The sequence below is a fragment of the Barbus barbus genome (genome assembly GCF_936440315.1).
Source record: "Barbus barbus genome assembly, chromosome: 4".
Lineage (NCBI taxonomy): Eukaryota > Metazoa > Chordata > Actinopteri > Cypriniformes > Cyprinidae > Barbus > Barbus barbus.
The window spans coordinates 27,673,485-27,940,048 of NC_136732.1; the positions used below are offsets into that span (position 1 = coordinate 27,673,485).

Genomic DNA, 266,564 nt, shown 5'->3' on the forward strand with positions numbered 1-266,564 from the left:
TAATCGAGCAATCAAATGTAATTCTTGCATCCCATCTCAGAACTACTTGACCATTTATCAAGTTTATCAACTCAGATTATCTCCTAGGATGGTCTCTCTCTCTCGGATCTCGATGGAAAGCTCTTGCTCCACACACTGTTGTCATGGTTACCACCCCTATTTGAAGGCAAGTGGAAAGACTTGCTCTGACTAACTTCTAATCTTTTAACATTACACAAACGTTTAAAAATTCCGTTTAAACGTGTTTGTATGAAAAAGTTTGTATTGCAATAGCTTATTTTGTAATATTCGCTCCAAAACTCCACTTACTCATCCAGTTCAAAAAGATACAAGATTCTTTGTAGTGGCGGGAAGCCTGGATAAATTAAAACTGACTTTGTAAAAAGTCAATGAAATATGATCTTGCAGAATAGCATGCTCATTGCACAGGTATCGCTTTGCATCATATTTGCATCCATCTGCGTCTTAAATTCTACGCAGATAAAGAAAATGTAAGTAAAACATGTATCCGTGTCAGTATCGTTTGGAACAGGAAATGAAGAATCTGTCATTTTACAGAAGATACAGTGACATATTTGCATAAGGCCTAAATGAATTCAGTAAGAGGATATGGGTAAAAAGAAATGAAAGAGTTGCTTTGGCTCCTGGGTCTGTAATAATGCATCTGATTTCTGTGCGTTTTCAGGATCCCTTGAGGCATAAATAATAAAACTTGTTCCCAACAGATCGATTATGTTGCAGGTAGTTAATGCTCCCACGGAAAGCTTTGTGATAATTTAATTATGACTTTACTTGATATTTCACTCATTCTGTCTGTGTGGTTTAATTACGTGAGAAAATAATTAAAAAAAGAATGATTAATAAAATGAGAGTCAAATGATTTTTTAAATGACTTTAGAAGATGCAGAACAACAGCAATTAATGACTTAAATTATATGGCTGTGGATATTACTGTGTTGTCTAAAACTGATTATAAACTGCACATATGAAATTGCAATCAGTCCCATAATCTTGGGTTTTACCATTTTTAGCCAATTTAATATGATTATTTCTGATGAACTGAGTCTGTTTCTTGTATAAACTAATTGGTGCAGTTATAATTGCATTAAGCATTAAAAGTGCATTAAGTACCAATGAATTCTTGCTTTAAACAGAAATAGTAGCAAGATACTAAAGTTTAATAGTTAGTGATGGTGAATATATGTTAGTTGTGCTCAATACAAAAGTCACCTAAACCAACAATACAAAAAACAAACAAACTAACAAAAAAAAAACCTAACTGCATGCTACGAATTTTAACATGATTGTGAAACAGCCTGTTCAAAGTCTGATTGTAGTTTTTCTCCATATCCATTTCTATGCAATAAAACTAATATCATCATCTTTATTGTCCAGGAGTATTAAAAAGGTCAACTAATATGTGACTCATTGTCACAACAGGCAGTGATGACTTCTTTCAGTTCTTTCAAGTTGTTGTTGGCTCATGTGTGCTACATCATGATACTGGATTTAGTCTTGGGGCGGCTGACGTGGGCTGTGCTCACAGGGAATCGTCCTATCACAGCGCAGGAGACGTCAATGGTGCTTGCTCATGCTAACTGCTCTTCCTCAGCTAGGTGATGCTGTTCATAAGCTCCACATCAATTGTGGTTTGGAGGCTTTTTCAACCCCCTCGAGGTGTGATCTAGTCACTCGAACTGATGCACCAACTCCGAGACCCCCCTCCCCCCAAGACTCACACTGACTCAAGACGAGTCACCCACACAAAAGCCTGAGTCTACAATGAATAGCAAAAGTTGTCATGAGGACAAGTTACTGTTTAGATACAAATGTGTGTTTGTTTAATCTTTGCTTTTTTGATGCAGATTTTGGATGGATTTGTTGCAGAGAGATCCTCAGTAATATTATTTTATGATCAAATGTGCACAATTAGTCAAAAGCAAGTGTTTCAACACCTTGAGCTGCGGTGCTCATGTGAACAGTACAATTCAAGTCTAGTTTATGACATTTCCAGATCATCTTCCCCATTATTTCCTATGTTTACTATGTTTGCTTCTAGAATTAAAATGTAACAAAATGTCAAATAAAACAAATAAATGCATGCATTTTATGACTTATAATCTACTCCTATGAAAAAAATACAATAAATAACTATAAAGTTTTCAGAGATGTAATTAACAAGTGTGGTCATACGTCCCCGCATTACCTTTAAAAATTCAGAATTAGTATCTTAACAGTCTAACATTTAAAATGTCACATACATTTTAATGAATGTAAGTGACATTATTACATTTGCAAGTGCAAGTGACAATCAAATTGCTAACCTATTTCTTGCCTTATGAGTAAAAATGTCATCCTTCAACATTTAAACCTTGCAGTTTAAGATACAATCAAAAGATACTGCCAAACCTGCAATATAAAACAATCTGACTGAAACTTGCAGGTACAAATTGTATTTAATAGCATTCACATGTTGCGATGCCAGGATGTCACACATCCCATCTGGCTCTCATTAGTTATACAGTACATACTGTATGTAAAAGCTAGATGAAAGTTTGAGTATTTTATTCATTCAAATATTTTATTAACATTTAAGTATGGTTTGATTGGCTGATAGGGCAATGCAATTTATTCACTTCATTATTCGACCTTTTGTGTGAATTAGATTTTTCTAACCACTTTTTATAAATGCAATAATTAATGCTATTTAAATAAATTAGGCAATAAAATCTTAGAAACAAACTTGTAAACCAGTGTTTCTCCTGGTTGGGGTTGATGACACTCTAATAAAGTAGAAAAGCTTCTTTTGACAGCTCTTCCACTATTAAAAAAAACTGTGCTTCATTTGGTAACATCTCAATTAATTTATTGAACATCACTGACTCCAACCAAACACATTTGGTTACACGTTTAAAGAGCTCCACTGTGAGTAGCTTTGAAAAGAACTGAATATCATTTTGGAAAATTCTTGGAAAAGCCTATTTGGAAAGATACACACACAAGCACGTCATAAATTCCTTTGACATGGTAATACAAGGTTAAAGCTAACCGGCTGAAAGACAGACTTAGATAAACCCATGGCTCATTCGGCCGAAAGAAAAAAACACTCTGTACTTGATGTATGATGTATGTCCATTGTATGACACTGGAAATATTATAACAGCATTAAAGGAGGAGGAAATATAACAGCATTATTACTATACCTCACTATAGATTAGCATGTTTCGACAGCAGCACATGACTCATGACCATATATTGTTAAATAAATCCTTTCTTCAGGACGTTCATTTGCCAAATACAACAAAACTGGGTGCCGTGACATTACTGCATCATCTGGCTTTAGCATCAAGCTGTGGGTTATACAACTTCCTTGGCATTAACACAGATCATTACAACTTGAAAAAGCGTGATTTCCCTCCCTGACAAAGAGACTCATCAGTTTATGATCCAAAAGCAATCAGCGCTCGGACTGAATGCCACATACAAATACCATTGTGTGTTAAACTGTCAAAAGTGTTATGGAAAGTGCTACGGTGACTCAGTCTGTGCCTGTTGGAATACTGACTGTTTATTTCACTGTCCGCCTCTCAGGTTTGTGTCACATAATCGACTAGCCTTTTATTAGCACAACAAAAATGACAAACTGCCTACTTGCCATCTCCAGAAATCCCAAATGTCCTTTTGATTTATTGAGGTATTGTCAGTAGGACTCAAACACCTAAACGGTAGGTATAAGAACCCACAGTCTTAAAAAGGTTCTTTATTGGCATCAGTGTTTCCAGAAAGAACCTTCAACATTCACACACTCTTAAAAATAAAAGTTCTTTATGGCATCAATGGTTCCATGAAGAACTTTTAACATCCATGGAACCTTTTAATTGCACAAAAACAATAAAAGACTGATATGCAGCAGTTCAGCCTCTACGAAGGGGAAAAGCTGGAAAAAGCTCCTTTTCTGTGCTGGATCGAGCCGTCACACCTGCGGTTGAGGGAGTAGGAGAACATGTGTAGGGGGTTAGCAGGCTCTGCGTCATAACACACCCTGCAGACGCACACTGTCAGTCACGCAGCCTTCTGTCTTGGCAAATGTGGCTTTCCTGCAAAGATCTCAGGTGAACAAAAATTGCATAAACATCTGGTTTGAAGAAAAGAATAATCAATTCTAATCTAATCTGTGGAAGTGGCGGTACAAAAAGAGGTTAAGACAAGTATGCAAATACCAAGGCCTCTAGTGTCTTCAAATAGCCTGTGAACTGTGTCACATTTACAGGAAATGAAAGTGTTTGCTTTTCCTGCATTACTTTCTGTTCTAGTCCTTGTTCAGCTCTTTGACTCATATTAGTCATAATAGGAGCCAGTTTGAATCTGTGAAGTCTCTTATTCACATTCTTTGCAAGAAATTTTCTGATAAAATTTGTCATGTGGCAGGAAGTGGAGGGAGAAGTGGCATCATCAGTAGTAAAATATTTCGGATAAATACTTGTGTCAATGGCATTGACGTATGCAACCTGAGAATCATTTTCTCGGATAATATTTCAGCAATGAAGTCATGTGTGTTTTTTATTATCTGTTTGCATATGAATCCCTCTTTTGATCCAATCGGTCAAAGAGGTTTGCAAAAAGTCTGAAATGTTTGGGGTTTGTTTCCCGGTACTGATGAAAGTCTAGAAACACCCCTGGACAACAACAATGAGTTTTTGTTGTTAAATGCTTGTGCTTTACTGCAAAAGTGTGTTTCTATGAGAACAATTATCTGGCAGCAGACCACAGGTGATATCTAAGCAATGGCAGGATGAGTGAACAGTCAATCCAAGCACCGATGGCAGAACATGTTATGAAGAGGAAGTAAGACCTCAATAACACTGACTGACCCTATATGAACAGCGATTCGTCATCATTTACCTGCAGCCCAAGTGACTCAAACTATATGATAATATGGAACTGGCTCTGTAGATTCAAAGCAGTGGCACAGTTTTCCTCAGGCTTGCTTTATTGCGTTAGGTTGGAAATTGTACCGTGAAGGTATTGTATTGGTATTGCTGCTCTTGCGGCCATCTGAAAAATGCTGGCAACACTGACCAACGAGTCATAGGAATCAACAAATGCAGTTCAGTGAACTGAAGGATGTAAGGACATCGATGGCTTCTGAACTCTCTGTTGAGGTGACCACGACTGAGGTAACTCTGGTTTTTATTTCAGCCCTCTGGTGCAGCGGTTGTAGCATTATATCTCGATTGGAGAAGTTGATCGAAACTGACAGCTCCAACCGAAGCCCTGAAGACCTCATGCAACCTTAACACCTGTGGCCTGTTCAATAGCACACTCATGAGTTCATAAGCATCCCCCAGCCTCAAAGAACCATCCCTGCAAACAGTGCACTGAACCATGAACTCAAGTTCAGCCCTTCACTCACTGGCCACTACGATACTACTGAGATTTTATGTGTGTCAATGAGTTCCAGAATATCTAAATATAGCTTCATAGGGGAAAAAACTGAAAAACACATCAAGTGCACAAATAAACAAATGCTGTGACACACTGGGGTATATAGTGATCCATAAAAGTATTTGGACAATTAAGCCACAGATATGAAAGAATGCATTATGAAATAAAATATCGAACCAACTATTAAAAAGAAAGAAAGAAACCATACTTCAAAAACATTTGACGAAAAGTTAGTTCCAATTATGAAACAATGCATATTGTATAAAATAAGACACTTTGTGGTCAGCATTAGTGGAACCTGTTAATATAATATGATGAATAAGGATAGGCATCGTGAAGAGCTCTGATTCTGATTCTGGTTCCGGTTATTGATTTTCATTTCTTACCGATTTTTCTAGCACTTTTAAGCAACATTTGAAACAAAAATGTGATTTTATTGCCAAAAGATTAAGTAATTACAAAAAACTTTTTACTATAAACAAAATATAATAATTGGCCTTAAAGGGATAGTTTACCCAAAAATAAAAATTCTGTCATCATTTACTCACCCTCAAGTTATTACAAACCTGTATGAATTTCTTTTTTCTGTTGAACTCAATTTTGAAAAACAGGGGTAACCAAACAGTTGATGGGCCCCACTGACTTCTGTATTTGACTTCTGTAATTATTTGACTTCTGTAGTGTGGAAACAAATGACTATGGAAGTCAATGGGGGCCATCAACATTTTTCCCCCAAAAATATCTTCTTTTGTGTTTAACTGAAGAGATAAACTAATACAGGGTATGTACTATGGTCAAAGTTTGGTTTCGGTATGATTTTTTTAAAATGTTTTTGAAAGAAGTCCCAGCTGCGTACTCTGCAATACTTTTTTCAGGATTCTTTGATGAATAGACAATTCAAAAGAAGAGCATTTATTTGAAACTTGACTATTTTGCAACATTATAAATGTTTTTACTTCGGTCAGTTTGATCATTGTCTAATAAATGTATTTCATTTCATTCCTAAATACGTACATTTAAAAAAAGCCACTCATTAAAGTCATTCATTCAGGAATCCAACTCCAAATATATTTTGAGCTCCCTGGTACAGAGACAAAACACAAAATAAGAAAAATGGATCCATAAATAAACATAAAAAAATAAAATCAAGTCAAGTCAAGTCAGCTTTATTGTCAATTCTTCCACATGTACAGTACATACATACAGAGAATTGAAATTGCATTACTCTCAGACCCTTGGTGCATACAGTTAACATTAAACACGTTCAGATACAGATAATACAGTTTAAACATATGTACAACTATACAAATATACAAATGAGGATATTGTAGAAAAAATAATAATAAAAAATACTATTTAAACTAAAATAATTATTCCCAATTCCCCACTTTAACTAATAACTTAGAGTTTATTATAAACTCTCTCTCTATCTGAACACAACAGCAGATCAAAATGAGGGCATGTGGAGCTCTAAAGAGAGGCCTTTTTTGATGCCATATGAATCTAATGATGCACAAGGAGCTCCCTGTAGATGCACTAGTAAGCACAACGTATACAAGAAACAACCGCTCAAAAGCAAAATCGGCAAAGCATCATCTATTAGATCGCTGCTCACGCGGTATTATGGTTGAGGTAATACACAGCAGAAGCAGGAATTATTGGGAATATAATGAGAGGATGACAAAAAAGGGCAGACAAGTTGAACCCATTTCATACAGCCGGGTTTGATTAAATAACCTTAATCCAAATGCTTTTATAACGTAATCTTCTTTTCTGCATATCTGCTTGCCGTCATAGCAGCAGCAAATCTTACATCAACAGCAAATCATGACTCATTGTTCATTGTTGTAGAGTGCAATTGATACATTCAAGGCAAAAGGTTAACACAGAAGATTGACAGTGCTCTTTACCGCATATGGGAATAAAATAAATATCTGTTATGTCTTATTTTTCCAATCTGTTATCTCTGATGAGGAGGAGAAGATAAGCATATGGAAATGTTTGTGAAGCCATGTGTTCTAAAGATACAAATGTGTTAAAAAATATATGAATCAAGATTAACTTCGAATATAAAGCTGGCTGAGAGCACAAATTAAATCGAGGAGTCTTAATTTCATGCATAATTAAGAAACATCTGTTGAGCACAAGTACTCACAAAAGTACATCAAGAAATTAAACATTAACTTTTTTTAAAATTCTTTACTTTGTACTTTGGATAATGCCTGGTAAAAGGCATATGCCAACAAAAAATAGGCCGATATCATATTGTAAAACATTTACAGTTAAAATTATGAGATAATAAATCACAAAATATTATAACTATTTGAAATCAACAAGTCTTTGTGTAGAGTCCATAGAGACTGCACTGAAATCAGCTTCTTGTCACAATAAATTGGCAAAACACAAGAGAAGACGCAAACCGTCGCTAGATTTGATGGATGATGAGATTGCAGGCCTACCACACAGCTGCTGTGTCTGTCCACGGAAGAAAACATATGGCTTGAGTCTACTGCCAAGAGATGAAAGCTTGGTCCTATACCCAACAGAAAAAAACAGACATAAGAGCATTTAGACACTCATTTTTACACAAATGTAAGTGCTTGATTTTGTACTTTTATAAAAATCTAAAAGCAACACGAGTCCCTTTCTGTCTATGAAATGTCTTGCTAGTGTGTCTGAATTCAGAGCACCACAGCATATGTAGAAGGCAGACACAGTATCCAAGCCTTGACTTGGTTTCACAGTCAAATAGTGTTTATCAAGGACAAAAAACCCCGTGAGACTTGTTTTTCATAGACACATTTGTTACCATTACAGAGATACAGAATTGAGGCATTTGCCACAGCAAGACCAAACATTAAACTCTCTTGATACTAGACTGTCAATATTTATTGCCTTGTTTGTGGTTCAGGTGAGAGGGAATTCGACGATTTCAGTATTAGAGGCTATTTTGGATTCCTACTTGGTCTGCCAATAAATCGCTAACTATTGACCTCGGCCAACATTTCAGACAAGCAGATTATGACTCCTAAAATACAGACCGAGGTAAGATGTTGTTCAATAATTTGTAATGTAATGATGGTCTATGGGATATTTCCTAAATTAAGGCCACTTTTGATGCCTTGTTGTGTTTCATCCATGTTAAAACAACAGATCTGATCTGATATGTATGATGGAGATAATTTTTAATATTAACAGAATTTTTCCATTTTTGAAAATTAGTTGTATGTATAGGACTTGTTATCACGACAAGTGACAGTTTGCTGACTTCTGGTGTCTTATATAACAATCTCAATTCGTTTTATATACAATAATTAATTTGCTAAATTGTCCTCAAATTAAAATCACGGTACAAAAATTGAATTAAAAAATTGTCCTAACATAATATAAATAAATATATTGCAGAATATGCAAAATGTTTAACAGATGTTTATATATTTCAGCAGTTCAACTGCCTGCTGTTCTTCAGAAAAATCCTCCAGCTCCTGCACATTCTTTGGTTTTTCCAACATTTTCTGCACATTTGAACCCTTTCCAACAGTCACTGTATGATTTTGAGATCCATCTTTTCACATGGAGGGCAATTGATGGACTCCTACATGACTATAACAAAAGGGGAAAACATTTACTGATGCTCAAGAAGGCAACACAATGCATTAAGAGCTGGGGGTGTAAACTTTTTGAATTGGATGATCAGGGTAAATTGTACTTGTAAAATGTACTAAATTGTAAATTGTGACACACTAGAGCAAGTGTTTATTGTATATATAAACACTAAATAAACTGAAATTGTGATTTTTCTTAAAGGTCTTTGTATGGTTGAAGTATCCTCACAAGTCTGAAATATACAGTGAACACTTTAACGGTCAAACACTGCATTATATGCAGTTTAACTGTAATAACATTAGTATTATATTTTATTTAAATTGTTTTGTTTCTTCTTATTTTTGCTATTAGTAATGTTTATTAGGGTGTTTTGTGTTACATTATGTTATTTAGTTAATTTGCATTGCATTGTTTTGTGTCGCTCTAATGGTGTTTTGTGTGTGTGTGTGTGTGTGTGTGTGTATGACCCTGTGCACTCAAGTAGTGGCCATATTTTATGGATAGCCCACTTACGATGAACTCTGATTCATTATGTGGCTTTCTGTACTACCACCTGTATTATTATGGTGGTTATCAGTACATTTTATGATAAAAAGCAGATTTACATACTAACGTTATTGTAAATTTAACAGAATATTTTTACAGTGTATGTTCTCATATTGTGTTCAATAATGGACTCCAACATACCAAAGCCAATTGAGTACGAGAGTATATATTTATTTCTTCTCATTCAATACATGTCATGAGGGGGTTAATGTAATAATGAAAACGGCCTTTGGCATCTTTAGAGAATGATTGCACATAGTTTACTCAAACTATTAAACTGTGTTAAAACGCTTCTGTACAGACAATTGTGATGCACGTTATGGTAGGTGTCATTTACACAAAACGTGCCATCCTTCTTTAAATTATAATTCTCTTCAATATATTCTCACGAGGCTGTTTAATAGTAAAATAACACTGCTCTAGTCTAATATCAATAGCAGTTTTTGCTCTTTTTTGATATATTGATACAATTGTGCCAGTATTCCCTGAAGGAGGGAGTAAATGATGACACCTGCAAGAACAACTTACATTTAACTTCTATTGAGCCAAAACTATCCTGCCTCTGGCATAAACAGGCCTGCAGCAGCATTTTAATTACAGCTATTTATCTTGGCAAGATGACAAGGCCAGGCCTTAAGTTAGATGAAACACATTGTGTAAGCCAACTAAAAAAATCATTATTCAGTCCAGGGATATTATTTCCATCTACTACACAATGCTTTAAAAGGAACACAGACGTTCTTAGAGGAAAATATTTTCTTCAGCCGCAAAAAAACAGCTTGCCACTTAAAGAACTAGATGCTTTTGACATACACAGTGAAAGTGTGATGTTGCACGTCAACCATGGTTATCTAGTCACGAATCATCTACCGCCTGCCTCAAATTCCATGTGATCTAACGCTATTGTTGAGTTAATTATTTCTGTCCTCTCAATGTTTTTATTCCATTAGAATAGATGCTGAAAAAAATGTGAGGCAAATAGATAAAACCTGGCTGCTGTGTAAAATCTGCATTTGTAAATCTCAGGAGCTCTCATCCAGATTATATTTTGAAGTTTTGGTCCTCTGAATCTCGGTCCTCAAAGGATGGAGTTTCTTTTTTCTCTGAACGCCTTTTTATGTGTCTTCAACATGTTTTCTGTGAATTAATTTAGTCTTTTACAGGGTTTAGTGCATAGAAAGAGGATGGAGATATATTTGGGACACACTAGTAATCAGAGCGAGTATATTCATTACAAAAATTAGCTTTAAACAATAAGATTACCCTTTTTGAGGCCTGATGAAGTAGGACTGTAATGGTCTCTCTCCCTCTTAACCTCTAGAAGGGCGGACATCCTATTATCTATTTTTCTCTTGTTCTTCTTAGATTAGGTGGTGTTGTATACAGTTGTCTTTTGTTGAGGAGTGTTTTCCAGGGCTCTTGGTTGTTCTCAACACTGCCGAGGAACGTCAGTTAAGTAAACTACCAAATACAGTAAATAATGGACAAAACTCACATCAACATTTACAAGATAAACTGCGGAGTGTGGATCTCCAGGGAGGAGATCAATGCCATTTCTTTTCTTTCTTTCTTTTTTTCCCCAAATTGATTTTGTTCTTGAAAATGTAGAGATTTGATTATAAAAGCTCACAAATCAGTCAAATGTCCTATAACAAATTCTTGTTTTCTCTAGTTGGTTTCAAATACCCATTTCATTTTTGGAATTCATTCATCAAAAAAAATAAAATAAAATTGCACTATTTTTTTTTATTAACTTACGATTGATATATCGCCTATATTATATATTATATATTGTATTTTTTTTTTTTTTTTTTTGCTGCTTTGTACATTGGTTATTGGCTATTTCCTGTTATTTTGTTTCATTACCTGTGTCCTGTCCTGTTGCTGTCTTTCTGTTGCACTGTGGAGCTTCTGTCACTATAACAAATTCCTTGTATGTGTAAACAATAAAGCTCATTCTGATTCTGATTCTGATTCTGATATATACACTACTATACAAACATTTGGGGTTATTTTTTAAATTAATACTTTTGTTCAGCAAGGGCACATTAAATTAATTAAAAATGGTATTTATTCTGTTATTTATCAAAAACATTTGAATTATTGCAAATTATTTATATGTCAAATACATGCTGTTCTTTGAACTTTCTATTCATTTAAGAATCCTGGGGGGGGGGGGGGGGGGGGGGGGGTATCACAGTCTCCACAAAATATTAAGCAGTTTAACCCTGACAATAATGTTTCTTGAGTAGCAAATCAGCATATTAGAATCATTTCTGAAAGATAATGTGACACTAAAGACTGGAGTAATGATGTTCAGAATTAAGCTTTGCGTCACAGGAATAAATTATAAATATTATTATTTCTAATAAGCAAGTTGATTTTTTATGGGGTTTAACTTACCCCATATAGTAAAAAAAAAGCCCAACCATTGTGGCATGCTACTGAAAAGAATTTACAGCTAGTTAAAGCTGTAAAAATAAAACACTTAAAGATCATTACTTATGTTAGTCATAATTTGATAAAAAACAAACCAAAACATACTTAAGACATGGGATATGTGAATCAAATATTAAAAACATACCGCTTCCTTCTGTTTATATCATTTCAGTTTGGACATCTGATTCCTAAACTATAAAGTTAATATAATTCAGGTGGTGTATTAAGTGGCATCTATCAGGTAATACCAGAGCACAATATCATCCGGGTTGAAGCAAATGTTTGCTATTCATCAGAAGCACACTCAAGCAGGGTAATGCGAGCGCTCAGAGCAGCGGGTGTCTTTGCGTTAAGATTTCATAATCATCACAGATGTGCCGTGAGGGGCAGGTATAGAGTCAAGACCTGGGCAGACGCTTGACTGAACCGCTGGACAAATCAAATCAGTGCACCCACTGCCAGGGGAATGCATCTTTATTACTAGTTCATATCTGTCGCTGTGGAGACCTTTCGGGTTTGGACACGACGGACCACATTTTATACTGTCGCCCCGTGACACCTATTGGTTCAGACTATCACGGACCCTCATAAAGGCGAAACTGCAAAATGATCTAATTCAAACCTACACGACTCTTCACCACAGCTGATTGCCCCAGTTATGTTTCCCCTTTCCAAAATGTGAAACACTCCAGAGGGGATCTGACCAATTTACTAACCTGCTACTGATGCTGCCTGCCATTATTTTTTGATGTTCAAGTCACCGATAAATCAAAGGAACAAAGCACATTTTCTAAGCTTCACCCTCTCAGTTGTCTGAGCTAGTGATAGTTGTAACATCCAATGTGGTTAGAGTCCCTTTTTTAGGATTAAGTCTTTGTGTTGCTTCCTGATAAAATAAGCTAACTGTCAAATGTACTGAACATTACTCTGCTGAAAGAAGAAAAAGAAAAAAGAAAGTACATAAATAAAACTAACCTAAGTTTGATGGTCTTAATTAGTCTCCAAACCTTTATAGACTAGTCTGTTGGCTGGTTCCGGACACTATTTACCAGTTTAAATAGTTACTTGCTTTAACATAATATAAAAATCATAATTTCAATACTGCTAATTTCAGCATTGATTTTTTTGGGGGGGATTTTAGTTCTATATTGCTCAAGCTAAAATTTGTCAAATTAAACATGACCTCTTTTTTTCTTTTTTAGCAAGCTATTGTAACAAGGTTGGCCTGAAACAGACTATGATCTTGTCTTTTCTTCTCTATTGTGACACATCCAAGTGAAATTGCTTTGTCCATCTGCAATTGGATCATTGTCGTTTGCTGATTGCCGCAATCTCATGATTGACAGTTTGCTGAAGGACAGAGGTTATTGTTCCATCCTCACACCAGTGCACACGTCATTTGTGTCGTTGCGAGATGGAGGGGAAGTAAATGTTTGTGCTTAAAGATTACAAGAGGCACATGAGTTAAAACAACAACAATTCTCCATTTGATTTCATGGTGACTATTAAATTACTAAACATATGCAAACTTGTTAGGAGGAAGAACACTTTTAATTTGCCAGAACAAGATACTACAACACATTATTTTTGATCAAGCACAGAAAAAGGTGGATAGGATTGGAACAGTGAAGACAAAATTGCTCTGTTGGCTGTGGAGTCAAGACATTTGAAAATAGGATTAAAAGATGAATATAAACTAAGCTAAGAAGCTAAGAAGTTCAGCACTTTTAGAGTTCATCCCACTCATTGATGTGAGCACAAGTATTGGGACAGTTGAACATAAGGCAGATATAACAGATTAAAAGCTATTATTTAGTTGCAGATCCCTTGCACACAATCACAGCAGTGAGTCTGTGACCCATAGACATCACCAGACTCTTGGCCTCATGCTTTGAAATACTTTAATGCAGCCAATTCCAATTGTTGCTTGTTTTGGGGAGTTTCTGCCTTTACTCTCCTCTTCAGCTGGTCAAATTCATGTTCATTTGGATTTAAATCTGGAGATTGATTTAGGCAATTTAAGACTTTCCATTTCTTTGCCCTTATAAATTCCTTGACTGAACTGGCAGGGTGTTTTGGGTCATTGTCCTGATGCAATATGAAGCACTTCCCAATGAATCTGGTGGCATTTTCTTGAATATTGGTAGGCAAGATGGTTTTGTACCCTTCCAAATTCATTCTGCTGCGGTCATCATTAGTCATCAGTAAAGTTGAGAGGGCCTGTTCCAGAGACAGCCATGCATGCCCATGTCACGACACCACCTCCACCATGCTTTACAGATGTAGCTGTATGCTTGGGATCATTTGCAGTTCCCTTTTTTTTTCTCCACATGTGGGGACATACAGTGGAACGAAATGTCGTGCCTCGCAGGACCACGGTGCTACATAAATACAGACATACAAAATGAAGTAAAAAAAACACTATAAACCTATACACAACTAACCTACTGACAGAAAACCTACTGACATTTTTGCTTTCCCATCACTTAGATAAAGGTTCATCTTTGTCTCGTCGGTCCATAAACACAGTTCCAAAACTCTTCTGGCTCACCTTTGTGCTTTTTTGCAAACTCTAATCTTGCCTTTCTATTTTTGGTGCTGGTCAGAGGTTTGCATCTTGCTGTGTAGCATCTGTAATTCTGTGTCAAAGTCTCCTGAGGACAGTAGATTGTCAGAGCATCACCCCAGCTTTCTGGAAGTTGTTGGTGATTTTACAGACATGTCTTTTAGGGTTAATTTTCACAGCTTTTATGATTTGTCTGTCATCAACTACTGTTGTTTTCTCAGCCGATCAGGTAGTTGTTGGTTGCTGGTGGTTTCCAAACTTGTGATTTCTCCATGCCCTTTGTTTTTGCTAGAGCTCTAACTGACTTCCTCATTTCTTTTAGCATCCAAATTGCTTGCTTTTCTCTCAAAGTCAGCTCCCTCGTCTTCATCCTGGTTTGTGTGTGTCATCATCGAATGCAAGATTCAGAATGCAGAAGTAATGGATATAACCGATACAACATATTCCATGCTTTTAATATCTGAAGAATTAATGCAACAGGACACAGCTGATCACTTAGAAAGACTTGTGAGGCAACTGTTCCAATACTTATGCTCACATCAGATAGAGAGATAAAACTCTAAAAGTGCTGAACTTCTTAGCTGATAAAACATCTATGTGTTGAATCACCCAATAATAAAATATGACATTCTGTAGTTTTGTCTCATATTCATCTTTTAATCATATTTGTAAATGTCTTGAGTCCACAGCCAACAGAGCAATTTTGTCTTTACTGTTCCAATACGTTTGGAGGGCACTGCATTTCATTATAATGATAAGACGCCTGTGAGGTATAAACAGGGTGTGATATGTGAAAAAAGCAGAGAGGGGGATGCTTTTGAAAACTTTTTTCTCTCTCCATAGGTGGAAGGTAATAGCCATCCTAATGTTAGTGTAATCTGTTAATAACGCACATTATAAACCTGTCTTTATAGGCAAATAATATATTATGGGTTTCATGTCATGAATTGTTTTTAATATGACGGAAACTGTAGTTAAGTGAAGTGAAGTGAAGTGACATACTGCCAAGTATGGTGACCCATACTCGGAATTCGTGCTCTGCATTTTAACCCATCCAAAGTGCACACATACAGCAGTGAACACACACACACCGTGAACACACACCCGGAGCAGTGGTTATTTAACATGATCGCAATCTAATAAAGACATTGTAAGTTAGGCCTATTAATTGTAATTAATTAATTTCCGCGTTTTTTCCATCGGATCCAATCGGATCACGAATCATTTGATTCAGAACGGGACCTCGGAGTGAGATTGCGGGATGTTTTTGTCCTGAACGGGGATGAAAATCAGAGGCAGGGATGCATAAACCAGAGGGGGGGAAATCCATCCAGAGGCAAATCGCACCCTGGGTATAAACATACCAGTCTGTTGAATAGGATGTAAAGTTTTACTTTGCTATCAATTGTTAAAGGTGCCATAGAATGGAAAACTGTATTTACCTTGGCATAGTTGAATAATAACAGTTCTGTACATGGAAATTACATACAGTGAGCCTCAAACACCATAGTTTCCTCCTTCTTATGTAAATCTCGTGAATGCAAAAGACCACTGAAAAATAGGCGAATCAGAACATAACACCGACTGTTACGTAATAGTCAGGATCACTAATAGTTACGCCCCCAACATTTGCATATACCCGCCCATGTTCTAGGCCAGCCGCCAGCCTAACCATCAGAAGTTCTGCAGGTGTTGTGAAGAAACAAGTGAGGACAACAGTGAAAATGGCACGGAAAACAAATAACGCGTTCTAATAAAATAATGCGAGCCACTAAAGGGACATGGTTAGCTCGTTGCTAGCGGTAGCCTGTTACACTGCAGTACATAAGATTTCACTTACCACATAAACAGTGCAAGGAGAGATGACTGAGGATGATGGCGAATGTTTTACAGATCCTGAGCACCACTGAAAAGCATCTGATTTTGTAAAATATGTGGCAAGCACGGCAGCTCCATAGTATAAACAGAGTTTGTGCGCATCTTGAAAGTGAAAGTAAAATGCGATCGTGCATTTGAAAACCGTTTCAATGCCCAGCATATTAATAGCGGCTCCCTGATGCCTGCATTTTATTTACAGTATAATTACCCAACGATATGCCTGCGCGAGAAAGTATTGAAATATATATTTTCCCTGTGTTACCTTCCTGTGAGCTACTGAAATGAGCCGCACTGTGAAACAGCCAATCAGAGCAGAGCTCAACATTATTATTCATGACCCTTCCACATAAGCCAATAACAGACCGTTTCATTCTAGGGAGAAATCCTAGGGTTGTAAATGCACATGTAAAACTGTATCTGGAGAATTTTTGCACTTACCTAAGCCACATACCTTCTGTAACGGAGCCGAAGAGACGGGAGGCGTGCGGATCCATGTGCAAGCTTTTATTATGAAACATGGTCAAAAACACAGGCAGGGTCGAAAAACAGCAAACAGGTATGGCAAAAGAGCAATCCTAAACGGACTTGAGTCAGATGACAGCAAACACTAACAGTCTGGACTAATGTCCAGAGGGCTGGACAAGAGGTGTAATCCGTAAACGTGAGCAAAAGTCCAGGCGAGGAGCAAACACAGTCCAAAACAGCAAGCAAAGGGTTAATCCAAGATACGTAGGCAAGAATCAGGAACTAGGAAATCAGGAAACACAACGAGACTAGACTAAGACTAGAACTAGGTACTAGAAACTAAGACGGAAATGGCTCCATAAGGCAGCTAACACTAGGAGAGTGCTAAACGCTAGACAATACTCGGAGATGAAAGAGAGGAAGTCCAAGGCTTAAAAAGCATGTCTGATGGGATTCAGCTGTGCAATTAGTGCAATGTGTGATTGGTGACAGCTGTGTGATCAGTGCAATGGATGATAGGAAATGCAGTCCAGTGTGACGTGCAACAGTGGTGTGAGAGTCAATATGATGGAAGAGCGACCTCTGATGGCGAGTGGACAGAAGACCACGAACCGGATTCGTGACACCTTCTATGTAGATATCAGAGAACAATTTTAAATATTGTATTAATGCATTCTATGGCACCTTCAAATAGATGTAAAATTGGAAGAGAAGAATTGTTGTATAAAGTCATTATTTATGTTTTCTTTGTGCACAAAAAGTATTCTCGTAGCTTCATAAAATTATGGTTGAACCACTGATGTCACATGGACTATTTTAATGATGCCTTTACTACCTTTCTTGGCCTTGAATGTGGTAGTTCCCTGGCTGTCTATGCAGTGTCAGTAAGCGCTCAGATTTCATCAAAATATCTTACTTTTTGTTAAACTAAAGTCTTATGGGTTTGGAACTAAATTAATTTTCATTTTTGAGTGAACTATCCCTTTAAGGTCTATTTACTTAATTAAGAAGATAATTAAGATCTAGGATCTTTTCCATTAATTCCATTGGTGTCCATCAGATTCCAATCTGATGAAAATTAGCACACAGATATCTTCCTACTACTATGAATCTGTTTCTATTACTTCTGCCAGCCAAAATTGCTTGACAAATCCATTTAGTGTTAAGGTTCAGTCGAAATCATAAAAGACAGTGATCCTAAAAGAACAAGGACGCATCCTAAAGATGACAGTATGATGGGGCAAATTAACCTGCCCTGAAGTAGTTCAGTCATTCTCGTGCCAGAACAAAGTGAACAATAGCTGAACACTCTTAATGCCATAGCCTCCGGGCTGGCCTGTAATATAACCTAACTAACTGCATCACAGAAATTGTTCACTGTCACTGGAGACAGTTTAGCAAATCACAAACTACATCAAATTGAGCACATCACACCAATTTAATAGGATAGTTACCAAAAAAAAAAATTACTCATCCTCATGTCATTACAAAACCTGTAGAATTTTCTTTCTACTACAGATTACAAAAGATACTTTCAAAAAAGTATTTTGTCCATAAAATGAAAGTCCAATGTTATTTTGGACCCCACTGACTTTCAGTGTACAGACTAAAACAATTGAGATTGTTTAAAATATAATTTGTGTTCCACAGAGGAAAGGAAATTATACTTGGACCGTAGGATGAGTTAATCTTCATTTTTGGATAAACTATTCTGTCAAAAAAAAGAAAAAAAGAAAAGAAAAAGGATTTAAAAATGTTTTGAGCCAAAACAATATTATCAAAAATAACTAATTTTTATATGTTGCATGCTAATATGTTGTCAGATACTCCATTATAACTGGCTGCTTGTTCATATGTGGTCCTGAACCTGCTTTCAAGAAACAAAAGACTCCAATCAAATATCACCTGCACCCTTTCTTTACTGAGCAACTCATCTTTCCATTCAAAACGTTAGCCATGGATCACGGTCTCAACAGCTGGTGTACCAATGCTCACAGAGGTTAAACAGTCTGGGAAGAAATGTCAAACCTACAGGCCATCAAGAAGAAATGACTGAGAGGGGGAAAGCAAGCATGTTTTGAAAAAGATTGATGCCAAGGCACAGGGGAGCAGCTCTATGGGTGCATTGGTGCAGATGACACCGGCTGCCTAGGGAACAGGTCCCCTCTCCCAGTGGCATTGAACTGCTCGGCAAGACAGTGGACTATCATTAGTGCTGGGTGGAAAAAGGATCAATATTTACCTGCTGGTGTGGGTCTCCTTATTCAAGTGATTGCCCACAAGGATTGCTTGTCACTGTTTGAGTCATCTATTGTGCTGGAGGCCAAACAAGACCATTAAAGTTTGTGAAGAGGATTGGACAGAGATGTGCCCCAGCTGAAAGCACCCATTAAAAAGTTGTATTTACGTGTGCACTGAATGTAGACACCCCTGTCAATGATATCAGTGATACCGTTGACATAATAAGGTGACAACGTCATAAACAGGTTATTTGATGAAAAATGTTTATGGCCATGTACAAAATAATTTTCTAAATAAATCTACTTTATTTATATTATTATTATAAGGAATATAAGAAATACTTAATATTCAATCATTGATATTTTATTTTTAAACAAACAAATCAAAATTTTTGAAAATGAAAAAAAAAGTTTAAAAAACTACATTGAATTATAGGAATATTTAATATTTTATATGATGATTTTCCAAACTTATTAAGCATGACAAGCTAACATGACACAATTCATTTCTATGTGTTTTTTAGTGCATTACACACTATACTAGTTGTGAGTGAAGATGGGAAATCCAGTTCCACTGAACCTCAATATCACTTTTGCCCGCTCGAAGACAATCTTGTGTTATTTTATCCTCTTGCCAAAAATCTGGTAACAGCAGTAATCAGTGTCAGGTAATGGCAGGTGCTGAGAGAGGACTTGCGCAATTGCCTTTATTTTGTAACTCTCTCTCTCTCTCAGCGCGAGACATTATTTCTCGTTAATGGGAACTAGATCAAAAATCTCTATGCCGCTGACATTTAAATTAGTCAGGAGACATTTGTGGTTTTGCCTTGTGCGCTTCCTCCATCTTGTTGCCTGAGGTTGCACACATAAAATATTAACCGCTGTGTTTTGTACCTGCACTGAAGCCACAACAAATGGTCTCCCTTAGGCTGAAAATGTCAGAGAAACCTTTACAGGCTCTTATTAAGCTCCTCCTGGGAACTGAATGTAATGGCAGCATTTGGCCTCTTCATCTCATGATTTTCTGGTGTCAAATTCCCCTGCTGTCCATTTCAAGAATACCTTTTATAGCTAGCTGACTGTTTCATCCGGGAGCCTTTAATCTCTTGAACTTTTGCTTTAAGGTTTCTTGACGGGATTTAGGAATGGTCAATAGATCTCGGATGCCAAGCATTTTTCGTTTCAAAGAAAAGATTCCTGTGTCAGGAATAATGAGAAGAAATAAATTACAAATGGTAATGTCATATTATGATTAGATTATTATGGCTGGTGGTCAAAAGATGATTAAGTTACTTTTGACCACCAACCACTATATTGAACCACAATATTAGAAAGAACTGACCCAGGCAACATTCAACAGGCGATCACTTACTTTAGCTGGGCAAGAGACACCACAAATAACTACAATAAGAAAAACTGACTAACAATAGCTTAAAAATAAATAGGTATCACATAATATCAGTTGGCCCAATGGGATGAATAAGTCTCAATCATGTGTCTATAGCGCCATCATTTGTATTGGAAGGCTAATTGTACTTCTCTTTTGAAACTTATTTTCTTTTCTACTTTAATTTCATTAGATAAATGCTTTTAGAACTTGCATGTCCTCATGGATCTGGATTACACACCATTATGCAAATTGCTTTATTTATTTTATTTTTTCTTTAGCCTAAGTTGATAATAGAGAAGTCACATATTTACTAAACTGATTTTAATACCACAAAGCATCACCACATTCACTAAGCATTAGTTACAAGGTGAAGACACATTCTAACAACCTTTTTTGAATCAATCCATCATCAAGAATATCACTGAAAATACTATTAGAAAACTGAAAATTGGTAAAGCAGCACTCCAGACTGGACTGACAATAATATTAATGCCTAGGATTTTTAAAGCCCATTTCAAAACCCTAGTCCTTCGTATGTCAAGAAGACATGAAGAATTTGTGCATGAAGTCATATACCAATCAATATCTTTATTAAAAACCTTTTTAGAACAAATAATTTACAGTCACGGGAAGCACATCCACTGGATTCATGAAAAACAATTGTACAATGCACAACAGGCCATCAGTCAGTTTTTTTTTTTAGTTTGATTTCTTAGCCCCATCCTCCTTGTTGTTCGTGCTGTCCTTGTTGATGGGGAAATCCAGGGATGTTCTAAAGCGGATGGGAATGACATGCTCCTCTGAGGACTCATCTTTGGATTCTGGTGACTCAATGTGCAGAAGTCCATCTTCTCCAAGTGAGCAGGTCAAGGAGGTTGGATCCAGGTGGTCAGGAAGCTGCATAGCTTGGACAAATCCTTGTGGCTGGGCTTCTGCGACGTGAGGGGTGCTGGTAGATGATGAAGAAGCGTCTGTCTGGGCCCGCTTGCCGGCCATCACCTCCAGACGTCTTCCAGATACTGTCACGGTGACGTCCTCTGGAGAGAAGCCTTGAGTGTCCAGAGTAAGGGACACGTCTCTGTGTTTGTTCTGCTCTGTGTTGATGCTGAAGAGCCTGGAGAAGGACCTCTGACCATCTAGACACTGGAAGAACTCGTCAGTGAGTTCATTCAGCAAGCTGTCTCTGATCTCATTCCTCAGGTTATGCATTATTTGGGCTCTACGGTGGAGGAAATCCTCTCTGAAGCTGGAAAGAGCCACACTGCGCCTGGGCCACAAAAAGTGGGAGTTTGCAAAGAAAGGGTCGTCCATGAAGAGGCTCTCGACAGAAGACATTTCTCTCGTCTGTTTGTCTGGATGGTGTTGTCTTGAGGGCTTGTCTGTGCTCTCAGAAGAGTGACCTGCTTGCTTCAGGTCCCTCCAATTTATATATTTCTCCAACAGGCGTCTAGAACCTCCCACCGCTGGTCTTTTTACACCACTGAGGTCATGAATGGAATTTGAAGCTACAAGTAAACAGAACGCCCAAGACGGTCATATGGCTAAAATAAGTTTATAGAGGAAATTTGATTTATGGGTCGGTGTCACTTTTACTGTCCCACAGCCGTCATTGGCCCTGCTGTCCAATTTGGGATTGCCTAGTGCCTCCTTAGTCATGCAAAGAGAGTGAAGTCATGCGCTAACTTTACACCCTATGTGTGTGCGAGTGTTTATTCTGTCCTTACTTTCATCAGAAGCTGCTTATAAGCAAAGAACTATGCTGACTGCAGTCATGATGTGATTTCCTAAAAGCAGGATATACAGTATATATATATTGTTTTTCATTAAATAAAAAAAAAAAAGTTATATATAGGGATTATATAAAAGAAAGAGGAAGAATATGAAAACCTATTATTTTTCAGAAACAGAAAATATGACCTTACTTGTTGGGTTCTTAGATCAAAACTTTTAGCTGTAGGCCTATTTATAAATATTTATTTAAATAAATAAAATAATTAGTTAATTTATAAGTATCTTGTAATAATCTTTGCCAAACATTTAGATTTTCTTCTCAATATCTGCAATGGTAGGCTATTTCAAATGTAGTAAAATTCACATACATTTTTTTTTTTTGGTTCCCCTAAAAAATAAATAATGCTATTCTGATACTCCAAATATCACACATTATATGACACAGAGCTATTTTATATTTAACAAAATAGTTCAAACAAATGAACTTTTAGGAGTTTTTAGAACTTTCTTTTTGTTTTGAGTTGAAACTGACACATTTTAAGTCATCTGAATTGTTTCATTGTTTTGAGTTCAATCAACATGTTCCTTTTCATTTAGAGGAACTTAATGTTTTGCTATGCTTAATTTAGATGAGTATCTGTTGGGTTTTTTGATGGCGCTCCATCATGGTGAGGAGTGGAGCATGAGCTTGGTTTGAGAACAAATATACAGTATGTTAAACGTTCTATAATGTCTTACTCATTCAGTAACTGCTATGCTAATCAAAGCATTTTGTTACCAATTAGCAAGTTAGCATGTATTGAATTAGTTGTAGCTAGTTAAGTTTCAATCCTAAAAATATTTCGGCTGAGCTTATATAATGTTATGTTATAAATGTATCAGTTAGCTTTTAAGTTAAGTGCAATTAACATGAGTACAAAATAAAAACTGCCACTACTGCTTACTTAAACTTTTCTCTGCTTACTTGAATTTCTTAAACATTTTGATGTAACTCAATTTTTTTAGTTTTGCGAACTTGCGAACCTTGTTTGTCTTCTCCATATATGAGTCAAGTGTCCCCCTCACATTCCCCATGAATGAGGAGTCACCCTGTGAGCTAATCCAAAAAGTATTCATCTGAGCACAGGACAGAAGCTTCTTAAATATCCAGAAGGAAGAGCAAACAGCTGTGCCATGACCGCACATCTATATTTAACACAGATATATTTACCTATGACACAGTTCAGGCTAATGGCACATTTATTCAAAAAATAACTTAATCTAAAACTGTTTTTAAAGCAAAAACAATTTAATATAAATACCTATTATACAGTATATAATTTTTCTTTAAAAACAACAACAAAACAAAACAAAAAAAACTCAGTGTCTCCATGATTTTCTGCTGATATAATTTACAGGATACTGAATGTGACCACAGTGCTCTTTCTTACCGTCTTTATCATCATATCTTTGTAGTCACACTTAAATGCCTTAATATTTCAACTCTGTTGTCGGGGTTAAATCACAGTCTTTTTCCATTTAAAAGATTTAAAAAATATATAGACTGCGAATAATTAGTAAATGTTATTTGCTAGTTACAGTACATTAACCTATATGTAATAGGACTGGCACAAAAAATTATTTAAAATTGAATTGTCATGGGTTATTATTTTTTTCTTTTTCTGTTCAGTTTTCGATTTGTTGATCACTGATCTGAATATTGGTACAACACATCCTTGATGGTGGTCCCCCAATGTGTATGGTATATGGCCTGATTTTCAAGTTCACTAGTATCCTTTTTTTTTTTAAGTAAATTAGTCAAAACACTGCACAATGTGTGCTTAATATTTTCTATGTAAACTCAGCGAGTATGAAATATCTACTGTGACAATTTATTACTTTTTTTTAAATAACGACATTGAAAAACTAGTGTTTGATAAGTAGCCAAACAAACATTAGGTGGCGCTGTTAGCTAAGTATTAAAGCTCACTTCTGCGTGCTGTACAACTTTTGCCTCTAGAGGGCGATTGAAGCTATCTTATATTTCTTGTAATACTTTAAAACGTGCTGTCTCTGTCATATTCATGATCATATATGCAAACAAGATCAAATTAAAAAGTAAAATGAATCATAAATTAATTTTGTTTTGTTTTGAATGATGTACTATTTGAATATACACAACAACACAGAAGCAAACTATTAAATGCACACAAATATATTAAAATGCATACTGTTAATATCAGTGCTTAAAACTGAAAACATTCAGACCTAACAGACAAATATCATATGGTCCTGTAAAAACTTTGCTTTTAGTATGTCCCAGCAGGGAAGGTTTTTCCCTCGGTTCACATCAGAGCGAGAGAGGAAATCTATTAGTCTGACAGCTCCCCCAAAAAGCCTGGCCGCAGCTTCTCCCCCGAGACCTTCCAACTGACGGCTTGCAGAAGGAGGGAGCGTAGTGACGGGAGAGAAAAGGAGAGCGAGAGACCGAAGCGGAAGTGGCAGAGGGTGGGGGGAAGAAGAGGCTATGATTTAGGCTGCAATTAGCTTTGAAGATTAGCTTTTGATTCAGCTTTTTCCCCCTGAACACATTCAGATTATAGACACTGAATTGAAACAAGTCAGCAAGTGTTTCATCTTGACAGTCACTGTAATGGTGCTGAGACAGAGCAATGAACTAATGCCTCTCATTGTAAGGCAAGGTCAGAACTGTAGGGAGTTAGCGCTTAACCTTCAAGGCCTACGAGCAAGGGCTTACCCATACTAAAAGAGCAGAAAGAGACAAGGGAGGGAGACAGGGAGGAAAATTGTGAAAGATTTTTTGTCATTTGCAGCAATAGATGAAATATGACTGAAGCAGTAACGCTGTCTCTCTGAACGCATAAGTCATATGTCACACTGCACTGTTAGTACTAGCATACAAAGCAGGTCAGCGTCACCTGGCTGTCAAAAAACAGAACAGTATGATGGGAATGATGCAGGTTGATTATGAACACAGGCGTCAGGCTTATTTTGAGCCAGTGGATTTTGGGCATAGCTAAATAAAAATTATTTGTAAATTAGATTATTATGATGCACAAGTAGGCTATTGGTTTAAAATGTGCCTAAATAACATTTGTTTTCATTTTTTTTTTCAATCAGCGATTCCATAGAAACAGTTTAGTGAATAGTTCTTCAAATATATATATATATATATATATATATATATATATATATATATATATATATTAATTAACCAAAACACAGCACATACATGTCATCGGCATGTAAGGGATAGTTTAATCAAAACAGAAAAACACAAAATTAGTTATTTTCCCGCATAATGACAGAGCATAATAATAATAAAAAAAAAAATATATATATATATATTTTTTTTTTAAATATTAATACTACACACACACACACACACACACACACACATATATATATATATATATAGTATATATAAAGATCATGTTAAATAAATATATTTTGTAAATTTCCTACTGTAAATATATCAAAACTTAACTTTTGATTAGTCATATGCATTGCTAAGAACTTAATTTGGACAACTTTAAAGGCAATTTTCTCAAAACCCTCAGATTTCAGATTTTCAAATAGTTATATCTCATCAAAATATAGTCCTATCTTAATATACATAAATGGAAAGCTTATTTTTTTCAGCTTTCAGATGATGTATAAATCTCAATTTAAAAAAATTGACCCTAATGACTTTTTTGTGGTCCAGGGTCACTCTCTCTCTCTCTCTCTCTCTCTCTCTATCTCTCTCTCTCACACACACACACACACATATATATATAACACATGTAAAACAGAACTGTGACATGTCCCAATTTTGATAAAATGTGGTTTTGTCCACTTTGCTGAAATCAGACAACATCCCTATCAGGGAAAACTGCATAATAAAGACAAATAATCTTTTAGTAAAATGCAAAAAAAAAAAAATGCAGTAGAAAGAGGGGATGATTTTTTGCATAATCTGCTTATTTCAGCAACTATCTTTTTTGTGCACTGGATTTTGAAGTTGTAAGTAGCCCAACATGCAATCTTTAAATGAGTCAGGAAGTGAAAGGGGTGAAGGCAGGATCAGTAGGTCTGAGAGTGAGGTGAGTGTTCTGAGATGAGACTGCAGTGACTGCCATTCTCACACATTTCACTTCCTCTGGTGGCCCGTCTTGTCACGCAAACCTCACTCTCAGCTCATGAGATAAGACAGTCAGCTATTTTCACCAAGACCTTCGCATTTCTTCATAGTTCAACAGTATGTTGTGTGAGCCAGGTATCAGATCAGAAACAACTGTCTCTAATTTATTCTTTATCAGTACTCAAAATTTTTGTGATGCTTGCACTTACTTTAGGCCTACATTTCTTTCTTCTTTTTTTATCTTATCGTTTTCATAGCATGTTTTTATTTCTCAGTCTTTTTGGTTATTCCTTGAATCTGACTCATAATCGGGCATGTTATGCATTTTTGTGAAGTTACTGGGGTGTAACATGAAAAAAGGACATTTTCTATGTAGCACTGTACAATAACATGAGAAAAACTGAATAAAAATAAATAATATAACAATATTATTATGTTTTCCGGGAATTTAAGTTAAATACTGACCTGCAAAACAAAGCCTTCACATTTTAAACTATTATTTACTATTATTACTTTAGTAACATCTGGTCTGGTGGCTGTAGATACAGGCCCATTAGCTGAGTGGTATCCAATAAACCAGCAGTTGCTCAGATCTCAAGATTTCATGAATTCCTGCCTTGACCTGAGAACAGCTGCTGTCTAGAACAGATCCTGTACGTCTTTCACTCTTAGAAATATAGAAGGCATTCAACGCTCCAGCTTAGACACTCCCCTAGACCCCTAAACAATTGTGTGCATGTAAATGCATATTACTGAAAGAGTCAAGACTGCAAGAAATAAAGAGAGAGAGAGAGAGACGAATAAAGGAGAAGAGCAAAGTCTAGAAGTCAAATAGGAGAGTGAAAAGAGGTTTTTATGGTCATTAGCAGTGTCGAGGAAGCTACTTAGTTGTTAAACTACAGTCAAGCTACTGAAAAAATAGTTAGCTACAAGTTACTGTACAAACACTTTTTCTTTATAGTTATTTAAGGTACCCTAAGAAAGTTTTGCTAATGTTCACACTGAATTCTAAAAATGCTATTTCTGAATATTCTCTGATCACTCAAAACATCCCTTAAAAAAGTATATATATATATATAAATATTTTTAATTTAATTTAATTTTATTTCAAGGTTACGCAAACATTAAGGGAACGTTACATTTTATTAACATTCTGGGAACATTACTTTCAATGTTTTCTAAGCGCTCTGAAACAAGTAGTTACATTTAAAAAGAAAATGTTGAACACCCATCTAAAAGGTTTCAGAAAAAAAAATTCCACGAATCATGTATAAATCTTGTGTGTGTGTGTGTGTGTGTGTGTGTGTTTATGTGGTTTATTAGGATACAAATTTGTATAATGACATGGGTATGACAGAGATTTTACAATATGTAGGTGGTTTATGAGGACACTGCCTATGTCCCCGTAATTCAAAAGGCTTAAAAACATACTAAATGGTGTTTTTTTGAAAATCTAAAAATGCACAAAGTCTCCTGTGAGGGCTAAGTTTAGGTGTAGGGTTGGTGTAGGGCAATAGCACACACAGTTTGTTCAGTATAAAAACCATTACGCCTATGGAGAGTCCCCATAAACCACAAAAACCAACATGTGTGTGTGTGTGTGTGTGTGTGTTAACATTTTGAGAACATTGTTAAAGACCAGACTTTGAACAAACCATCTATTAACATTACTGGAAGAACATTTGTTCATAACTTTGAGAGTGCATAAATGCATAACCGATTTGAAAACATTGTGCATAATACAGGGATTCACACTGCTGAATTGTATAATCAGTTCTTTTACATGAACCATTGAAAAGAGCCAATTCATTACAATGAATCTGACTTTCCAAAGCTACATATTAGTGAGAGGATCATTTAGAACAACCCGATTCATCTGGATGAATCAGCCTTTTCAATACTACCTAACAAAGGACCAAATAACTAGATTGCATAGCAAAGCTACTGTACATGTGTGAAAGAGGACCCTTTAGTTCAGTGCATTTGACTACTTTGTCAGTTCAGACATTAAAATGTGATGCATTACTCCGCCACTGGAAAAGATAGACTGCTCATCATGCTGTTTTAGGTATAGTTATTCCCTGTCACTAAGGTGTATAATAAAACAGATATGGCAAAAATGGGCACAGTTTGATTCACACACATTTCGACAGTTCCATTATCATGAATAGCGATTTGCTTTAAACTAATTAAATTCAAAATAACCTTATATTGAAATGTGAAGATTATTTTAAAGTGTTTATATTTTTCATATCACATCCTCAAAGCCAGTCAGAGTTCAGAGGGTATTCATGCCAGAAATTTCTCATGACCTTGAATACTGACATGCTCATCAAAGACTGAAACTTTGATGCCTGCCACTTCCTGTCTGAGTACCTACATCCTGTATTTTCACATCATGACCCTGAGTTACCATGCCTAAGTGGGTGGCACATTAACTTTCGTAATATTCTCTCATGCTGTTTTGTTGATGTTTATCTTCAAAGGGAGCAAAGTGAGAATCCCAGGGCCTTTTTTGTTATCATTCACTCATTGCTAATGGAAATTTCTTCTTTCGATTGAGCATTAAGAAAAATATTGACATTCAGTACAAAAACAACCTCTATTTGTGGTGTGTGTACAAACAGAATACAAGGCATAAAATCATTAAATTAAACTCCCAACAAAAGCATATATGCTATCGACCTTTACAAACAGTGTGTTTTGACCTCTTAGCCATTTTTCATTGCAGACAACTTAAAGTTTGAACATTTTCAAGGTCTATAACTGACCACGTGCGAGCAGCCAATGTGTACTATGGTTTGTTAGGATTCAAGCAAGCATATACAGCTCAATGATACCAGAAACTCAACTGAAGGAGATGCAAAATAACATTTGCACCAGCCATTACATCCCTTCAGGTTTAATAGTGAAAACTAGACATATTTAAAAACTTTTCTAATTGAATACAAACCTAACAATCGACCATCTACCCCCATTCCCATATTTGCATCCTTTCTCTCTCTCTCTTTCTCTGATCCCCCATACTTCCTGTTGTGCTGGCTAGACTCCAATGGCAGATTTACAACTGTGGGGTCAAAGTTTTACAGCAGCCTCATATAAATCTTGTTCCACCCTCTCCCCATGTGCCCCTCTCTCTTCCTCACAGTCGCAGTGCCCAACCCCCAGTGCTTTCATGTGTCTCCATACCTGTGTGTGGTACTGAGAGAGGCACACAATGCAGTTGGTATTTATTATGCTAGGTAGCTCTAACTCTTGCTATATTTCTGTAACATTCACTAATTCATCTCAGTCACAACTTCATTTTATTATTCAGGAGGGGAGAGCAGGGAAAATATGTCAAAGCACAGTTCAGTCATTTACCTCAGGAATGACCAAATTTGTTAGCTAAACCCCTTTGACCTAAAATTTCAATAATTTAACAATACATTCAAATGTTCGTAGTTATCAAAGGTTGGGTAATGGTCACATGACACGGAGGTATTTAATCTCTTTAAATATTCTTAAAAAAATTTATATTAGAATGTTTATTGAATATTTTTTATTTCATTTTGTTAAAAGTATTTTTTATTAATAAGTTATTTGAATAACAACTTTTCATCAACTCACAAACCCCAGCTACCTTCTCTACCTCCTCATTTCATCTCATCTTATAAAATAACGTTTTTCAGTAATGACACAAATAGTCTAATAGCCTACAAAATAAACCTTTTGAGTAAGTTAACAAGTAAAAATGTCTTTCCTCAGTAACTTTTGGTTTTATGGTTATAATTTCTTAAGAGTATTTAATCTCATATGTTTTTCTGTTGTTTTTGGGCCTGATTTAGTGGAAATGTTACAAAAATAAACCATTAACTGTGCCTTTTGGCTCAATAAACTCTTAATGTGCTGCTTATTAATAGTTAGTAAGGTAATTGTTAAGTTTAGGTATTGGGATGTAGAATATGGTCATGCAGAATATGTGCTTTATAAGTACAAATAAACAGCCAGTATGTTAATAATAGGCCTGCTAATAAGCAACTCGGTCACTATACTAAAGTGTTCCCCCCAAAAAATCTGTGTTCCTCACTTTATCAACGTAACATTCATCAAAGTATCTTACAGTAGTACAACGTGATCTCATGATAATTCCTATGTATTTTATGTAAAATAGGGTTCTATACAAAACGTACAAAAACGTACGTATTTTCAGCATTTAAACATACAAAACTGACGTATTGATGACACCTAAAAATGAATCTTTATGAATATTGAAATCGCGGCATTAAATTAATTGTTGTTGTTTTTAGTTGGGGGTATATGTTAAGGGGTCTAAAAATCTAAATCGCTTATTGATAAAATGATAATTGATGCGAATATCTTAATGATATAAAAGATACGTTTATATTATAACAAATATTATACGTTTAAGATAATATAGAATATTATTACAACTATTTGTTCTACAATATAAAAATATATAATTATTACATTCACTTACTGTCATTATCTGACTTGATTCATCATACATTTAAATGACACAGGAAATAGCTGCTAATGTGTCAAAGATGTTGTAGGATATAGACTTCATGTTGTTAGCATAAATGAGCAAAAACGGGGGGAAAAAAAGAGAAGAAAACCACATCATTTTAATCTTTTTCTGACACAAAAAGGCTTAGTGCATCCAAAAATATTAGCTGTTGCTGACACAATCTCTAGTATGCAAAGCAAATGTCATGCTCGGCTTTACGGCTTGCATCAGCCAACAACAAAAAAATCTAGCCATATTTCACTAACCCACTTTAAATCTCCATTTGCCTTCCCAAGTTATTCTGTTACAAAGCAGTCGGTAGGAGACTAAGCCGCAAACCCCCTCTTTTTTCATGTCGTGCCCACATGTGCACACTGAGCACAAATCCAAAGCAGATGCAGCGTGATCCCTCACATATGCACGCTGACACACAGACTCTCACCGCGTGTAGGATCGATAAGGTGTATTGATTATGCCTGGTGCTGACAGGCCCTGCTGCAGCTCTGCCTGCTCTGATCAATTCAGAGCTGCACTGGGATGGCTTGAGGTTAATTATATTTATCGAGGCGGACAACTCAAGGGTGTGTGTATGCTGAAACACATAGGCTTAGACAACACAATATCCATTTGAATGGGAGGTTGGGGTTTATTTGAGTTGTTTTGTATGTATCTTTGAACGCAGAGGGTGTATGAGTGCAGGTGTAGTCTGCAGGAGAGTGGATGTATTTGAGTATATTTGCTCAGGACTGTGTTTTTTGTCTCTTTCCTTTGCATTGAGCTTGTTGTTTCCATTATATTTTCAGCAGTATAAACACGTCGACGTTCAGTTCCTTATGCAGTTGTGCTGTATGCCATGTGATATGTTCATATTAGTGGGTGTTGCTGCATGCTGTGCTTAAATGGTGCAATACATAAGATGAACACACTAGATTTTTATTTCTTGGTTTAATTTCTTCAGCTCTGGAGATTGGTAGCTGGTACTGGTTCTACATATACACTACTGTTCAAACATTTTAGGTCAGTAAATTTGCAAGGGTGCATTGAATTGATTAAAAGCAAGATATGTATAATTTTACATATGATTTCTATTTTAAATAACTAAATGCTATTGTTTTGAACTTTGTGTTTATCAGAGAATCCTGACAAAAATGTTAATTATTTCCACACACACACAAAGCAGCACAAATCAGTATATTAGAATGATTTCTGAAGGATCATGTGACACTGAAGACTGGAGTAACGACTGCTGAAAAATTAGCTTTGCACAGCAGTGTATGTTATTGCTTCAATGTGAACATAAAATCTGTTTTTACTATATTCAGTTTCGCTGCTGTCTTTGTTTTTCTCCAGCTATCGAAGCACCTAAAGTCACTTTCAGTACATATACATATATATTTTGCAGTCTTTCTCCTAGAAAAACTAAAAATACTGATGACTCATCCAGATTTTTGTCCAATCAAATGCTCTCTGGAATAAGAATGCCCCTCCCCATATTATCACCTAGCAACTAGTAAGTAGCAAATCATGGTGTCACTTTCTAAACAAAGGTTGCAACAGGAAGTACATAAACACAGGAAATAAAGATTTGTCAAGTGATTTCAACGGGTCTTTAAGACACATTTGTATCTCAGGAGACATAATACTAGCCTAATACTTGCACATGCTAAATGTACATGCTCTGATAACATGACAGTGTGTTGCATAATTCAACTTTATGTTAGAGCAGAAATCTAAAACTTTGGATCAGATTCATTCATTTTTCTAACACAAATTAGTTGTGGGCATGTCTGTGCTCTTAGAATGGCCTAAGGTGACCTCTGTTTCACTTCTCATTTCAGGAGGTGTTGATGATAGCGCTTGGGCACCAAATAAACAAGAGCAAGGGGAACAGGAAGCCCTTGGCGAAGAGCATTGCGTGAGAGACAGTGAGAAGTGGGCTGAGGTTTTGAGCATATGTGTGTGTACGTGTGCGCTTGTGTTCTTTAGTTTAGTTTTTTGCGGTGGCATGAACTGACGGGTGAATGTTACCCAGTGACCTGCCTTTTCATATCGAGTGGTTATGCTTTTGTATGCTGGCGATATCTGCATATGAAGTATTGTGGATGTATGAATCTTTAAGAAGACTTTACAGTGTCGTTCTCTCTTCAGGTAAGAAAAAATCAGATCAAATCTACAATAAATATTACAGTAGTCTATGTGGCGCTTGTAGGCAGTGTGCTATTTAAAGAAAAAAAATCTAGAGTGTTACAGTTTCCTCTCGCATAGATACATTTTCAGGACCTCTGGTGGAGAGGATGTATGTTTTGTGAGGGGCTCCTGCTCAATGCCTGCTCACTGTAATGTGAAGCGACAGCTAGCCTTCACGCACCAGTGGGCTCCGTGTCCTAAAATGGACACAGGAGGACTCTTTCAGGAAAGAAAAAAGAAACGGGGAAGAGGCAGGAGTATGTGGGAACATCTTTATTTAGAAAGTGAAAGACATAAAAAACTCAAATGAATTTGTGGTGTAACTATTTATTTATTTATTTTGCAATTTGGACCAATGTAGAAAGTGAAAGACAAAAAATTCGGAGGAATTTGTTTTGTAATTTTTTTTTTTTGCGCAGTTTGGACCAATGTAGAAAGTTTAAAATATATTTAAAATTAATTTGTTGTGCAACGTTTTTTTTTTTTTTTTTTTTGACCAAACTGCATCATATGTAATATATCAGTATACAACATCTCTTAATCTTTTATCTTAATCTAAAATGGCTTAATATCTGAAAAATGTTACTGTTTGCATATACACACAGAGAAAGCACAAATGAAGTTGAGTGGCCTGAGTACAGTAACAAATGTGAGAATATGTATAGAACATGTACAGAATTCAGCCAACCTCTCGTAGTATCTCTCATGTGGCTTATATAGTGAAGTTGGTGTTTATTTGTGGTGCTTGTTACAGAATGAATTTTATCTTACTATGGTAATATCATGGTTCTGGATGATAGCTATATTTACATGGTAGTCCATGATACTTCAAATGATGTCCTGGTACTATCATAGTACATCACAAAACATGGTATTAGCAAGGTAGATGCCATAAAACATTGTGTTATGCTATGGTATCATAATGTCAAAAAGGCATACCTGTAGCAGTAGAGTACGGTGCAATGCAAACATGGTAATACTCTGGTACTTTTTGTTAGAGTACTATATTATACACAGCCATATCACCCTGCAGCCCAAGACCGGTTGCCCACTGAAGCTAAGCAGGGTTGAGCCTGGTCAGTACCTGGATGGGAGACCTCCGTTGAAAACTAGGTTGCTGTTGGAAGAGGTGTTAGTGAGGCCAGCAGGAGGTGCTCACCCTGTGGTCTGTGAGAGTCCTAACACCCCAGTACAGTGATGGGGACACTATGCTGTCAAAATGAGCACCGTCTTTAAAAAAAAATCCCATGGCACTTCTTGTAAAGAGTAGGGGTGTAACCCCGGTGTCCTGGCCAAATTCCCTCTACTGGCCCTTGTCAATCATGGCCTTCTCATAATCCCCATACACTTGATTGGCTCTATCTCTCTCTCCTCTCCACCTGTAGCTGGTGTGTGGTGAGTTTACTGGTGCCGTTGTACTGTGGCTGCCGTTGCATCATCCAAGTGTATGCTGCACACTGGTGGTGGTTGAGGAGAGACCCCTCCCATGATGAAGCGCTATATAAATGCATCATTCATTCATTGTCAAATGTCATGTATTTGTACATTTGCCATCAGCTGAACCCATGTACACCAAAACAATAAAAATGAGCAGCACAGTGCTCTCTCTCTGCACAGTAATTGAGGCAGCAAAGGTCCTTGTTTTTCCTGGGCCTTCTCTAAGGCTCAATGATGTGATCAATAACCAATTTAAAAAAAAACGGATCAGCAGATTATCCACATCACAAACAAGAAAAGCGGTAAAAACAAGAACCTCTGCCTGACGTGTGCTCCAAACATGTTGACATGTTTGTAAAGCGTATCAGTTGCTAATGTGTAAAGAAAACCTGTGATGGGAACTGGCAGAAGTGAACAGGGGGTAAGTAAAACGGTCGCCATGTTGAGTCTACTTCCTGAACTTGTTGTCTTTTAACAAGCATCCATTTCCACCTAATTAGTGCCCAGGATTTTAATTGCCGTTTACAGAGAGGTTCGGTTTTATTGAGCTTGTGAATGTGTGTTTGTGTACAGGCAGAGAGGGCTTGTTACGCACCAACTGGAGCAGGCAGCTTCTTTTTTTCGGGCCTGTTGTGGCTGGTTCTATATTAGCGGCTCTATCATCTATCTATGATCTTGTTACCAATGAACTAAAAAATGAACTAAAAGAGGTTTGAGTGATGACAAAAAGTTATGAATATGAATCAGGTAAATAACAACAACACATTGATCCAGTATGTTTTGGGCAACTTTGTTGTTGTGAATTTGGGTCAGCGGATGTTCAGAGAGCACATGAAGAAGACAATGTAGGAAGTGGTAAGTGAAGTGAATAATTCATTTGTCTGTCCTCCATGTGTGCCCTGTCTGCACATTCATCACCCATCATTATCCCTGTCATCACTGGGCTCTGTCCTCTCCACCGGCTCATGGTGCCATTCACTCACTGCCTCTGAGAAGCACTGTGCCTAATGCGGATATATTTCAACAGATTAGTTTCCCTGTGAAGAGAGGATGGATTGAGAGTTTCTTGTCCGTCAAACAGTAGCCTGGAAACATTTAGAAACTATCATAAAGAATTTGTAGAAAATAAGTTTATATACTATAACTCTTTATTTATTTAGCCTATTTATTTATTTACAGTCCCATTAAACAGTCATGGGATTAATAGTTTTATTGAGCAAGGATACACTATTAAAAGTGACAGTACACGGGGTTCCTTTGACATCAAAGTTCGGTTTGTATAATGGACCCTTTTCACAAGACTGTGATGAGCGTTTAACGCTCATATCATTTTTTTTTTTTTTATGTCTGTACATTTATAACACTATAATTTGTATTATCACATTTGCATCAAATTACAAAAAACTAGTTAATTTGTTTCTAATGCAGCGTCTACAGTAAATTTGACATCGTTCTCTCTTCTGACTGCTGTTATCGGTCTCTCTCAGTTTTTTTTTTACCTTTTTTTGAAAGTCATGAAAACACTATTGTGTAATTTTTCTTTTGTTATTTGAGCAAATGGGAATGCAAAAAAATATATTTGTGGTACTCTCCCATCAGGCCCGGTTCAACGGGGGTCAAACGAAATCAATAGCACTCTCAGTTAAAGCTGTAATAATGGCATTTCATTGCAGATTTGGCAAACTATCCAGTGAGTTATGGTTTGCGCTCTGGACATCGGATTCTATTTCAACGTGTTTTGCAGCATTGAGCAATAGCCAATCATAGACATGTCTGTTGATTTCTCATACGCAACAGTCAATCGGAGGCATTTCAGAATCCACTCACCGCGCCAGAGTTTTTGCAGGCTTTGTGTTCAGCACGAATCATCTCATTATAACAATGTAAATAAGAGATTCATTGTGCAACGTAGAGAACTTTGTTGAAAATAACGTAACTTCGTGAGATCGCGGTGAAGATGAGTGACAGCTTTTTAGTGATTAACGGAGTATTCTTTTTGCAATAGCAATGGATGCCACTAAAACCTTTAAATAGCCTATATATTAAGGTTAAAGCACCCTCACTAATTTAAGAGGCACCATGAGTGATTTGATTCTGGAGCTGGGCCTGCCTCCCATTCACTGCTCTTGAAGTTAATCCAACTATGATGACTTCCGCTGCTGAGAAACCTCGGGTGCGCACCTCCCACGAACCGTACCAGAGTCCGCCTATAAAAGGGGTGGTGTGTGGGGTAACTCCGGTACTGTTTGCTTGTGATGTGAACGCCATCGTACTAAATCACGGAAGTGAACCGCTATTAATGGCGTATGAACTGAATTTTGTGTTTACTCACTCACTTTCCTGAAAACGCGACTGACGCGATGCAGCAGAGAGAATTTATTATATCTCATTTCTGCTTGCAGAAATTGACTCCCACAATTGAACCAAGTGTGAAAGCACCCTAAGAATCCTGGGGAAAAAACCCCAAAACATTATCACATTTTCCACAAAAATATTAAGCAGCACAACTCTTACACAAGAAGAGCAGCACAAAAGAAGCATTTCTTGAGCAGCAAATCAGCATATTAGAATGATTTCTGAAGGATCACGTGATACTGAAGGCTGGAGTAATTCACACTCCATAAAATTACATTTAGCCTATGTATTTTTTATGTATTTACTGAATGTATTTTTGATCAAACAAATGCACAACTGTTATTTTAATTTGTAATAATATTTCACAATATTATAGTTTTTGCTGTACTTTTTATCAAAGTATAAGAGACTTCTTTCAACAGCATTAAAAACCTTACCAATCCCAAACATTTTAACGTTAATACAGTGCAGGTGAAGGCAATCAACAGGTATGCAAGATATCTCAAAAACAATAAAAGTCTCCATATAGCCACACTTGCATCCTGAGGTTCCTAATCATTACTCAAATTCAGCCTCGGCCACCCATTATCCCAACACTTTCACCTCTTCTGCGTTGCGAAGCCATGTCCATACCCTAACTTCATGCTTCAATAAGAAATATGTCTACACAAGGAATAATGTGTTCGCTTAGCCTTAAGAAATCTGAGACTTCTAGGCTTCTTCCTTGTCTGGGAGTACGAATAACAACATGCACTATGAAAATCCCTATACAAATAAAACTCAACCAGTAATTGTACAAGAAACCAAAGAAATCTGCTCATAATATAGTAACCAACTACCCCACCTCTTTCTGCTCTCCTCAAAATACGTCTCAGTAATTCTACTTGCCTCATCTTATGGCAGTACCTCCGACCTACATTCTGCCTTTTTTCCCCTCAACTTTTCCCCCATTCACTTAGTTGTCTATTGTTATCAGTCTGCCTAATGGGCTTCATTCTATGGCTTTGTTCTGGCAGGCGAATGAGCGCATAAAGGGAGGGAGGTGGAGGGTTGGCGAGAGAAAGGGCAATCAAGTTCGTTTCTTTAAAGGATATCAGTCATTTCGATATGATCGCCCTCCCAAGCAGCAGATTCACAAACACGAGACTTCCTCTCTCTGAACTGAAGGCACCAATAATCATACTCAAGCTCTAGTACTCACACATGAAGGGTGTTGATACTCCAATAAAACAACTCTAGACATGTTTGAAAGCTAATAAATGGCACAAATAGTCTAATAAAAGAGGAATAATTATTGTAATAAAATCAATAGCAACAACTGTTAAGTATTACGGTGACTAAACAGTCTGTATGCCTGGCTTAACTTGCTGTTGATTGATAAATGAAAAATTCAGTATAATTTTTTATGTTTTTATATAAAAAATTTCTATAAGCACTATGAAATATAATGACTGTATTGTTAACATATATTTAAGGTTATCAAAGAGAGCTGGCAAAGATTTGAATCAGGCCTTACAATCACTGACGGTTGGCAAAGAAAATAAAGGAGACATAAAAGTGTGCTAACACATGCACTTAAAATAAAAGTAAACCTGATTGCTCTGCCTATAGATGCTAAAGGCATAAGTAAGTTCACTGCCCGCATCTGGGAGTCATTTAAAACATTCCACAAGGCTTACCACATGCTTTCAGACAGGCTAAACCCCATGAAGCAGATTTTGCTATCCAGGGCTGGAAGTTTTCAAAGAGCGCGTTTCAGAAAATGAAACTTGTTAAAGCTTTTTAAAGGCTCTAGATGAGATGGTGCGAGGATGGCAGAGAAGACTGTACTCGTTTGGAGATCCGTGACTATCTGTGCCTGCCTTTGTGAACCAGTGTGTGTGTGGATCAGTAGTAAGGCTGTCCTCTTTGAAGTGGTGGGATGCTAAACGTCGCTAGCTCTTTCCCACCCTCTGATAGGATCTTCACAGGCTTGCGTTCCCAGCTCATTTCCTCTGGCCAATTCTTGTGACCCGTCAAAACACAGAGGGGTTTTAGGTGTTCGCTCTAGATAGGATACAAAGGCCATAGAAAAAAAAACCTTGTGCAGTTACACAATGACAAAAAATGACAAGCTCACTTAACCCAAGTCCCGGGAAATTTCATTTCAGGGCTGATCACTTAATTTCACAATTCTTACGTTAAAAAGATTCAGTACGGAAAAATGAGCCAAAATCAGACCAGTGCTTTCATTGAGCAGATCATTTCAATGTAACACTCTTATCAATTGTATGCAAGGGTTGTTTATTAAAGGTAAATCTTTCAAGAATCTTTCAAGGATAGTCTGTTAACTCTGCGGCAATATTTGCAACGCCCCTGGATAGCTATTTCGGGTATCCAAGACCAAGTCCTATCTAAATGAAAGGGGGAATCCTGAAATCTCAAAAACTGCTTACTGAACTCGCAATTAAATTACATATTTCATATCAGCAACAAAATCTGACATGAACTGCCCCATAAATGTTGACTTTACCAATCAGCAATTGGCTGTTTTATTCAGAAGGACGGGATTATTACACCATATTGCATGTTGCAGTTTCTCCCATTAATAAGTAATAGGAATTAACAGTCTTTGTATATCCATAGTCTTTGTTAATAATGCTGCTTAATATTTTTATGGAGTCTTTGTCATTTTTGATAAATTTAATGAGTCTTTGTATGCATCTTTAGGTACATACTGTATGTACAGTAATTACATTAAAATGATAATATACACGTTTGTATAGACTGTTTAAAATGCGAAGCTCAATTTTATGTGCTGAATATGGTGAAACCATTTAAAACAGGGATCTTAAGACTTTTCTTGATAAAGACCTGAAGTTAAAAACCTAGACAAAGGTTGAAGGCCCCTGTTTGAAATGGTGAAACGTCATAGGCTTCAATATTTAGTTCCATTATACTTCTGAAGAATTCATAACATGAAGTAACACAGCAATATAAACTGCAAAACATCTAACCAAGACTGTAACCATAATGTTTTGCATAATTATGGTTAAAGACTTGAAATCAGGGTTGAAATCAATTTTTTCTTTGGAGAGATTGTCCTGTCTAAATATGAGCTCTCTAAAGCCTCCATATAACCTTAGACATGTGATGTGTTTCTAAATATAGAATCAGATTTCCCCCAAATGTCTTACATTTAATTTTTTCATAAGTTGAAGAAAGGGATTATGAGTAATTAGAACAGCCATTGAAGCCCTTAGGCCAAGCAAACTAACAATCTGTCCCTCAATGTGGAGAAGACAAAGGAGGTTGTGATGGACTTCAGGAGAAACTCCGTTGACCACCCCCCACTGACCATCGACAGCTCGACTGTGGAGAGAGTCAGCAGCACTAAATTCCTGGGGGTGCACATCACAGAGGATCTCAGCTGGACCACCAACACCATGTCACTCTCCAAAAAGGCACAACAGCGCCTACACTTTCTCTGCCGACTGAAAAGAGCAAGTCTCCCTCCACCCATCCTCACCACATTCTACAGGGTGTACACATTGAGAGTGTGCTGACCAGCTGCATCACTGTCTGGTACGGGAACTGCAGTGCTGCTAACTGCAAGACCCTCCAGCGGACAGTGAACACAGCTGCAAAGATCATCGGTGCCCCTCTCCCCTCCATCCAGGACATCTTCCTTACACGATGCTCCAGCAAAACCAACAGCATCGTGAAGGACTCCACCCATCCCTCCCACAGTCTCTTCCAGCTCCGCCAGACTGCTCAACAGCTTTTTCCCCCAGGCTGTGAGAGCCCTGAACTCAAACCACCCCGCCCCCCTCTGAAACCCCATGCAAACCCCTACCTCCTAAAACATGGACCACCCCCCACCCCAAACCTTACCACACAAAAGAAAAAACTGTATGGAACTTTTTTGTACAATTCAAAGTGTGCTACACACAGGTGAGTGGGCCTGTACAAACCACCTGTAGTAACACACTCTCCTCTATGTGCACTAGACACTTTACACACACTGCTGCGTGTACACAATCCCACAAAAGACTCAGCAATATATGTATGTTTACATGCTCATGCACTACAAATCATCCTGCACTGTTCCCCAACCAGCTGCTTGACTCAAAATGTTTCTCTTTGCACATGTACAGTATTTATGTATAGTTCGTATTTTTTATCTATTATTTTTTAGTTTGTATAGGGTAAATATTTATATATAGTATACTTATAGTTAAAATCTGTCAGTAGGTTAGTTGTGTATAGGTTTATAGTGTTTGTCCCTGTGTCCCAACATGTAGCGGAATGACAATAAAGCTCAACTTGACTTTAAAAAAAAAAAAAAATGTGACGTGACTCCATCTAAAGGATAGTTTATTTTTCCTCTTCTGTTAATGGGACGTTCCCTCATTTGCAAGGTGATGGGCCATATAGGCAAAAGGTCTTGGCATTCTTTCAGCAGTTGTACTATTTGCAAACACACTCTGCAAGAATACCAAGTGGGGTCACTTAGAGTGGGCAGTAATATTGTACACAATGATGAGTAGCAAACAAGTAGAGGCAAAGGCTGCTCCTCATGTAAACAAGATGAGAGGAGACAAACTAACGACACCTCCCTGCTGTGAAAAAAGTAAATAAATAAATAAACAGATTAAATCGGAAGACATTGGGAACATTGATGCGGTGTCCTTGCCCTTGTCATCACAGTAAAGTGGTGAAAGGTCATATACTATAAGAGTGTGGATGTTCAGAGCTTGTGTAAATTCAAGGCATCATCACAAGATCAATGGTGCTTGCAGTTGTTTTTCACACAGTGCACATCACTATGTTGACACATCTGTTCTGAGACCACAAAGGATAGCAATGCAAATGTTGCTTGAATCCTTTTGGAGTGCTCTACTACCGTATACACTGTAAAAATGAAAAGATACTTAATGCACCATTTAGGGTTTTTCAGATTTACACACTGGTGGAACTTCTAGGCACCTTATGATGGCTCAAATATTCTACTGTGCACTCAAGGAACTTTAATATATTTCCTCTATTTGTTTCAAAGCCTTTTCCACATGATTTATTGTTACTGGAGGAACTGTTGATCGTGTTTATAGAGTTCTTGCTCTATAAAATTTTGGATTCCGTTTTGTTCCTCATACCCCATTCCATCAAAATTTTAACTATATCATAGTTTTAACAACACACTTTTATTTTAGATAGATAGGAGTTTACAAGACCTACAAAACTGACATTCTTTTTTAACGGAGTTCTTTTTTTTCAAGGACCAAATGTTATTTAATACATATAAAGAGGAATAATCACAGGAATCAATTCAAATATAGCAACTAGCAATGCACAGTGCAAAATATTTTAGATATGTCGGTCAACTGAATGTGTCGAATCACTGCCATTAACGTTTCCAGTGTAGACAGTTTCATTGGCTACATTTACATGTATACAAAAGTAGTCTGATTATTGCCAAAAATAACAATAAGGAATTACTCAGATTAAGATCTTTGTGTAAATATACCAGTGGTTCTCAAACTTTTGACTCCAATGCAGGATATAAGAACAAAGTTTAAAAAAACAAAAACAAATTTTACTTACAATTTCTACCCCACAAAATATTTAAGAGCTTGGCATATCTAGAAAAAAATGGAAATTCACTATAAAAATGCCCATGCAATTATTTACATGACCTTTTCAGGTCTAGAAACTAGGCTTTTTCAATACAGTTCTTAAAAGGGTGAATTAAAACAAGAAATACTGCACCTTGATTTTTAGTTATTTTGGTTCATATTAAAATCATTTTGAGGCCCCCTAGTGGGCCCTGGTCGCCTGGTTGAGAACCTCTGATAGACAGATCTCTTCAATCCACTTACATGCTAATTTTTACTTTGAAAATCATAGGTGTGATCATTTCTATTGCAGTTTTATCATTGACTTGTATTCAAACCCACAGCACAAATTGTTACATTTAAATGCAGCAGGTTTTTATTTGCCTAATTCCAATGCAAAATATTTGGCGGTTCTTGAGTTGTCAGGAACATGACACATGTCTCTCTTTACTATGTTTCCGACCCACCTAGAATTTCAGTTCTGTCAGTGAACCTCAAGCCTATGACCCTGCAGTGACCCTGGACCACAAAACCAGTCTTAATTTGCACGGGTATATTTGTAGCAATAGCCAACAAATTATCGAAATGATCAATTTTTCTTTTATGCCAAAATTCATTAGGATATTAGGAAAAGATGTTCCGTGAAGATATATTTTTAATTTCCTACCGCAAATATATCAAAACTTACTTTTTGATTAGTAATATGCATTGCTAAGGACATCATTTGGACAATTTTAAAGGCGATTTTCTCGATATTTTGATTTTTTTTTTACACCCTCACATTCCAGATTTTCAAATAGTTATCTCCTATTTGTATCTAGGCCAAATATTGTGCTAACATCAATGGAAAACTTATTTATTCAGCTTTCAGATGATGTATAAATCTCAATTTAAAAAAAAAAACTGACCCTTGTTATGACTGGTTTTGTGCCCCAGTGACACAAATAGTCCCAGTGACACAAATAGTTCTTCTAGTAGGCCTATCTTTTAATTTTTACAGTGTAATTCTGCAAGAGCTTCTAGATGATGTCTATAAATGTTGTTCTTCTAGCCAGCAGTGACCTGAAACATAGCCTTGCCCATGCCCCAATGCAAAAACACTAAACTTCCTGCATAACGCGCTGCGGTTACATAAAGGCAGGCACCAGCTGAGCTCATGTTCGTGCCCTGAAGTGACACCGCGCGCGCAAGGGGAGAATGGGAGGAGACGGCGGCGTAGGCTGGCCGGTGTTCGGTTTCACCAGCTCACACGTGACCGCAATGGCTGCTTGTCTGCTCTGTGCAGTGCATCATTCCTCCGCTGCCCAGCGAATGTAGGCTACATCAGTTTTCTCGCTTCGTTGAACTGTCGTTGCGGACATTTACCTCCCGCCGAGGCGAAACTCCTCTCCGCGTTCCGCCGAACAGCTCACCGGCGGAGAAGTACCACATTCGGGAGAGAAATTAAAGCGTCTCGGGCATTAACTTCCACCAACCAACACAGCGGTAGGAGGAGTCAACAGGTATTGGCGCTCTCTATTTACGTGACAATACAGTTGCTAGGATGACAGGTAGTCGCATTGATAGCGTCTTGACAGATGTGAAGCAGTGAATAGGCGCGTCTTTCGGCGCTCAGATGCTTTGTGCTACTTAACTGTAAAGCTGTTGAGTTTGAACGAAACCGCATACGGGGGTAATAATGACCGGTCTGCGGCTGCTACGTAATAAAATGCGCTATATTGTTCTCTCACCTGAATGAGCAATGTGTCATTGAGAGCTCTAGCAGCAGGTCTTTCATGCAAGCGTCGCCACGCTGCGCTAGCTGAGCGACTTGAATTTCGTCGCGTGTCGACTTCATTCAAGCAATTTATTCTTTCTGGCTTTTAAAAGTCCTATGCATGTTATGTGTTTGTTAATATAGGCATGTATAACATGTTGAGCGCGATTTACGTGTAAAGTGCCATAGCACAATGAATTTAACTGGGTCACAAACAAAAGCAACAAATGCCTCTATGTTAGTGATTTCCTCCGTGGATTAACTCGGCTGGAAATAGTTTAAGAGCATTTGGTTCAACCTCCAATATAAATATCTGAATACTGAACACAATATCTGGGCTCACTGGCCGAAGCTGCAATTTAAAGGGATAGGAGCACCCAAAATTCAAATGACAATAATGAAAACATACTCATTGACATGTTGTTTGAAAGCTGTATTACTTTCTTTCCTCTGTGAAACACAAAGAGAGACGTTAGGCTATAAGAGGCTCTGTCATGATTCACTTTCATTACAGTGAAAGTGAATGGGGACCGAGATTGTCATGCTGTCTAATATCTCATATGTTCTTTGGAAGAATAAGAGTAATTTAGAGCAACATGAGAAGTGAGTAAATGATAACGGAAATTTAATATTGTAGTGTGCTATCCGTTTAACTGCAATAGTATGAGGATGAAATGAGTCACGCTTGTGATGCATTGAAACTATACGGCATATAGTGTAAGAAGCGAGGTGTTTTGGGTTAGGTCTGTTTTCACAGTTAAATGGGAAGTTCCTCAACCATCTGTCTGCAATAGAAAGAGGAATGGGTACGATATTTGCTTCCTTTAAGCCCTGCCACTTTCATGCCTGTCGTCTGCAGAGACATATGCCACAAAGCTTGACATTTTGATTTTTCCGCTCATGAAAGCATGTGCATGCTCACTGTATCACCTCCAGCGGTGTTTGTCTCAAACCTTCGATCAGGGCTCTCTAATGTTCTCTGTCGTTCCAAAATAGCAGGGAGGGAAACACAAAGCTGACTGAATCAGGGTGCTGTCTAATGTCCAAGTCATTGCCAATTTTTTTCCAGAAATCTGATTTTTAAAAGGCTGCATTTTCACACCTCTGGATATGAGTGAAACGCCTGAACGCCTTTTAGCGTACTCTATCATTAATCATTTTACAATTGTCCACAGTATTGTAAATTGATGGAACTGATGATCAAATATTTTGGATCCCTGTCTTTAAAGGCTTGGTTCACCCAAAACATCTGTCATCATTTACTCACCCTCGTGTCGATCCAAGCATGTAAGACTTTTGTTCATTTTTGGAACACAAAAAAGATTGTTCATCCATTTGAAGTCTATGCAATCATAATTTTCAAGCTACAAATAGACATTGTATAAGAAATCCATACGAATCAAGTGGTTTAATCCAGGTTTTCTGAAGAGATATAATTGCTTTATATGACAAACTGATTTTGTTTTATAATTTTAATCACATTAAATTTTAATCACACTTTAGGAAAGTTAAGTAAAAATAGACCCCAATGTAACATAATGGACTTTTCTGTATTGATTTTTAACAGGTGTTTTGCAATGCATTGCATTGTTCTGTGTTTTAAAGTTAAAAGAAATGTACACAAACATAATAATAGAGCTTTCATTTACCATATTTGATCAAAGTGTGTTTATCATTGTTTTTGTAGATTGACAAAGCTTTTCATGAAAAGAAAGTTTCTGAGTTGCCGTTCAAACTTCATTATAATGATCCATGTCGGCAAATAAACAATGAGAGATGCTGTTGGGTTTCAGATTTGTATAGACAAACACGTATTGAGGTTTACAATGAACAAGTGAATTTTTATTTTTAATATAGTCAACCAGTGCAAACCCATAAAACTGATTTATACAAACTTTTCTTGAGGGTCAAACCTTTCTTGAATGTGATATTTAATTTTTCATATTGCTCATTACTAAAATGTTCTCAAGTGCTTTTTTCCATTTACTCATGATGAGTGTGAGTCACTGATACTGATCTTTTGACAGTTTTTTTTTTTTTTTTTTTTTTTAAATCAGAAAACATGCATCTGCGAATAAATGACTTTGACCGCCATAATCGTAAAGAAAATAAGGAGTTCATATGACAGAAGAAACAGAAATCTTGCTGTGAACACCATATATACAGCACTGAGTAAGATGGTTCAAACCTGGAATGATAAGCTGACAGTAGTTTACTGGAATCTTTTTATTCTTCATTTTTTCTGTAGTTTTTTTCATACAAAATTCCTAGAAGTAGTCCAGATGATGTTTACCTCTGCCCATGGTTTAACTCTAAACAACATCCCACAGTACTTTGACATGCTTTGTCTTCTTTCTGGTCACAAATGTTAATCTTTATGGGACTCAATCAGGTCGCTCACCCTGCTCAGAGACCTGGCAGACCTGCTTCATTAGACCTGCTTCTCTTGTTCCCAGTTCATTACGATGTGGTGAAGGTGAGAATGGGATTCGTGACCTAAAGTGGTTTTTTCTAGGGTTGCAGGGATTGTCATGTAAGGATGATAAAAATGGCTGACCTTTCTTGAAATGGGATATTTTCACCTCTCTTTTTTTTCATAGTCTACCTGACTTTCACTGTCTGTTTGGTAAACAGACAACCTGTCCTCTAGCACCCTGCCAGTGGCGTTGTCTCTATTTTTACTCGCATGTGTATTCTTTACATGTTTTCTTTTGTCGGTGTGGAGGACTGTGACTAGATTCAGCATTTCTGCCTCTGCCCAAGTTTCTAGGTTCCTATTTTTCAGTTCTCCTTCAAGTCATTTTTCCATCTACCCACCTCATTTACATCTAGTCATAGACAAGTTTATTTAAAGTGACTTACAATTAAGAAACCACAAGCTTTTATCATACAAAAACAAAGTTTTCATAGTACTGTTATGCCACCCTACACAAATAACTAGCTGACTTGTGTTGCAAAGTTTTCCTATTGCCTTAGAATAAGTTCTCAGTCATAGCATGTTTTGTACATAGGAGGAGTGAATCGTGATATACAACTAGTTTTAGTTTTTGTTTGTTTGCTTTTAAATATTTTATCTGCAAAGAATAAATTTAATTAGCTAGTTTGCTTTAGCTGTTAGACAGTTAGCATGGTAAAACCCTTTAAACCCAGCTCATAAACATGCAGATGAGCTATTTATCTGAGCTTTTTGTGCCATAAATTTGTTCTCAAATTAAAAATAGTTCAATAACGTTTCCTATGGAAATGTCTCCAAGAGAAGCAGGTGATCCTAGTCAGCTGAGCCTAAAACAGCCCAATTAATATTCAAGGCCACTTTAAGACAGATTAATCAATCAATCTTTTGGTCAACCCACCACAGAGTACATGATTTTTAATTTATATAAAAAAACAAAAATATATATAAAATAAATACAATTTATATATATATATATATATATATATATATATTAATTTGTTTTTTTTTATTATTATTTATTTTATTTTTTTTACAATTTGTCCCACATGTCCTTCTTTCTTGTGTCCTGGTAAATGTATAAAAGATGTTATGTCTGCCCATCCATTTGTATATTTGAAAGAAAAGGCCACCCAGGCTTTGCTCACATGTCGACAATGTTACTAAAACATCCCCAAACAAAGACAAGACATTGATGACTAAACCTTCGGAAAGAGCAGGAAGTAGGTGTGTTTATTTCCTGTCAGTCACTGTTTCCTTTGTAAAACATGCTTTTCAGCTAGGCAACATACTTTGTTTTGAACACATTGCCTGATGAGTGGCATCACATGCAGCCTTGGGCAATGCAATCCGAGGACACGCTCACTTCTAATGACTGAATGATTTCATGAGAAACATGCGCTCATAGTCCGTGACACACTTGCTTTGTGTTTTTACTTGATATATATATATATATACCAAACCCTGGCATTTACGACATATAAATGGAATAGGATCGGACGTTTTCCTTTTAGGCATGTCTCTGATGTAGGAATAGTGAGTATGTCGTAGCAGACGGGGAAGCGAGTGACTCTTGCTCATGGGCTGTGCAGCGGGAGACCGATGGGTGGAGGTAAATTAGACAAGCTGCTATGGCCTTCTCGCCTCACTTTGACAGTGTGCCAGCCTTAGCGCCGGGTCTCTATCATTATTTAACGGCCGGCGTTAATGGGCTCTGTCTGCCTGGTTGCCCCCCTGGCTGCTGGGAGAAAGAGAATGAAATTTGAAGGGAAGCGGTGGGCAGGGTTGCGTACTTGACCATGCAGTGTGTGAGCATGAGACAGTGTTTTCTTGTTTCCTCTCAGAACGTGATGGTTTCTAGTATCTTGTAATTTAGGTTCCTCTCAAGTCTTGCATGGACCGCTGTCACATGAAGTCACCACAGCTTTGGTGCACCCATTCCTGTTCTCAGGGTGACGGACATTACTTGTATGCTCATATTTGTCACTTCAATTTAAATCGCATTGTTATGCTCATACATAGCAGTAGGGCTGGGTGATATGGCCAAAAAATATCACAAACTTTTTCATATCCGTCGATATTGATAATTATCATGATAACTTTTTATATGGTGAAATGTAATTATTCTGAATGTTTGAGTTCTGTTAAGATTATCCACTGGTCTTCCATAGTGGCATACATTTAGATAATGATAACCACAGTTATGGCATTATCTCAATACCATGGTAAAAATGTTTCTAGGTATTTGTATGAAAAACAGTAGTCTAAATACATTTAGTAGGTCTATAAATGCACAAACGCTACTGTATAGCTTATTCATAAAAAAATATGTAATTGTATTCCCTTACTCATTTAATACATTTCATTCATGTCTACATTAATAATATCATAACATTTCTTATGATCGTCTGCCACAATACCATGGTGAAGTTAGTGTTACTAGAGTAAATCCATGATAAATTATTTTTTCCGTTTCCCTTTTGGCACATAAAAATTAGGGTAAACGTACCTATTAAGCGCATGTACCCATAAAGCACACTTCCATTTTCGAGCTCAGATTATAAAAAGAAAAAATAATTTATTATCAAGTAGGATATCTTAACCAATTGATATGTTTGTTACTATATACCTCCTATAATCTCAAGTCAATCAGATCATTGCACACTGAGATATGGGTCTCCATGAGTTCACACTGTCTGTTTTTTCTTTGTTTCTTGTCCTTATCCTCTTAAAATGTTAGCATTAGGGCACAAGAAGATCTTTAGCGAAAGGTGCATTATTCTGTTTGAAACCAGCATGATCCAGACATGACTTGCATGTTTTTGCATACTTCGTAGATACAGAGAATAATAACGTCCTAAACCAAACTGCATTTCCTTTTATTTGCTGCAGCCCTCTATAATGGAGGGAGAGTTGGAGTAATGGATAACATGAGATGATATGATGAACTTGACAGATTCAATAATTGAAAACAATTAATGTAAAGTGAACACACTTATGAATTGTTTATGTGATTTTCTGAGTGCTCTGTCTGTCTGTGTGCATGACCAAATGAGGGTGAATTAAAAATTCCATGCTGGAGGTGGGCCATCAGTATATAATTACTCAAAGACCTACCACACTTAAAATTTACTAAATGATTTCACAGCTAATATGTATTCCAGACCTCGGGAGCCGCAAGCACCTTTTCCATGCTTAAAATCCTCTAGTTGAAGGAAAAATGAGAGAATAGCCGTTAACCTTTAAAATAGACTTCATATTTAGATGTTTCATGTGTCCTGGATGTTTTTTTTTATTGGCTTATGTTTCTCTGCAGGGAGACGGTGTAACAGAAATAATGGTCAGTGACAAATTAGTGTCCAGGATAAGGACAGGAAAAATGTCTGTTAAAAAAGTGGTTAGACTTTTTATATTCCTGTTGGTTTCATGGTTTTTATTATTTTTTTATACTGTTTTAAGAGAAAAAGTTTAAATTATTGACTTTAAAAATATCTTGTGGTGTAACCAACAAATACATCTTAATCACATGTGAGTGCACATTTGAATAATTTTCAAACATTTAATATTTATTTCAAGTAAAATATATATTTAAAAATATGTTTGTTTTATATATAAATATAATGAAGCATTAATTCATAATCTAGTTTATGGGGGTTACATGACATGAAATTTATAGTTTAAGTCGTTTTAATATATGTATAAATAACATTTATAATGTATTTTTTTTTGTAGACCAAAAAAAAAAAAAGTGTCATGCCACGAACCCATAAAACAGTCTTTTTATTTGCTAGAACTTTGACCAGAAGAAATCTTAGATGCAAAGACACTGTGATGTAAAATATGCTTGAGAAAATGCAAATCATTGTTGTGTTAGGAAATGTTAGTGTTGTTGTATTAGTCCACAGTACAAACCGACTGTGTGGCCTGCGTTCAGAGGTGGAAAAAGGTGGAAAATCTGTTGGGAGATGTTAGACAGAGCCACTGATCTTTGGAGGTGCATGACAGTGGGCCTTTTCACATCTCCCCGTGAGTCTTTGAAACTCCTCGTGGCATGACACAACAGTTCAAAGGCTCCTCTCCTTGCTCAATGCGCTCGTAAAAACCCAGATAGCGTGTGTAAATCTGGAGCAGAAGTGTCGCTGCGCTGGTTCCATCACTCTTGATTTATAGCCCCCAGTGCACCATGGACACTAGTTCTCTAAGTTGTAACCCAGCCATGGCAGACTGCCCCCATAATGGCGAGCATGTAAAAATGCTTTTAGCTTTGTTCATCCTGTGCATTCCTCTGTTGCAGTTCTTCAAACTTCATAGGGGCTTGTTTTTGTTTTTTTATGTTTCATATTGCCAGAAACTACCGAAGCTCAGAGATCCATGAGTAGTGAGGCACAGGAAGATCGTTTCGCTAGACAAGAGACTACATGTTACACAGTCTCATAGAAAACCCATGATCATGCTACAGTTATGCTGGTTTTGTTAATACATTATGATGACTAAAAAAGTGATTTGGGAGATTTTGCTCTGAATTCATGGGATATGACAAAAAATGAAGGTTTCCAAAAGGGTTCCTAAAAGAGCATTTCAGTGAACAGTTACATTACAAGCACATTACAAATAACCTTTTGTGCAATGGATTGGTTCCATAGATGCCAACAAATAACTTTTATTTTAAAGAGTATATGCAAGTGGAAACCTAATTTAACCACCATTCTGAAGTCTAGATGTTATGATTGGCAGATGTATCAAAGTGTTTGGTTAGTTGAAGTGAAACGGATCCATAAAGAGACTTCTGCAGGTCCATTTTCCATAACTAAGTCTGATTTGTGGCATCAAGTTTATTCTAACAGCTTCTGTTCCCATTGACTTTCATTATATTTTTTTGTCCACACAATGCAAGCCAATTGGGAACAGAAACTTTTTGGATGTACTTACTTTTTTTTCAACTGAGCTTATTTGCTATCCCTGTGGAGCATTTCAAAACACACTTTTGATCACTGTTGTGTTTTGTTGTCTGCTTTAGAAATGTTTGATCTTCCTTAGTGTTACAGTCCCATGAGGATGTTACTTTGTATAGTTAGCCAGACTTGATAAACCTCTTCAAATAATGCAAGACTCCCCAGACAATCGATTCAGATCTGTATGATCCTTTTAAAAGGGATGAGTATGGTTGATCTGAGGGAGATGTTCTCATGAGGACGAGACTTAACAGGTGGCTGAGCAAGTGGCTGGTCTGACGGACGTGTCTTATGATGTGATGTATGATTCCTCTATTCTCCCCTACACTAGTGTGGCCTCAGACACTCTGTAGACCTTGAAAAGAGAGGCCATTTGGTGGATTATCATGACAATGGAGCAGACCTTCCTAATTCGGATGAGAATGGAGCCCAGATGAGCTATGAGAGCAATTCTTCTATCATGGACTGTTTCTGTGCGCTCACAGTTGTGAGCATTATGTCCTGTTGTCTGGTCTTGATGTCTTGGAAACTGTATTAAATAAAGCAAAAGGAAGTGCTTTGCTTGATTGTGTGCTGTAAGGACATCCTCATGGTTTAAAAAAAGCAATGGGTTGTTTGCTATTCAGTCATGCTGGAGCTGATTGATTCAGTGAAGAAAACACTGTGATGTTGATCAATGAAGCGAAGGCTGAACTAGACTATTTCAGTCCACAGTTTAAAGACAACAGCTGCTTTAAAGGAATGTTCCTGGTTCACTACAAGTTAAGCTGTCTTGAGAACATCTGTGGCATGCTGTTGTTTACCACAGAAAATAATTTAGATTCATCCATCAGTTTGTACAAACAAGCAGTACTACACTTACAATGGAAATCAAAGTCGAAGTATATCCTATTTAAACAAAAATGTGCAGCTCTTTGTCAAAGCACTTTGCTAGGTTATTTTACTTATATTTTTATGTAATGTTTATTAAGTATTTTTTTTTCTTTTGTTTCTATTTAAATAATCTATTGGCAGCCATATGCATCATGTGAATGTTAAGCGGATTGCCGGCTTTGTATGATCAGGACTGGAGTTGGAAAAATAGGATATAATTTTGTGCTGTCTCATATTAATGCATATAATGTTTGTTGCTATACTTTCAAAACTGTGTGTATTTTTAGGTTTATTCTGGTGCAGTGCCCTGTAACTAATGTTTCTCTATTAAAAATTATTTCTCTAATTAAAAATTTTATCCGTTTGCAAAAACTGAGAGACACGTCAAAATTGTTTTCTGTAGTCAAGTCAATATTATTTGTATAGCGCTTTTAACAATTCAAATTGGGTCAAAGCAGCTTTACATCGGCTTTACGGTATTTAGACGGGGTAATAGTTTGGCGAAATAGTGTCATTCTCCTTCTGCCAGACAAAATCAGCAGTTTAAATCTAGGCTAAAGCAGAATCAGATTGTGCAAAGGACTCATCTGGTTCCTGTGGTCTTGTCCCGATGGCCGTCTTGGAGACAGAGTCTTCACTGGGGATCAGTCTCTGGGGCTCATCTAGGTGTCCTGGCTGTAGAGGTCATCTCTAGGTGCTGATCCACCATCTGATCTGGATACAGTCTGGATCTGGGTGGCTATTGTGACCTCGGAATAAGAAAGAGACAGACTAATATTAGCGTAGATACCATTCTTCTAACAATGTAACAAGTACATCAGGTGTTTTGGGAAGTGTTCCCAGTTCCGGTTGACCTAATTAATGCAGCCTAACAATCCTTTAACGGATTTGAATTATAGAAATGCCATAGTGTGTTATGTGTAAGCCAGGTTAAAGAGATGGGTCTTTAATCTAGATTTAAACTGACAGAGTGTGTCTGCTTCCTGAACAGTGTTAGGTAGATTGTTCCAGAGTTTGGCGCTAAATAGGAAAACGATCTCCCGCCCGCAGTTGATTTTGATATTCTAGGTATTAACAAATGGCCAGAGTTTTGAGATCGCAGCGGACGTGAAGGAATATAGTGTGATAAGAGCTCACTCAAATACTGAGGTGCCAAACCATTCAAGGTTTTATAGGTAATTAGCAAGATCTTAAAATGTATACGATGTTTAATAGGGAGCCAGTGCAGACAGAGCCGGCTAATATGGTCATACTTCCTGGTTCTAGTATGAACTCTAGCTGCTGCATTTTGAACCAGCTGGAGTTTGTTTATTAAACGTGCAGAGCAACCACCCAATAAAGCATTACAATAATATAGCCTCGAGGTCATGAATGCATGAATTAATATTTCTGCATTTGACATTGAGAGCATAGGTTGTAATTTAGATATATTTTTAAGATGGAAAAATGCAGTTTTACAAATGCTAGAAACATGTTTTTCGAAGGAAAGATCGCTATCAAAAAGTATGCCTAGGTTCCTAACTGATGACGAAGAATTTACAGAGCAGCCATCAAGTATTAGACAGTGATCTAGGTTATTATATGCAAAAGTTTTTGGTCCATCCAGTTTTTGATCTCAACTATACATTCCATTAGTTTTGCAAATTGGTAAGTTTCATCAGGTCATGAAGAAATATGGAGCTGGGTATCATCAGCATAACAGTGAAAGTTAACACCATGTTTCCTAATGATATCTCTCAAGGGTAATATGTAAAGCGTGAAAAGTAAGTGGCCAAGTACTGAGCCTTGAGGTACTCCATACTGCACTTGTGATTGGTATGACACCTCTTCATTTACTGCCACAAATTGATAGCGGTCAGATAAGTACGATTTGAACCATGCCAGGGCACTTCCTCTAATGCCAACATACTTTTAAATAGACTAGAAAATTATGTTGTGGTCGATAGTGTCAAACGCGGTGCTAAGATCCAGTGGCACTAATAGAGAGATACAACCATGATCGGATGATAAAAGCAGGTCGTTTGTAACTCTAAATAGAGCAGTACTATGATATGTTCTAAAACCTGACTGGAAATCCTCACATATATAATTTTTCTCTAAGAAGGAACATAGTTGTGATGATACTACCTTTTCTAATATCTTTGACAGAAAAGGGAGATTCGAGATCGGTCTGTAATTAATTAATTCTGTGGTAAACAACAGCATTTTACAGTTTTCCATTTATTGAAAAAGGTAAATGTCAGTTGTGATGCAAAACAGTTGAATTTTAAGCGTCCATATTCAAAATATAGGCTAAACCGTAGTCAGGGATGAACCTTCTCATTGGGAAATTAATCTAGATGAAGAATGCAATCTGAAGTAGTCACTTAAATTCAGGAAGACCGGTCAGACTGACCATTAGTTTCCAGGTAAATTTTTTTTAAAAAGACTCAAAGGAACAAAGTTCCCCTGAGTGGAGTTGAGGTTGGACGGGGTCCTCGTGTGATGTTTGCTGATACCAGAGACAGGATATCCTGTGGAGCAGGCTCTGGAATAGGAAGTGCTGCCACGCCACTGGCACCAGCGTAGGAAGCAGCTCTGAGGAGACGCCTGGGATCTTGGCAATAATTTTAGAGGTGTTAAGTGTGCCGATGGCTTCTGTTCAACAGAGACTTCCCCTTTTTGGTGACAGTGAGTCGCCTTTCCTCTGGATGATCCTTTCCTCACATTTCATATTATTTGTGTATGTGCTTGTGTATGAGTTCATCCAGCAGATTATTTATCTTAACCCAAAGGCATATTTGATTCATTTATTGATAGGTTAATTTTTAAAAGGTGTGGATCAGTTGCATGACTGTGGTTTAGTAGCTATGTGTTATGTTTGGTTTCTTGGACTTTTCCTGAACTGGACGAAGAAGTCAACCATAACTCCACTGTGTCTCTAGTTGCCTCTTGGCAAACTGCTGATTTAAGGCCCATTGTTTTGCTAAGGTTGTCAGCTTTACACTAAAACCAGCATAAACTGAAATTCCCTACTTAAAATTCCTCAGTTCACAATTTGTTTGTCACACTATGCTTGCGACCTTGAGTAAGACTTTTATTGCCATCTGCTCCTTAGTCATCCTGGCCTCCTGCTTTGACCCCTCTCTCTAGAGTTTGGACATTTGCTCTTGCAGTTAGTAATAAACCAATGTTATTATTATTCTGGTTAATAATTATTTTCATGCTATGACCAATAACTGATAAATGGGCAATAAAAATCCTATAATTTGAGTAATAAATCAAAAATGAAACCATATAAAATCTATAGTTTTAAATTCAACAATGTAATTTAGGAATCACAACATTATAATGTGCATGAATAAAAATGGATAATTATTGTGATATTTGATAAAACTTGAATCAATGTTTGATAAAAATTATCATTTAAAATAATCTCTAATATGTTGATTTGTCACAGCAGACTATTACCAAAGATTACGTATGTTTGTATGTATGTGTTACCATATTACAATAAATGGGGGAAAAGTGCAATGCATAGAATAAGAAATCCAGGCTTTTAAGAAGAGCCAGTTGCTAATTGTTAATGCAACATGCACATTGGCAATATGTGTATTGAATATGTATAATAGCATAAAAAACAACATTTTATGCTACGGTCTTATTTTGTTGCTGGTTTGAAGTATGTTATTTAAATGTGAGTTTGGCAAGCAGTTTTTGAAAACTGAGTATTTCTATGTTCAAATAGATAGGAGTTAGACTGTCATGCCTGAAATAGCTTTCTGGAGGCGTTGCAAATATGGCCGCAGAGTGAATTGACTTCTTGAAAGGCACTGTTACTCAACAGTCTGTGCTGCATTACGTCCCTTCCACAAAGTATAGACTTGAAGGAAGACTGCAAGGGCTTAGAGTGCCATTTGGGACAGTACCCATGTATCTGCTCATAATCTCCCAAATTAGTCTGGTACACGCATAAAACATAAATGGGAACCCATGAATCGGTTGGTAAGTCCAGCAAATTGCTAGGTACAACTTAAAGCTAAAACCAAAGAGTCTGGTACAGATGGATCTGGATCAAATTAGAATAGTACTTAGCAGTATATTCTCAGATGATTAATGATATTCTGTACTTAGACGCAAGGCACACTGGTCCCCTAAAACTGATGCTGATTGTCATGAACTAAGAGAATTCCAGTATAGTTACAGTACAGGGGGGGCTCTCTCTCCTTTTGCAGAAAGCGCTCTCAACTGCAGCATGGAAAATCCTTCACTCTTCCCTCTAGTTTGGGAAGAGGGCCCTAATTTGGCTGCTTACCTTGGCACACCAAGTCTAATGAAGTAAGCTCAGCTTGGAGTGTGTGGTCTGCAAAAGCACCTGTGTGTGTTCAGGCATTTTGTGTGTGTTTGCGTGTTTCGTACGCAAGAGATTGAAGATGTTGATGTCATTGCTCTGTTGTCTTTTTGTGCATGCACATTGTCTCCGCTCTTCTGTATTGTTGGCTGGGTTTAGCGTGTTTGTGATTTGTGAGCGTATAACTGAATGATTTAGCAGGGTGTGTTAGATAAAGGGAGTGAGTGAGTGCGGGGTGGAGGAGAGCAGAGTATGTGTGGTCTGGATTGGCTTATGAGTCTCAGTCTAGTAAAATAAACACTCTAGTCTGCTAGCCCAAGAGATTATGCTACATTTTTGATAGCCACAAAAAATCCAGCTGGAAGGGCTGCATCATTTCCTCGACCTCATTCTGGCATGGTATTATAAGTGTATGTCAGTGTGAGTGTGTAGGGATTTATATACTCTTTCTGTGTTGTTGAGAACAAAATATCAAAGGGCTTCTTAATGATAATGAGCCAAACTGTTATTATAAAGTGTCAATACGTTATATACAAAAAGTGAACAAAGGCCTCCTCTGAAGGGGGATAATCACTGAAGCGGTCAATCACTTCAGTTCAGCGCTGAGTTTAATTACAAAACAAAAGTATTTACATCGTACACCTTGTTGGTAGTAATAACAGCATTCACAACAGTGCAGAACCTATTCGGTGAACTTGTATTTTGAGCAGCATAGAGACATGCTGGAATGAGCACTAAACCTGAGGTAGCTGTTTTGAACTTCTGATCCATCGTCCCAAGACAGTATTTTTTTTGAGACTTTGGGTTAATGCCAGAAATAAGATCTGTGGTTAATACAAGCTTTTATTCTATGACAGATTAAAAAATAACAACCTTTGAAAAAATGTCAGTTGCTAAAAAGTGGCTGTTATGGGGCTACAGAGGTTGTCAGTGAAATTAAACATCACACCGAACGGAAAACTCTGCTTTTGCAGCCTTGTGCTATTTATAATTGCACTCTTGAAATCTATTCTAACCACTAACTTTCCAACTTCAGATTTTAAACAAAAACTGATCTTTAGATTTTGTATAAAGCCTGGAAGTTTAGTGGTGGTAACACTGAAGTCATGCTACCATGTAGTTTGCCCAGTCTAACTTTCCCTTTTTACTTCAAAATTCATAAAAGTTGTCCATTTGTAACGATCCTTATGAACAAAATGTGTAAGAATCATAAACTTAAGTTCACAGAGCTTATGTTCTGCAGTAAACCAAAATCCAAAAAAAATGGTAAGTTTACCAAAAAAGTTGACCAACTTACCAAAAAAAATCCTTTTAGCTTTTTGTCGAAGATACCAGAGTGATAGCAACTTAGGTTATCCTTGCAGCACTCTATCCACCTTATTTTCAAGCTGCTTTCTTTACATTTGCGATACTTCCGGTTTATTAGCCGAAAAAAAATAAAAAACTGAAAAAAATAAAGCCAAAATAATAAAGTGCAGTAAACAGTAAAACTGTTTGTGCTACAACCAGTGTTCGGAAGTAAGAAAATACACTAAAATAATATGGTAAGACACCAGTTTGCACTCTTCACAATTAGTTAATCGCGGCAGTCATAATCAAGATCTCTTTCTTGATTAATTGTGCAGCTCTAGATTATTGCGATTTTTGCCTCACAATGGTCTGCCCCTGTTTGTATTCAGTATAAAGCTATAAGAGTGTTGATTTGCCAGTACATCTTATTTATGTGTTTTGTGTATTGTGTGAGATGATCAAATGGGCTTCTTTTCTGCAGATTTTGTGCTGTTGTAAGCCCATCAATTCTTCCCCAGTAATTCAGTTTGACACGTCTGCTTCACGCCTGCCAAATACCTGTATTCCCTACCCATCTTCTCCATGTTTTTAATGTGTGATTGAAGACAGATGTGGCTCAACATCTGTACAGCGCTGGCAGTACCGCTGTGTTTCTACAGCTGATAAACCGGTGAATCTGCCAGTGCTGAATGTCTCTCAGTGAAATTTACTTGCCAACGTTCACATTCTGACCTGCAGCTGTACACGTTGCACCTGTGAACGTCTCATGGTCTTCTTGCCAGATACTGTTGTCAGAAGTCACCCACGGTTATTTGAGAATAGAAATGTTTCTGCACAGGATCCTGTTGGGATGACGAAAGATATCTCCTTCTGTCCAGCCCATCAGTCAGTGTTAATCACATTTAAACTATTTTTAACGATCACCACAATGTTAGCATAGCTATACAATGACCTCTGTTCATAATTTATTGGGTCAGGGTCCATTTGAAGGCGTCCTCTGTTTGTTGGTTCAGAATCATATTGTGCAAGATCACGCACAGGCTTCAGAATCCCAACGGAAACACTTAAAACATGTTGTTTTTGTACCCTGTGGAAATGTCTATTATGAATAGTAGTATTTTATTTGGACACAAGCAATAAGCATAAAGATTAAACAAATATTAGAAATTATAATGCAAGGAAAGTAAAAATAAAAAGAAGTAGTAGAAAAACAAATCAAACTACCTTATCAGCAAAAATATTTTAAAGAAGAACCCATGTTATACACAGAGAGGCCACTAGACAAAACTAAACTACATTTGAGAGAAAGAGATCACCCAAAAATTCATCACATTCCAAATTCATATTCTGTTAATCTGTCTGTGGAACACAGGAGAATTCTGAAAAATCTTAACACGGCACGCTTTCACACAACAACAGTGACCTTTGGCTGTCAAGCACGATAAAAAGCATCATAAAATTGGTCCATATGACTCATGTGCTGTACTCAAATTCTGCTTGATTGCTTTGTGAGAACAGAATTAAATTTAAGTCATTATTTACTTTCAAATCAAATCATTCATGCACATCATTATGCAGCTCTCAAAACAAATATGGCGTTTATGGTGCAGCTTATACATTAACGCCATCAAACATAATTCATTCTCGTGTGTTTTGTGACCAAGCATCATGGCGTGAAATCTGCACCATATTTAATTTGAGCGCTGCATAATCATTTGCATGAATGATTTGATTTGAGAGTGAAAAATTACTTTCAGTCTATTCATCTCACACAGCCATTATGTAGCCAAATACACTGCATATGGACAATTTTAACAGTGCTTTCATAGTTTTAGGAGCTCGACAGTCCTTTTTCACTGTTGTTATATGGAAAATCTCATTTTGCGTTTACGTTTCAATGACATGGGGGTGAGTAATGAATAAACGGTGACAGAATTTTCATTTTTGGAAGGTGCAAAGCTTAGAAAGAAACCCAGTTGACCAAAGTTAGTTGTATTTTTAAGGATTTATGAACAGTTGCTCCTGAGCAAGATTTGAAATATTACATTCATCGTCAAGACAGGAACCTGTTTTCTTCTTTTTTTTCTTTTTTTTTTGACATTTGTCAGTTAACAACAGCCATTGGATTGGGGGGTTGGACTGACGAAGGCCTCTCTATTTATGCTCATGGGCCCGGAGGGGGGAAATTTCAATTTTTCATGGCATAGCTTGCTGCCCCACTTTCCAGAGTTTTAAAGAAATACAGGTCTGGCTAAAACGATGAGATTAGTCACGCCTCGCTCTGAATGCTCAGGTTTTCTACACACTAATGAAACTCCTAAAATGAAACACAATCTGGCTGTGATTAGCTCTTGCAAAGGAAATGTTTATGAGCTCTGATGTGTCCTAGATCCTCGACAGAGCCAATAGCACTATTCAGATGGGATTAGATTTCAAAACAGTGTTTGAGGTGGTGATTTCATGTACTGATTCAGGCGGGATTGGAAACGCTGTAGGTTTTACTAAAATGGGAGTGCCTATTCCCTGGATGTGGGCATTATGGATGGTCATGTGATCTGAATGCAATTGTCATGAAGCCAATTGAAATAAACAAGACTTTTTCCTATTATGTGTGATATAATCTGAACGTTATGTATTTAAGGGAAGAAATCAATTAACACCTGACACTGCTACTACAGTAGCTGTTCTGAGCAGTCTGTTTTCATTCAAGCTGCAAATTTAATGTATATAAAAATGATCGCAGAATCGAATAAAGAATTGTTTGCATCATGTATCCTTGGAAATTGACACACAATGGCTCAGAACACACCTTTTTATTAATATACCCTGGATATTATACCTTATAGTTATAAAATGACCCTCGACCACAAAATTATTTTTTTTTTTAATTGAGATTTATACATCATCTGAAAGCTGAATAAATAAGCTTTCCATTGGTGTATGGTTACACCAATGGATACAACTATTTGAAAATCTGGAATCTGAGGGTGGAAAAAAAAATCTAAATATTGAGAAAATCACCTTTAAAGTTGTCCAAATAAAGTTCTTAGCAATGCATATTACTACATATTACAATAAGTTTTTATATATTTACGGTAGGAAATTTACTAAATATCTGGATAGAACATGATATTTACTTAATATCCAAATGATTTTTGGCATAAAATAAACTATGATTTTGACCCATACTATATATTTTTGGCTGTTGCTACAAATATATGTGCTACTTATGACTGGTTTTGTGGTCCATATATTCCAAAATTTGCACTCTCCTTATTATTATTTTTTAAATTCCCTTTCATGTCGCATAAGATGACAGCAAAACAAGTATATGGACTGTCATTTTACCCATAAAGTTATCAAAAGATTACAGTCCTTAATGAAGGAGCACCAAGCAGCTATAACTACAATTTTGGAGAAGCCCCATTTATTTATCAAAAATAAAAAGTAGGTAAAATTTGCAGAGGTTGTTTTTGAGGAAAAGCAGACATGATCAGTTTGGACTGTACATCTGTGTTACACACACATTTCCCTGACCTCCTCAGAGAAAACTAGTCCTTGCCAAATAAAGCTAATGAGTCAAACATTTATTTTGTTTTCATAAACACAAACATGTGTAATTATGTTACACTGAATGGAAATTCAGATAGGAATAAATTATTTGTTACTATGGATCCTCTCAAGTTCACCTGCAGCACCAGGCTATTTACCATCTTTTCTAAGATGTGGTTTCCTCCCCACTTAGCGCCACACAGAACAGAGAGTACAGCCAGAGCTCAGAAATGCAGTCCAGTACTCAAGTGTACACACAGTACCACGCTGCCTCAGAGCTCAGTCTCCAGAGGCTATTTCTGGGCAGAGAATCGATCTGCATGTAGTGGAGTCTGGGTAGCTGGTCGATAGCAGCCTATTAAAGAGATGTACCTGCTCAGGCTGGAGTGCCACTATGTGCGGTCACTGGCTTGAGCCGCACTATCTTCTGGCATGTAGAAGAGCGTGTGTGCGTGTGTCTTTTGTGATTCGTGCTTCGTATTAGTAGGAATTCAATACGGCTACTTACACAATTGTCAATTTATTATAGACCACTGAGGCACTTTACTGATGTAGGGACAGACTTTCACACAAGTAAACAAAATGACTGAATTTAGAGTGTCTTATAGAGTATCCTCTAGTATTCAGAGTCCAGTAACTTAGATGTAGTTTGTTCTGTTTGGAGAGTACATACTCTGTACTGTGTAAATGTGACTGTCACGTCATACTGCTCTGAAGGTGGATTGTTTAAGGTTGAGGTGTGGCCATGAGTAAAGTCATGTTTTTGATGGAACGCAAAAGGTGTGTTGACCTAAGCTGCTTAGGCACCACCCATGTGGAGAACCAAATATGTACACTACCATTCAAATGTTTGGAATCGGTAATTTTTTTTAATACTTTTATCTAGGATGCATTAAATTGATAGCAAAGAAATGTGTAATGTTACAAAAGATTGTTTTTTAAATTTCTATTTATCAGAATTAAAAAGTGTACATATTAAAATAGGAAACTGTTATTTTAAAGTTTTAAATAATTCACAGTTTTACTGCCTAACTCTATTTTTGATCAAATAAATGCAGCTTGGATGAGCATAGAAGACTTCTTTTAAAAATATAAAAAAAATCATAGTGATCCCAAATGTTTGAACAGTATAAAACAGGTTTTAAAGGTGACGTGTTACGTTTTGTTTAAATACTTTCTATCCCAGCTTAATATGCACAGATGAACAGAGATAAACCATTTGTAGGCTCATCCTTATGTCGTTCCAAACCCTCTATGATTTTCTCTCTTATGGAACACATAAGAAGATATTTTAAAAATCATTAAGGTCCAAACAACATTGGAACATTGACTTTCACTGTATGTACAGAAACATTCTTAAAAATATATATTATTTTGTGTTACAAAGAAGAAACGTTGTACAGGTTTTCAGAATAACTTGAGGGTGAGTAAATGATTACAGAATTTTCATTCTTGTATGAACTGACCCTTTAAAGCTTTTCTCAGCTTTTTGATCTTATCAGCATTCAGAGCACCTACAACATGCTTTCCGATTTCATACCAGATATAAATATTCCTGCTTCCCTTGTGCATTGTGCTGTAAAACATGCAGTTTGGCTTATTTTTTTACACTTTCAGAGACCGGTATCCTGACATGTTCTCTCATTATGTATGACTGTATTGTATTGGTCAGCACCACTCTCTCCCCTCTTTACTGAAACACCTCGCCTGACCCGTTCCTTTAAAAGCAACTATTCAATCTTACGCCTCATTTCCAAATCCGCCTCCCTTCCTAATACATCTTATGGCTGATCTTTGGAGTCTGACCGTGGGGGAAACATGTGGCTGTGGCACACACTTCAGCAAGTACGGCCGTGTCTCAGGCTCAGGGGACTCAAGGACAGTTTGGTTTTATCACTCGATTCCCATCAATCCTCAGCTCCCAAGGACAGAGTGTTCTGAGTGCAGGGGCTTCCCTCCAGGGATCGCCTGTTCCCGTGATTCATCCCTTCTCTCCTCTCATCTCGGTTAAAGCCAGAGCCATGTCGCGTTTAGTCACCCGCTTCATCCCTGTTGGCCCAACTGCTATTACTCACGGCTTATTTTAGACTACAGTTCTGGCTGCCACGGGAGGTGTGGCTTGGCCTTTACACACAAATGACACAGGCAGTGCTCCCTGTCTTTAGACTTGTCTGTTGGCTGGCGTGGAAATGGGACATTTTTTGGTGTGTCTGGATTGCCTATTGTGCTCTGTCTGTTTAGGTGGCAGATTTGTAACTAAAATTGTAATTTTGTAATTGATAAATACTTTCTGCAACTGAAAGAGTTATTCGTCAGCAAAATCCCCCTGAACAGTAAACATTGTGGCTCTGTAGCGCTTCCAAATCATTGTTGTGTTTGTTTGAGCATTCAGACCAGCTCGCGTAGCAACACTGGCTCAGCCAATGGCGTGAGTTTGGGGCGGGGCTATCTGTTTGCCTGACCAATGACAGATGATGGGATTGTTCAGGATACCTGTTTGTAAACAATCATTCAGTTTGCAGTTTCAGTTAGGCCCATGTTAATTCTTTTCAATGGTAAAAAACTTTTGTTTTGTCCCAGTTTATGCAAAAAAAACTTAAGAACGTTGCTGTTTGATTGAGCTGCTCATCTTGTCAGTTTGAAACTGAACCAATAGTATGAGTTTAGGGCAAAGGCTTCCTGATTGTTGCCGGGCAGAAAAAGAGACTTTATAAAGAAGAAAATCTTGCACATGCATAAATGGACTCCATGCTCACTGACTACATACATATTTCTGTTAAAAATGTTAGTGCTACACGAGTTGACAATCATATTCTCTCATAGCAAACAAACAACATTTTAGTGTATCATTTTAAAACTCAATGTTTTAGTAATCAAGAAACTTAGCGTAAAGGTGGATTGTATCAATAGCGCTTTTTTTCTGTTGTGTGGAACTTTCTCAAGATTTAATTTTGTGCATAATTTTCTCACAGTTTCCATACACTGTGCTGCGTTGGCTGCTGAGGCTAAATGTGGAAGTGATCATGCTTAAATGCAAAATTGTAACATTCAATATATCAGCTCTGCCTTACAGCAGTCGACTTTTTCCTAGAGTCATTAACTCTTTGTTTACTCTTGAATGTTCCTGTGTATTAGCTGGACATTTTTGTTGCATGTTGTAAGCTAATCGCTATGCATGAAAATTTGTTGTCAAATTGTGTGCCTGATGTGGAATATATTATTTAAACGTAACATTGACAGTTTTAGAAATTTTAGTCTTTCACCATGAACGTATCATTTTACAAAAGGAGTATTTGGAAATCTGTTTGGAAACTTTTTCTTTTTAGTTCCATTCATCGCCACTAAAATTTAGACACATTTTAATGTAGGTGAATTGTCTAGATGAAATAGCTCTTGACATTTGAGTTTGGTGGCTGTTTTTCCATTATGCTATATAGATTGGTGTCATTTAGTGAAGGAGCCCATCTGCTCAGGATTTTTAGATTGCTATTTTGGACTGGTGTTGACATAAAGAATATACACAACCGAAAGTCACCCTGTTGAAAGATATACACACTTACTCAAGTGACTTTTGTATTGCCAATTTTGTACGTATCTGTTTATCTCTCTTTATGTCTGTGTCCATCTCTATCACTCTTCCTCCACCTCCCTCTGTTCTTTCTTTTCTTATGCGTACAGAAATACAATGTATGACCTCCCAATGTATCTCATTTGGACCCCCACTATAGAAGATTGTTTTGCAGAGTTCAGCGGGTAGAGGTGCTTCATCTTGTGTCACTAGAGGGTGGTCCTATTTAGATAGACCAGGTTGAGGGGGGATAAGGGTGACCTTTAGCCTTTACAGGGTCATCATCCATTAGGAAGTGACTGGAGGATGTCACTAGTCACCCTACTATGCCAATTTGTCTTCTAGAATATTTTTTTTCTGTCTCTCTTACTGCTCTTGTCAAGCTCAATCTACTCTTCCAAAAAAACAAAACAAATAGCTGATGCCCCTTTTTCACCCTTTCAGATTGAAGCCCACACATCTCTGTTGTCTCCCCTGATCTCTTTTGTTCTTTACCCTGCTTTCTCTCTCAACAGAGAGCTAATAAATTCCAAAGTGTCTGGCAACCTTTGGCATATTAGCTATAAAAAAATGCATTTTCCTTCTCAGTTTTATCAGAAATTGTACCAGTGCTTCTGAAAAGGCTCGGGTCAGTCAGGGAAACTGGTCTCATGACTCCAATGTCTCCCATGCATCTATTCTGCGGTCTTGCATAATTGTTTATTTAATGGCAGGTGTCGTTTTAAACTGCGTAGCTGCATAGCAGTTAATTCCTGGAAAGCAATTTCTGTTCAACAACACTGTCATCATGTAATCCGAAAAACACCACAGATGCGATTAAACGACAGCACTGACTAGAAAGCAGATTACCTATGGGTAAAACATAAACCCAATCAACCAAGTATGACATCTATGTGCTAATGAAACTCACAAGCCAACAACACAATGACCTCAAAAGCAATAGGAAAAAGTGAGAAATTATATTTTAATTACAAGAAAAACAATGCCTATACAGTAATTTAGGATTGTTTTTTTTAATGACATTATTTAATGTAAAATGAAAAGTACTTTTCACTCCAATACTCATTACCTTAATGTGAAAATATGTCTGAGAACACTAATAAAAATTCTGTTTAAAAAAAATCAATGTAGTCCTTTATACCCAACTGTATTATTTCAATTGACCAAAGTAATTTTTCGTGATTTACTGTTTTCTACAAAAAAATCGTTCTTCATAAGGTAAAGAACATTCTGTGAAAATGTAACCTTGATATCTTTAATATTGACTAAGGCCATGTCAAAGGTTGAAATCATAGTCAAAGTAATGGTTGAAGTCAAACTTTGATGCTTGCTATCTCATCTCTCAATTAGGTTTTGAGACTTTAGCCTGGATTTCACAGACAGGGTCACTTATGTCAATTAATGTTTGGTGTAGTCTATATCCTTTAATTTATGATAATTTTAACCAAAATATTGCGTTATAGCAATGAGTGTTGTTAAAGCCTCTTTCCGGCTTTTGCTTGATAGAGATGTCAAAAGCCTGGAGAGCTCCCATCTACAGGAGATGCTTAGCTTTTTATATAACAGAAATGGAAGGAGTCTGGTGGGTTGGGAACATTGTGTTTCGCTGCGCTATTGCTGTCACCCTTTTAAAATGTCATGCACTCTCACCATCTGAAGGTCGGGACGGGTGATGAGACCGCTGTTGATAGCAGAGCGCTCGGACAGAACAGGTGACCTGCTGACAAAGCTTGGTCATGTTTGTCAGACTGGGTAGATGGCGCATGTGGCCTTAGCGCTGCGTGAAACGACATTGCAGTGCCCCTGAGCAAACAGCTCTTGAAAGCGCATCAACGGCACCTTGTTTCAGAGTTTGAGTTGAGAGGGAGTGGACAGGTAACTTTGAACCATTCAGATTTTTTTGGATTGATGAGGTCAGATTTAGCAGACGCAGTGCTTGATTTGGGCTAGATGGTTTCTGTAGCTCAAACAGTAGAGCATGGCGATAGCAATGCCAAACCACATACAATAAACAAGGTCCAGGTTGTCAAATGACAAAATGCAGCTACCTTACACAAATGTACAAAAGGAAGTGTGTATCTGTATTTTTACTCAAAGTTTGCTGGAGTAAGAAAGTAAGTTTTTCAAAACATTCATTGTAGAAAAGATGGATTCTAAAGACATGACCTCAGCTAACAGACACCCACAAATGCAATCACTCACTCACTCTCAAAGTACACTTTGTGGTGTTGTCAGGGTGGGTGAAGACCGTCTCTCTGACACACACACACACACACATGCATGCACTACCTTTCCTTCACTGTCACGTTTTTCTTACTAAGCGTTAAAACACAATAAGCATGAGCACATGATGAGACAGGAAATGTCAGAGTAAGAAAAATCACGATCTTCCATCTCTCCTCCATATATCAGATAGCTGCAATCCCCCTGAGGAGTTTGACCTCTAAAATAAGCTTCAGTAATCCATGAATCAAGACCTTCAAACTGTGAGAAACGCGTGACTCTTTATTGTCACCTCCTTTATAAATCACAAAGCCCGTCACAAGATGACAAGAGATTCTTTTAAGTGACTTCACTGGAATATTCTTTGACAGGAGCAGGAACCTTTGAAGTCCATGAATTAAATATTTAGTAATGCATCTGATGTTGCACAAGTGTGCCATAGACTAACACTGAGGGCGGTGGGAAAAGGGTCGTTGATGTTATTTTTAGCCTTTTAATTTGATTTATTTTTACCTTACGATATTCTCATGCCAATAATTTTTATTTTTAGTTATTTTTCACATTATTTTTGAATAAAGTTCAATTAACAAAATGTAGTTATTTCCACCACCAAAATCCAAATTATGAACAAGCTAAGAATATAATTGTGCAAAACATTTAAGTAAAAAATAATTAAAAGATCACAACATATAGCAGTATTGAAAACATTTACACACTTCATTGTAATATCATGACCGATAATGAATAGATTTGATTTTTATATGGTAGTATCATTATGCTTGTCAATCTTATGTGTCATATGCTACTTCCCTTTTCAGTCAAAGCCTCTTCCTGAAAGAATAAAAAATTAAATATCTATGTTAGTTTCAATTAGTGTAGATGACTGGAGCAGAGAGAATATCCTCTCTTTTCTGTACTCAGTGCCCTAAATCCTGTTCTCTTTCAGGTGTTGCTCTCTGGTGTGGTGCTGTTCCTCTGGCTGTCTGAAGAGATTTAAGACGGAGAAATCCAGCAACAGGTAACTCTACTCAGTCATTAAGGCTGTTTTATTTGGCCTCTTCTTAAAGGATTCAACAGCAGGAGAAATGGAGAATAAATGAGGTAGTAGTAGCTTCTAATCAGATTGTAGCATCTTAAAGAGCGTTTTGAATGCCAACCAGGATATTGGAGCCCGTTTCCGTCCTCCAAAATCCATCACAATAAATCATGTCACTCTTAGTCATACAGCACAGCTCTGTTAGCACAGATGCAGAACGCTAAAATTGATACAAGTCTTCCTAAAACTGAACTAAGATGACTTTGGACGTAGATTTTGGTATGGATGGTAGAGACGTGTCCCTGCCAAAGTTAAAATACCAATATTTAAAGTGACCACAGTTGTGTTTGAATGCAATACAAGTATTGAACAGTTATAAAAATGCAAAGTGATTGTGTGCTTTGTTTTACTTGATGCCAAGAAGCTTTTGTAAAAAAAATTTCACTTTGGAAATTATTGGCTTAGGGTTTCTGCAAGTCAAGTCTTAGTCCACTCTTCCGCAGGCCTAAAAAGGTTTGAAATCAGAGCCGAAAGTCTGAAATTTATAAAGTAACGGCATTAAATGATGCATGCACTGCAAATAATAATGTCTTCCTCAGTATTTTTGTTTTGTTCTCCAATACAAATATCTAAACATCTTTAAGTCAAGATACATTTACAGAAATGTTTTCTTAGATGATTTTTTTAATTGCATAAATTCTTAATTTTGTACAGTACACAATTTCTGTCAGTGGGGTATGAAAATGCGTTTTCCCTTTTGAATGAAGTTGATTATTCTGATCCCATGGGCAGATATTTGTTCATGTTTTAATGAAAAACTTACTTAATTTTGATCAACTTCTCAGACTTCTTGTTTTATTCCATTTTGCTTCTCAGGTAACTGTATCTTAATTTTTAAAGAATTTTTATCTTCTTCACTTGAAAACAAGACAAAAATACTGAAAAAGAACTTTCTACAGCATGATCAGAAAGTACGGTAAAGGTTATTTCCATATTATATTGGTTAGGAGCAGAGATATTGAAGCCTTAAAGGGGACCTATTATGCTCCTTTTTACAAGATGTCAAATAAGTCTCTGATATCCCCAGAGTGTGTGTGTGTGAAGTCTTAGCTCAAAATACCTGACAGATAATTTTTTTATAGCTTAAAATTGCCACTTTTAGGGTATGAGCCAAAACGCGCTGTATTTGAGTATGTTGCTTTAATGCAAATGAGCTGATGCTCCCGAACAAGAGGGTGGAGCTTCAAGAGCTCAAGCTCCTGCATTAGCAGTGCTAGCCTTTGCAAATAAACATTCCACAATTAGTACAAGCCTGTAATCTTTACAGAAAACATACTCCGCTTCAAAGTCAGTCATCTGATTGTTCTGTGCATAATAAATTCACGTTTGTGAATTACACAGACGGGGAGCACAGCGCGATAAAAATAACAACATAGCTGGTCTCATGGCGCATGGCATGCCATCACAAACTTTATAAGACCCACTTGTGATTATGAGCTCAACAAACTCAACAAACTATAAGACTGACGAACCAAATGCCATAAAATGCCTTAAAAATCTTATCTGATCAAAATCATTTATCTTTGTAAAACCTGCAGAGCCGTACGCCTCCGTTGGCACATGAAACATGAAACAGCAGCAGCTTGTTTGCAGCATTTTTAGTTAGGGCCCAAGCCAGTAAGGCGCAGGGCCCTATTGTTCTTCTAAGGATTATTAGGGCCCAAGCCAGTAAGGCGCAGGGCCCTATTGTTCCCCTAAGGATTATTATTATTAGGGCCCAAGCCAGTAAGGCGCAGGGCCCTATTGTTCTTCTAAGGATTATTATTTTTTAGGGCCCAAGCCAGTAAGGCGCAGGGCCCTATTGTTCTTCTAAGGATTATTAGGGCCCAAGCCAGTAAGGCGCAGGGCCCTATTGTTCTTCTAAGGATTATTATTTTTTTTTTTTTTTTTTTTTTTTTTTTTTTTTTTTTTTTTTTTATTTCAATCATCCGGGCACTTTTGGGGGCCTTAACGTGCCCGAAAACTCTCGAAAATTGGCACGCACGTTGGAACCTGCGGCCATTAGGACGCCGCTGAGGCTGGGACCCGGGCGTGGCACAGGGGCTCTACGGCGCCCCCTGGAAAATTGTCAGAAAGCTTGATGTATAGCTCACACATACTTGCACGTATTCATATGAAACTCGGTACACATATAGAACTCATTGAGCCGAACAACTTCCGCGCAGCATGTCATAGGCTCCGCCCAACAGGAAGTCGGCTATTCAGGGCTGTTTAAAAAGCGCATGCTCTGGAATTTGATATACTCCTCTGAGGATTTCCATACGATTGCCACCAAACTCGGTGAACATGATCTCAAGACATTGGGGACGCTAAATTGCGAAGATATTTTTGATATGTCGAACGGTTTGCCCGTGGCGAGGCGATGAAGTTATGGCGAAAAATGAGACCCAGGAAATGCCTAATAACGTCCACATACATTGTATGATGTAGATCAAACTCCAGTGGTTTGTTCGTTGTGTGATGCCGATCGGATAGATGTGACTATTATGACTGAAAGTTATAGCGCCACCAACTGGCTGCAGGAAGTGTGTCGTTTTCAAAATGATTTGAATTCAGCATCTTATTTTTACTCGATTTGCTTCAAACTTCACCAGAATAATGTCAAAACACGGCCGATGTAAAACTGTGAAGGGAATATTGATATCTAAAATTATGTTGCCATGGCAACGTGTCAAAGTTGAAAATTCGTTTCTGGTGATTTTGAGGCAGATAACATGTTTAGAATGTCATGAAACTCAACACACATATCCATTTTAATGATAGTTAGACACTGGAAAAAGCTCATAAACGGGCGTGGAAGAGACACTCTATAGCGCCACCTTTTGTCAAAAATGGGGGGGTTAGTTTTAGCTACAGACACCAAACTCGGTACATAAATTGTTCTTATTAATCCGGACAACTTTCTAATTTACAGTCATTAGCTACGACCAACAGGACGTCGGCTATATTTATTTTAATGTGGGTTTTTTTTTAAAACGGGCTGTAAACAAATTCATACTCCTCAAAGCAGAAACACGTAAATCACACCAAACATTTTTTCTCATGATGCCAAAATACTGAAGATGCTAAATTGCGGACGGATTTAGGATATCTTGAACGATGATTTAATGGCAATTTATTAAAGTTACAGTAAAAAAGAGATTTTTTTTTTTTTTTTTATCTTTTAAGAGCAGCTTCCAAACACTTCATAAAAAATTACATACACAGAACAATACAGTCTGACGATATGTGATTAATTTCATGAATTTACAATACACTATGCTTAGGAGAAAATTTAAAAACTATCAGACAGTTGTTACAATGCTTCTATGAGTGAGAGTTCCCTGTCAGCCTGCAGCTGAGTGAGGGGGTGGGGGTGGGGTGGGGTGGGGTGTGAGTGACTGTGTGGATTGAGGCGCTGGGTGAGAGAGAGAAAGAGAGAGAGGGTCTGTTTTTTTTAAATCTTTAAAAAATGCTTATAAAGCATTAAAGGTTTTGATAACACTTTATAATTAAGTCTCATTTGTTAACAGTAGGGAATGCATTAATTAACATGAACTAACAATGAAAAATATAATTTTTTACAGCATGTTAATTCTTCATTGATAGTATGAACTTACAATGAACTAACAATGAACAAAATATTTTTAATGTTAGAAAAATAGTCATGTTCAAAAGAGAAACTTTAAAATTTAATAATATATTAACACATTTTGGAATTAATATTGATCAACATTAAATGGAATATAATTATTAATGATTATATATATATATATATATAATGATAGCTACAGACACCAAACTTGGTACATAAATTGTTCACATTAAGCCGGACAACTTTCTAATTTACAGACATTAGCTACGACCAACAGGAAGTCGGCTTTTTTTTTTTTATGTTTTTTTTTTTCAAAACGGGCTGTAAACAAATTCATACACCTCCAAGCAGAAACCACAAATTCACACCAAACACAGAACAAGACAGTCTGAGGATATGTGATTAATTCCATGAATTTACAGTACACTATGGCGAGAAGAAAATTTTAAAACTTATCAGAGATATCCTGTCACTGTGCTTCTAATGTGTGCGGTAGGTGACTGGGTGAGTGACTGACTGTGTGAGTTCAGTGAGTGTGGAGGGGGAGAGAGAGAGAGAGAGAGAGAGAGAGAGAGAGAGAGAGAGAGAGAGAGTCTGTTTAAACTTCTCAATAAAATCCTTAAAAAATGCTTAAAGCATTAAAGGTTTTGATAACACTTTATAATTAAGTCTCATTTGTTAACAGTAGGGAATGCATTAATTAACATGAACTAACAATGAAAAATATATTTTTTAAAGCATGTTAATTCTTCATTGATAGTATGAACTTACAATGAACTAACAATGAACAAAATATTTTTAATATTAGAAAAATAGTCATGTTCAAAAGATAAAACTTTAAAATGTAATATATTAACACATTTTGGAATTGATTTTAAACATTAAAACATTGATTTCAACATTAAATGGTATATATTTATTAATGATGTAAATTAACAACAGTTAAATAATGTTGTTTTTTAACATTGGTTAATTCACAAATAACATTAAATATTAACAATATATTTTTTACTTTATTCATTTGTGTTAGAAAAAATTATTCATTTTAGTTAATGGAAAAATAAATCATTAAAAAATGCTTATAAATCATTAAAACCTTTGGTAACTATAATAATTTCTCATTTGTTAGCATTAGTAAATGCATTAACTAACATCAACTACCAATGAAAAATATATTTTCACAGAATTTAAAGTTTTATATGTTGTTCTGTGTGTGTGTGTTTCACAGAGTTGATGGTTTGGATTAACCCTTTAATTGCCGTATCCCTTAAAACCAAACTGCCAGAGGGTTACTGTGATGCTTGTGCTCGCTGGGCACCGTTTTATCGATGCCACCGGGGTGGCGTATGCTGACGGCTTGGGCCCGTCATCGCTGCTCGCAGCTATATTTAGGGCCCAAGCCAGTAAGGCGCAGGGCCCTATTGTTCCCCTAAGGATTATTTTTTTTTTTTTTTTTTTTTTTTTTTTTTTTTTTTTTTATTATTTTTTATTTCGACTATCCGGGTACTTTTGGGGGCCTTAACGTGCCCGAAAACTCTTGAAAATTGGCACACACATTGGAACCTGCGGCCATTAGGACGCCGCTGAGGCTGGGACCCGGGCGTGGCACAGGGGCTCTACGGCGCCCCCTGCAAAATTGTCAGAAAGCTTGATGTATAGCTCACACATACTTGCACGTATTCATATGAAACTCGGTACACATATAGAACTCATTGAGCTGAACAACTTTCACGCTGCATGTTTTAGGCTCCGCCCAACAGGAAGTCGGCTATTCAGGGCTGTTTAAAAAGCGCATGCTCTGGAATTTGATATACTCCTCTGAGGATTTCCATACGATTGCCACCAAACTCGGTGAACATGATCTCAAGACATTGGGGACGCTAAATTGCGAAGATATTTTTGATATGTCGAACGGTTTGCCCGTGGCGAGGCGATGAAGTTATGGCGAAAAATGAGACCCAGGAAATGCCTAATAACGTCCACATACATTGTATGATGCAGATCAAACTTCAGTGATTTGTTCGTTGTATGATGCCGATCGGATAGATGTGACTATTATGACTGAAAGTTATAGCGCCACCAACTGGCTGCAGGAAGTGTGTCGTTTTCAAAATGCTGTGAATTCAGCATCTTCTTTTTACTCGATTTGCTTCAAACTTCACCAGAATAATGTCAAAACACGGCCGATGTAAAACTGTGAAGGGAATATTGATATCTAAAATTATGTTACCATGGCAACGTGTCAAAGTTGAAAATTCGTTTCTGGTGATTTTGAGGCAGATAACATGTTTAGAATGTCATGAAACTCAACACACATATGAGTATTAATGATAGTTAGACACTGGAAAAAGCTCATAAACGGGCGTGGAAGAGGCACTCTATAGCGCCACCTTTTGTCAAAAATGGGGGGGTTAGTTTTAGCTACAGATACCAAACTCGGTACATAAATTGTTCTAATTAATCCGGACAACTTTCTAATTTACAATCATTAGCTACGACCAACAGGACGTCGGCTATATTTATTTTAATGTGGGTTTTTTAAAAAAACGGGCTGTAAACAAATTCATACTCCTCCAAACAGAAACACGTAAATCACACAAAACATTTTTTCTCATGACGCCAAAATACTGAAGATGTTAAATTGCGGACGGATTTAGGATATCTTGAACGATGATTTAATGGCAATTTATTAAAGTTACAGTAAAAAAGAGAAAACTTTTTTTTTTTTTATCTTTTAAGAGCAGCTTCCAAACACTTCATAAAAAATTACATACACAGAACAATACAGTCTGAGGATATGTGATTAATTTCATGAATTTACAATAGACTATGGTGAGAAGAAAATTTAAAAACTATCAGAGAGCTGTTAGACTGCCTCTGAGTGAGATCTCCCTGTCACTGCTACTGAGTGAGGGGTGGGGGTGGGGTGGGCTGTCAGTGACTGTGTGAGTTGAGGAGCTGGGTGAGAGAGAGAAAGAGAGAGAGAGGGTCTGTTTTTTTAAAAATCTTTAAAAAATGCTTATAAATCATTAAAGATTTTGATAACACTTTATAATAAGGTCTCATTTCTTAACATTAGGAAATGCATTAATTAACGTGAACTAACAATGAAAAATATATTTTTACAGCATGTTAATTCTTCCATGATAGTATGAACTAACAAAGAACATTTTTTTTAAAGCATTTATTAATCTTTTTAATGTTAGAAAAATAGTCATGTTCAAAAGATAAACTTTAAAATGTAATAATATATAAACACATTTTGGAATTAATATTGATCAACATTAAATGGTATATAATTATTAATGATTATATATATATAATGATAGCTACAGACACCAAACTCGGTACATAAATTGTTCTTATTAATCCGGACAACTTTCTAATTTACAGTCATTAGTTACGACCAACAGGAAATCGGCTATTTTTTTTTTATGTGTTTTTTTTTTTTTTAAACGGGCTATAAATAAATTCATACTCCTCCCAAGCAGAAACCAAAAATTCACACCAAACATTTTTTCACATGCTTCCAAGATACTGAAGATGCTTCATTGCGGACGGATTTAGGATATCTTGAACGGTGATTTAATGGCAATTTATTAAAGTTACAGTAAAAAAGAACACTTTTTTTTTTTTTTATCTTTTAAGAGCATCTTCCAAACACTTCATAAAAAATTACATACACAGAACAAGACAGTCTGAGGATATGTGATTAATTTAATGAATTTACAATACACTATGGAGAGCAGAAAATTTTCAAACTTATCAGAGTTCTCCTGTCACTGTGCTTCTAATGTGTGCGGTGGGTGACTGGGTGGGTGACTGACTGTGTGAGTTCAGTGAGTGTGGAGGGGGAGAGAGAGAGAGAGAGAGAGGGTCTGTTTAAACTTCTCAATAAAATGCTTATAAAGCATTAAAGGTTTTGATAACACTTTATAATTAAGTCTCATTTGTTAACAGTAGGGAATGCATTAATTAACATGAACTAACAATGAAAAATATATATTTTACAGCATGTTAATTCTTCATTGATTAGTATGAACTTACAATGAGCTAACAATGAACAAAATATTTTTAATATTAGAAAAATAGTCATGTTCAAAAAATAAACCTTTAAAATGTAATAATATATTAACACATTTTGGAATTGATTTTGATCAACATTAAATGGTATATATTTATTAATGATGTTAACTAACAACAGTTAAATAATATAGGTTTTTAAGATTGGTTAATTCACAAATAACATTAAATATTAACAATATATTTTTTACTTTATTAATTTGTGTTAGAAAAAATTATTCATGTTAGTTAATGGAAAAATAAATAATTAAAAAATGCGTATAAATCATTAAAAGCTTTGGTAACTATAATAATTTCTCAGTTGTTAGCATTAGTAAATGCATTAACTAACATCAAATACCAATGAAAAATATATTTTCACAGAATTGAAAGTTTTATATGTTGTTCTGTGTGTGTGTGTGTTTCACAGAGTTGATGGTTTGGATTAACCCTTTAATTGCCGTATCCCTTAAAACCAAACTGCCAGAGGGTTACTGTGATGCTTGTGCTCGCTGGGCACCGTTTTATCGATGCCACCGGGGTGGCGTATGCTGACGGCTTGGGCCCGTCATCGCTGCTTGCAGCTATATTTATTATTTTTTTTTTTTTTTTTTTTTTTTTTTTTTTTTATTATTTTTTATTTCGACTATCCGGGTACTTTTGGGGGCCTTAACGTGCCCGAAAACTCTTGAAAATTGGCACACACATTGGAACCTACGGCCATTAGGACGCCGCTGAGGCTGGGACCCGGGCGTGGCACAGGGGCTCTACGGCGCCCCCTGCAAAATTGTCAGAAAGCTTGATGTATAGCTCACACATACTTGCACGTATTCATATGAAACTCGGTACACATATAGAACTCATTGAGCTGAACAACTTTCATGCTGCATGTTTTAGGCTCCGCCCAACAGGAAGTCGGCTATTCAGGGCTGTTTAAAAAGCGCATGCTCTGGAATTTGATATACTCCTCTGAGGATTTCCATACGATTGCCACCAAACTCGGTGAACATGATCTCAAGACATTGGGGACGCTAAATTGCGAAGATATTTTTGATATGTCGAACGGTTTGCCCGTGGCGAGGCGATGAAGTTATGGCGAAAAATGAGACCCAGGAAATGCGTAATAACGTCCACATACATTGTATGATGCAGATCAAACTTCAGTGATTTGTTCGTTGTATGATGCCGATCGGATAGATGTGACTATTATGACTGAAAGTTATAGCGCCACCAACTGGCTGCAGGAAGTGTGTCGTTTTCAAAATGCTTTGAATTCAGCATCTTATTTTTACTCGATTTGCTTCAAACTTCACCAGAATAATGTCAAAACACGGCCGATGTAAAACTGTGGAGGGAATATTGATATCTAAACTTATGTTGCCATGGCAACGTGTCAAAGTTGAAAATTCGTTTCTGGTGATTTTGAGGCAGATAACATGTTTAGAATGTCATGAAACTCAACACACATATCAGTATTAATGATAGTTAGACACTGGAAAAAGCTCATAAACGGGCGTGGAAGAGGCACTCTATAGCGCCACCTTTTGTCAAAAATGGGGGGGTTAGTTTTAGCTACAGACACCAAACTTGGTACATAAATTGTTCTTATTAATCCGGACAACTTTCTAATTTACAGTCATTAGCTACGACCAACAGGAAGTCGGCTATATTTATTTTAATGTGGGTTTTTTTTAAAAACGGGCTGTAAACAAATTAATACTCCTCCAAGCAGAAACACGGAAATCACACGAAACATTTTTTATCATGATGCCAAAATACTGAAGATGCTAAATTGCGGACGGATTTAGGATATCTTGAACGATGATTTAATGGCAATTTATTAAAGTTACAGTAAAAAAGATAATTTTTATTTTTTTTTATCTTTTAAGAGCAGCTTCCAAACACTTCATAAAAAATTACATACACAGAACAATACAGTCTGAGGATATGTGATTAATTTCATGAATTTACAATACACTATGCTTAGGAGAAAATTTAAAAACTATCAGAGAGTTGATATAATGCTTCTGAGTGAGAGGTCCTGTCAGCCTGCAGCTGAGTGAGGGGTGGGGTGGGGTGTGAGTGACTGTGTGAGTGACTGTGTGGATTGAGGCAGTGGGTGAGAGAGAGAAAGAGAGAGAGAGGGTCTGTTTTTTTTAAATCTTTAAAAAATGCTTATAAATCATTAAAGATTTTGATAACACTTTATAATAAGGTCTCAATTCTTAACATTAGGAAATGCATTAATTAACGTGAACTAACAATGAAAAATATATTTTTACAGCATGTTAATTCTTCCATGATAGTATGAACTAACAAATAACTTTTTTTTTAAAGCATTTATTAATCTTTTTAATGTTAGAAAAATAATCATGTTCAAAAGATTAACTTTAAAATGTAATAATATATAAACACATTTTGGAATTAATATTCATCAACATTAAATGGTATATAATTATTAATGATTATATATATATAATGATAGCTACAGACACCAAACTCGGTACATAAATTGTTCTTATTAATCCGGACAACTTTCTAATTTACAGTCATTAGCTACGACCAACAGGAAATCGGCTATATTTATTTTAATGTGGGGTTTTTTTTTAAACGGGCTGTAAACAAATTAATACTCCTCCAAGCAGAAACACGGAAATCACACCAAACATTTTTTCTCATGATGCCAAAATACTGAAGATGCTAAATTGCGGACGGATTTAGGATATCTTGAACGATGATTTAATGGAAATTTATTAAAGTTACAGTAAAAAAGATAATTTTTTTTTTTTTTTTATCTTTTAAGAGCAGCTTCCAAACACTTCATAAAAAATTACATACACAGAACAATACAGTCTGAGGATATGTGATTAATTTCATGAATTTACAATACACTATGCTTAGGAGAAAATTTAAAAACTATCAGCCTGCTTCTGAGTGAGAGCTCCTGCCACTGCTTCTGAGTGAGGGGTGGGGGTGGGGTGTTGTGGGGTGTGAGTGACTGTGTGAGTGACTGTGTGGGTTGAGGCAGTGGGTGAGAGAGAGAGAAAAAGAGAGAGAGGGTCTGTTTTTTAAAATCTTTAAAAAATGCTTATAAATCATTAAAGATTTTGATAACACTTTATAATAAGGTCTCATTTCTTAACATTAGGAAATGCATTAACATGAACTAACAATGAAAAATATATTTTTACAGGATGTTAATTCTTCCATGATAGTATGAACTAACAAAGAAAAAATTTTTTTAAAGCATTTATTAATCTTTTTAATGTTAGAAAAATAGTCATGTTCAAAAGATAAACTTTAAAATTTAATAATATATTAACACATTTTGGAATTAATATTGATCAACATTAAATGGTATATAATTATTAATGATTATATATATATAATGATCGCTACAGACACCAAACTCGGTACATAAATTGTTCTTATTAATCCGGACAACTTTCTAATTTACAGTCATTAGCTACGACCAACAGGAAGTCGGCTATATTTATTTTAATGTGGGTTTTTTTTTAAAACGAGCTGTAAACAAATTCATACTCCTCCAAACAGAAACACAGAAATCACACCAAAACATTTTTTCTAGTGATGCCAAAATACTGAAGATGCTAAATTGCGGACGGATTTAGGATATCTTGAACGATGATTTAATGGCAATTTATTAAAGTTACAGTAAAAAAGAGAATTCTTTTTTTTTTTTTTTTTTTTTAAGAGCAGCTTCCAAACACTTCATAAAAAATTACATACACAGAACAATACAGTCTGAGGATATGTGATTAATTTCATGAATTTACAATACACTATGCAGAGGAGAAAATTAAAAAACTATCAGAGCTGCTGCTGAGTGAGAGCTCCCTGTCACTGCTTCTGAGTGAGGGGTGGGGTGTGAGTGACTGTGTGAGTTCAGTGAGTGTGGAGGGGGAGAGAGAGAGAAAGAAAGAGAGAGAGAGAGAGAGAGAGAGAGGGTCTGTTTTTTAAAATCTTTAAAAAATGCTTATAAATCATTAAAGATTTTGATAACACTTTATAATAAGGTCTCATTTCTTAACATTAGGAAATGCATTAACATGAACTAACAATGAAAAATATATTTTTACAGGATGTTAATTCTTCCATGATAGTATGAACTAACAAAGAAAAAAAATTTTTAAAGCATTTATTAATCTTTTTAATGTTAGAAAAATAGTCATGTTCAAAAGATAAACTTTAAAATTTAATAATATATTAACACATTTTGGAATTAATATTGATCAACATTAAATGGTATATAATTATTAATGATTATATATATATAATGATCGCTACAGACACCAAACTCGGTACATAAATTGTTCTTATTAATCCGGACAACTTTCTAATTTACAGTCATTAGCTACGACCAACAGGAAGTCGGCTATATTTATTTTAATGTGGGTTTTTTTTTAAAACGAGCTGTAAACAAATTCATACTCCTCCAAACAGAAACACAGAAATCACACCAAAACATTTTTTCTAGTGATGCCAAAATACTGAAGATGCTAAATTGCGGACGGATTTAGGATATCTTGAACGATGATTTAATGGCAATTTATTAAAGTTACAGTAAAAAAGAGAATTCTTTTTTTTTTTTTTTTTTTTTAAGAGCAGCTTCCAAACACTTCATAAAAAATTACATACACAGAACAATACAGTCTGAGGATATGTGATTAATTTCATGAATTTACAATACACTATGCAGAGGAGAAAATTAAAAAACTATCAGAGCTGCTGCTGAGTGAGAGCTCCCTGTCACTGCTTCTGAGTGAGGGGTGGGGTGTGAGTGACTGTGTGAGTTCAGTGAGTGTGGAGGGGGAGAGAGAGAGAAAGAAAGAGAGAGAGAGAGAGAGAGAGAGAGGGTCTGTTTAAACTTCTCAATAAAATCCTTAAAAAATGCTTATAAAGCATTAAAGGTTTTGATAACACTTTATAATTAAGTCTCAATTGTTAACAGTAGGGAATGCATTAATTAATATGAACTAACAATGAAAAATATATTTTTTACAGCATGTTAATTCTTCATTGATAGTATGAACTTACAATGAGCTAACAATGAACATAATATTTTTAATATTAGAAAAATAGTCATGCTCAAAAGATAAAACTTTAAAATGTAATAATATATTAACTCATTTTGGAATTAATATTGATCACCATTAAATCGTATATAATTATTGTTGATGTTAACTAACAACAGTTAAATAATGTTGTTTTTTAACATTGGTTAATTCACAAATAACATTAAATATTAACAATATATTTTTTACTTTATTTGTGTTAGTAAAAATTATTCATGTTAGTTAATGGAAAAATAAATCATAAAAAAAATGCTTATAAATCATTAAAAGCTTTGGTAACTATAATAATTTCTCATTTGTTAGCATTAGTAAATGCATTAACTAACATCAACTACCAATGAAAAATATATTTTCACAGAATTTAAAGTTTTATATGTTGTTCTGTGTGTTGTGTTTCACAGAGTTGATGGTTTGGATTAACCCTTTAATTGCCGTATCCCTTAAAACCAAACTGCCAGAGGGTTACTGTATTGTGTGTGCTCGCTGGGCACCGTTTTATCGATGCCACCGGGGTGGCATATGCACTGGCGGCTTGGGCCCGTCATCGCTGCTCGCAGCTATATTTAGGGCCCAAGCCAGTAAGGCGCAGGGCCCTATTGTTCCCCTAAGGATTATTATTTTTTTTTTTTTTTTTTTTTTTTTTTTTTTTTTTTTTTTTTATTATTTTTTATTTCGACTATCCGGGTACTTTTGGGGGCCTTAACGTGCCCGAAAACTCTTGAAAATTGGCACACACATTGGAACCTGCGGCCATTAGGACGCCGCTGAGGCTGGGACCCGGGCGTGGCACAGGGGCTCTACGGCGCCCCCTGCAAAATTGTCAGAAAGCTTGATGTATAGCTCACACATACTTGCACGTATTCATATGAAACTCGGTACACATATAGAACTCATTGAGCCGAACAACTTCCGTGCAGCATGTCTTAGGCTCCGCCCAACAGGAAGTCGGCTATTCAGGGCTGTTTAAAAAGCGCATGCTCTGGAATTTGATATACTCCTCTGAGGATTTCCATACGATTGCCACCAAACTCGGTGAACATGATCTCAAGACATTGGGGACGCTAAATTGCGAAGATATTTTTGATATGTCGAACGGTTTGCCCGTGGCGAGGCGATGAAGTTATGGCGAAAAATGAGACCCAGGAAATGCCTAATAACGTCCACATACATTGTATGATGTAGATCAAACTTCAGAGATTTGTTCGTTGTATGATGCCGATCGGATAGATGTGACTATTATGACTGAAAGTTATAGCGCCACCAACTGGCTGCAGGAAGTGTGTCGTTTTCAAAATGCTTTGAATTCAGCATCTTATTTTTACTCGATTTGCTTCAAACTTCACCAGAATAATGTCAAAACACGGCCGATGTAAAACTGTGAAGGGAATATTGATATCTAAAATTGTGTTGCCATGGCAACGTGTCAAAGTTGAAAATTCGTTTCTGGTGATTTTGAGGCAGATAACATGTTTAGAATGTCATGAAACTCAACACACATATCCATTTTAATGATAGTTAGAAACTGGAAAAAGCTCATAAACGGGCGTGGAAGAGGCACTCTATAGCGCCACCTTTTGTCAAAAATGGGGGGGTTAGTTTTAGCTACAGACACCAAACTCGGTACATAAATTGTTCTTATTAATCCGGACAACTTTCTAATTTACAGTCATTAGCTACGACCAACAGGAAGTCGGCTATATTTATTTTAATGTGGGTTTTTTTTTTAAACGGGCTGTAAACAAATTCATACTCCTCCAAACAGAAACACGGAAATCACACCAAACATTTTTTCTCATGATGCCAAAATACTGATGATGCTAAATTGCGGACGGATTTAGGATATCTTGAACGATGATTTAATGGAAATTTATTAAAGTTACAGTAAACAAGAAAAAACATTTTTTTTTTTATCTTTTAAGAGCAGCTTCCAAACACTTCATAAAAAATTACATACACAGAACAATACAGTCTGAGGTTATGGGATTAATTTCATGAATTTACAATACACTATGCGGAGGAGAAAATTTAAAAACTATCAGAGCTGCTTTTGAGTGAGAGCTCCCTGCCAGCCTGCCTCTGAGTGAGAGCTCCCTGTCACTGCTGCTGAGTGAGGGGTGGGGTGGGCTGTGAGTGACTGTGTGAGTGACTGTGTGGATTGAGTGTGGATTGAGGCAGTGGGTGAGAGAGAGAAAGAGAGAGAGGGTCTGTTTTTTAAAATCTTAAAAAAATGCTTATAAATCATTAAAGATTTTGATAACACTTTATAATAAGGTCTCATTTCTTAACATTAGGAAATGCATTAATTAACGTGAACTAACAATGAAAAATATATTTTTACAGCATGTTAATTCTTCCATGATAGTATGAAATAACAAAGAGCAATTTTTTTTAAAGCATTTATTAATCTTTTTAATGTTAGAAAAATAGTCATGTTCAAAAGATAAACTTTAAAATTTAATAATATATTAACACATTTTGGAATTAATATTGATCAACATTAAATGGTATATAATTATTAATTTGTATATATATATATATATATATATATATATATATATGATAGCTACAGACACCAAACTCGGTATATAAATTGTTCTTATTAATCCGGACAACTTTCTAATTTACAGTCATTAGCTACGACCAACAGGAAGTCGGCTATATTTATTTTAATGTGTGTTTTTTTTTTTTAAACGGGCTGTAAACAAATTCATACTCCTCCAATCAGAAACACGGAAATCACACCAAACATTTTTTGTCATGATGCCAAAATACTGATGATGCTAAATTGCGGACGGATTTAGGATATCTTGAACGATGATTTAATGGAAATTTATTAAAGTTACAGTAAAAAAGAACACTTTTTTTTTTTTTTATCTTTTAAGAGCAGCTTCCAAACACTTCATAAAAAATTACATACACAGAACAAGACAGTCTGAGGATATGTGATTATTTCATGAATTTACAATACACTATGGCGAAAAGAAAATTTTCAAACTTATCAGAGTTCTCCTGTCTCTGTGCTTCTAATGTGTGCGGTAGGTGACTGGGTGGGTGACTGACTGTGTGAGTTTAGTGAGTGTGGAGGGGGAGAGAGAGAGAAAGAGAGAGAGAGAGAGGGTCTGTTTAAACTTCTCAATAAAATCCTTAAAAAATGCTTATAAAGCATTAAAGGTTTTGATAACACTTTATAATAAGGTCTCATTTCTTAACATTAGGAAATGCATTAATTAACGTGAACTAACAATGAAAAATATATTTTTACAGCATGTTAATTCTTCCAGGATAGTATGAACTAACAAAGAACAATTTTTTTTTAAAGCATTTATTAATCTTTTTAATGTTAGAAAAATAGTCATGTTCAAAAGATAAACTTTAAAATTTAATAATATATTAACACATTTTGGAATTAATATTGAACAACATTAAATGGTATATAATTATTAATGTTTATATATATATATATATATAATGATAGCTACAGACACCAAACTCGGTACATAAATTGTTCTTATTAATCCGGACAACTTTCTAATTTACAGTCATTAGCTACGACCAACAGGAAGTCGGCTATATTTATTTTAATGTGGGTTTTTTTTAAACAGGCTGTAAACAAATTCATACTCCTTCAAGCAGAAACACAGAAATCACACCAAACATTTTTTCTCATGATGCCAAAATACTGAAGATGCTAAATTGTGGACGGATTTAGGATATCTTGAACGATGATTTAATGGCAATTTATTAAAGTTACAGAAAAAAGAGAACTTTTTTTTTTTATCTTTTAAGAGCAGCTTCCAAACACTTCATAAAAAATTACATACACAGAACAATACAGTCTGAGGATATGTGATTAATTTCATGAATTTACAATACACTATGGAGAGGAGAAAATTTAAAAACTATCAGAGATCTCCTGTCACTGCTTCTAATGTGTGCGGTGGGTGACTGGGTGGGTGACTGACTGTGTGAGTTCAGTGAGTGTGGAGGGGGAGAGAGAGAGAGAGAGAGAGAGAGAGAGAGAGAGAGAGAGAGAGAGGTCTGTTTAAACTTCTCAATAAAATCCTTAAAAAATGCTTATAAAGCATTAAAGGTTTTGATAACACTTTATAATTAAGTCTCATTTGTTAACAGTAGGGAATGCATTAATTAACATGAACTAACAATGAAAAATATATATTTTACAGCATGTTAATTCTTCATTGATAGTATGAACTTACAACGAACTAACAATGAACAAAATATTTTTAATATTAGAAAAATAGTCATGTTCAAAAGATAAAACTTTAAAATGTAATAATATATTAACACATTTTGGAATTGATTTTGATCAACATTAAATGGTATATATTTATTAATGATGTAAATTAACAACAGTTAAATAATGTTGTTTTTTAACATTGGTTAATTCACAAATAACATTAAATATTAACAATATATTTTTTACTTTATTCATTTGTGTTAGAAAAAAATATTCATGTTAGTTAATGGAAAAATAAATCATTAAAACCTTTGGTTACTATAATAATTTCTCATTTGTTAGCATTAGTAAATGCATTAACTAACATCAACTACCAATGAAAAATATATTTTCACAGAATTTAAAGTTTTATATGTTGTTCTGTGTGTGTGTGTTTCACAGAGTTGATGGTTTGGATTAACCCTTTAATTGCCGTATCCCTTAAAACCAAACTGCCAGAGGGTTACTGTAATGCTTGTGCTCGCTGGGCACCGTTTTATCGATGCCACCGGGGTGGCGTATGCTGACGGCTTGGGCCCGTCATCGCTGCTCGCAGCTATATTTATTTTTATTTTTTTTTTTTTTTTTTTTTTTTTTTTTTTTTTTTTCAATCATCCGGGCACTTTTGGGGGCCTTAACGTGCCCGAAAACTCTCGAAAATTGGCACGCACGTTGGAACCTGCGGCCATTAGGACGCCGCTGAGGCTGGGACCCGGGCGTGGCACAGGGGCTCTACGGCGCCCCCTGGAAAATTGTCAGAAAGCTTGATGTATAGCTCACACATACTTGCACGTATTCATATGAAACTCGGTACACATATAGAACTCATTGAGCCGAACAACTTCCGCGCAGCATGTCATAGGCTCCGCCCAACAGGAAGTCGGCTATTCAGGGCTGTTTAAAAAGCGCATGCTCTGGAATTTGATATACTCCTCTGAGGATTTCCATACGATTGCCACCAAACTCGGTGAACATGATCTCAAGACATTGGGGACGCTAAATTGCGAAGATATTTTTGATATGTCGAACGGTTTGCCCGTGGCGAGGCGATGAAGTTATGGCGAAAAATGAGACCCAGGAAATGCCTAATAACGTCCACATACATTGTATGATGCAGATCAAACTTCAGTGATTTGTTCTTTGTATGATGCCGATCGGATAGATGTGACTATTATGACTGAAAGTTATAGCGCCACCAACTGGCTGCAGGAAGTGTGTCGTTTTCAAAATGCTTTGAATTCAGCATCTTATTTTTACTCGATTTGCTTCAAACTTCACCAGAATAATGTCAAAACACGGCCGATGTAAAACTGTGAAGGGAAGATTGATATCTAAAATTATGTTGCCATGGCAACGTGTCAAAGTTGAAAATTCGTTTCTGGTGATTTTGAGGCAGATAACATGTTTAGAATGTCATGAAACTCAACACACATATGAGTATTAATGATAGTTAGACACTGGAAAAAGCTCATATACGGGCGTGGAAGAGGCACTCTATAGCGCCACCTTTTGTCAAAAATGAGGGGGTTAGTTTTAGCTACAGACCCCAAACTCGGTACATAAATTGTTCTAATTAATCCGGACAACTTTCTAATTTACAGTCATTAGCTACGACCAACAGGAAGTCGGCTATATTTATTTTAATGTGGGTTTTTTTTAAAAACGGGCTATAAACAAATTAATACTCCTCCAAGCAGAAACACGGAAATCACACCAAACATTTTTTATCATGATGCCAAAATACTGAAGATGCTAAATTGCGGACGGATTTAGGATATCTTGAACGATGATTTAATGGCAATTTATTAAAGTTACAGTAAAAAAGATCATTTCTTTTTTTTTTTTATCTTTTAAGAGCAGCTTCCAAACACTTCATAAAAAATTACATACACAGAACAATACAGTCTGAGGATATGTGATTAATTTTATGAATTTACAATACACTATGCAGAGGAGAAAATTTGAAAACTATCAGAGAGTTAGACTTAGACTGCTTCTGAGTGAGAGATCCCTGTCAGCCTGCAGCTGAGTGAGGGGTGGGGGTGGGGTGGGGTGTGAGTGACTGTGTGAGTGACTGTGTGGATTGAGCCAGTGGGTGAGAGAGAGAAAGAGAGAGAGAGGGTCTGTTTTTTTAAATCTTTAAAAAATGCTTATAAATCATTAAAGATTTTGATAACACTTTATAATAAGGTCTCAATTCTTAACATTAGGAAATGCATTAATTAACGTGAACTAACAATGAAAAATATATTTTTACAGCATGTTAATTCTTCCATGATAGTATGAACTAACAAAGAACAATTTTTTTAAAGCATTTATTAATCTTTTTAATGTTAGAAAATTAGTCATGTTCAAAAGATAAACTTTAAAATGTAATAATATATAAACACATTTTGGAATTAATATTGATCAACATTAAATGGTATATAATTATTAATGATTATATATATATATATATATATATATATATATATATATAATGATAGCTACAGACACCAAACTCGGTACATAAATTGTTCTTATTAATCCGGACAACTTTCTAATTTACAGTCATTAGCTACGACCAACAGGAAATCGGCTATTTTTTTTTTTTATGTGTTTTTTTTTTTTTTTAAACGGGCTGTAAACAAATTCATACTCCTTCAAGCAGAAACCAAAAATTCACACCAAACATTTTTTCACATGCTTCCAAGATACTGAAGATGCTACATTGCGGACTGATTTAGGATATCTTGAACGGTGATTTAATGGCAATTTATTAAAGTTACAGTAAAAAAGAACACTTTTTTTTTTTATCTTTAAAGAGCAGCTTCCAAACACTTCATAAAAAATTACATACACAGAACAAGACAGTCTGAGATATGTGATTAATTTCATGAATTTACAATACACTATGGAGAGCAGAAAATTAAAACTATCAGAGTTCTCCTGTCTCTGTGCTTCTAATGTGTGCGGTGGGTGACTGACTGTGTGAGTTCAGTGAGTGTGGAGGGGGAGAGAGAGAGAGAGAGAGAGAGAGGGTCTGTTTAAACTTCTCAATAAAATCCTTAAAAAATGCTTATAAAGCATTAAAGGTTTTGATAACACTTTATAATTAAGTCTCTTTTGTTAACAGTAGGGAATGCATTAATTAACATGAACTAACAATGAAAAATATATTTTTTACAGCATGTTAATTCTTCATTGATAGTATGAACTTACAATGAACAAAATATTTTTAATATTAGAAAAATAGTCATGTTCAAAAGATAAAACTTTAAAATGTAATAATATATTAACACATTTTGGAATTGATTTTGATAAACATTAAATGGTATATATTTATTAATGATGTAAATTAACAACAGTTAAATAATGTTGTTTTTAACATTGGTTAATTCACAAATAACATTAAATATTAACAATATATGTTTTACTTTATTCATTTGTGTTAGAATAAATTATTCATGTTAGTTAATGGAAAAATAAATCATTAAAAAATGCTTATAAATCATTAAAACCTTTGGTAACTATAATAATTTCTCATTTGTTAGCATTAGTAAATGCATTAACTAACATCAACTACCAATGAAAAATATATTTTCACAGAATTTAAAGTTTTATATGTTGTTCTGTGTGTGTGTGTTTCACAGAGTTGATGGTTTGGAATAACCCTTTAATTGCCGTATCCCTTAAAACCAAACTGCCAGAGGGTTACTGTAATGTGTGTGCTCGCTGGGCACCGTTTTATCGATGCCACCGGGATGGCGTATGCTGACGGCTTGGGCCCGTCATCGCTGCTCGCAGCTATATTTAGGGCCCAAGCCAGTAAGGCGCAGGGCCCTATTGTTCTTCTAAGGATTATTATTTTTTTTTTTATTATTTTTTATTTCGACTATCCGGGTACTTTTGGGGGCCTTAACGTGCCCGAAAACTCTTGAAAATTGGCACGCACATTGGAACCTGCGGCCATTAGGACGCCGCTGAGGCTGGGACCCGGGCGTGGCACAGGGGCTCTACGGCGCCCCCTGGAAAATTGTCAGAAAACTTGATGTATAGCTCACACATACTTGCACGTATTCATATGAAACTCGGTACACATATAGAACTCATTGAGCTGAACAACTTTCACGCTGCATGTCTTAGGCTCCGCCCAACAGGAAGTCTGCTATTCAGGGCTGTTTAAAAAGCGCATGCTCTGGAATTTGATATACTCCTCTGAGGATTTCCATACGATTGCCACCAAACTCGGTGAACATGATCTCAAGACATTGGGGACGCTAAATTGCGAAGATATTTTTGATATGTCGAACGGTTTGCCCGTGGCGAGGCGATGAAGTTATGGCGAAAAATGAGACACAGGAAATGCCTAATAACGTCCACATACATTGTATGATGTAGATCAAACTTCATTGATTTGTTCGTTGTGTGATGCCGATCGGATAGATGTGACTATTATGACTGAAAGTTATAGCGCCACCAACTGGCTGCAGGAAGTGTGTCGTTTTCAAAATGCTTTGAATTCAGCATCTTATTTTTACTCGATTTGCTTCAAACTTCACCAGAATAATGTCAAAACACGGCCGATGTAAAACTGTGAAGGGAAGATTGATATCTAAAATTATGTTACCATGGCAACGTGTCAAAGTTGAAAATTCGTTTCTGGTGATTTTGAGGCAGATAACATGTTTAGAATGTCATGAAACTCAACACACATATGAGTATTAATGATAGTTAGACACTGGAAAAAGCTCATAAACGGGCGTGGAAGAGGCACTCTATAGCGCCACCTTTTGTCAAAAATGGGGGGGTTAGTTTTAGCTACAGACCCCAAACTCGGTACATAAATTGTTCTTATTAATCCGGACAACTTTCTAATTTACAGTCATTAGCTACGACCAACAGGAAGTCGGCTATATTTATTTTAATGTGGGTTTTTTTTTAAAACAGGCTGTAAACAAATTAATACTCCTCCAAGCAAAAACACGGAAATCACACCAAACATTTTTTATCATGATGCCAAAATACTGAAGATGCTAAATTGCGGACGGATTTAGGATATCTTGAACGATGATTTAATGGCAATTTATTCAAGTTACAGTAAAAAATAGATTTTTTATTTTTTTTTCTTCTTTTTAAAGCAGCTTCCAAACACTTCATAAAAAATTACATACACAGAACAATACAGTCTGAGGATATGTGATTAATTTCATGAATTTACAATACACTATGCTTAGGAGAAAATTTTAAAACTATCAGAGAGTTGATATACTGCTTCTGAGTGAGAGATCCCTGCCAGCCTGCAGCTGAGTGTGGGGTGGGGGTGGGGTGGGCTGTGAGTGACTGTGTGAGTGACTGTGTGGATTGAGGAGCTGGGTGAGAGAGAGAAAGAGAGAGAGAGGGTCTGTTTTTTAAAATCTTTAAAAAATGCTTATAAATCATTAAAGATTTTGATAACACTTTATAATAAGGTCTCAATTCTTAACAGTAGGAAATGCATTAATTAACGTGAACTAACAATGAAAAATATATTTTTACAGCATGTTAATTCTTCCATGATAGTATGAACTAACAAAGAACAATTTTTTTTAAAGCATTTATTAATCTTTTTAATGTTAGAAAAATAGTCATGTTCAAAAGATAAACTTTAAAATGTAATAATATATAAACACATTTTGGAATTAATATTGATCAACATTAAATGGTATATAATTATTAATGATTATATATATATAATGATAGCTACAGACACCAAACTCGGTACATAAATTGTTCATGTTAAGCCGGACAACTTTCTAATTTACAGTCATTAGCTACGACCAACAGGAAATCGGCTATTTTTTTTTTATGTGTTTTTTTTTTTTTTAAACGGGCTGTAAACAAATTCATACTCCTCCAAGCAGAAACACGGAAATCACACCAAACATTTTTTCTCATGATGCCAAAATACTGAAGATGCTAAATTGCGGACGGATTTAGAATATCTTGAACGGTGTTTTAATGGCAATTTATTAAAGTTACAGAAAAAAGAGAACACAATTTTTTTTTATCTTTTAAGAGCAGCTTCCAAACACTTCATAAAAAATTACATACACAGAACAATACAGTGTGAGGATATGTGCTTAATTTCATGAATTTACAATACACTATGGAGAGCAGAAAATTAAAACTATCAGAGTTCTCCTGTCTCTGTGCTCCTAATGTGTGCGGTGGGTGACTGGGTGAGTGACTGACTGTGTGAGTTCAGTGAGTGTGGAGGGGGAGAGAGAGAGAGAGAGAGAGAGAGAGAGAGAGGGTCTGTTTAAACTTCTCAATAAAATCCTTAAAAAATGCTTATAAAGCATTAAAGATTTTGATAACACTTTATAATAAGGTCTCAATTGTTAACATTGGGAAATGCATTAATTAACATGAACTAACAATGAAAAATTTATTTTTCACAGCATGTTAATTCTTCATTGATAGTATGAACTTACAATGAACTAACAATGAACAAAATGTTTTTAATGTTAGAAAAATAGTCATGTTCAAAAAATAAAACTTTAAATTTGAATAATATATTAACACATTTTGGAATTAATTTTGATAAACATTAAATGGAATATAATTATTGTTGATGTTAACTAACAACAGTTAAATAATATAGGTTTTTAAGATTGGTTAATTCACAAATAACATTAAATATTAACAATATTTTTTTTACTTTATTAATTTGTTAGAAAAAATTATTCATGTTAGTTAATGGAAAAATAAATCATTAAAAAATGCTTATAAATCATTAAAAGCTTTTGGTAACTATAATAATTTCTCATTTTTTAGCATTAGTAAATGCATTAACTAACATGAACTACCAATGAAAAATATATTTTCACAGAATTTAAAGTTTTATATGTTGTTCTGTGTGTGTGTGTTTCACAGAGTTGATGGTTTGGATTAACCCTTTAATTGCCGTATCCCTTAAAACCAAACTGCCAGAGGGTTACTGTGATGCTTGTGCTCGCTGGGCACCGTTTTATCGATGCCACCGGGGTGGCGTATGCTGACGGCTTGGGCCCGTCATCGCTGCTCGCAGCTATATTTTTTTTTTATTTTTTTTTTTTTTTTTTTTTTTTATTATTTTTTATTTCGACTATCCGGGTACTTTTGGGGGCCTTAACGTGCCCGAAAACTCTTGAAAATTGGCACACACATTGGAACCTGCGGCCATTAGGACGCCGCTGAGGCTGGGACCCGGGCGTGGCACAGGGGCTCTACGGCGCCCCCTGCAAAATTGTCAGAAAGCTTGATGTATAGCTCACACATACTTGCACGTATTCATATGAAACTCGGTACACATATAGAACTCATTGAGCTGAACAACTTTCACGCAGCATGTCTTAGGCTCCGCCCAACAGGAAGTCGGCTATTCAGGGCTGTTTAAAAAGCGCATGCTCTGGAATTTGATATACTCCTCTGAGGATTTCCATACGATTGCCACCAAACTCGGTGAACATGATCTCAAGACATTGGGGACGCTAAATTGCGAAGATATTTTTGATATGTCGAACGGTTTGCCCGTGGCGAGGCGATGAAGTTATGGCGAAAAATGAGACCCAGGAAATGCGTAATAACGTCCACATACATTGTATGATGCAGATCAAACTTCAGTGATTTGTTCGTTGTATGATGCCGATCGGATAGATGTGACTATTATGACTGAAAGTTATAGCGCCACCAACTGGCTGCAGGAAGTGTGTCGTTTTCAAAATGCTTTGAATTCAGCATCTTATTTTTACTCGATTTGCTTCAAACTTCACCAGAATAATGTCAAAACACGGCCGATGTAAAACTGTGAAAGGAATATTGATATCTAAAATTATGTTACCATGGCAACGTGTCAAAGTTGAAAATTCGTTTCTGGTGATTTTGAGGCAGATAACATGTTTAGAATGTCATGAAACTCAACACACATATCAGTATTAATGATAGTTAGACACTGGAAAAAGCTCATATACGGGCGTGGAAGAGGCACTCTATAGCGCCACCTTTTGTCAAAAATGAGGGGGTTAGTTTTAGCTACAGACACCAAACTCGGTACATAAATTGTTCTTATTAATCCGGACAACTTTCTAATTTACAGTCATTAGCTACGACCAACAGGAAGTCGGCTATATTTATTTTAATGTGGGTTTTTTTAAAAAACGGGCTGTAAACAAATTAATACTCCTCCAAGCAGAAACACGGAAATCACACCAAACATTTTTTATCATGATGCCAAAATACTGAAGATGCTAAATTGCGGACGGATTTAGGATATCTTGAACGATGATTTAATGGCAATTTATTAAAGTTACAGTAAAAAAGATAATTTTTTTTTTTTTATCTTTTATCTTTTAAGAGAAGCTTCCAAACACTTCATAAAAAATTACATACACAGAACCATACAGTCTGAGGATATGTGATTAATTTCATGAATTTACAATACACTATGCTTAGGAGAAAATTTAAAAACTATCAGAAAGCTGTTAGACTGCTGAGTGAGAGCTCCCTGCCAGCCTGCAGCTGAGTGAGGGGTGGGGGTGGGGTGGGGTGTGAGTGACTGTGTGAGTGACTGTGTGGATTGAGGAGCTGGGTGAGAGAGAGAAAGAGAGAGAGAGGGTCTGTTTTTTAAAATCTTTAAAAAATGCTTATAAATCATTAAATAAGGTCTCAATTCTTAACATTAGGAAATGCATTAATTAACGTGAACTAACAATGAAAAATATATTTTTACAGCATGTTAATTCTTCCATGATAGTATGAACTAACAAAGAACAATTTTTTTAAAGCATTTATTAATCTTTTTAATGTTAGAAAAATAGTCATGTTCAAAAGATAAACTTTAAAATGTAATAATATATTAACACATTTTGGAATTAATATTGATCAACATTAAATGGTATATAATTATTAATGTTTATATATATATAATGATAGCTACAGACACCAAACTCAGTACATAAATTGTTCTTATTAATCCGGACAACTTTCTAATTTACAGTCATTAGCTACGACCAACAGGAAGTCGGCTATATTTATTTTAATGTGGGTTTTGTTTTTAAACAGGCTGTAAACAAATTCATACTCCTCCAAACAGAAACACGTAAATCACACCAAACATTTTTTCTTATGATGCCAAAATACTGAAGATGCTAAATTGCGGACGGATTTAGGATATCTTGAACGATGATTTAATGGCAATTTATTAAAGTTACAGTAAAAAAGAGAAAACTTTTCTTTTTTTTTTTTCTTTTAAGAGCAGCTTCCAAACACTTCATAAAAAATTACATACACAGAACTATACAGTCTGAGGATATGTGATTAGTTTCATGAATTTACAATACACTATGCGGAGGAGAAAATTTAAAAACTATCAGAGTTCTCCTGTCTCTGTGCTTCTAATGTTTGCGGTAGGTGACTGGGTGGGTGACTGACTGTGTGAGTTCAGTGAGTGTGGAGGGGGAGAGAGAGAGAGAGAGGGTCTGTTTAAACATCTCAATAAAATCCTTAAAAAATGCTTATAAAGCATTAAAGGTTTTGATAACACTTTATAATTAAGTCTCATTTGTTAACAGTAGTGAATGCATTAATTAACATGAACTAACAATGAAAAATATATTTTTTACAGCATGTTAATTCTTCATTGATAGTATGAACTTACAATGAACTAACAATGAACAAAATATTTTTTATATTAGAAAAATAGTCATGTTCAAAAGATAAAACTTTAAAATGTAATAATATATTAACACATTTTGGAATTGATTTTGATCAACATTAAATGGTATATATTTATTAATGATGTAAATTAACAACAGTTAAATAATGTTGTTTTTTAACATTGGTTAATTCACAAATAACATTAAATATTAACAATATATTTTTTACTTTATTAATTTGTGTTAGAAAAAATTATTCATGTTAGTTAATGGAAAAATAAATCATTAAAAAATGCTTATAAATCATTAAAAGCTTTGGTAACTATAATAATTTCTCATTTGTTAGCATTAGTAAATGCATTAACTAACATAAACTACCAATGAAAAATATATTTTCACAGAATTTAAAGTTTTATATGTTCTGTGTGTGTGTGTTTCACAGAATTGATGGTTTGGATTAACCCTTTAATTGCCGTATCCCTTAAAACCAAACTGCCAGAGGGTTACTGTGATGCTTGTGCTCGCTGGGCACCGTTTTATCGATGCCACCGGGGTGGCGTATGCTGACGGCTTGGGCCCGTCATCGCTGCTCGCAGCTATATTTCACATTTGTAGCCTCACGATGTTGATTAAATGTACTTTCTTTCTTGAGTTAAACACAAAATATTTTTGTTTTTTATATTACTCCCGTTTTTATTTATTTATTTATTTTCCCCATACAGACTGTCAGTAATGTCCAGTGTTGTTTTGGTCCCTATTGACTGTATTACATTATTCAATGTATGAATAAAAACAGTTGTCGTGTTCTGCAGAAGAAAGAAAGTCTCAGAGGTTTGAACTGACTATAACTTTAACTTTTTAATTGCACTTTACCATACATACGTTTCCAAGAAGGATTTATGAATGCATCATATTTTAAGTTACCCCTAGTTCTCTCAATACATTTCCGATGCAATTCACAAGCCATTTAATTAGTTCTCGATAACAAAATGCAAACCAGATTCACATCAAAAGGAGTGTAATGACCCCACAATGCCTTGTCAGCTCCTAAAAAACAGCAAATTATTTATTGTCTTTTTCACTCATTAGCATGTAGTTTACATCCTTTATAAGAAAGGAAAACATGTGGTTTCTCCTCTCAGAGCAGTTCCCCCGTGGATGTGCAGAGGGAACTTGGCAAGCGCGCATCACCCCAAACACTTCAATGTTATCTTCTCTACTTCCTCCTCATTCCCACTGGGACTCTCGTCCTCGCTTTGAAGTAGCTGCACTTGAAAAAGACATCTCATGCACGCTGAGAGGAGTAATATGAAAAACTGTCGAGAGGAGATTGGTTTTGGCTGCTCAAGTTAGAGGGATTTGTGGGTCAGACTCAAAAACTGCGCGCAGCAGCAAAAGGATGTAATTGTTGTCGTTGCTCAAAATCAACCGAGTGCTGTTACGAGAAAAACATCTAAGCGATGCCAGGAGAACTGCGTGCCGTCCATGCAATGCGGCATGCTGTCTGTCTCTTCTGGCCCACTCGAAATAGCGAGACCTCCCTCCTCATTTGGTTGTGAAAACATCGCTCAGTCTTGTCAGTGTGTGTCCTTTCATGCATACGATCTGGCAAACAAGTGGATCTCTCCCCCTATAGCTTGTTTGCATATATAGTAAACGCTTTAATGTGCACCCGCTCTGCTCGGTTGCTGCTGGCTTCTTTAAACCAGCCTATTTTAGTTGTGATGTTCATTTGATGTTAATTGAAGCCACGGGTAATGACAGCGCTGGCAGGCACACTTGTTCTACTTTGAGTCCAGAATCAAAAAGCAGGTTGCAGCTTTCTGCCATTTTCAGTATCTGACACGAGCGGTCGTTTTCTATCAGACACCAGGGATTTCATCTGGCATAATATGATGATGCTACGGGCTGTCGTAATGAAGGATTGTGTGATGGAGGCTTGTTTTGGCATGCAACAGCTGGCTGACATAAATTTAGGAAGCCCACTCTGTGATGCATGTTCTGTGATTTGTAGGGATTGTTGAATTTATACAGTTTGGGAACTGAATTTATGATTAACAAGATGTGATTGCGGTCGACATTCATTGGAGTCGTAATACTTGGTCAAGCCTTGATGATACTGAGTTATACTGGTCTTCAGTATGATAAGCAGGCAAGCTATGTACAGTGTTTAACAATGTATTTAGTAATATTTTGTATTTACAGTTTTTGTCTTTTTTTTTACTAAATAAAGCTACTTCTGTGTTTTCTTCACAGAAAAAAAAAACTTGTGATCATGTGATCACAAATTTGAAAAGTGCACATATTACCTTCAGAACATGAGCAGTTGTCTCATCCTATGCCAACAATAACACATTCACATATAGAACACATATAGTACATACATATACATAATATAAGTTTAGTTAATAATGTTTCTTAATAATATAATTATGCTTTTTTATTATTATAATTTTTTACAAATACTAATGGCAGGTGAAAATTGCTGGTTGGTTAATATATATATAACAAACAAATTTTTCTTAAATGTATACATGCATGTGTGTATTTCTATACATTTACATTTAGTCATTTAGCAGTCACTTTTATCCAAAGCGAATTACAAATGAGGACAATATTTCAATAATGTATGTATACATAATAATACATATAAATTTAGTAATAAATATACACAGTACACACACATGTATTATGTATTAAGTTTTCATCACCTCTGCAGGTTTATTAAAACAATTTGTTTTTGTGAGTGACCTGCAGAAAATGGCAACTCTATTTTATATAAATAATTTAATATCCTTTTATTGTCATAATATTATTTTTTTAAGTTTTGAAGAGTGATATCTCAACCTATTTTTGGTTTTGTTTGACATGAGTGCATCAAATCAATATAAAAATGAAGGAAAATGTATCTATTTTTGGCTGTTTGTAGTATTGCTTTTTTGTTTGCATTATTTTGCAAAGAAAAGTAACAGACCAGCTTGGAAATCAAAGCTGATCTATATCAATATTTAGTGTTTGAAAACAGGCTACTTTTGAATTCTGCTAAAGTATTTAGGGCACATGGAATATTGTGCTTTTTTTTTCTCTCAAATTTTCTCAAAACATCCATGTTTCTCATCCAGATAACTTCTAAGGCATGAAAGGGTTAAGAGTTGTAGACTTGGTTTATGGGGCGGCATGCTGTTCGCGCCAAATCCATCTGAGGGGGTTTGGTTATTGCCGGTAATAGCATCATTAGGGGGAGAAGTGTTCCAAACCATATTAAAGCCTTATAGCTGTATCAGTCATGTGAAATGATATGCCTTTGTTACGCCAGACTCAGCCCACCGTTTCATCTACCTAACCCAGAGATATGGCTTTCATTGCTATCGGGCCCGCTGCTGTGATAGATGATGCTGTTTCATGTGCCAACGGAGGTGTACGGCTCTGCTTTTCACTTGTTTTTAATTAGCTTTCCAATGCTAATAAGGATGATTTTATTGAGTCCATCCTCACTTTAAGATCATTTTCCCCAGTCTCATCTCAAAAACAGATTGATAAAAAGAAGAATTTTCACTCAGGCACTTCAGTGCTCGCCGTATGATCTGTTTCCTGTGTAATTTTGAGATGAGGTGAAACAGTTCGACCCTCCATGCTGAAACTCTGCACGTCGGTGCCCTTTAGTGCGGTTTCGGTGAGATGGTGTGAGAAGATATTCCTCCGTCTCTCTCTCTCTCTTTCTCTCTCTCTGCTGAAGGGAGGAGGGAGGTAAGGTATGCACAAGGGGAAAGAGTTCCTCTCTCCTCAGTTAGGGTCATGTGAGCCGCTTGACGGATAAGCCTCGGTGCAGCGGGCAGAAAGCGCTAGAGGCGCAGTGCTGATTAAAACTCAGACTGCTATCTATCATCTGCCCCCCCCCGCCCCGCCCCGGCCCCTTCCACCCTCCTCCAGCGCCGTCTTCCTCGTATTATTCTCTGGTGTGGGCGCCACGTAACAGATGGGTTTCCCAGAATCCAATATCGTTCGGTGGGGTAAAAGCCATTTGCATGTGCCCATCACCCTCCCACAGAAGACACCCTTATTCCTTACAGTGTGCGTAGACCTCTGTGTCATGTATCTCTCTCGCTTTTTCTCTTTCTTTTCTATCCCTCTTTCTTTCGCAGACCAATGTCCTCATTTCTCTTAGCCAGTCCTCTTATCTTTTCACGGTGGCTTTTCTCTCACTGAGGTTCTGAGACAATCTTTTCTTTTGTTTTCTCTATCTTGCTGTTGTTTATGATTCTGTATGCAAAGAGTGTTTTTTGGCATGATAAACAGTGTTTACATTGCCAAGGAATTAATAAACATTGCACACACATTAAAGGAATATTAAAGGGTTTGTTTAGCTAACATTGAAAATTCCCCCATCATTTACTCACCCTCATATCTTTCTGAACCTGCGTGAATTTGTTTCCACATAGACTACTAAAGGAGATGTTCATGACACTCTTTTTCAAATATGTGACCCTCGACCACAAAACCAGTCATAAGAGTCAATAAATAAGCTTTCCATTGATGTATGGTTTGTTAGGATAGGACAGTATTTGGCCGAGATACAACTATGTGAAAATCTGGAATCTGAGGGTGTAAACAAAATCTAAATACTGAGAAAATCGCCTTTAAAGTTGTCCAAATGAAGTTCTTAGCAATGCATATTACTAATCTAAAATTAAGTTTTGATATATTTATGGTAGGAAATTGACAAAATATCTTCATGGAACAATTTGTCTCCTCTGCGTCAGTGTAGCGCCATTTTGGAGAGTATCCAAATCAAATTCAAATTGAGCAGTACCCCAAATTCAAATCAAAGCATAAACAAACGTAGAAGATGTATCCGTGGGCTGCGGCTGACACAGAAGAGCGTACACAGTTTGCGTCCAGTGGATACTCTCCAAAATGGCGCTACGTTGACACAGAGGGGGCAAATTGTTGAATAAAGTCGTTTTTTTTTTCTTTGCGTACAAAAAGTATTCTCGTAGCTTCATAATGTTACAGTTGAAGCACTGATGGCAGATGGACTATTCTGACAATGTTTTTTTATACTTTTCTGTGCCTTCAGTGTTGAATGGTGGGGTGAGCTCATTTGAAAAGAGTTAATAAAATAATCGAAATAATCCAATTCTACACATGCTGCTCTATGCATGAATGAATATAGAATATGTAATTTTGTATTTTTTACATGACACCTTTTTTTTCCCATCCATCCATTTTTCAAAACACTTCCCTAGGGTCACAGAGAAGCTGGAGCTTATATGGGAAAACCCCTGTATGGATGCCCTGCCCATCACAGCAGTTCTTTCAAATAATTTATTAAAGATGAAATCAAGTGTATTTGATAATAATTATTTAATTATAAATAATTGAAGGGTTACTCCACCCCAAAATGAAAATTTTGTCATTAATCACTTACCCTCATGTCGTTCCAAACCCTTAAAAGCTTTGTTCGTCTTCGGAACACAATTTAAGATATTTTAGATGAAAACTGGGAGGCTTGTGACTGTCCCATTGACTGCCAAACAATTAACACTATCAAGGCACAGAAAATTATGAAAAGCATCATCAGGATAGTCCATCTGCCATCAGTGGTTCAATTGTAACATTATGAAGCTACGAGAACAAAAAAAAGACGACTTTATTACTTTATTCAACAATTCGCCTCCTCTGCGTCAGCGTAGCGCCATTCTGGAGAGTATCCGCGGGACGCAAACTGCGTACGCTCTTCTGTGTCAGCCGCACCACAACGATACGCTGTTTTCATTAAAATCAAAACGGAAACAAACGTAGAAGACGTGTCCGTGTGGTGCTGCTGACACAGAACAGCTTGGACTATTTTGACGATGCTTTTCATAATTTTCTGTGCCTTGACAGTATTAATTCTTTGGCAGTCAATGGGACAGTAACAAGCCACCCGGTTTTCATCTAAAATATCTTAACTTGTGTTCCCAAGACGAACAAAGCTTTTACGGGTTTGGAACGACATGAGGGTAAGTGATTTAATGATTAAATTTTCATTTTGGGGTGGAGTAACCCTCTAAGTTAAGCATGTTTAGAAGAATTTGTAGTCTCTTTCACTCTCACTTCCTTTAATCTACACAAACATTTATAATTAGGCTCTATCTGACACTACAATATATGGTCCAATGACCATACCAAAAAAAGTGGAAATGAGTGTATTTTCTTTTCTTTTATCCTTTGTATGTTTTCGTCCCGTTTAATCCATAACTTCTCTCTGTCTTATATAATGAACCTATATTCTCTCTCACTTTTATATTAAACCGAAATTTTGTATTAGTTGTATCAGTTTAAAGTTTGTGTCTTCATTATAGGATATATATGTAGATCTTCATTCCTCTGGTAAACATGTACCATAACAACGGGAGCTTTGGAATTTGGGACACATTCTTATCTTTGATGGATGCTATTAATCTTACTGACCACCCGCAGATAAAACACACACACCATCCCGCCAGTAACCTTTTCTCAAATATCAGGTGTGTGTGCGTGTACGTGTGTGTGTTTGTGTTTCTGCTTGTGTGTAGATGCTTTATTTCATAAAAGTAGAGTTCGTTCTTGAGTTCCACTTGAGTGAGTGAATGATATATACCATATAGAATACCATAGTATAAGTGATGCACAAAATATCGGTATTCTATCAGTTAGTGACTGTTTTTTTATTTAATTCTGTTATTTAATTTCTTTTCTTTTTTTACTTAATTTTGTTTTTCATAATGCATATAATGAGATGATTCCTCAAGTTAATGAATAAAAAAAATCTATTATATGAATTATTTAGACAAAATAATAAACAAATTTAATATCTGCTATATTAGTTATCGGTTTCAGCTTTAACATGAAAATAATCATCGCCTTATCTGTTCCAGCCACAATATTAATATTGGTACATCCCTAATTGGCATCATGGAAGCATACAAAAAATCATGGTTTAACATGTTTTTGTAAGGACAGGGCTGCTTTTCACATGCAGGCTGCAAATGTGTGGAGTGAATGGCGATCATGTGTGTATCTATAGATCAAGCCTTTCTTCCTGTCTAATTGAAACGCTCCCTTGGCGCACTCTATATGCATGACGTACACATGCATTTAACTCTCTCTCCCTCATAAAGGTGATAGTCCTCGTTTAGTGTGTAGATTTATTACCTCTGCTCATCTCATACCTATAGTAATGACCTTTGAAACTATTCTCCTCTCTCGCTCTCAAACCCTCCCTCTCTCCCACTTGTCTCCTTTACCACATGTCTGCAGTCTCAATTCATTTCCCTTCATTTCATTTGGCTGTCTTAATGGACGAGAGGAAGGGGAAATAGAGCCCATTACTGGACTATGGACTTTCATCATCTCTCTCGTTCTCTGTCGGCCCCCCTTCTCCCCCACCTCCCCCCTCTCTCATGGGTCTCTAATGGCTAATGCTAATGAACAGAGACATCTTTAACAAAAAGACATTGAAGCAAAAAAACAACCTTCTATTTCAGAGAGGAAATTGTGTTTTACGGTTCTCTCTCTGTCTCTCTCTCTCTCTGTCTTTCTGTGTGTGTGTGTGTGTGTGTGTGTGCACTTTATCTGAGAAAGTGGTGCTTGTAGACATCACCATGCCAAGTATAATGTATTGACCTCTGGCCTTGAACAAATGCTAATCAATGAGTCCAGCAGTCCAAGTCCAGGAGGTCCTTGGGGACAGCATTCAAAACCCCCTCCGTTTGTGGTCTAGACAGCGGCCAGATCCTTTAGGAATCATTTTTATTCTAAACTTCCATTGGCTAATTCAGTCCAACCCCTTACTCCTTAAAATCTGTCAGGAAGGTTGCCAGTTCCCTTTATTTTTTTTTACCTCTACTTTCCTTGCAGTATGTTTACACACCCTGTTCTTTCTTTTGAAAGGTTGCCAGATCCTCTTACTTTAATGTGTGGTCTGTTTCCAAGGGCTTTTGGCCTGACGTTTCTTGCAGCACACTTAAGTGTTCCCAGAGGAGTTTTCTCATGGAAAGAGTGCCACTTTCACTCTAATATTCCTCCCCTCACACACAGTTTTGCGTCTGACAGTGCGTTTTCATACGTGTATTATGGGAGTTTTCACATCAGTATGTGAGTGCGGAGTGGATTTCGGTCAGATTAGGGAGTGTTTTATAAGGGCAGTTTCTTCCCCAATGGTTTTGGTTTGTTTGTAGCAGGAGAGCAGGATGTGTGCAAGGTTTTTTTTATGTTTTTTATTTTTATTTTTTTTTGTTACTTTGAAAGCCTAGAAAGATATGTGACAATGTAATTTTTAAATACGTGGTGCCAAGGCGTGCTTAACTAAATAAGTGCTTTTAGAGTTATGCTTAACAGGGACGGGGAAAATTATCGGCCCGAAAATGGCATTTACAGTTTTTGGCCAAAAGAAAAAAACGGCCGAAAATATATGCCGCACATATCACAAGCTCTGATAATAATATAATAGCTTTGTGCACTGTAAAAAAAAAAGAAAAGAAAAGTTGAGCCAACTTAAATTTGAAAGCAACCAGCGTTTTGCAGATTTTTGAGTTCTCTCAACTTATTTTTGTAGGAGATTCTAAACTTTTTGTTGTATAAACTTAAAACAACAAGTTGAGAACTCCAAAATCTGCTGAAGTTTGTTGCCTTAATTTTAAGTTGGCTCAACTTTTTTTTTTTTTTTTTCTATGCATAATTTAGGCAAAAAACAAACAAACAAACAAAACTGTTATATCTGATTATGTTGCATAGAACTGAATAAAAATAATAAATTGATATTTAATATTAATTTATTTTGTCAAATTTTATTGTTACTTTCAATAAAAGTATGGTTATTTTATTTGTTTATGTTTTTAAATTCAGTGTCATTTTAAAATTTTGTTCAATTAAAAAGTCTTACAAAATAACTTTTACATTATTTAATAAAATAATCACATAAAATAATTATTACAAAGCATTTTCTGTTTGAGTTTCGGTTTTCAGCCAGGTGCATCCAGAATTTTCGGTTCCGGTTTCAGCCCAGAATTTTCATTTCGGTGCATCCCTAGTGCTGATATTAAAGTTCTGGCTGATAATTATTTTTAAGCAATGGCAATATCAATACATGGGAAAAAAAGAAAAAAAAGAAATTAAAAATGAAATTGAAATGATATATGAAATGGAAAAAAAAAAAATCACATTTCCCACAAAAATATTAAGCAACACACCTGTTTTCAATATTGATAAAAATAGATTTTAAATTGTAATATATTCCACAGTTTTGCTGTTTTTACTTTATTTTTTATAAAATAGCCCCCACTGACTTCCATAGCAGGGAAAGAAATACTGTGGAAGTTACCATCAACTATTTGATTACCAGCATTCTTCAAAATATCTTCTTTTCAACTTGTTCAACTTAAGAAACAAACTCATACAGGTTTGGAACGACATGAGGGTGAGTAAATGATGACAAAATTTTCATTTTTGGGTGAACTATTCCTTTAAGCTCCTTAATAGAAAATATGTTTTAGGTTTAGGAACATGTTTTAGGTAAACTTAAAATAAAAGGGAAAAATTCTAACTCTGCTTTACTGTATACAGTGGGTGTATATTTTATGGGTAATTCTGATGATTATAGTATAGTGTGGTATGATAATGTACAATAAATATTGTTGACAGTTGCAGTCTGTAGCACTGCTGCAAAATGTTGGTTTTACTGGCTCTGACATTTAAGTCATTCATTAGTGCAAATATGTGAGGCATGGACCAATGCCACAGGCAACGACGGAAAGTGAAAAGCAAACTGTGTGTGTGTGTGTGTGTAAGCTCTTAAAGTAGGTCCACATGTCTCTCCCAGTTATGCTGAAAAAGGTCAAGGTTCCTGAATCCTAGGCCATGAACCTTGACCTTTTGTTATTGCACATTTCCCTCAGTCTGCCAGATCTTCAATTCTCTCACACACAGACTCAGTCTCTGTATTCTCATCATTGCCTCAAGATATGCCATTTATGTTCCCTGTTGTCATTCAAAAATAGTTTCCATGGTCCAAGAGACAACCAATCAGCATGCATTAATATGCACACATGTACACAAATGTGTAGATTTCATCAGATATAAGTCCTAAATGTGTCCACACACACACACACACACACACACAGCACTGCATTAATTTGAGTGCTGGTTAAGGCAAGCAGTAAAACATTTACAAGATGAGACTGTGAAAGCACATTGCTGAAGAGCATGCTTGATGAATGATGTGCATAAATCTGTACTTGCGTTGCATGCGTCCATATTTAGAAAGATGATTAATTTCTGACTGCAGAGATTTCTAATGACATTTCCCTCTATGCAGATGGGTGATTGACATGATAAGCCTTTTGTTTAGTGGATTATGAAAACAAAATCTGATTTTAAATGGTTAATAAATAGGGATGCACCGATACTGGTATCGGTATCGGGCCCGATACTGAGCTCTTGTACTCCTACTTGTACTCCTTAAAATGCCCCGATACCAAACGCCGATACCACACCGAATGTGATAAGTGCCATATTCAGACAAAGAAATACAGACAACAGACAGCAGAATGGAGCTATTAGAGATTACAGATGTTTACGAAGTATATGCATGCAATGAAATTAATGTTAAACATTCAGTATTGATGCCTGTATAGCTGATGTGCGCGAGCTGATGGGCTAAGCAAAGCACGCTGAGTGGATTGAGCACGCGGCGGCGCAGATGCGCGAGCTCGACCAGTGAATATCCCTTTCTCAGAGACATCACTGGATAGTCTGTAGTTCAGTCGGGTATGTCAAAAACAAGTAAGTAAAACAATACACGAGTTACTTAACGATAGGGAGGGCGGGAGAGAGAGAGAGCGAGAGTGTGCACGCACTTCTGTTGTGTGATTTTTATTGATGTTCGTGCACTTGGCACACGCATCATTTGGCTTAAAACCAAATCGTAAATATAAGACAATTCATAGGGGTATTCACTATAAACCATCATTTATTTCCAACCTTAAGCATACACGACATTCTGGCGAAAGTGAAACTAACAGCCTATGCGCAATGTTCTGTATTTGTCCCTCTCATTCTGCACCAGTACAAATACGTGCGCACGTTGCGCGTGTTTTGCTTGCTTCGTGAGTCATTATATGAGTGGCTTTGGAATAGAAATTACAGCACGTTTCAGATGAAAAAAGAGCAACTTTTATTTCTGAAAATATCACAGTTAGGAGATTTATAACGAGTGGTTCCCTGCATTATTACAGCAAAACACGTAATTACAATACTGAGCCGCTGCAATGGAGCAGCTCTAATGCTATTAAATTAAAGATGATGTACCATAGAGCAGGGGTTTTCAACCTGTGGGGTGCGCCCCCCCCCACGGGGGCGCCAGCACCTGTCAAGGGGGGCGCGAGCATCAATTAATTCAGAGACATTGCCTTGAAGATTTATGAATACGAGCTTTCAATTCTTCAGCCATCCGCTAGGGGGCAATCTGACTCCCGCTGTTCGGCGACAGTGAGAATGGTGTAAAATGATTTACGGTTAGTCACAGAAATCCAACCACAGATTGGCATGTTGTTATCTCAGAAACAAGCTCAGCCATCACACTGAATCAGGTAAACTGGTTATATCTTTGTTTCTTAATGCTACGCACTGGAAACGCAGCAAACAATATGTGAATGATGTTCGCACACTTTGGGGGGGGGGGCGCGAGTGAAATTAGATAAACTTAGGGGGGCGCATGTCCTAAAAGGTTGAAAACCCCTGCCATAGAGCAAAAAAATTAACAGTGAAAGTAACAAAAACTTGTAAAATACATTTTAATGGGCATAATTAAGTGTGAAAATAACCGAAGATATTATACAGTCAAATCAAAATAAAGTAAACTGTGACATATTATAACCAAAAATTCTTCATACAGTGGACTACCAGTAAACTTGATACAAATTTGGGACAAAAAATTATTCAGACCGAGTCTGGGAAAAAAACTGAAGTTCAGGTTTGCATGAACCTGGTTTACAGCATGCCCAGGAGACTACAGGCTGTCATTAAGGCTAAGGGTGGCCCGACAGAGTATTGATAGTTGTGTAAATATTGTCATACTAACAGCTGTCTGAATCATTTTTGGATGATTGTAATCCATTATGTACCTTTCTATCAAAGTTATCTGACATTATCAAGCTGAATTTGTTCTTGTCATATTTTATTACCATTGTCTAAACTATAGCGAATAAACCGTGATAATGTGAGAAATTTTAAAGGTGTTTGAATAAATTTTGGTTTGATTGTATTTATTTGATCAATTAAGTTAACCAATTAACATTATACATACTCTTTTGGTTTCTGTACCCAATATTTAAAAAAATGTACAAATGCAATGAAAATATCAGTATCGGTACTCGGTATCGACAAGTACCAAAAATAAAAGTATCGGTATCGGGCGAGTACTGGAAAAAGTGGTATCGGTGCATCCCTATTAATAAAGCTTATTTTATAAAACTGTTAATGAAATAAAATAAAAAAAGTAAAAAAAATGAAGGAAATGAGTAATAAAAGGATTAGGAATGTTAGATATCGTGTGGTTTAGTAATTAATAATGGTGCATTTTTGAGTACCTTTTTGAAGTTTGCTCATCTAGTCAGAGGAGATAATATTTCTTTCAAAAGGGTATTTGTCACAAAAAAACCGTCAAGTTCATGGTCAGTTTTTAGTCATATAACTATTCGTAAGCATGCACTTTATGATATGTATAATTATTTTGTCACTGACCTGCATAAACATAGAGAATACATTACATACACCAAATTATACTTAATATGTTTGATTGTTATTGTGCAATATGTATACAGAATGTATGGGAGCATAAAAAGAGGGCACTTCTGATGTTTTGGTTTGAAACATGAGTTTCTCACTCTGTGTGTGTGTGTGTGTTCTTGTCAGTGTTTTTGCTGAGCTGTGCATCACCTTCAAGTCTTGTGTGTATGACTTCCATGGGAACTAGTGTGCCTTCTCCCACACTTACTTTCATTGTCAGATTATTTGTGTATATATGTGTGTATATGCCCCTTATCCACTATAGCGATCATAAGCACCTACGATTATGCTCGTCAGTGTTTTGATTGTAACTGTGTGTTGTGAATGTGGTGTATGTGTGCTTCTTGTGTCCGGATGTGTCTGTGTGTCAGTGCTTATATCAATGTATGAATGTATAAAGGAAATGTTAATGTAGTTTCATAAAGATCCAGCAAGATGTTTTTGCAAGAATATTTTTTTTTTTTACCTGTGCTGGTGTATTTAATCTTGAAACATGAAGTTTGATTAGTAATGACATAATACACTGCCATTCAAAGGGGTCGTCAAGACTTTATGAAAAGTATAGTAAAAACAGTAATATTGTAGAATATTATGATTTAAAATAACTGTTTCCTATAAGTGAATGTATTTTAAGAGAATTATTTTTTTTTATTAATTTATTCCTGTGATGGCAAAGCTGAATTTTCAGCATCGTTACTCCAGTCTTTAGTGTCACATGATCCTTCAGAAATCATTCTAATATACTGATTTACTACACAAGAGACATTTCTTATTATTATCAACAATTGTGCTTAATATTTTTGTGGAAACTGTTAGACATTATTTTTCAGAATTCTTTGAATGAAAAGAACATAATTTATTTGAAACAGAAACCTTTTGTTACACTATAAATGTCGTTACCATCACTTTTTATTAATTTAATGAAAGTATTAATTTATTCTTACTGACCCCAAGCTGTTAACCACTATTAAATTGTATGTTCTTTCAGATGAACAGCTGAATAAAATTATTGTAATAAAAGTATTTTTTTTAAAAAGAAGGAAATTAATGCGTTTTATTTATTTATTTATAAATACATTAAATATGTAATTAGTTAGTTATTTATATAGCCAATTGGCTTTTATTTACTTCACAGGCACTAACCATAATTTAGCGAATTGCAGTGGCACAATTTAATTCTAGAAAATGTTAAATCTGCTGAACATTAATTTAATTTGAGATTATCTGAGACAGACATGGACTAAAAGCAAAATGTACTTGTTTCTTGTCATAAATCTAATAATGTCTAGTGAAGTAATACTTAAAACAGATTTAACCGTCTTACGGAAACATTTCTCACACTTTTGTTTTTTTCCATCTTGGTTTCTTTACTCCTGTCACTCTGTCTTTCACACACACATACAGTCCTCTAATCTCTCTTTATCACACGTTCTCACACATTCTCACGCATGGAATTAGTTTGAATTAGTGAGTTCATTGCTATGTAAAGGGGACCAGTGGGGTTTAACCTACTTGGTATTCCGTTTAATAATGTATGAGTGAGATTTGAGAGCCGTGTGCAGCACAATAAGGTGTCTTCACTTGCTCTTTTTCAGCTTTGATCTCTCCCTCTTGCTGCCTTTTTCTACTTTTTCTCTCAATTTCTCGTTCCTGCTTTGAGCAGTACCCCCATGATGCTCTACATGCCTTCGGGGAAATTCACAATCCATATTCCATATGGCAGGATATTTGAATTAGATTTATTTGTGTGGTATTTCTTATCTGTTGTGTAGTCTGGAGAATGGATGGGTAGAGTCGTGCAGAAAGACGCGAGACATGGTAAAACAAATGGATTGGAAGGCAAGGATAGATAGACGCTGGGACCGTGAAGAAGCACGACAGGCTCGCAGACAGATGGACTGATTACAGATAGACAGTTTTTGTGCTCATCACTGGTACTTCAAACAGTGTTTTTCCTCCTCCACCTCACAGTTAGTGCTCTCGCATTTCCAGGTTATGCCCAGATAGATGGTGTTAATGAGGGTTTCTGACAGACGGTCTGTGTGAAGATCCTGCTCCGTGTTCCTGAGGGAAATCTACATTTAACAAGCTCACTGGGGAAGACCTTGGCAGCATTTTCCCACGCTGTCAAGCCGGGTTCAGTGCTCAAGTGCAGGCCCTGAGAGTTAAAATGCAGTCTTTGCCTCTTTCTTTCTCTAATTCCTGTTTATTTCCACTGTGTCTGAGGTAAGATGTCAAACTGCATGTATTGTGATGTTCCCGATTTCTGTCAGTGAAACCGTAAGAATGGTGAACACATTCCTATGGCTATAAAGACCAGAGTTCAGCAACCTTTATATCTAATCTGAGAATGGCCAGTACTGATAGCGATATCTAGAAAGCAGGGTGACCAATGAGTAGTCAGATTTTTTTTGCCCTTTATTGAGATTTAGGAGAAATTCTGTGGAACAGAGTTGAGGTGGTACTGATTCATTAAACTTCATGAATAAAAGCCATTAGAATTTGTCCTTTGCTGAGCTCCATCCTCTTGTTGCTAACTCCAGCAAGCTTTAGAGAACATACCATAGAAATGAACCGGAGGTTTCCATACAGTGTGATTTTCAGTAAACTGCACATGATGTTAAACATTTGTTAAAATTCTTATGTGGGTTGGGTTGAATTGAATTGCGACATTGAAAATTATATATTTTTTCTTTATTTATTTTTTTAAAGGGTGAAATTGGTGACATAGTTAGTGACAAGTAAATGCTTCTTACAGTCTACTGAAAGTAAATATCTTCACGTGAAAGCAGTTACAAGTGATAGCATTAGTGTAAGTCAACACAACTGTACCTAATGCTACTACAACATGTTCTCTATGGTATTGTGAACTCTTTAGTTACAAGTGATAGCATGAATTACAAGTGATGACATGAATCAGTATATCAATGACGGTAATTTAATAACATTAATTTATGTACTATAGGAGCAAATAAACATGATCGTCAATTATGCAATTAGCTGTTTCTCCCACAGCAAGGATGCTTTTAATTGATCGAAAGTACCAGTAAAGACATTTATTGTTACAAAATATTATTTCAAATAAATGCTGTTCTTTTTAACTTTTTTTTTTCTGTTTTTTGATCAGATAAATGCAACTTTGTCAAGCATAAGAGACTTCTTTCAAAAACATTCAGTGTTAGCGTAGATGTTCTTTATACATGTTCATGACATCAAAGAATGACATCTAATTTAATCCACGGTATGTAATTATCAGGAATTATTTAAAGATTTGGAAAAGCATGTATGATATAATGACAGCGATATGAATTAAATGAAAAAGTAGACTATGCATTAACAATATTGGTAAAGAGAAAAGGTACATTATCCACTGACTAGGCCGATATATTGATCACAACCGTATACAATAGGATTATTTGAAATTCATGCACGGAAACGCATCTGACAACTAAATGTCCTCTTCTCTGTTCCTTTTCCACTCTTTTTCTGTCTTTCCTAGGGCACCGTGTTGGCCTGACTCGCTCTGACAGGTTTGACCCGAGAGCAGTTTGTCACCTCCGGAGAACTGCTTCTCATTTCCTCTTGCGTCACATCGCCCTAGTCCATCCTCCTGAGATCAGGCCCTTGTGAAGAGTAACTGGAATATACTGCTTCAACTCACTTTTATTCTAAGAGAACTTTGGGATTGTATCCAGAGATTTACATAACACCAAAACAAAGAGCGCTACACCTGCGAGCCGTACACTGTGATTGAATGGCGTCATAACCACTCACACGCACCCTGGATCACCAATCATTAACCTGTTTCTGTCTCAAGCCACAGTAGTAAGCGCCCGCACGGACAATCGCAGTCAAAGCTCTCCTAGTTGGATTACCAAAAGTAGCTCATAATGGGAAAGTAGACATCCGGCATCACGGATAGCCTGCACAGAGGTCTGGGACTCAGTGCTTTATCTGAGCGTGCCATGTCTGGAAAAGGCAACCCCTGCCCCAGCCCTGGAGGTCTGGGCAACCATTTCGGGGGCTTCCCGATGTCGCACTACCCTTACTTTTTTCCTCATATGCTAGGAGGGCTGTCCCCTCCGACGCTTCCAGGACTTCCTGTCAGTGGATACAGCACTCCGTCTCCTGCAAGTGAGTACCCTTCTTTTCTGGTGCGAAACTTCTGCATCTTGCTCTCAACCAATGCTTTCAGGTGTGACACACACGAAGAATCGTGCAAAGTGGTCTATTGCAAAGTACAAGAGGTATATTCTAAATAAACGCCTGTTACCTGAGGCTAATCATGCAAGTTGGCACAGCACAGTTAAATCCTTAAAGAAACAGTTCACCACAAAATGAAATTGATGTCATTTTTTAATATAGTTTATTTTCTCCATACTGTAGTTCATAGAATGGAGGCCAAAAAAACAAAAACACTCTACAGAGTAATTTTCTATCTCAAAAGATGCCTATATCACAATTGTGACATTATCTCATGGTTGCTTAATTATTATTAGGCTTTTTTTTTTTTTTAACTATTTTATGCCTCAGTAACAGGGACTAACAAGCTCAAGAAAGGATGAAAAAATCTAACGCTAAAAATTTGATTTTTACAAATCTTTTGTAAAGAATTATTTTATGTTCACCAAGGCTGCGTTTATTTGACGTTTTCTATTTTAATACATTTTGAAATGGATCTTATTTCTGTGTTATCAAAGCTGAATTTTCAGCATCGTTACTTCCGTCTTCAGTGTCACACTATCCTGCTGGATTCATATATTGATTTGCTGCTCAAGAAACATTTCTCATTATTATCAGTGTTGAAAACAGTTGTGCTGCTTAATATTTTTGTCGACACTGATTTTCTTCCACAATTTTTAATGAATAGATGATCACACAGCTATCAAATAAAACATTCTTTTATTTTTGGGTGAACTGTCCCTTTAAGATTAGCTGTGATTGGTCTTTTACATATGCACTCGCAACAGTTTAATTAAGTGATGTAAATCTGTTCTTGACAATATGGTGGCTGCTATTTCTGTGTGTATTTTACAAATCACCCACTGACCATATTATGCCTCAGGAGACCCTTGATTAAATACTGTTAAAGCCCAGTTTTAATTTTTGAGCAACCACTATTGGGACCATTTTAAAAACCCATCATTGGAGAGAGTCTAGCTTTTATAACTTTGGAATGTGTCTCTTCATATCTTTTGAAAATCTATTTCAGCATAACTTGTGTGTGCATAAATGTATAAAATACACTTTAAATCAATATGTTAGAGTGACTGACTATTTAAAGTCCCTCTGAAGTTTTGGTTCATTGGTGCTTGTGATCTGACAGATATTTTTACGCTCAACTTCATGCTCTTCTCCCCTAACATGCATTGAATTTGATTCAATACACATGATCCTGCTCTTTCATAAGACCTTGATGTGTCAGATCTCATTGGTTTATTCAGGTTATCTCAGCTATCTGTTGTTTGGCCTGTTCTGCACTTTGAGGTGCAAAAACCACCGGAATGTTCCTGGGCAAAACCGAAATGCCATGCTGCCCACAGTGCCTGGGGTTATGAACGTCCTGATGTGAACTAGACCTGTGTGTGTTCGCTCGCGTCTGTTTGTACATGAGCATTTGCATGCGAGTACTTGATGATTACTGAATGAAACATGAAAAAGCATGGTTTCTTTATAGCTTCTTACCAATACCCAAGCTGGGCAGTATATCCCAAAAATCACAAGATTTTTCATAGTCTGAACAGGCACAATGAGATATATTTTGATATTTATGTCAAGCTTAAGTAAGCCATAGGTCGTTTCCACAGACACAAAAGTAAACGTTGTGGGTTTGTGGTTCTTTCAAAACATCAGTTTTTATTGTGTATCCTAACCAGACCAAAGTAACACTGCCTCAACCAATAGTGTGAATTTGGGGCGGGACTATCTGGTCAAGCTAGACAGGATATGCCCAGGGCCGCTGCTGGCCTAATGTGTGCCCTAAGCAGGATTGTATTGTTGTGCCCCTTTAATTTATTTTCTTGGCGCCGGATTGCTGATGTCTTTTCACGGGCATAGCTGTCCATCAATTATGATAATTTGTATTCAGCCGCAAACATGAGGTGCGAGCGGTCTCGGGCATGGCACGTCACGTTGTTTTTTTTTGGCGGGGGGGGGGGGGGTGTTGAGCAACTGTTATGGTGCCCCCCCTGGGAGTTGGTGCCCTACAGAAACTGCGTACCCTGCGTATAGGGAGCGGCGGTACTGGATATGGCAAAACTTGATTGAGAGCAGACAATTGGAGTAATGACGCAAATCACCAAATTAAAAATGACACTTTGAACTGGTTCATGGAAATTAACCAAACTCTATTTTTGCTGCTTCTATTAAAGGTCCACTGAAGTGCCTTGAAACACGCAGTGTTTTTCTATGTGGTGACGTAATTTCGACTGAAACAGGAAGACAGGTTCAGGAAATATCAAGCAACCCTGCCCCCTTTTTTAAATAGCCAATAGTATTTTATTTAGATCACAGCTTGGGCCAGAGCCGTAGAGCTCAATCCTTATCCCCTATATAGTGCTTTACATGCCATTCACTGTACAGAAAATACTAACTCGAGTGATCGAGTTCAGCTGCAGCTTCAGCATCTATTTATAGTGTAGGGGGCGGGGCACTTCGGATTCTAGAGAGCATTTGATTGGACAGAAAGTTTGATGAGACCACAAAACCAATCATAAGTAGCACGGGTATATTTGTAGCAATTGCCAACAATAAATTGTATGGGTTAAAGGGGTCATCGGATGCCCATTTTACACAAGTTGATATGATTCTTTAGGGTCTTAAAGGGATCCCCAGGTATTAATGTACATTAAGACATGTATAGCTTAATATAAAGTAAATGATGTCTCTTACTGAAATGTATAGTAGAAAACCCATGAAAATGTGTGTTATTTAAAAAAATCTACATTGTTTTTGGACTATGGGGGGCACCATTATTTTATGTGCACAGTACATTCTGCGTCGATGACTTCAAATGGTTGCACTCGGTGAGTGTCTGGTGCTTTTTACCGCAACACAGCTCAGAAAACAAAATACTAATACGATACCACATTGTGTGGTTTCTGGTTGTAATTTTCAGTCGAAGGGCAACAGGAGAAGCAATGTAAGACTTCACTGCTTTCTAGCGATAAGAAGAGGAGAAAAGAATGGGAAGATGCCTGTGGATGAATAAAACTTCCTAAAGACCCGCTTCTTTTTTCTCTCCACATTAGCGCTGATGCCTTTGAGTCTTTTAGTAGACCACAGCTACTGAAAGAGCTTACAAATGGCAAGAAACAAGAAATGCTAGATGCCATCTGTCAGGATGTAAACATGCCGATGCTAATCATGACGAGCGGTCGCTAGAGGAGTTTCTCAGCGTGGATTTCCCTTGATATCTGGGGCGTTTAGACTCCTTGTGGGGAAAAATCGATGGTACAGCATTTGGTTTAAATCTATACTTGTATCCAACGCCACCTGTAAGCTCTTTCAGTAGCTGTGGTCATCATATCAGTATTTTATTTTATAATAAAATGTATATCTGTGGAGCATAATAATCTTCAGCTGCGAAACTGGTTAACTAGCACATTATTAGGAAAGGTGATTTGCAAAGATTCATTAAAAACCCTTATACTCACTTCTTCTGTAGATAAAGCTGGATCACGATTGATTCGGGCGAACATAGATGCATTTATGTAGATCAGGGATCGGCACATTCACTTCAAAATTAAAGTAACGTTAATCCTTTCCAGCTCAGATGTCGGCAGTAAATGACGATTGCTATATTCATTATTATATCCAACAACTAAACACTTCAATCACTTAATCGGAGACATCTTGTCTTCCCCTGCACCGGAGTCGACACACTGGCGGACAGCTCTCAGCTCACTCAGGGCGGGTCTAAGGTAAAACGGCCTTGTCAATCAACTCTCGTGGGAGCGGTCTGTACAGAACTACGTCATTCTGACAGGAATCTCAGAACAGCCTGATTTGAGAGAGGGGATTTTAAAACAGGCATTTAAAAAAAAAACACTGGGTGGATTTTTATAATTATAGGATGGATGTGTACACACACTTCCAACACATTTTGGTTCAAACAACTTGTAAAGTGAATTTAGCATCCGATGACCGCTTTAAAATTATCGATTTTTCTTTTATGCCAAAATCATTTGGATATTAAATAAAGATCATGTTCCATGAAGATATTTTGTAAATGTCCTTCTGTAATTGTAAAACTTAATTTTTGATTAGTAATATGGATTGCTAAGAACTTCATTTTGACAACTTTAAATGCAATTTTCTCAATATTTTGAGTTTTTACAAAATATTCCAGATTCTCAGATGCCAGATTTTCATATAGTTGTATCTCGGCCAAATATTATCCTATCCTAACAAACCATTCATCAATGGAAAGCCTATTTATTCAGCTTTCAGATGATGCATAAATTGACCATTATGACTGGTTTTGTGGTCCATGGTCACATATTGGCGCAAGTTAGAGACTATAAGTTTTGAATGCTTATATCTAAATGTGAATTTACGCACTAGCTTATAGATAACCTTAGGGCTAACATATTCATACTAAAAGACAAAAAACTTCAATTATGATTTCAGGGAGACTTTAAAGAAAACATCAACGTCAATTAGTGGTGGACATTTTGATTCTTTCCAGAGACTCGTTCATTTTTCGTTCGTTCACCAAAATGATTCGTTCAGATTCGTTCACTAATTCGTTCAGTGACCATTTTTCCATATTACACAAATACGTCAGCATGTGCGGCAAAATGTGTTGTTCAACTAACGTATTTACTTGTTACAAAATAAAAACCGATTTGGCTTCATTAAAAAGTGTGCCCTTCTCATTAAATGAATAAAATAAGTCTAAATAAGTGATCAAAGTCATTACTCTTTTTATCTTTTAAATTACACTCTTTTCGGATGACCAAAGCACAAGTGTTTTTTTATTTGTTTGCATACTAGGCTAGTTAACATTTAATTGTTTAGGCAGAGATTTACACGTTCAAATCTGAGATTATGTTAAACGAGGAGTTATTCTGTATGTAAAATATGAATATAAACAAGCGTGCACAGTACGGATACCTGTGCTTTGCATCCGCTTTCTGCTGATTGATGAACTAGATTGACAGAATGGCCGACCTACCCGGTCAACGAACTGGGTATAGCTACCAGTTCGTTCAATTCGTTCACGAACGGGAGATCTCTCTCTCGTTCAGACTCAAAACAGAGCCATCTCGGTCAATGATGCTATTATATTCGTTCGTTCGATCCGAGATGTATGTATGTAACAGTTCATTTGACTCTTTCAAACTCAAAGCAACTCAATGAAGGGCGTATTCATTCACTAGATTCAACAAATCACATGCTCCGTCCTCGTATCATACTTGAAGGCTATTGGCTCGAGGTTTAGTCATTCTTTGACAGATGAAACGGTCCAGAGCTACGCATGCGCGCAATAGCGGTGCGCTGCGGTGGAGGGAGGAATTTCAGTGAACGAGAAATATGAGTCAATGGATTACGTGAACGAGAATGATTCGTTCACCTAAAAGATTCGTTCAAAAAGAACGATTCGTTCACGAACGTAACATCACTAACGTCAATTTGAGTAATGATGACGCAAATCACTGAATCAAAGTTTTTAATTGAGTCATTTTAAAAATGACAGTTTGATATGATTCAAACACGTAAAGAAACCAAACTCTTATGCCATTTTTGCCACTAATGTTGTCAAAAGGTTGTATTGCAAAAACTGAAAAATATAGTGGACAAATAAAAAGTGCATTTAAATCGTCACAATATTTCCTAAGCTGCTTATTTAATTTCGTGCAAAATCATCAAAATTACAATACAAGTAGTAATATATTGCCAAGTGAGACGATAATGAGTAAATTATACAGTAGGACGATTTCTAGTATTCCTCATCTCCATCATAGCTTTCCAATCAGCCCCGCCGAGAGGAGTTCAGTGATCTGTGGAGACATTCCTGTCCACTTTGCACACTTGAATTGACAGTACATAATGTTTTGACTCTGTGGGTGGGAGCGCGTCTTGAGTCAACTACTGATGCAGTGGCTGCCGCCAACCGCCGTCGGCAGGGATTTGGCAGTCAGTCAGCGGCAGCTCACTCCTGGGCCCGGAGCTACTAATGTGCCTCTCTCTGCATAGTGCTATATGACAAACAACCCTCTGACACTCTCGGGGGCTAATTATTACACACCCCCTGCTGACTTGAGGAAGGACTCTGCACGCTGTCAAAATTTGGCGCCCCTTGTGAGAAAAGGGGGTTGGGGGGGTATTGTGGGAATGTTATTATTTTGCTTCCAGAGGATGATGCAAAAGTTTCCATGGGATTACCTCTGGTAAACCTATTAGTCAGGGAGACTGTATCGCCGTGAACCCCAAATAAGTTTGCTGGTTTGGCTTTGGGCGGAGAATTTGCATTAGGTCCAAATGAGAGAACACGGATCAATGGTGTGCGGAGCATTTATTTATCATCTTGCGCAGGAGGTGGGATATGGAATATGGATGGATATGGAGGTGCCTGTTATTGTCGAGCTCTCCTAACTTGACTTAAACAGCCGCTATAAAGGAATCCCCAGGGTGCTTCTTGTCACTTGCTGTGCTGTAATGATGTGTCAACTACCAGGCACAGAATTCAAGCAGCTGGGAGGTACGGTGATTAGATTTGGGAGTTATGCAGAACTAGCAGACTTCCACCTCCGATTTGGGCTTCTTAGTTAGCATGATATGTGAGTGTTTCGGTGTGGTTTCTAGAAAGGAAGTTGAAAGGTGGACGTCTGTCCTCCTAATAAAGATTGAAAGTGAATCGAAGTCTGATACTCTTATGTACAAAGTTTATTCGTCTTGACACTGCAATTATGAATTACTCGGCTCTCGCAAGAGGCTAAGACACTAAAAAAGCAAGTGGCCAGATTTCATAAAGTGTGAGTGAAGTATGACATGAATGACTCAGCTCTTTTTGAATATCTGAGGTCTGCTTGACTCAATTGGATTCCGTTAGTGTCTGGCCCTCTAGAAAATGAGATGTATTTTGCAAATTCAGTGCACTGTACTGCAAAAACTGTGTTTCCAAAATGCACCTGATATTTCCAGAAGAGTACTAAAAATATTTAAAACAAAATCTTTCTAATTTGTTTATTGGTACTAGTTTGTATGACCTCATTAATTAAGATTCAACATGCAATATGTGTGCAGTTGTGCAAATGTGCAAATGTAATACAGGTACATCTAAAAAAAATTGAATATCTTGAAAAAGGTCAATATTTTTTGTCACTAATTTCAGAAAGTGAAACCCATATATTATATAGATTCATTACACATAGAGTGAAATATTTCAAGCCTTTATTTCATCTTCCTCTTGACAATACCCCATAGGATCTCTATGGGGTTCAGGTCAGGCGAGTTTGCTGGCCAATCAAGCACAGTAACACCATGGTCATTGAACCAGCTTTTGGTACCTTTGGCAGTGAGGGCAGGTGCCAAGACCTGCTGGAAAATGAAATCTGCATCTCCATAAAGCTTGTCAGCAGAAGGAAGCATGAAGTGCTCTAAAATTTCCTGGTAAATAGCTGCGTTGACTGTGGACTTCAGAAAACACAGTGGACCAACACCAGCAGATGACATGGCAGCCCAAATCATCACTGACTGTGGAAACTTCACACTGGACTTCAAGCAACATGGATTCTGTGCCTCTCCACTCTTCCTCCAGACTCTGGGACCTTGATTTCCAAATGAAATGCAAAATTTACTTTCATCTGAAAAGAGGACTTTGAACCACTGAGCAACAGTCCCGTTCTTTTTCTCCACAGCCCAGGTAAGACGCTTCTGATGTTGTCTCTGGTTCAGAAGTGGCTTGGTAGCCCTTTTCCTGAAGACATCTGAGCGTGGTGACTCTTGATGCACTGACTCCAGCTTCAGTCCACTCCTTGTGAAGCTCTCCCAAGTGTTTGAATCTGTTTTGCTTGACAGTATTCTCAAGCTTGCGGTCATCCCTATTGCTTGTACAACTTTTCCTACCCAAATTCTTCCTTCCAGTCAACTTTGCATTTAATATGCTTTGATACAGCACTCTGTGAACAGCCACACCTTCCAGTAATGACCCTCTGTGACTTACCCTCTTTGTGGAGGGTGTCTTCTGGACCATTGCCAAGTCAACAGTCTTCCACATTATTGTGGTTTCAAAGAACAAGAGATACCCTGAATTTATACTGTAGGGATGGTCATTAATTGAAACTCAAATATAAATATTGTAATATTTTGAGAAACTGATTTTTGACTTTCATGAGCTGTAAGCTCTAATCATGTTTGTTTTACTTTACATGTAATGAATCTAAAATATATGATAGTTTAACTTTTTGAAATGTTACAAGAAAAAAATGTACCTTTTCACCATATTCAAATTTTCTGAGATGTACCTGTATTAGGTAGTTTGTATATCACCAATGTAACAAATCTAGAAATCTAGAACTGTGGGTAGTTGACAAATAACATATTTATTTATTTATCTGCTTGTTTGTTTGTTTTTATGAATAACATTTGTTATTTATTTGTAAATAAATGTTTCTTTTTGTTATTTATAAATAACAAATTAACATGTACTTATAAAACATGGTATGTTATTTATAAAAAACTAATTTATTTTTATTTATAAATATATTTTAAATTATAAAGATATTTATATATAATTTATATAAATATTTATATAATTATTTATTTATAATTTATTTTTCTAAACTATTTGTTTGTTTATTTATTTACATCGTCTATTAAATAAATAGTTAGTTAGTTAATTAACTGTCACCTTCCCACCTGTGGGACGCTTGGCGCTCTTTTTTTTTTTTGTTGTTGTCCTTTTCTCTATCAAATCTTTAAGTAATTATCATAAATTATATATCGTTTGAAAGCTTAGAAGCTAAAGATTCCATTTTGAATTCGGACATTGTGTTACCATGGAATGGTACTTTAAAATCTTTTGGCGGCCTCCTCCCCCTTAGTGGGTGGTGTCAAGTGTCATATAACAAAATGCATTATGGTCTTTTAGAATCAAAACATTTTATATAGAGGTTGGATGGCACCCGGTGACTGTTTGTGGTATAACACCCTAAATAAAATCTCACAGGAACCTAATTTTTTTCATATCAACTTCAAATTTGGAACATAACTTTAGACATAAGGCTTTAATTTTATAGCAATTTTAGAGTAAAACCTCTTATGTAAAATATTGATTATATATAAAATATGAAATTAGTACAGTGTGTTTTCTTTACAGTAAATTTAACTTCTATAACTTTTTAATAATTTAATACTACTAGTTAAAAAAAAAAAAAAAAAAATCTGCTGATTTTCTTCTTTAAAAAGAGACCAACCTTAGGTCTGTATTCCAAAGTGTTCATAAATTACAACAATTTAAGTTTGGATAGTGCACTTTCATGCCTATTTTTAAAAATGGAGGGTGACAGTTAAGGGGTCAGTTAGTTAGTTAGTTAGTTAGTTAGTTAGTTAGTTATTTGTCAACTACCCACATAACTATCGATCTACTCCGAGCTACTTTTTATTTATTTATTTATTTTGTGTGTGCCTGCCCTTGGTGTAGTCATGACAGCTATGCATAAACGGATGCAACTACCTCACACTAACTGACTGCAATTATGATATTGATACATTTAGATGTCAATAATTTACACTTGATGTTAAGATATGTCTGCTAGTTTCTGCTGTCACGCTGTGTGCTCCACTTAGTTTCCAGCAGTGTTAGCGGGGCTAGGTGCAGGCTATTGAAGTGTTAACCTGATCAGACCTGCCAGGCATTGTGGTCTGCTGGGTTTTTCAGACAACTTTTAACATATTTGGGCTGCTGTGTTGTTTATTATAGCAGCCCTAATCCTTGATAGCTCCATTTCCTCTGATTCAAACTTCCCCCCCCCCCCCCCCCCCCCCCCCCAAGCACCACTTGAGTTAAATATAGAATGCAGTTTAATGCCACAAAATGGTTAACATCAGCTACCAACGGCCCCTGCCTGCTTCCCTTCAGAGTCCCTGCAGAAAGAGAAAGCACAGAAATATTCAAAGCACGCCAACTGTTCTCCGTTCTGTAGGGAAATGAAGGCGACCCTCCTTGGTTCGGTTTATTCATTTTTGAGATGTTGTTGCTGCTCTGTCTCATTGGCTTTTCCTAAGCAGCAGCAGCAGCATGAGTTAACTAATGCGACACAAGTGTCTTTTTTATGCTGCTTCATTTCCCTCAATGTTTAGGTGAGCTTTAGCCTTCTAGTGTGGCTGTGCTGTGTTGAATCATTTTCATGTTTGAGATGCATGACTAAAGTAACATAATGTTGAGTGCCTCTCAGCACTGAATGCACCCCATGTCTGTACTTATATCTCAGTTTATATCATCACTAAAAGCTTACAGAACTGTTCGTAAGCTTAATATGATTTCCCTAAGTAGGACGCCCTGGATCCATGCCTTTGTTGCTCCTGGAAGGGGATATTTTTTGAAAGTGGATACTTTTTGGATACTTTTTTAGTTCAGGTCTTAGCTCGTTGAGTTCATTGGATTTGTGTCTCAAAAAAAATGTAAAATGACCTTAATTAATGTTTAGCAGAAGTAGACCGTAAACTGTTTCAGACCACTCACACAAACTCCTTTGTATTAACCAAATAATCCATTGGTTTTAATTCACTATTTTTATTTATTTATTTATTTATTTTTACCAGAGTTCTACAGACCAGACTTTTAAAAAAAAATGTATTATAGTTTTTAGTTGTAGCTCTTTTCTTTCTTTTTATTTTACAGAGATTTATAGTATCAATTATATATCGATCATGAGCCATAACGTGCAAAAGATAATTGGATTATTGGTTTCTGTCAAAATTATAAAGTCAGTATTGATCATTTTGTAAAGACCAATGAAAATCGATGATCAAGGGACTTGGCCTTTTTGGGGAAATCGTGTTGTGCACGAGTCCATTATACAGAATATTCCCCCGTGACCTTTGACCTTGTGACCGAACGTATCTAAAACCTGAAATCCACTTCTCCCGCCACGCCTGGCACTGCTCTGTGATGCTCACCAGACTGGTGGTTTGCAGTCCGTTGCCGATACAAGAGCTGCCTGTCCTCCAGCAGCTGTCTGGAATGCATTTTGATGGATGTCATGCTACAATCGTTCACTCACAGTTGTGTGTGTGTGAGGAGATGGGTCTGTCAAAGGGTCCCTGGTTTCTGGAAGTGTGAAAATGCTGCCTGTCGGCTCTGAACCTGGCTGCCCGTGTCATTTAGCTTTAGGATGTTTTCAGGATTCCTGTCTCCTCTCAATGAGGAGCAGACCACCATTGTGTGTCAAGCCTGCTGTTCCTACTCCTCATCACAGTGGATTTTTCTCTGTGCTGCCCGTGTGGATGATGGATCTGCATCAGTCAGCCTCTGCCTGGGACGCGCCTGGGTTGGCCGTTCAGCCTGCGGGCTTGTCAGGGTGATATTTATGTCTCCTAACCTTTCCAACCAGGGCCACCATATCACTAGTTCATTCATATGTATCCGTTAGGATGTTTAATCACACTTCGGTTGCTAATGGCAGCGATTGGAATAATTACTTTCGAGTAGTAATTTGCATTAATTTTGATAAATTGCTCATCCTGCAAATGCAAAATGGAAGTATGAAGCAGACTGAACATTTTAAGTTAATCTACAGTGGTCACTTAGTGCTTTGGCGTAGTGGTTAGTACTGTACGTGTCAGGCTATGGTGCTTGTCGCAAATGCTGGTTCGATTTTTATTTATTTTTTTCAATATTAATTGCAAAAAGGTAAAAAACTAATGTTTTACAGCATGTTTTAGAAAGAAATCTTGTTAATGCACCTGTTTCAGATGCTTGTATAAGGAAATGGCAGAGCGAGTAGCTTTGAAGCCAGGAGAATTGTCACTGCTCATTTCCGTGTGTCTAACATGGCCGCCCTTCTCTAGATGCCCGGAGCAATGGAGTGATCTCATGACAATCACACTGTCACAGTTCGCTCATGTCTGAGATGAGCATGGCTGTCATTTTTTGAGCTGTCTGATTTTCTGATGATGTTTACTTGCACCTGGCTTCACCGCTCAGTGCATTCATTTCACAGTCCGGATCCGATCTGTAGCCATCGATTTGACCCGGTCAGTAGTTTTGTAAACATGGGTAGATATTATTCAGATGAAGTTAGTTTATTTGTGCCAATTCATGTATCAGTGGTGGCTAACCATTCTGCATCATTTCAAATAAAAATTAAAATTCAGTCATTTTCTGGCCCTCATGCCAAACCTGTATGAAGTTTTTGTTTTACAGTGGAGCACCAATAAAAGCTTTTTGAAAACTCTTTGTCATATAACAGGTCATTTGTGATCTTGTCTGTCAAGGTCCATAAAGGACAAAAACACCATAAAACTACTAAAAATGTGTTATTATTCCAAGTCTTTTAAAGTTGTTGACCAAAACAGGAACAGACTGGTGCACAGTTTTTTTACTTATGACACATAATATCCTATTATGTTTCATAATATGACACATCTGAAGGCACCATATTTTATTTTGAACTAATGGCTAATTTGTGAACTCATGTGGCTTCAGAAGACTGTTCAGAAGTTTGGGGTTGGCAAGATTTTTTAGTGTTTTTATAGGCCACTGATGCTGCATTTATTGAAGGTTTTAATTTAAATCTTACTAACCCCAAACTTTCGAACAGTAGTGTTTAGTGTGTAAGTTTAGTGAATAATTAAAAAAAATCACAGTAGTTTTATTTTTGTTGAACTGTTTCTTAGCTAAGAAGCTAATATTACTTAGGCCTCAGGTTTATTTTGGTCCCATTTTATTGAAAATATTGAATATAGAAAAGACAGTAGGCTATATGAAGGGGAAAAGAGTAAGGAAGAGTATTGGGAAATGGGCCTTGACCCTGCATCATGTCTAAGCATGCATACTAACTGCAAGGCCACAGCCCTGACTAAACTCCTCCTACTTATCAACATGCCAATTTACCTTAAACCCATTTAAAATCAGCCGCAAGTGTTTGTCTTTACACGTCAATCCACCACATAAGTTCTGAACACTTAACAAGATTGCAGTTTCCTTTAAGTTGGGTTTGTGTCATAGTGTCAACCACAGTTCTCTTTCTACTCGATGTGAAAATGTGTTAGAAGCTGATGAGAATGTGTCTTGGTGTATTTTCAGTGCTGTTCGTCATCAGACAGTGGTTGTGTATTGCAGTGCATCCTCAGGCCGGTCAGCATTAGCATCTGATGAGTCACTGGCTCAGACCAACAGCCATATGCTGCTCGCGTGCAGCGCATCTCATGTTGGCTCATCAACTGATCCCAGCATCCACACAATGTGCAGCGGGGGGCAACCAGACAGGGTGGCGACCGCGCAGCCTGCAGGCATCTTAAATCACCCTGGGTCAGGCAGACTCTCAGAGAACAATCTCTCCTTTGGGTCTTGAATTTCTTGCTTCTCTCTCTCTCTCTCTCTTTCACTCATGTGCTGCATCTTCCTGGCTAAATGACAGCAGCCTTTCTGACTATCAGGAACTTAACTGTTTGTTTGCATTGGGTGTTAGCAAGCCGTTTTGACTCATTCCTTCACAGGATATGAATTCTTGATATCAACAATTCAATTTTTACTAGTTAAAATGCTAATTCTTGATATCAGCAATTACATTTCCACTAGTAACAATGGCTATTTTGATATCAGCAATTGCATTTCCACTAGTACATTTTTTTTATTTTTGATATCAACAATTCAATTTTCTTTCCTCAACAATTAAGGCAAGGGGTTTCCTAAATTTTTTTAAGTCAAGTCAACTTATCACTTTTTGGAGTGTAAAAACTGAATTGTTGATATCAAGAATTCATATCCTGAGAAGGAAATAGTCAAAATGGCTTGCCATAGTTTTTTTGCCTTTTGTATGTGTGCGCATTTGGGTGTTTCTTGCATATTGGGTTAATTTTATATTGTGTTTTTGTTTTTGTTGTTTTTTGGTTATATGATGGTGACATTAAAACTTTTTTTATTTTTTATGTTTTTTAAATTAATATTATTTATTTGTTTTACCCTTGTCCTCAACCCAGAATTTCAATAAGAATATTTACACTACTGTTCAAAGGTTTGGGTCACTAATGTATAAGAAATTAATCGATTTATTCAGTAAGACTGCATTAAGTTGATCAATTTGACATTTTCTGCTCATCAGAGAATCCTGAAAACTGTATCACCGTTTCCACAAAAATATTTCACACTACAACTGCTTTCATCATTGATCAAATTAAGCAAATCGGCATTTTAAAATGATTTCTGACGGATTGTGAAAACTGAACTAAAGGCTGCTGAAAATTCAGCTTTGCCATCACAGAAATAAATTACATTTTAAATTGTATTTACATAAATTTTTAAATGGAATAGTCTTTCATATTATTATATACATATCATTATTGTTTTTACTATATATATATTTTTTTAATTAAAATAAGCGGTCTTGTTGAGCTAAAGATAAAAATCTTACTGGCCCCAAACTTTAGAATTGTAGTGTATGTATTATACATTTTTAGAAATTGTCAAATTTGAACTTTTTTTTTTAGGATGTATAAAATGCTAGCTTGAAAACTAACTTTAGCAAAGCAAGAGACAAGTGAGTTCTGTTTTCTCCCAAAATATTTCAAATGCAATTTCTATCACAGTCATTTAAGGTTGGAGATCATGCGATGGAAATGATTCTGTAGTGCAAATATTTATGCCGGATCAGAAAATTACAAAAATGTATTCTTCTTTGTCCAAAAGTGGCCATAGTTGATGAAACCCAGTTGAAGATAAACTCTTAATAATTAAGCTTTTAATAGCAGCCATTATACGATTAGTGAGATATGTTCGAATGCACTGCAAAGGATCATTCTGACAAATCCATCACATACAGTCTCAGATGCATTTAACATTGAGGATCCTTAGACCTCTCCATCATGATGGAGCTGGATGGAGAGCAGTTAGTACAGGAGGGGAGAGACACTGATTCCCTTGAGAGCGGGAGGCTCTTATCGTGCCTTTGGGAGAGGCCTCAGGGTGACACTGTTAAAAGGATGGCACTCCCAAGTCGCTAAAAGCCTGTTAAAGTAACTGCTTTTATTGCTCCTATTCTGATTCCTTGCTCACAGTCTCGACCTTCACGAGTCCTTGCATTGGAAATGAGGGCAAGCACGAACACTTGCCACTGAGTGGGAGGTGCGTGTGTGTGTAGGTTAAATCTGATTAGTGTAGAATACAGTAGGAGTGTGAAAAGCACACTCTCGCTTGTACGCACAGAGAAAAACTGAAAATGCTCATAATTAGAGTATCAGCTGAGGTTGCTTGGCTTCTGACTCATAAAAAGGCTTTTGTGTGCTTGTATATGATCCACATCTTCACTGAGTCCAGTTTTTATTTTTGAAGAAAAAGAAAAAAAAACTTAATGTTTGCTGATCAGAAAACAAAGATTCATTGATTCAGTCTTGTAGTTTGCTCCTGACCCATTTTACTTCCATGATGCGATGTGATGTGATTGATGGTGCAACAGGATATTCAGGAAAAACAAAACGTAGGACCAAACTTGATTTTGTAATTTAGGAATTGATTTGACCATGAAAACTGGGTGTTCTGTAGCAGAATGGAGCCAGGCCAGCCCACACGACCTACGTGATGTCAGTAGAAAAGAAACATTGTTTTAGAGGTAATTTAAAACTGACAAAGATTTTCCATCTTGGATATCATACGTAGAGGAACAGTGCAAGTTTAGTAATTTTTTATGTTTTTGATCATTTTTATTGTTTCATTTATTTTATATGAATATTTATTTCTTTTATTTTAATTTTAGTAATTTGTTCATAATTTAGCTTCATCTTAAAAATGTTTTAAAGTTAAGCAATTTACTAGAACATTTCCAATCTAAGTATTTAAAGGGTTAGTTAACCCCAAAATTCTGTCAGTAATTACTCACCCTCATGTCGTTCCAAACCCGTAGAAATTATAATAGAAATTGTTGAATAAAGTCGTTAGTTTTGTTTTCTTTGTGCACAAAAAGAATTCTTGCAGCTGTAACATTACGGTTGGACCACTGAAGTCACATGAACTATTTTAATGATGTCCTTACTGCCTTTCTGGGCCTTGAACGTGTCAGTTGCTTTACTGTCTATGCAGAGTGAGAAAGCTCTTGGAATTCATCAAAAATGTCTTAATTTGTGTTCAGAAGATGAACGAAGATGATTAAAGGAAAGACATGAGGGTGAGTAATTAATGACAGAATTGTCATTTTTGATTGAACTATCCCTTGAAGATTTTGATCTAATATTTCTGTTTTATTTTAGCTTTATTTCAATCGATCGAAAACCATTTTAATAGTTAGATTTTTGGTTAACAATAACAACACAGATTCTAATTAAAAATGAATTGTTTAATAATTTTGTGTGTGTTTTGTGCTTATTAGGCCTAATATTGCACTGAATCCAGAAAGATGTTGTATGCACCACGTTGGGCCTGAAAGGCTGATTGTTAGCTTAGCTTCAAGCTCTACTGAAATAGAGTCTCCATTTTTGTGGCAGACTTGCTGTCTGTGTTGCATGTTCCAAAACATGTTTCCACTAATGGGGCTCCATGTATGCAAGAATGCTTCTATAGAGGCCAAATCTTAATCATCACTTTCTTGTTTCTAACACATTGTCTTATGAGCTCTCTTAAAATGAGGGATTACACTATTTATTTACAGTGTAAAGTCTGTGTTGGTTTTTGTCATAAACTGTTTGAAGGTTGACATTTTTATATGATTTCCCCATTTTCAGCCATAACTTCATAAGGCCATTGCTGAGCTGTGAAGGACTCGTTTTATTGATGAAACAAAGATTTGTGTCAGAATGTGGGTAGTTTTTAGTGCAGAAAGAGGGGAGCTAGTTTGCCATACACATAGTACATACACACGTACAGACATGCACACAATGTCCCGTAAATCAGGGCCCCTGAGGGACGCCTGCTGCAGTTAACTCCTTAAACGATTTAATAGGCCTATTTGGGGGTGCATTTATAGAATGATTTAGCACGTGTTGATTTCCTGCGCTTGTTTACTCTGACTTCTTCACAGAAAACTTTTATGGGCTTTTAAAGGTTTTCAGTAGCCGCCTTTGATAGGCGAGGAAGTGAATTCAAGCTTGTATCAACTGTATGTGCCACAAAAGAGAGTTTGTGGGACTGTGACATAATCCGCATTTGTCCTCCCAACTGTGGCCAAAACCAGCACTACTGCCACCAGCTCTTTAAGTGTTTGATAGCTTTTTAATGACCTTTTATGTTACATAAACGCACATATTGAAGAGGAGCACTGTAATTATTAAACGCCCCAACATTTGTGTTAAGCTGCCTGAAGCCTCCACATGTAATTCTGGCCTGTATAGGCCACAGCATTCCTGTAAGTTATTATAGAAAAGACTCATTCATACAAATACAAGTGTTTTCGTTTGACATTTTTCGGCTTTTCTCAGCTGTGATGATTTATTTGACTCAAAAATGAAACCGTAAACTGTTACGCACATTATGTTTGCTGTTGACCTGATTCATCAAACTGAAGAAATTACAACCAGGTGTCATTTTCATGCTTCTTGTCCCTCTTCCACCTCTTATTTTCTCTCTTAACAGAGCTGGCAGTAGTGTACAGTAGAGTCACAGAAGCGTACACTTGTATGTGTGTGAGAGGTTATTTTTGAGTTTGCATTGACAGATGTTCCCAATCCAGCTGTGACAGCCTCCACCCGCTCTACATTCCATATCATACACACACACACACACACACACACACAAAGGAAATGCTGGTATGTAGCAGGCAGGATTTCTGTTGCAACAGATGTGCTGATACAGCAGGTTTGAATATAGAAGTCCCTGTAGCAAGGTGAGAAGGAAAAATTCATTATAATTGATAATGAATTTCCCTATTTTTTAATAAATATTTATTTTTGTATTATTATTATTATTAATAATAAATATAATATTAAAATGTTTAATCATTTTATGCAATATTTCTTGTTTTATTATTTTCATGTTATTTGTTGTTATTTTGATTTCTGTGTAAAAGTATTTACATATTTTGTCTGTATGAAATACTTCAGTACTTTTGCAATCATGAAAATAACGTTAACACACCAGAAACACGCACATAATAAATCTCTCTCTCTCTCTCTCTCTCTCTCTCTCTCTCTCTCTCTCTCTCTCTCTCTCTCTCTCTCTCTCTCTCTCTCTCTCTCTCTCTCTCTCTCTCTCTCTCTCTCTATGTATATATATATATATATATATATATATATATATATAATAAATGCTCATACACACCCACATGTGTGTGTATACTATATTTAATACTATATAAACACTAAACACATTTTTTTTAATGCTCATATGCTATTGATCTATTGTGAAAAAATATACAATTTACTACTTATTGATTGTATTGCAAAGTGTAGTGTTATGAATCATTTTAAATCTTTGTATTTTACATATATTACTCAAGCACACATAAAGCTTACTGTGCTGGGCACTTGAGTGGAGAGTGGCCAATAAACACCCTTTCAATCAAAGAAATGGACACAGCAGACAGCTTAAAACATGCAATTAGTGAGAGGCATAGAGGCCAGGGGGATCCTGTGTGTTTGGAGCACACCTGTGACCACCCAGATTTATTGCCTCTGTTTGTAATTGTCAGCTGCCATCAGTAGATGAGAAGAAGCTGTTCGGTTATTGGCTGGATGTTTATGGGTGCATCTGTAAATGGTCACTGAGCATGTGCTGTTGCTGGAACTCTGAGAGTCTGCTAGCTTTTGAAGCTACACTGTTTGATTTCAGTCATCATTCTTTGGTGTTATAAGATCTTTGCTAACTTATTAGATCTTTTAGAACATTGTAGGAAAAGAAATTGCCAGATGCTGTGTCATGGTTCATTCTAGTGGTCGACCAGTGTTGTTTTTTTTGTGGCTGATACCAATGCTGCTATCTAGAGAAGATGACCATTAGCTTATAAAATACAGATAATACAGTTTCATGATAGCAAATAAAAACTGAAATCAAAGAACTAAATTTTACACCGTATTTATTCAGTATTAACTAAAAAAAAAAAAGTTGGGAAAACTATTGGCAGATTCCCAAGAATGAACTGCCAGTATGAAATGGCTAAATAGCAGGCTGATTTTACAACACAATCTCATGGCAATTCATAACTATTTAAGATTTTGGTGAAAGATTTTAGACAGAGCCGTCTCGTCTCAGAGTTCACTGGCAAGCTATGCGATATCGCGTTCATTATCGCAGATGAATCGCCTTCGATTATGAACGCAATATTGTGTAGCTTGTCATGACAATCGCATGCGATATATCGCCCAGCCCTAATTCAAAGGTCCTGTCTATTACTATTCCAGTGAACAAAAGCCAATGGAAACTTGTAAAATAACAACGATGCAGAAAATAATCCTTCGTCCAACCAAAATTTTGAAATATAGCAAACCTTTTTAATATTTCTATCCTGAAAAAAAAACATAATTTGCTTTTATAAACAAATTAATTTATCCTCCAAATGCCGTATACTTGCTATTTCCTACTCAAACTCAAAGTTTTTTTACTGCCTGCCTGGTACTTGAAGTTTTACTTGCTAACTGCAGCAGGTGGCATTTGCCTTTACTGGATAAATTTGCTTGCCAAATTGTAATCTAACCGCTCATTGTAGTGTTAGCCAGTTGCCTTGAGTAAAGCACCATAAGTGGGCGTACTGTGGTTTTAGGTGATATAAAAGTGAGCTGAAGCAGAACAGCAATGCCATTATGGTCAATGAAAAAGAAATAAAGACACATTTAAGAAATTTGCTTTTAATTGGTGCCTTTTAATCACTTTTTACAACTGAAATCATTGCGTGTATGATAAGCAAACATTAATTGCATACTGAGGCTTTCTGAAAGCTTGATTAAGATTCAAGATTTTTATTTGTCACATACACAATTATACAGGGTATAACCAGCAGTGAAATGTAGGTAAATGATTATTGGTTATATTCAGCTAGTTTCTTTCAAACGGGTTTTAATCAGATGCTTGTTGATCATTGTTTCTTTGTGGGAGTGTATATGAATATGTCTCCTGTGTTTGTTCCTTATTTGTGCCTTTGATGTGTATGACGTACGCCACATGTATCTTGTCTCTCTTAACTTGTTTGTCTTTATATTTGTGTGTATGGGAGTGTGTGAGTGTGTGTCTGCATTCCCTTCCTGTGGGCCTCCAGACCAAAGCCTCCTCACAGTGAGAGAATAGACTGGTTTATTGGAGGCCTGTCAGGCTCAGACTGAATTTATTGCCCACAGACAATGTTTATCACTCAACAGAGGGTAATGTGAGCAGAAAGCGCTGTAACCAGAGAGGGAGGGATGGAAATAAAAGACGTGAGGGAGGCGGCAAAGCAGATCCAGAGCCGGGGAGGGCTTTCTGGCCCACTTCTCACTATAGCTCATAAATCTCCAGACCCCATCCTGAGATATGTGTACTTACAGAAAAAGTGAAGAGAGGAAAGGAGGGAACAGAAAGGGGAGGTGGAAAGCAGCGTGACACCTTTCTATGCTGTGCTTTATTTTTTGCTGAAGAATGGAATATTTTGGGATCTCTCTATCGCTGTCTTGTGTGGTGTGTATTTGTGTCCGAGTGGGAGTATTTTTTTCTTTCTTTTAGTGAGTGTGCATGAATATATTTAATTCAGTTTTAAACACCGCTAGCCATAATAGAGGCATCAATCACACGAAAGACCATGGTTCCCTTACACATAGAAAACCATATTATATTTGTAGCACTATCATGATTTAGTTGCAATTTAATAATGTGTGGATAGGCTATAACAATTTTGACTGATTATTTTATGGCCAACCAAAATTATTTAAACAAGAATATAATATAATATACATTTGAAAGTCTCTAATGCTTACTAAGGCTGCATTACTGTGATCAGATATACAGTAAGAAAAACAGTAATAATGGGAAATATTATTATTGTAATTCAACAGTTTTCTATTTTAATATATTTTAAAATATAATTTATTCAGCAGCCATTCTTTAAAGGTTATTCACGGTTATGTATTGCTGTCAAGGTGTCTAGTCTTTACAGTGCTTTGTTATATGGAGCTGTTTGGTAGATCGTGATCTAATTTGTTTGTCTACACCGTAATTAAAATGCAGCAGACTTTAATGGAGTGTAAAAAAGGCAGAACACCGTATAACTCCAAGCCGTAACCGTAACTTCATTTTGATGCGCAGCTATGTCTTTACTGTCACTTTTCATCTATTTAATGTGTCCTCGCTGAATAAAAGCATTAGATACATTTTTTTTTTTTTTTACAATTATGATATTATATTATTGCGGAATATTACATGTTTTAAGTGAATCCAGTAATCAAAATTTTGCTGCAGGAAAAAGTCTGAAACTTATCACAGAAAACAAGTACTACTTAAAATTGAGGACAAAATTATCTGTTACCAGTTCCCTTACTGTGAAATCTTATTGAAAGGGAAAGGGAAGCGGTGTGTGGCCAAGTATGGTGACCCATACTCAGAATTTGTGCTCTGCATTTAATCCAGTGTCCATCCAAGTGTACACACAGTAGTGAACATACACCCGGAGCAGTGGGCAGCCAATGCTGCGGCGCCCGGGGAGCAGTTGGGGGTTCGATGCCTTGCTCAAGGGTCTCACCTCAGTCGTGGTATTGAGGGTGGAGAGAGTGTTGGTTATTCACTCCCCCATCCCTGCCGGACCTGAGACTCAAACCCACGACCTTTGGGTTACAAGTCCGACTCTATCCATTATGCCACGACTGCCCCCTATTGTTGTGTATTGTCATGAAGTTCTCTGTGTTTCTTGTTTGAATTTCTTTGTTGTGTGAGTGCCTGATGCTTGGTGTGAAACCCTGTGACCCAAATGCTGTCCTCCCTCACACCTCGCATTTACACTTTTACACTCCACGGCTGCTGACATTTTACTGCGGCGTGGACGATGTGATGGGCTGACCGAGTGTGAGGTGGATCGTGGGTGTTGTTAATGGAACAGCTCTCAATACTTTGCTTTAATGCTTTAATATTTTTACCATTAGTTTTCCATTTTCTGTGTGCTGATATTGTTGATATTTGTGTTTATGCCAAATATGCATATTTAACACGTAGTTTCATTGCCTACTTTACCTGCTCAATATATCTGTTTGTATTTCCTCTAATACGGTAGCCTTGTCTAGTTGTGAGCTGTCTCTCGCTCTCTCCTTGTTCCTCTTCCCTGGCCGTAGGGCTCCCTATCCACTAAGGTGCTGAATAATTAATGGAGGCAGGTTGGGTTGATTAAAACAACACATCAGTCTGACCTCATTTAGTGAAGGCATGACTCAATGACAGGAACCAGCAGTGTCCTCCTAATGACAGATTACTCCTGACTGCGTGTGCTACTGTAAAAGGATTACAGTTTAACACGCGCGCGCACACACACACACACACACACACACACACACACACACACACACACACACACACACACACACACAAGTAATGAGCTATGGCACACTTATGATAGTACCCATACTAACTATACCCATTAAACTGTACATGAAAGTATTTAACTCACAGGAATATTTAGAAATACTTTTATACATGTGCAGACTAAAGCTATCAAGCTAACTAACAGCCTCTAAACTGTTTGTTGACCAGTGAAGAAAATGAAATTATAGCTACTTTTTCCAAAAGCCTTTTTATTGAGGAAAAAAACCCCAAAAACAAATATTAGCTTCAGGAGAACTTGTGCTGACAAAAACATCTTGCGCTAACCTCCTGCATTTTGTGAATTTGCTTTTGGCACGCTTATTTCTCTCTTGAATGTGTTACATAACGATTTGCTTTATAAATATTACTGACAGTTTTAAGCCAGTCTCTGTGGATATTGAGGAGTTAATGATGACATTTCTGCGAGAGCAAATACAACTTGTGTCTCTGCGTGAACTGGAAGTCACTGGCGCACCGTCAGATACAGATTTGGCAGCGGTTGACTGCAATAAGCTGTGAATTCCTCAAACAGAAGATTGTCGCATTAAATCCACTGCTGATTTCTGCTTGGATGTTCAGAAAATGTCTATTTTGAATATGGAATGAATGCCTATTACATATTTGTTTGGTAAAAAATGGAAATGTGATGCCTTGATTTAGGAACAATTTCATATAATTAACGGCTAGTAAACCTATTTGGCCACCATGTCCGTATTAATCATGCCAGTCCAGCAGCTCACTGGAATGAACCGATTGAGGAGGCTGGCAGGAAGGAGGGAGGAATAAGCCGCCTCTTTCGTCTACATCAAAAGGAAAAGTTCATTTGCTAATCATTCGTGGCACATGGAGCGAGTTCCTTTTCGTTAATTGTGTCCAAGAGTTGCTATTAGCATATCTGCTTTGATTTTGTGCTCTGCCCTGTGGCAGCTGACAACGGCTATTCTTTTTTTCCCCCAATGAAGACTGGTAGTTAGAAACTGCTGAAATAAAATTGTACAAAAGGACTAATTTACATGTTCTTTGGGGTCAAATCTGAGATTATATATTGTAAGCATGAAGCTTGTGTGGATCTAGCTAATATTTCTTATGTCAGAACAACCAAACCTTACATTTTGATATCCAACACAGAATGAACATACATTTTAGTAGTAGCTAATCATTTGAAATCAGTTTTTTTTAATTAATACTTTTATTCAGCAAGGACACATTACACTTAAGGATCGTGTTAGAATGAAGACTGCTTTGCCATTACAGGAAGTTAAAATATATTAAAATAGAAAACAGTCCTTTTTAAATTGTAATACTATTTCTCAATATTAATGCATATTTTTCATCAAATAAATACAGCATTGGTGAGACTTAAGCTTACCAACTCCAAATGTTTTAACAGTAGTCTATATCTACAGATGGGTCAATAGAGAAATGTTCTCAGTAGAGGCCTATAAATCTTTTGAGTTCGCAAAGCACAAGATAATATTTAGTTCCTATTGCTAAAGCACAGAATGTACTGAAATCCTTGATTAAATCACATAATCGCACAGGAACAGTCACATTGATAAGTATGTATGGATGGCATGTTTTCAAGCACTTCTTTAGGAGTCTTGTATTACACTGAGTCACATCAATCCCTTTGTTAACAGCAGATTTTGTCATGATTGTGCCAGCTAATAGTTTTGACTTGTAATTTCATTATCAGGTTTCTCTGGGGACTTTTATTTATTTTTCAAAAGCATCCCAAAGTGTGTAGAGTGTTTTTTTTTTTTTTTTTGCTGAGCAGATACCTGTTAAGTATGAAGTTTACTTCAAGTTATGAGATATCTGAACCTTAAAAACTCTCAGGAAGAGAGGGACAAAACCTCTGAGTGAAGTTGCTGAGCTCAGCCCTTTTCAGTCTCAGTGTCCTGGCTTGAAGGCAAAGTAAAAACAGTATATTGACATTTACAGGAGTGTTTTTTCTTCTGGCATGGAGAGTCTAGATAGTGGGGAATGTTGTGGTTTTGTTCGTGTGCTTTCTTCCATTTATAATTAGTTTAGAATTCATTTGTGCATTGAGTTGAAACCATATTTTTTTTTCTGTGCTCGTATCATACTAAATATTTCCTGGACTTTAAATAAATTTAATTAGGAATTCTACTCATTCACAGATACTAAACAGTGATGCTATTGTACAACCATATTATCTTAAGAGGCTAAAATATGAACACAATCGACCTTGCTTCTTCTTGCTGCTGATCCGTGTTCAGGAAGCTAATGTAGGGAACCAAACTGCTACTTGAACCCAAACAAAACAGGGTTAAGTTTTAATCCGAAGAATTCTGTGGTCAAAAAAGGTGATGTTTTGAATAATCTTGGCCTCCTTTTTTCCATACAGTGAAAGTGAATAAGGACTGGGCCTGCCAAGACTAATGGCAAAAAAAAATGTATTGCCTTTCTTTCCTTATATTTGATTTGCGAGCTATATATGACACGTTTTGATGCACTGTTTAATATCAACATTTGGTTACAATGCACATGAAAACTTCTGCCAAAATGGTGTTGATTTATCATTTGCAGTCATTAACTAACTTAAATATGTGTCTGTTCCTCACATAAAGCTATTGCATTATTTAAGAAGACATTGAATGTAATGTATGAGTCATATGGACTACAGTAGTTTTATGATACTTTTATGGTGCTTTTTTTGTTTTTGTTTTTTGACAGACCCAGTTCCCATTCACTTTCAATATGTATTTTATTTTATTTTTTTTAAGTCCCGCTGTCCTCTATGGAAATCATATGGGCTTGGAATAACATGAGTCAATAAATCATTACTGAATGAAACCGTGAACTGTTCCTTTAAGGTTTAAAACCTTTCTATTTTCCAACCTTTAATCAGTCTACCACATATTCCATTGTTAGAACTATGTCATATGTTAATGTTGGATTAACAGACATTGACTGGTTTCGCACTCGTTTTGTTTCTCAAGGTTGTCAGCACATATTCTTCAACAAGATAAATCTTTCGTAGAAATGTATTGCATGTGTTTGCATTTGCATGGGGATTAAAGGGCAAATCTGTTTTATTGATCATGTCCTCTACTTTTTTAGCTGTATTAGAGACAGACCTCAGTTTAAAAGGTGCTGAAAGTAACTGTAACTTTTGTTTAGATGCAGATTATCGAATCGCATGCGACGTCAAAAATGAGCTGTAATTATACTGAAGAAATATACTGTAGCTCAGTGCACATATGCTCCAGTCCAACTTCCGTCTCATCCAAAAGAAATCTGGTCTGCTGAAATATGTGGAAGGGCTTCTAGAGTGACAGCATGCTTGTTTTCTTAGACTGGAGTTTGGGGACGGGAAGTGCAGTGGCTTTCGGAATGGGGACCAGAATGGCCGGCCAATTGGGCCGGGGGTCAGGGTGTTTGTTCCTGTTCATGTACTCCCTCCCTCCTCACCGCAACCCCCACATGGGTTTGCAGCTGCTCTGGAGAATTAGGGGGAATCCCAACCTAACTAATAGTATAAACTGCAGGCCTCACAGTAAGGAAGAAGCAAGGGACTCAAAATAGATCATGTCCTGAAAGTAATTGAAGATTGTTTTCGAAATTTTCAGGAATGTGACATCTGCATAAAACATTTTTGAGCGTTGTGTGTGAGCGCTTCAGATGGTTGACCAAATTAAGTGATCTACAGTGTGTATAATCATGTTAGAATTGTTTTGAGTGAGGTCATGGGAGTTGAGTGTTGAACTTCTTTCAGAATCATGTAAAGACAGCATTATTCATTTGAAGGCAAATGCGAGTTACTCCTTCGGAGGAGGACCCAGATGTGAGACCTGGACTGTTGATGAAGGGGGGGTGGTTCCAGATGGTCCACCCGGGCCTGGTTAAATATTATCAGTGCACTGGCCTCCCCCACTGCCTCGCTGAGACTGTAATCCATCGTAACTACCCAGCCCTCTTTCATCTCCCTTCTCTTTTTCCCCCTTTGCATTTCCCTCAGAGGAGTGGATTATAGGAGGTGCTCATTCTGCATTCAAGAAGCACACTAGAGATGGATAGAGCGAGAGATCTCTTTATATCACACTGTCAGATACTGTGTGGACTGCATGTACTACAGATGTAGAAATACAAAGATAGTTTATATCATATTATAGCTCCAGTGTAGCATTTGACAAACTGAGAAGCACATGCTTTGACAAGCTCCCACACATTTGATCATCTTCATAATATACAAGTATATTTTCATGTAAGTTGATAATGTATTTTATACAGTAAGATGTATAAATCTGAAGAATAAAATAATTATTTAATCTCATGCCTTCCAGTCTTTAAAAAGCAGAATTAAACATGTAATAATAATGATAATAATGTATTTATCGTACCTTAAATTATTAGCACCTTATATATATATAATAGTGCTGTCAAACGATTAATCGCATACAAAATAAAAGTTTTTGTTTACATAATATATATGTGTGTACTGTGTATATTTATTGTGTATATATAAATACACACCCATGCATGTATATATTTAAGAAAAGTATGTTACATTTTATATATTAAATATATTTATATGTAGTATAAATTATATGAATGTAAATATATACATGCAAATACATGTAAATATTTTCAAAATATATACTGTGTATGTCTTTATATAGCTATACATATTAAATATTCATAATACACACACATTATGTAAACAAAAACTTTTATTTTGGATGCGATTAGTTGCGATCAGCACTAATGTCTATCTATTTATCTATCCATCTATCTATCTATCTGCTTTTGTTTTATGAATTTACACCCCAGTTTGAAAACCTATGACCTAAAATTAACTAACAGCCAAACAGCTATTTAAGCATTGTTTTAGCAAAATCTCATTCGTTCTTCCTTCATTCAGGTATGTAACACCCACTTTTCACAATCTAGTTGCTTGTCCTCTTTGAAATACTTCACATTACAGAAATAAAATGGGTTGCGGACAGCAGTCCGTGGTGACTTTTTAGAGCGTGCATCATATCATTCTGTACGAGAATATGATATCCAAACAGCTCATTAACTTTTCCCTCTTCATTTACTTCTCAAGGACTAAACCTTTAATCTCTTTGTGTTTGTTCTGACGCACTCGGCCCCCTTCCCCGGCGCAAGTGCATGAGATCGCTTGAGGAATGCTGTGCCTCTATTGTAATTGTATCAAGGGGAGGGAGAAAGATGGGTTAATTACCCTCTCAAAGTGGCCAGTGCACTTGGAGAGGAGGGTCAAACAAGTCATAATGGCGCATTTGCCAGGCCATTGTGAGGGTACTGTAGCAGAGCGACCAGCTCTTGTTCCCGCTTCAGACCGCTTTAGGGGGTTTTCGCTGATTAAGGGGGGATTTGCGTTGGCTGCTTTCATGGGTCCTTGGCCAGGAGAATCGATATGTCAATAGGCTCAGTATCTATATGCAAAGCGGGGGTTTGGCCAGCACATTCAGAGCTTTTTGACATGCACGGGGCTTAGGCTTAAGCCACTGGCAGTAAAGACCGAGCATTATCACAAAGGCTGCTTGATGTTCTTATGTGTGGTGATATGGGGTCCTCCATGGGGAATGGGTCTGCTTTGATAAGACAGAGAGCTGGTGGCCTGGAAGGCTGGCCGGCTGTGGTCTGCCAAGGTGCGTTTGATGACTCAGAACTCCTTTAAACTGAGAAATTGCCGGCTTTTGTTTTAGCCGCCCGTCTGTGTAACATACCAGATTCTTCCTGCTCGAGGCCCACCATCACAGCGCAGTCCCGTTGGGTCCTTTGTGTATTTGTCTCCGCGTGAAAGAGAGCCGGAATGAGAAATCAAGAGTGAGAGTGTCGGGGGTGAGGGTCTTTCCTCTAGGGGGGGGTCAAGGTAATGGGCCTGTTTAGAGAGCAGCCCCCTATCTCTCTGTCGTGCCGGGAGTAGAGATGATGGGGCTTCCTTTCATGCCGTTACCATCCGCAGAAGATGGAGTAGTGCGGGGACACTGGTCGGGGTCAGCGGACCTCCCCCACCCCGTACTCGGCTCCTCCACGCTCTTAGGCTCTTTGAAATGGTGATGATGATGGGGTGACCCCCGCTGCCCCCCGACGCGACGCCCTCAATGAGGCTTGGGTTTTGGTTGATCATTCCACTGCCCCCGCTTTTCCCTCCCCAGAGCTCCACAGCAACCACTGCCCCGGTCCCGGCTGCATTTGTCATGTCCAGACCCTGCAAGCTGCACCTCTATGGGGCTTTTGTTCCTCAACCTGCTGGCTAAGCAGGGGTTTTCAGATGGACCATTAACATTTGAACTAGCTCGGCACATTTCCCTATTGCGCTCGATCTGCACCCCGGCCATTACTGGTGAAAAGAGAGAGAATTTATCATATCGGTCACTATACATTGGAAAAGACCAATGATAACATGTTAAGCTGTTAATTGTAGGGTTGTTATATAGTATGATGTGTTAGGTGATAATAATAATCATGCCGTAGTTCAGGACTAAAACATTTATAAATACATTTCAGTGAGCGCAATCATCATATTCAGACAAATCATACAAATATACTCAGACACATACTCGGCTGATCTTACACCAACAGTCATATGTGTCATTGAGCTGTTCATCTGTTGTTTGGGTCAGTAGGGGTGAAAAGGTCAATAGTGTTATGATGCATAGCCTGGGGGACAGGTGAAGTGGACTTGACCACTCATGCCGCACCTTAATCTTAAAAGAAATTGTTCAAACTGCCCATCACCAGGCCATCAGAAATAGATGAGATCAAATTTGTTGACTGTAACAAAATAGAGATGCATTAAAGGGATAGTTTACCCAGAAATGACAATGTATTTCAATAGTTTTTATCCATATAATCAAAGTCAATGGGGCCTATTTCAGCCAAAGAAGAAAAAAAAATGCATTGCTAAATCATAATTAGGAAATTATGAGATAAAAAGTTATAATTATTTTGCAAACATTCAAGTATGATATTAAAATGTTTGGTTTTCATTTCATGATTATGACTTTTTGTAATTATTTTAACCTTAATATCATAATTATGGTTTAGCATCTTATAATTTCTTATAATTCATATCTTATAACTTTTAATCTATTATCAATTTGATGTAAATATTTTGAGTTTCTCATAAAAAATATTTTGACTTAATGTATCTCATAATGCTAAGTGTCTCATAGTTAAGTCTTAGTATCTCAAATTTTAATTTCTTCAAATGATTTCGACCACAAATAATTATGATTTACCAAAACATGATTTGTGTTTCTTATTTGGTGGAAATGGGCTTCCATACTTGATTCTAATTGTATACTGGGACATTTTCCAAAAGATCTTCTTTTGTGTTCCACAGAAGAAATAAGCCATGCAGTTGAATGACATGAGGATGAATAAATAATGATGTGATTCTCATTCTGGGTGAACTAACTTTTTAAAGTCTAACAAAAAAAGATGTTTAAATGATGGGATTGCATTTAAAAATCTGTGGTGATGACTATATAACAATAAATCTTTAATGGCAATGTAAATGTCTCACATATTCACCCTCAAGTACACAAACCCACATTCAAACAAGCAAACAAACAACTCACCATAAGGATGGTAAGATGCTGGATCTATTATCATCACTTAATCCTTGACCTTGAGCCAAGCGTAATGAGACGGGACTGCTCAAGCAATCAGGATCATCAGTGGCCCTGCGGACTAGTCAATAGCCTTCACCTGCTAACATTACACATCTGCCAGAGTGGTTCACGGTAGCTAATCTCCACCATATGTTTACCACAGCAGTAAGCATCAGCTGGCACATAGTAACAGCACAAACATTTCAATGCATTTATATTGTACCATAATTTACAAAAGTCCATGACATTTTGATTATTAATGACTATATAAGAAATAACCCTCTTTTTATGTCACTCGCTTTCAGGAAATTGCTTCAGCGAGGTTCACAAAAGAGTTAATAGCATGCATGTCCGGAGATAGCGATCAAGGTTATGCCGCTCAGATTAAACATACTGCCTATGTGATTTCATTTTATGGGAAAATGGTTCACTTTGTCATACGCATTTTTTATATAGCTGGAGTTCAAAAGCTGTCACCGTTGAGAATGTCAAATGGTATCTTTCTCTTGACCTTTGTCGGTGTTAATAGCATGAGGCACATCCATACTGTGCTACTATATGAGTCAGCACAGGAGCTCATTGTAACAGTATTGAATGATGGCCCCTCCCTATCAAACAGATTAAAGGCATTGTGGGTGAATGCAAACACCCATCTGTTCATCAGGGCCGGGCATTCTGGGACAAACTGGGTCACGTGACTGACAGAATAATGATAAGTATTTAAACCTGCATGATATCAGTATGCGAACACATCGCAAACCCAATCTAACAGCATTGACATGGCATAATGTGAGCTCTCGAGTACGTGCATTCGCTCCTACAACATATATCACGCAGCATTGATAAGAAGTCTAGCTTTATAGAAAATAAAGAAGCTTTTTATGCGTATTTAGAGGAAGTGAAGTGGGGGAGGTAGATTGAGGGTAATAAATAGCCTCACACTTTCAAGTTGCCAGCAGGTTTGCTCATGCATTTCCTCCTAAAGCCCCTTAAAGTCTTTGAATTCCTAACAGCCGCCATACAACCCCCTCCTCCCCCGATATACTGCCCCTCTCCACTCCTGCAGTCTCAAGGTATTGAGAATCTCAGGTCATTTGCCTCCATTAATGACATATGTAGCTTATTATGTTAGTCTATTGTTGTTTTTCTCTTAAAAAAAAATGCCACACAATTGTGTTCAAGCAATTGTCAATTTAAAGTAGTATCGATGCTGTGCAATCTTGATAATGGAATATTTAGCAAAGTTACTAAAATTAGAGATTTTGTCAAATTTCAGTTTATTTTGTGTGAAGTCTTGGTCAAATTAGAGACATTTGTATGTTATGTATGACGCACAATCACACAGAAAATTAGCATGACCAGTTGAATCCAATGTGAAATCTGCTGGGGAAAGCTTTCGCCTCAACTGAAATTCTGAAGTGCATTCCTATTGAAATGACTGGATTTAGCCTGCGAAAAATTGCTGAACAATGCTAAATGTGACCGCACCGCAACTGTGTTTACTGTTTATATAGTATTACAGACGTTTGACCTGTGTTATGTCTTCCGTGAAACATTTAAACCGGCACAAATGTAAAGCAGTATTATTTAGAGCCAGCCATTTCCCTCCTCCCAGACCATTTCATAGCCAGATTTATATGGGTCTGGTTGGATTAAAAGGACTGTCCATTAATAAACGCGTATTTATTGAATGAGCGGCCTTTTGTGTGTAGGCTAATATTTTAGATGGTGAAAAATCAATACAGTACCTCTTACATGTCAAGGACAAAAATGTGAGGGCTGAAGCCGGAAAATAAGGGGAGGCTAATACGTCGTTTCACTGATGGATGGAGCCATCAGCGGATGGCAGCAACCTTGGTGCGTTGAGCTGACGGATGCTGTAGGGCTGCTGCCCGAGTGTTCATTGCCTTGTTATGAACACTACTCTCTAGACAGCGTCTATGGATTTTGTGGTGGGAAACTAGATAGTGTTGCAATGTGTTGTTTACCTCACTTTGTATTGATAAAGCAGTCTTGGGGTCAGTAAGTGTCTGCTCTTTACAAAGACAGCATAGTGGTTTACTGAAAGAGAAGATCTGTGTGTGTATATAGACCTATTATTATTATTAATAATAATTATTAAAGTACAAGTTCTGGCATTTATAGTGCTGCATTTTAACTGATTAGAATTGTAATAGGCTGGTAAAAAATAAGGATAAAAAAAGTCATGTTTTATAAGACACCCACTTCAAGTAGAGAAATATAAGTATTAATACAAACATTGCATAGCGTGTGTGTGTACAGTCAAACCAAAATTTATTCAGACACCTTCAACATTTCTCATATTATGACAGTTTATTTGCTAATATGGTAATAAAATATGACAAGAACTCAGAGTTAAACTGTGTCAGAAAAAAATCATCTTGATAATGTCACATAACTTTGATAGAAAGGTATGTAATGAATTAGGTTGAATAGCTATCAGTTAAGTACACAATTAGATAATTCCTATTTAGGTCAGGTGCCAAGCTTAATTTTGTTCAGTCTGTGGTGTAAAAAGGTTGCATTAACAATTAAAGAAAAACATTTAAGCAAAACATGGTCAGGTCAAAGTGTCTGAATAAAAAAAGTATATATTTGGTGTCTGAATAATTTTTGGTTTCACTGTATGTATATATGTATACACACACACACACACACACACACACACACACATATATATATATATATATATATATATATAGAGAGAGAGAGAGAGCAAAGTTTCATGGCAAAATGTGTAATCATTAACATAGTATCTATTAATGAGATTAAGGGATACATAATAGTTCAGTAATTACAAATGTTATACATACGTTTATATTAGATGTATTATGTAGTTGTCCATAACAAATTGAACATTGTTTCAATATGATACCGTAATTAAGCTTGGGCTAAATAAAACTTTAAAAATCCTTTTTGATTAAACTAAAATACTTATAGCCTAAATAGTTTCTTTTCAAAACTTTCTCACCTGGCCTAATGTCCTGATATCTCTGGTCCAGCTGCTTGCTTTTTAACATAGTTCTGTATTTTTTTTTTTTAGAAAACGGCAGTCAAATAAATGTAAACACGTGCATGTACAAACTTTATACTTCGGCTTGTTATGGCCACAGATTCTCGTTGATAGATGGCACATTGATAAGACTGAGATTAGGTTTATCGGCAGCCAATCGGAGAGCGGCGCAGTGAGAGAGGGGGTGGACGTGGGCGGGGTTTGTGCGCAGCTGCTGACACTCGTCAAGTATTGCGGTGTGGGATAGCCTGGAAAGTGAGTGAAGACGAGTTACCCTGTCGAGGAGCACTTTTGTTTTTCAGGGAGAAATTTCCCACAAGTATGCGAGGGGTTCGACACAAGACGCAAAAGGCATTTGAGCTCGCGTCTGGAAACACTGGAGCAAATTCGTCCTGCGTCTTATCGGCAGCCTCCAGCGGGATTATTCACGACACAAACCCTCTCTCTGTCTCTCATCGATGCAAACGACTGTGAGTTTACAGTAAATATGCATCGGCCTGTTACCGAATAGCATTTAGAAGACGTTTCGTTTGGGAGCAAGGAGGCGTTTGGGAGCTTTTCAAGATAATCGTCGCTAACAGTTTTCGGAGGTTTCCACGGACTGAGCGCGGGACTCACAGTTACTCATGTAGCGGTTTCACATCGATCTCTGTGTCTCTAATAGAGACACCGTTTCAACAGCACGCCGTGGTGCAACAACTGGCGCAGGATTCTAAAATCTGAAGAATGTAGTTGATTCTCCGTAGACAGCGCGAGCTTCTGCTGAACTGATTTAGATAAACGCACAGAAAACGTCAGCGTCTCTCATCAAGTCTGAAATCGCACTTCTTGCTCCCGTTTTATTGTTTATATTAGGTTTTTATTTTTATTTTAACCTGCTGTTAAAAAGCTGTTTAACCTGCTGCGACAAAAAGGAAGGAAGCATTTACTTTTGGAGATTATTTGCTTTTATTTCACGATGTACGAGAGTGTGGACGTTGTTGGGCTGACCCCTAGTCCGAACCCGTTTTTAAGCATGGATTACTACCACCAGAACCGCGGCTGTCTGATCCCGGAGAAAGGCCTCGTGTCGGGAGCGGCCCGCGGCTTCAGAACCCCTCACTGGAGCGGCTCCAATCACTGTAGGTGGCCTTTTGTTTTCTTTATCCTTAACAGTCTCTGATCTAACATTATGCGCACAATTTCGTTCCGAGTTCCTCCCCCGACTGCTGAATGTTTGGGGGGTCACTGGGGCTCTTACAGGGGCAACTACACGTCAGCTGAGGAGTGTGGGTGTTTTCCTGCGTGTAGACATGTTGGCTGTGTCTTACACCTAGAGAGCTGACTACATAGACAACTGCTAATGCGCTGTAAATATGCGAAATATATTTAAATGCCTGTTGTTATAGAATAAGGCTCCATTTCAACACTTATTTCCTGTCAGTATAATATTAATTAATTGATAACATGTGCACTGTATGTTTAGTGTGGCTTTATGAAATGATACATTTATAGGTAATCATATAGTATCTCAGTCCAAACACTTAGTTTTTCCTTCCTTTCAGGCACTTCATTTCTATTGATATTGTCATGAATGAGTAACAAACTAATGAAACTAAATGTATGTGGGTTCAAATTCCTTAGGCTTGGGGGTCAAAGGTCAATTTTCAGGCAGTTTCTCTCAGTGAACACTATGCATTAGGCCTACATTGTGTCAGTTCATTCTTAGAAACAGTTAACTTGTTTAGTTTTGTGTTTTGGTTTGAATGAATATGTGCATTTAGGGCAGTAGTGTTTGCATAGCTTAACTTCAGTAGTAGAAAGCTTTTTTTAGATGTGGAGTCATACAGATCAGATTGGTTTAAAATTCCATATTCAACCAGTATTTACATGACAATCAGGTATAAGTTTACATGTATATTAATCAGTGCTCCTTATTTCTGTACATTGTGAAACCTACCCTATTTTGCACCATTTTCTCCGTGTGTTTTGGTGTTACTCCCATGTGCATTGTGGTTCCTGCATGTTACCACCTAATTTTACGCATTAATCTTAGTGGTTGCTGTGGAAAGCTTTTTACCTTATAAGTTTTATAGTTGCATCATTTTCATTCTGCTGCATTTTACCTTCAATAAAATGAAGTGTAGTGTGAAACTGAATGTGTGTGAAAATCAACCTATGTTATTGAATAATAGCAATTCTATATAATAACTATTAAATCTTTTGAGCATATTGGAAAATATATTTTTTCAGAAGAAATAGAGACTGTTTGCAATACCACATCTTGTACAAGGACACTAGACAACGACGATGTCTTCTCACAGCGTATGATATGTGTTTGCAACACGAGCGTGACATTTCAGGGGGCCAGAGTCTGTCTGGAAACATGGTCTCCAGTGATTGTTGGGGCATGTCAACATTGGTAATCTTGTGTAAGCCTGTTTGAGGGATGATTTGTTCTGCAGCTCAGCATCCTTTTCTTATGGAGAACAGTCCTAGCAGCCAAAGTATTTATGGTTCTTGAAAAGGGCACGTAGAGCAAGGAGACTCAGTGGTGTGTCCATGTATGGCTCGACCCCTGAGCTTTGAGGAGATGAAATCTAAATGAAGTCATGTTGAAATAAGTGACGGTCCTAGGATCTTCTGTAAAGTTATGTATAAGTGGCATTTTAGGGTGGAACATAGTGTCCAGTTGTCTCCTTTTCTCCCTGTATTGAGAGTTGTGCTTTTAGTCCAAGATGATATTTAGGATTTCTCCATATTTCTGCAAGAGTGTCTTTCAGAGGCGGCGTATATGGGTCAGGAGTTACCATGTGCTTGGTTTTTTAACCCATCACAGTTTCCACTTTGCAGAGTAAATCACAAAGACTTCGAAAGACCCTCGAGGGCCATTGACTGAAGTGCAATGAATTGCTTTGCTCTTTCAGATAATCCTCAAAATAATTAAAGCCAGACAGCAGCTCTTAATGACTACATTCTGAGTCTTGCGTAAGATCATGAGACTTTGAATAATGGGTGTTTTCAGAGTGTGTTCCTTTAAGTGACACTCAGTGAAGTGTGCTGTAGTGTTGCGTTTTTGCTACTTCTGTGTATTATCTTGCATTCTTCTGAAGCGTGCCATGTGATTGGTTCTTCGTGGCCTTCAAACATGTGCACCTTCACGACCATCAGGAGCGGATTAGGCCCTCCACCTCCCTGACCTCCAAGCCCTGCTACCTCGGCGCAGTGAGAGGCTCTGGCGCTCCGTGTCTCAGGGAGGCATCCATCACGGTGTGTTTGAAAAGCTCTCCATCATTCTGAAGGCTGCCTGGGACCCAGCAGAATGAAAGCAGGCGGTCGGATCTCTCTGCTGATCCTCCCCCCACTAAAAGACTGTTAACTTTCTATTCACAAGCCTCCTCGCGACATTGCAGTGTAGTTCTTTTGTTTTAACAAAGAGCTTGATCGCTTGTGAACATGCGTTGTTGAAGAGCATGCCTAGATTGTGCATATCGTTGATGTATCATCACTAATATTTCACATATAGTATCACAGTAGCAATATTTCTATCCAAGCTGTGAATTTGCAAAAAGAGTTCCACACACTTCTGGGAAACTTAATGCAAAATAGAAATGGAAGTTGTAGCCACTGGGCAAACCAAAGTGGGTCTTTAAAAGTAATAAGTTTACAGAATACTCTAGTAGTTGTTGAGAAATGTCTGGGGTTGGCACAGTATCAGAGTTTTGAGATGTAGTGGTAAATATTTTTGGCAAAACAACCAGAGCAGGTTTTCTTTTCTTTTCTGCATTAGGTCATGTGACTCAGATCTTCTAAAGGTCAAAGGACTTTGATGGGCATCTATACAATTTATCCACCTCAAGTAGTCATATACTGGATCTTTAAATGCACATTTTGGAAATGTTATCAACATGTAATTTTTCTTTTTCCATTCAGCTTTTTTTTTTTTTTTTTTTTGCTAATTTATCCCAAAATCTGCATTAGGGATACATGACAGATTGGAAGCTTGATATAATTAATATTTGTATATTTTGAATGCTCATCCTTTTCTTTATATTTAGATTACCTTTGCCGTCATCTAAGGCGAATATAATGGTTTTGTTTCTTGTTTAGACAAAATTACACAGACTCAATAACAGGCATGACACAAAAATAATTATTGACTTTTTATTGCATCCCTAATTTGCATAAAATGCCAATGAATATCAAGTCAGTGAAGCATCTGTGGTGTTTCATCGATGGCTTGATGAGTCTCGCATGGAGCTGCAGTGTGAAAGCCCTAACTAAGGAAACGCATGTGGCGTTTTATTGTTTCCCATGAACAGTGCCGTGCCGGTAGGAGAAATAGCCCAGCCCGGTTGCAGCTGGGAGGGGATTCAAAGTGGCGGGGGAAAAAGGGATTCCTGTAGAATAAGGGCAGAATTAGTAGAGTTTGAGAGGGAAAGAATAACTGCCCTGGTCCGTTTGTTAACCGAGGCTTACTAAGGACCGGGGTTTGCCTGAACTCCAGACAGCGTGGCAGGTCTGCTGCTGAACACCGAACGGGAGAGCTGCAAGTTTGCATTTTGCCAGCGGCTCTTGTTGGCAAGAGCGGCGCTTGTTGCTGTGGTTTTGGCTGGCTGACCAAGTGTTTATTTCTTTTAGCCTTAAATACAGAGCTGGACTTGCAATAGATACTGGGCCTGCCGGCGCTCTGGCAGCACACATACAAGCGGGTCAACAGACACACACACACACACACACACACACACACACATCTGTGCCATGTGGACTGTGGGGGGAGGCTGAGGCATACACAAATGTAACCAACTTGTGGTGTACCGTGAATGGCTGTGGCTCGGACTCTGGATAGCACAGTTAAAATGCATGCATTGTTTTCATGTGCTTGTTTAGTCCCTAAAACAATGATTGTAAGAGAACCCAAATGAAAGCCCGCTAGTCATGTAACATGGGTTTGTTTTTGTTGTTTTAGTAATGGATGCCCAATATATTTGAATATTTTGATTTACATACTATGTTTATTTATTATTTTATTTATTTTTACATTTTATTAGTCCATATTGGATACATCTGTCCATATTAGACACTTATTTTTCTGTTTTTACATTTTCGATTACCTTTTTAAAATGATAGCATTAAGCTAATCAAACGCTTATAGCACTGTTAAATGCAATCCTTTGCAAATCTCTAAATGTCCATTTTTCTCTAAATATCCATTTGTCATATGTTGTAATGTCTACAATTTTTAGTGTTTTTTTTATTTTTATTTAGACAAAACTGGGCCATCCTTTCTTAGAAGTGGTAAATTTATCAAGAATGGCAGAGGGGATCTGTATTAGTTTACTGCCAAAGAATGACCCTTGACAGGTTAATAGTCAGATGTGCATATTTAGTATACGACACTCTAAACATCACTCGTCTGGTGTCTTAAAATTTCAGGTCAGAGAGACGACTTTAGCCCGAAGGCTGAACATTAGCCGAGCTGCTCTGTAATCATGGCAGGGGAGAACAGTGAGGTTTGTACCTGCACAGGGCCATAGGGCAGGATTTTGCAACACATGGCACCCTTCCAAATCAGATGTGCAACCCTCCAGCTGTAATGTCTGTTGCTTGCTTTAAAGTGCCGCCATGTGATGTAGACCGCAAGCACATTTCATACATTAGATCTTCTCTTAGTCATGTGCTATCAGGATATGCTGCATTTCTTTATAGCAGCAGAATCTGTGAGCGAACCTGTGCATGAGAATGTTTCTGCTTTAATTCAATATTCTGAATGTTTGGTAGCACCTTTTTCTGGTTTCTCTAGAGCGGAGAGACGTAGCCCAAAAAAATCGTATCTTTTTTTTTTTGGGCTGAACTGCGACATACAAGATATATCTCCTGAATTTTCTACACTTTCTATTTTTATTTTATTTTTAAAATTCACATCCTGCACAATGTTGAAACCATGTTCATATTAAAGGCAGTGAAAACAAATAAAGTGAATGTAACTGTAGGCTATGCTATATATTACATTATAGCATTGTAACATTCCAATCTATAAACTTCACTGAACTAAAAAGTTCAAAATTGTATTAGTCTATTTTGATTACCCCATTACAATAGTCACTTTGCAGTTACTTGTAGGTTTAAAATTCAACATATGGCACGTTTACTGTCTAGCTACATATATTTTACCAAAATGTTTATTTTGGTTAGATTTATCATGCTCCTATTTTAGTGCATTCCATCTGTTTTTGTCGTGCAAATGCGCAGCAGCTCTCGTTCACTGAAGTCTGTAAAGTTGAACGGACAATCGCATTCAAAAGGCTCATGCACTTCTGACAGCAAAATGGAAATATTTCCATTATTTTCTAACATTTACGCATGGAGAGTGTACCTGTGAAATGTAAGTTATGCACGGAGGCAAACGCCACATTTCAAATGCATTAAACAGCCTGTCAGCACTGTAAACTATACATGCCACTATAAACTATACATGTGAACTATATCTTACAAGTGATTATAAAGCCCTTAATATAAAGCATGTCTTATGTTTAGGACAAATTGGATTATGCACTTTACCCGCAGCAGCTCACTCTGCGTCTTCCCCTATTTTTTGGATGTGCTTGTATCAAACTACTGTACATCAGTGCTATTGCGTCATGCCATATCGTTTATAAAAGGTATATCTATATGTCGTATAAACTCAATATATCTTATTTTTTGTTTTGTGGACTCGATATAGTTTAAGGAAGCAGGGCTGGAGTGGACAGCTTTATTTATGTAGCGCCAAGGCGGATTTGGAGAGCGCCGTGCCCAAACACGTTGACAGATTTTGGGCCGAGGCTAAAGCTGCCTAAGCCATGTTACCTGTGCTTCAGATGCTCTTTGACTCGAGCGATTAACTTGATTACAGATGGATGACCGTACATCTGTTTTATTTCCAAACGCAATAGCAACAGTCCAAACAGAGTATCGGAACTAGATTTGAGCGCTATTGCTGCATTGTAACTGCAGCAGTTGATAATATGCATGGAAACGAGCGATAAGCACCAAAGGTAAGTTGATGGAGATGAATGTCGTCCAGCTGTGTGCAATCCATTTCAAAAGACTGCGCTTGACCCATTGTGGTGTTTCCTGATGGCCAGTGACATCAAGTGAATTCCTGAGGGCCGGATTTCGGCGCAGAAAAAAGAATTTGTGGACAAGGTACTTAAAAACTCAGACAGGGGGGTGGAGGGCGTCTCTTATATTGCACGCCGTAAAATGTCAAGCAAAAGAGGGCAGAAAGAGTAACCAAGGCCAGCTATAAACACAGGCAATAAAAATAAGGGAGGCCTGGGGGCTGAAACCTGCTCTGGCGAGGGGCCCATTGGGCAATGCCTCACAGGGACCATTGGGCTGGGGAAATTAGCATGTCTATAATGTCCAGCAGATTTGTTTTGTCTAGTCCTGAACGTCCCAGATAGCTTTTCTCTTTTTGCTTAGTTTCACATTGCAGTGTGATTCATGCCTTGGAGTTTTGTTTTATGGATCACGTATTGACTTCCTTAACGTGACAGCGAGATGAAATAATGGCTTTGTTCTGTCATTTCATTTTTTCCACCTAGTGAGATCTCAAGAGTCAGAAGTGTATTAAACACCGTCGTGGCTGAAATATTCCTCCGGCGAGGATGCGAAATGGACTGCTTTGTCCTGCGGAGCTTGCGATTTCCTCACTCGCTAGATTAATTATCAGAATGAATTCTGTAGGGCGCCGCAAATGAATATAGTGGCTTAATGAGGCGTGTACAGTTAATAGAGTTGTGGGAACGACTACTCTACTCGTCCTGTGATTATCTACATCTTACTGATGGGAGAAATAACTCCTGGTGTCTGAAGGCCTTTGCCTCGTAAGTTTTAAAACAAAATGTCAAGAAGTGATGAAGCCGCCTCTTAGCATTCATTCTTCAACACTAATTAAAACAGCCGTCACTGAATAAAGACCAGTTACATGCTGATGCACATCAAGCATTTTATACTCCTCTGCGAGATGTTTTTGACGAGGTGAAGGGCCATTTGTAGGGTTGAACAGCAATAAAGACGCTGTAAAAGGATCCTTGACAACCAGTCAAGCTAAACAACTCTCTAATCCCACTTCCACAGCGTCTGACATTTGACCTAGTTTGATTTCCTTTACCTGCTTTGCTTTCCTCAGCTCCCAGCTCTCATCTCTCTCTCTCTCTCTCTCTCTCATTATCTCTAAGTAAAAGAGCATTTTTTTGTGGCAGACAGTAGCTGTTTTTCATGAACAGAGCAGATAGGGCTGTAGTTATTCAAAATAAAACTAAAATTAGTGTGATTATCAAATCACAAAGACTGATTAAATGTTGCGTTTTTCAGAGTGAAGTGCAGTACTGTATTCTTTTACACGCAAGCTGTTCATTAAATTCTGTTCTCTATGCATTTTCTGTGCAAGAAATAATTTATAGTAGGGCTGGGTGATAAAACGATAACCATAATTATCGTGATATAATTTTCTTTGATAAAACGCTAACAAGAGTTCGATAAGTGTTTGATATGTTTATGCGTCAAAAGTGGAACAAAACAGCGCTGCTCAGTTGAACCGCACCACACGCTGACCATTTATTGTTGAGATTTATTTTAAGGAAAAATGACTAAAAGTGTAGAGAATTAAAGTTCTTGTTCTGACCATAAAGAGTACTTTTAAACCACAATTAAAGGTCTGATCTCATCTAGGAGCAAACAAAATGTGCCTTTAAACTTGAGATATAAAGATTTGACATTTTAGAAATTTTTCTTTTTTGTTGGCCATATCTCCCAGCCCTAATTTACAGGTTTCCATAAGTTTTTTTTTTTTTTTAGCTTATACAGCTGTAATGATATTATAGCTACTGTAATAAAACTCATTGCTGTAGCAAAACTCCTCTTTCTCTGATGTAGCTCAGGCTTTGCTGAGGTTCAAAAGGCTGTTGGCTTTATAGGCTAAGAAATGTACTTAACTAGCGCTAACAGTCTCACAGCCCCTCTTTTATTTGGAGTCCCTCTCTACGCATTCACTGAGGCATGGGCTGTTGCAGATGAATGTAGGTCAGCAGCTATTAGTGGCAGATCAGGGGTTCCCTCAGCTATGACTGAGCCGGCCCTCTTCACTAGGCCCTTTTGTAAAGCCCACAATATGCTAAGCACGCCTGTCATCATATAAACCATTCTCCGGGCTTTAGGGCTCGCGTGACAGGCCGGTTGAGATGCGCAGGGTGCAGTGGGACATAACTGGATCGGTATCTGGAGGGCAAACTCTAAGCGAGCTATTTAGAGGCGAAGCGTAAGCCTTTAATATCCTGATTCCTGTACAGTATTGAACAGGGATCCCGCACGTAACTCCGCCCTCGAAGATTTTAACGAAAAGCTAATCTCATTACTGGCCTTGGTCTAATTAAATCCCTTCCCTCTTTGCCTTTCTTTGTGTTTTATTTGCCTGGTTTAGGAAGAAGGCAGGCCTGCGTCTTGAGATGCAGCTGTAATAAGGCTCTTTGGGAAATGCTAATTTTGTCTCCACGTGCTGCACCACACTTATTTGTTTGCTTTCAGGACTTTCCTTTTCCCTCCGCTGTCCAAGGAACCCATAAAATGTGGCTTAATTGGAAAATTGCTACCTCTTGGTTTTGACCACAAAGAGCCCTGGCAAGCGTTCGCGCTTCACCCTGCTGAGTTCAGCTGCTGTGATCAAAGGGCACTGCTTCTCTGCGCTGTTACGCACCACCGTGGGTTCACTAGCAGCGCTGTACCTCAAATCAGTCGTTCGCTGCTGTTTGGCCTGGTATTTATATGTGCAGGACTGAGGCTGTCACTGATTGTTACATCTATGCTGTCAAAATGAATGATTTTATGGGGCAACGGATGTTAAACTGCTCTGTTAAATCTTAAACAGGACATGCAATTTGTGTATGTTACTTTTATACATTTACAGTGAGGTTGCTATTTTGGAAATATGTACAAATCCAGGACACAGTTGTAATGTTTTTTTGGCCCAGTTGGGATGGTAGTACAGATTTGAATTTGCACTGCCAGTGGCCCTACCACAAAAAATACATGATATTTTAGCAACATGTTTTGGAGTTAGTATGCATTTCCTAAGCAGCAAATTATTTATAGGTTTCCAACAATTTCCAATTTCCAACAGGTTTTTCATAACAAAGATGACACATTTCAAATCAAAGTCACTCACATTATGCCTATTATTGTCCAGTTTGCACTTCTTTTTTTTTTTTTATCAGACCACAAATGCAAAGCACCACAAATGATAGTTCCTCACTGCATATGTATGGTCTTGTGATCTTAATGCATCACACATCTGGCACTGCAGATGTTTTCGAAGTGCCTGTGATTAATTGAATTAGAAATGAACAATAGATGCCGCCTCACCATATCATTCAGTCCATTCACCAGCTGACAGAACGCCACACAAAGAGCATGTGTTTGAGTTGAGTGAAGTTTGAATTGCTCTCTGAGTGGTCTGAAAGCTCCATAAAAGCCATTTTATTCAGTTAATATTACAGAGGACTTTATTACTTGAACAACAGTACTGGTTTGTGGGCAAATGCTGTTCTCATGACCTATTGTGTGCTGTGTAAACAATGACTCGTGAATCAGAGCATGAGATGCTTATAGTCTAGCAAAGGGGTTGGCAACATCGGTCCTGGAGTGCCGCTGTCCTGTAGAGTTTAGCTCCGACCCTAATCAAACACACCTGAACAAGCTAATCGGGGTCTTCAGAAGTACTAGGGCTACAGGCAGGTGAGGTTTTTTTCAGGGTTAGAGATCTAAACTCTGCAGGACTTCAGCACTCCAGGACCGACGTTGCTTACCCCTGGTCAAGCATCTGGGAGCTGCTTAGTACCTTGCTTAAAAGAGTGACCCTGTTCAGAAGAGCGAGGTGGACATCTGCGTTTCCCTTAAGACAGTTGCAGCTGACGTTATTACGGTGTTGCAAGATGGAATTTGACCTGAACCATTTGTGCTGTGCTAGACACTTCTCTGAATCACTTAGATCTTCAGTGCAGCTCCTCTGAATCAAGTTCTTGAGACAACTGAGCTGTTTGGAGATAAACAATGTTGTTGTAAATTCATCTCTCTGTCTTGATATATTCATGAAGTGGACTGTGTTTGATTTCAAATATATGTAGAACACATTTCTATCTTCTGTTGCATGTATAAAGGCCTGGGAGACTGAATACCAGCTCAAGGGGTATGAGTAAACAATCTCACCACTTCCCTAACTAAAAAAAGGTGACTATTAAGGGAAAAAGCAGTCTGTCATGTCCTCTTTGACCAATAGGAGAGAAGAGGCGGAACTTAAAGAGATGAGTCACCAGACTGAGCTACTGATCCAGGCCTGTGACTCACCAGCACTCTGGTGCAAAGTGACCTACATCGTAGTCTCACATGAGTGTGTGCTTTTCATCCTGCACGTTCCCTCGTTTTTCTCCAGCGTCTCCATCTCTCTGTGCCCAGCATCACTGGCCCATTACCATAATGGTGTTGGTAATGATGAGGCCTTGATTCCATTTGTATCCATCTTCCTCTCCCCCTCTCACTGGGTTAACTTTGAATAACACAAAGAAACGGGACTCATTTTTTATTGAGTGTGTGTTGGGTAAGTAGGGAGCCTTAATAGTTGTACCAGGATCCGCTTTCCCCCAGAGAGCTACCGCCAACGCTGAAATGTATGCAGCGTTTTCCTTTCATGGTCTGCCCTATTTTTCCTCTCCCTCTCTCTCACACGCGCTCTCCATCTTTCTCGCTCTCTCGCACATAACTCACAATCTTTCCTGTATTTTTCTCACACACACACGCTCAAAGACTTTAACACCATAACATTTTTCTCACTCTGTGCAACTAACATAATTGTCTCCCTATATGTGGTGTCTACTGCAGAGAGCTCACAGATAATGCTGACCGTAGCCCGTTTTGACATGTCCTGTGAAATGTCAGAATATGCCAGTACTGTACGTAGAAGTGAAATGCATATCCATCTGGGAATATTATGTAGTGTTTATTATATTGATTTAATTTATTTCTATAGCAGTTTTCAAATACCTGTAGTTTGCCGTTATTTTGTTTTTGTAAACTTAAAAAAAAAAATGCCTTTATGAACCAAAAGCAACAGTGTGAAGGAAGGCACCTTAAAACAGAGATGGCCAAACTAAAGTGATCCATAATTACCTTTTAATTTGACATTTGTTTTATTGCATTAAAATGTATAGGATATACAGTAAGTAGGGGTGGGTGATTATAACCAAAATTTTATCTTACGAAATGAGTCGTTTTATTTCACGGTAACAATATACATATATCACAATATAATAATTTTTCCTTTAAATAAGGTCTTTATGATATAAATTATTGATACCATAGAAGTTTCCTAATTCTTGTCACCAATGTCAATATCACAAACTAATACAACATTTTTAAAAAAGCCAACTGAAGATAAGTAAACAGTCATCAATTAAATAAGAATAGGACAAAACTACAGTAGAACAAATAAGAAATGCTGCGTATATTTTATAAAGTCATCAAATGAATAAAAGCAATGCAAATTCTTTACTGTGTAAATTAAATGTATATTTCTTAAAGCTGCAGTCTGTAAGTTTTGCCTCTTTGTCGCCATCTCTGTTTGAATACCTGGAATTGCAGCTGCTTGCGGAATTATATTCCTTGCATGGGATGTGCTCCGGCACGGCTCCATCGCAGATTAATCTAATGTTTTAAGGTGAATGTGTTGTTGTCAGTCGCCGCACCGGTGTGGATATTTACTGTATGTCGCAATCACAGATTCTAGACTACGTCTTGGAATATATGACCAAAATAATAATTTTCACCGCATATTGTCATCTGAACAAGCAACAAGTCTGCCGCGTTTGTTCTGACCAACTGAGGAAAAAAGCATTACCATAAATCACGCTACCAATGGTGATTAAATCTATCGATCGGTTAGCTCATATCACATCAAACCATGCAAAATATTTTTATTGTTATAATTTATTCTCAATTTATTTATGGTAACAACATCAGCATTGCGTGACTGAGTATAGTGTGTATTAATGTGTAGATTTAAATTTCTGTTCAGTCTAATCTAATTGTCATGCCATTCGAATTTCATATTAAGAAATTCTTTTAACCCAAAAAGCAAATTATGCTCCCTTCGAAACTGGTTTTTTTTCAAATACAAATCTTGTGTAATCCCAGGCTATCTGTAATCAGAGGCACATTTAAAACTGGAATATAATTTAATTTCATTCACATGTTTCATAAACACAATCCTTTCTGGATTACAATCCGCCATCAAAATGATACATTTAATTATTCTAGCTGCTGTGAGAAAAGGTTAAACGATCCGCCACCTGCAGAATCCTCACATGCGATAGCCTACTAGCCGGGACAACTTCTATGTTTACAGACGTGACGTAATGACGCAGTGCTCGAATTTCCCACCAAAACCTACCATAACCAAAAAAAGTTACGGACTGCAGCTTTAAAGTTACAAAAGGGATTTAGTCTAGAGCAGTGAGAGATTCTCTCTTTTGTTGTTTGATTAACATGAATGACAGACAGCAGGAATATTAGACTGCTGTCACTTTAAAAGCTGCCCAGGTCCAAAATACCGTTACACATTTTTCTTTCTGAGCTGTTTGCTTTCACTTGCAAAGATGGGCATTTTGACACATACAAGTGTGTATTTAAGGCCCATAAAGTGGCAAAATTAACTCTTGAGCACCATCTTCATGTGCGCGCACCTCTCTGACAGCACTCAGAGACAGTCTCTCAGATAGCGCACGCGTACAGCGAAATGAGTTCTCTTTCGTTGCTGAATAAATTTCAACGACTTAATCGCCTGTTTTTAAACCACAATGCTTAACAACGCATACGTTTTCGTGACCACGTAGCACAGCAGTGCCACTGGAGCATGTAACCAAGACAGAGACAATAGTCAAATCTCTACCGTGTAATTGTTTACCGGTATATCACCCAGCCCTTAGTGACTTTTTTGTTTTTTTTTGTAAATTACAATTTTTTTGGTTTACTTACAAATCAAAGTGATTTTTGGCCCCGAGATAGGCTATATAATTATGTAAATTATCTATACAAGTTCATATACAGTTCAGTTGAACAAATAATATTAATGATGTTTGATTCATTAATGTTGTTGGTGGTGGTGTTATAAGACATAAATTAATGTAATAGATGCATGTTTTTAGAGTACATTTATATTTTTGTAAGAGTATTTTTACAATAAATAAATTTTCTAAGTTTATGCACAGTGTGTATTTGCTGTGTGTGATTTGTCTTGTTTCATTAATAGACAGGGGTCAGGGCAGTTCATTGAGTTCAGTTAATGGTCTCTGGGGTAAACTGAGATACAAGAACCATCTTTCTCTCTTTTACCCCTCTCATCTGCTGCTTCTCTTGCTGTGACAGGACGTCAATGCCAGCTGCTTGTGCAGCCTACCAGTAATGCCATTATTACTTCTGTCTTACTCTCAAAAATCAAGTCCTAGTGGTTGTGCTAAAATGACATTTTTGCCCTGTTGGGATTTCAAACCCTCATAGACTGATAAGAAAAGAATGAGTATGATCATTGAAAGCTACACCTGCACTCCAAAACCTGGCAAGCTGCCTACATATTTGCAATACTTTCTGGGATTGCCTCTTTTATGAAGGATATCCGCATTATTGATGGAAAGCAAAGTATTTTTGAAGACTGCATACATTTTGATGCCTTAAAATGCTGTCTAGGTAGCCTGGTGACTGTGTTTTGGAGCAGAGCCTACATGTTGGCAGTTTTAATGTGAGATTTAACCAGCCTGCCAGCTTTGGAAGTGACTGGAAGTATGCGGTGATGTCTAACAGCTAAAGATCACCTCAGTAAGTGATGTCTTCTGTGTGCATGAGGGGTGTCTCGGACAGTTGGTGAAACTGACCCGTTTCCTCGCAGCGGTTAATGTAAGGTTACCCTGGGTCGAACCTTTGGCCATAATTAAACTTGATTTCAGCACGAGGTTGTTCCTTCCAGAGCTACAGGCCAACTCAACAGCCATGACTAAGATGCGTCTCCTCAAAGATGCGACAGACTGTGTAATTAGTGCGTGCCACCTGATCACAGCTTCACAGGAAGCCGCTTGCGCTGCCAGTTCTGCGGTTATTCAGGGTTATTCAGGTTCAGGGAAGCAGCTTCTAACCCTCAAACTTTTGCTTCTATAAGAGTGAGGGATTTCTCTGTTCAGTTCAACCGTTCAATTTTTAATACGTGATATTTATTATTGATCAAATGGAGTTTAAAGGAAGTTTGAGGCATTGTGGTGTGGGTGTGAGTAGATGAAGGCATAATTTTGCCCATCGCCACAGTGTCTGCTGTCAGAAGAGCAGTACCCATGATGTTGTCCTGGATCTATGTTGAGCTCTGTCCCTGTTATGGAAAATGTGCCACTCATGTTGGAGCTGCACAGCAGAAAGAGGTCAGACGGCGCTCTAGGGAACGAGGGAATGGCATAGAAAGAGCGAGCGAGATTTGGTGAAAGGGAACGAGTGCAATGGTGAGAATAATTGTGGGCGAGAAATGTTTGACATCTAAAAACAGTCACCTTCTTGAAGCTTTGTGTTCGTGAAAGCAGGATGTGTGATGCCAGCCGGTAGTTTTTCTCACTTCCTGTTCTCTCTTTGTGTGAGAATACAAGCTAAAGTACCATCTGCAAAAGTTTCATGCTGAGATTTGAGTAGGGGTGAGAAACATTTTGTTTTGTTTTTCCAATAAGGGGTATTTTTTTTTTTTTTTTTTTTAAGGTTTCAAATTTAGATACAAATGAATCAATTTAACACATTGTTTGAAGGCATTGTTACTGCCTTTTGCCTTTGTATGGTAAAACCGTTGTATTAAAGGACAAAGTATGACCATTTTGACCCTTTGGGTTACAGCAGCAGTTTTTTGACAACACTATCTAAAGTATAAATCAGTTTTATCAAGTTATCTTTTTATATTTATTAATTTTCTAATTATTTCGTTACTAAATGTAATGTTAAAAAAAGTAATTTTATAGCAGGATGTTATTAACTTTTTTAGATTAAGTAGTGATGTCAGCTTTACATTGGTCATCCGCCACCCCTAAAAGCCTTTCCACACTGAGCGCGATGCGGAAAAGCAAGGCGAATCGCAGACGAACAGTGCTTTCACACCGAGCGCGAAACGATTGTTCGCCTTCTGCTAATTCACGCCTGCGTGCTAGGTGGCGCCAACCAACAATGCATTTTTCCTCATATGTATCTCGTATATGGATTTAACATCTAAATTAAGATAAAGTTTGGTTCTACACCAGAAACACAAACTATCTATAATGCTTACAAGAATAGGCTACATCCTAAAATATAATCAGAAGTATAATTAGCATCAAGCTACGCTTGAAAATGTAATTATTAATGTATTTGCTTACCCACCCATCGATTACCCATCGAGTGCTTGTAATAACTTCCGATTGTGATCTTGTTGGGAATAATAAAATTGTAGCTCCCAGGACTGGAAAATTCATGCAAATTTCTGCTCATTCCCTCATCTCTTATTTCAAATGAGCAAGACATAGCTTTTTGAGTATCATTTCTGTAAAACGTTTATTTTTATCCAGTGTTTGACTGGAAATGACAAGAAATGAATTGGTCAGAAGGTATATTCTGTATATTTGGGAAAACCCTGCGTTTCCCAAATTATTGCTTGTAATTCTTCATAACTGTCCCTTCACGGCTCTGTTTTTCTTCTGTATTTTCCCCACATTATTGGAGATTTTTCTCCTTTTCTTTCCTCATTTGCGAAATAAAACTGGTTAGCAGCTCTCTCAGCACACTGCATTGAAGTCGGTTGTGTCGTGTGCTAGGAATCATGTTTGCGTTTGTGGGGACGTTTGCTGTCTGTGTGTGGAAAGAGATAAGAACTCGACATCCTCATCTGACTCTTTGCTGGTACGAGGGTGGGTATTTTTAACTTTGACTGTGCTTTTTCTGAACACAGGAAATAGACGCAGACGGTTGCCCACTGGCTCAGCAACAGTGCGTGTGTAATGTGATGGAGGTGAGGCCTCGTTTTCTACTAGACTGCTTGTAATAGACAAAGACAATAGGCAAAGATGAGTGATCTACTTAACTCACTGTTTAATTTGTTTCATATCAAACCTTAAACAGCAACACAAGCACACCTCACTGCCTGTCTCTACCACACAGCCATAACTGACTGCTTGATCAGAAGAGATTTGGTGTTGGAGAATCTATTTAAAGACATGACAGGATTTTCTTTTTTTATTAAATTAAATTGATCAAAAGTGTCAGTGTCACTATTTCAAGTAAATGTTGTTCCGTTTTAACTTTAAGCGTCAGTATTAACATAAGTATCAGTTTCTTCAAAATATTAAGCAGCACAACTGTGTTTGATACATTGATAACATTGATAAGATAATTGTTTTTGCCATCACACGAATAAATTACACTTTAAATTTCACACTATCGCACTATTGCTGTTTTACTGTATTTGTGATCAAATATATGCAGCTGCGGTGAGCATAAGAGATGACAAAGCAAAGAAAATCTCATCAACTCCAAACATTTTAACAATGTATATGCTTGTGTATTCCTAAATGCTGACAGAGTTCACAGTTGGCAGGTACACCAATTTATTTTGTTGAGAAAAACGGAACAAAAATATTGATCACTGCTGCAGTAGCAAAAAATAAATAAAAAAAAAATGCTAAATAATGGAACCGTTTCTGGTCCTCATTGACTTCCATAGTATTTTTCCCATACTATGAAATTCAGTGGCTACCAGCAACTGTTTGGTTTCCCACATTCTTCAAAATATCATCTTTTGTGTTCAGCAGAAGTTTGGAACAACTTGAGTGCGAGTAAATGACAGTTTTCATTTGTGTGAACTGAGATTTGATCCTTTTCAACATCTATTAGGGTTATTGAAACAATATCTGACTCTGCATAACTCAGATTACTGACACCTGCTAACTGCACCCACATAATAACATGTTCTCCTTCAGTAGCAACCTGTGTCGTTATCTCTCATTTTTCTTCACTCCATGGCATTTGTGAGAGACACAGTGGGAAAGGAGAGGATTGCAGCGGGGGAGAGACGCATGAGGGTTGAGTCATGTGTCATTTATGTTTTGAAAATATACCGGTGCCACCATTCAGACGGTGTTTTACATGCGGGCATATTCATATAAGGAAACATCAGCAACGTAGAGAATTTCAGCTATTCGAGAGTTCAGAGTGCTTTTCGTTTTGTGCCCTTGACGTATGGAGAGGACGTTGTGGGTTTCCTTCATGGTCTGCTGTTTAAATGGCAGTTGTTTCATAAGCTCTCAGTCATGGCAGCTCTGTGACTGTGCCATGCGGCTCGGGCTCCCCCTCCGCTCAAGCACAGCGTGAGGTTTTTCTCTCCACACCCTGGCTGACTGTCATGACTTTATTAATTAAGGCTGGCACTCGTCCCAGTTGGTAGCAGCTGAAACCGAGAGGAAAGCGAGAGCGAATGTTTAAGGAGAACGTGGCACCAGCCTATGTGTCTGCTCGCTCCAGGAATGGAGACATTCTCCTGACAAGCTTGACCTTAGCTGCTCATCGGGATGCGAGGGAGAGGAGGGATCTTTTGAAGGTTGAAGGTCACTGCAGACTGTTGCTAAAACGCAAAGTGTGGTTTTCTCAAAGGAACCTAATAACCCCAGGGCTCGCAAAATCGCTAGCCCGACGTCCCGGGGCTATTGTGTTTTCCAGTCGGGCTACCAAAATGAATCACCTCCCTGCCCGACGGGCTACCTTAAAGTACAGGGCTCCCGCAGGTCCTTAAAAAGTCTTCAATTTAGTTGAATCAGACATAAGGCCATAAGTTTTAAATATGTTAAGTGGTATAAGAAATGTCTTGATTATAATTTCAAGAGGTACAGTTGGGGACGTAAAGACAAGAATGGCGATACGGCTGGATTAAACTTCAAAAGGCAATGATGTCATTGAATAAATATGAGCGCTGCACGTTTCAAATCAAAACACGGATGTCTTTATGTGAATGTGGAGCGCGTTTATGAGTGTTTATGAGCGCGGACGGTGCTGCATTGTGTGCTGGAAACCGCTATATTAAGCCGCTCCTAAAGTGCCACCTCGTGGCAGAGAATGAATTTGCATTTTCAATAAGCCTTTCTTGTATGGTCAGATCAATGCAAATATATTGAGTGTATATATTTTATATATATATTTTACTTGTGCAGCTCTTAAAATGGGTTATAAATCTGCAGATACCTTGTATATAGTGAAATCAAATTCCTTCCTTCATATTTGTTGATATTTGTGTATTGAAAATATTTTTTATTGACGATTAGACTCCTATCTGATTTTCTATATTTAAAAAAAAAAAATATATATATAATAAAATTATTTGGGCTAGTTAAATTAATTTTCGGGCTACCAAAATCTGAAGAGTACCTGCCCGAAGGGCTACCAGGGATTTAAATTTTTGCAAGCCCTGAACCCTCGTGAGGAAATTATGGCGCACTGAGTCAAACTAAAGGCTGTTTCTGTTCTCTTGTAGCTGTGGAGACCCAGAGCACAAGCTCAGAGGAGATCGTACCCAGCCCACCTTCTCCACCGCCTCCACCACGGGTCTACAAGCCCTGTTTCGTCTGCCAGGACAAGTCCTCGGGCTACCATTATGGAGTTAGTGCATGTGAAGGGTGCAAGGTAAGAAACTATCCTGTCCCAGTTTTGCAGCATTGAGGCCTCAAAGTTTTTGGATGCGTTAGTCACACAATATCAAAGTGACATCTGCAAAGAAATATACAAACTAATAAGGGTGGGAGAAAAATCGATTCCCCTATCGCGATTCTTTTTAAAACGATTGAAAAATCGATTGGTTTAACTCAGAATCGATTTTTATTTCATTTTATTTTTCCTAAGAGGTGGTGGGGAGAAGTTAGCACTTTGTAATTCCAACAGAGGGTGAAATGTATAGATGTGTTCGACTTGGAGCAGCACCGCGCAGACAGTGTATAACATCAAAATACCGCGAGAGCGATTCGAAAGCATGCGGAGCCGTCGTTATATATCGATCAGTGTGAGCCATCTGCTCTCTGTAGCTCTCGCGGTGCTTTGATGTCATTCACCGATCATTCTGCCTGCGCAGTGCCGCTGCAATAGATGACGTCATATACGTTTAAAGCCGGCGTGAGAAAGCAAAACCATGAGGCAGAGGATCAGATCTCTTCCAGAATTCTTTCTGCACCTTCACGGTTTGAATCCCAAGTGTGGAAACACTTTGGATATTACACACTGCCAGGAAAACATGACGAAACATGACTAAAACGGTATGCAAAGTAACACAGCACTTTATTTTATTTCAGAAAGTGTTTTTTCTGCTCATTTTGTTGAACATTTGACTGTTATATTCATGTGCAAGTTCAGGGTTTTGGTACTTTAAAGTTTCATGATTCAAGGTACTTTAAATATACACTGTGTATGCTCCTGAAATAAAAGTTTAGAAAGATGTGAGGCATTATTTTTGTTAATATGACTCCTCATATACAGTCTCTCTTAAGGGTATAATCAACTATTTTCAATTGTCTAGTCTTTAATAAGCAAACACAAATCACAATAAATTGTAATATCGAATCGCAATAGTGACTGCTAAGATGTTTTTTTTTTGGGACAGTTTGTATATTAAGTGTATCATTCAACTTTTTCCCATGGTCTAGAGTTAAAAACAAAAATTGCAACACACAGCAATATCGAATCGCAATACTTGTAGAATCGCAATTCTTTAAAAAATCGCAATACTTATCGTATTGGCACCCAAGTATCGTGATAGTATCGAATCAGTAGGTAAGTGTATCGTCCCATCCCTAAAAACTAATGGCCATTTTGGGCTAATCAGTTTAAGCATGTCTGTTAATTCGAGGGATTTTGCTTAGTTTTTTTTTAATGCTATATTTCTTTAAAATAAGCCACACTTTGTTATATTTTGTTAATGCAAAGGCATTCAGCCATTAAATATCCAAATACTTTTGGGGCCACTGTTTTTATTTTTTGAAACATGAATCTCTGAATTTAGGGATTCTATCAGATTTATTGATATTAAAGGGAATTGGCAAATTTAAAAATTACAATTTATCACTAAATGCATCTGATAGTAATATCGTACCAATACATTGTGAACTCTAGCCTTTTATTTCAGTGCTGCTTAATAATTGAACACTGGTAGTGTATGCAATGTATGATCTACACAGTGTCTCCCTGAAAAAGAGAAACACAGGGGTTTGGAGTTGAACTATGATAGTTACAAAAGCCCCCTTATGTGAGCGCAGCCGCAGGGAAGCGTGGGTAGAGAACGCACACGTGTGCACATACACATGGTGCTGCTCGCTGAGAAATAAACATGACTTCATTAAATTTGCATGTGCTATCTTCTCCCTTTCTCGCTGCCTTTGAATGGTGGGAGGACATATCTGCACTCGTCTTTCCCTTCAAAAAGCACCCGTCACTCTCCTCCTCTCGCCCCAACAGCCTTGTCTGCTTTGAGATGAACAAAGAGAGGAGACAGCATTTGGGCTATATGTCCTTAAGTCAGTTTTTTGCATTTCTGCTTTTTTGCAAGGCTGTTGTAGTTAACACTGTTAATATGGTAGCTACCTACATGCCTTCAAAGGTGGTTGAAATTAACATATGAGGGACTGATTTGAAAGACGCTTCGTAAACAATTAGATTTTTGATTCGAAAACAGCTGATGAATCTCAATGTTTCAACAACTTCTCTGATCCATCAGTAGAATTGGATTAACCAGGTTAAATTAAATAGTATTTTATGTAACACTGTCACTTTAGTTGTTTGTAAAAGAAATGCTGCAACAATCCTCTGAGTTTTTGGTACATTAGCTGTGCTCCAAACTCTAGTGAGCTGACTGCTGCCTAGTACACTAGTTACACCCAAAGTATACTTCAATTTTGATGCAAATGTTTGCTATATGCGTACAGCCAAACGCACATTCTTTCAAAGTGTAAACCATGTGATGGCATGCCGCATAATTTTGCTGTTTACCATTTGGGACAAGCTTTATATCTGAAGCACATCTAAAATATTCCCTAGGTAGGCAGCTCACTAAGTTTTGTAACGGCTGCTGGTCTAAATCTTCGTTTAAATCTTCACGGCTACTAAGCACAAATAACTATCATACGCACAACCGCTTAGTCATGCTAAACAGACAGACGGCCTTATTTTGATCTCACGGTCTCTTCGCTCCAAATCCATTTGAAATAGAGTGCACGTTTCATACAAACACAAACACACGACTGCTCCTCCGTTGTCTCAGTGCGCCTGGGGGTTTGTACTCATGTCCAGGATTAGTGGAGACACTAAAGAGGCTTAGCACTCCTGCCAATGAAAACCACAGCAGACCTCAAACCGTTTCCTTCCTGCCCTCCTATGCTGCATTCCGCTCACAGGATCTGCCCGGCAGGTCAGGACTGGGTCAATCCAGGGTTCGCAGAGGTCAGGTGATGCCTAGTGAGAGATTAGGATCACCGATCAGTCCTGCATCCATTATGTCCTCTACTTCATCCATGTCTGCTTCTACGCTTTCGTATCCATGTCTCTCAGGGCCTGTTTACACCTGGTCACTTCATTCGTTTTCTCTGATCGGATATCTATCTGATTTGTTAAAACGTTTCCATTTACACTTGGCCACATAAATGTGTCTTCGCAAAACGGATATAAATCCGTTCTTCATTTCCTGCGCTATATGCAAATTTAACGGAGTTCACGTCAATAAAAGCAATAGATATGCGCTGCATTTTATTCATTATCAGGTCATTTCAATATCAGAGACCACAACAGGAGAGAGTGCGGCATCAGTACTGGAAAGATAGATTAGTCTCACTACTAAGATGATTGTGTGTTGAGCGTCTACGTCTTACTTTGTTTAATTTGCGGAAGTTTGCGTGTCTGCTTTCTGAAGAGATACTCAGCTACTCATCCGCGGTGATACTTGTTGCAATAGCGCTGTCATATCTGACTATAAAATGCCATATTGCCTATAAAACGCTCACACGTTTATTTTCATATTTTGGGAGGTGTAAAATTAGCATATGTGGTTTCAACAACCAGATGCATTTACACTTGACCAGTTTTGTCTGGAATGCGGCCCAGACCACCTCCTGAAGTGGTTTGAGCGATCGATTTACAAGGATTTCTTGTATCAAGTACCAATCAATTTTGCCTTCCGAATACCATCTGTTTGAGTGGTGGCTTATAGTGGTGTAATTGTACTTCTCAATAAAAGAGCCAGTCGGCAGTTGATAAAGAAATTGCGTCGCTTCAGCTGCCGTGAGAAGCTCTGAGAAGTGTGCTTAGGACTATATATGCACACTGGCTCGCCTAGACTGAAAAAATAAGGTTTAACACTTTTAGCATTTGAAACAACATTTATGGGACAGTTGTTAGATTTCATTGGTGATTTCAAATATGAAATTTAATCTTAAATTTGGTAAACAGTTTTGAATTTGTTTCTCTGTTCAGAGAAATTGGAGGTGCATGTGAATGCCCGAGAGGCATTTCAAAGATGGCCACAGAGTGAAATGACTTGCATAAAGGGACTTTTATGTTTTGCAAATGTAAACAGCTGGGACAAAAAATTAGATTTCAAAATATTGAATCTGTGCCATGCACAGTTGTGTTCAAAATAATAGCAGTCCAACATCACTAACCAGATCAATCACTGTTTTTGGTAGAAATTATATTTCTACATGGCAAATATTTTACTAGTAGGTGTGGTAGAGTAATAGAAAACCAACAGACCCAACAGTCATGACATGCATGCTGTTGATTCTGTGTAATTGAATCGTTAATTGAAAAGGGTGTGTTCAAAATAATAGCAGTGTGGAGTTCAATTAGAGAGGTAAATCATTCTGTGAAAAAACTGGTGTCAAACAAGTGGCCCTTATTTAAGGACGAAGGCAGCAAATGTTGTACTGTGCATTTCTCTCAGAAAATCTTAGTAAAATGGGTCATTCCAGACATTGTTCAAAAGATTAACATACTTTGATTAAAAAGTTGATTAGAGAGGGGAAAACATGTAAAGTGCAGAAAATGACAGGCTGTTCAGCTAAAATTATATCAAATTCTTTAAAATGGCAACTAAAATCAGGAAGATGTGGAAGAAAATGAAAACTACCATTCGAATGGATCAAAGAATAGCCAAAATGGCTAAGACTCGGCCAATGATCAGCTCCAGGGTGAAAGTTTAAAGTTACCTGTGAGTACTGTAACAATTAGAAGACACCAATGTGAAGCCAAGTTATCGTCAAGAAGCCCCTGCAAAGACCCATTGTTGAAAAAAATGAAGAGGACACATTGACTGGCCTAAAGAGAGATGGCGCAATATTTTGTGGACTGATGAAGCAAGATTGTTCTTTTTGGGTCTGGGGCCGCAGACACTGAATTCAAGCCACAGTGCACTGAAGACGGTGAAGCATGGTGGCGCAAGCATCATGATATGGGGATGTTTCTCATACTATGTGTTGGGCCTATTTATCGCGTTCCAGGGATCATGCATCAGTTTGAGTACATTAAAATACTTGGGATCATGCATCAGTTTGAGTACATTAAAATACTTGGAGGTTATGTTGCGTTATGCCGAAGACCACAACCGATCCAATAGAAAACTTGTGGGATGACATCAAAAATGCTGTTTCTTAGGCAAAACCCAGAAATGCAGAGGAATTGTGGTGCAATCATCTTGGGCTGGAATACCCCGTTCACAGGTGCCAGACTCCATGCAACACAGATGTGAAGCAGGTCTCAGAAACCGTGGCTATACAACTAAATGTTAGTTCAGTCATTCACAAGCTAAATCTTCAAGCATTTTTCTGTTTATACAGTAAATGTTTGACTTTGTAAAGAAAAATGCAGACAGCCTTTTTTTGAACAGCCTAATATTCCCTTTTCACTTTCTGTAAAGTAATAACAAATTTGCTAAATTGTTCTTCAGGTTTTGATTTAGAATAGAATGTGCACTGTTCCTAATGCATTTGTGTGTTTTGAAGTAAAAGTTATAAGGATTTTGAAGGATTATTTTTTAAACACTGCTATTATTTTGAACACCGCTGCAAATGCTGCCTAGATCTGCTGCTTTTAATTTATTTGTTCTTAATTGAGTGTTTTCTTTAATATTTAAAACATTAAATGCATGATTTACTGAATTAAAGTACATTATACTGAAATATTTAAACTTTCAAGTCTTTGAAAGATGCCTCTTATGCTCACAAGTGCTTAATTTATTTATTTAATCAAACTGTGAAATACTTTCAATTTTGAATAACTCTTTTCTATTTAAGTATATTTTAAAGTAATTTATTCTAGTTATGGCAAAGCTGAATTTTCAGCAGCCCCTCTTCTCAATGGGCCACTGCTGCAGCCCCTAATCTGGTGGAATTACCCAGCTGCCCCTCTGTTGCCAGAGCATTCTTCACACCTTGTGATGATATTGAGCTTCATTCCTGTGGCTTTGAGGCCCGACCAACAGCGGCACAGAGCGAGTGAAGCAGGACGAGGAAAAGAGGCCTTTTGATTGTGGACTTGTGACTTTTGTCATGTGTTTGTCATCAATGAATCCGCTCTCCAGGTGAGATGGATGTCGGCTGTACAAAGGGTACCTTTGCTCAGGATTCATGGGATATTTGGCTACTGATGGAAACACATTTTGTGAGGCAATGTAGAGCTAATGCTTTATTTTCAGCTGAATTGTGCTAAATTTTTTATGAAGGCTGTGCAAAGTCAATGTAAATGTATTGCTTTTATTATAAAAGTGGTTGAGTTTTCAAACTTCACAAGCAAAATTGCTTCCCACTGAAAAAAGAAATGTGCAAGGAGCGTGCAACTTCATGTAGTGCGTCTACAGCAGTGACTGACCTGCTGATACTGGTCCAGGAAGAAGCGTTTCATCTGCATCTACCACAATGACCTCCAACAATGACCTCCAGAAGATCAGAGCTGGCATGAATAAAACATGCCCGATGAATGAGAGCTCCTCTGTAGGGAGATCAGGCCTCTGGGCAGCGCATTAGAAAACCATTTCGGCTCGGCGAGGACACGTTCTGTCACACATCTGCCATGCTCACCTTTTCCTTTATTACTTTTTCATAGCTGAGACCGAGTGTCCTTTCAGCATGCAGGACATGTCCTTGGACACACGCTTTCGGTGAAATGACATGAGTGTTTTTAGATGGCAGCCACTGGACAGACCTGTCAAAAGCTCACGCATACTAAAAGCTTCCCTGGGTGGCCTGACTGATATGTTGAAGGCTTTTCCACTAAAAGCCTTTGGGATTATTGTTTCTAAACCAGAGATGTTTTTACTGTAGGTTTGCTTTGAAAAGAGTAGCATGACTAGAATGCATACTGTTCATGTGTAAATAATCATATCAATATAGCACCAACCATAGCAGAATGTTTCACTTATCAGCAAGTAGGTTTTTTTTTTATTATTATTATTTATTGAATTTTTGGTCAATTCTGCATACTCTTCCCGTTTTTTTTTTTTTTTACATATAGATTACCTTTGTCACCACTGAACGCTTATTTGATCTTTGAAGGGGGTCATATGATGTTGCTAAAAAGAACAATATTTTGTGTATTTGGTGTAATGCAATGTTAATGTGGTTTAAAGTTTTAAAAACACATTTTCCACACACTGTACATTGTTGTTACTCCTCTATGCCCTGCCTTTCTGAAACGCGTTGATTTTTACAAAGCTCATCTTTCTGAGAAGTGAGGCACGCTCTGATTGGCCAGCTATCCAGTGCGTTGTTATTGGCCTTGTGAAAATCTCCCCACACCATGACGTTGACATGTGGGGGCGTGTTTGAATGAGCCGTTTTAGGGGGGCGTGGACCAGTCTTAACTTTTATAAAGAATATCTCTTTGGTTTTGAGACTTTAGTCTTTGCAACTTCAGGGATCTTATCTAGGCACAAACGGCTTGTAACACTCCAAAGAGAAAGGAAAACTTGAAATCGCATCATACAACCCCTTTAAAAATACCAGTTTAATAAAAAAAAAAAAAGAGTTTAGCTGTCTTAAGTAATTCTCAAAATAATTTTTTGTTTTTCCTACTGTAAATTGTAATTCCTAAATTCACTTGTAGTATTATTTATCCAGAAACTGGTTACATGTAATCTAGATTATGTAATCAGACTGCAAAAATTAAGTACTTTGTAATTAGGGTATATTACATATTAAAATGCAGATTACGGTTACTTTTTATTGATTACATGATTGCATATTCACACAATGTCAGTAAAATATTCATAATTTGAGTCTAAACAGCCTACTGTGTCATTTGTCTGACTCTATTCACAAAGAAGGAAATGGTACATTTAATGGTAAATTTAAAACAAGTTTGATAATCTAAAAGTAATCTTAAAAACCTAAAATGAGTAACCTGTAATCATGTAATCTGTGATCAGTAACTTGACCCAATTTGGAAGTCGTCTACCCAGCTCTGTATTTATCCCTGTTAATAACATGTGAATGTGGCTTTTATCAAATGTATTCACCTAATTGGAGTGTAACTAGATTTTATTTCTATTACGTATTCACACTGAAGCATTGAAACCCATACACTGTGTTACCGCTCAGCCCAGACAGTGAATCCCGTAGAGCGCCGCTGATACCCATGTGCCCAGCGGCAGTCACAAGGGAAGCTTTCACTGTTAATCCTCAGCCAGAGAGCCGTGGTTGCAGCTGAAATCCCTTCCACAAGCCTACGCAATCGCTGTTTGGCATCTGCTCTCTGATCGTATGTGGCTTCAGCTGCATCGTTCCTGCTTTTGCCGTGTACTTTTGTGACCTCAGACTGACTCTCTGCCCTCGAGAGTCTGACCAAGCAGTAATTAAGATCAAGAGAATAATATGATTCTCTCACTTGCATCCCTTCGCTTGAGTCTATGTGGGTTAAGCCCCGCTGGGAATTAGCCAATAGGAACCTCTGGGCACTTGAACTGGGAGATAATACCCAGCAGCCATAATGCAGTCGATTCTAAACCGAGCTCAGCCGGCCATTATGCCAAGAAATAATATATGTGTGTGTGCGAGAGCTGTATCTATGCCATGGTTGTTCATTTGTGTTTTCACATTTGTGTATAGTGACTATATGCATAATGTGAATATATGAATATTTGGTCAATCATTAGTGACTTTATATAACTGTTCTTCCTCAGTCTTGTCGACTTCTGGGGGCTGGTGTTAATTCGCTTGCGTGTGTGTCATTTGTAAACCTTCCCGCTATATTAAACCTCTGTGCTTGCTTTTCTCCTCAGGGCTTTTTCCGAAGGAGCATTCAGAAGAACATGTTGTACACCTGCCACAGAGAGAAGAGCTGTATCATCAACAAGGTCACCCGTAACCGCTGCCAGTACTGCCGGCTGCAGAAGTGCCTGGAAGTGGGCATGTCTAAAGAATGTAAGTGTCTTTGTTGTTATACTACATGCACTAAACGTCCCTTAATCATGAATGACTGGACAAGTTGACTTACTTTGCTGCTCTAGTGTACTAACTAACCACGGTACCCCCAAATGTGATGGTCCCCTTGCGAGAAACCTCCTTCCTAACATATAAAGGCACCTATATACATTCTAATGTGTAAAGGCCCATTTAAAGTGTAAAAAAAAATACATTTTTTAAATATTATCTGGAATTTACAGTACAGTATTTAAAATACTGCATCCTTATTATTTTTTTGTTACACCGGTGTATTAAGCAGCACAACTGTCTTCATTATTAATAATAATAAATGTTTCTTGAGCAGCAAATCAGTATATTACATTGATTTCTGAAGTATCATGTGACACTGAAGACTGGAGTAATGATGCTGAAAATGTACATTTAACATTTGAAAATGTTTTAAGGTAGTTATTTTAAATATTTGACAATATTTGAAGAGTTTATTTGCAGAAACCGATAAACGGCACTTTTTAAAAATAAATTAGCTGATTGCCGTGCATTATTCTCCACATATAGCGAGATCTGAACCCTAAACGCATTTTGTCAAAAAAGCCGGTATTGTCCACTTTCAAGGCATCGCGATTTCACGTTTTACTGCAAACGCCATCAAGCGCCCTTGGTGTTTTTAAGCCGATAAGTCCATTTTAGCGAATCAGCGTGCTGTGTTCAGGTCAGGTGACAAGGCTACTTTCACTTTGAAAAGACGTGCTAGCTGAGAGGAGTTTTGTCAAAGCTGACAAAGTGATCAAGGATGGGTAATTTCGACGAACTTGATGAACCTGTGATATCATCTTGCAGGGCGTAAAAGGAAAATAAAAGCTGAAACGTTTTCACAGAACCTTGCAAAAGCAGCGCGTTACAATGGTGAGGGAAAAGCTCCGTGTATTGTGTGTAATCACATCCATACACTTGATGATCAGAACAACAACAACGTTTGTCAGGCATCTGCATTGTCATCTGAGGAGACTACAAAGATTGAACGAGTGTTTTTTTTTAAACTCTAAAACATGAAATGTGGAGTTATCTGCTTTTGCCAAAAAATGACTGTTGGAGTGATCATCTTTTGCTATAAAACAAACGTTTAAAGTTATTATTACTTTTAGTTATTAAAAGTTAGTATTACTTAATCAAAATAGCCCAACTGCAGTTTGATTGATTTTACTTGGAATGCGCAATAAAAAAAAAGATGATTTCTGAAAAAAGTTATCGGTTTTTGCAAATCAACTCTTCATTTGTTTTCACTGTATTTTTGATCAAATAAATGCAGCTTTGGTGAGCATAAGAGACTTGTATTGCTACTATTATACTATTTTGTACAACCAGAACTGTATACTACAGCGTATGTTTAGTACGCTATACTAGGAAGGCCTCTTGTCAGACGTTTGTCTCTGTCTGGTCCAGCTGTCACCACCTACTGGACAGAGTGCTGAAGTGCTCTGCACGGATGACCAGTGAAATGACATTTCCCAGAATTATTTAAAGCACACACTGGGTATTGTCATATTTCATAGTGATGTTAAAGGATGTTTGTGTTACAGGCTTGGGTACAAGCATGTAATGAGGTTTGCTGTTTTGTTAGATGTCTGTATGATTTTGTGCTTGGACAAACGAATATCATCTACATTTTTTAATAACCGCTTTCTCAAAGTCATACAGTGGCACATTATTATTACTTCATCTGATGTATCTGTTGCAGTAGGACGTAATTTAGTTGCTTTTGCCTTTAAGAATAAATATGGATTGGATTTGTATGTACTTTTGTTCTGTTATTAGCATGAAAGTACACTTTCCTTTCTGTGCTGTACTGAACTATAGTTTGCTTTTTCTATCATAAAATCTCTCCCCCAGATTTGTTGTTTTACATATTTCATTCTCTCGGCCTGGATATGATGGCGCGCTCTTGTCGTCATAAAGTTGTTTGCGAGCAGGTTTCGTCTTTTCGCACATGTCGTGTCGTGAAAGATTACCTCCCTGCGTTAATAGTTCTTTAATGGCTCCATTAAATTGTGTTTTCTGAGCCCACGCTGGCACCCAGCTCCCTCTGGAGAAATGAATGTGTGGCTGTGGGGAGAAGTGAGGGAGAATCATCCTTTACCACCCTCTCACTCGCTCCCCTGCGTGTGTGTGGAGGAGGGAGAAGAAGAGCCGTGGAGTTATCTTTAGACCAAGGAAGGAGTCCTAACCAAAAACGGCAAGAAAACATGAGATAAAGGAGTGATTGAGGCTGTGAGAGCAAGAAAACCAAGAGATTGTGAGGTTCCAGGAAAACAGAGCCAGAGAGGGAAGGAATGCAGGCGCAGAGGGAGAGCCTGTTTAAAGCTCTTTAAAGCGGGCTGATATTTGTCATGTGACGTGATTAGATTAGGTTGGATTTTAGTGAAAGCAGAGGCCGTTTGTCACAGTTATTAACAACCACCAACATTCATTTCTCATCTCTGCACGCTGCACACCATCAGCACATCTGTGTGTGTGATGAAACACAATGAGTACGTTTACATGCACGATCTTACATTGATTATTTTTACCAGTGAACTTTGCAAATCTTTAGTGTAATTAATATTTTCTCATCCCAGTTTAATGTGCAAAAACAAGCAAGTAAACCACTTCTACCTCACAGATTTCCCTGAAAAGTGTAAATACTGGGATACCATCTAAAGATTGTTTCAGCAACCCGATCGGCTTGATACAGAACCGATGGCATGAGATTGACGTGCCACTGATGGGCCAAAAATATAATCCCAAGATGGGCATTATTGTCCTGAATTTGGTTGCAAGTGTTGCTGGAATGACAGACTTCATCGTTGAAAACTTGACAACATGTAAGATCACAAACACTACTGTTCAAAAGTTTGGGGTCAGTAAGATATTTTAAAACATTTCCGTACATGTTCTCAAAGTCTCATGCTCACCAAGGCTACATTTAATCAAAAAAACAGTAAAAACAATAATATTGTGGAATATTGATAATATATATAAAAAATAAAGATTCTTTCGGGGTTCTTTGAATAGAAAGTTAAAAATTTATTTATTTGAATTCAAACCTTTTGAGAAAACAAATGTATAGCCTAAATGGCAATACTGTCAGTTTTCATAATTTTATTGTGTTCTTGCTGAATAAAAGTGTTAATTTCTAAATCCTACTGACTTTTGAATAGTACTGAATGCTTAAAACTCTTTTTCAGGGGTAGGTCACTATTGGTTTTATGCAAAACCTCATTTTTCCTGTTATCCTGATTTTGCTCTGCATGTAAACACTGTTAATGGGGTTTTGGTGTATTGTTCACATTTGTGTTTACATTGACGTCAAAGCCAAAAGGAAAAAGGCGTTTTCAAAATCTTGCTGTAAACACTTTTCTTGCATTGGTGTGTTTGTATAATGAGCTAGTTGGAGAGTTACCAGTGTTTTTTTTTCCTTTTCTGTATGACTTTTCTATTATTGTGTAGTTATCTCTGTATTTTTAAGGCAGGTGAATGCATGTTTTCAGTGTCTCGGAAAGAGAAGGGGAGACCTCAGAGAATCAAATCCGTGGCATTTTCCCTCTTCTGATTTAGTAATTGAGACTCTCTTACCTAAAGCTCTTCTTGAACTGTCACATCAAAGCACTTGGTTTTTATTCAGCACTTTCTCTCTCTGGAAATACTGCAAGAAATGTATTTCTATATGACTGTTTGTTTTTTTTCTTTCCTGTCTCTCTATATGTATATCCCCCCCATATGTTCTCTGATTCTCCTACTTAATCAGTCTCCTCCTCTTTCATTCATTGTTGTTTTGAAGTAAATTAGCTGCCAAAATGATCGAGACACAAGAACATTCATCTGAAAGAGGTTTAACGGTGTATGATCTGCTGTTTTCTCTAGACTTTTACTGCCATCTTGTGGCACATGTATATGATTAGCTAGATTTTTCTTTCTTAGTGCCACTTCTGGTATAAAGTATAGAAATCTACTTGTACGTTTATGTATAGTGGAGTGGTTAAATCTGATGGTTTGACTTTTTTTTTTTTTTTTTCTTCCTGTCCTTGCAGCTGTTCGGAACGACCGGAACAAGAGGAAGAAGGAAGAGAAGAAGCAGGAGTGTTCAGAGAGTTACGTCTTAAGTCCTGATACGGAGCAGATGATCGAGCGGGTTAGGAAGGCCCATCAGGAGACCTTCCCCTCCCTGTGCCAGCTGGGCAAATACACCACGGTAAGTCAGAGGCAATGCAGCTCTTAACGGTGACGCCCTCATGGAATTATGGGTAAATGAATCACAGAGTAAGCAAACATTGTCTCTGTCCTCGAACAGAACAACAGTGCAGACCACAGGGTTGCTCTGGATGTTGACCTGTGGGACAAGTTCAGTGAACTCTCCACCAAATGCATCATTAAAACAGTGGAGTTCGCCAAGCAGCTGCCCGGCTTCACCACACTCACTATCGCAGATCAGATCACCCTGTTAAAGGCCGCCTGTCTCGACATTCTGGTAAGAGCACAACGCACTCACTTGTGCTCTTGTGTCTAAATAGTGCATAAATAGATGCATTGCAGCAGTGAATTTACTGGTGTCTTTCATTCTCGACTACAGATTCTGCGAATATGTACACGCTACACACCGGATCAGGACACCATGACGTTTTCAGACGGTCTGACTCTGAACCGCACGCAGATGCACAATGCTGGCTTCGGTCCACTCACAGAATTGGTTTTCGCTTTCGCCAACCAGCTCCTGCCTCTGGAGATGGATGATGCAGAGACGGGGCTTCTCAGCGCCATCTGTCTGCTGTGTGGAGGTACTGCAGCTTTTTGACCCAAATCCTGTCGAATACACTTTTTGCCATATTTTGGTTTGTGAATGTCATATTCATATAATTTTTTTCTATTCAGTCAGTAGTCACATAAAACTGACTTTTTTTGGTTTATTCATTGTATTTTTTATCTGATCAATCTACGCGAAGATGTGTTGCACTGCGTGAGGAAAATGGTGGTCACACCAGATACTGACTGGTTTTCGGACCAAATGGAGTTTTCTTCCATTTGGACGATGTTTGAATATAATTTAAACTCTCTTCAACTTTTTATGCTTGTGTGACTTTGTTAGCTGATGTTATAAAACACTGTGCACTTGTGCTCAGATCGGCAGGATCTGGAGCAGTCGGATAAGGTGGATGTGCTTCAGGAGCCGCTGCTGGAGGCCCTAAAGATCTACGTGAGAAAGAGGAGGCCTCATAAACCACACATGTTCCCCAAGATGCTAATGAAGATCACAGACCTGAGGAGCATCAGCGCTAAAGGTGACATTCACAGTCACTCTTTGAACATCAAGCTTGAATCAACAAGAATCCATTCTAACATTATACATTTTTTTGGTTTTTCTCAATCAGGAGCAGAGCGAGTAATAACGCTGAAAATGGAGATTCCCGGCTCCATGCCTCCACTCATTCAGGAGATGCTGGAGAATTCGGAGGGTCTGGAGGGTGGCGGTGGGGCGAGAGGAGGAGGAGGAGGAGGAGCACCACCAGGAAGCTGCAGCCCCAGTTTGTCTCCCAGCTCGGCACACAGCAGCCCCTCAGCTCACTCCCCCTGAGTCTCACCTCCAGACAGGGCTCCGTACAGAATGAAACTGGTTCTAAACCAGAAATAAGCCACAGCTGACCAGCACCAGAAACCAGAATTCCGGTAGACTTTGATCCGGGCTGACCAGACCCGAACAGTTAATCTGGCCGGCTTTCATTAGCTGAAGACCAATTGAGTCACACACAGGCCGAGCCTGCCCAAAACTCACACTGTCATTAAAACCACCAGAGATTCAGTGACTATCAGAGCCCTGCAGCTTTTCACGTGACGGTGGTCAATAAAGATGGCAGAACAAACGCCCTGTGTGTGCAGAAGCGGCTCCTAACTGTGTCTTCCCAGCTCTGCTCCTATCACACAAACTGTGAAGGCCCAGATAAGCGCTCCTTCTCATCTGAGGGACGCTTTCTCTTGAGCCTGTGAAATTATTTTAGAGATTTCAATCCCTTAAAAGCAAGCTAAAGGACATTAGGACGTCAAATGTCCACAAGTCAGGGACATTTTGAACTTTCCAGCTGTTTTGGTTCTGTTTCTTTGTTTTCTTACAAAAAGATATATGAATATATGAAATCTATATTGACAGAAAAATGAGATTTGAATTTTGTGTCTTAGGTGGAATGCAGAACAGTTCTTATCTTTTCTCTCTCACTTTTCTCTCAAGAGTTATGGTCGACCCACTGTTACTCTCACTCCAAGACAGTCCTGTTCACGTCATGCACAAGGGCACGTCACACTAGCACTGAAAATCATGCGATGGGGTTAAAACGTAGTTTTGTCCAGTGAGGAAATGATTTGGAGATGTATTCACAATGATCAACTTGGCAGTTGTGGCAAAGAAATGAAGGATCTCATGTAAACAATCAGCTTGTGATTATGATGTGTGTGAGATCTCAGAGCGGTAAAGGCCTTTGTGTAGCTTTTTAATATTGTTTCTTAATTTACTCTTAATTTTTGTAATTGTCAACTGTCGAAAGACAGAGACCCCCTCTACACAGTATTAGCAGATGAGAAAATAAAAAGAGATTTCCAAACATAATGACTCACAAAGAATACAAGACGAAAAACACGTCATTTAAGAAGTATTGAGAATGTTGTAACAGAGCATTGAAAACGTTTTTTTTTATTTTTTTTTTCTCTTTGCCTGCACCTCAGTTTGTGGTAGATTTGTTTGTAATCATCTGTCACGTGTGTGCTGAGATGCTTCCACCGCCGCGTCCTTCTCCTCTGTACCTTACAACATCACTGCCTCTGCTCTCCTGCAACAATCATTGAACAATTGTCAACAACAACACTGCCTCTGTGTGACAATCACTTTAAGTAAAGCTCACAAACAACTCTGCCTCTGTAACACACACTGATCTGTGCCAGACATCTGGGTTTGTTTAGCTCTAAAAGCATGAAACGAGTACTGATTTCACAGTTATGGTTGCCTAGAAATGCTTTATTAAGGTAAGACCTTGTACCGACGTTTCTGAAAATGTAGCATTCTTTTGTTTTAAATGAAATTAATCTTATTTGAACTACCAGAGACATTTTATCATTATTTACTCCTCATTTTATTCCAAACCATATGAACTTTCTATTGTGTGTGTGTGTGTGTGTGTTCTGCAAAAGAAAGTCGGTCATACAGGTTTGGAATAACATGATGGATTTTTATTTTTGGGAGAACTGTCCCTTTAAGTCAAACATCTCGATAAAATGAATGCGTTTAGGAGGCTCCATACAATCCAGTTCTGGTGGATCAGTGTCAGCATATCATTATTGTACCAGTTTACAACAGCTCTGCCTCTGCATCACGTCTGCTGAACCTGTCGTCACGAACCTTTGAACAGTGGGCCGAAATGACTTCTTTAACATGTTCCTCTGAGGGTGGAGTGTGAACCGTTTCACTGCAACTATGCACAGAGCTCGAGTCCATTCACTTCTATCTACCTGTTGTGAAAATCACAAGCCTCTTCCAGTCGCTCAGTACTGTCTGTTTCATTTGATTCTGCATTCAATGGTTCACCGCTTTTGAGCCATACTGCGTCACAGACCTCGACGGGCCTCTTCTCTCATTCAAAGGATGACAAGCAGAGATCTACACGACGTACAGCACAAACCCTGTACTGCTTTAACAGTTGTTATACAGTCAAACGCACAAAAATGTTTCTGTTGTGTCAGGTCCCTGGATGATAAGAGTAATGTTTAATAAAGACTAATGTTTTGTGTTTCTGACCATGCTGGGTTGTTTGTGATCTTTTTTTAATTCCCCCACAAAGCTGTGGTTTCCTTGTTTCTTTGAGTATTTGAAATATTCTCAGGGTCTGACCACATCATAAAAAAAGATTTATGAAAGCTATTTAATTATTAATTTCTGTTCAAGGGGGTTTATTGTTAGTGTGTGCTATCAGGCTTCTCTCAGGGCTGCTCAGCGGTTAATAGTCAAAAGTGCCACAGTATCTAAATAATTTTAAGTTTAAACAAACAGCTTCACGTCTGCTTGCATGTTTCATCTTTGCTTTACAAAATGACACTTCCTCAAATCTTTCTGCTTTATCCGTGTTTAAAAAAAAAAACTATTCTCAGAATCAATACCGCAAATTCAACAAGATTTCACATTGAACGATAAACTTAAACCCCATTTCCATGTACTTTACATTTGAGCATATAGGGTTTATCATAACTCTCTCACAGCTAAACAGTTTCACTTTTGTTGCAGAAATCACTTGATATGCAGTTGTCATATATATATGCCGTAGTATCGTTTTTTTTCTACAGATTAGAAAAAAAGACATTTTGTGTGGGACATTAGATTTATCACATTTTCCGTCAGTGAAGATATCAGAGAGTCACCGCAGTCTCCACCAACGACACTCACCAGATCCCAATCACCTGATTTCTGATCACCGCCACCTGTCAGCACTAATCAGCAGCACTATATCCCTGCACTCCTCCCGTTCACTCACTGTCTGGTCTCAAACTTTCCTGGTTGACAAACCTAACCCACTTACCTTTTGTCTACTTACCAGTTGCTCCAGTGTTCCTATCCCTGTTCTCCAACGCTCCAGTTCTCCACGCTCCACTGTTAGCTCTGGATCCCCTGGATAAGGAAACAAGGACATTAACACTCAGATAAGCCCCAAGAGACTTTCCCATTCCCCGCCAGCTTACCCGGACTCACTGCTCATCGCATTCCCCTCTGCTGCTTTTCGATAAACCTGTTGTTTGAATTGCACTTACCTCTGTGTCCCATGTCTATCTGCTGACTGAAGAAACATGTATTTCACCACAATAATGGTGTAGTTGCAGCATCTGGAAAGAGTTGATTAATGTCAATTAGAGCAGCAGTGCCAAACCTTGCTCCCTTCCTGAAGGCTTCAGTTCTCCAGCACTCGTATTCCTGTTATTTTCATGCAATCCATATAATTCACGAACATCTAGATTAGCTGGTTTGATTAGAGTTGGAGCTAAATTGCAGGATGGAAGTCCTCCAGGAGCAGGGTTGGCTACACTAAACTCAGATAAAAACAGTGAAGGTCACATCATTATAATCACTTATATAAAAATATATATATTATATATATTTATGGTGTTTCCTGTTTAGGGGCAATAGACTGATGGACAGATCAGTTCTTAGCATACACACAGTGTACGTTTCCGTTCTTACCAAAGCATCATCAGCTCTTCTCACTTATCAGAAAGTAACATCTTAATTCATGTACATTTTGAAAGAACGCAAGCATGGCAACGCCAAGACCTTATCTTCTCACTTTGATATTTGGTGAACTCGGTTTTTAATTCTATTTTTCATAAGAGATGGCGATTAAAGATGAAAATATAATTGATAATAGTCTTCCTTTATCACTGCACATTGCAATGTTAATATCACAGTAATATTTCAACTTTAAAACTGTCTAAAGATTTTGAACTGAATAAGTTGGTTGGTTGTGCTATCTTTTTATCATTGTGTCGTCATTTCTCAGACTTTCACTGAGCTTTTGCACTTGTTTTTTTCTGAAACTGAACTGAAACTATTTGCTGATGCCAGAAAGTAAACTGATACATGTTGATATATCTGTACGTTTGGGTTGATATGATTTTGAATTAAAAAAAAAGACATTTACCAACATGTTGACTGATCTGAACAACTTTAATCTGCTTCGTGAAAATGAGCTGTTTAGTAAACTAAACAGATTTAAAATTCAAGATTCAAGAGTTTTATTCGTCACATACACAATTATACAGAGTATAACCAGCAGTGAAATGTAGGTCAGGTCCGCTCCAAGGACAGTGCAATTATAAAGTATACAAATATTAAGAGAAGAAAAGTAGAAAAAAAAATAAATAAATAAATAAAATAAAAAGATAGATTATAAATATAAATGTGCAGGTCAGTATGTTGTTGACTTAAATAGTACTAAGAGGAATGTGCAAAATAATGTGCAAAAAAGTTGTACAGGGTATATAATAGCAGCAATATGAGGTAGAAAAAATTATGAATAGCTTATTGATATGGTGATATTTACATGGAGTCAAGTGATGTTATGACACAGAGTTAGAGTTTAGGAGCCTGATGGCCTGGGGGAAGAAGCTCCTCCTAAGTCTCTCAGTTTTTGCCATCAGGCTACGGAAGCGCTTACCAGATGGAAGCAAAGTGAATAGCTGGTTACCAGGGTGATTTGAGTCCTTGAAGATTTTAACAGCTCTGTTTCTGCAGCGTTTGAGGTAGATGTCCTGCAGAGAGGGGAGAGCAGACCCTGAGATGCGCTCAGCTAAGCGCACAACTCTCTGTAGTGCTTTGCAGTCCTGATTTGAGCTGTTTCCATACCACACTGAGATGCACTGAGTCAATACACTTTCTATTGACTCAGTGCATCTAAAATAGTTCTAACAATAATAATTTTCTAAAACTTCTCGCACCTGAATGCAGATATATAGTCATGTTAACACATGGTTCAGTGCCCATAAACATTCTCGTGCTCATCTAGATACTAGAGTTTTACACTATAAGTTTGGAGGAAGAACTATAAGAGGTGACCACAGAACCACAGGTCATTCCCACCATTATCACTATCCCAGTGCTGGCCTTTCCGCCTCTGCCTTTCACAACATCACAGCTGTGATCATCAACATTCAGTGTCACTGCCTCACAGTAGAAAAAATAACGGTTAATACTGTTCATTTTAAAATTGTCTTTGCCTATAATAATAATAATAAAGTACAGTGTTTTCTTTACACAAAAAGAAAGAAAGAAAAATACAGAAAGAGATGGTATCTTAACCCGCTGCGCTTAGTCACAGCCAATACAGCAACATCTTTTCTAGATTTTTACATTTCTAAATGTAGGCCACTAAACAAACGAAAAAAATTATTAATGCTTAAAGACATTAAAGTATTTTTTTAAAAGATGTTTAAAAATGTTTGCTGCAAATTGTAAAAAAAAAAAACTACTTGAAATTGTGTTTTGAGGAAAACAAAAAACAAAGGCTAAGCCGCTAGGTTATTATTCAGAAATGATGTAAGCTAAAATGCCGGTAAAGGGTCTTGTTAAAAGCTCGTAGACCAAGACAAACAGTACAGTTAGCCTCAGACAGCCATCAAGAAGGACCTTCCTTCAACAGTGCACAGACCACAAAGAGTAAGCTATCTGCTCACAACCCTAGCAGCTGGGGAGATAGCACTGTCTAGGCAAGGCTCAAGGAGACCACTACTTAAAAACAATCGAAGCAATCGTTGAACTAGCACATAGATGTCCACAGATATCTATGTGCTAGTTCACAGATCACAGATCAAACTGTGCAGGCCACTAAGAGTGGGCTATCTACTTACAAACCTAGCTGGAGAGATAGCACTGTCTATGCAGGGCTCAAGGAGACAGTTTAGCTCCAACCCTAATACACCTGATCCAGCTAATCAAGGTCTTCTGGATTACTAGAAACTTCCAAGCAGGTTCGAGTTGGAGCTGTTTGGAGCTAAACTCTGCAGAGCTGCGGCCCTCCAGGAATTGAGTTTGAGACCTCTGTTGTAAGGGGAGTCAGCCCTGCTAGCACACAGTTATCCTCAGATAGCTATGATCTCAGGAAAGGGCTCACTGCAACTGCAAGCTAAAAACACAGCTAGCCTCAGACAGCTGTATTTAAGTGGGCCCGTTGAAGGACTGGAATCCTGGATCCACACTAATCCTTACATTTAATGGATTAATAATGTATGGATTAATAATCCTTACATCATTACATGTCACTGCTGGTTACACTTAGTGTAAATAGAATCCATCGCTATTTGCACTTAGTGTAAATAGCATCTGTCACTAAAAAAATATGCTATTTGCACTTGGTGTAAATAGCATCTAATTGAGTGTAAATAGCATCTATTGCTATTTGCACTTTGTGTAAATAGCGTCTATCGCTATTTACACTTAGTGCAAATAGCCGCTGCCAAAAAAATATGCTTTTTGCACTTGGTGTAAATAGCATCTAATTGAGTGTAAATAGCATCTATTGTTATTTACACAGTGCAAATAGCCGCTGCCAAAAAATTAACCCAGCGTTAAAATAACCCAATAAAATGACCCAACAGGCTGAACCCAGCGTTTGGGTTTTAAAAAAAATAACCCAGCACCTGGGTAAAAATATAAAAAATAACCCAATAAAATGACCCAACAGACTGAACCCAGCGTTTGGGTTTAAAAAAAAAAGAAATAACCCAGCATTTTTTAGAGTGCATCATGGCCTTCATAACAATACAAATTATAATATTTTTTGTGTTTTCATTAATCAAATTATTGACCTCCCAGATTGTTAGTTGATTGAATAAAGTTATTAGTTACCTTATATTAGTAGTTACACTTCAAAATGTATCTGAATATTTTTCTTTAGTGAGGAGATGGAATGTGTAACAGTAATCTTTGACATGCCGAGTTCTGTTTTCTGCTCCCAGGGTCACACTGCCATGTCACAGAGGTCATCGGGACCTCCCATCTATGTGACCAACAAGTGATTACAACATTTATGATATTGATGTGTCTGCATGTTAGAACATAATTTGAATATGGTTTTAGTCTGCCTTTTAATCTCTGAGAAGCTGCTTTCATTGTGTGTGTGTAGTTACCCTGTTGAAAAAAAACAGCATCCCTTACGAAAAAGAAGTTTATTCAAGTGTGCTATTAGTATACTTCTTTTAAACTAAAATATGACAGTACTTTTAGTGTACTTTTTATGTACTTCTCAGAAATGGCCTTTATGCACTTCTCAGAAATATACTTAAATTGACATTTAAGTATACTTGACTTATACTTAGAAAAAAATCTAACTATATTTGAGCTATACTTGTGCTCCTAGAATCCGTGTTTTCACTGTTATATGATAGGGGGTACTAGTACACATCTTCTGTACAGAATTTCCAAAACAAATTACAAGAGGAGAAGAAACCAAAACAACAGATGCTTCCAAATGTAATGTAACACGATCATAAGACATAAAACAACATCAAAACTGTATAACGTTATGGAATAAAATGTCAACCAATGAAGAGGTAATAATGACTGTCAAGCTTTGGGGTGTTGATCGACTCCATCTACATTTTGATTATCATTCTGAATCCAATTCATTATCTTTTTTTCAGCTTTTTGTTCAAAATGTTGTTTATGAAACCTACCCACATTCAAGTGTTTAAAAAAAGAATGCATGAAGCTAGAATAAAATGTTTTTGTTTACAAACAGATACTCTGTTCTTTCTTTTGATGTTTTGTATGTTCAGATATTCATATAACAAAATATATACAAATTCATAAATAGGGACATAGTAGTATACTTAAAGTATAATGTAAAGTTCACTTAAAGAAAACTTACAAGTATATTTGCAGTATAAAACTACTAAACTAGTAGTTTACTGAGACTATACTTCAAAGTATACTAAAAATGCTACTACACGTATTTAATTAGTACACTATCAGTATACCTATAGTATTTTAGTATAGTTGCAGTACAAGCTAAAAACTTGTATGTAAACTAGTTGTGTACTCAAAGTTTACTACTGGTATGCTTAAAGTGTACTTAAAAGTGTATTTTATATACTAGAAAGTGGGCCAATTTAGTCCAAAGGAGTACTGAAATAGTACACTTACGAGTATACTACTAGTACACTGATATTTGTATACTTACTACATAGAGTATACTTAAAAATATACTTGAACTTTACTTAAGTATACTTAAACTTGAAGTATACTACTTTTTTGGTAAGGGATGTGCTGGTTAGGTATGTTTTGAAGCATGGCTGCTGGTTTAAGCTGGTCTTTAGCTGGTCATGAGCTGGTTTAAGCTGGTTCTTAGCTGGTCATGTGCTGGTCCTAAGTAACTAGCTCCTGCTCAGGACCAGCTTAGGACCAGCACATGACCATCTTAAACCAGCTCAAACCAGCAGCCATGCTTCAAAACATACCTAACCAGCATATGCTGGATTTTTCAACAAGTTAACCATATTTGATAAGATTCAGGGCAGAGCCCAGCAACCTTGAAGTACAGATAAGGGTTCTCTCTGTATGTGTGTGAGTGTCTGTCTTTGCAGCTAGATGCGGAGAGAGTCCTAAGAGGAAACTATCATTTGCCGTCACCCTGATGTCCAGGGTATCAGATATACATCTCTGGAGAGACCTATTGTGTCTGACCTCTGATCATATGCTTTGAAGTTTACGTCCATGTGTGGAGATTCTCTATGTTATCTATGTTTCAACCAACCAGAATCTCGCTTACCTATGTATTGACATAATTAGTGACCTCTGTTATAATACAATTGATGGTGTCTTGAACATGTATGCAGAGTGGCCTACAATCTCCATCGACAGTGTTGAAGCTGACTTCTGCTGATGAAACTGCAAACTATTTTCTTCAGTAATTGTCTTTTAATTGATTGCATCTCTGACTCCCGGTCTTCTTTCATACCTGGTTTTGGGGTTTAACTGTAAATTCCCCTACACTGTCCTGCCAAAGCAAGGGCTGGAATATAACCATTCTCAGATGGCTATATTATGCAGGTCCCCAGTCATAGTCAGTCCCACAGTAGCGAACTACTGTGTTATTGACCTGAAGCTTACAAGGAGATCCGGACCATCAGTAAATGACCCACTGAGAGTGAACACATAAAACATAGATAGACATTTGGTCTTGTCTATGAGCCTCAGCTCAAGACAGATCATCCCCCCTAGAAGAGGATTTGGAGCGTGGAGGAATGAACTTCCTGAAAGCAGCTGATTGAGCTTTTGCATCCCTGAATTTATCCACAACCTCCTCGACAGAAGTGCCAAAGAGCATGGATGGCAAAAGCAGAAGGTGAAAGTCTTTTTCTTTCCTCCCGATGGGCGCTAGATTGATCCACAGGTGCTTCTCCATAGCCACTATTGCGGCCATTGAATGCCCAATGGCAGCAGCAGTTTGCGTGGTGGCGCGGGGAGCCAGATCTTTGACACAGCTCTTCAACCGCCTCAGGAGACAAACCTCTGCCACAGAGCTTGAGTCTATTTACTTCTATCTACCTGTTGTGAAAATCACAAGCCTCTTCCAGTCACTCAGTACTCCATTTCGTTTGATTCTGCATTCAGTCGCTGCCCAAAGGTTCACCGCTTTTGAGCCATACTGCATTACAGACCTCGACAGGCCTCTTCTCTCACTCAAAGGATGACAAACAGAGATCTACACGACGTACAGCACAAACCCTGTACTGCTTTAACAGTTGTTATACAGTCAGACGCACAGGTATGTTTCTGTTGACTCAGGTGATCATAAAAGTAATGTTTAATAAAGACTCCTGTTTTGTGTGTTTCTGACCTTGCTGGGTTTTTGTATGTGATTTTTTTTTTTTCAGTAGTTACTAAGCTGTGGTTTCCTTGTTTCTTTGAGAATTCTCAGGGTCTGACCACAGCAACACAGTTTGTGTGTTCAGATCTCACACTCTGAAACGTGGGATATTTTTCATGTCACAATACAGGTCCTTTTAAAAAAATTAGCATATTGTGATAAAGTGTTTCAAAACTTTTTTGAGATATGAATTTTGGGTTTTCATGAGCTGTATGCCAAAATCATCAATATTAAAACAATAAAAGGCTTGAACTACTTCAGTTGTGTTGTAATGAATCTAAAATATATGAAAGTCTAATGTTTATCAGTACATTACAGAAAATAATGAACTTTATCACAATATGCTAATTTTTTGAAAAGGACCTGTATATTATGTATCTGTTTGTGCATTGCTATATTGAGCTGCATTTTCCTGCAACATTACAACCAAACTTAGTACAGTTAACTAATATTAGAGTAGACTGATATTATTTTTTAGCTTTATTGCAATCAGTGCTCAAACTGCAATTTTTAAATTCAATTTAGATTAAATAAAGCATAAAATAAGAAAATGAATAAGTAATGAAGAACACTGCCAGTGATTAATAATACACACTGTGTGAAGTACAGAGGAGATCAAAATAAGAGAAATCTATAATTTCTTAAATTTCAAGGTCACTGCTTAGTCCTATTTGAAGTTATTCTAAAAGAATAAGAGGGGCAATTTTTAAAGCATATTATAAAAAAAAAACGTATAGATATTTGAAAAAAGAACTCTGATCAAAATTAGAGAACACAGAGACCTCCAAGTTATTCTAATGTGACGGAAACCCTGTGACAGGAGGTGGACTAAATGAAAGCCAAAGGGATGACACTTTCAGCCATTGCAAGAGAAGTTGGTCGTACCAAATCTGTGATTTATGACAGATTTACAATGACACCAATTCATTAATTAATTTCCCCCAAAAAGGCTGGACGTCCACGTAAGACAAATGCATGAGAAGACAGGGTAATGCAGACACTCTCAAAGGAGCATTGGTTCAACACTGCAGCTGGAATTGCTTGCCATTTTAGTACTGAACAGTGTAAGGATCTGTCTCAGCACAATTAAGAGAAGTCAGACTGAAAGTGCACTGACGTGGACTGAAATTGACCAAGCCTGTCATCAGGCTTTTCTGGCTGATAAAAAAAAAACCGAAAACATGTCAGTGACTGCTACCATGCATGAAAAAGTGGCCATATAACATGTCTTGGTTCACCGAAAATTTCTTCTCATGATGATTCCTCTGACACCCGAGTACTATCACCCGCACTGCAGTGTTGTTCAGCACTGAACTTTTACCTATTTTGGGAAATAAAGAGCAGACCAATGCTTCATTGGTAAATGTGACTACAGTGCATCTTTCACTTCTCTAATGTGCACACAATAATACTGGCAACACTGTGAACCTGATGTCCAGTATCCTTGTCATTTCCTGAACGGGTCAGGGTAACAAGTATTCTTTCAGACCATTTAGTGGTCACACACTGAGGATCATTTCTAAAAAGTCACATTCAGTTACCATTTAGAAAGAACAGCATCTAAGCCTATAATATAATCCTGAGTCATTACTTCCTACAAGCTGAAGGTTGACACTGAGAGAGCATAGTGTAATACATAAATTATCTATATAATTGAGGATGAGAAAAATGAAAGAAAATCCAAATAGACTCCTGTTCATATGTGAAAATTATATAATGTACTTTAGTTGATTGCAAATATTCATAATGAAACATCTTATCACAATAGTAAAACGTTTTTTCAATGTACTTTGTATCCCAAGATGGAGTTAGTAATGCATGATGTGCTCCATAATGACCAGAATGAAGTAAAACACTGAGGATGACTATGAGACTTTTAGATATGGATGATTGTGATCGTGAAGTAAACTCTGACTCTGTTCAAGATTATGTTAATGTAGGTCAGGATGACCCAGGATCAGACTATATCAATGTGGAAACAAACAATTCACACCAGGACTATGTCAATGTCGACATTACAGAACACAGAAGTACACTGGACTGTAAGTACAGTTAGGTCCATATTGGACACTGACACAATTTTCATCATTTTATATCACTCAACCACTAAACAGCGCTGTGAGATCCAGTGAGAAGCGCTTGAGTTCAACGAAGAACACACATGACTGGTATAAACTAGTATCAGTCCATATCAGTCAACTGATATAAACTATAGTTTAAATCCAGATAAAACAGCGCTGACAAACAGCAGAAAAACACTGTGTGCAACGATACAGTCAGAAGGCTTTTCAATCTACAAATCGCCATCGTTTACCATGGATTTACTGTAGTAACATAAACTGCACCATGGTTTTGTGGCAGAAATGTGGGGTGTTTATATCAAATTGATTATAGTAATGTAGACGTGTATTAAATGTATTAAAGGAGTAATGGAATGGAATTACACTATATTTGTTATTAAGCTATAGGCTAGCGTTTGTGCATTTATAATAAATGTATTTAAACTACTGTTTTACATATAAATAGGCTACCTAGAAACCATAGTTTCATTTTTACCACAGTATTGAGGTGCTATATGTGTGGTTTTAACTCTGGTTATCATGATGAAAATGTATGCTATATGGAAGAACAATGGTTAATTTTAATAAAACTCAAAGAGTCAGAAAAATAAAATTTCACCATATATAAAAAAGGAGGTTGTTGCCATTTTTACAGATGTTACTGATTTTGATAATGAACAAATTTACATCTGTATCCTAACTCAAACTACTACTGTTAACTCAATGTCAAATGTGCATTTCTAAGAGACAAAAAATTATTAGTATTATTAATGCATATATGGGCGTGTATAAAATACAACATGGTGGGTTGGGGGGCTCAGATTACCATATGTGTACGGGGGGCATGAAAAAAGGTTGGGAACCACTGGTGTAGACGTCATAGATATGGCGAGGTGTCAGGTCTGATAAAAGGATTTTTCAAGTGTTTTAATGGAAATGGCAGATGAGGGACAGGATGAGGATGAGGGTCCGCCAGCAAACGTTACAAAGCGGAAGTACTGTGGACCTAAACGGACTTTCGGAACGTCCGATGGACGTCCCCTGTTTGCTGGATCAGTTCCTAACATACAAACACTGTACATGGCCACACAGGACTGGTCACTCACTCTGACTACTATTTCTCTCAGGAGCAGGCCAAGCGCGCTTTTTGAGCTAAATATAAATATCTGATTCTGATCATCCGCATATTTACATTTGTAAACACTTGCGTTGGCAAAGACTGAGCCTCGGGGGGGGGGGGGGAAACGAAACCATCTTTGCCGCTGGATCGGAAAGGTTTGAAACGGTTCGGCTATCGTGTACATTTCCGTTTTAACCAAAGCATCATCAGCTTTTCTCACTTCTCACTTCTCAGGAAGTAACATCTTAATTCTTGCGCATTTTGAAAGAACGCAAGGCGATGGCGAGACCTTCTCTTCTCACTTTGATGTTGGGTAAATCCTGTTTTCAGTTGGTTTGCACTTTCTATTTTTCATATAAGACGGAGATAAAGATTAAAATTTCATAATGATAGGCCTACATGTTAATATCACAGTAATTTTATCCTTAAAACATTGTGTAGTCATTCTCAGGTTTTCACTGAGCTTTTACACTTTTTTTTCTTGAAACTATTAAAATTAACTTTTAAATTATAATTGTTGATGTATCTATATATGTTTGGGCTGACATGACTGATTTAAAAAAGACATTCACCAACAAGTTGACTGCTCTAAACAACTATTTTCAATATATTTCTGTAACTTCTAACACACTAATGCAGAATAAAGACGTTATTTTACCGTTTTTATTGTTTACAATTGTACACAATTTCTGAAACTATGAAGACAGCAATTTTTTTTGCATAGCAACTCACACAAACATCAAATCAAAATATTGAGAAAATCGCGTTTAAAGTTGTCCAAATGAAGTTCTTAGCAATGCATATTACTAATCAAAAATTAAGTTGTTAACCCCTCGGCTGGGGGCATCAAGATTCATGATTTTATCAAATTTCTTTGTCATGTTGCTTTTTTTTCTATTTTTCAAGCTGTTTGAGCATTACAGCCAAACTAATTCCCCTATTATAAAGGCAAAGCCTTTCAAGGTAACAAAATATAAAAAAGTATGGCAGATATTTAGGCCAAAGTGGGTGAAGATAAAAATCTTTGTCATTATTTTATCTTTCTTATTAAAAAATAAGAACAAAGATACACATTACAAGTACACACAATATACTGTCAGTCCTCTGTCGTGTCTGTCATGTGTTCCCGCTTCATGTTTCCTTATTTGGTTTGTTTCCTGTCCTTGTTAAATGTTATCATTAGTTAATTCTTGTCCAGCCATGTTCCTCTCATTATCTATGATTTACCTGTTTATTTATAGTCCTGTCTGTTCAATTTGACTTCGTCTGGTCTACTCGTTAACCCCGGTGTGTGATGTCCTTGTCCTGCCATGTCCTGTCCTGATGTCTTAAGTAAAGTTTATTGTTTGAGTTACACCCTCGTCTGCGTGTTCCTGTTCCTCCCTCGTGTGTGCACCGTGACATATACAAATAAAATAGTGTTTTATTTTCAGGTAGGCTAGGTGTATTTAGCAGGAGCATTCAAGAAACGGAATGAACAAATATAAAAATAAAACACTATAAAGATCGATTCCTATTAAAGAAACTGTATTAAAGTTTTTCAGTCAAGAGTAGTGAGTGATTTTTCTCTTTGTGTTTGGTGTTTTATTAACATTAAAGGAATAATTCACCCAAGAATTCAAATAGGTTTTATTTTTATACCTTCATTTACTCACTCAAAAGTTGTTTTAAACCTGCGTTTCCTTCTTCAAAATAGCGTTTATGTTTAGCAGAAGAAGGTGGAAAACCAAACAGTTGCTGGTCCACAGTGACTTCCAAAGTATTTTTCCGCTACTGTCAAAGTCAGTGTGGACCATGCAGCAACTGTTTGGTTTTCCACCTTCTTCAAAATATCTTCTTACAGATGTGAATGTATGTGGCACTGTACAGTATATTGATACGCCGGTGCCAGAACTGCAGCTGATAGAATGTGCGCTGTAGCAAGATACAATGATATTTCTTCAAAAGCAGATCGTGGAGACATTTTTATCATTTTTATGCTGGCCAAATGGGTGCCCCAAGCCTCAAATATTATGGAAGTTAAAAAAAAAACTCCTACTATAGGCGTCAAAATATAACTTTAATAAAATATAAAAGTAAATAAATAAATAAATTGTAATTAAATTGTATTATTTACAAATTACAATTGTAGCTCTAGACAGTTACCTATGGCAGTAATACAGTTGTCTGATTGATTTTATGGTTTCAAGCATTCAGAAATCACGCAAAAGAAAATTAAGCAGTTTTACTACAAAAACCATGGTTAATTTTTGTAAGGGTTGTGATGTCCACATGTTTTTTGTTGAATAAGTTATAGAGGCTGTGTCATCTATAGCAAAAAGGTGGCCAAAAATGAAAGCTTAAGTGGATATTTGAGTTAAATGTTTGGTCAATAGCCTATTAAACAAGGACTTGATCGTCCTGTAAGTGTAACAACAGCAATGACCAGGCCTTTGGCTCCCTTTGCAGGCATTTGTAATAACATGTAATGTTGAAAAAAACAATAGGCACGATCACAAAATTTGTAATGGTTTTACTGGTTATAATGGGACTTGTATTGGTTTTAATGGAAACCGTAATGGACCCTGTTGGTCTCTACTGGTAATTGGTCACCTTTATTTCATTCGCGTGGCCTGGATTTATCAAAAAGTTTGTTTTTGCAATTGCAAACTGAGTGTAAAGCAGATGGTGTGATTGCAGTTTTGCAGACTTGGTCTGAAGATTCAGTATATAAGTGAATGGTTTCATTGAGTGTACCTCCAGCCTACAACTTTTACAAAAAAATTGTAACACATATCAGTGACTATAAACATACTCATCATCCTTATCTAGACACCAAAGCTGTTACACTATAAGTGAACAATCAACCTATGGCTGACCACAGAACCATGTGAAAGCTGTAAACATATGTAAGTGTTGTGTTAAAAAGCAGAAAAAAACTAAAGCAAGAGTTAAAACAATATTGGCAAGAGGTCAGTATTTATGCAAACAGAAAAGCTGCTACTCTTTAGGCCAATTGTGTTTTAGTTTCACGTTTTTTGTTTTTTTGACACGACTGAAACAAAAAAGAAGTGGGAAGAAACAGAACTCAAATTTCAAATTCAAATTCAAATTTTATTTGTCACATACATATACATACATAGTACGACATGTAGTGAAATGTATTGTACGACTGTCCAACAAATTGTCCAAAACAATTAAGAGAAACCTCAAGTTTTCAAAAATACAAATAGAAAAAGTACAGTAAACATATATACAGAAATAAACTAGCAATAAAATAAAATAACAAATAGATATGAGAATAAAAATAGATATGAAGAATAAAAATAGAATATGATTCTATATAGATTCTATAAAAAGTAAAGTGTATGTCAGTGATAAAGTGTCCGTGTGTTGTGCAGTGCAGTAAAGTGTATAAGTGAGTAAAAGGAATACTAAAGACAAAAGACAAATGGTATGTAAGTCCCACTCATTTATCCTTACGTAACCTTCTACAAATTAGTGCAGATTGTAACTGAAAAATGTGCAAAGTGGAAGTGTGGGGTGATGTGATTAGAGTGGAGAGAGGTTAAGACTCCGAATGGCCTGCGGGAAGAAGCTCCTCCTCATTCTCTCTGTGTTCGCCTTCATGGAGCGGAAGCGCCTCCCTGAACGCAGCAGAGAAAAGAGTCCATTGTTGGGATGGCTGAGGTCCTTCACTATCTTCCTGGCCCTGGTCAGGCACCGCTTGCTGTAGATCTCCTGCAGGTCAGGGAGCTCGGTGTGAATGGTACGTTCCGCTGAACGCACCACCCTCAGGAGGGCTCGTCTGTCCTGCATAGTGCAGTTCCCGAACCAGGAAGTGATGCTGCCCGTCAGGACGCTCTCGATGGTGCAGGTGTAAAAAGTCTTAAGCACCCGAGAGGGAAGTCTAAAGTCCCTTAAGCGTCTCAGATGGTACAGACACTGCCTGGCCTTCTTCACCAGGGTGCTGGTATGAGAGGACCAAGTCAGGTCCTGCGTGATGTGAACACCCAGGTATCTGAAGCTGTCCACTCTCTCCACTGGAGTCCCGCTGATCGTGATCGGCTGGTATGACCGCTCCTGCTTCGTACTGAAGTCCACTATCAGCTCCTTAGTTTTGCTGATGTTCAGGTGTAGACTATTCACCTGGCACCAACTCTCCAGGTTCTTAATCTCCTGTATGTAGGCCGTCTCGTCGTTGTCTGAGATCAGGCCCAACACAACAGTGTCGTCAGCAAACTTGATGATGGTGGTGGAGTTGGAAGTGGCCACACAGTCATAAGTGTACAGTGAGTACAGCAGGGGGCTCAGAACACAACCTTGAGGGGCTCCAGTACTTAGGGTGATGGAGGATGAGGTGTGTTTACCCATCCGTACGGCTTGCTGTCTGTCCTTCAGGAAGCTGGAGATCCATTGGCACAAGTATGTGCTGAGACCAAGGACCTCCAACTTGGAGGTGAGTGTGGAGGGAATTATGGTGTTAAACGCTGAACTGTAGTCCACAAACAGCATTTTTACATAATTCCCTTTTCTGCAGTCCAGGTGACTTGTTGTGGTGTGGAGGAGGTGTGAGATGGCATCCTCTGTGGAGCGGTTATGCCTGTATGCAAACTGTAGTGGATCCAGTGTGTCTGGTAGTGATGCAATGATGAAGTCTCTGACCAGTCTCTCAAAGCACTTCATCACCACTGATGTGAGGGCTACAGGGCGATAGTCGTTTAGGCAGGTGAGCTGCGGTTTCTTGGGGACAGGAACAATGGTGGACTGCTTAAAGCATGAGGGGACTATGGACTGTTCCAGGGAGAGGTTGAAGATCACAGTGAACACCGGTGCTAGCTGGTCAGCGCAGGCCTTCAGAACCCGACCTGTGATTCCATCTGGTCCTGCTGCCTTCCTGATGTTCACTCTCCTGAATGCCCTCCTCACGTCATGCTCCGTGATGGTGAACACGTTGTCCTCACCGGCTTCCTCAGCGTGCATGCAGTTAGCACTGCTAGCGCCGTTAGCGTGATTAGCTGCAGCCTCGAAGCGAGCATAAAAAGTGTTCAGCTCGTCAGCCAGAGAAGCGTCCGCATTCCCCGATCTGGAGGGTGGTGTTTTATAGTCCGTGATGGTTCTAAGTCCCTGCCACAGGCTCCTAGAGCCGCCATGTTGGAATTGCGACTCTAGTTTCCTCCCTTTCACCCCTGGTGGGACAGCTGATGTGCTGATGGAAGTTCGGCAGTGCACGCTTGAGGTTGGCACTGTTGAAATCTCCCAAAACAATGAATGCGGCGTCCCGGTGCTGTGTCTGGTGAAGGTGTAGTGTTTCATGTAAATCCCATATCGCAGTGTCCGTGTCCGCTTGAGGTGGAATATAAACGGCACTGACGATGACCGAGCTAAATTCCCGAGGGAGATAAAAAGGGCGACATTTGATGGTCAGAAGTTCAAGATTCGGTGTGCAGGAGCGTGAGAGGGGTACAATGCTCGCGCTGTCGCACCAGTGTTTGTTCACCATCAGACATACTCCACCTCCCCTAGTCTTCCCCGAGTCCAGCGTTCTGTCCATGCGGTAAACCGAGAAGAACTCGGCCGGCTGGATGGCGTGGTCTGGTACCGCTGGGTTCAGCCATGTCTCGGTGAAGCAGAGAAGGTTGCAGTCCCAAATGTCCCTCTGGAACGTGACTCTTGCCCTGAGGTCATCGAGTTTGTTATCCAGCGACTGGACATTGGCGAGCAGGACACTTGGTAGGGGAGCGCGGTGTGCGCGCGCCCTCAGCCTGTTCCTGACGCCGGCTCGTTTCCCTCGAGGACGCCGGTACGGGTCGCGTCCTTTGTTCCTCCTCAGGATCTCGCTTGGCCAGGATGGGTCCGGGTTCAAAAACGGCGAAAGGTTAGTGCATTGTGCACCAATAGAAATAAGAGTGGCCCTGTCGTATGTAAGAATGGCCATCTTACAAAAAGAAACCGGTGTTTATAGTTAACAATACGAAAAAATAACAAAAGAAGACAAAGTTTGGTCGGAGCAGTCGTGACGGCAGCCGATCTCACCGGCGCCATCTTAGCTTTTTTTTTTTTTTTTTTTTTTTTAAGCGACACCCAATGTCGTCAGTACAACAGTAACACTTATTGGCAAATTACTATATTACAGCACTCCCACTTAATTTTCCAATAGCATTAAGCAATGTTATGATAAACTATTTTACTTTTAACAAAAATACTATTTTTTTAACTTTTTTAACTTTTTTTATCATACTAACACGAACTCGCACAGTCTTTTTCTTTGTCTTTTTACCTTCTTAACAGATTTTGCATCGTAACACACTTAACACTAAACACAGTCTAGTCTATTTACTGTTACGCTAAACTGAATTAAATGAAACAAAGTACAATCTTACTCCTAAGATACTCAAACTTCTGTCTTACTAATGGCTTGGTCAAGATATCTGCCTTCATGTCATCTGTAGGGCGGTATTGCAGTTGGATTTGTCCATTCTGCACACACTCACGAATGTAATGATAGCGAATGTCTATGTGCTTTGTCCGTGAATGGTCAACTGGACTCCTTAGCTCCTTGGTTGTCCTCCAGAATCACCACAGGTGTAGCATCCATTCCAAGATCACTCAGTAGTCTTCTAAGCCAGGCACATTCCTGAGCTGCTTGATTAAGTGCAACGTACTCAGCCTCCGCTGTCAAAAGAGCAACAGTTGATTGTTTCTTGCTGAGCCAGCTCACTACTCCTCCACCCAGTAAGAACACATTGCCAGTTGTTGAGCGATGATCGTCCTGGTCACCAGCCCAGTCAGCATCTGAGTATTCAATCAAAGTTCCAGAATCTGACCGCTCATACTTAAGAGCAAGATTCAGGGTACCCTTCAAATACCGGAGAATTCTCTTCACCGTCGTCAGATGTGCAGCACTCAGATTTGCGTTGAACTTTGATACAACACTCACTGCTTGTGGTATGTCAGGTCGTGTGGCCATTGCAGCGTACAGTAGGCTTCTTATCATGGACTGGTAAGTTCTTGAGTTCACAGGCTTGCTTACACCGTCATTCTTTTTAGCTTCACATTTGCATCACTTGGAGTTGCAACAAGATTGGCATCATGCATGCCATATTTTTGAAGAATGGCTTCGATGTAATGCTTCTGATGAAGAAACATAATTTCTCCTTGTCTTGGATAACAGAGATACCCAAGATATAGGACAGCTCTCCCATGTCCTTCATCTTGTAGCACTTCTTCAGAGCAAGTTTCAGCTCTTTCATGCTTTCCATCAACTCTGTGATCAGGATCAGATCATCAACATATACAGCCAGTATCTCCAGCTCCTGTTGAGATCTCACGAACACACATGGGTCTGATGTACCTTGTTTGAAGCTAATGCTCTTCATGAACTCTGTGATAGTTGTGCTCCAGCAGCGAGGGGACTGTTTCAGCCCGTATATTGACTTTTTCAGTTTGCATACCAAATGTTCCTCCCCTGGTTTGACAAATCCCTCTGGTTGCTCCATGTAGATTTCCTCATCCAGGTGTCCATTTAGAAATGCAGTTACATTTCTAAATGGACATTTCATTACTGTGTGGATGTAAACATGTTGACTCATATGACTCATATTCCAAGTCAACCGCATCCTGCCATTCCTTTGCATTGGGACTCATCATTGCCTCCTTCAGTGTGCCTGGTTCTGCAACACGACAAACACTAGCATTATGATCAACAGTCACTAGGTCAGGAAACTCATCATATCCATTATACTCTTGGGTGGTTTTCTGATTCTGCCGCCGTCTTTAGCAGTTTCATGGACAGTAACATCAACTGATGTTTTCTCATCTGTTTTCATGATAACTTCGTTCTCCGAGCAAGAAATGTCCACTTTCAAGTCAAAGTCTGACTAAAGCTTTTTCCGTTTAACTTTAGCGCATACATTCCATATAATACTTCAAATGTCGCATACATTAGTTTGGAAACAATTTTTGTCCAGAAAAGGGGCTTTAAGCCAAATAAATGTGGTGTCACATGACAGAATTAGCCTATAGGCAGCTCGTGTTCATGGTGTTGCTCACGTTAAAGCACCGTTTCCCTGCAGTTCAAAAGCGCATTAAATCATATTCATATTATTTGTATCTAAAATTATTTTATACATGGTAAGAAAAAGACGGGTTACCTCTCAAACATACTTATCTTAATTTGGTGTTAGTAGGCTAGCCTACGTTTACATGATTATTATTTTTTATTTTTTTACAGTGCACTGTTCAGTTTAAATAGCCTGTAGTCCGTGCCTTTCAGCTTGACCGCCATAACCCCGTGATATTATGCCAAGCACATTTTGTTTTACATGAACGTGAAGAACAAAAGTTTAAATTAATTCATTTTGGCTTCTTAGCTTCTTATATTTTTATTCTTGTTTTGTTCTGAGTTCTTTCTATCATTAAATTTAAATGATTGAGTGAGGGGAATAAAATATTTTTTCATGTTTCTTCAATATTTTTGGCTGACTGTATTTTATTATGACATGAACAGGCTATGCTTAACTGCGCGTGAGGCGCCGGCACGATCGCTTGTGGGGTCGCCCCCCCCCCCCCCCCCCCGGAAACAACTTGCACTAACCTACTCCTTCATTTGTGGTGATATAAGAGTAAGACATTATTCAAAACTATTCAAAATATTTATTTTATTTGTGTACATTCACAATAAAAAACAAAACGTACTTTTGTGAAATAAAGGAAAACTGCCGCTTTCTCAAGAGTGCATCACAAAATTTAACCGAAATTCTGCATATAGGCTGCTAATTGTTGCAGTTTTTTTTCTTTCGTTTTGTTAATTCATTAATTATTTAGAAAAATATATTTTGCATATGGGCCTGTTTCTTTTATGTATAATAGCTTATGTTTTTCTCGTTCACAGAAGCGCTGCAGGTCACGTTCGTGTTGTTTATGCTGCTTTTTGCTTGTATAAAATGAATCCCTGGAAAACAAATTTAGGGTTGTAATGGGTCAAGCCACCTATCAATTTAAATTTAATTTAATTGTAATTTAACATAATCTTGTCGGTTAACGGTGAATATGGCTGAACGACCGTCGGTTAGGAGAAATAAAATAACTGGAATTAACATTTCCTATAAACGTTAATCAGAAAAATTATAATAATACAACTGCAACTGTTTATGATCATTGCTTTATTATCAACAGTGGCCTATCTATCTAGTCTATAACAAAGTATACACACACACACAAAAAACTCATGACACTTAATACAAATTATATTATGTAGGCCTATACAATTTAATATAGGCTTTTTTTATTTCAAATGGATGAAGAACAGCTAGCCTAGCCTATAATTTACGCAATAGGATGAATTATGTATGGAAACAGCTTAAGGGCAACATTTTTTTGCGATACACCAAAACTTATGCGACAATTCGGTTTTTTAGGGATGACGTCATGACGCACACCATTTTATCGGTAAAAGGCCAGTTGGATGGAAAAAGGCAAAGTTTTTTTTTAACGCATATCTCCTTGTCGATAACAAAACAGCGCAAAATCTGGATGGAAACTTGATTACTGTCTCATCTGGGGGGGTTCGATTGCGCAGAGCCTTGCTGACGCTCGCTAAAGCGTGCAATCGCTTTCTTATGTGCGCTGTTTTATCGGTACTTTCGCTTTCAAAATCGATCGCGTTCAGCAAGGAGGGGAGAGGATGGAAAGTGGGTGGGGGGGGGGGCACAGCCCTCATGAGCATCATTAACAAAAGATCGGTTTGAGACAACACTGACTAAGTAATATGATGCAATTATCAGCCAATACTGTCTGATACTATCTTAATTTTTTATTGTTTTTATTTGGTAAATCATATCTAATTGTAAGTATGTTTAAATGTCCCTGTTTTTCATCTCAACAGCCACTGCTCTGACTTCTGTAACTGGTGAGTAACAGGCTGTTAGTCATTCATTTTTAAAACAGACGTTATTCTAGCTGCATCGGGACATAACCAGTCACTGTTTTGGCTAGTCTAAAAGTTTAGCCTGTTGATGTGAGTTGTATCATAACGGAGTTATTTTATTTTTAGGAGATTATAGTATCAGACTGGTGAATGGTGTCAATGCCTGCTCTGGAAGAGTTGAGATTCTTTATAATGGCCAATGGGGAACAGTGTGTGATGACTCCTGGGACATGAATGATGCTGCTGTGGTGTGCAGACAGCTGGGTTTCGGAACAGCTGTTAGTGCACAAACCAGTGCTCATTTTGGCCAGGGTAGTGGTCAGATCTGGTTGGATGATGTGGTATGTTTAGGACATGAATCATCGCTCGCACAGTGCTCACATCCTTCTTTTGGAGCACATAACTGTGATCATTCTGAAGATGCAGGTGTCATATGCTCACAAGGTATATCTGTTTTTTTCTGTTATTTTGTTGTATTTGTAATATTTACATTACATAAGCATTACATTTCTTATTTTTACATTTAATTAAAACAGTTTTTTAATTAAAAAACTTTAATTAAAACAGTTATTACAAAATTTCAAATATATTGTTTTGATTATGTTTAGAAATTAGTGCTAAGAGTTTTGAAAATGCTTGTGGTGAAAATAATATCACAGCAATTAAAAAACACAAACCAGGGTGTTTGGCTCCAGATAATAAAATTATTACTTATGTAATTAATGTAATTATCTTATTATACTTATGTAAACTAATGTGTAACACAGATACATACCACAAGACTTATTGTTTACATTTTTAATGCCAACTACCAGACATAAGGTTAGTCAATGGGTCTGATTCATGCTGTGGGAGAGTGGAGATCCATCATAATGGCCAGTGGGGAACCGTGTGTGATGATAGCTGGGACATCAATGATGCTGCTGTGGTGTGCAGACAGTTACAGTGTGGATCAGCCATCAGTGCACCTCTTATTGCCGCATATGGTCAAGGCAGTGGATCGATCTGGCTGGATGATGTTAAATGTTCAGGAAGTGAAGGAAACCTCACACAATGTCCACACAGTGGATTAGGAAGACATGACTGTAAACATGGTGAAGATGCTAGTGTTGTTTGTTCAGGTAAGTCAAATATTAAGCATCTTCACTCATTATTTTGGGGGGAAATGAGCAACAGAAATTCCATAAAGATTAATGAATTTCATAGTTTTTAAACATTTCTAAATAAACACATTTATTTTGCAGGCGAGCTGCAGAAGCCGACTCTTTCCCTGAACTCAAGACATGCAGCTGTTTCTCCTGGAGAAAATATCCAGTTCAGATGCACAACACCTAAACCAAGATGCAAGGCTAATGCTGAATTCCAGCTCTTCAGAAACGAATCATCTGTATCCTCCCAGACACATATATCTAATGTGATGTTCAACGTTGTTAATGTAGACGTCTCACATCAGGGCAGCTACAGCTGTCGTTACTCCTACCAGAACAACACTGTCAAGTCACCTTTGAGTAACACTGTTATCATCAATGTGGGTGAGTGCTTTCAATCATTATAAATTACATGCATTAGTTGCATGAAAGTGAATTCATTCTGTAGTTTTGATCCTGACAAGATACAGTTCTTGAAGCCATTTTTATTTATTTAAAGTTAGCTTTATTGTTTGAGTCTCTGTAATCATATAAATGTATTCTTCTTGTTTTCTAGTGAACTTGCAGCGGCCCAGTATTTCCCACAGTGATCCTGATGGATGGTTTGTCGTGGGGCCTCAGGGGCCAGTGATCACCAGGGGCCACAGTTTCACTATCATCTGTTCAACTCAATCTCAGTACCCTGGAGGCTCTTTTCACCTGTTCAGAGGGTCAGGCATCACCAGGACTGAGTCAGCTGTCAGTCACTCTGCCTCCTTCTTCTTTCCTGAGGCAGATTTTTCACACGAGGGAGACTACAGCTGTGTTTATGAAGTCAGTGTCTCCTCACGCTCCTTCCGTTCATCTGCCTCTGAACTGCTGCTCATCACTATCACAGGTATGTATATATGTCTTCAGGATGCATTTAGGTTTTTTTTTTCTAGGGTTTTTCAGGGTTGGAACTAAACTCTGCAGGAGCGTGGCCCTCCAGGATCAACGTTCCCCACTCCTGGTTTAAGGCCAACTAATGCAATTTCAGTTTTATCTTTGTTTAAAAAAAAATAACTCTTATTACTCAACCAATTATTTACTGCCATGAGGCAGAATTTTTAGCTGCAGCATCAAGTTCAGCAGAGATGTACGGCTGTACAGAGAGATGTATGTCATCAGCAAAACAATGGAAACATTATTTTCTCAAATGTCCCCAAGTGCCATCATGTACAATGAAAATAATAATATATAAAACTATACCAATGCAGTTTCTCAGACAAATACTCTCCAAAAAAAAACTTTCTCCCTTACACAATCTGAAAGATCAACTAACTTTAACAAATGATTGATTAGTACGTTGATCATAAAACACTGCATTTAAATCTAAGACAACAAGAATTGAGAGCTTATTTTCATCCAAATTTATTCTGATTTTTATAAGGGCAGTTACAGTACTGTGATAAATTCAAAAACCAGAATGAAACACCTCCATAATACAATTTTCTTGAAGAAAGGAGTTTATTTGAGCTGCAACGGAGTATCTTACTGAGGTTATATAGATACCTGGTCAGGGCACTACTGTCCTGTGAACCATCTCTCGATAAATTACTTGAAATGAGTAGTACCAATGTGATATTATACCTTTAGTGTTTGGCCCCTAGGATTATAACATAATAATAGTAGAATAAAACTTTTAAAAACAATGAGGGCTGTGCACTTTTGTCCTTGGCTCCTAACAATATCAAACACTTATGATATACAGTACAAATATAAATAAGCATGTATGCACAAAATGGTTATGGATTAAGTTTTGATCCTGACAAGATGCAGTTTGTTTTCTTTAAAGGTGTTTGAATTTAATGTTTGAGTCTCTGTAACCATATAAATGTATTCTTCTTGGTTTTTAGTGAGCTTGCAGCAGCCCAGTATTGATCCTGATGGATGGTTTGACGTGGGGCCTCAGGGGCCAGTGATCACCAGGGGCCACAGTTTCACTATCATCTGTTCAACTCAGTCTCAGTACCCTGGAGGCACTTTTCAGCTGTTCAGCGGATCAAACATCACCAGGACTGAGTCAGCTGTCAGTCACTCTGCCTCCTTCTTCTTTCCTGAGGCAGATTATTCACACGAGGGAGACTACAGCTGTGTTTATGAAGTCAGTGTCTCCTCACGCTCCTTCCGTTCATCTGCCTCTGAACTGCTACTCATCACTATCACAGGTACTGATGTGTAAGAGTCTAAAAACAAGCTGGACTGCTGTTAATGAAAGTTTAACTCAAACATGTGTGTCTCTCTTAGCTTCCCTGCTTCCTGTCATTGGTGCTGCAGTGTCAGCTGTGCTGCTCTTATTGTTTGTCCTCATAATCATCCTCCTGCTGAAGAGACGACAAAAGCAAAGGAACAAAGAAACGCATTTAAAGTGCTCTTTTAAAAAAGGTAACAGACTTGAGATTTATAAAAGAAGTCAGATGATGTATTCTATTTTATTTTTAACTCTTTCATTCTAAGTCACTTTTTTCTTCATTTTCCTATAATTGTCCCTCTCTATGCAATGTCTGTAGGTTCAGCTAATACATATGCAGGTGCATCTCATGATAACAAAAATGAAGAAGATGATGAGGCTGATTATGAAAATGTAGAACTTGGTGAAAACATGGATCATGATGATTCTGAGCAGGGCTATATTAATATGGACTCTGAACATTCTGATCAGGACTATATTAATGTGCACTCTGATGATTCTGAAGAGGATTATGTCAATGTGAATGTTATAGAAAATAAAAGTGTGGTAGACAAATCTGATGATAACATTTATGAAAGCTGTTTTGATTAATACTGAGTGACTAGTGACTAATACTACGTTATTTGAGAGACTGGTCTTGGCCTACCTGAAGAACATCTCTGGACCCTTGATGCAGTCAACATGGGACTGCATTACATCTTGCAAAACATCGACAGACCTGGGAATTACACAATGAACTTATTGGTGGACTTCAGCTCGGCCTTCAATACCATCATGCCTGATTTTCTCTCAGACAAATTGACACAGCTCTCTGTGCCATCGCCAATTGGATTACCAGCTTCTTGACAGACAGGCAGCAGCTAGTGAGGCTGGGAAAACTCACATCTAGGACCCTGACTATCAGCACTGGTGCCCCTCAGGGTTGTGTTCGCTTGTCCTTGTACACGAATGACTGCACTATAAAACACCTAAAGTTTGCACATGACATTACAGTCATCGGCCTCATCCAGGACGGTGATAAGTCTGCATATGGTTGAGCAGCTTGCTTTAAAAAAAAAAGTTGAGCCAACTGAAAATTAAGGCAACCAGCTTCAGCAGATTTATGAGTTTTCTCAACTTCTTGTTTTAAGTTTATACAACAAAAAGTTGAGAATTTCCTGCAAAAATAAGCTGAGAGAACTCAAAAATCTGCTGAAGCTGGTTGCCTTAAAATTTTAAGTTGGCTCAACTTTTTTTGAAAGTGGACTTTAGGAAAAAAAAAAAACCCTGCACTTCCCCCACTCACCATCATGAACAGCACTGCAACAACAGTAGAATAATTCAGGTTCCTGGGCACCACCATCACACAGGACCTTAAGTGGGATAATCACATCATAATCCCAGCAGAGGTTGTATTTCCTTCGCCATCTGAGGAAGTTCAACCTGCCACCCAGTTCTACTTGGCCGTCATTGTGAGGAAAAGAACTCCAAAAATCACTCAGGACCCCTCACACCGAGCCCACTCTCTCTTTGGACTGTTGCCCTCTGGCTGACGCTACAGAGCACTGATCACCAAAACATCCAGGTACAAGAAAAAAAAGAAACAATTCAAGTGTACTGCAGCCAACACAGGCCCTGTCCCAAATCGCACCCTAAACCCTCATGGCCTTTCTCATGGAGTCCACACTTTCGTGACATAATGCCATGTTGACTGTTGGATAGAAGTCTTCTGTGTAGCTTGCCTCAGTGTAGGCTTGGCAAAAATGTGCTTTGGGGGTACATAGCAAGGACCCTTCTGAAAGCTAAAACGATGAATGGAACGCCCTACAGTCTCGTGGACTTTAGACATGTGCACAGAGCAGCCACTGTAAGTCTGCAAGACTGTGCACATGCATGCAAATTAAGTGTGCCATTTGGGACAGGGTCACAGTGCATATTGTTCATGTGAGACCAGAGGTGTCATTTCCTTATTCCGACGACTGAAGTAGTAGTACTTCTCTAAAAATGAAAAACCATGTCTCTGTGACTATACACATAAAATATGATTCACCACTAATGTACTCCTGCTGCATACTGAGTTAATACATCTCACATGAATACCATGGTACATTTTTATGTGTGTATCCACTGGTGAAGTGAGAGCATTTTCAATTCATTCCAGTGCTTGTTCAACATCCTTATTGAGTCTTTATAAAATATGCAGAGTTATGCTGGATAAAGTAGGTTATATAAATCATACTGTTTACACATTAGACACTTTGCATTTGTTACATGTTAACATTGTCGTTTGGGTGCTTTTATTGTGATAATATTTGCAGGGTTTACAAAAGTTTATAAAGTTTACAAAATTGAATACAAAAAAGTTATAAATTGAATACATTTTCACTCTATTTTAGGGCATTCGGAAACAAAGTATGCATCTTTCAATATGTAATTGCATGTATATTATGTTTATATGCGCCGTGTGCCGAAATAAACATCGATTAAACTTGTCACAGGCACACCCCAAAGCAGAGGCGTTTTGCCACTATAGTGGACATTCACCATTAGGTTCGATATTTGCCTGTTATTGTGTAATTTTCAACACACTTGCAATATAATCTTCAAAGATACACAACAAGATATGCTGTCAATTTTATAAACTTTTGTTAAGCCCAATCAGTATAATCAAAGGAAAGCATCCAAACTGACGACACTTGAACTGCGCTGCTTTGGGGTGTGTCGAGTATATTTAGTCTTTAGGTTTATTTCAGCACAAGGCCAATGTAATCATCACAGGTGCAAGTGAATACAGCTGGAAAGATGCAGCTTTATTTCCGAATGCCCGAAGTTAAGATATGCTGTCAATTTAATGAACTGATGTAAACCCAGTCAGTATATCATAATGAAAGCATTCAAACTCCAATATTTAACATATAACAACTACAAATCATCCAATGTGTAAAAAACCCCAAAAACAAACAAATTCACAAAATCCAGGAGAAACAATCTGCATATTAGAATTGAAAAAAGATGCTTACACACAGTTTTGAAACCATGGCTCCATTTCTTAAAGCTCAACACACAAAATCACAAAACACACACAATATGCAAAACATCACACATATCTTTCAAAAGCAAACATTTCATTCAAAACTATTTTAACTCTTCTAAAAATTTCATTTTTGTGTATTTGTGTAGTAATTCTACACACAAAGTAATAAAGAATTACTACACAAGAATTTTACACAAAGTAATTAGCCACATACACGCCAAATAAAATGTATGTGTTAAATAGTTTATACATATATATAATTTTGGGGTGAACTATCCCTTTAAGTGCACTTGATATAAGTTCACTAATTAGCATTGATTTTAAGTGTAGTCATATAAAGTTCCAGAAGTGTTTTATAATTGCATTGCTTAAATGTGTGCTACAATCGCTTTGTTAAGGGATAGTTCACCCAAAAATGAATCATTTACTCACCCTCAAGTAGTTCCAAACCTGTATGAATTTCTTTGTCCTGCTGAACACAAAGGAAGATATTTTGAATAAAGTTTGTAACCAGGCTGTTTTGGGGCACCATTGACTTCCATAGTAAGAAAAAAACTGCTATGGAAGTCAATGGTTCCCCAGAACTGCTCTGTTTCCCACATTCTGCAGAATATCTTCCTTTGTGTTCAGCAGGTCAAAGACATGCATACAGGTTTGGAACTACTTGAGGGTGAGTAAATGATGACAGAATTTTCATTTTTGGGTGAACTATCCCTTTAGTACACTTTTATATAGTTATCCTAAGTTTAAATACAGTTGATTTTATTTAAAATATATTAGTAATCTAATAGTTATATGTAGATTTTCCAACTGTGCTACTTAAATTGGGTACACTTAATATAAATATGCTAATTATAATAATAATGCTATAGCATTAACACTTAAATTGATTTTAAGTGTAGTCAGATAAAGTACCAGAAGTGTTTTATAATTGCTTTGCTTAAAAGTGTGCTACAATCGCTTTACATACAATTTTAGTGGATTTTTATATATAATATCACCAAGTTCTATTTGTATTTTCATGAAAAATGCAGCAGAAAGTAATTACTTAAAGGAATAGTTCACCCAAAAATTTAAATTCTGTCATTGTCTAAGACGTGTGCAAAATATCCTGTGCAACCAACACCATCCAGTACATCACTTGTTTCACCTGCTGCCCTTTGGTAGAAGATACAGGCCTTTACACGCTAGAACAGCCAGACTGGCCCACAGCCTCTACCCAGAGGCAGTGAGGCTGCTAAACAGACAATATCCCCCCATTCTGCCCATATACGTAGGCACACATTACATCCCACCACAAAAATAACTGTGACTGGACTGCATCACTTTGCACTTTGTTACCATTGCTATGCAGTGGGGATGCTCTAACGATATTTCGTGAAAGCATTGAATTGAATTAATTATCCTCATGTCGTTCCAAACTCGTAAAACCTTTGTTCATCTTCAAAACACAAAATAAGATATTTTTGATGGAATCTGGGAGCTCTCCTGCATAGACAGCAATACAACTTAAATGTTCCCAAATCCAGAAACGTAGCAAGGAGACCGGTAAAATAATCCATATCACATCAGGGGTTCAAACGTAATTTTATGAAGCTACGAGAATACTTTTTGTGCGCAAAAGAAAAAAAATAACGTTATTCAATGGCGTTGTTTACGTCATGCAGTTTAGTCATTCATTATAACAAACGAAGCATAGAACGATGTAAATAATATATTTAGTGTGCAGTGTAGAGAGCTTTGTTAATTAAAATGGACAGTTTGTGAGATGAACTAAGACGAGTGACAGCTTTTAATGATTATAAAGGGAGTTTGCAAATGTGAAATTGAATTTATATGACAGTTTTATACTTTTTTGGTTTTATAAAAGTTCATATTAAGTGACTTACATTTTAGGAACACTGTTGTCTGATTGTGCTCTATTTCGTCGACTAAAATAATTCCAAACAAATCACAGATTAAACACTGCGCAAACACAGCTGTTTCGAATCTGAATCTGTGTTTTTGAACAAATCTAGTGAGTCAATAATTCAATGACCCATTTATAAAGACAGTCACTTGCTTCATTCCTAAATGAATCAGATGTTTGAACGAATCGATTGAATGAACGATTCAGTGACAAAGACAGTGACTTGCTGCCACCTACTGGCAGTTTCAGTTTCATTTTTAAAGTATAAATTGAGTTATTTAAATAGTTTAATATTTTTATATTCAAAACTTTACATTTAAAACATTAATCTCATAACATTGTTATTATGAAATGCATTAATGCCACCTCTGAGTCTTGTCGAAATGTCTGTAAATATTCCTTAATGCCACATTTGTGCTCTTCTGTGCCGTGCAAAGTTGAATTGTTGCTGATTTTATTTGACTAGTTACTTATTCTTCCTGATTGTATCTTATTATTTTAATTAAATGTATTGTTTAATTAAAAGTTTAGATAAAAGTTTGTAAATCTAAATTTTTTGTCACAAAAGATGACATACATTTAATAAAGTTAGAGGTATTACAAAGGTTAAAAAACCTTGAAGGTGTCAAATATTGCCTTATAATGGGAAGGTTAATTTCTGTCATAATTTCTGTTATTAATCAGAAGGTGTTCCTAATTTAAATGTAGGAGCACAAGTGCTCCTGAAAAGAAATGTAAGCACATAAGAGTCCTTAAGAATGTAATGTCACCTTTTAAAAACTAATTGCAAATGGTTATGCAAAGTGTGAACTATTAAATATAATCTACAAATCATGCAGTACTGTACCAGTGAATAAGAAGTGTTTTGTGGGCTTAGTTAAACAGGCCAATTAGAGACCATTACTAATCATTCTAATTTTTTAATCATTCTTTCATTTCACTGATCAATCTTTTTCTTTTTTTCTTTTTTGGCCAGAATTACAGGTGCCTGTCTTAATATTAGTGCTGTCAGACGATTAATCGCATACAAAATAAAAGTTTTTGTTTGTATAATGTGTGTTTTATGTGTATATTTATTTATATATAAGTACACACACATACAGTATATATTTAGAAAATATTTACATATATTTACGTCTATATTTATATTCATATAATTTATATTATAAATAAATATATTTAATAAATAAACAACCTATTTTTCATAACATAACATATATACATTTATATATACATAATAAATATACACAAATACATATATTATGTAAACAAATATATATATTTTGGATGTGATTAATCGTAATTAAATGTTTGACAGCACTACTTAATATCCAAGAACGTTTAAAGAAAATATGAAATAAGTTTAATGTTATTATAGATTATAAATGGTTTTATAATTTAAAAGGTCATCTAAAATTTGCATTATTACTCTTTGACTCTATGACTACTATGTAAGACACAAAAATCTAACAGGAAGTATCTTGATTTCCTTTTTCAAACACAACCAATGAAGATGCCACACTAATTCATCAGTGCCTCACACTCCTCACATGTGCAGTCACTCATTGCTTTACTTAACACTAACCAATCATGGCTTTAGAACAGGCCTATAAATAGGCCTAAGGTCAAGTTATAGGTTTTGAACAGTGCATGCAAAAGCTGCAGTACTTTCACACAGCAGACAGATGGTGCTGAGATGGTCTCTGCATCATTCAACAGTGAACAGTGAATTCTGACTCTGAATTCTCACAGGACGGGGTGCCGCTTTTACATAGTTTATGCTTGCTTGAAACTTAGCAAACTGGTACCTCCAGTAGTAATGAAAAGATATCTCGAACTCTGTCATGGAAACTAGCATATATAAACCTCGATAAACTAAATGAGTATAAATATATAAATTAAATATTATTTATATATATATATATATATATATATATATATATATATATATAAAACTTCTGATGGTTCGGCTTGGCTGGCCTAGAACGTGGGCGGGTATATGCAAATGTTGGGGGCGTAACTATTAGTGATCCCGACTGTTATGTAACAGTCGGTGTCATGTTTTGATTCGCCTATTTTTCAGTGGTCTTTTTTATTCACGAGATTTACATAAGAAGGAGGAAACTATGGTGTCTGAGGCTCACTGTATGTCATTTCCATGTACAGAATTGTTATTATTCAACTATGCCAAGGTAAAGACAGTTTTACATTCTGTGGCACCTTTAACTTTTGCTTTCCTGTGTTTAGAGTTTAGCATCACAAGTTCATTACCGTGCAAATTGTGTTTTAGTGAGTAAGAATGTGTTGAGGTTTGCAAAATGTGTGCATGAGATCTGCAAACAGTGTCTAAACTGCCTGAATTTGTTTAAGGTTTTGCAGAAAGAGTGATTAATTTGAAAAATTGGTTTAGGCTATTGAGAATGTGGTTTAGAGAATGGGGGTTTGTGTCTTTAATGGGGTTTAATGTGGAAAAACGGTAATATTGTAGCAGTTTGCAACAGCTTTGCCTCTGCATCACATTTGCTGAACCCGTCACCATGAACATTTAATTAGGCAGAAATGACTTCCTCTTTAATACGCTCTCTGAGAGTGCGAGTGAACCGTTTCACTGCAACTATGCACACGACATGCACAGAGCTCGAGTCTGTTCACTTATCCACCTGTTACAATCCTACTGTCTGTTTCCTAAGATTCTGTGGAAAAGCTTGTATTCTTAGCAGCTTGTTTGAATAAAAAAATCCTACATTGCTAATATATTTACACATGCATTTAATATATGATTGCAAGAGGAAATATATATACAACAATTTGGTGAATTTGCTGTATATTGAGCAGCGGATGATGTTAAATACTAGATACATAGGCCTATCTGAGGAAAAACGCATTGCTAGTCAGCGTCACCTATAGTGTGCAAGCATGAAATAGCAGAAGGCGATTAATTGTTTCACGCTCAGCGTGAAAGCACCATCTATAGGAGATTCGCCTCACTTCTTTGCATCGTGCTCAGTGTGAAACGCTCTTTAGATGAGCAGGGGTGTCAAACTCAGTTCCTGGAGAGTCACAGCCCTGCAGATTTTAGATTCAACTCTAATTTAATGCACCTGATCCAGCTAATCATGTCCTTCAGGCTTTTTTGAAAACTGCATGGTAGGCCCTATGTGTGTTGGAGCAGGGTTGGAACTAAACTCTGCAGGGTGTGTCCCTCCAAGAACTGAGTTTGACATCCCTGGGAGACTTCAGAGTGTGTGTGAGGCAGTGGTGAGTAGAATTAGAGAATCTGCCCTGTCTCCCTCTCTCTTTCATATCAGTTTTTTATGACAGGCTTTCAATACAACAGCAGCTCACCAGGTTTTTGACAGTTCTTCTATAAAGTTGCCACCTCCATGTAAGGTGGTGTGGCTTAATGGTTTCAGATCTGAAGCACTAGCTTAAAACGTAGACTGACTTGGACTGACAATATAGCTCTGCTAAGCATAAAGGGTGGAAGTAGGCTCTACTAATAGTCTGTATTGACCAGTGTGGTCGGTCTTTAAATATGCACATTTAACCACAAGTTTCAGTAACCTTAAAATGTGTGAACAATGTAAGGATGTCCAAGTGCAGCAGCACATTTAGAGCACAAGCGCTCAAAGAGATGTCAAGCAGTCTCATTCGAAAAAGCAACTTGTTTGCTTTATAAAGCACAAAAGCTGACAATGAATTATTTATTTGTAAAGTCTAGTGGAAACTGACTAGCATGTTACAGTGCACATCAGTTGGCAGAGTACTGAAAAACAAGTGCTAAATATTTACTACAGAGAATATTTAGTATATAGAGAGTAGTGCGTATTTTACAGAACTCAGTGGTTACTGAGGTTAGTTTCTACATGAACAAAAATATTGAGCCATTTCTCCTGGTTAACTCTCAGAGAAGCTGAAGTGTTTAGTGAGACGAGAGGGATCAGTGAAATGCGGAACTGTTGTAGTGTCTGTCTGTCACTAGTGTCTATCTGACTCAGAGAACATGTGAAGAGCTACAGAGATAGACATCACGCACATTGATCAATGAAAGAACAGAAATGCTGAGACAACTGCTTGATTTTACACTTGGTAAATAGTTTTTAAATTGATACCATTTAATTTATTATTATACTAAATTATATTCACTGCTTTAAATGATCAAATAATCATTCATATAAATTAGAAGGTTCCTATTTGGGCTTTTTACAAATATGTGAACTAATATATATATATATGGGGGTGTTGGTAGCACTGTCCTGCATAAAAAGCCGTTTTTATTGCAAATAAATTTGTCATATTAATGTTATCAAAAAATGTAAGTCAGCAAAAAACGTTTAATTATCTACATAAAATCTTTGTGATAAATTGTTTTCTAATGAAAGAATTCCCTTACGTTTTCTCTTTGACAGTCATGGTTTTGAATGATTACCTGGTTACTGGTGAGTGTTCCTCTCAATGTTGCAAAAGCTTTGATAATCATCTCTATATTATTGATAAAGGGATAGTTAACTCAAATTTATAACTTCTGAATTACTTTTTGGGGTTTTTTTCGGGGGGGGGTTCTTTGGAATACAAAAAGAGAAATGAGAAAAAGGAGAAATGCTGAAGTCTGTGCTGGTCATTTTTTCCATTCAGTGATGAAAGTTGACTTTTTAAGCTTTCAAGCACATAAGCTGTCCATACATGTATTCTAGGTCTTGTGAAACCATGCAGTACCTTTGTGTGAGGATCATGCTGAAATTTAAGTCTGAATAAACTGAATAAGCTGTTAGGAAAAGGGAAGTGGTGTGTGACCAAGTACAGTGACCTATATTCAGAATTTGTGCTCTGCATTTAACCCATCCAAGTGTACACGCAGTAGTGAACATACACCCGGAGCAGTGGGCAGCCAATGCTGCGGCGCCTGGGAGTTAACTGCCATTATTACTGAGTCAGAATTTGAGAACTGTGTCAGTCAGTAAATCATTCAAGAGAAGTTCCTAAACGTCATTTCGGGAGGAGAGAACCCATCTAGTATTTCAAATAACTTCCAGGGGATGTAAGCAACTGCACACTTTGCTGCAGCATCAGTTGTTTTGGCATCCCTCCACCTCCCCAACAACTTTACCCATACTCCTCTCCCAAGCATTAGTTCCAACAGGGGGTATATCTTAGCTTGAGTTCAGGCTGCTTCCTTGAGCCCCTCCACTTTGGACAGCAAGCCAAATACATTTAACCTTAATAGCGTAAAGATTATATGGGTACACAAACTTGTGAAAGCTCTTTTGTGAATCAACAATTTATTCAAATGGAACAAACTGTTCTTTCACTTCTAAATTATTAACAGAACAGGCAGGAGATTTTTTTTTTCTTCCACAGAAGAAAATAAGTTGTACAGGTTTGCACTGAAATGAGGGTGTGTAAATGTTACAGTGTAGAATGTTCGTATTTAGGTGAATATTTGAGAATATGTGAGTTGAATATTTGCTTAATTTTCTCTGTTTAACAGGAGATCAAAACATCACTCTGGTCAATGGTTTAGATGCCTGCTCGGGAAGAGTTGAGATCCACTATAATGGCACATTTTGGACAGTGTGTGGTGACTCCTGGGACATTGTTGCTGCTGCTGTGGTTTGTAGACAGTTGGAATGTGGAAGAGCTGTTATTGCAGATGGCCAGGCTCTTTTTGGGGTAGGGAGTCACGTCTCCCAGAGGGAGGTCAAATGTAAGGGAGATGAGTCATCCATCACACAGTGCTCTCATCAAAGGAATGGAAATAATTGTCCTCAGAGTAATGATGCTGGAGTCATATGTTCAGGTATGAGGACTTAGTTTTTCCCTAAATCAAAATGTTCATTTTCAAGAGGTGGTGTACACTGTAATCTGTGACAAAAATCTTTAAAACAATCTGTGACATTTACAGTAAAATACCAGCAGATGTGGTTGCCAGAACTTTAATTTTATTCTAGTTTCATGCATTCCTTTTTTAAACACTTGAATTTGGGTAAGCTTCATAAATAAATAATAAAGAAATAAATAATATTTTGAACAAAAAGCTGAATAAAAACTATGAATTGGATTCAGAATGATAATCAAAATGTAGATAGAGTCAATCAACACCCCAAAGCTTGACAGTCATTATTACCTCTTCATTGGTCGACATTTTATTCCATTTGATGCTGTTTTCTATTCTATTCTATTCTATTCTATTCTATTCTATTCTATTCTATTCTATTCTAGGAGCACAAGTATAGCTCAAATATATTTAGACTTTTTGTAAGTACAAGTCAAGTATACTTAAATGTAATTAGCTCCCGAGCACCGGTGGTGCGAGGACCCTCTTGGATCTGCTCCGTTTTTTTTTTGTTTTTTTTTATTTCTTCTCCAAAATGAATCTAATTTTTGAGGGCCTTAACATGCTCAAAGTCACGAAACTTTGTACACGCATCAGAACTGGCGAAAATGTACGTCTGATATAGGTTTCAGGAGTAGGTGTGGCAAAATGGCTCGATAGCGCCACCTATTCTCTTTCAAGAAAGAGCCCCTTCTGCTACGTTTCATGTACATTCACGAAAATCGGTACACTCATGTAACACACCAATACCCACAAAAAAGTCTCCTGTTACGAAATCCGAAACCCAACAGGAAGTCGTTTATTTTGAATTTTCTGAGCAAATTTTGTCGTTTTTGCCATTTTCAGGCAGTAGCGGCATTTCACAAAACCATAAGGTATGACGGGGGAATATATAAAAAATAGAAGGGGAAAAAATTCAATAATTAAACAACACTGCGTCGTCAGCGTTGTTATTGTATCAGACTTTACTGATCAGTGCACTTACTGCACTATATGAAATATCAAGGTTTTTGGCCAGCGAATGACGGTGATAGAATGTTTTGTCTGTCATTAGAACGGCTGTAACTGTTATCTGAGGCAGCAAGCCCAGATAGCACACGTACGTCTGCAAGATGTCTGTTAAAGATCTCTTGATCTGGAAAGCATCTGCTGTCTACAAACATCTGGCAGACGTCGTTCAGATGTCAGTTTTACATACATTCTAAATCATAAACATCTTAAAGACATCTAATAAACTTCTATTTGACATCTAAAATGAAACGTCCTATAGATGTATTGCAGATGAGCAAACACTCTAAAAAATACGTCTTCCAGATGTAACTAAGACATCAAATAGACATCTCTGAGATGTACGTGTGCTATCAGGGAGCATCGCATTATATGCTTTCATCAACTTTTACAGGTTATATAATGTTTATTGTAGCTATATGGGCGCTTACTTTTTCTTGTTGTTTAATGCACTTGGTCAAAATCTCAAATTAAGCGCTTATGCACAGGATATTTAAAACGTACAAATGTAGGCTATATTGGCTAGATGGCAAATATCCAACTTCTTCTCCGCTCTTCAAGTACACAAAAACATTAGCCTTTACAGACATAGTGTTTGAGTAAAGAAAATGCTGTAATATTCAAACATCAATTATTTATTTACCCTATCATTGCGAAAAAGCAGAAATCTGTCTCCTCCAGGCTGTGCGCGGCGTGTCAATCTGAATGGAGGCGGGGTGAAGTTACGAGGTTTCGCCGAGAGATGATCCAATTGGCGTTACGAAGTTTTACTGACAAGCTCTTTTTAATGCTTATCATTGGTTAAACATTTTTAAAACCCTCTGATTTAAAATAATAATAACAAATTATAATAGAGATATGAAGTTTGGATAATTTTTCACGGCACACCTGACCAGGCTAGGGTATGGCAACTGCCATACTCTACCATACGGAAACGCCGCCCCTGTTTTCAGTTGTCGTACTTTAATGAACTCCTCCTAAAGATTAATTCAGATCAACACCAAATTTGGTCAGTGTAATCTAAAGCCCTTTGTGATGTTAAATTGCGAAGATCTAGAGTGTCTGTGACGGCCTAACAAATTACGATGTTTCGCCATGAAAAACGAAGTTTCTGCCCCAAACTTCACATGTTTGATAAGACTCCTGTCCTGAACAGATCTACATGCCCATATTCAGTTATAGTCATAGTGCCACCTGCTGGCAACAGGAAGTGACATGTTTTACTCTGTAACGAACTCCTCCTAGAAATTTAATGACATTAACATAATATTTGGTCAGTCTAATCTAAAGCCCTTTGCAATGTTAAATTGCGAAGATCTTGAGTTTTCGGTAAAGGGCGTGTCTATGGCGGCCTGACAAAGAGTCCTGGCCTGATAAGAGTCAGGCCTGAACACATCTAGGCCCGGTTTCACATACAGGGCTTACACTAAGCCAGGATTAGGCCATAGTTCAATTAGGACATTGAAGTAATTTTTATAATAATATATAAACATGCATTGAAAAAAACATTACTGGTGTGCATCTTGAGACAAAACAAAGGCACCGATATATTTTAAGACCAGTCAGTGCAAGTTTATTTCAGTTCAAACAGCTCAGACTTAAATTTTAGTCTTGGACTAGGCTTAAGCCTTGTCTGTGAAACCAGGGGCTAAAGGCTAATATCCCATTATAATCATAGCGCCCCCTGCTGGCAACAGGAAATGGCTTATTTTACACTAACTTAAACATGCAATGTCCTATCTGTGCCAAACTTAACATGTTTGGTAAGAGTCATGGCCTGAAGACACCTAAAGGCCAATATTCAGTTATAATCATAGCGCCACCTGTTGGCAATAGGATACGTCATGCTTTACACTAACTCAAACATACTATGTTCAATCTGCACCAAACTTCATACATTTGATAAAAGTGCTGGCCTGAAGACATCTACATGCCAATATCCAGTTATAGTCATAGCTCCACCAGCTGGCAGCAGGAAGTTTGGCACATTTAAATGACTTTAACATATTCCTCCTTTATTTATCACTTTAAATGCATATTGCTCACCGTTCGCTGTTTTCCTAAAGCGATCGGATGGCGGTGAGCCCGGGTGCGAGGGCCCTTTCATCGCTGCTTGCAGCTTTAATTTTAAGTATATTTATGAGAAGTACATAAAGCCCATTTCTGAGAAGTACATAAAGTAGACTAAAAGTATACTTTCCTATTTTTAGTTTAAAAGAAGCATCCTAATAGAACACTTGAATAAACTTCTTTTTCGTAAGGGCAGTAATAGTGATGAATGAAGCACAGCTCACACAGAAATCACTTTCAAACCAAGCAGCTTTCTGCTGGTTAAGTCAGCAAAATTGCATTTCCATGAGTGAAACTTTGTTGTACATGTACAACTATACAACTATATTGTACATAGGGAACTAGGGAACCCTCGTGCAAAAATCCTGATAGCACAGATTCTACGAAATTTTGCATAGCAACAATAAATGTGACCTGACCTTGATTCATAAGCGAGCTGAATAATCAGTTAAAACAATTAGTTGAAAAATATGGAATCATTCGGCCATTCTGAAGATAGGGTGTATGGGTGTCTTGTTAATGCATTATAAATCTCTCCTTCAGCTTCTTCAATTATTATTATTGGTGCTGTGGTAACAGCTGTACTGCTCATATTGTCTGCACTGATAATAATTTTCCTGGTGAGGAGGAGACAAAAACAAAAGAAAATCCAAATATGCTCCGGTTCAGAAGGTGAGAATTATTTAAATTATTACCTTTACCTTTACTTTTGGATGCCTGCAGATATAATTTCTTAACATCTTACCACAATAATAAAACTTTTTTTTCTTTGTAGCCCAAGGTATAGTTAATATGCAACATGTGCTCCATAATAACCAGAATGAAGACAATGCTGAGGATGACTATGAGGTTGTAGATATGGATGATGGTGATCATGAAGATGTAAACTCTGACTCTGATCAGGATTATGTTAATGTAGATCCAAATGACTCTGAACCAGACTACATCAATGTGGAAACCGATGATTCAGAACAGGACTATGTCAATGTTGATATTACAGAACACAAAAGCAAAATTTTTTTTTATTAAAAATTGCAATGACTTACTTCTTGCTGGTCATCCCGGCACGGCGGGAGGTGAGCTAACAGGGCTTGCAGCAGGTCAAAACTTAACTAATTAAACTGCCTTGTGCTCATGGTAGCTATATGATGCTAACTGCAGAATGGATTTCAAGGAATGCGCGCACAGATCTACGGCCAATGTTGAATCCAACATTTATATTTTTTCTACGAATCTTTGAGTTCACATGCACTAAACATGAGTGGAATGAATTTGCACCGCAGCGCCCCCACACCTTGATGCTCATGACAAGAATAACATGTAAAGTTATCTTTATTGAAGTGAATTAGGTTTAAATCGCCGTCATGCATGAATGAATGATATTTTTGCAATTTTACACATAATAATCCACGATGATCACATTACACAAAACTCAAATTGCACGTCAAAATAACACACTGTCAATATTTTTTGAGACCCCCAAAATTTCACAAATCACGTTTTCAGGGGAGCCCATGTCTTATTAAGCTCCCCTAGCTCCCCCGTAGTTCGCACCCTGCTCTTTGGTCATTATTAAGCACTAATATTATATAAGAGACTTATGAATTCTCTATAAAGCAATATGAGTGTGGATTCTCTTTTCCTGTAGCAAAGTACCAGTTTGTCTACTTCGCTGAAAATGGTGGCACTAGAAAATGATCAGTTGTTAACAGAGCTTTAGCAACAAGTATGAACATTTATTATTAATTAAGTGTTTTTGACAGCTTTTCAAGGTGTGTTCTATAAAGAAGCAAGCAATAAGGAACCTCGAAGAGAGAAAGCAGTCGTTGTATCCATTCAGAGTGTGACACAACTACCCACAAACCCCTCTGTTGTGTCTTCCTCTCTTGTTGTTGTTATTGTTAGACACCCACTAATGAGTTACTGTTAGGCTACTGTATGATGTCTGCCTTTTATCATGACTGCCCACTGTATAACTAAATAATTTAATTTAAATTAAAATATGTTTAAACAACAGTTTAATACGTTTGTACCCTGCACAAGTGTCCTCCGAATATAACTGTCATATAAAATTGCAACTGTAAATCTAGTTTTTATATCTCTGGACTATAAGGAAATGTGAAAATCTTCAAAGTCTCTGCACTCTGTGTCCAAAAGGGCACTTCCTCAAATCTGCTTTGCAGCTTAATCAGTGTATTAACACATTCTGAGAACAGAGCTATTCTCCGAATGTGTTAAAAATGCATCCGCCTAAATCAGGAAAACGATTAGGAAATCCCACTGAAAGCTACTCTTTAACTCCATTTCAGAGTACTGCATATCTGATGTGGTTTCCTGATTCCCTTTTGTAGTTTCTATCACATGTAAGCAGTTTGTTTCACTTCTTTGCAGAGATAATTTTATATTTTGCATATGAAGTCATTTCATCTCTCTTTCTTTTATAGATGCAAATTAAACAAACTCTAATATTTTACTTGAAGCATTGGCTTACTGTATTAGCTGTCAGTGAAGAAATACAGCATACCAGCAGGGGTTTGATGTCAAACAGACAATTCCTGACCCCCACATGAAAACAGTGAGGGTCAGATGCTCTTTTAAAAAGCCACATTTTACTGATATTTAGCACTAAGCAATTTTGGACCTTAATCATATATATATATATATATATATATATATATAGGTGCTTTCTTCATACAGATTGTTTACTGGGCAAAGGCAGCCTGAATGTTCATCCACAGCTCAGCATTAAATAACAAATAAATAAATGCAACTTTTGTTTTATTCACATATTCAAACAAAAATGTATGGTGTAAATTACCTTGTACAAGGATACAATCTTAGTTTAGTGAAGTGGATGGACGGATTCTCATAATAGCTGAGCAGAGTGAAAGTTTTTTGTTTCTCACAAAAGCACCATCAGAATTTCTTATGAGCCAAATACCTCTTAATGTTTTGCCAACCTTGTAATTTTGCTTTTGTATAGCTGAGTCATTCCACGAAACCGGTACGATTTGGACTTACACGTTTTTAGATTTTTTACCAAAACAATATTACTTTTCTGAACACCCCACAGCATTAATAACATATTTAACTTCCTGAAAAACATATATTCCCACCTCAGGCATCAAATCCCTATTTTTATTGGTTATTATTTTAAGATATGGGCACTATTAATCTTCAACCCGTTATGGACACTTATGGGAGCTCTCTGATTATGATCATAAAATGTATTTGTAATGAAATCAACATTTTCCTATTAATCAGATGTCCCTCACACTAATTCAGTATTTGCAAATATAAAAGCTCCATAAAATCTCACACTTTTGATATACTAAAGCTTGAAAACCAGCTCTGCTCATCACCTGCAAAGTACCATCCCAAAAGTAAAGTGTGCTGGTAACATCCTCATGCTGTGGGGCTGTTTTTCAGCGACAGGGACTGAGGGACTCGTCTGAGTAGAAAAAGCTCAGTGCAGCAAAATATTGAGATGGCATTAATGGGCCCTTTCGCACCGCAGTAACATTTTCATAGTACCCGAATTAACTACCCACTTTTTGGCGTGTTCGCACCGTGGGAACTAGGAACTGTTTTAGTGTCCGGAACTCCGTTTGGAGGAAATGAGCTCTTACTTCAGAATAGGGTCTAAAACACCGCCGCTGTCGCTGGCCTGGGGTTGTCCCTGCGTTGGGAAGAGCTAGGTGCCAATGAGGACCTGGACCTTGCCGCCTGGTGCTGGAAAGCGGGCCTCGGCATGACGTGACTCATGGCTTTGGCGCACATTTTAACCTCCGTGAAGCGCTCAATAATGGACTTCTCGGCGTCACCAAAGAGGCCGGAGCGAGTCACAGGAGCGCTCAGCAGCACCTTACAGTCAGCATCCTTGAGGTCAGCTACGTTTAGCCATAGGTGCCTCTGCAGAACTACCATAAAACCCATGGTCTTACCCACGGCCTGGGCCGCTCGCTTCGTCACCATCAGCGCGAAGTCCGTCGCCGCTCGCAGATCCTTAATAGCCTCCGCCGTGAAAGCTCCGCCGCCTGCAAGAGCTTCGCCTGAAAAACCTGCAGCACCTCCATAACGGAGAATTTCTCTGTGATGTCTCATTCCCGCTCTCAGGGAACCGAGGTTACGACAGTAACCGGAGATGTTCTCCGTCTACTGAACCGAGGTCATCCTTTGCCTTGCGAGCCCCCGCCGATCAGAATGGTATTAATCAACGTTCGCTCTCTGGTCAACAAAACTTTTATCCTGCATAACTTTTTTACTTCAAAATATATTTTTGACGGAAACTTGGGTTAAAGAGGGAGATTTAGTCCCTTTTCTGAACTTGTTCCTCAGGATTGCACTTTTTATAATTGCCCCAAGAAAACTGGATGCGGAGGAGTACTTGCAGCTGTTTTCAAACTAAAGGTTATTACACGTACCATTCCGACAGGTGTCTAATCGAGCTTTGAGGTACAGCTTCTTCAAATAAATTTGGTACGTCCAGTTCTCTGTGTTAATATCTATCGCCCACCGCGTATCAACAGTGCCTTTCTAAATGAATTCTCTGATTTACTAAGAGGACTGATTTCACGGTTCGATTACATCTTATTGTTGGGTGATTTTAATATCCATTTATTTTGCCCCACCAAACTCCTAGTAACTGAATGAAAAAAATCTTGACTCATTTGATTTTGTGCAGTGGGTCCAAGATCCTACCCATGCTCATGTTGGACTTGGTTCTTTCACATGGATTCCAAATATCGGACATTGAAATCAGTGAAACTTGTTTTTGTGATCACAGACCGGTACTTTTTTCCTCTCATTTTCCCGATCCAGTAGTTGCTACACCTTCAGTGACTAGTTTAAAGCGTTATTTCTCCACTCAGTCATGTGAAATATTTGTGGCCTCTTATGCTAAAGCTGATCCTCCTTTGCCTGAAATGTCCTCTCTTATGCAGGATGTGGACAGACTTTTTAATTTCTTCAATCAGAAATTAAATAAATAATTTCTTATTGCCCCAGTCATGGCTTAATGATTCAACTCGTTTGCTCAGAAAGGCTTGCAGAAGAGCAGAGCGAAAATGGTGTAAGGATAAATTACAGGTCTCATATTAAATGTGGAGAGATTCCTTATATGTGTATCAGAGAACTGTCAAATCCATGTATTTTTAATGCTAGTCTAATTACTGGGGTTGTTCCTGACTACCTCAAAACAGCTACAGTAACTCCATTATTAAAGAGGCCTAATCTTGACTCTTCGAATTTTAATAATTTTAGGCCTATCAAACTTGCCATTTCTTTCTAAGATTCTTGAGAAAATTGTGTTGACCCAGCTGCAGTCCCAGTATTATTTGATGTCAAATAATATTCTTGAAAAATTCCAATCAGGATTTCAGTCTCAACACAGCACGGAAACTACACTTTTAAAAGCTGTAAATTATATTTTACTAGAAACAGATAAAGGGAATGCTTTGGTGCTTCTAGACTTAAGCTCTGCATTTGATATGGTTGACCGCAATATCTTGATTTCCAGGTTGGAGAGCTGTGTTGGGTTACAGGGAAAGATATTGAGATGGTTTCAATCTTTTTTAACAAACAAAAGCTTTAGTGTTTCCATTGGCCAACATAGTTCCTCCTCACACCCACTTGCTTGTGGGGTGCCACAGGGCTCAATTCTTGCCCCAGTTTTATTTTCTACATTCATGCTACTAAAGGGTGCTATCTTTGAGAAATATGGACTGTGCTTCCACCGAGTGTGCTTTTGTTTTTGGATGATACTCAGTTGTATTTTCCCTTGCAGCATAAAAGTAAAGAATTCTTAGGTCCTCTGTTGAATTGTCTAAACGAATTACAAATATGGTTGAAGCAGAATCTTTTAGTGTTAAACGAGAACAAAACCGAAATCATGTTGTTTGGCTTTAAGTCATATGAAGACTGTGCCCCTCATTTTGGTCATCTCTCTTCCTACTTTACACCCTGTGCTAAAAATCTTGGTGTCCTTTTTGATTGCAACCTGGCTTTTGAGAAACAAATTAGTGTAGTGGTCAAATCAAGTTTCTTCCACTTACGGCATTTATCTAAAATCAAATCTTTACTCTCTGTAAAACAGTTTGAACAGATAGTTTATAGTATAACTTTATTGTCCACCTGAGTGGAAAATTGTCTTTGGCTCACCAACACAACAAGATTAATAACAGCATATAGTAAGATAAAATCACAATAACTATTCACGTTACACACATAACATAAGAAGAAGAAAAAAAGAGACTGTTCAAGCCTTACACACTGCTTAATTAAAAAGTTGCTGAATTAATGATTCTAATTGTATTGGGGATGAAGGACCTCTTAAACACATTTTTATTTGCTAGAGGAACTCTATAACGTCTACCAGACTTCAAGAGCTCAAACTGGCTGAAAAGAGGATGAGAGCCATCTGCAAGAATAACTCTTGCCTTCTTCTTTGTCCTTTCTACATAAAGTTGTGTTAATTGCTTCTGAGGCCTACCAATTATTTTATTTGCCGAGAATACAATTCTGGAAAGTTTGTTCTTGAGTCTGCAATTTAGATGCTCGTACCAGACAGAAAGATGAAAGGTTAAAACACTTTCAACAATGGATTTATACACAAGTTCCAAGATGTGCTTACTAACTACCTGAGAAGCCAGGAAGAGAAGAAAAAGTCACTGAGAGCATCTTTTAAAAATGTTCTCTGAATTATCAGCAAAACTCAACTGAGAATCCAAAATTGATCTAAGATACTTAAAATGTTCCACAATTTCAACTTGTTGACTCTCAAGTGAAATCGGCTCACATATCACATCTCGTTTTGTACACATAATTAATTCTTTAGTCTTGGCAACATTAATTTCTAATTGGCTAGAGCAACACCAAGTTTCAAGAGCCTTAATGTGGGTCAGGTAGGCCAGATCATATGGTTTGTTTTTGTCCAACAGGCCAACCAGGGCCATATCATCAGCATATTTAAATAGTCTGAAATTTTCCTCATTAATTGTAAATTCATTAGTAAACACAGAAAAAAGCACAGGGGAGAGAACACAACCTTGTGGGCAACCATTGCTCACAGTGAGCACATCAGACATCACCCCTCTAACACAGACTCTTTGTGGACGACAAGAAAGAAAATTTCTAATCCAAAGGACGAGCCCTTGGTTAATATTAAGACCCACTAGCCTTTTTAATTATTCACTTGTTTGTTCTATCTCGTTTAGACTACTGTAATTCACTATACTATGGTATAAGTCTTCTATAATGCGTTTACAGATGGCCCAAAATGCTGCTGCAAGATTGATAACAGGCAGACGAAGGTTCGACCACATCTCGCCCATTCTTATTTCACTAAACTGGTTACCAGTCAAATTTAGAATTATTTTAAAAATGTTAACTTTTGTTTTTAAATCTCTGAAAAATCAAGCCCCATCATATCTCTCTGAGGCAATCTCTACATATAAACCAAATAGGTCTCTAAGATCCAGTAATCTTGGTCTCCACTCTGTTCCTAGATCGAGGTTCCATTGCAGAGGTGATCGAGCCTTCGCTCTTGCTGGTCCTAGTCTATGGAACAATTTACTAGATGCTGTTAGAGCTGTGCCCTCTTTGCCTATATTTAAACGTCGGCTTAAAAAAATCTTCTGTCAGTAGCTTTTATCTAGCCATGTCAATTGTATTGTTACATTGTGTTTTGATGTTTTGTCCATAGTCTATGGAACAATTTACCAGCTGCTGTTAGAGCTGCGCCCTCTTTGCCTATATTTAAAACCCTTTGGGGTCGGCTGTATCGCCGGCGATACGAACTCGGTTTTTTTACGATAAGTGCAAAAGACACTAAAAATGCTCTGTTGATTTTGGTCACACAAATAAGTGTTATACATCAATCAAAACTGTTAAGTGTCTACTTTTTTTTCAGTACACTCACAATTACAACAAAACTTTGTGGTTTTGGGGAAAAAAGAAAACAAACAGGATGCGCTCTCGGTCTTCTCCTTCTCCGCGATATGTTTATAGTAATGCGTCACTAAAATGAAGTGTAACTCAGCTAATACTCAACACAGAAACATGAGAGTTATATCTATAGAAAGCCTAAAGTGTCTGCTTTCAATTGAAGTAAGTGTTGCCGAAAACAAATGTTCTGTGATAAAGTAATCCGTATGAAACCGACACGATGTTCAGTCTGTCCAGTCTAACTCATTATTTCTAATGTGATCCCGCCCCCTCGTGTTCACATGTAAATAACCACGTGACGCGCGCGCGCGCTTGGAGACGCCCAACAACAAACACACAGTCACGAGACTCCATCTCTGCTGCTGTTTGTTTCTGGAAGAAGACGCGCTGAGTAAAGGCTGGATTTACCTTAGAATGAGAGGAGAGTTACAGAGTCCAGAATACATCGATCGATCTGATAAGTAAGTAAATGCTTCTTTTTTGCATTAGTTAGCGTGTTATTGTGCCAAACCTGAACGCGTTTAATTGGGTTTTCCCCAAACGACAACATGATGAATGCTACACATCTAAGAATGTTTAATGTTCACAAATATATTTAATATCGTCCTAAACAATAACAATTAGTTTCTCAGATATAAAATATCCTTTTTTTAATGGTACAAAGTACATCCTTTTGTAGTTCACAGCATACGTGAGTCTATGGCTGCAGAATCATAACAGCTTCTATAAAATCATGCATACTAGACTATATGACTGCAAAATCATAGTTGTTTTTCCCAAACTGTAATTCCAGACTACAGTGTTTGAATATGATGGACAATTCATTGTATTTCAATTTCGTACGGCACGATGTTGTTTTCATGCCCTATATAAAACAATAATATGAGAGTATATTGTAACATGATGAATGCTACGAGTCTAAGTATGTGTTACAATACATGTTTACAACATGTTTATTATTAGTAGCCTACTCTGTTCAAAAATAGATTTTAATAACGTACTAAACAATAATAATTAGTTTCTCAGATATAAAATTAATTTTTTTGTGTACGATAGTACAAAGCATGCATGAGTCTATGCTCACAAATGTTTTTGGTTGTTTGTATTTTATTGAATCAGGTACCTGAACCACAGATGAATCCTGATGACTTTCTTCAAGATGTTTTCCTCTGAGAGCGCTGTACCAACATCAGATGGTCAACTACACTGATATTCTATGGTAAAACAAGATCCTTGACTACTGATTATGTTTTTTTCTTCTTGAATCCATGGAAATAAGTAAATGTTGTTGAACAGAATCTGTTGCAGGAATGACTCAAAGTCTGTTCACATCTCTGTGGTTAGATCAGTGTGCACAATAATGTGTCTTTGACCTTCATTATGTATGCTTTGATTATACTGTGTTGTAAATAAAATACAAATAATTAAAAAACCCCATTTTTTCAGTCTCCTCACACTCTCTGTCTTACCTGCCTCAGTCACAGTCACACTGATGGGCCATTAGCAGCTTTAGGGGAGGGCCCTTTGTCTCTCAGGTGAGAACCACTTAATATTCAAGGCTATTACCACTCCCTCGCATATACGCTTTCTATCACAAAACATGTCTTTAAAAATTTAAATCAATATATTGTTTTCTGTGAATGAGTAAGCTGAATGATTTTCACATAATTGTGAAGTAAATATTCTAGCCTAGAAGACTGATTACACAAAAGTCTTATTCAGGACGATTTAGTGTGGCTTTTATGCCTTATTTCAGCTACTTTTTTTTCCCCAAAACTTACTAACCACGCATAATATTTTTTTCTAACAAATGCAAACATGTACATCCACCTTGGTCACATATTATGGTAGCATAGTTTGTGCTGAATACAAAAAAAAATACATGTTAGTCAATAGTATATTATAAGTAGCTGAAATAAGCACAAATATCAGGGCATCTCAACACATCTCAAGGGCCCCAAAATTACCTCGGACCCCAGAGGGTTAAACGTCGGCTTAAAAAAATCTTCTGTCAGTAGCTTTTATCTAGCCATGTCAATTGTATTGTTACATTGTGTTTTGATGTTTTGTGGTCTCTTATTTGTCTTATATTAGCTGTATTGTACAGCACTTTGGATCAACCGGTAGTTGTGTGAAAGTGCTTTATAAATAAAAGAAAGAAAAAAGATAAATGCTTTTTTCACTCAAACAATGAAATGAAGCCTACGATTAATCAGATGCAAATACTGTAGAAACACAAAAACAATCCTAAATGAAAGAAAACAAGTTGACAAAAAGATTGAATCCAATATTTGGTGATAATGTATCAGATTCATAAGCAGTTGTTTGGAGTCCGGTCATTTTTGACCGGCAACACCACAAGTGTTACTAGGTGAAATAAATCAATTACGAAAATTGAGATGAGAAGTACTTATACCCTGTGTGAACAAAGTCAGTAAATTTGAGTCCAATGCGATAATGTTAACTAGTATTTTCGGGAAAAATAAAATCTTTTCCGGGTCAATTTGACCCGAACACAACCAGAGGGTTAATAACAACTATTAATTTTGTATTTATTAGGCATGTTTTCTTTTACAGATAAAAAGAGCCAAAAGAGAGATTTAACTCTGAATGAAAAGTCAAAAATTATTAAACGCCCATGAGAAATATTCAAAACTAATGCAATACAGAAATTGCAAAGTTAGGGCATGACCATTGAACAGCAAAATACTCAATGGGTCAGCGGGGTCAGAAAAAAACAGGCGGAGAAGAAAAACACTTGTTAACTGCAAAAGAATTAAGAATTAAGGTGAAGAATTAAGTGCAAACTCATCAGGAACCATTTAGTCTCCAGCACCACCATTTTCCAGAGCTGCAACCTTGCTGGAGTTACAAAGTGTCAGGTTCTCAGAGACTTTTCTTGGGTAAAAAATCCTAAAAAAAAAAATGACCCTCACTTAATAAGAATAACATGCTGAAGTGGTGTGAAATACATGGAGACTGATTATTTTATAGGCTTCATAGACATATAAGATGAGAGTGACTCTTGAAGGACCAGCATCACATCCTCTTGTACCACTCTTTCGAGAATTTATCTTCCAGAATCTGGCAGTAAGTTTTGGGAGTCCATTTTTAGTCCATCTCTGCAAGACAGATTTTTCAGTATAGGAGATGGCTTCACACCTAATTCTTTACCTTAATTCTTAATTCTTTTCAAGTTAACACATCTTTTCTTCTCCACCTGTTTTTTTTCTGACCCCACTGACCCAGTGAACAATTTGCTGTCCAGTGGTCATGCCCTAATATTCCAATTTCTGTATTGCATTAATTTTTAATATTTCTCACCTGTCAGTCTTGTCTTCCTGTGTGTTGTGTTTCCCCTCCTCTCGTGCCCATATTTCGTTAGTTCCTGTTCCTGTCCCCGTTTAGGTTTATCAGTTCATTAGTCCCCAGCCGTGTGTCATTAATTATCTAGTTTTCCCCAGCGTTTATAAGTTCTCTGCTTCCCTACCTCTGTGTCTGGTCTCAATCGTCATTCTGTGAATATCTTTCTGTGTCTCCAGCGGTCCCTGTGTTTAGATTCCGCTCTTCCTCTTTTCCCTGGCTCCAACGCACTGTGACAGAAGACTGGACCTAACAGCAGTAAGCGGTGTCCCTCCTTCCGGTTTTTTTTTTTTAGTTTAAGAAAGTTATTTTTGTTCTCCCCTTTGTTCTCCCATGGATGCCGCCGCCCTAGCCCGTCAGGGTCTCCCCTTTTATGATTATGCCGGGGAGTTCTGCAAGCTCGCCGCAGCGACGGCGTGGGATGACGCCACTCTGAATCATCTGTTCTGGCTCAGGGCCAATTATCATCACCCCATAGACCTCCCAGACACCACTGGACTAACTTGGAGAGAAGGGATATTCCGGTGTCTTGGAAGTGTCCGGGCTCGAGCCAGAACCAGCCCGCCGCCGTCCGCGGCTCTTCCAAGCGGTTCGTTTGGCAAGCCCGCCGGCAGTTTGTATGGCAAGCCCAGTGCCAGTCCCTCGAAAGCTCTATGCCGTGCCTGCACCTCCTGAGCGTCCTCCAGTGCCTGCCTCTCCAGGGTCAGTCAAAATTATTAATTCCCCCTAGGAAAAAAGGGGGGGGGGGGTAGTAGGGCTTCTGCCGCTGGGGCCGCGGCCTCGGAGGCGGTCCCGTCATGGCCTCCCGAGTCCCCTGACCCGCCATGGCCTCCCGAGTCCCCTGACCCGCCATGGCCTCCCGAGTCGCCTGACCCGCCATGGGTCCCGGAACGAGCGCCGCCCTGGAGGCCATCTGTTATGTCTCCTGGTCCCTGGAGGCCTCCAGAGCGTCCCCATCCCCGTTGGATGTTGCAAGGCGCGGGATGCGCCTTCCGGGATGGGGGAGTAAATGTCAGTCCTGTCTTCCTGTGTCTTGTGTTTCCCGTCCTCTTGTGCCCATATTTGGTTAGTTCCTGTCCCAGTTTAGGTTTATCAGTTTATTAGTCCCCAGCCGTGTGTTATTAATTATCTAGTTTTCCCAGCGTTTAAGTCCTCTGCTTCCTGGCTTTGTGTCCGGTCTCAGTCGTCATTCTGTGAGTTAAATCTTTTTTTGGCTCATTTTATCTGTAAAAGAAAACATGCCTAATAATTCTGCACACCTGAATACGGTATAAGACATTTTTTCACTTCCAGCCTTTAAGGACAATTATATATTACTTATAAATGAAATACAAAATTAATATTAAGATTGATGTGGTTTGGAATAGTTGTGTATATAGTTGTAATAGTTGAATACTTACTGTAATTTGTGTGTTGCTAGTTTTCAGCCTTTAAAAAAACTATTAAAAGTGATCTTTAATATAATTTAATAAAGTTGCAATTTTAAATTGTTATGTGCCTTGTGAGTAAGAACAAGTGTGGGCTGAGAAGTGGTGTAACGACTACAAATTGAGTCCCACCCCAATTTGTGTGGTTCAGGTATGCCGTACGTTATGGGGACAAAATGTCCCCACAATGACAATATTCAAAATCCTTGTCCTTGTGGGGAAATTTTTGGTCCCCATGAGGAAACAAGCTTTTAAATCATACAGAATATTTTCTGTGAGGGGTAGGTTTAGGGGTAGGGTAAGAGGATAGAAAATACAGTTTGTACAGTATAAAAATCATATCTGTGTAACATCCCCAAAAACATGCAAACTCAACATCTGTGTGTGTGCATCAAATTTCACTGTTTTGAATTGAGAAATTGTGATTCAAGTAGTGTAATTCCTAAATTGAAACAAGAAACATTAATAGAACTGTTTTCAGCGTAGTAGGCACAAAATTAAGAATGAATGTGTATTGTGAATCAATGTAATGAATATGGTTACCTGGCTTTCATTGCAGCCTTTCAGAAAAATACAAGTCAAGTGTGCTTTATTGTCAATTCTTCCACATGTACAGCACATACACACAGAGAATTTAAATTGCGTTACTCTCAGACCCTTGGTGCATACAGTTAACATTTAAAACACTGACAGTAGACGTTCAAATACAGATAAATACAGTTTAAACATATGTACATACAACTATACAGATATACAATGAGGACATTGTAGAAAAATAAAAAAGAGATAAAGTGGCATAAGGCACATGGCAGATAGAGTGCAAAACAGTTAAATAAAACTGTGCAGATATATGTGTATATATATATGAGTGCAAGAGAAGCTTATCAGTCTGAGGACATTGTAGAAAAAAAACAATGATAAATAAAGTGGCATAAGGCACAAATATTAATTACAAATAGTTAAAATGCATTATTTTACACTAACTGTACCTTTTTACTGTTTATATTTAAATATATGTATCATATATATTTTTAAGAAGAAACAGTAGTGCTAGGGCCCTGCAAATATCAGGGATTATATTATTTTATTATTTAGTTTATTTTGAGCTCCTATATATTCATTTTCAAACATGGAAATCATGCAGGTTTGCATGTCATAGCCTGGAGGTTTGACAAGCTTAGTTTTAGTTTCAATTTGAACCCATTAATAGTTGGATGCTATTTAGTTTATTGTTTAGCTTATCGTGTATCACAGTAGCAATGCAAAAAATGTTTTGAATTACCTACAGGCCAAGGTGAGGACATTCCCAGTTATTAGTGCGTGGAAAACTCTCTTTGCTTAAACTAAAAAGATCAATTAAAGGAGACCTATAAAAAAAAATTAAATTCATAAAATTTTATTTTAGAGTAATGTTTATCAATCCTGCACACTACATCATGATCTGTCATTAATAGCTGTAAAGTATGATCTCTTCATCTGTGAGACGTGCATCAGTACCTCCTGGGCTGTTGAAAATCATCTTAGAGCACAAACCTACTTACCTGTCATTTGCATACACACTATTAGCAACGTTTAGCAATTATGGGATTAATTATATGGTGGATTATGGTATTTGTTTACATTGTAAGTATTATATGTTGTCTTAAATGTTGAAAAGATTGACTTTTAGAGATCGGGTCACAAAGATATACTACACTTTTTACATGTCAAATATTTTGGTCATGATACATTATAGATCCTGTATTTTAATATTGAGTTTTGTCAAAAGCATTACTTTACAATAACTGTAGTTTTCTATTTTTACTCCATTAAATACCTTTAAATTCTATTTAAATCCCTTCGACATTAGAGGGCAGTCGTGGCCTAATGTATAGAGAGTTGGACTTGTAACCCGATGGTCATGAGTTCGAGTCTCTGGTCTGGCAGGGATTGTAGGTGAGGGGAGTGAATAACCAACACTCTCTCCACCCTCAATACCACGACTGAGGTGAGACCCTTGAGCAAGGCACCGAACCCCCGACTGCTCCCCAGCCGCAGCATTGGCTGCCCCCTGCTCCGGGTGTATGTTCACTACTGTGTGTGCACTTGGATGGGTTAAATGCAGAGCACAAATTCCGAGTATGGGTCACCATACACACCACTTCCCTTTAAATACATTTAAATCTCATTAAAATGTTTTTATATAATATAATCTTATTTTATAATAATACTTTTTTAAATAGGAAATGATAATAGGCTAAATCAAGGTTATTGTAGCCTGTTTATATCACTCTAAAAAAGCTGGGTTAAATGCAACCCAGTGGTAAATATTAGACAGAACACATGCTGGGTTGTTTTATAATTCATATAGCTCAGAGTTTTTTTTTTTATAGTATGTTTAACAGACAATAATTACACAATTATGATTTTCTGAACCAACAATATCAGCATCAGAGTGGGTGTCTTAATCACACATCACTTTATTTTCAAATTAATCGAATTGGACCCAGGATGATTCTGAAAGAATACTCTGCTGTTGCTGTAGTAACGAAACTCATGCGCATCGGATTGACAGATAAACTGCACGCTCTTATATCAGTGTTGTTTTTTATTTTGTGGATATTTCAGCTAACAGTTTGATTTGTAAAGACTCTCCGCAGCGACTCAGGAGGATGCTTTTCCAAATCCTGCTGCATCAGACTTACTGCTGCCACTTACATAGTTTACCAAAAAAAAAGAAAAATCACATTATATTTGTCCCAAATTATTGTTGATGTTCATGACTTTATTCTAGGCTGAAAGATTGTGTATCTTTCCACACAACGTTTGTCTTTCTGTCCGTATGCTTTATATAGGGAGCTTTCCGTTTGCTCTGTTTTGTCAAACAAACACCACTTCAAACTCATCGATGCAACTTTGTTCATTCCTGAATGTAGGCTTTTATATGAACTGTTTTAGACTGCTGTCTTGATTTGAGTGTAATACCTGTGAGTTGTTCTGAACACGGCTGTGCTTCTCTTCCGGTGTGCGACTACATTACATGTGTTTAGTGCGCGTCCTTGAGAGCGCGCGGTTTTCTAACATATTTTCTTTAACTTAAATATAATATCAATGATTTGACGTTTCAGATCCGTCTGAAATGACAAAAAATATATAATTACATATATTTAATTATTTGATCAAAATTATTGCTAGGGACAGTTTGGTAGTGGCTGGATATTGATAGGTACGTCCCTAGCGTCCCACACCCTAAGGCCGTTTCTCAATACCAAGTTCGAACTTCGCAGAGTCTGGACTTCCGTCCTTTCGAGTTTGGACTTGCCAAGTTCGACTCAGAAGAACGAACTCTCGAGGACGGGAGGACGAACTGAATTCTGGGTTATGGCCCGTATCAAGTCCGCACAAGTCACCTCTCGATGCATCCTCGGTAAAAGGGGCGGATCAAGAACACATCCGGGGATTTGAACTGGACTTGGCTAGATGTGAACTTTGAATTGGAACAGTACTTGGGCAGCGACTGATGACGTTTCAGAAGTCCACAAGTACAGACAAGTACGCATATTGAGAAACGGCCTAATTCTACTGAAATGTTTTTGTCACAAAGAACGCGGAAGTTGTAACCAACTTCACCGACCGCGACGGACCGCCTCTGATTGGTTGACATTTTATCGACTTATGATTGGTTAAGGTTGTAGTGGCCTGTGATTGGTTAGTGTTTCAGTGCCATCTCATAAGTTAAGTGTAGCGCTTGGTGACTAGCCACTTCTGTGTTTGTTGTTAGTTTGTTGTTAAAACCTTCCTCTCCGCTGAAGTATCGATGGCAAGTCACGTCAAGAGCGATGAATCCGGTAAGATGTTTATCTAGTTTTCCTGTAAGAAAAGTAACTAAATATTTGTACACACTTAATGCTGTTCACGAGACACTGCAGGTTTCATTTCCTAATTCCAGCACCTGAAGTGGGTGGTATTTGTCTAAACATGAATCACAAGTATTCACGATCATACACATCAAATATGATTTACAACCGAACTCCTCTGGCTTAATAACTCAGTTCATATGACATTTAAGTCCCTAATATGTTTCTTTGTTCTCCTTAGGGTCTGTGGAGAAGGACAGCGCTTCAGCGGGACAGACAGGTAGAGACGAATCCAGTTTATGTCTCGTGTATGACCAGAGAGAAGGATCTGTATGGTGTAAATATTGAACTTGCCCATGTTGACTCTGCTATGCTTGACAACCTGTTTCATAAAACAAGTTTACCAAATAAGCCAGGCTTATTTCAGTTAGTCTGACTTATTATCAGATGATTTGGTACAAAATAAATCTGAATAACTGAAATAAGCCTGGCTTATTTGGTAAACTTGTTTTATGAAACCGGCCCCTGGTTGTAATGCTATAGAAATCCAGCTTGACCAGGTGCTCAACAAACAATACATGCTTCACCTCAGTGTTTTTCACTGAACTTTAGGTCTTCATTGTAATATGCCACTTAGACCGCAGTCAGTATCTTTCACTGTGGTTTGAATCTTTGTTGCTTGAATACATCCACTGAACATTTGCATATTTCATATTATTGCTTTGCAAATCAAATTTTAGTGGTTTGTTGATTTTGTCTCTTCTTTCAGTCAGAGAGAACGTAAATGAAACCGATAGCATTAATCAAAGGTAAAAACCTTATTGTAACCATGTAGATATTGTACAGTTTTGAGTTCAAGCATATTTATATAGTTTTGTATCTTGTTTGTCAGTGTATTCAATCTGGATCCCAATGAGGAGTATAAGATGGACCACAAGAAGCGAGGAATGGCTCTGATCTTTAACCAGGAACGTTTTTACTGGCAGCTCAGGTTGGGCAGCCGCTCTGGCACAAATGCAGACAAGCAGAACCTTGTTAGAAGGTATTTGGCATAGTAATCAAAAAGTCATAATTATAGTGCTCAAATGGTTATATATATATATATATATATATATATATATATATATATATATATATATATTATACCAGACAGTATCACCTGACCACTGTCATTGAGATCTGTGTTTGCCACATAAACATGATTTTGTCACAGTGTGTTGGTTGAAAAAGAAACAGAAAAATAACTAATTTGTCCATTTTCTTTCATATCCGTTGTCAGATTTCGAGACCTGGGTTTTGAAGTCAAGGCTTATGATGATTACAAACGGGAAGAAGTTTTATCCACAATCAGCAAAGGTGCCTCAATATTTTCTCTTTAATGTTTTGAGAAATGGGAGCCCAACCTAAATGTTTCAGGTTAAACACAGCAGCTTGTTAGCAACATCTTTGGCACTGTTTAAATTAAGTAGGCTATAATTATATCTCACACATACATCTATATGTATGTGTGAGATATAATTATTTTCAATATTCAGACATTGTTTTTATATATATATATATGGATCAAAACCTTGTGGATCAAAACCTTTCATCAAATTTGTCCTAAAACCAAAATGTGTTCTTGTCTTAGGACAACTTTGATGAACTTTTTTGATCCACTTCAGATGTTGACTACTGTAGTTTAAAAATTTAAAAAGCTCTACTCTTGATTACCACAAAAAATTAGACTCTTCTCTCAATTTGAAAAACATATCTACATTAATATACTTACAATTTATGAATAAATCTGAAAAAATGTTAAATTCATCTCACCGTTTCAAAATTATAGCTATAGCACTGACTGGTGTGCTAGAATCAACTTAATCATTAATGTAAATTATAACTTGAGGGAAAAGTCAAAACGGCATGCCACATCATGCTACAAATACATTTTAGGTTCTGTTTAATCCAGAGTGTTCCTTTGATTTCAGCCGCTGCTGCTGACCATGTAGATGCAGACTGTTTTGTCTGTGTCTTTTTAAGTCATGGGGAAAATGGTCACATCTATGCCTATGATGGGCAGATCGAAATTCAAGAAATCACTGATTTGTTCAAGGGGACTAAATGCCGTAGCCTTGTAGGGAAACCCAAGATCTTCATCTTGCAGGTAATTTGTCGTCCTTCCACAAAATGTCCTTTGCTGTGTATTAACATTAAGGTAATGTGAATACACATTTCACACCTCTTGCAAATGCATGAATTTCTTTGAACATAAGGCTTGTCGTGGTGACGAACATGATGATGCTGTGACACCAATGGATGTGGTGGACAGTCAGATGGTCAATGAAGTGGTTGTGGATGCAGGGACACTCTGCACCCTTCCAGCAGGAGCAGATTTCCTGATGTGCTATTCAGTAGCTGAAGGTCAGTGCTTTGTTTTTGTTTGTTTGCTTTGTTTTACCAAGATTTCTTAGCGGTGTACTTTTCCGTACTGGATTAAATGCAATTCCTTGATTTTACAGTTATGTCACTTTAAGCAGTCACTGAGATTGTATTCTTCTTGTAAAGGATATTACTCTCATCGTGAGACGGTGAATGGCTCGTGGTACATCCAGGATCTGTGTGAAATCCTGAGGCATTATGGATCTACACTGGAGTTCACTGATATCCTGACACTTGTTAACAGGAAGGTTTCCATTCGCAGTGTAGAAAACTGCAAAGATCGCTCAGCTTTAGGCAAAAAACAAGTGCCTTGCTTTGCATCCATGCTTACTAAGAAGCTATTTTTCAGGCCTAAGAAATAATATTAGTGTTAGGTAGGGCCTTATTGCAGGTACAAATTCAGGGATCATATTTTATCATATTATTAGACTTAATGTTGTGCTCCTAAATATACATAATTTTCAAAATGGAAATCATGCAGGTTTGCATGTTTGAGCCTGGAGGTTTGACAACTCAGGGTTACAAAGTGCAAATAGTTAATTTTTTACCCATTAATGATGATAGATATTAGGTTTCACTGTTTACACTAGCAATACAATTTGAATTACCTGAAGACCTTTCCTGTTTTTTTTTAGAGCAAGGAAAACAACATATGAAAATGGACTAAAGAAACCTTTAAAATGTATGGAATTTTTTATAGTAATGTTAATCAATGCTGCACACTACATTCATGATCATAATCTGTCATTAATAGCACTAAAGCATGATCTCTTCATCTGTGAGACATGTATTAGTACCTCAAGGGCTGTTGAGAACTTGGTTTAGTTTGAAACGGGGAGAAACAAAACAAGAAACTCCAGTTAAACGGCTTAAAACAAAACTTGAAAATCATCTTTGAGCACAAACCTACTTATCTACCAGCTTTGCATACAAACTACATGGAACTGGATATGGGGAATTATGGTTTTTGTTTCAATTTTTTACCGTACACGATGTCTTAAATGTTGAAAAGTGACTTTCAGAGATCCGGCCACAGAGATGCACTACATTTTTACATGTTTCTGACACATCAAATATTTTGGTCACAGTGCATGTCTTTTGACCACTTGTCTTTTGGTGTTGAGTTTCATCACATGTGGTACTTGTTTAGTTAAAACTAAAAGTAAAATATAATGATAAGAACTTAATGTCTTCACACATTCTTTACTCAGCTCTGTTATCTTGGAGTGGAATTTATTGTATGGCTGTTTTAATGTTATTGCAAGCCTCATAATATTTATCAGTCTCTTTGGTAACGTAGCTATTCTTTTAGAATGAGGTATTCATTTCCCTAGTAATGTGACTGCTTTCTGTTCTGTTTGAACATGGATTATTGGGAAATTTGCTGTTCTGCAACATTGTATAATTAACTTTTGCTGCATGTGCAGTTGTCAGAATTGAACAGGCTTGCCTCTATTCAATTAACATTCCTCTGCATTTTAAGGCTAGCTCTATATTTACTATATAGCAAATCTAGGGTTATAGTGCAGGTTTTCCCAGACTGTTAAACAGAGTTGATTTTTTTTTTTTAAATAGAAATTACAAACTCTCAAGAGGGTGCTTCAAGTAAACAGTTGATTATATGTATTAAGAATGCTTTGCAAATAAATCAGCACTTATGTTATTGTGGTGAATGTTTTAATACACTGAATTTTTTTAGTTTTTTTGTATTGCAAGCATGCACTTCTAATCAAATAAAGAGATACACTGACTTGTACACTAAATCACTGTTTAGTTTCCCTGACACTTTGTCTGTTATTAAATAAATATGTGTAAATAACTTAATTTGTCAATGGGTGGAAAAAAGATCCCGCCACTTTTTGCAAACTAGTGGTTTGCTAAAAAAACAAACGCAGATGCTTTTAGCGTGCAGCGTGCTTAACTTCCAGGTTATGTATTTTTCTAGTATGTAGGTTAAGTGTCATGTGAATGTTTAATAGTCTTGTTTAAAGAACCCTATACTTGGATTTTGTGGTGCATTGTCATCAAAGACAGAGAGCAAAAGTAAGACTTATTAGGATATTTATTACAGACAGATGTGTACATTAGATGCAGAGATACTGAATACTCCATTCAGGCATCAAACAGAGTGAGGCACATCTGTCTCCACTGATTAAGCTTTATAATCACATGATCTAAACAGTTCCACCCAGAACCTCAACGGATCACTGCAAGCAACAAGACAAACTTACGGCTTTTCTAGGGAATGTGCTAAAACATATTTAAGCCCCATCTCTGGAAAAACAAGTGGGTGATCGGTCAGTTAAATGATGGATGTACCACTTGTGAGAGCTTCAAGGATAAAAGCAAATCAGGAGATGTTAAATGATTTGTAGGGAATGCTTTCCACACTCTGGACAGTAGGTAGTTTCAAAATCTCCCATTGAAGAAAAGTGCTGAGATACATTCTTCATCACACTTAATACGAGAGCTATTTAATTACCAAAATATATATCATTTGCAATTTTTTTATTTATTTTTTGAATGAACAGTTGGCTGTTATTTATTTTCTCTCTCACTTTGATGTGTCTTACCATTTAAAATCGGAGATAAATATGTCATGCTAGCCTTTGCCTCTTTAACCATTTAAAGCATGAATTAAAATACTCTACATTTCAGTCCATTTAACTATTCAAATGCATTGCTGCTTCAAGCCATGACATTTTTCATATATTGAAATGGCAACGCATTCACAAAGTGCAGTATGTGCCCTATTTCATGGACTTTTTAGAAACTAATCAATGGTCTTCACTATAATAATAATAATTCCCAAAAATAATATAAGCAACAACAGTTCAAAATTACTAAAAAAAAAACAAATTCGCACACTAAACTTCATATTGACCTCTCCAGCATGGAATCATTTAATTTGCCATCTTGAGTACATGTAAAGATGACAAGAATAATCAGTCTATTTGGTCTTGGCTGATGATTAAGAGTTCACACAAAGCCAAATCTATTGCACTTTTCCAAAACATGTTCTTAACCTGGGAACACAAAACACACTAAATATTATAAATATCCAGTCACATTGCAGAGCTTTTCATATTTAAATATTAGAATGATTTGTTGTTAATTATACTATTCTTTCAAATAAATTTTTATTAAAAGCATGGCATATTTCTTGAATAGTTTTGGATTAATAATTACCTATTAGTGTTCATTAGCTACCCATGATCATCTTTGTGTAAACATTAATGCCCACTAACAACAAACTTTAACAAGCCCAGTTATAAAGGTGATGAACTGCTTGTCTAATGATTATCTGTTACACATTGGAGCAGACAGATTCACACACACTATCTTTACAACCCAAATGGAACGAAAGAGTCTGTATCATGGAATGGTCTGCTGATTGCACAGAGAAAGAGAAACAAGAAAAAAAATCACATGTAAGAGAAACAAAATAGTTGACAAGCATCTCAGTAGCGTGTCGTGTACCAGTCGTTATCAGTCATCTGCACCAGTTCGTTTACCACATCCAGCAGGTTGCGGTTGTGTTTCTGTAGCAGACGCTGATTTAGTGCTCGGTCACCAAAGCCCATCTCTACCAGCACGGCCATCATGGCGTCATGAGAAGCTGCATCTTCTGGGAGCTACACAACCCAAAATTATCAATTTTTTTTTACAACTGATGTATGTCTCAAATATTGCACTATGCACTAGGGCTAGGCACTTATACAATACTTAGTACATGCACTTTACTCTCTAGAGTTATTATAAGGTGGTTGTCACACAGTGGCGAAATATATTTTGATCATAGTGTAAAGCATGATTTTTTAATAAACTTTCTCGTATAAAACTGAAATAATTTATTGTTTCAATTTATAATCAAACGTAATGTACTATATAATAGCATTATTTTTATTCCTTTTTAATATAGGACAAAAGAGGAGATTGTTCAGCATCTCGCACCATTGCCACATTTATAATATGCTTTGTGAAGGAAATTTAAAGGAAGTTTAAAGAAGGCTTATTTCAAAATGTTTTTCCACCCTGCAACCTTTGTGAACAGCTCCCAAACTCACCTTCTCAGACCCAGTCTGTCCAGTGAAAAGAGCTTTATAGGCAGATGCTGCCACAGACAGGGCACCCTTCACCAATCCACCTGTGATGCTATTAGCCCTGAGGAAAGACAAGAATGAGAGAGAGTAGGAAAGCGAGTGATAAAAAGAAAAATCACAGAATTCAATGATTGTCCTGGGTGCACTTCCATGAGGCAGAACGAGTGGTTGTGTGCTGTGTAACTCACCTAAGATCTTCTGTTTCAGACTTGGCAGATGCTATGGAGTTCTCCGGGTCAGGTTGATTAGGTTCAGAGTCTATAAACATAAAAAAACAGGTCAACTTTCAAACATAGCTGTGTGTGTCTTTTATCATATCGTCCACTTTGTATTATATCTAACACCCCAAATCATAGAAAAATGCACTAATTCACAACCTGTGATGGCTTATTATTTTAATATCCCATGGTGTTTCCACTCACCTTCCTCCTTATCTCCTGGCTCTGCAGGATTACTCCTCTCCTGCTCCTTTGCTCCATGTTCTGTCTGCTCTTGTGTCTCTGTGCTGAATAAAGAGATTTCATATATATTAAGCTAAATTTAACATGTCAGTTACATCAAGTTATGAGGATGCCGTTAAAGAAATCTTGGCTGTGATATGGAGTAGGAATGTGTGCATACAGAGATTTAAGCCAGGATATTGTGGGTGGTCAATCTAGGTCTGCATGCTTTAAATGTAGTGATGTAACAAATCACTCAACTCACGATTCAATTTGATTAACAAAATGAGATTTAAGACAAATTATAAATTAAATGTGTCCTTTTATTATTTCTTGGACAAAATTCTGCACATTTCTTTGTGAAATTTAAATATAACACTATAATAATATACTAATATAGCTCTTGCATATTATTGCTCTTTTGTTGCTTTTGATTGCTTCTATTGTCCTCATTTCTAAGTAGCTTTGGATAAAAGTGTCTGCTAAATAAAACAATTTCAATATAATGTAAACATAATAACAAAACTAAATAGAAATTTTAAAACAAGCCCCAAATCAAATAAATAACACAATTAAAAGAAATCTCTTCATATAAACAAAATAAGGCTTTGTCTGTGCTCTTTCCATTTTAAATGAGGCAACCACTGCATTTTAATCATGATGCAAACAAAGATGCTGCATACATGCAACATGAGCAGTTTTTCAACTAAATTAGATTGTATAATTTCGAAATTTGAAGCAAAAACAGAATGTTTTGACTTTTTTGTGAAACTATTCATAAAAAAATATCTGCATGAAACAAACAGCAGACGAATGAGACGCAGATGCACTCTCTGCCAGCAGGTGGCGCTTAAAGCGTTTCATAATCAAAATTTTAAATTGGTGAAGCACTGAAATGTTTTTTTTTTTGTTTTTTTTTTTACAGAAACACAGAAACCAAAATTAAAGTTTTAGCTGAAAACAGAAACTGAAAATAACATTTGGGTAATTAAAGTTGGTTAACTAAACAGTGTGCCGTTGAGCATGTCATGTTGTCAGGTGAAAAGAAACTATTCATAGTAAAGTCTTGATATTTTAGCTGTACACATTTTACATATTACAACCTTAGCACCCTTTTTAGCACTATCAAAATGCGTCACTGCAGAAGTGCTAATTATAAATCATTGTTTCAGTCAATGATTTCAACCATGTGAAACTATGTTTTGCCGTTTCTGTTGACAAAATTTTGGTGCATCACTAGTTTAACTGACCTCTGAGCCCAATCCATTATTGCTGATATGTCCTCTGTATGAACTTACCAGGTTTTGACCGAGGGTCGTGGTGGCACTACAATCACAGGGGTGAGCGGCACAGCATCCAGAGTCTGGGAGGCACAGAGCATGTCATTAGCATCCGCACTAACAGCAGCAGCAGCAGCAGCAACGGGGCTCTGGAGCTCTGTGGTCTCCACTGATTCTAGTTTGTCCCCCTCTGCAGGCTCTTCTCCAGGCTGCGACAGGGCTGAGCTGTACATGGACTCTCCTAATGGACGGCTGGTGTCAAAGCAATCAGGGAGGATGATGATGTAGTCTTCTGAAGACGCAGATGAAGTTCTGCTGCGGGTTTCCTTAGCTGCTTCTTTATCCTTCACTTGCTCTTTCTTATCCACTTCCTCCTCTCCCTCTTCTACCGGATCTCCACCTGCAGGTTCCACCAGGATCTGCTCGATGTCAGACTCGTGACCCTCATCTAAGCATAAGAACAATCACTTTAATGGCTAGAAATGTACTGTCTTTGGTAAGAAGTTATTTGAATCACCTTTAGACAATTACAAAATCTGCAATGTAAAAAATGACAATGGTCAGAACTAAATATTCTCAAAGCCCTGTTACCTGTGTTAATGAGCTCTGCTGGAAGCATCAGCAGGGGAGCAGCTATATCTGTGGTCACTGCCTGTGGTGAAGCAGGGCTGGAGATTTGTGCCGTTTCTACTTTCAGTGGGGCTGGAGCAGATATTAGCCCTGTTTCTGAAAACTTTTGTGAGGTTTTCCTCTCACAAAGTGACATTGAACCTTGGGGGGCTGGACGCACCACTTAAAATGGAAAAAATGAAATGTAAAAAACTGCTAACAATGTACATTACTGTACTGTTGTTAAGGTATTTTGTTCATAAGAACAGAATTTTGATAGAAAGTAATAGAAAGTTCATAAGAACAGAATTTATTTGTAAGAGAAATCCTTGGTAACATTACCAATGTATTTATTGTAACTTCGTATCAATTTAAAATATCCTTGATAAATTAAAGTATTAATTTTTCAAAATCTTACTGGCCAAATTTTTAAACAGTAGTGTAAAGGTTTACAAAATGCTTACTAAGGATATCAAAAGTACTTTATATCAAGTCAACGCTAAAATACGTATCAATACAGTTTTTCTACATTATTCACAGTCTGACTACACCTATTATAAAAATAACAATAATTTCTAGGAAAATCAGAAAGGTGCATCTTCCCATCACCGCCATCACAAACCTTTAGCTGGGCATCTCCCACAAAGCGCCCCATGCACTGCTACTTCACGGGTCACTTCAAGGGTGAGAGAACGGATAACAGACGGACTGACAAACTGGGGCCCAATGATGCTCTCCTCTCCTTTCTCTTGTGCTGGGATGCCCTCTAACTCTGTGCCCTGGGCCACATCTGTGAGTATGACATCAAAAAAGGTTCACAAATATAAAAAGCTACACAATCACTGACAGCAATACACAGAAAAAGTGCAGAAAAGTTGTGCTTTAATGTTTACCCAGGATGCTGCTGACCCCTTGGGCTTCTGTTTCCTCTTGAATGAGTCCCAGTGTTGGTTTCTCTTGAAGAGGTCCATCATGGGGCAGAGGTGATATGCATGGGGTAATGTCTTCATATATTTACAGAGATTAAGAGAGAGACAATATTAGTAAAGGCTGAAATCTATACAATTTATATTTAAATGTTACTGTTCAAAATGAATATGCATAATCCATAAAAGCTGTTCATTCTCATTTTTAGAAACTTGCTACAGATTTGAAGTTACCTGCAGGAGTGTTGTTAGGCACGCTCTCCAACTCTTGTACAATGTTGATGTCCAGCAGTTCAAAAGAAAGTAAGTCCTAAGTGTAAAAAATATACAGAGAGTATGGAATTGACAATAGAGTCCAACTTTCTTCATGAAACATGACAAACATGATGGGTTTTGTGAATCATGCTGATTGTTGTTTGGTCATACCTGAGCTGTGAGTAAGTCCACAGATGGAATGTAGAATTCCTCATCACAGTCCTGGTTTACGGACAAAGGTAGCTGTTCCCTTGAGGCCCGACATTTCTCCTCCCTCTCAAGAGTGCGGGAAGACTTCTCCTGAAAGTGCCAGACAGGGTGAAAATGGCCACAGAAAAAAATGAAAATAAAAAAACTAAACTAACAATAGCTGTATACTGGCCAAAAACCTAAAATACATTATATTTGGGCAATTTACATTACCCAGGGTAACTTTCTTTTTTTTCCCCAATTTGTCTTTTCAATTTAGTTTAGTTTCAATTATATATAGTTTTCTAGTTTCAGTTTTAGTTTTTATTTTAGTTTTAGTAAATTCAAGGCTGAAAAAGTTAATGTACAAACTGGTATCATTTAAAAAAAAAAAAACAGGTATCAGCATTTTTTTTTTTTCATGTTTAATGCAGATGGGTCTTAAAAGTTGTAGAAATTTTGTAAGTTATGGTATAATATACCACTCAAAGCTAAAATTCATTTGTGCCTGTTTTTAGTTTATTTTAGTTTTGGAGTCAAGAAAATGTACTTTAGTAGTAAATGTATTTTAGATTAAATTACATTTTTCCTTATGATAATGATTGATAATATGATAATAACTGGTCATTATATATTCCTATGTACATTAGAATAGCTGCACATATAATGATGATTTATGGGGTGGGTGAGGGTGTCTCTGGACCGTTGTCTTACCTGTGGGGTGACACAGGGAGACACCAGTAGCCTGTCAGCACAGATGGCTGTGGGAGCATGTGGATCCACAATGATGCTGCTCCAAACACGTGGTCCAAACTGCTCTCCTCTGTGTGCCAGGCGCCAATGCGATGTATAGGTGCCCTCTAACGTCGGAGCACAAAGTGCCACGCTGATGACACCCACCTGACCTGGCTGTAATGTGGGTACTGCGACCTCCCTCCATCTTTCACCGGAGCCCACTGCCAAGTTCCCCCACATGAACTTTAACTGAGGTACACAATCAGGTTCAGATTTTTTATTGTGTATGTGTGTATACAGATTTGTGTGTGTCTGTTTAAGAGTCAAAGTGTACCTTGGTCTCAGAGTCCCAGCACACTCTGCCACTGTTCTTCATTTTCCAGTATTTGATGAACTTGGTCCCAGGACGCAAACGTGATCCATCAGGTAGGTTTTCATCCAGGAGTAGAGCTGTCATAGCTGGCACAGCCAGTGGGCATGGACGTTTAGGACGACTACAACCAAGACAGTATAAACTAAATGGCATCTTATTATCATTAATTACATTTAAACTGTTGTGATCAGTTCAGCCAATTCATATGTTGGGGTGTTTTTTTTGTTTGTTTGTTTTTTGGGACTGACAATAATAACTTATATTGACAATAATTTTGTAACATTGTAAATTTATTCATTTCTTTCCAAAAAATATTTTGAACATAGAAGTTTTAGATAATAATATAAAATGTTCTTAATTATTATATTATATATATATATAACAATAAATAAAGATGAAAAAACTTTCTGGTGTCAGCTAGCTAAATGACTACATTAGCACATGCCGTCCTATATTACACGTTAACATGGCTCAGCCAGTCATAATGGGGTAATAAGGAAGTAAAATAAATACTATTATTTTCAAACACCAGAAAAACATCTTATGCAGTTTAAATTTAAATATAAGAATAACATGATGGGAAAAGCTGCCAAAAAGGCTTTAGTTCTTTGTTTGTGGCAAAAAGATTCTTAAAAATAACATCATATCAGTTTGGAACAGCCTGAGGTTGAGTAAATGGCAGAAATTTCCATTTTAGGTGAACTATCCCTTTAATATAATATGCTCTTCCTCAGGAGGTAGGCTAAGCTCTTACTCTGGGCTGTTTGCCTGTGTGGCACGTGGCTGCAGCAGGACGGGTGAAGAGCTCCCTTCACCAGCAGTGCTCCACTGTAGCCCTCTCCTCTCCATCCTCAGCTGCTTCCTGATCTCCTTCACCTCCGCCTTGAGCTGGCGCTTCTCCGCTTTAAGACGCTGCTTCTCGGCCTTACGAAAGCTCCGGTCACCCCTTCTGTAGAACCTTCAGAGAGAGAACAAATATGTTTAACTATTCTGAACTTTAACACCAAGACAAAGCAGAGTACAAATGCCCACCTGCTGTGATCTGGTGCTGGGGAGCCGTGCTCGGGAATAGACAGGGGAGTTCTGGCTCTCACAAGGTTGTGGCTTGGATCATGTGAGAAGCTGCAAGGCTCACACAGAGTGCAGGAGGTACACACACTGTGCAGAAAGAAACCAAACAAAATGAAACACAAAAATTAGAGCATCCTGTTATACATTATATTTCTCATACAATCATAATATGCCTTTCCTTTTCAAATGTACTATAGAAGCAATTATATTATCATAAGACATCCATTGGATACAGACATCCACCTCAGAGATCTCTCTAACCTGCACTGGTATCCACCGCCTGCGGTCTGGCCCCGACAGCTGCTGCAGGCTGGAGCTGAACTTGGGGCCCCAGGGAGAGTGGATGAGGTGACCTCAGGAACCTGAGCCTCTGCTCCTACTGGCTTATGGATGCAGCACTGTCCAGAGAACTCCCTACAAATCTTCTCTACTGCCTCCCTAACCACCTGGTCCTTAAACTGTGGCAGTTATCATATTTTGAAGAGAGAAAAATAGAGACACACTTAGCAAACTTGTTTTCTTAGCAGTAATAGGGTTTGTCTCCACTGCTAAAAATATCAGAATGAAACTTAAGGGGTCATCGGATGTGACATGCACTTTTACAAGTTGTTTGATCTGAAATGTGTGTTGGCAGTGTGTGTACACATCCACCCTATAATGATAAAGATCCACCCAGTGTTTTTTTTTTTTTATCTCGTTAAATCATTTCCCCTTTCTCATATCAAGCCAATCTCAGATGCCAGTATGTGTGACGTCAAAAATAAGCTTTTTAAGCGCTATTTGAGCATAAGAAACAAGTAACTTAATTGCGAGTTCAGCAAGCAGTTTTTGAGATTTCAGGATTCCCCCATTCATTTAGATAGGACTTGGTGTTGTTTGAGCTACCCGGAGGCGTTGCGAATATGGCGGCCGAGTGAACAGACCTTTCTTGAAAAGGACTTGTCATGAGTCCGCCATTGTTTTGACGCCGGAGCAAGAGCGAAGTGAAGTGACATGTGGCCAAGTATGGTGACCCATACTCGGAATTTGTGCTCTGCATTTAACCCATCCAAGTGCACACACACTGTAAACACATACCTTGAGCAGTGGGCAGCCAATGCTGCGGCACCCGGGGAGCAGTTGGGGGTTCGGTGCCTTGCTCAAGTCGTGGTATTGAGGGTGGAGAGAGCGCTGGTGATTGAAGTGTTTTGTTGTTTGACATAATAATGAAAATAGCAGTCGTCATTTACTACTACTTTAAAATATCTTCTTTTATGTTCAACAGAAGAAAGAAACTCATACAGGTTTGGAACAACTTGAGGTTGAGTAAATGATGTCTGAATTTTATTTTTATTTATTTATTTGTTTGTTTTATTTTTTGGGGGGGACAGGACAACATTTTTCAGTTCTCAAAATTTAAATGAAATGGAAATAGCAACTGATATTTGCTTTTACAGCGTGATCTACATTAGAGTGAAACTTCTATCCATTGGCTTTTGAATGGATGGAGGCAAACAAACATTGTTTAATACAAACATTCAGTCGACGTAATTCCAGACAAAATGATTGGTGAACTCTGGCATGCGACACCAGACAAAAGTCTGCCATTGCTCCGGAAGATCAAGTTATGACTTGTAAAAATTGTGAGGTCAAGACAAATATTTAAGAATAAAACATCTGCACGATCTTTCAGAAATCATTATAGTATGCCGATTTGGTGCTCAAATATTAATAATGTTTTTTTCACAATAAGATCAAGAACTTGCTTTTAAAAAAAAGATAGGTTGATTTCAATTTCATCATTTCATGCTGATTTTCATGTCTTGTTTCTCGTACCTTTTCCATGTATGAAGTGAACCAAGCTGGAGGGGTTTTATCTTCTGCCTTCCCACCTTTGACTTCATTTACAATTACCTTTAAAACAAAAGCAGGATATTAAAATAGAATATATGTGACACACCAGTCATTAACTTACAATGGTGGAAATTGGAAACCTTTATCAAATGTATATCACATTTCATGCAAACTACAATAAAACTGTAATCAGAATTCAGTTACATTATTTGGTTTAAGCATAAGAGCAAGGTTAGATTAGTCATTTAGATTATTAATAATATTATAATGCATCATTCCAAATAAATCGCAGCCTAGAATGTGATACAACAATAGTGAACAACTGTAACTACTTCTGTGATTGTGCAAAACCATTGGGTTATAAAATCTTACCAATCCTTCCTCTGGGACTGCGGCCTGAACTTTGCGACTCACCACTTGTGCCAAAGTAGGGCAGTGCTGAGGAGGCCTGAATCCCTTCTTGGGTTCTCCAGCAGTACCAGGTTTTACCTGGCCCAAGCCCACCCCTGACCCTGGTGGTGGGCCCGGTCCTGGCACTGTGGCTCTACTGCCCCTCGTCTCATACACATTCATTTGTAGTCTGTTCCCCTGTCGTGCAGCACTCTACAGTTACAAACAACACAGTGCATCAATGTAGTGCGTTTCCTTTTGGACATTTGTTGCTTGCAAAACAATGGATTTTAACAGAGTCACAATAACAGGCTAACTACACCAAATGATTGGTTCTCAAACTTTTTGACTCCAAGGCACCCCTTTGTCTAAAACAATATTCGAAAGCCCTACTATCGAAGCAGTTATGTACCTCTAGTACTTCCATTTTAATCAAAATATATGATTTCAAAAATATGTTGGTTTGTTGTTGTACATGTTTACATCTTTACTTTTTTTGTCATTTAGTAACATTATTTTGATTAAGTTGAGGTTTGCTGCTCTGATTGCGTTATATGCTGTAAACATTGAGTAAGCAACAATTCTTTACCTTCAGGGCTTCTTCATATTCCACTGGAAAAAAGAAAAATGACTCCAATCAATGCTACAACATATTCTGGCTAGATGTAAATATATAACTTTTTTATTATACACAGATTAAGACATTTTACTTACATTGGCTGTTGACTGATACCTGAAACAAACAGTTACACATACACAATTATTATTGGAATTATTAGCTAATAATAATAATTTTGTATTATTAAGTTCTCATGTTTTCACTGAAAAAAGCAAGTTACTAACAGTGCCATGAAAGCAACATCACAAATATTTAATTCTTCACCCTCACCTCTTCATTTTCCTCATCGAAATATGTTAGTTGTAAATTACACAGGCCAAAAGACCTCTTCACCTGAAGAATAAAAGATATAAAAAGTCAACACAATACCTACTTTGTAACGACAAACCTGTTTTATGAAATTTATATAAAATACTTGATTCTGATTGGCCAATGGTGACATTCGCGTGCAAATATTTTGAATAATGACACCCGACCTCTCATCCGGGCAACCCGTTTCTCCGCGGTCTCCACAATAAGGTAAATAAGTAACTTACACCTCAAATTATCATTTTATTAATATACTTATTTGGTAAGTAGCCTATAATGTACAGTCGTTCCCCAAAATAAACCCCTTCAGGGTGATATTTAGACCCTGACTGGCCTATGGCGATGTCAAACTGCTGATGTACGTTACGTTATTTCAAACTGACACGATTACACGACGCTTTGAGGTCGACCACCAAACATCTGCTTCAAACAGATTTGCAGTCAATGTTTCAAATCCTAGTGAGCTACATACATAGACAGCACGTTGGATATCTACGCGCCTATCATGCTGTGTAGTAGTAGGTTTTGAGACGTTGAGTCAACATTAAATAAGAGCTAAGCACTGGGATCTACAGCCATGACAGGTGTTCCCTCTCCTCCAAACCCCTTTGTAATTATGGTCTAACGTTAATCGATCTGCGCATGTCAGATATAATATACTTTGTTAGATGTAAATATGGCTGCTATTTAATTCGTGGGCTTTCGGCAAAATGGTCGCTTGGCCCATTCTTTCTAAATGATTAAGCTTTAACGCCTTTCCGCTGGTGGCAGCAGCACACTAGGTAGTGAGATGTCACAGCAGATATCTTGTAATACTACTCTAATCGCATTAGCCACACATCGGATGACTTCGGGGTGAAAGGCTTCGCGGCATCAAGGTGAGTGATCAGACTCACATCACCTCTGCTTACCATGGCCTCCATTGACTCCCAGCTCTTCGTCTCCGAGCCGGACAGCAGGAAACTCTTCGCATTCCCTCGGAAATTCACCTTCAGGTTGATATAGAAATCCATGGCGCGATGACTATTTAAGGCGTTGCATAGGTGATGACTGAACAGCTTTGATGAGTTACTGTGCCCTGGCATCAAAATGGTCCTTTCTGTTTACATCAGCGATGAAGACACGCCCACTGCATCAGCTGACAGGAACATGCCTGGCGTCATTCAAAGCGAAACGATCTGATGGGCAGGGCTGCTTCATTTTAATCGGTTCAAAGGGGAAACTTGTGAATGTTAACGTAAATATTTACTTAGCACAGTATTTAAAAAAATACTGTTATCGTAAATAATTTGATCCATAAATACTAATAATAAAGAATAAAGTTGGTTAGTGTGTGGTGCAGTGATAAATAGCCTGTTGTCTATTCAACCAGCAATACACATTTGCTTTCCGAGGTTAGTTGTTTTTTTTTTAAAAAGATAGTTTCGGTCCTGGCTTCTGATTGGTCAATAGAGTTCCAGTCGTCGATACATAATAACAGCTGTGACGTGAAGCATCACTGCGCAGTAGATTTTTGTTTTTGTTGCATAGCAACGTTCTATTACGTCAAGGAATAGAATGTCTCTTAATGAATTTGCTTCTACAATTTGATGAAAATCTGTGTTCTTAATATTACTTTTTATGGCATTATAGCTTGTTTTGTTGTTGTTTGATTTTTATTTATTTTTTTACGTAAGCTTGTTCTTGTCGGCGTATTGTGCTGGGTACTGTATTATCGCAACACTTTTTCTAATTGTCAAAAATATATTTTTCCAGATTTGATAGTTTATTTCATTCCGGTAAATTCATAGGCGGAGAGTAACTAAGTACATTTACTCGAGTATTGTACTTAAGTGCACTTTTTAAGTATCTGTAATTTACTTGAGTATTTTTTTTTTCTGGAAACTTATGACTTTAACTTCACTACATTTGAAAGACAACTGAAGAGTGTATTTGCAAAAACAGATAACTCAATATTTTCAAAAATCATGTTTTTTATTATGCTATCATGTTTTTATTGTGTTTTTTAACGTTATTTTTTTACCTAGTCAAAATAACCCAACTGCAGTTTGATTGAGATTAATTGGAAAGCACAATGAAAAAACATGATTTTTGAGAATTGTTAAAAACTGAGTTATCTGTTTTTGCAAATGAACTCTTCAAATATTGTTCTTTTCACTCCACTACATTTCTATCAAGGTCCTTGAAGTAGAAAGTCGTTACTATGTAGCAGCTTTGAAAGGCAGTGGGTGATTTGTTTCTTCTCCAAAATGTGACTTTGAGTAACACTTTATTTTACGGTTACATCTATTAGTTGTTTATTAGCATGCATATTACTAGAATATTAGCTATGTATTAGTGCTAATTAAGCACATATTAATGCCTTATTCTACATGACCTTATTCTACATCCCTAATCCTACCCAATACCTAAACTTAACAACTACCTTTCTAACTATTAATAAGCAGCAAATTAAGAATTTATTGAGGGAAAAGTCGTAGTTAATAGTAAACAAGTGTTACCTATGGAAGTCGTGGCCTAATGGTTAGAGAGTCGGACTCGTAATCCAAAGGTTGTGGGTTCGAGTCTCGGGCCGGCAGGGATTGTAGGTGGGGGGAGTGAATGTCCAGCGCTCTCTCCACCCTCAATACCATGACTGAGGTGACCCCCAACTGCTCCCCGGGCAGCATAAATGGCTGCCCACTGCTCCGGGTGTGTGTTCACGGTGTGTGTGTGTTCACTGCTGTGTGTGTGTTCACTGCTGTGTGTGTGTGTGTGTTCACTGCTGTGTGTGTGCACGTTGGATGGGTTAAATTCGAGTATTCCGAGTATGGGTCACCATACTTAGCAGTATGTCACTTCACTTCTATTCTAAAGTGTGACCTGACTTGCTTTTCTATGACCAGCAGGGGGCACCAATTCCATTTTTCCCTGATTTTTTTCGATGGCACAATATTATGTTTTTAGACTAATACACTTATGATGTGAATTTTATTTTGGTGTTTATGCATCAATATTTTTTCTTACTATTTATCTTGAGCTGTACTTGTTGATTTATCCTAGTTCAGGACAGAGCCAAGGAATAACATTTTTTACATTAAAAATTCCTTACTCTTTTGTCCTCCCCTCTGTGATGGGGAAACAACATTGCAAAATAGAGTTCAAACAAGAGATGTTTAAACATGAAAGTTAAACAATTGTGATGCAATCAGACAGACAAGACCCAGTACTTCTCAGGTCAGGCATAGAATCTCCAGGTCACACAGAACATCTGCGCTTCATATCTGCAGCACGAACTTGTGATTGTAAACTTCAGTCTGCCCTGCAAGTGGGCAGTACTGGGGCTTCCTGAGAAAAAAAAAAAAAAAAGAAAAGAAAAAAGCATTGTCCTTGAGGCATTACAGTATGGAGTAATTTAATTTGCGAACAAAAACCAGATTCTGTAAAAACTTTTTGCAGCTGGAATTTTAAGGTCACGTTGACCACTATTCAATTAATAATAAAAAACAGATTCAGTCCCTAGTAAAACAAATATTGTTTCCTGAATCATAATCTTTATGAATATAAATAGTGTATAATATTTTATAAAATAGTGTATATTATAAAAACATAATATCTTTGCATTTTATTTAAATTCACAAAGACTCCACTTGTAATATACCACTTTTCTGGTATTATTTTAAATTGAAATAGACTGTTCAATCGTTAGGATCATACAACACAGTGAAGAGTTAACAAGGGAGCAAATCTTGTTCAGTAGACATTTATGTAAGCAAGACTGTGCAAAAGTATAATTTCAGTAAATGTCTCAGGGAATCCTCCTGTTTGTTATCTTGGCCAGTATTTTTTTCCCAATAAAATTATCTAAACATTATTAAAACAAGATATACTTATATTGCACTTTTGTTTTTGATAGAAGCTTTTATTTAGTACAGTGGGGGGAGTGAATGTCCAGCGCTCTCTCCACCCTCAATACCACGACTGAGGTGCCCTTGAGCAAGGCACCGAACCCCCAACTGCTCCCTGGGCGCTGCAGCATAAATGGCTGCCCACTGCTCCGGGTGTGTGTTCAAGGTGTGTGTTCACTGCTGTGTGTGTGCACGTTGGATGGGTTAAATGCAGAGCGCGAATTCCGAGTATGGGTCACTTATTTGGCAGGGTCATGAATAATAATGAGCTCTGCTCTGATTGGCTGTTTCACAGTGTAGCTCATTGTAACTCACAGCCAGAAGGAAACACAGGGAGAAAAATATATATTGCAATACTTTCTCTCGCAGATATATCATTGGGTAATTATACTGTATATAAAATGCGGGCATCAGGGAGCCGTTATTAATACGCGAGGCATTGAAACTGCTTTTGAACGATCGGTGATGCTTTAATAGTTTCACTTTCAAGATATGCACAAACTCTGTTTATATTATGGAGCGGCAGTACTTACTACACATTTTGCAACTCATTTGCTTGTCAGTGGTGCTCGGGATCTGTAAATCATTCGCCATCATCCTCAGGCTAGTAGAAAGTGTTATTTGCTTTCCGTGCTTTTCTGAATAAAGACACCAACCCATCCCTGCACATCACACCCCCTGCACAGCCTGGAACATAACAGTTATTTCCATGATCTGCCATTTTCGCTGTTCTCCGCGCTTGTGTATTTACAATAACGTTACCTGCAGAACTTGTGATGATTCGGCTGTGTAGGTTCGGCTGGCGGCTGGTCAAGAACATGGGCGGGTTTATGCAAATGTTGGGGGCGTGGTGATCCCGACTTTTACGTCACAGTCGGTGTTATGATTCGCCTGTTTTTCAGTGGTCTTTTGCATTCACGAGATTTACATAAGGAGTAGGAAACTATGGTGTTTGAGGCTCACTGTATGTCATTTCCATGTACAGAACAGTTATTTTTCAACTATGCCAAGGTAAAGACAGTTTCCCCAGTAATGGCTGTAACAAAAAAGCAGTGCTCAGCTCATAAATGATAACTTATCAGGTAAAATATTTTTTTTTATCTGTTCTACATGTACCTTAATGTACCTCAACATGGGCATTGACAAATATGGATGCTTTATGCAATATATGTGTATATTGTAGTTAAAATAGAGCATGAAGAGAAGACATGTTTCACAGGTCATAGATGTTTTTCAAAGAACTTGTTCATGTCTATGAGACACATGAAAAAAAGAACATAGAAATATCAGGTTCCTATTACTTCTCTTTCTTTGCACTGAGCAATTTACATTTTCGCAGAACAGGTCAGCACTTCTTCTGAAAATGCACATTTATTATTTATTATTACATTTGTTTGCCTCTCTGTGCCACATACTGTATTTTGATGCAGCTAAATTCTCAATAAAACTGTTTTCATTGGTATATTTTTCTGTTTCTGTTGTCAGACAATGGGATGAATATGAAATAGTGACTGAAACGTGATCCATTAAAGGTGCCATAGAATGAAAAACTGCTATATTTCTGACGTTTCAAAAGCACCTCCTACTGGCAGAGAATGAATGTGCATTTTCAATAATCAGTTTTTGTTCAGATCAATGCGAAAATCCACCCTCATAAATCTGTTTTAAATAATATAATAATTTATACTTCTGACTCATCCCTTTTCTTAAAAAAAATGGTTTAAAGGCTCAGTTGTGTGGTTTATCATTTTACAATTTATTTATTAAATTTTTTTGTTAACTTGTATCTCAACGGTAAATGAAATGCTGTTTTGTGGTCTACAACATGAAAGATAAAAGTGTCTGCTAAATTAATAAATGTAAATGACAGAATCCCTTTATAACATGTACATGAAAAATGTAGAAACATTGGACACAACTATGGGGCACCATTGTGCAGCAGCAAGCATCACGGCAAAAAAGAATTCTCAAGGTTGATCTAGGTAAATGTGTGCAAATGTATAGGGCCCCATTCCTATATTGGCCTGGGGCCCCCAATTCACTAAATCCGCCCCTGCCCAGCTGATTGGGTTAAACGTTTTTACCCACCATGCTGCTGTTTAATTGGTTTAAAAATTATTATATTGCTGGCATAAAATGGGCTGGAAATTAAAAATCACACACAGAATTACTAGAGGCAACAGCAATAATCAAAAGATTATTAATTATTATTTAGCAAGAACACCCATGGACAAAATACAAGACAAACTGAATTTATTTGGGTGAATACAAGGGAAGTAACGTTTTAAAGTAAAGGTTTGCAGCTGCAGTGAGATATGTTTGAACTATTCTCAGTCCCAGCTATTTTTTGTTGTAACTTTTGTATCAAAAATATTGTCTGTGTGGCATGGTCTGCATGAGGTAGTATTTGTATTGTATTTTGACCCTCAGTTAAGGAAACTTAAATTTGGAATGGTCACATCTAATTTTCCTCTACACAAAGGCGTTTCCTGGATTCTGTTCATTCAAATGTGTTTCTAAGAACTAGAGGGAGTCCTGAATCAAAGCAATTGTCGTAAAAAAAGTAGGCTTTTCTGTATTACTCACTCCTTATCAAGAAATCTAATTAGTTCCCTAAAGCACAAATGCAGCATATCCAAACAAACATGAGAACTGTTTAGCAACATTCCTTCCTCCCCTCAATGGAAATGAACTTAGATTCAAATGATGAAAACCAGGGAAAATAACTAATGTCTGGAATTCCACAGGCTGTGAGTGTTAAGCGAGTGTTCAGTTCAAAATGCTTGTTGAGTTAGCATTGCTTGTTCAATGTGCTAGCTTCACATTTAGTCCAATAGTACTTTAGTAGCAATTTAGCTAAAATTCTGCAAGTAAAAATAAAATAAGATAGACCATTTAATCAGATTTTAGGCCTATCCGTTAATGGTTAATTTGTTACACTAGATTCATCCAAATATCAAGAAACATTCACATAAAAAGCTACACCTGACATGCTTTTAAAAGTGGCAAATTCAAATTTAAGTGCTGCTGAAACCTACAAATTCAAGAATCACTAAATTACACTCATTTGTTAATAGGTTAATGCACTTGAAATAGAACTGGTGTAAAATGAATAAACATGACAGCATTAAAGCACTGGTCTTGTGTGAACTTTAGGGGAGCAGCGCAGGTGGGTGTGGTTATAACATGTACTACCAGCATACTGTAGTTTCTGAGACCCATTCTGCACTCTCAGCTTGAGACGCTGTTGCCTTCAAGCACAAGAGGGGCCTGGTCACTACAATAATGAATTCTCTGTTAAAATACTTACTGATACTTCTGGGACTAATCTCAGTGATCATCAACATTGTGTTGATATGCTTAAATTCAAATAGGCTTCCAAAATGTATGTCCCAGCAGCCGCAAGTGTCCCTACAAGTGACACACTCAGATAAAAGTCTGATTTTTGCGGACCTAACAGCAGAGGAGTACAAGTCTGTTCGGGACTACATGTGGGCCCAAAAAGACTTGAATATCTACCATTCGTTGACGGCAAAGCCCTCGGAGAATTTCCTCTTTTTAATTGACCTCTCGCTCCCGAGGAAGGCTGATGCACTGCGCTACTTGGACTCCAGCGAACAGAAGCCCCTCCGCGAAGCGAGCGTCGTTGTCTTCTATGGCGAGCGCGGTTACCTGAAGGAGTACGTGGTGGGACCGTTATCTGGTCCACTGCAGCATCGTGATGTTACTCAGGAGAAGTACAATACTCCGGAGTTACCCTTCACAGCCCGCACGGTGACAATCGGAGAGTATGTCCAGCTCTTCAAGCTCCTTGATCACGTTTTCCAAAAACTTGAAAAACCTCTGAGTGAAAGTTTTGGTTGTATCCCAAGACAAAGGAAACTGCTCCCGTTTGAAGGCATGCCGAGAGGCATCAAAAGTGGTGACCGCAAGACCTGGATCTCTTTTTTCCGCGATTTCAGTGGCATGTACATCCATCCTGTGGGCTTCGAGATCCTGGTCAATCACGAAAGCAGCAACACGTCAAACTGGACTGTTGACAGGTTGTTGTACAATGGTCAATACTTTAACAGCACTGAAGAATTTATGGAAAGATACAACGCTGGTAGTTTAAAAAAGATCGTCTACAAAGAAATCCCAAATCACGCTTCGCTGAAGCCAGGAAAAAAGCCCTCTGGTTTAGGACCACAGCAGTATTATCTTCAAGGGAAACGTTACAGCGTTAAAAACAACCAGGTGATTTATCTGGACTGGAGCTTTGCGTTTGGCTTGAGCTCTCTGACTGGGATGCGGGTGTTTGATGTTCGGTTTAAAGGAGAAAGGATTGCGTACGAACTCAGCGTGCAGGAGGCGATGTCTGTCTACGGCTCTGTTACTCCTGGGATGATGCTCACGAAGTTCCTGGACTCGAGTATCGGCATCGGTCGCTTCGCTCACGAGCTCGTGCGTGGAGTCGACTGTCCGTATGCAGCCACCTATATAGACACCTACCGCTATATTGACACAAATATAACGCAGCGGTTCAGAAACTCCATCTGTGTGTTTGAACATGACATTGGGCGACCTTTGCGACGACACTTCTCAGATTTCTTTCATAACGTGTACGGTGGGATGGCAAACAGCGCTCTGGTGTTCCGCACTATTACTGCTATAGGGAACTATGATTATATATGGGACTTTATTTTCTATCAAAGCGGCTCCGTGGAAGCTAGAGTTCACGCCACTGGCTACATATCATCCTCCTTTAAGGATGATGGAAACTTACAGTACGGCCACCAGGTTGCAGAGAATGTCCTTGGAAATATCCACACCCATTTTATCAACTTTAAAGTCGACCTGGATATTTTAGGTAAGAGCTAAAGCAAACAAGCACATTTATTAAAGTTACAATAACATAGAATCACTTTTATTTACAGTCACTTTAATTACATTTAACTAGGGCTGCCACTAATGACTATTTTTATTTCAATTAATCTAACGACAAATTTTTTCGATTAATCGATTGAAACGACTAATTTCCCACAAAAAAAATCAACAATTTTACTTAGAAATATTTTATTAAACCAAATGAAATCTAAATTTCTATGAAATCCTTTTTTAAAGCAAAAGTAAAGTGCAACAGAGTGCAAGAAGTAAGTGTCCATCTCAGTCCAAATCACTGAAATCAAAGTTCAGTATTATTGTGTGAGAATGACAACATATCCACGTGTTCTAATAATCCTAAAAAATTATCATCAAAAAACACTTTTTAAAGGACTATTTACCAGACATTTTATTTAGGTGAAAAATGTAAATGTGCAGTATTTCTGAAAAAATATATTTTTTAAAATATAAAATCAATTAATTGGAGAGGCTTTTTATTATTAAAATTTAATGGAACCATTAAAATGGAATCCAGAAAATAACGGAAAACAGAATTTGGTACAGATAAAACTGTAAAACTCAATTAATTAGACAGGCTTTTTGATTAATACAATTTAACAAAACTGAATTTGGAAATAAAACGGATTTCATAGGGCCCTATATTTATAATATATATATATTTTGTGGTAATAAAAATGGATTTAAGTGAACAATAGCTTTTAAAATGACTTAAAGTACATATATAATAGCAATGATGCAATAATAATTAGTTCAAATAAAGTATCAAAAGCAAGAAATCATATGGTTTTATTGAACAAAACTGTTAAAATACATAATGTATTATAAAACAATAGAGCTCATTTAGATTACGCTTTACAACAAAGGCCTGTTTTTACACATTACTGTTTACTCTTGACCAAGCACCATTTAATTCAAACATACACTTAATCTTTAATATTTGGACATTTCTTTAGGACAGAAATGCTATAGCCACTGTAATTAAATGAATATGTAGACATCAAATGTAACTCAGAGTGAGGGTTTGAGCTTTTATTTTGAAATCTCGATGTATTCTCCTGTGTTTGTGTAGATTTATAAATGATTTACCTTACAAATCTGATGAAATGGTGCGTGTTGCGTTCACAGATGAAGGTTTATAATAAACCCAAACTTACAACAGCATGCAGAGATGAGTTTGAGATGCTCCACATGTAAATGATAACAGTTTCTGTGAACGGAGCCGCTGTGAGACGCACGAACTTAACCTACACGCATGGAAATAATTAAAGAGCATATACTGTGTGAACTGCATCGCATATAATTATTTAATTAAATCCTAGCGTTTGTGAATTCACAATTATGCTTAATTATGATTTTTAAATGGGTTTAATATATCATGCAGCCTTGGAAAATAGTCTAATAAGTCGATGATCTTTAAAAATCCTACATTTTTGTCATATGGGAAAATTTGTCATATTAAACAGCATTTAGGATTTTCAGCAAATTTTTGTCACTAAAACAGTTCAGAAAACCTTATAAAAAAAATATAAAAATATAAAAGGTAACATACAAAATATCAGACCATTAATAAAGAAACGTGACAACTTGCCAGACCTCATTCATGTTGCTCATCTTGATTGCGCCATTGAGAAGATCCAATAAGTCCCAGAAATGTCACCCACACACTGTTTCTGGCTCACAGGTATTTCAAAATATATAGATGAAATTAGAATATTAATGTTGTTCGCTCATCAGTATTTAGAAATCATATTTCATATTATCAAAGTGATGGTTTGCCCAAAATATAAATTTAATGATATGTCATTTTATGGAAAAATATCTTACATTTTTCATTATGTTTTAAGCACACCATCTGGAACAATATGAAGAGTAAATGATGACAGACTCTTTATGTTTTTGGGTGAACTATCCCTTTAAGAATCTCACAAGGGTCTTTCTTCTGTGGATTCCTTCATTTTGGTCATACTGAAAATGATCTCAAATACAACTGACAATATAGCAATTCCAAGTTAAATTCCATCAGCTTGCAAAGAATAACACGGAAAATGAAACATTTTTAAGAGTCACAAAACAGTTTTAAAAAATGTTCTTTCTTTGTTTAAAGGTGTGAAGAATATATTTGAGACTAAAGACATGGTGTATAAGGAAGTGCCATTACCATGGATGCCCTCTGAGAAAGCAAAGATACCACAACTGGTGGAGCAGCAAATCAAGACAGAACAAGAAGCAGCGATTCTTCATGGTACCAAAACACCCCGTTACCTTCATATAGCCAGTAATCAGACTAATCGCTGGGGCCACCATCGCTCTTACAGGCTTCAGGTGGTGAGCTTTGCTGGAGATCACCTCCCTGAAAGTGAGTCCACAGAGAGGTCCATGTCCTGGGCTCGGTAAGTGTTTTTGAGTCATGCACACAATACTAAGAGGAAGAATGTTTCATATGTATTATTTATTGTTTTAGCTTCTCTCCCATTTGCTTTCTTTCTTTCTTCTAGGTATAAAGTTGCTATAACCAAGCATAAAGACGAAGAGCAGACTAGTAGCAGTCTGTATAATCAGAATTACATGTGGTCCCCATTTGTTGACTTCAGCAAATATATCGAAGATAATGAGATGATTGTCAATGAGGTATTAATGGACCACTTAATCAGAATGTTTTTATTTATCAGATGCTTTTATTTAATGCAAATAATGAGTTAAACTTCGTTATGTCTTCTAAAGGACTTGGTTGCTTGGGTGACCGCTGGTTTCCTACACATTCCACATGCAGAAGACATCCCCAACACGGTTACTGTAGGCAATGGTGGCGGTGTCATCCTTAGGCCGCATAACTATTTTAATGAAGATCCGTCCATCCACTCACCTGATGGAGTGTATTTTGGTCCAGGCTCTGAGAGTGACTGTGAGTACAATAAAATGGCGTGTCTGGACAAGGATCAGTGTAGTTCCACACTGGAGCCGTTCACTTACCACGGCTTTGAAGGTGTTATGAAGTTTGATTAGGGATCTTGATTCAGATTGTAATAAATGTATACTGTTACAGTCTTGTTAAAACATTTGCAGTAGTATATAATCCATCCTCACTCACTTATAGTTATTTTGACAAGCAGTTTCCTGCTTTTGTAGCTTTTTATGTATATATTATGAAGTTTGTAGCAGTGTGATTGTGTAATGTGATTAGTTCAGATTATTAAATTAGCATATTATTTTGGTTATATCCTTCCTTTCTTTAAGCAGTGTATGTTTTGTGAAGGGTCATTTTTATTATACTGTGTAAACTCTTTCTAAAGATATATAGGAAAATTGAAATAATATATATGATAAAACTCCTCACCGAATGCAGTCTTGTTTTTATGAAAATATTCATCCAATAAAATGTGAAGGGTGACCACTATATTGTTTCTTTTTTGTTGTTGTTGTAATTTTTTCATGCTTTCATTTTTAAATGGCATAATTGTATGCAAGGTTTGTATAAGATGTTGTTAATAATAAGCTTGTTGTCTGCTGTTTTAAATGCTCAAGCTCTTTAAAGTCAGCTGGATTCTGATTGCAGGGTTTAAAGTTCTCATGTTATGCCCAATTCTGACCCCTGCCAAATTATTACATATTAAAATTTAATGGATTTAAACATCCAGTTGGCGCCCTCTGTAGGTATGTGTTACAATACATAATTAGTTGGTTATGTTCATATTATGTATAGGCATATTACATTATGTATTTTAACAGTGTTCTTCAATAAAAGTTACTTTTGATATTTTATTTGAGTCAATTATTATTGCCTCATCGTTAGTTTGTATATAAATAGTCTTATTAAATCCTCACTGTAAAAAATTATCGTGATTTTAACGGTAAAAAACTGTGAAAATGCTACAGTAAAAATAAAACCTGTTACATGGTTAACGGAAAGTTCCTGTAAAATTTACAGGGAAAAACCGTAAACTGACGTTCCCAGAATTCCCTGCATTCCATTTCAAATTCTGTTTGAATTTTACGTTTTTTTCTTTGCAATAACTATGTTTCTTCTTAGTTTTTTCTTATCGGTTATGTTTATTAGGGTTGTATGTTACATCTAATGTTGTTAAATGAATGTTTATTGCATATTTCAGTTTAATGAGTCTCACCATGATGGTGTTTAGTGCTTGTGTGAATGACACTGTGCACCTTCTATATATTCTATTGTTTAAAAGTTGCTTGTGATGGGCTTTGACTCATCATGTGACTTTCTCATCATCACCTGCATTTGGTGGATATCAGTGTATTTCAAAGGAACAAAACAGATTTTAGTACTTTAATAGGTTGGTATATTAAGATTTTATCAGTTAAAGAAATTATGGTATTTAACTGTAAATTTAAGTTAAAACCTAAAACGTTGCTACCATATTTTTTACGGTAGAATTCTGGTAACCACAGCTGCCAGTTTTTTACCGTAAATTTTACATAATTTTTTTTACAGTGCTGGTTTTCACTTAGGTCTGTTTGTTAATAAAAATATCAGATTACTCAATTGGGTCATTCCTGTTATACAGTGACTTTTCTATCTCTATGATTTACTTACTCATATTGGGAAGTCGTGGCCTAATGGTTGAACTCATAATCCAAAGGTTGCGGGTTCGAGTCTCGGGCCGGCAGGAATTGTAGGTGGGGGGAGTGAATGTCCAGCGCTCTCTCCACCCTCAATACCACGACTGAGGTGCCCTTGAGCAAGGCACTGAACCCCCAACTGCTCCCCGGGCTCCGCAGCATAAATGGCTGCCCACTGCTCCGGGTGTGTGTTCACGGTGTGTGTGTGTGTGTGTGTTCACTGCTCTGTGTGTGTGCACTTTGGATGGGTAAAATTTCTCTAAAATAGTCACATATTTATACGAAATTGCTTAAATTCCTACCTAATAGGTCTACTTTCACTTAAGCAGGGATAATAGACATTACAAATACTATTTTTTTAACACCTTTTTATTGATACAGGCATTCAGTTTTATCATGTCCTCAGTGCAAAGTAAATCAATTTACACTAGAAATATAAACCATGAAATGATAAAAACCTCAAAATATTTTTAAATGATGTTATGGACTAGGCTAAACTTCATCTAATCATACATATAAATCAAGTGAAACTATATTTATTTTTTTCTTCATTTACCATGTCCCTAAAATCATCTTCCACCCTGTTAGTATGCTTGCCTTCCAAAATAGACTACAATTCCACTGAGATAATTTTCAGGAAGTGATATTGTTTATTTTTTCCCCTGGATTTCAACTGTACAAATGGAGGTAAGTGTCAACTCTCACTCCTACCATTTTTTTAGTTTTTGAAATGTTCTCCTGCTTGTCACACTCTTAAAGTTCCCTGTTAGGCTATATTATGGAGAATGTTTGTCCGATCAAAGAAAAATAAAAAACATATCTGACATAGTTCTAAAAGTTATGTTCATCTATAGAAGGTTAGAGAGCTAAATGTTGATCACTCAAAAAAACTACAGCTAATTTAGCTCAAAATTGTCCACCCTGGAAATTCTAATAGAATAAATAGTATTTATTGTATGCTGCAAATTAATCTACCTCCATGAAACTTTTGAGTTGTAATGTACATGAATACACTTATATTACACTACCGCTCAAGTTTTAGATCAGCAAGAATTTTTATGTTTTTAAAAGAAGTCTCTTCTGCTCACCAAGGCTTCATTTAATTGATCAAAAATACAGCATAAACGGTAATATTGTGAAATATTTTTACAGTTTAAAATAACTGTTTTCTATTTAAATACTACAATTCAAATAACAAGCGTTTACAGGTTTGGAACACATGGGGGTAAGTGATTAATGACAACATTTTCATTTTGGGGTGTAACCCTTTAAGAGCAACTTTCAAATCATCATGACAAGACACATTTTTTAATACACTGAGAATTTAACCCATAATTTTAGCGTTGCTATCATCGTAATATACTATTTCATCTGCAATCAATGCATTCTGTCTCTCTCCTTGGAGTAGGCTAATTATTTGGCCTAGGGCCGGTGTTGTGCCGAAAAAAGCACCCTGCTAAATTATGCACCCCCTAGTATTGGTAGGTTTAGGAGTAGGTGTGGGGGAGGGGTTAGGATTAGGGGTGGGGTTGCGATTAGGCAATCAGGCAGCGATTTCAACGCATAATCTGGCATGGGTGCAGAA

General features: G+C 37.4%; 7 protein-coding genes and 1 long non-coding RNA gene across 14 annotated transcripts; 5 read left to right on the forward strand and 3 right to left on the reverse strand.

Annotated features, from left to right (window-relative positions):
• Nucleotides 1-21,274: 21,274 nt before the first annotated feature.
• Nucleotides 21,275-21,910, reverse strand: LOC306868367 (heat shock protein 30-like; the record flags this gene model as incomplete). Its single annotated transcript, XM_079414468.1, has 1 exon — nucleotides 21,275-21,910. The coding sequence occupies one exon, from the start codon at nucleotides 21,908-21,910 to the stop codon at nucleotides 21,275-21,277; it is 636 nt and encodes a 211-aa protein (XP_079270594.1).
• A 10,905-nt stretch (nucleotides 21,911-32,815) lies between these two features.
• LOC306868842 (retinoic acid receptor alpha-B) lies at nucleotides 32,816-181,616 on the forward strand. Of its 3 annotated transcripts, none has more exons than XM_079415243.1 (10): nucleotides 32,816-33,087; nucleotides 68,455-68,526; nucleotides 111,536-112,170; nucleotides 164,889-165,037; nucleotides 173,661-173,802; nucleotides 177,870-178,030; nucleotides 178,130-178,306; nucleotides 178,409-178,613; nucleotides 178,956-179,114; nucleotides 179,205-181,616. In XM_079415243.1, the coding sequence occupies exons 3-10, from the start codon at nucleotides 112,002-112,004 to the stop codon at nucleotides 179,405-179,407; spliced, it is 1,365 nt and encodes a 454-aa protein (XP_079271369.1). In that variant the 5' UTR covers nucleotides 32,816-33,087; nucleotides 68,455-68,526; nucleotides 111,536-112,001; the 3' UTR covers nucleotides 179,408-181,616. The 3 variants fall into 3 exon arrangements, with proteins under 3 accessions (XP_079271369.1, XP_079271370.1, XP_079271371.1); XM_079415244.1 differs by lacking the exon at nucleotides 32,816-33,087 and adding an exon at nucleotides 43,642-44,014; XM_079415245.1 differs by lacking the exons at nucleotides 32,816-33,087; nucleotides 68,455-68,526; nucleotides 111,536-112,170 and adding an exon at nucleotides 145,526-146,427.
• LOC306868843 lies at nucleotides 139,311-144,550 on the reverse strand. Its single transcript, XR_013784136.1, has 3 exons — nucleotides 142,240-144,550; nucleotides 141,217-141,430; nucleotides 139,311-140,996 (listed from the first exon to the last, which is right to left on the reverse strand). It is a non-coding gene; the product is annotated as an uncharacterized lncRNA (long non-coding RNA).
• A 10,961-nt stretch (nucleotides 181,617-192,577) lies between the features above and the next one.
• LOC306865835 (uncharacterized protein) lies at nucleotides 192,578-207,239 on the forward strand. Its single transcript, XM_079410664.1, has 9 exons — nucleotides 192,578-192,717; nucleotides 202,270-202,293; nucleotides 202,438-202,755; nucleotides 203,127-203,432; nucleotides 203,556-203,843; nucleotides 204,016-204,336; nucleotides 205,337-205,648; nucleotides 205,728-205,865; nucleotides 205,991-207,239. Exons 1-9 carry the CDS (start codon nucleotides 192,684-192,686, stop codon nucleotides 206,260-206,262), a joined length of 2,013 nt encoding a protein of 670 aa, XP_079266790.1. The 5' UTR covers nucleotides 192,578-192,683; the 3' UTR covers nucleotides 206,263-207,239.
• A 7,350-nt stretch (nucleotides 207,240-214,589) lies between these two features.
• On the forward strand, nucleotides 214,590-221,592 carry LOC306868907 (uncharacterized protein). The gene is made up of 5 exons (XM_079415375.1): nucleotides 214,590-214,682; nucleotides 215,003-215,032; nucleotides 216,082-216,390; nucleotides 220,048-220,176; nucleotides 220,280-221,592. The coding sequence occupies exons 1-5, from the start codon at nucleotides 214,652-214,654 to the stop codon at nucleotides 220,531-220,533; spliced, it is 753 nt and encodes a 250-aa protein (XP_079271501.1). The 5' UTR covers nucleotides 214,590-214,651; the 3' UTR covers nucleotides 220,534-221,592.
• Nucleotides 221,593-227,786: 6,194 nt separating this feature from the next.
• Nucleotides 227,787-240,263, forward strand: LOC306868911 (caspase-6-like). 2 transcript variants are annotated; one of them, XM_079415383.1, is made up of 10 exons: nucleotides 227,787-227,909; nucleotides 228,568-228,667; nucleotides 228,895-228,983; nucleotides 236,316-236,354; nucleotides 236,844-236,883; nucleotides 236,967-237,116; nucleotides 237,354-237,430; nucleotides 238,045-238,220; nucleotides 238,330-238,477; nucleotides 238,622-240,263. In XM_079415383.1, the coding sequence occupies exons 6-10, from the start codon at nucleotides 237,001-237,003 to the stop codon at nucleotides 238,855-238,857; spliced, it is 753 nt and encodes a 250-aa protein (XP_079271509.1). In that variant the 5' UTR covers nucleotides 227,787-227,909; nucleotides 228,568-228,667; nucleotides 228,895-228,983; nucleotides 236,316-236,354; nucleotides 236,844-236,883; nucleotides 236,967-237,000; the 3' UTR covers nucleotides 238,858-240,263. The 2 variants fall into 2 exon arrangements, with proteins under 2 accessions (XP_079271509.1, XP_079271508.1); XM_079415382.1 differs by lacking the exons at nucleotides 227,787-227,909; nucleotides 228,568-228,667; nucleotides 228,895-228,983 and adding an exon at nucleotides 235,526-236,065.
• A 277-nt stretch (nucleotides 240,264-240,540) lies between these two features.
• LOC306868908 (next to BRCA1 gene 1 protein-like) lies at nucleotides 240,541-252,760 on the reverse strand. 4 transcript variants are annotated; one of them, XM_079415376.1, is made up of 22 exons: nucleotides 252,539-252,760; nucleotides 251,589-251,651; nucleotides 251,414-251,432; nucleotides 251,289-251,311; nucleotides 250,682-250,912; nucleotides 250,292-250,369; nucleotides 249,554-249,646; nucleotides 248,738-248,934; nucleotides 248,438-248,563; nucleotides 248,160-248,363; nucleotides 247,367-247,526; nucleotides 247,012-247,281; nucleotides 246,280-246,408; nucleotides 246,088-246,163; nucleotides 245,821-245,931; nucleotides 245,550-245,717; nucleotides 244,910-245,110; nucleotides 244,337-244,766; nucleotides 243,021-243,103; nucleotides 242,787-242,856; nucleotides 242,563-242,659; nucleotides 240,541-242,130 (listed from the first exon to the last, which is right to left on the reverse strand). In XM_079415376.1, exons 1-22 carry the CDS (start codon nucleotides 252,710-252,712, stop codon nucleotides 241,957-241,959), a joined length of 3,177 nt encoding a protein of 1,058 aa, XP_079271502.1. In that variant the 5' UTR covers nucleotides 252,713-252,760; the 3' UTR covers nucleotides 240,541-241,956. The 4 variants fall into 4 exon arrangements, with proteins under 4 accessions (XP_079271502.1, XP_079271503.1, XP_079271504.1 ...); XM_079415377.1 differs by having other exon boundaries at nucleotides 250,724-250,912; nucleotides 252,539-252,755; XM_079415378.1 differs by lacking the exon at nucleotides 249,554-249,646.
• Nucleotides 252,761-258,729: 5,969 nt separating this feature from the next.
• Nucleotides 258,730-264,156, forward strand: LOC306868910 (primary amine oxidase, liver isozyme-like). The gene is made up of 4 exons (XM_079415381.1): nucleotides 258,730-260,363; nucleotides 262,503-262,788; nucleotides 262,894-263,026; nucleotides 263,120-264,156. Exons 1-4 carry the CDS (start codon nucleotides 258,800-258,802, stop codon nucleotides 263,399-263,401), a joined length of 2,265 nt encoding a protein of 754 aa, XP_079271507.1. The 5' UTR covers nucleotides 258,730-258,799; the 3' UTR covers nucleotides 263,402-264,156.
• The last annotated feature ends 2,408 nt before the right edge of the window (nucleotides 264,157-266,564 follow it).

What these genes read in the sequence shown, in the direction of transcription:
- LOC306868842 (XM_079415243.1), top strand. Translation starts at nt 112,002, where the DNA reads ATGTCTGGAAAAGGCAACCCCTGCCCCAGCCCTGGAGGTCTGGGCAAC. An exon ending in CAGCACTCCGTCTCCTGCAA is followed by an intron (nt 112,171 to 164,888) that starts GTGAGTACCCTT and finishes GTTCTCTTGTAG; the next exon opens with CTGTGGAGACCCAGAGCACA. An exon ending in GTGCATGTGAAGGGTGCAAG is followed by an intron (nt 165,038 to 173,660) that starts GTAAGAAACTAT and finishes TTTTCTCCTCAG; the next exon opens with GGCTTTTTCCGAAGGAGCAT.
- LOC306868907 (XM_079415375.1), top strand. Translation starts at nt 214,652, where the DNA reads ATGCTGAGACAACTGCTTGATTTTACACTTG. An exon ending in ACTGCTTGATTTTACACTTG is followed by an intron (nt 214,683 to 215,002) that starts GTAAATAGTTTT and finishes TCTCTTTGACAG; the next exon opens with TCATGGTTTTGAATGATTAC. An exon ending in TGCTGGAGTCATATGTTCAG is followed by an intron (nt 216,391 to 220,047) that starts GTATGAGGACTT and finishes TCTCTCCTTCAG; the next exon opens with CTTCTTCAATTATTATTATT.
- LOC306868911 (XM_079415382.1), top strand. Translation starts at nt 236,035, where the DNA reads ATGGCAAGTCACGTCAAGAGCGATGAATCCG. An exon ending in CGTCAAGAGCGATGAATCCG is followed by an intron (nt 236,066 to 236,315) that starts GTAAGATGTTTA and finishes TGTTCTCCTTAG; the next exon opens with GGTCTGTGGAGAAGGACAGC. An exon ending in AAGCAGAACCTTGTTAGAAG is followed by an intron (nt 237,117 to 237,353) that starts GTATTTGGCATA and finishes ATCCGTTGTCAG; the next exon opens with ATTTCGAGACCTGGGTTTTG.
- LOC306868910 (XM_079415381.1), top strand. Translation starts at nt 258,800, where the DNA reads ATGAATTCTCTGTTAAAATACTTACTGATACTTCTGGGACTAATCTCA. An exon ending in AGGTCCATGTCCTGGGCTCG is followed by an intron (nt 262,789 to 262,893) that starts GTAAGTGTTTTT and finishes TCTTTCTTCTAG; the next exon opens with GTATAAAGTTGCTATAACCA. An exon ending in ATGAGATGATTGTCAATGAG is followed by an intron (nt 263,027 to 263,119) that starts GTATTAATGGAC and finishes TGTCTTCTAAAG; the next exon opens with GACTTGGTTGCTTGGGTGAC.
- LOC306868908 (XM_079415376.1), bottom strand. Translation starts at nt 252,712, where the DNA reads ATGCCAGGGCACAGTAACTCATCAAAGCTGTTCAGTCATCACCTATGC. An exon ending in GGCGGTGGATACCAGTGCAG is followed by an intron (nt 248,564 to 248,737) that starts GTTAGAGAGATC and finishes CTTTCTGCACAG; the next exon opens with TGTGTGTACCTCCTGCACTC. An exon ending in CGACCCTCGGTCAAAACCTG is followed by an intron (nt 243,104 to 244,336) that starts GTAAGTTCATAC and finishes CTCTTTATTCAG; the next exon opens with CACAGAGACACAAGAGCAGA.
- LOC306865835 (XM_079410664.1), top strand. Translation starts at nt 192,684, where the DNA reads ATGGCGAGACCTTCTCTTCTCACTTTGATGTTGG. An exon ending in TGCTCTGACTTCTGTAACTG is followed by an intron (nt 202,294 to 202,437) that starts GTGAGTAACAGG and finishes TTTTATTTTTAG; the next exon opens with GAGATTATAGTATCAGACTG. An exon ending in AGGTGTCATATGCTCACAAG is followed by an intron (nt 202,756 to 203,126) that starts GTATATCTGTTT and finishes GCCAACTACCAG; the next exon opens with ACATAAGGTTAGTCAATGGG.